Raw genomic sequence first — 270652 nt, 5'->3', positions numbered from 1 at the left:
CACTGCACAAGTCCCTATTCTGTATATGTCTAGCCCTCGTCTCTCTAAGATCTGCACAACCCATGGGACTTCCTCCAGCCCTAGAGGAGAGGAACAAATATTGCAGCTGACCTGTGGACTATGCAATAAAGTTACTTGGTATAAGTGAAAAGAGAGGGGTCCTGCCCCCTGCACTGGGAGAGGAAATGGAAAACCTCTCTGCCCCAGATTACTGAACTGAGGCCCCCTCCTCGACTTCTACTTGGTATTGGAAAGCAATGAATATGGGGGCAGGAGGGCTATTTAGGAGGTAGCCCTTTCCTTGTTCCTGACTGAACTGCGGAATGTGCTGTACAACCAGAACCAGTGAGAATACCCCATTCCCTTGGAACAGGGAACGTACCATCGGAGGTCCATGGAACATGAATGGGCTATAGCCACAGAGGCTGCTTTCTGCTGGTACAGCCCTCAGAAGCACAACCTGTGCAAACCACAGCCCCTGCACTTGCCTGGGAGCGAGAGCTCCAGCCCAGCTACCAAAGCTGCGTTATCCCTACAGTCACCAGGGAGTCAGTCTCTGATGCTTTTGCACAATATATTTTTGATAGGGTTATGTGTATCTAAAGATGCAGTAGATCTATGCATACTAGATTGATCTATTTCATATCTAAGTGTCTAATATAATAGCTAAGTAAGAAACCCCCCTCTATTTTAGAATAGACAACCTATTCCGTATCAAGCAGACATCTACTTTTCTTACAATTTGTACTTGATTGTATATTTCAGGTATACTTTGTCTGCACTGTTTAATTATAAAAATACTTAGTTCTGATGCACATCTTGTATCACAGTTATTTTTAAAGTATTAAATATTGAAATTTTATTTTGTTTTCTTTAGAAAAAACAGACACTTAACCTGTTTTGCAGTACAGAGCTTAAATATTGGGGTTGATAGCTGAGCAATCACTCACCAAATGTTACTAACTGCTGCTTTATATTTTCCAACATACATATATATATATATATTCTATATAATCTTTTCACATGCCTTACAAATTTGAACAGAAAATACACAAATTGATAAGTAAATTGAATGATATCCTGTGTTTATTTCAGTGCCAGTGTCCTGACTATGTGCAGTCTATCATTAGCCTGGATTTTGAGAGAGAAAGATGAAATTTAACAAAACCTTGATTTGTCTTTAAGAACTGGAAGAACATTTTAGGCCCTGTCCTGCAATCAGACCTACCCAGGTGCAAGGATGTGCACACACAGACCCAATTTCAGGACTCAATCCCCAGTCGTTCTGCTCAGAAGTGTGTCATATTGCTATTACTGACTTTAACTACGCTACCCAGCCATGATTCAACTGACAGTGGTTTACTGTGTTAGTCTTTACTGACTTAAAAAATGTAGCTATCAGCTGTTATCCACCTTTAATCAGTATGAAATTGAACATTACTATGTAATATGGCCTGTTGTACAGCAATATTGTACGTGCTTTACTTCTTTTTTTTTTTGCCTTGAGGTCACCTGAGGCCCTCATTTAGACACAAACCACCCTCAAGTTTGTGCCCTGTGCTGTCCTGAGCCTGCAGTCTCAATCCTTTCAGCCAAAGGGGGCATACCCTGGATATGTAGAAAGTAATGTATATTTAAAATCCTACATCATTTTGAAGTATATTTTGCTGAGATGGAGGGGCTTTGGCCCTGGATAAGATTGAAATCTGTTTTTTGTTATTCCCATGCTCCTCTCCCATCCACCTGGAGGAAGAGTTTTATGGCCCCAATCCTACAATTAATTTCTCTTGGTGCAGTAAATTGCAGGATTGGGGCCAACCTCAGCCTCATATATAGTGCTATTGAAGCAACAGAATACAACTGGGATTTAAAGACTTCAGGAAATATAGTTAGATGATAGTATAAGCAGGGATGGTCAAAAAGTGGGGGAAACTGAAAAAAATTCATTAAAATTTTTAAAAAGGTTTATATTGTATAATGATGGTCAAAAATAGCAACAACTTTTCACAAAAAATGCAAAAATAATTTCACCTAATTTTCAAACAATGGAAAGTTCTTGACCAGCTCTAATTAGCTGTCTGTCCCATTAGGATTGCCAACTTCGGTTGGATGAATTCCTGGAGGTTTCATCACATGACATTATCTTTAATTAAAGATGAATCTTTAATTCCTGGACACTCCAGGACAGTCCTGGAGGATTGACCATCCTATGTCCCATACATGTAAATGATACACCAGATTGCAACAAATTAAGCATTCACGTTTGTGATGGGCTTTAAAAGCAGAAGGAGAAAGACATATTCTGTTACAGGCCAGCTGGGACAGGAAAGGATTCCACACAGCTCATTGGGGCATGCCTCATGCTACAGCAGAAAACTAAACATAATGGATATGCCCTGCTCCTTTAACAGCCAATTGCAACAACAACAACAGGTTTTTCCTTCAGCCAAAGCAAAGGATTGCTTTAAACAAATCCCAGAGGGAGAGACAAGACCTCACCTCAGCACCAGTCCCCTTCAGAGATCCATCTTCTCACAACCACATTCAGCTCCCAGTGGGATAAACCTCTCTCCTGCACTAGTAAGGGGGATTAATAAATTCCCCACAGCTGGCTGTGCCCTACTAGCCTACACATAGGAAATGCCCTAGGCTGGGAACTCCACCTCCCCCATTAACCTACTTTAATTCAACTGCCCTTTTCAGTGCTTAATTTTCCTATTTATGGGACATAAGTGCTGCATAGTCTAGTGTTCTTGTAGTATATCAAACCAAACTAACAACAGAGAAACACTCTTACCACTTATTCAGGAGCAAACTTAATGGGGAATCTGGGGTAGTTCTCTGGCAATACATACGTGATAAGGTGTGGTCCCAGTCTTAGCCACAGGGTAATTGTAAAAATAAAAGAGTTCTTGTTTTGTGTTTCTTACTGTTTTTGATTATATGCTGGGATCTGTTCATTGAGATGGCACCGAATATCACTGCAATCAGAGGTGAAACAGCTCCCTGTTTGGTCCAGCCCACTCCCTGGTTACTGTTGTTATAAATGATTTGTACTGAAGTTGTGCCAGGAGGTCCCGTTCTACGAGGCACTGTGAAATGCACTGTAAGAGACAGCACCTTCCCCAAAGATCTTACCGTCCCAGGCCCCAATCCTGCAATTAATAAAGTGTGGGTGGACATGCTGCACAGCCAGGGAAACTGAGGCAAAAGGCGTTGCCCATGACCACACTGCATGTCCGTGACAGAACCACTCAGATCTCCTGATTATCAGGTTGGTGCGCTATTCATTTTAGATCGTGCCGCCTCCACTCTTTCTTGCCCAGCAGCACTAAGCCCCACATGACTTCCTCCCTTCTCTTACAGCATCTGCAAAAACGTTTATGGCTCTGATCCACAAAGGTACTTAGGCACTTAAAACATAAGATTTAGGCACCTAACTCTTCTGTTCAGGCACCAGATTTCCAGTTTTAGGCTCCAATGCGATCCACAAAACTTCTGCTGAATCCTGTGGGTGCCTAAACTCACTTGGCACCAAAGTTTTCAGGGTAAATGTTTCTTTGATGCCTATGTTTCTGGTTCTTAGGGTACACCTGTGAACACTGCATGTGGAAGTGCAGTTCCCAGCTTGGGGAGACAGACACAAGCTAGCTCTGCTCGAGCTAAAAGTAGCAGTGTAGCTGGGGATAGCCCAGGTAGCAGCTTGGGCTAGCTGGCCGAGTACAAAGCCACCTGGAACCCCGGGGTACATAGTCGGGTGGCTAGCCTGTGCTACCCCAGCTTCCCTGCTATTTTTAGCATACTACTCAAACAGAGCTAGGGCTGTCTGCCTAGCTGAACTGGGAAGCACACTCCCAGCCACAGTATAAACATATGCTGAGCATGTGCATTGCTGCCTCCTGCTAGGCACTGGGCACTTATCTCCTGCCTAAGGCTGGTGGTTAGGGCACCCACTGTTTACATCTGTCAGTGCCTCAGCTTCAGCCTGAGTGGGTACAGCTACACTGTTACTTTTAGCTCCATAGCATGAGTGGTCTACGCTTGAGTCAGTTGATTCGGGCTCTGAGACGCGCTGCCTTGGGGGTGTTTTTGGAGTGTCGATGCACCGTACATTTTTAGATTTTGCTTCTTAAACAAAAAGCTGCAGTAATGTCACTTGCTAAAAGCCTAAAGGAAAAATGAAACACTCTCATCTGAAACAAATTTTCATAGGGCTTGATTTTCAGAGGTGCTGAGCATCAGCAATTCCCCTTGACTTCAAAGAGAATTGTGGACCCTCAGCACCTCTGAAAATCAGGGTCATGGGGCCTGGACCTCCAACATTTAGTCACACAAGACGTTCCACTGGCTCACTCCCTAGATCTGGAAGCATAGATCCATCTCCTCCTTGCCACATTTCTCCACCTCCAGACCCCCTGGAGCATCTTCACCCATCAGAGAAGAGGGTGAGAATTGGCAGAAGGGGGAAAGGAGTGGGTGGGCCAAAAACCCCCACAACAACGATATGACAGCCTTGGTAAGTTCTGGGGACAACACAGGCGGTGGGAGTCCCTAGCACAGGGCTTCCACAGGGATGGCCTTGTCTCCCCAGATTCCCTCACCAAGAGCTGCCTGGTTTGGGAACAGGCTAGCCCTACAATGCTTTTCACAAGGGAAACCCCGCCCACGACTCTGAAGGGACTCCATGGGGAATCTCCGAGACTCCAACTCCATGAGAGGATCTTCATTCACAGAGATCGGCTGAGCCTCCTCCTTCAGGTATCAGTAAAGAGAAATAATGTCCATCATTGATTTCAGTCAGACTGGTTGTATAACTAGGGTTGCAGAATTGGGATCATGCTTTTGAAAGTATATGTGAAACTCCAACTATCATAAAAGCAGAAATAAATTCTGGTTTGCTATTTCTTTCAAAGTGCAGAGAAAGGGACCAAGTATTTTCCCCAAAGATACCTACAGTGTTTATTAGGATAAGAAATTTTGTTATACAATCTTGCTTGTACAAAAATTATTTTATTATATTATTTTAAATAAAAATATTTACATTTTTCCTTTAAATACATATTATACGCAAGGCAAATATGGTCAAATAGTTACTTTATTACTTGTTGTTTAACTGTTTATGTGGAAAAGGCTTCAGATTTTGAAGATTTCTTTGTCAGGGTCAAATTCCTTAGTCACCAAAATCGTCTGTTGATTGAAGGGCTACAATCTACTTGCTCTGAACACAGTATTTCCAAAAGCAGGCTGAAATTGAACAAAATACATAGTTAAAATACACTGCAATATATTTCACCTTGTGCATTCTCCTTTGAAATAACTTTAAAGCAATGGAAAAAACCTGAATAATTGCACATTATCTAATTGCACCCCTTTCTCCATGTTACATGAATAAACATACTGAATTTTTAAAATTCACCAACTCTTCTAAGCTCTCAAGGACAAAATGACCACTAATAACTTCCAAGGTGAGGAAGGACTCTTAAGTTTCAAACCATCAGAAAATATCCAAGGCCTTTCAGAGCATCTAACTCTTGCAAGAGTAAACAAAGCAATCCCTACTTAATGAGTTTCATGGCAGGGAGCTGCAAATCACCTGCATTCTGTCAGCAATGCAGATCCTGGTTTTAGGGCAATGTGGCCCCTTATCAGGGATGAAAGTAACTTAAGGGACTTACTGGTACGCAGGGCCGTGGTCCTGAGCAGGAGAGGGCGGTGGGGGTGGGGGACAACCCAGGTGGAAGGGGTGGGGCCTTTAAATCCCCAGACCCTTTAAATAGCCGCTGCTACCCTGGGGCTCCAGCAGTGGCCAGAGCCCCTGTCCCTTTAAATCACCATCAGAGCCCCATGGTAGCAGTAGCTATGGTGGCGGCCGGGAGCCCTGGGGCTCTGGTGGTGATTTAAAGGGCCAGAGGCTCTGGCTGCAGTAGCAGCAGCCGAGAGCCCCGGGGCCTTTAAATCACTGCCGGAGCCCCATGCTAGCTGTAGCTGCGGCAGCGGCTGGGAGCCCCGGGGCTCCGGTGGCGATTCAAAGTGCATGGGGCTCCTGCCGCTGCCGGGAGCTCAGGGTCCTTTTAAATTGCCCACCTGGGGACGTTGCTCTTGCCGGTACACTGTACTGGACCGTACCGGCTTCCTTTCACCTCTGCCCCCTATCCAGTTCTACAGAGTCTGCAGCTTCAGCTGGAATAACTTCTCTAGGTGACCTGTAATTGGGGGTGTTGGCCAGTTCCAGGCCCAGCCTTTGAGTGACAGTGACGAAACAAACAAGTGAAATTATCCATTTGCAGGCATGAAGTTATTCTGTTCACCCTAACTAGCAACATGCTGCTTTGTAAGAAACAAAGTGTGATTGTTTTACAGCACTCAAGTTCTGGCCTGACTCTGCTTCTATTGAGTTAATGGGAGTATGATCAGTAATGGCAGCCCAGTCAGGTCAAAGGTATAGCTATTTAGAAAACAGCACATAGTGTCTGTGAAAAAGTTAAAAGACATTTTCATTTTATTTGAAAATTTACAGATTTTTTCAGTTTTTTGGTTAAACCGATGAACAAAAAAAATCAGTTTTCAAACAAACAGTTTTGTTTTTTCCCGGTTTTATTGCTCCCGTTCTCTCCCTTCTTCCTTTCCCCGACCCCCACTCACTAAAAAAGGGAAGGAGCGAAAAGGGGGGGGGGCAGAAACCAAACCATCTTTCGGATGTTGAAATTCAGTTTTTCATTGAAAAAAAAAATTAAACCAAAACAAAAAATGTGCTTGAAAAACCAATTCCTATTGAAAAAATGTTTTGGTGAAATTTCTTCAACCAGGTGTAGTCAGCAATGAGTGCTGTTGAAAATCCTGCCTATCCTGATTAGGAAACAGGCTGAACATCTACACTGCAATTAAACAGGCCCTGAACCCGAGTCAGCTGGCATGGGTGTCTAATTGCAGTGTAGAAAAACCCAGAGAGACCTGAAAGGGGACTAATGTGCTTCAGAACCATGACAGTATATTTTTTGGTTTTTAAAAATTGTTTTTCTTGTCATTTGTCTTTTTTACTGTAGTCCAGGGGTCTCAAACATGCGGGCCGCGGGCCGCATGTGGCCCATGGAGTTATTTCCTGCTGCCCGCCATAGCTCGCTCCCCCGCCTCCACTCCTCCCAAGCGCACCATGCCCCTAGCTCCTTCGCCTATCTCCCAGTGCTTCCCACCATCAAACAGCTGTTTGGCGGCACTTAGGACTTTCCAGGAGGGAGGGGAGAGGAGTGGGGATGCGGTGAGCTCATGGGAGGAGGCAGAGAAGAGGCGGGGCTGGGGCAAGGATTTGGGGAAGGGGTTGGAATAGGGGCAGAGACTTTGGGGAAGGAGTTGGAATGGGGGCAGGGAAGGAGTGGGAATAGGTGGGGCAGGGGCAGGGCCTCATGGAAGGGGTGGAGTGGGGTGGGGCCAGGGGGAGAGTGGGGGGCTTTTGCATCTTTGTATGAAAAGGTGTCAGTGATGCGGCCCTCGGGCCAACGTACTAGTCCTCATGTGGCCCTCGTGGTGATTTGAGTTTGAGATCCCTGCTCTAGTCGTATATTAGGAATACAGTCCTTTGTGTTGAAGTGCTGTATAGCTGCACTCAGTAGTAGGTACTACTATCAATCATCTCAGCTTCAGGTTTCATCTTCCAGTATCACCAGCCCCATGCATTCAAAAATCATGAATCAGACCTCCAAAATGTTGAAATTGGCTTAAAAAGATCAGATATTATTGATTTGATTTCTGTAGTCTTCAGGATGCACTTGGGTCAAGTTTTTCTCTGCCACCTCAAGGCCTAGACACTTATTTTTTTGAAAAATGAAAGTGCCGAAAGTCTTATTCCAAGACCTGGGACATTAAGAAGCACACCACATATGAGACTTTGATAACAATCACATTGAATTATCCTAATGCTTCAAATAAAAACAGTTATGATGTATAATCTACAATACACTGTGCCAAAGTTTACGTGCCTCTCTCTAGCTTTACAACGCTGCCCTCTGCTGGATGGAATGTCATTGTTACATGAGGTCAATTGTGTGTGATTAATTATTGCCTTTTAGATCTACTGAGGATATAAACCTTAAGGAAGGGAATTGGAAGAAACCTGGAAAAGAGAAAGAGGGTGAAAAAGGGGAAGATGGAGGAACAAGGAAGTGAAAAGGAGGAAAACAGGGAGCAAGGAGGAGGGAGAGCTTGGAGCTATTTCTGATGCTATAGTCCCAGCAATCTGGGAGCACCAGGTCATCTATTATATAGGCTCCTATACTTACTTATGTATAATACACACACATTTATAGAAAATATACTCATGCTTATCAAATGCCTGCTGCTTGCTCTCACCAACTATGAACATAAACTGATCATATCTATCTAGCTAAATTATATGACTAGAGTTGCATGGGAACCTGATTTTTTGTTTCACTGGAAAATCCAGTATTTTGAAAAACATATCCTTCCAAAATGAAATACAAAAATTTCCAAATTTCCTGTGAAATAAAATTCTGAAAAATATTGTTTGGGTCAAATAATTTTGTTTCAATAAAATCAAAACATTTGGATCAGATTTTTACACTTGAAAATGGTTTTTTATATAAAATAAATGTTGAAACAAAAAGTCATTTTGAAATGAAAATCAAAATGTTCTGTGTTAAAAATGTTGAAATGGGACACTGATATTTTTGAAATACTTCATTTTGATTTTCCCCAAAAACTAAATTTAGTGTCTGTGCCTCTCACAATCTTCAATGTATTTATCCCCACAGCAGCCATATGAGGTAGGAAAGCACTCTTATGCCCTTTTTACCCATGGGAAACTGAGGTATAGAGAGACTGTGTCACTGGCCCATGATCACATAGAAGGTCTGTGGTGTGAGCAAGGAATTGAACTCAGGTCTCCTGACTTTGGCACAAAAAGTAGGAGTGTGTTAATAAAGACTGTGGATGACACAAAGTTGGGAGGTATTGCCAATACAGAAGAGGACCGGAATATCATACAAGAAGATCTGGATGACCTTGAAAACTGAAGTAATAGAACTGGGATGAAATTTAAGAGTGCAAAGTGCAAGGTCATGCACTTAAGGACTAACAACAAATTTTTTTGCTATAAACTGGGGACCTATCAGTTGGGAGTGACAGAGGATGAGAAAGATCTGGGTGAATTGGTTGATCACAGGATGACTATGAGCCACCAATGTGATGCGTCTGTGAAAAAGGCTAATATAATCCTAGGGTGCATCAGGTGAGGTATTTCCAGTAGAGATAGGGAAGAGTTATTACCAGTCTTCAAGGCACTGGTGAGACCTCATCTGGGATACTGTGTACAATTCTGGTCCCCCATCTTTAAGAAAGACGCATTTAGACTGGAACAGGCACAGAAAAGCGCTACTAGTTGATCAGAGGAATGGAAAACTTTTTGGCTTGTTTAGCTTAACTAATTGCTAAATACATCAGAAGGATAAATACAAGGGAGAGAGAGGAGTTATTTAGGTTAAGCATCAACGTAGCTACAAGAACAAAGGGATATAAGCTGTCCCTCAACAAGTTAGGCTTGAAAATAGAAGAAGGCTTCGAACTATCGGAGGAGTGAAGTTCTGGAACAGCCTTTCAAGGGAAGCAGTGGAGGCAAAAAACTTAACTGGTTTCAAGACTGAGCTTGACAAGTTTATGAAGGAGATGGTCTGATGTGACTGCCTACAGTGACATGGTGCCCATCTGTGACTGCTAGTAGCAAATATCTCTAACGGCCACAGATGGGACACTAGATGGGGAGAGCTCTAGGTTACTACAGCAAATTCTTTCCCAGGTGTCTGGCTGGTGGGTCTTGACCACATGCTCAGGGTCCAACTGATCACCATATTTGGGGTTAGGAAGGAATTTTCCCCTTGTCAAATTGACTGAGACACTGGGTTTTTATTGCCTTCCTCTTCAGCGTGGGGCATGAGTCTCTTGCAGGTTTAAACTAGTGTAAATGGTGGATTCTCTGTAACTTGAAGTCTTTAAACCATAATTTGAGGACTTCAGTAACACAGCCAGAGGTTAGCGGTCTATTACAGGAGTGGGTGGGTGAGGTTCTGTGGCCTGCAATGTGCAGGAGGTCAGACTAGATGATCATGATGGTCCCTTCTGGCCTTAAAGTCTATGAGTCCCAAGCTAGTGCCCTAGCCACTGGAACCTAACCTTCTTGGTATAAAATTTATAATTAATTTGTGGCTGGATCTGGGGAAGCTACATATCCTTTCACCTCTGGGACACAAGTCCAAATATGACTCAAGGAAACAGAAGTCTACTGTCTGATGACTGTTCCGTGGCTTTTATATTAAATGGATGTGATGGTTTCAGTCCAGTTTCTATGCAACAGATATCCACATCGCAGAAGAGACCATCATAAATGCCACTTGGCACTTTCTGCACAGACCAAAGAATGGGTGGCCAGAGAGAGGGAACTATCTGTTCCCCTATTGAAGCCAGGGTGGAAATCCATTAGTGAGAAGCAGTGTGGGGATGCTTCTGCCTTTGCTCTACTGTTCTGTGGCTAGAAGAGTCCAGTCTCCAGTGTGGTTAATCTAGCACCTTCCACAAGCACCAAATTACAATAAGCTTTATCAGGTATCAAAGTGACCCAGCACCAAGGTGAGCAGGGTACATCATCACACTGCTGGAAGTCCTACCTCTCTTCTTGGATTTCTTGGGGGATTGTGGCGCTGACTTCCTGAAGTTCTTCCCACTTAGAAGATTTATTTCCAGGAGACCCTTGCTCAACTCAGCAGCACCTTCTTGATGGGCAAGGGGATTGGACTGCCCTTCGTTTAAACCTTCCTGCCCCAAACGAAACACACGAAGGACAATTTGAATAATACAATTTCTAAAAGCTAGGAACACAAACAATCCAGAGAAGCAGTGAAATAAATAGCCAGCCATCAGTGAACCAGCTGTGTGGTGAGGAGGTGAATTTTACAAATATTAGATGATGACTAGAGCTGGAAATTAAGAAAATATAGAATTGGTCTTACCATTTTGACTTTCTTCCCAAACATCTTGGCATAAGCTGAAATAAAAAAAAGGAGTGGGGGGGGGGGCATTTAGCAGCTTTTCTTTTGAGAGATGGTATCTGCTTTCTTGCAAACTTAATTGTGATGCACCATTTGACAAAACTGCTGGAAGAGTCCCGTTTTGGTGGGGGACAGTAAGGAGGATATATAGATGGAAGGGGCACACCATGTAAGTACACCAAGAACTCAATCCTGCAAGCTCCTACAGGTGGGAACTGTCCTTACTCACCCACTGAAATCAGTGGGCCTACTTGTATGAGTAAAGATCTGCAAAACAGGACCCCCCCCCCAACATGACAGAGGCCTTCCATCAAGGCAGTGTTTCCATTTCCCTCGCTTCCTTTTCTGTTTTAATTTAAGGTGTATATTACTGCCCACCCTCAATAAGTATCATTCACTGAGTTGTCTGGTCATCCATTTACAGATGTGGAAAATGAAGGAGATATGTTAAATGACTTAACTGAGGTGACAAAGGGCATTAGTGTCAAAACTAGAATACATGAGTACGTGGCTCTCACGCCTGTGTTCAGACCGTTGAACTCTCATCCATTGTGTAAGTATAGTTTAGTCCTGGATGTAAATCCCAGTGCAGCAGTCGCAGAACTGCGTGAGGCTCGTTGGGGTGAAGGCCTTTCCCACATGAGGAGAAGGGCAGAGGCACTGGGAATCAGGGTGGGGAATAAGGAGAGCATACTGTCAGTTGGGACGGACATTTTGAATGTGTGACAGAAGGAACGGGGGTGGAACGGGTGCTTCAGAGTGTGCCGAGAACGTCCCTGGCCCTTGGAATTTTTGCCTGGGGCCCTTCTCAGTGCCATACCCCTGATTTTAAGAACTTTTTGAAAGAAGAATTTTAGAATAGAGCACAAAGCACAATGGTTATGCAGCCGTTGTGCAGTGGCCACTGCTTATCATGCTAGCCAGCACTGCCTTATTGTTTCCTTGTGCTCCCCCTGCCTGTTTGTTGTATCCAGCTGTTGTCTCTCAGCTTCTATTTAAATTGTAAGCTCTTTGAGGCAGGGGCTGTCTCTTTGTTATATGTTTGGACAGCACCTGGCACAACGGGGCCCTGCAATACAAATGCAAATATAAATACAAATCATCATCATCAATGCCCAGAAGAGGGAACTGAGGTGGAGTAGCCTTGCTGGGAATTTCAGAAAAAATTTGCATTATCTATAGTTATCTTTTTTAAAAAAATCTGCTTTGAATCATAAGAGAGCAACCTAGCGTCAGAAGCTACTAAGTGCTCAGAGTAAGGGCTTTTCTATACAGAGAGTTAGTGCACAGTGAGCCAGGGTGTGAATCTACAGCACTGCAGCTTGGCTCTTACTAACTCTCCATGTGGACTGTGTTACCACACGCCGAAAGGTCTGTAGTGTGCATTCACGTGCTGCTGTTTTGTTGCAGGATGGCATGATTTGCTGGTGCATGAGATGGGTGGTTGTATAGATCCCCCTCCCCCCGCCTCTTGGTTAAGTTAATAAAGTTGTGGCTTTCTGATTAAATCCACCTGTGTGTCTATCTTCCATTTGCCCATGTGTCCTGAGCCATAGCAAACGATACAGGAAGTGTCCTTCTGGGTCTCAGTGCAATAAGCAAAGTACCTAATGAATTAAATTTCCATTCATTGGGCTGGACTCTTCTCATGCCAGTGTAACTCAGGAATAACCAATGAAGTTACACCAGTGTAAAACTAGAAAGTGAGAGCTGGATGGGTAATCATTATCCTTTTAGCAGACACAGGAGCTGTGATGTCGCCCAGCACGTACATTTTCCTTCTGAAAGGAAGAACGTGTCACTTCTTTGCGCAAAACAAAAGAACACAGGCTAGACTCCAGCAGAGATTTAATAAGAGAATTTACTGCAGACAAGAAATTAAATAACCAACTCGCTTATATTTATCTCAGTTATTGTCTGAGTGAACTGCTCATTTATGCAGAAGGACAATGTTGACAGTTTTGAGGGTGAGATGTAAGGAATTGAAGCTGTGGATTACTGGGATTGGAGACAAGGAGACTGTATGGGGGATGGTGGCAGAGGAAGGCAGTTTAGGCTCTGATCCTGTATTGGGATCTGCTAGCATGGATCCCTATGTCCCTGTGATGTTTCATTTACTTGGACAGGCCCTCTGCATTTGAATGAATTTTATCCTGAATGAAAATGACTATTCACCTAGGGCTTGATCCAAAGCCCCTTGAAATCAGTGGGATTCTTTCCACTGGCTTCAATGGGCTTAAGATCAGGCCCCTAGTTTTGTCCCTCTCTTACAACAGACACAACTCACAGGTAAGTGAGGATAGTAATAGGGCCTGTAATAAAGCAATGCTGAGTTTGCACAGTTAAAGTTAGAGAGTCAAGAAATGCAATATACAGGGCCTGATTCTCCAGTGCTTGGAGCCTTATGTGTCATTTTTACATGTGCAAAGTGACCATAAAATGCTACCATTCTAATTTGCACAGGTGTAAATGATTACATGAGTTACAAAGCAGTGGAGAATCAAGCCCTCAGTATTTGTGTACAATGGTCTTAAAAAAAAAAAGCATTCTGGCTAAATAAGACTCAAATCTTGGGTAGTATGTGTCGAAAGATGTAGGAGGCAGAACATGCTGCCTCAGATCCCCCATCTCAGTGCACCCACAGAATAAGGTAGCAAATTCCACAACAAGCTGGCAGTTTGGAAATTTATGTGTTATCATTTTGCTCACTGAGCTAGCCCTTATTATCAGGAGAGGGCCATGGGCACAACGGCTAGCCAATCTTACTCAAATGTACACAAGCAATATCATGCCAGACACTTCTGGCAGAAACTGACCCGCAATCGAAACCAGAAGAAAACAACAGTAAACAGCCCCACCTGCAGTACATTTTATATGGTCAAGGTGATACAAGCATGGTCCAAAACCAAACTAAAGACATCCAGTCTTTCCATTAGCTTTAGCAGGCTTTGGATCAGGCCTTAAGTTGCCATGGGTTTGATTCTGTTCTCACTTACACCAGGGTTATAACAGTTTAAATCCATTAACATCAATGGTATGACTTCCAATTTACATTGGTGTGAGTGAAATCAGATCATATATATAAAATCTGTCTATCTCTACATTGGTATACAGGTGAAAGATAACTGACATAATATTAACAGCTTGAATGGGCTTTTTCAGCTCACATCTGAGGAACTGTCCCAGATTGAGGTGTCAGTAGAGGAGGTTTGGGAACAAATTGATAAATTAAACAGTAATAAGTCACCAGGACCAGATGATATTCACCCAAGAGTTCTGAAGGAATCCAAATATGAAACTGCAGAACTACTAACTGTGGTATGTAACCTATCACTTAAATCAGCCTCTGTACCAGATGACTGCCGGACAGTTTATGCAATGCTGCTTCTTATAAAAGGCTCCAGAGGTGATCCTGGCAATTAAAGGTCAGTAAGCCCAGCTTCAGTACCAAGCAAATTGGGTGAAACTATGGTAAAGAACGGAATTATAAGACATATAGATGAACACAATATGTTGGGGAAGAGTCAACTTGGCTTTTGTAAAGGGAAATCATGTCTCACCAATCTATTAGAATTCTTTGAGGGGGTCAACAAACATGTTGAAAAGGGTGATCCAGTGGACTTAGTGCATGTGGATTTTCAGAAAGCCTTTGACAAGGGCCCTCACCAAACACTCTTAAGTAAAGTAAGCTGTCCTCGGATAAGAAGGAAGGTCCTCTTATCAGTAACTGGTTAAAAGATAGAAAACAAAGGGCAAGAATAAATGGTCAGTTTTCACAGTGGAGACAGGTAAACAGCGGGGCCCCTCAAGGATCTGTACTGGAACCAGTGCTGGTCAACATATTCATAAATGAGCTCAAAAAAGGGATAAACAGGGAGGTTTGCAGACAATACAACATTACTTGAGGTAGTTAAGTCCAAAGCTGACTATGAAGAGTTACAAAGGGATCTCACAAAACTGGGTGTCTGGGCAACAAAATGGCAGATGAAATTCAGTGTTGATAAATGCAAAGTAATGCATGTTGGAAACCATAATCCTAACTATACATACGTAGTGATGGGGTCTAAATTAGCTATTACCATTTAAGAAAGAGATCTTGGTGTCATGGTGGATAGTTCTTTGAAAACATCTGCTCAGTGTGCAGCGGCAGTCAAAAAAGCTAACAGAATGTTAGGAACTATTAGAAAGGGATAGATAATACAACAGAAAATATCATAATGTTACTATATAAATCCATGATACACCCACACCTTGAATACCACATGCAGTTCTGATTGCTTCATCTCAAAAAATATATATTAGAATTGGAAAAAGTACAGAGAAGGGCAACAAAATGGTTAGGGGTATGGAACAGCTCCTAGACAAGGAGAGATTAAAAAGACTGAGACTGTTCAGTTTAGAAAAGAGGAGACTAAGGGGGGATATGATGGAGGGCTATAAAATCATGACTGGCGTGGAGAAAGTGAATAAGGACGTGTTATTCATTCCTTCACATAACACAAGAACCAGGGTCACCCAATTAAATTAATAGGCAGCAGGTTTAAAACAAACATAAGGAAGTACTGTGGAACTTGTTGCCAAGGGATGTTGTGAAGGCCAAATTATAATGGGGTTCAAAAAAGAATTAGGTTAGTTCATGGAGGATAAGTCGAGCAATGGCTATTAGCCAAGAGGTCAGGCACGCAACCCCACATTCTGGGTGTCCCCAAACCTCTGACTGCCAGAAGCTGGGACTGGACAAGAGGGGATGGATCAACCGACAACTGTCCTGTTCTGCTCATTCCCTCTGATGCATCTGGCACTGGCCATTGCCAGAAGACAGGATAGTGGGCTAGATGGACCATTGGTCTGGCCCATTATGGTCATTTTTATGTCTTATGAAAGCTACACTGCCCCAGGAGTGGACCAGAAGAACTGAGCTTCGGAGACATGCTGTAATGCTGGCATGGGGACAAAACAATTTGCAACCCCCCTTTCTGGGGTGCAGCTCTTTCTCCATCCACCCATCACACTGTCAGCCAGCATGCAGGGAGTACAATACTGGCTCCACTCATTCCCCACCTACTCTCTACTCAGCTGCTCCCAGGGGAAATATCTGGGGCACAGTCTCTGTCCTTGGACTGGGAATCTGGGGAGCCCTTATGTGCATGGGGTAGGGAGTCCTTACTCTCTCCTACTCCCCGGTATGGCCACAAATTAATAGGCAAGGGCAGGATCCAACTCAGATTGTGCAAGGTGCAAACTGTATATTGGCCACCTGCAGTTGGAACCAGTGAAATGTGTAACAGAATTATGGGACAAGACCAAATCAAGCAAAATACTAGGAGAATAACCAGAAATCCTATGGCCCAAAGTATAATAAAGCAGTGATTACAATGCCAGATAAATTGGTGAAGCAAGGGAGTGAATACATTTAAGAAGTGAATTCACAGCAGACATGAAACACAATGACCATTCCCATAGGGTAATGACATGAGACAGATGAGCAACGTATAACAGGAAGAAAACAAGTGCAAAGCAAAATGAAGCAGCTTGATCCATGCTTGGGTTTCTGCCCCAAAGAAAATTTTACTGGAAAATTTCAGCAAAATCCCCCCAGCTTTTTCTGTGTTCTGAAATGATTAAATAAATACAGTTTTCCTATTTAAAAAATGGCCCTACCCCCAGTGCAGACAACTCCAAGAGGGGTGAACTTGGAAACTTGAAACACAACAAAATTGATATGAGGTTTAGAAAACATGTCCCATGAGGAAAGGTTGAAAGGACGGGGTGTGTTTAGTCTAGAGAAGAGAAGGCTTCAGGGGCACATCAGAACAGTCTACAAACCTGTAAAAGGTTGTTTTAAAGAGGATGGTGATAAATTATTCTCCATGTCCAATGAGATTAGGACAAGAAGTAATCAATGTAGTTTGCAGCAAGGGAGACTAAGGCTGGTCTAACCCTGGGAAGCCCCATCCTGAGAATTAGGGAGCCATGACTGGCTCCCTGGGAGCCCCCAATCTTTGTTGCATAGAGAATCTGGGACAATAAATACACATCGTGACACTAATAGTCACGATGATATTAATAGTCTTGTTATTGGGAGATAATTTCTCACTCCTTGCCAGAGGATGTTGTGCAGTTCAAGACTATAACAGGATTCAAAAAAGAACTAGGTAAGTTCACAGAGGATAGGTCCATCAATGGCTATTAGCCAGGATGGGCAGGGATGGTGTCCCTAGCCTCTGTTTGCCAGAAGCTGGGATTGGGCGACAGGAGATGGATCACTTGATGATTGTCTGTTCTGTTCATTCCCTCTGGGGTACCTGGCATTGGCTGCTGTCAGAAGACAGGATACTGGGCTAGATGGATATATTGGTCTGACCCAGTATGGCCGTTCTTATGTTCTTAAGTTCCCATGACCATATATCCTTGATTCACATAGAAACTACTGCTCCTGATAAATAAATCAAGCAATAAATCCTTCTGGATAACATGATGACAGCTATGAAAATAACATGGATCACCATTGTACATACAGTATATGACACTTCAGTTGACTATAATATATATAGTCCTTCTAAATATCTGAATATATATTTTAAAATTCATATTTGGCAGAGGCTTTAATCATAGACTAATTATTCTCTGGTGCTCTGATCCCTTAGAGGTTCAAACTAACACGGCTGAAAATGTCTCTTTTTATTTGGCTTGGTGTTTAGCTGTATGGTTTGGTTGCCTTGACTTTATACCACTTATGGATAAGTAACATTTATTGCTGCTTCCCATGCCAGCCCCTCCGTGGAGTGATTTAGAACAGTGTTCAGTGCACACAGGTTCACATTCTTCCTTTAAATGCATCCAGTATCTCAGCAATAGGGTTAACTTCGACACTTCAGATAAATCCTGCTCTTAGGTTTCATTTGCACACTTTCAGTACTTGATTAATTAAGTTATAATGAGTCCCTGTTATTTTGTGTCTCGTGTTTCGTGGAGAAGTTTTATAGCAGGACCATGAACAAATATTTAACCCAAGCCCTAGAAGTTTGTGATTTAAATGGCACTCTCTATGTTTCACGTCTGAACCCAACAATTTGCTGTATATGAAACATTAAGATGCAGTAATGAAAAGTTCTTTATTTAAACCTGGTTTTAGAAAGAAAAATACCCTGATTCTCATTAACACTAAAATAATTTTATAGCTCTCTGGTGACGGAAAGGGGCCTTCAAGTGAGCATAAATGTCATTTGCACTATTTTTGGTCCGTTTACTTGGCTAAGGTGGTATAAAATGGACTCAGTGTACATGAAAATCAAACTATATAACTTTAAGTTCTTGAAGTTGGAAAACAATCTATAAGGGTATACATGTGGGTGTGATTTTAAAAAGCACCTAAGGGATTTAGAGGACCACATCAATTGCCAAATGAAAGTCAACAGGACTTGTGCTGCTAGCTCCTTTAGGTGGGTTCTTAAAAACTTCTCCGTAAATGTATTATTGCTTCCAAACATGGCTAAACTTGATCTATGCACAGCAGATATGGCCCCTAAATTATGCAAAATTTGAGCTGCACTGAATATTTGAATAATATTTAATATCTGAATTATACCTTAAATAATATTGGGAGTAAAATGTATGAAATTAATACTAGGACTCATACCACCCATGAAAAACTACAGTACTTTCCCCCATTAAGTGCTGGCAATAACATATACTGTATTTTGTTACACACTTCCCTCAATTTTAGCATCTCATAGAAAACAAACCTCACTAACATTTTAAATACTTTGCACTTCTATAGCATCTCCCATCAGAGAAGACTGAAGGGTTTTTGTACATAGTACTCTTTGAACTAGGGCAGTATTATTGTTCCCCATTTTATAGACGGGGAAACTGAGTCACCAAGCAGTTACTGGTAAGCGACTTGCCAGATTATACTCAAACACTGATGCTTCCTTCAACCTTCCCTCATCTCCTCTACCAAACCAACAGAAAACAACTGTACCCCATGCAGACTTTTTATACTCCCCCCCCAAAAAAAAAAGCGAATCAGAGATTCCATGAAGTCACTATTGTTATCAATTTTATATAGCAGGTGCTCAGATATTGAGGTAATGAGCAGCAGCATAAAAACTTAAAATACATAGATAGATCTCCTGACCTCCAATCTTGAGCTTTAATCATTAGTATCCACTAACTCATCTTGTAGAGCTGTTGTTTACATTTTAGAGGTGGGTAAAAAATGAATTAATGATCTGACACTCCAGCTAGAATCTAGGGGACTCGTAAATAAGCCCCAGATCTGAACCACCGTGCGTCTCAAAAAAACTTGATTTACAAGGTTTTGAAAAATCCAAACTATCTCCAGTTTTGCTCATTTCTATACAGAAATTAGTTTTGAAATAGACTGTACTTTAGTTATATTGAAACATGTTTACTAGACTGCAATCCATTATTTATGCATAGAACTGGGTGAATAATAGATATTTTTAGCTTGCAGACAATTCCAAAAAATTTGTTTAGAGTCTAACCAAAAATTAAATTTTTCATTATTTTCATAGCTCTATGCATAAATGCAAGACAGCAGTCTATTAAACATATTTCAATATAGCTACATTACAAGTATATTCAAAATGATTCAGTAATTCACATATATATTTTATTTCAAATACCTACCTGGAAACAAATTCGGTACCTATATATTGAGATCTGAGCAGAAGGTGAATTCTCAGGAAAAAAAAAATCTCAGCATTTCAAAGGGTTACCTTTCTGTGTCTACCTTTTAAATTGCAAGGAAGCATTTCAGACAACTTTTGTACCTAATCTCTGTTTGTTTTCGATGCACATAACAATCATGCTGAGCAAAAAAACAAGTGGCATCTTAACTAAGAGACACTTTCTGAACCAAGAGATATTTTTGCAATTACCTTAACTAAGAGACACCTTCTGAACCAAGAGATATTTTTGCAATTACCTTTTCGTCCAGTGGTTTTGGGGCTTAATCTGGGATTGGCACATTTTTGTGCCTCGTCAAATGCCGATAACATTTTCAGGATCTTCCCTTGCTGATCAACTGCAGGGTTTTCCAAAGCTGTACGCCTTTTGTCTTCTTTTAGGAAAAAGAAGAACATTACCACTTCTTTAAACGATTTATCTAAAATATTTTCATATATATATAAAACTGCCAAAATATAGAGTATCCTCAAATTAAGAACTCATATAGCGCTGTCTCTGTGTATATAAATTAACCTTTCCTCATGTTCTTACACTTATAACCCAAGGAAAGCATTGAACTTCCTGAAAGTGCAATTCTCAAACAGAGTTTTAGAACAATTTACTCTTGATAGTTTAACTAAACTGAACGACTGGATATAAAAAGTTCAGTCATGATAAGCTTTCTGTTCATATTAGCCATGCATTAAAAGGACACAATACATTCGATGGGCCAGATCTTCAGCTTGTATAATTGGCATTGCTCAATTATCTTCAGTGGAACTCTCCTAATGTGTAGAAGCTGAGAATCTATCCCAAACATAATTAGCATTGCTCTTGTTATAGTGAAACCAATGGTCCCGTCATTGGTTTAATTAACTCTTATGAACTCTTCTTTCATCCAAACTCACTTGCTACCTAAAAGCTTCGTATAGTGCCAGGATTGCAGTGAGACACTGGATTGCACTGTGGCACAGTGTGAGATGGTACTGCAGCATTGCTTACCTTCTTGAAGTCGCAGTTTTTCAGGCACCCCTGGAGAAGCAGATGCCTGAAAAGCTGTAGAAACAACAGCAGCTATAAGAATGTGAATTAACACACCAGTTTCCATTGTAGCCAAATAGGACCTTTTTGAGTCCTACGTCTCTACTGTGAGCACTTTTCTGCAAAGCTTGTCAAGACTCCTTCGTCCACGTTTTCTGTCTGGTTGAACGAACCATCCCAGCTATGCACTTTTAAACCTCTGCTTCCCCTCATTACCTAGAGAACAAATTCCCAATCAAATTCCACTTTACTAACCTGCGTTTTGACATTTGGCGACATGTCTCTTTCTATTTTTGGTGGTTTGCTTTGTGCCATTCTGGTAATAGAGTTTCCAACGTCAGAGCTCTTTTCTGTTCTTAAGCAAACACATTAACTTTGTGTTATCGCTGCTTGAACAGGAGAATCTCCCAAACATGTATGCAAACTTTGGAATGGAGTAAGGGGTCAGCTATCAGCAGTGCAGGAACTAGCCCCAGGTCTTACATTGTCTCCTTTCTGCATCTTAATAAGGATGCCAATTAAAGAGCAAAGATTTCAAACATCCCAGTGACGCCAGCGGTCGGCATAGCAAACAGCCAAGAAACAGAATAAACAGCAAAGCCTCCCGAGTAAGCCAAATCACCAGGACTAAATAAAAGTATGAGATAGATGCATGAGGATGTAGGCAGCCTGGGCAGATTTATCAGAAATGAGACCACGTCACTAAATATTTGGGGTGTTAATATCATTCCACCTATCAAGCCAAAAACTTTGCTCAGCTTGAGTCTTCTGACAGCTGAGCGCTTTCCATTGTTATGTATTACAGGCATTCAATCACCTTGGTATCCCAGATTTCCTTATGACAACAAGAGGGTTTCTTCCCACTGGCTGAATGGAATTCAAGCTTCATACTATATAATGTCTACACACTGATGCATGTTTGTTTATTTACTTTGCTATTGCACTCTGTGATGGGGTGTACAAACTCCATCACTGGGCAACAAGGGGTTAAGGAACTGCTCTGGGTCCAGTAAGCCCCACCCCACTGCCCCTGCAAGAGATGCACAGGCTGGAGGAGGAGTTAAAAAGGAGCAGAACAGCTGACTCCTGGGCAGGCCAGGGACCAGAGCAGACCTGCAACTTGCAGCTTCTGAGGAAAGGCAGGGTACCTCCCACCAACAACTGATCATAGGTCCTTCTCTGAGGGAAGGGAGGACCTGCTACAGATACACCCTGAGAGGAAGGCAATCTCCTCTTACTCTCATGTGAACTCGTTTGTTTGTGCTAATTCCCTATGTATTGTTTGTGGACTATCCAGATAGGGGAGAGACCTGGAACTGACCTGGCTGGAGGGCCGAGTCACAGGAGGAGATAGCCACCACCCCAAGAGAGCCAAGCACGGCCATGAGGAGGTGCCCAGGGGTGAGCTGACCCCCTTCATGTCTCCTTGCCACAGACTACAAACTGTGGACAATAATGGGGTAGTAGGACATGTCCCAGGGAAGGCAGCCTTATGGCACTCCTGGGTGTCAAACCTCAGAGCCCTGGCCCAGAGCCTAGTGGAGTGGGAGGGCCTGGGCTCCCCTGCCAATCCCGCCCCCCCCATGTTGAAGGACTTAAGACCCTGACAACTAGATAATCTTCCCCACAAGTGCCACGCATCACTGTCAAATCTGAGCACTTCACAGACTGAGACATTTACCCTCAGAACTCCCCTATGACATAGGGAAATATTATTATCCCCATTGTACAGATGTGTAAATTGAGGCATGGAAGTTAAGAGCATTCCCCAAGGATATGCAAGGAGTTTATGGTACAGCTGAGACTGGAACCCATCTCTCCAGTACAGGGCCTTACCCCCAAGACCTTTCTTCCTCTTTGTACACTCCATGTTATATAAACACTCCTAGAAAGAGGAGCACTGTTGTTACTAAAAGAAATAAATAAGCCTTTCTGAAAGAAAACAGGCAACCTAAAAGATTTTAATGATGCCTACCTAATGGTTTGGTCCTGTTTGAAACAGCAATAAGTCATTGTGGACTGTGGCACTTTTAGTGTGTGTTAGTAGGTTCACATGACCAGTTAGTTCATGGCAGCTAGTGCGCTGTAGCTTTACATGGGAACTTGCTGTGTATTCGCTCCCCATGTAGACAAGGCCCCAGATTTCAGAGAGAGTTTAAGTACCCTGTGGAAACATTTTGCAAATGGTTGCAAAGTTTACTTAGTTTTACTGTAAGCCTCTTTAATTTGTTATTGATCTCCAAAAAAACAGTGCTTGCTGTATGAAACTGGCTCATATCATCCATTAAGCAGCTGTGTCTTGAAGTAGCTGGTGTGAGTACTGATCATGCACAGACTATCCAGCACTTTTGAGTGGTTAAGGAAGCAGCTAGAAAACACCATGGGTGGTGGTGGTGGGGGGCAACCTAGCTTTTATTTACTGGGAAAAGATCACTGCATTTACAAACAGGATTTCACGGTGTAGGAGCACTTCATCGATGCATGGATATTGCAGATTACTGATGTTTCAGAATATGAATGTCAATAAAGCATGGAAAGGGATGGTCCACTAGTTAGCCTGCTAGTTAAGGCATCTGGAGTCCTGGCTTCAATACCCTGCTCTGCTGCAGACCCCTTGTGTGATGTTAGGAAAGCTGTTTAGTGTCTGAATTCCCCTTGGGGCTGATAACATTTCCCTACCTCGCAGTGGTGTTGGGAGGCTAAATACATGAAACATTGAGGAGTTCAGATACGACAGGGATTGGGGCCCTGTAAGTACCTTAGACAGATAGAAATATAATTTCCTAAATATCCATCTATTTACATTGTGGCTTTGTATTTTTCTGCAAGAAAAATATACTCTCTCCTATGAAGAGTTGGAAAAATGCCCTTGTTTTAAAACGAATGTATTAAATGACTTCTTTTTAAAGGCCCTGATTATGCAAACATGCACTCACTCATCTTTCAGCATGTGAGTAATCTCACTGAAGTCAGTAGGACTGCTCACTGGCTGAATGTTGAGCACATGTGTAAGCGTGTGCAAGATTGGAGCTATTGATTCCTGGCCAGCTTCAGAAAAGCTGTTACAAGCTGAAATCTCTCTGCGCCTGATAAACCACTCAGGGATTCAGCCCTGTCATAAATATAAAGGGAAGGGTAACCACCTTTCTGTATACAGTGCTATAAAATCACTCCTGGCCAGAGGCAAAGTCCTTTTACCTGTAAAGGGTTAAGAAGCTCAGGTAACCTGGCTGGCACCTGACCCAAAATGACCAACGAGGGGACAAGATACTTTCAAATCTGGAGGAGGGGAAAAGGCTTTTGTCCGTCTGTGTGATACCTTTGCCGGGAACAGATCAAGGATGCAAGCCCACCAACTCCTGTAAAGTTAGTAAGTAATCTAGCTAGAGAATGCATTAGGTTTTCTTTGTTTTGGCTTGTGAAATTCGCTGTGCTGGAGGAAATATGTATTCCTGTTTTTGTGTCTTTTTGTAACTTAAGGTTTTGCCTAGAGGGATTCTCTATGTTTTGAATCTGACTGCCTGTAAGATTATCTTCCATTCTGATCTTAGAGAGTTGTTCTCTTATCTTTTTTGTTCTTCTAATAAAGTTCTGTTTTTAAGAATCTGATTGGGTTTTTTGGGTCTTAAAAATCCAAGGCTGGTTTGTGCTCATCTTGTTTATTCTCAAGCCTCCCCAGGAAAGGGGGTGTAAGGCTTGGGGGGATATTTTGGGGAAATAGGAACTCCAAGTAGTCCTTTCCCTGTTCTTTGTCTAAGTCACTTGGTGGTAGCAGCATACTGTTCAAAGACAAGGCGAAATTTGTGCCTTGGGAAAGTTTTCAACCTAAGCTGGTTAGGGGTTTTTTCATGTGGGTCCCCACATCTGTACCCTAGAGTTCAGAGTGGGGAGCCAATATAAGGACAGCAGTGTCACCAGAACTCTCCCTAGGGATTACAGATTGGAGCTTTAAAGTAGCCAGAACTCTAGTGGCATCAGCCATTTAGGGAGGAGCTAATTCAGTGTCCTCCCGAACTCTTGTGACCAGACCTGCCCAGCTTTGAGAGCTGAGCTGGTTGCTTACAGCTTACCTCTTGCTATAATTGAGGTTGCAATTTCTTCCTCTACCCGGGACTTTGCAAAGAGGCATTTTGTTATGCTGGCATTTCTTTATTGTTATGCCTGCTATGGAGGCTTTTCCATGGTTTTGATTATCGTGCCAGCTACCAGGTACACATATGCGTTAGAGCAGATGGAATGGGTGAGTGTATGAGCTGTTGTCGTTTGGATATTGGAAAATGACGTAAATGACATAAAAGTACTGAGTGTGTGAGGTGGAGTGCAACAATATTTGTATAAAATCCAGAGACACAAATATAGTTAAAAATGTACAGCTGAGACCTAATGTATTTGGGACTTGGATAATAAATGTCACCTCAGAAACAGGTTTAAGTTAAACCCATTTTAGTGCTTCCCCACTGATAGCTCTGAAGACCTCTGTGTATGCAGAGGAAGTGATGACTAATGTGCTTAAGCTCTGAAATCAAGAAACCCATTTCTGAGCTGAGAGGGCAGTTCAGTTTCTATTTCTGGTCAAATCTTGGCCTCCCTGTTGAGACTGCTAACAATGGTGCTGTTAGTGCCAATTTTCATGTGCACACAGCAGTGGACCTAGAGATTACCAACTCGTTTCGTGCGGCCCACCAACTATCCAGCAGAAGGTCACATCATTAATGCAGTAGCACCATGGAGCTGATTCAAGCTGCAGCTAAGAGTAAAGATGGATCCTATGACCAGTCATTTGAGCAAACCAATCTCATTACTTGCAGCTATAGAGCAGTTCACTTCTTAATAGAGCTATGCAAGATTAAATGAGACATGAACTAATATTGTTACTTACAAATAACCTTGCCTTTAACTGGGTACAGAGTCACAGAAGAGATCCACTTCTCCTCAAATCTTACTTTGCTGTAGCCAGCTCCTTCTTCCCCAACTCAGTATCAGGATTTAGGTTGAAGGACGTCAGTAATTTATGCCAGTGGCATAATGATAGTGGGAACTTTGGAGTAGGAACAAAAGTTACACATAGTGTTGTATGAGGGGAATCATTATGAGCATTGTCTGCAGTTGAAATCAGGTAGGCAAGCCTGCAAGATCTGGCCTGGCTGTATAGATCTTGGCAACAAGTTAAGTAAAGTGTTTCCTGTTACTTAATTATTCTCCAGTATCTTTTCATATGTTATAATAGCAAGATGGTAACAGCTGTTACATCTGGCATCAAATCACTTTTCTCCCAAGCAGCTGCCAAGATAATTTCTTTCTCCTGAATGCGGTCAAGATGGCGGTAACTATGAACTCAGTGGCAGTCTGGCATTGGTTTCCTATGTCAACAGATGCGATGTGTATAGACAGGACATCTGAAAGACATAAATTGGCTGCGTGTGGATCGTCTTCCTCACGCCCACTACATTAGCAAGACATGAGAAGTAATTCTTCTGCTCTATGCCACGCTCATTAGGCCTCAACTGGAGTATTGTGTCCAGTTCTGGGCGCCACATTTCAGGAAAGATGTGGATAAATTGGAGAAATTCCAGAGAAGAGCAACAAAAATGATTGAAGGTCTAGAAAACATGACTTATGAGAGAAGATTGAAAAAATTTGGTTTGTTTAGTCTGGAAAAGAGAAGACTGAGAGGGGACATGATAACAGTTTTCAAGTATGTAAAAGGTTGTTACAAGGAGAAGAGAGAAAAATTGTTCTTCTTAACCTCTGAGGATAGGACAAGATGCAATGGGCTTAAATTGCAGCAAAGGAGGTTTAGGTTGGACATTAGGAAAAACTTCCTAACTCTCAGAGTGGTTAAACACTGGAATAAATTGCCTAGGGAGGTTGTGGACTCTCTGTCATTGGAGATTTTTAAGAGCAGGTTAGACAAACACCTGTCAGGAATGATCTAAATAATACTTAGTCCTGCTATGAGTGCAGGGGACTGGACTAGATGACCTCTTGAGGTCCCTTCCAGTTCTAGGATTCTATGATTAGAGTTCAGTATATCCTCAGGGGCTTGACTATTTCTGACATTTTCCAAAGATCCTAATCCCTGATCATCTTCTTAACAACTGTCTTGCTCATAACTGACCTCCTTCTACACCACTGTGCCCTGGGACTTGTCTTGCTTCTTCTTTGGTTCCAGCTGTGTTTCACAGAGTCCTTTGCATTTATGCATACAAGACAGCTATTCACTTTTGCATTCTGCAACTTTCCTGTGTCTTCTCAGGTTGTTAAGGTCCTATGCATGCTGTCTCATTTAGTGTTTAATATTTCTAAGAGGCTCTAGAATTCCTATATTGGTTCATATTATTTCTACAGCATTGCTGGCCAGGAGACCGAACCTGCTAACAGAACCAGCCTTTGTAAGCCAGCATATTTTTCTGAAATCCTTTCCCCCTCCATTATAGCAATGGCATTTCTTAGTTCTAGTAAATATCCACATACCATTAAAGTTATGGTACTGGTGCGTTGCTCAGGGGATTGATAATGATGAGCTATGGAGTCTCTCAATGAGGGTGCCAGTTCTTACATAGATATCAAATCGGCGCGGACCAAAAGTCATTATTCTGGGAAGGCTGATCAGGGCCTGTAGGATGGTGGTCTCAGTCTAGCTTCTAGAGGGCAGCTGTCCATGTCAAAACACCAGTACTGAAACCCTGCTTGGCAGTCTCAGCAGAGGGACCAAGAACTGAATAGGTACGGCAGCTGATTTACCCTCTCCAGGCAGAGGTTATGGAAGAAACACAGTAAGGGGCAGAGTGAGGGAAGCCATCACTGCCAGTGCTGTGCCTGTTTGGGATAAGAATAGAAATCTGTATGCCTAGCACTGTCGAGCCAATGCCTTCTGCTAGCACTACTTTAGCTTTATAAAAAAGAAAAGAAAGTGATGGATGAGACACTGAGTCAGCAATTATTACCAAGCTAGGTTCTGCAATGGGAGAATACACTGCAAGTGACCACCACTTTCCAAAGCTCATATAGAGCATGTCCAGTTTAGAGGATGTGCCACTGTCACAGAAATATACAAACTCCCGCTTTGTGTGATGAGTGCATATTAAAATAATAATATTTTAAGGAGCACACGTGAAATGGCCGAGGCTGATGATGGCGCATGCCTCTGTGAGCCATTCTTTCATGTCACGGGTTGGACTGTGGGAACCTTAAATGGTCCTACTGGTGTTTTTATTTTCTCGCTGTTGCCATTTTGCCAGAATACCCTTGAAACAGAAGAGGGAAATTCTGCCTTTTGTTACCCCAGTGTACATCAGAAGTAATTCCTCTGATCAGGTGTGTTATTCTGGCCATGCACCATTATGAGAGCAGAACTGGGCCCCAAGCCTCGGCTTTTTCAAAGGTGCCTAAGAGATTTAGATGGCCAGATCTCACTGGGCATCTAATCCCCTTTGGTTCCAAGGCAAATCCTAGCCAAGAGTCTCTCTCACGGATTTTTACACTGCTTTATATATATGTTAATAAAATCATTTAGACTATTTGAATATTCAATGCATCTGATGGGAGGACTGGAATTTCTGGGTCAGCACCACATGGACTTTGAATGCATTTGTGCCAGCACTGCATCTGCTCTTCGGAAACACCCACCGTAAACTGAGTTTCTCTCTGATTTGTCCTTTACTTCTTAGAGATGGGTTTGAATCAGAACCCCAGAGCTGAACCCCCCCTGTATTTTTGAGGGACAAGATGGGGGAGGTAGTATCTTTTATCGAACCAAATTCTGTTGGATTTTTGCATGATATATGGATTTGGGTCAGACCTTCACCAGCCAGTGCTCATCTCTAATTGATTTTAAAATTGCCTGGTTCCTCTTGGTGGGGCCATTTATAGAGATGGGCTTTACCACGGCAAACAAGCCAGTGAACAGATTTATTTGTCATTTCCTGTTGATTCTGGTGAGGTGAAAGTATGCCTGAGCTTGAATGAGTGCAAACATTTACCAAGCAGAATGCCACTAAGTTAGAGAAATGTTCTGATTGTCACCTGGATTGCTTTTGCCCTTTACTCTGTGCCCTTTGTGCTGGTGCTGGGTCCACCAGAGAAAATTACAAATCTCAGGGTCACGACATCAGACTTGATGGGAGCCTGCTCCAGGCACATTGTCACAGAGTCAAACCAGTCCTTAGAAACCTGCAGCCATGCAAACCAAGGGTCACACAATGCCGATACCCCTGACCTCCAGGCTTTGGGATCCGAATGAGTTGGAGGCAACTACTGGGCAGTAATGTTCTGAATGTTGCCAGTGAAACGGGAATTGTGCTGCTTACAGAGTACTTTAGGAGGCCTGTACCATGCTGAGCCATGGCATCTGATGCATAGCTGCGGCAACAGACCTACATAATCTTGCCAGAGAATTTATCATATTTGCCTTAAACCTGGAATTATAATGATGCATCCAATGAAGTGAGCTGTAGCTCACGAAAGCTTATGCTCAAATAAATTCGTTAGTCTTTAAGGTGCCACAAGTCCTCCTTTTCTTTTTGCGAATACAGACTAACACAGCTGTTACTCTGAAATTTGTGTACAGTGACACCATGCTCCCAGTCACTCAGGCCAATGACCTGGGTGTAATCTTTACTTGGCCCTTTCACTGGACCAAGTATTCATGTTCATGACTTTGTTACACATCATCTCTAAAATCTGGCCTTTCCTCTCTCCTCCAAAACTCTCCTCCAAGCCCTCATCACTTCACATCTTCACGGCTGAAACCACCTCTTTTTTGGACTAGACTACGGAACCTTGCTGGCCTCAACTCTAATCAGACTTCTGCTGCCAAAAGCATTCTCTTGGGCTGTCACTGTGACCACGCCAATGCCCTCTTTGAGTCCCGTCACCCGCTCCCCCTTCATCTCCACATCAGCTACAACCTTTGTGTCTTTTTCCACAACACAATTTAACCTCCCCCCCCCCCGATACCCTAAGCTGACCTAGTCACCTGTCATGATATTGACCCTGCCAGCATTAACCATCCTCCAGTCAGATGCTCCCTCTGGGTTTTCTCTCGTGCTGCCCAGTGTGCATGGGGAAACTCCCTGATAAAATCCAAACAGCCACTACCTTCCTCATCCCTTCTTAAGCCTCACCTGTCATGATGCCTACAATATCTGGCCTGCTGACCATGGCTAGGCAGAGTTAAGATGTGACCACTTTTCCCTTCCCCTTCTTTCTGTGTCCTAGTCCCTTCCTCTGTGCTTTCATATCCAATTTAAAAAAAGAGTAACAAAATTGTGCCAGTTCTGCACTGTGTTCATGTGCGTGTTTGCTATATCCCCATCCCCCTAGCCTTCATCTCTGTGTTTCTCTAGATTGTCAGGCCTTCAGGTTGGGGTTTGTCTCTTTTCTGTGTTCATACAGCATCCGGCACAATGGGGCACCCATCCTTACTGGGACTTTTGGATGCTTTATGTTGCCCAAACTTATAGCAATGTTCAGATAGGCCACAAGATGGCACTACATCGCAATGGGCCACTTGTATCTTCCCCATGTACAGAAATAAAACAAAATCAGAAAAAAGCATAGAGAAGGGGAACAGGATCAGTGGTTGAGATGTTCAAAGCAGCGTGGGAGAGTTAGCCACATGTTTTCCATTCATTTTAAGAGAAGTTGCGTGACTACATCCCCTTTGCCACTGTGGAAGCTGTTTCGCTAAATCCCTTGGTGCTGCTTTGAATATCTCAACCCTCGTTATTCACAAAAAGAAAAGGAGGACTTGTGGCACCTTAGAGACTAACCAGTTTATTTGAGCATAAGCTTTCGTGAGCTACAGCTCACTTCATCGGATGCATACTATGGAAAGTGTAGAAGATCTTTTTATATACACACAAAGCATGAAAAAATACCTCCTCCCACCCCACTCTCCTGCTGGCCCAACTTGATTATCATACACATTGTAAGGAGAGTGATCACTTTAGATAAGCTATTACCAGCAGGAGAGTGGGGTGGGGGGAGGCATTTTTCATGCTTTGTGTGTATATAAAAAGATCTTCTACACTTTCCACAGTATGCATCCCATGAAGTGAGCTGTAGCTCACGAAAGCTCATGCTCAAATAAATTGCTTAGTCTCTAAAGTGCCCCAAGTACTCCTTTTCTTTTTGCGAATACAGACTAACACGGCTGTTACTCTGAAACCCTCATTATTCAGTACACTAGATTGAAATGGGTTTACAGACAAGGTCAGTTAACTTTTACTTAGTTCCATCAGAAAAAAGAAGCACATGGTTATTCTTACTAGAGCAACCACTAAAACATTTAATTCATTCCTGTAGTTAGTTCTGTGTCACAGTTAGTCTGGTTTGGAGGCCCATGAACCATAGCTGGACCTGTGCAGTATGGTAGAGATCTTTCTTACTCACAATTGCAGTTTTCCATTCAGTGCTGGCACTAGTTACTAGTTCTTATAGTGACCTTCTCAACCTAAACTCAGCAAGCCAGCTCCATGTGAACCAGGAAAATATCTGCTAAGTTCACAGACGACAAGCAAACTTTGCAAACACTTCTCCCAACTTTATTGATTTACCAGCATACCAAACAGCATTCAGATTCCCAGCAAATAGCTCAGCCCTGTTTGAGATGTTGAGCTTCCATGTACCATTAGATTTAATGGCTGACAATTACTTATATTTGCTTTGTTTCAGTTACTGTTGCTTTGTCAGTGCCACAATGCTTAAACTACCAGTGGCCGGTGGTCAGCCTTTGAAAGTATAGTATAGTGCATGATATTTGAGATGTCTGTACTAGAACCTTTCATCCAGAATGACCACAAAATGCTTCATAACCTTGGCACTCAGAGCATTAGTGGAATGGGTAGCAGCCAGCTGCATGCCGCACAGGGTGGAGAGAGGGGAAATTCTGATACGACAGCAAACCGCTGCTAGTGACATGGGATTTTTTTAACATCCATACAGCGCCGGCAAGACCTCTGTTTTTAAAGTCTCAGGCAGCTTTTATTCACCTTCATAGTAAACAGCATGGCTCACAATGTATCTGTTGCAAATAGATGAAGGGCTAAGACAGCAGTGCTAGGATTTCACCCTGAGAGTCCAAGGAATCTGGACATTTCAAAGCAGATGCATAGAACCTTGAGTCATTCTTTGTCTAACTAGATATTTACATCCCTCCCCCTCACCCCCCCAACACCACAATCACTATAGCAGCTTGGTACATAACCATCATTAGTGTACTCAGCCCCAGAACACTCCTGGGAGGGAGGGAGGTATTTGTGTTCCAGTGTCACAGATGGGGAAGTGAGGCCCAGAGAGAGGGCCCAGAGTGAGGCCCAGAGAGAGGGTTGATTTGCCCAAGCTCACCCTGAAAGACTACAGCAGAACTGAAAATTGAGCCAAGGTCTCCTGAGTTCCAGGACACTGCCTTAACCCCAAGACCATCTTTCCTCCATTTGGGGTGGAAGGAATAGTGGTAGTCTAGTGTTTTGGTGCTGTGCTGGTGCAATCGTTTCTCTTGGGGAGACACTGCTGCAGTGATGGGATGAGAAGGAAAGACTAAAATCAGGCATAACACCAGGTAGCTGCCTAGGATCCTTTGGGATTGCCAGTTCTTGCCAACCAATTGCACAATCGTTTCCATATATCTGGGCTTCTCTCTATATATGTAAACACACTGAGGTTTTGGCTCAATCACCATTTTAATCTCAGTAACTCCCCAATCTGAAATGTATATAATGGTGTAACGTGTAACAGTGTAGTATACGTTATTGTGAAATGACAAATCCATTGTATTAAGCACCTTGTGGAAACTGCTGTACCCTCCCAGTGTTAACAGTGACTGCCCTCTAGTGGTACAATTGCTAACCACTTGTCTGACTGCCTGCAGGACTACACGGCACACTTCCTTCAGCGGCGTGTACTGTACACACACATGTAGCCCTCCCCCCCCCCAGCAGGGGTATCAATGGCAGTGTAGAAATGACACACAGCTTAGGCAAGTAGAGAAAAGAGAAAAGGGTGTAGATATATACTGGTGTACATACCTGGCACAGCTCTCGACTCCCTCAAGCTGCGCCTTCCACTCTACACTGCTATTTTTTAGCAAAGTAATGTCCTGCTGCCAGAGCCTTCACTCAGCAGGGGAAGACTCCAGCCGCTCCACACCACTGGAGCCCTAACCTGCTGCCTCCCCGCTGTCAGAGCCTTTCACTGACACATGCAGCTACACACTGCAGTGTGGACGCGGCGTGCTTTTCCCTGGGGTGCACAGCTACACACACGTGACACACTGCCACAAGCAGCGTGTAGCGTGGATGTCACCTCAGAGGTTTGCTAGTGTAGCAACCGTGAGCTGAGCTCACAGTAGGATAAAAGAGCAGGAGGAGGAGGAGGGACGGTGACATTTTAAATGAAAACTGTAGCTGTACAGTCCACCCTGGAGAGTTAGTAAAGTTAATAACCACATGAGAGCACGCCGGCGAGAGATTCACACAGTGCAAATTGCTGCTTGAATGAAGAACAAGTAGGTCACGTTGCTTCATCAGGCCTTTATTACTCCAGCATCTTCAGTCCATGTGTGCCACACGTTTCGCCCTTTGATGCACATATTCAGCTCCTGCTGAAGTCAAGTAGCTCAAGAGCTTTTCAATGGGAGACAAAGGCTTCTAAGGGCACAATGTCTAAAGTTTAACATCTTTGAAGGCTTAAGCGATGTTCCTGCTCCCTCACTTTGTTATTTCACAGACTGGGTTTGTCTCCCCTCATCCTCTGTCTCCTCCTCCCCATTGCCCCCTGGCATCTGTGCTAGGTCTCTCCTCTGCCCTTTCTGTTGTCTCCCTTTTTCTGGAGAGCACTCTCCATTTCTCTAGCTGCTCCCCTGAAATCTGTAGTTTCTCGCCTTTTCACTTCTTCCCACCCTTGTCTCCCCTTCCTGACTGACAGCATTTTCCTTAGAGCCTGATCTAAACCCCATTAAGTCAATGGGAGTTTTTCCACTGACTCTAGTGGATTTGGATCAGGTCCTTAGTTAGGGGACCCAGGTGGTCTGCAACTGATCTATAAAAGTGCATGCAGAGAGCACAGCTGCAGAAAGGGGAGAAACTGAACTCTTTTCTTTCCCTTTCAGCAAGGTCTCTCGCATGTGGGAGTGTACATGAGAGTAAAGGGTTCACTACTCAGACCTAGATCTTGTTATGTTCACAGCCTAAACATGGAGAAGCTAGATAAAATCATAAATACTCTTGCTGGCAGTTTGTAACCTTACACTACTATGTTTCTTAGAATTCAGAACGATAACACACAAGAACCCCAAAACAGAGGGACACCAAGTAGCCGGTTCCCTAAACCAGAGAGGCACAATTCACCCCACCTTACTATTCACTGTCTGTCTGCAGATACGCTTCACTATAGAGTTTCCTAGTCTGAAAGCTCCCCCCTCTTAAAGCGATAGCTTACAATTCCAATACAGTCCTTAATACGCCACATATCTATAATGGTTGAACTAAAACAAAACAAAAAACTCTTGAATTTTGGGGTGTCTAAAGACTGGGATGAGATTCCAGATGCATTTGGCCGCTTTCCTATTTTACTAATTTTGTTACGGTGCTTCAAAAAGAGGCACCTAAGAAATTAAACTACCCTAACTTACCCTAGCATGGTTACAGGGAGTAGAAGGGAAAGTTGACGGCAGAAGAACACGCGGCAGCAAAAGAAGATCTTGGATGGATGATATGGTGTCCTGTGTGGATCAAAAGGGCTATTCATTCACAAAGAGATTAGCAGCAGATCATAGTGAATGGACTACCATGGTTGTAAACCTCCAGTAATGGAGATGCCACATAAGAAGGAGCAGCCTAGGTCAAATTCTACAGGCAAGTCCAATCTCCTACAGTGGGAGATGCATGTGTGTGGCTGAGGGCAATACTTAACACTGTGTGGACTTGCTCCTTTCTTAAGTAATGCAGCTGGTTCTGGCTTGATTCAAAAATATTGCCTCTGGAGCACTTTTCTCTAAGAATCGAGGTATCAGGAAGTCATAGATTTTAAGGCCAGAGTGGACCATAATGATCTTCCAGGTTGACCTCCTGCATAGGACAGACCATCGGTATAAGTTCTATTTAACTTCTCCATTGAGAGGCCAATGCAGGGCACTGGGGTGCGGTAATATCCTAAGCTTTTATTTCCTCAAGGCCTGGTTTTATGGACGTAGCAAACCACCCCATTAAATCTCTCAACACACAAGCAAGGAAGAGTAATTCACTCTTCTACACAATAGACTCAATTGACTGAGTCAGATGTTTGGTACCTAAACCAAATACCTGAGGAAGGTGGGGTGAAAGGAGGCATGTGCTGGAGGGAGATGCACAATTACTAAACCAGAGCTAAAGAATATCTAAAGCGAGAGCTGAACGTTATTAAAGCAAGTGGGAAATGCTGATGAGGGAAATTCTTCTATTCAGACACCCAACTTCATAGCAAATGAACCTTCTTTACCATCAGTGAAGGAAAATTTACTGGCATGTTTTGAAGTGGCAGATGTTGGAGTAAGGTTCTAAGGAGGTAGGTGAGCTAATGAGATGGTTTGCCCCTATTCAAGCTGGTCAAGGATACTGACTCTTTCCTTTAGTTGTGCATGGATAAATGTGAAAGCAAGAAAAGGGTGTAACGGGGTGTGTGTGTGTGTGTGCACCAGTGATAACTGGACAAGTCTAGGGGAAAGATAATGATTCCAAAGCACTGAAAAGTACTAGAAAAATCTGCACTTAGAGCCACATAACAATGGTCAATGCAATAATCAGATCCCTGGCTATCTGTCCGTTTCTAATGATGAGTAATTGCCAGTAATTGGGAGTATTGGATCGTACAATTGTACAATTCATATGGGCTGTGAGACAAAGTACACTGTAAGGGCCCACCCCCGAGAAGTCCTGTGTCCCGATATAAAATGCTGAGCACACACTTAAGTCCTCTTAGTTTCAGTGGGAGTTGAAGGTACTCAGCACCTTGCAGGATCTGGCTTTGTAGTGACACAAAGGAGAATATAACCCACTGGATAGTTTTGCTGTCCTGGTTTCTGATGAGCAGTTTATTCTATCAGGGATATAAAACAAAACTTAGGGGTGTTCTCTTCAGCTATTTACAGCCCTGTTCATGAGCTCCTAGGAGCAATTAGCCTTTAGACACTGGGCTTTTAATAGCATCTTGACAACAATAATTCATAAGTCTACATTCTATTTTTCCCTTTCTTTTCTGATGTTGCTTTTCTTTCCTAGTCAGAAAATAGGTGTGGGAAGTAAAGGATGCAGAAAAAAATATGCTTTGTTTGAACAGGTCAGACCTAAGAAAAGCAAGATCCTGGGCCAAATCCTGCTTGCCTTACTCACACGATTAGTCACCCCGTTGAAGCCAGGCATCCACCTGTGGAAGGTGAACAGGATTTGACCTTTTATGTGCTTATGATTATTGTAGTAAACAGGGCTTTAAAACCATTGCACAGTCCAGGGTTGCACCCAGGAACGACACAAGAGCTGCCTGTCTTTTGGTCTTTTTACACTACCTGCTGTAATCAAAGCAATGGCGGTTGGTGACATCCACCACTCCAGATGAGGGAACTGAATGAATGACTGGCCTCCCAATCATGCCATGTGATTTACTGAATCAAAGTCTGGGGTCATCTTGGCCATTGAATGTATGGGCATACACGGTAGGGCAAGGCCTGGACAGACTTTTGGCCCAAAGACCCTAAAATCTGACCAAAATGTCCTGAAGAGTCATAGCCCAGTCACCTCATAAGAAACAGGAAGTGATGGAGACAGAGAGCACCTCTGACAACAAAGATTGCCTCCTGGGCATGTCTGGAGAACAACCCCCCTTTATGAACTGTGCACCCACCATGTTTCATTGCTTTTCACACATAGTTTTTCTTCTGTCTCAATAATGGTGAATAAGATTCTGGAGCAATAGGAAGCAGCGAATTAGACATGACTCTGCAATGAAATATGGCAGCAAAATGCCAGTGCAATTATGGATTGCCCATGGAGAAGCATCAAATTACAAAGCAGGGAAGTGATAGCCCCAGATTATCCCCACCCTGCTTATCCTCTCTTGTATGCTGTTGGGATGTTGACTCCTCCCTCTGTTCTCACTTCATTGCCTGTGTGTGTGTTAAATTTTCCAAGAACCACCTTTGGCACTTTCTCCCAAGCTGCCGCTAAGCATGGGAGAAGCTCCGTGTAAACATCCTCAATGCCACCATGTTATCCCTTGTCTCCTCTGCTGTGATGCCTACAAGACACTGAACAGGGGGTAGACAAGCTGGTGTGCTGAGATCGCTGCCCATTGTGCTGACCAGTATCATCGTTTTGTTACCTTGTGTTCCCCTCATCTGTTCCCCATACCCACCTGCTTTCTGTAGCATTACTCTTAGCCTGTAAGCTCTTTGGGGCAGTAGCCATCTTTTTATTGCCGTTAGTACAGCACCTAGCACACTGGGGCCACCGCCAGTCCCACAATACAAATAATACACGATAATAATAGCCCCCTTTTAAGTCGTTTTGATGAGACTACGGGTGAAATATGACATTCACTTCTGGGCATCTCAACGCCACAAATGTCCTGGGGAGGAAACTAGACGTGGGCAGAATGAGTGCCATGTCTCCTCAGTGAGAGATGTTGGTATTCCAGGGAAAACTGGTTGAGATTTGGCAGAGTTAGGAGGCGCTGGCCATCACCTCTCGTGCCTGCGCAAAATGGGCAAATTTCTCCTCATGCAGATGGACAGCACAAAGCCAATGCACCATTTCAGCCCTCAAAGTAGCTTTTCAGTGCTATGTAGGCTGTGTGGTGATCCCCCGCACAGAGTGAGCATCATCCCCTATTGTTAACCTTGGTCTCCCAGTGTTCAGCACGGAGGTAAGCTGTGCTGGGCATGCATGGAGCAAAGCTTCCCAGCCAACATGCACCACCTCCAGGGTGCACATCGGGACCCTGCCTCCCTAGCTAGACAGGGAATATGGGACAGCTCCATAGGAACCCTGTTTCAGTCACAGCTTGCTAAACTGTAGATTCCATAGGACACGGGCTGTATTTCCTCTGTTTGTATAACACTGAACATAACAATGGTGCTCCATACTCAGATAACTATAAGCTGGTGGAATAGCCTCCAAAAGAAAAGCCACAGATGCTCCCTCACTAAGTTGGGACATTTAAAACTACATTAGACAGAAGCACTTTTAACTGCGTGATAGGAAGCAGTCCTATGTGGCAGGTGATGGGCCATATGACGTGACATAACTTGTCCATCTCTATTTATTTTTTTATGACTCTCTGTTTTGTGAAGCCCTGAAATTGAACATAACCCCCTCAGAGCTTTGAAAGCACATTGTGTTTGAAAACACTGTATTAGCTTTTCTGTCTAATTTGTTTTAGCCTCCTCTTGCAAACCCAAACAATTCCTAGACAGTGACTCGCAATGACTAATGCAGTCTGGAAGACTTCTAGGTGTCCCTGTAATTTAAAACCAGAAAACAAGCTCCCTAATTCAGCAGCTAGACATTCCATTGAAGACCTGTAGCTTCTGAGTTTTTATTTTCCTTCTCCTCAGGGTTAAACATGCTTTTATCTACAGCTTGTCTCCCTCCCCCACAAAGCAATAACGTAAGATCTGCAGTAGTTTAAGATGAGCTGTAATTCAAACATTCTTTGGCTATGGTGCTGCCTACATTCTAAGTTCTACTGCACTGGGGAGCCCGGTGGCAACATGGTAGCTCCCGGACATACTTAAAAAAATGAAATGTGCTGTGAGCTTGCCGTAAAGAAGGGTGGGAAACCATAGTTTAGGCAGGTTCCCAAATCATTCTATAGCTCTGCAAGACCCCGAACCTGTCGCACAAAGCGGGAGCAAGTTTAAAATACAGTTTTGGACCATTTACACTGCCATGGTTTAGCTGTGTTAGGAAACCAGGGTGGCATAAGCCAGTCTTCCAACATGGGAGAACGGCAGTGTTGATGGAACCGTACAATGTAAACACTGTGAATAAGGGCCTCCCTATGCACAAGAGGATTTTACTGAGTTTATAGCTAGGTGTGTGTCCTCACCAACCATGGTTATAATGTAATTTTTAACTATCTGGGTGTACCGGGATGTTTTATACCTGCTCTTGAGAAGGGCTGTAACATGATTTCCAGGCTCAGACCAACTCCAAACTTGCCAGCGTGTGAGACAAACCACGGAAATGTGAGACCAAAATGTGGCACACCTGTGCTTTGTTGTGTGTTGTCCCCATGGCTGACGGTTTAGTGGCTTCTAGTGTTTAATGGCTTCTAACCTGTGTTAAAGGATGTTTTTTTTTCACTGTTTGAATAAAACTGGTTTATTATTTGACGCATACAGTGAGGAAACCTCCTTAACAACAGGCTTTATAATTATAAGCCATTAAAATCTGACACTCAACAAAATGCAACAGCTCATTTGTCCGCCATGTCATTCCTCCTCTCACAAACAGCTGCTTCTGTCCTTTGTCTCCATCACTTTCCCCATTTGGCTCCCTCTCCCAGTTCTTTACCCTCCCCTCTTTCTGCCCTTCCCAAATGAGCCAGAGGCTGAAGATAAGAGTGCTCTTACTCCACTCCCAAAATAAGGTATCAGGAAACTACCTGGAGCTATCAGGGAACAGCAACGGTGGAGTGTTCTGGTGGCAATGTCTCCTCTTGAATTTCTCACCCGCCTTCTTATCTGCCCAGACAGCCAGCTCATCTAGGGAGGTGGAGATGGAAGGCATAGGCAGCTCCTCAGGGTCCTTCCTGGCTCCTCTTCCTTGGGATATAGATGGGCAGCAGATGGTGGCTTGCAATGGCTCCTTCCATGTGCATGAAGAGGGAAGGTGCTGCCAACACACACCTGGGACCTGCACATAGTCATGTCACCACCACCACACAAGCCCGGGAGCGTGCTCCTTGGACAGTGTCTCTTCCTTCCACCCCGCCACCAGTTGACAGCTGATGCGGACTATTGTCCAAGCTGCTGCAGTCCAGTTTACACTGTCAACCTTGGCAATACTGCGGGACAGGGAGTCTCAAGGGGCTCTAAAGTGGAACTTATTGTGAAATGTGCTACGGTTGAAAGCTCTGGGTTGGATCCCCCTAGACTCCTCTAGTAAGGTTTCGCTCCCACCTGCTCCCATCAACCTAAGCAAGCTGAGAGCTCCGCTCTATTAGCCTCAGTATCGTTTTCAAGAACTAAGATAAACATTTCCACTGGTGTGCCCTTGATATAATAGTGTTTGGTGTTTGTTGCCTCCCTGCTTGGCATGTTTAAGCGAGAAACCAAATGAATAGATTCCCAGTACCTCACCAATTTCTCTACAAGTGCACTCACTCTGGTTGTGTGGCTTTTCCCAGGCAAAGGAGGAAAATCTGTGTGGGGGACCTTCGCTAAAATAGCAGCAGCCCAACGCTGCTTGTGCTGAGGCAAGTGCTGCTTCGGGGCCATACTGAACTGAGTTACCAGTAATTCTGTCAGATGAGCACATCAGAGCAAGCTTCCACAGAACATGGTTCTGTCTGGGGTGTGGCTTGTATGGTTACTGCGCCCTGTAAGAGAGTTTAACCATCTCTAATTCAGAAACAGTTTTCCCTTAGTTCATGTTTCTGACCATAATTTTATAGTGATTGCATGAATCATCACGTGAGGGACTGTGTGGTGTCTGACAAGGTGTCATATAGCAGAACAGATTCTCTTTATACTGGCTTGTTTTGTAGATCTCATTGACAACGTAAATGAAGGCAAAACTGATATATACTGTACTGCACCTTGCTGTATGGAAGGATAAGAGGCTTAATTTGTATTATATAATACAGTGTATTGACAAATTTAGTGTAAAGCTACAAAAACATATTTTAAAATATATGCACAAATGGAAGATGTAAGATTGAACTTTCAGTCTTAGCTCTGTTGATCCACTCGATTCCCTGACATTAATGTTGCATTAATGCTAGTCGTTGGCATAGCATTTCTTCATTTGTTTGAAAAAAAATTGCCAATGCCCCTTGTAAGTTACATTATCTAGGACTATTTGTTTTGATGCTTCCTGAATTAAAGTACTGCTCAGCAGAGCCAGACAGAATGCATCCTACAATGCCAAATAAAAAGGTGAAAGAGATAAGATACTGTTGGAACACGCACTGAAGACTGCAAGTCTCTTCTGAAACAGGGGAAATTTACTTTAATGTTTTGTATCTGAAGAAAGATCTAGAGTGGGAGAGAAGATATAGGACCTCTTGGAAAGTTCTGATTTAATTAAGAAGCCAAAGACTTAATTCAATTGTTAGGCCTCCGCAGCACTTAAGTTCGATTTTGAAGACTGAAGTGGCCTAATAGGTCTTTTGCTGGCCTTCTCCAGAAGGGTATGGAATTAAAAAAAAGAAAAGAAAAGAGTAAGCATGTCAGCATATGACTGGCAAACTTTAAGGAAAATCTTTTTGAATTTGTGACTGATACCTTGCCAATGGCCTTTCACTGTCGGAGTTATAGGCTATTCCCTTCCTAATAAAAGAACAAATCAATCCAACATGCATACTTGCCAAACATTTTATTTGTCATTCACACTAATTATAATATTGAATTTACAGAAGAAACTGTGGTACAAAGAAAGAAAGCAAGTCTCCATTCGAACTAAGTTAGCAGTCCCGCTGCTCGGCATGCTAGTCATAATGAATTTTCCTGTAGCACTGGACACTGTCTTCACTACGTACAGTAAGTGTCTACTTTGACGTGGTATCTAGAGACGTCTTGTAGTGGGGGAAATCTATTCCATTTTCTTTTCCTATCTGGTTAAAACAACAACAACAACAACAACAACAAATAAACCACCAGTGCTTGAAAGTTTCCCCTTCTGAAAATGTTCAGGGTGACAGTGTTGAAGGAAAATGTGACCATTCCAGTACATTGCAATGTCTGTTTTGTAAACATATCCAGTAAATGCAGAACAAACATACTCTGGTGCTGTTCTGATAGGATCACATTTCCCATTGTGTTCTCTATCAGATTTACCATACAGTCATTTCAGACTGAAAGTTTCTTTTTTAAAATGAAGTCATAACTGTCACAGCCAGAAAACCACAAAGAACCCACAGTTGTTTGCACATTCATTTCACCCCTACCAAAAAAAAAAAGAAGTGAAGAGTGTTTGAGAGAGACCATGCTATAACTGTTTATAAAAGTGAATAAAATGTAGTTAATTTTGAAGCCTAAAATAACTAAGTTGGAAAGAAACAAGCTTCACTCCAGTATTTAGCCAACACAAGGATAAATTCATTAAAAACGCAGAAAAATTTAAAAAATGCAGAGTAATTACAAGCACTAACAAGATTTTGCTATGTAGCTTTTTAACTCTATTTACATACATAAATACAAGTAAGTCTGTTGATGCAACTCTTCTACAATAAGGAGGAAAAAATGCCAAGTGATCAGTACTGACCAAGCTAAATGAACAAAAACTGTTATGATGCAGGTAAACAAGAAAGAATTTTGCTCAAATAAAAAATCATCTATTATTTCTGAATTGTCAAATACACGAATGAAAAAGGTCACTCAGAAAATAATAATGAATGTTTCAAAGACAAAGGTAAACCAGGACACATATCACCTATCTCAGACTGTGGGCCACTTTCTGGAAATTGATTGTTTCCTTTCCAAAAAATTATTTATCATAATTATGCAAAAAATCCTCAGTAGCAGTATGACAGGATGGGCCTGACTGCCACATACACAAAGGCCTGCTCTGGCTGTGTAACGGGGGGCCTTAAAGTGGGTATAAATGTAACTTACAGAGCAGTGTACAGGGGCCGTCATGCAAATGAGAGTTAAGTCCTATATTTACTTAAATCTAATAGTAATTTGACTGCTAAGCTGGGTTGTTTCAAACATGGTTACAAATGATAGTTTGCAAAAAGAACATTCAAACCCAACCCTTGGGGGAAAATATGAATTATTGTCTATTGTAGTGGGATTAGAATCCTGAGCCGTCTGCTGGGGCAGAACAGTTTGTAGGGAAATGGAACTGTCCTTTTAGGTTTAATTCAACAATGGGAATGATAACACTGAATTAATTTAGAGATGCATGAATACAGGAAATGTCTTTTTTAAACTTCCTTCTTTCAACTGCTAAGTGCTTTTGTACAGTCTCAAACACATGCCACGTACATTGTCCTCATCATTTGTTGATGAGGAAGACAATTCCTTAAAAACAAAGTACATGGCTACTGGGCATGAAGGGGGGATAGTTTTCAAAAGACAGATGTGGTTTGTTTTCTGGCCAATTTATGATTTTTCATGTGGACTTGTATGGATTCTCCAGTAGCGCTACAGTCTAAGCAGTGAAGAAGGACTTTTTTCAAGGTCACTGGAGACAAGAGACACTGACTGAAGAAGGACTTTTTTCAAGGTCACTGGAGACAAGAGACACTGACTATGCAAAGGGTCACAAAGGCTGGTTTAAAGTTCAGGATGGTCACCGTACTTTCAAAATATACTTTAACGCTTTGTGTCTTCCACTTCTTTTGTTCTTAGCAAATTTAATATAGAATTCTTATATTGAACTAAAAGGACAATGCCAATTTATGTAGTTTAAATAATAAGAAAACAACTTTGAGCTTCCACTGAGATCCTTTGAAACATTCCCCATTTTCTGCATGAGAATGACCTTATTGACCATGTTAGATGCTTCAATTTGTAACTTGTTTTATTCCAAAGTGCTACTGCATCTGACCAGAACAAAGAAGCAAAACCTAACATATATATATATATATAATATATATATATTTATATAAAGAAAACTCGAAAAACAAATGGTTTTAAATAAGTCCAGCTGTTTTGCTGCCTGCAGCCAAGGATCTTTGTAATTCAAATCCTTTAAATTTTTTTTTTTAAACATCAAACACTGATCTGAAGTCCTGCTTTCAAATACTCTTCTGAGTTGACCTGCAATTGTTTCACTAATTTAAGAGGTACATTAAATAACAATCAGATCATTTTGAATGCACACATGTCAACATCAGCAGTTTGTAATTAATGAGTAGTACAACAAATGCATTCAGACCAAACCCTCCAATAAAATAGTGCCTTAAAATTTACAGTGACATCTGATATGTTTGTGCTGTTAATGATGGGCAACAGTGATGATTCCATAATAGCAGATTAGTACTATTATAATGCATTGCAAATTTTCTACAGGACAGAATATTCTGTGCACCAGTTTTGAATATTCTTCTTCCTTCAGAACTATATGACCACAGAACTTTTAAACTCCACTTGTTTGATATTCTGGTTTCCAGTTGAGTCTGAGAGCACTTTTCAGCTCCATTTACTTGTGATTTGTTAATCTGCTTTCTTTTTGAATACACTGGTATGTAGAGTGTTGTGCTGGAAACTTTGCGTGGAATTCTGACCCCATTTAAGTCAATGGCAAACCTCCAATTGACTTAAATGGCACCAGGATTTCACTCTTGGAGTGCCAACTATATGCTAGATTCTATCCTTGGATGAGTACTTGACTCCTACTAAAGTCAATAAGAAGCCCAGGCAGGCTCAATAGCAGAATATGGCCCTAAATATTTGGTTGAAGGGAGATGCATGACCCCATTGTGTCTGCTTTACAAATTATATACTTCCATACTGCTGATCCTTAAAGTGTTTCAACCCTTGGTGTTGAAAGACCAGCAGAGGAAAAGAATGACTTTATAGGGTTTCAAATGGCAGATTAAATAAACGGAGCAAAATGTAAACAATATGGCTAGATAACTAGACGTCACGTTACCCATCGTTATGTCAGCCTTTTTTCAATGTTATAAATTTACCTTTGGCTGCTGTAAAAAAAAAGAGCATATTTAAATAATAATAGTATCAACAAATAAGAAAAGTCTAAACATCAAGCATAAATATCGAGGAAATCATCATAGTACAGTAGTTGAAAATGACCTAAGGCTGTAGCCACTGCATTAAACGAAGTCCAAAAGAAAAAAACGTTAAACTACCTCATTGAAAAGGGGCTGATTCTTTCAGTTGACAAAGCAATAAAGAAGCAAGCATGATTTTTTTTAAAAGTGAAATCTTTTTGCAATGTATAAGGTGCCAAAAAAGAAATAAAAGAAGTTAGATGCAAAGCAGGATGAGTTGCATCCTTAAAAATTAATAATAATAAAAAAAATCCATATTCTTTGGAATATATAACCTGGTAAAAAAGTCAACGTCCAAGATATAAAACTTCTCATTCACAGCATTGCTAAATCAGAAGCATTCACAGTTTCCCTCTGGGAATCTTCCTATACTTCCTTATAACTAACACGTTCTTATGACTAAGTATACTCACTAAGATTGTGTTAGATTTTAAGTCTGAAAATTAGAAGTGAACCAAAGCACTTTTTAGGACTTTGGAGACCTCCAAAATAAAGGATGTTTGGAGGCCACTGGTCCGAAAACAGCCTGGGTGTCTATCTACCCACCTTCCCTATCTCTAGACCAACTTCAATGTTTTCCTTTCCAAAGTTCAGCCCTTGAAAAAGGCTACTTTTCTGGAACGACATCCCTTCACTGATTGGCTAACACCATGACATCATTCCTGAAGTCCTGACTTCTGGACCGTTTGCTTCTGAAAGTGATGTATAAACATGGCAGTGCCCACAGGCGGGAAAAGTTATTTATGGGATACCTATGGACATCAGCAGATAAAAAGCACTTTAGTCCTGGCCCATCTCTACTTATAATTAATTCAGTATGGTCGCCATACTGCTTCTTCCAGCCTTGCTGTGGTGCCCATGTTGGTAGGGGAGTTGCTGTGACTACCTTCTGCCTCTACCACATCGCTTTGGTTTGGAAGATTGGGGTTGAGGAGAGTAGACCCTGTGGAAGCATTAGTGCAAGGAGGGAGGATACGTGGGGGTGACCGATCTCCCCCAGACATCATGGAGAACTGGTATGACCCTGCTGATGTTCCGTAATAGAGATGGTAAGAAGGTGAGCTGGTCTGAAATGGGCTGCCTTGAGACTGAGAAGAACCAGGATATGGAGGAGGGAGATAAGTGTGATATCTTGTGGCAGTGGTCATAGCAGACATACCAATTCCTATTCCTGAACTGACAGGTGTTGGGGTGTAGGTGAATGCTCCAGGATAGTGCATACGAGGATCAGAAATTGAAGGAAGAGTAGAGAACGGGCGATCAATTCCCACCCTGGGATCACTGAATGCTGTTAGGTCAGAAGCACCTAGTTTTTGAGAGAAGAAAAACAAATCAATTTTAAATGGAAAGAACAAGATTTTAATGAGTCACAAAAGGACAATGCTTTCTCATGGCGGATCAGTGATAGGGTATTGGGTAACACTGGCTATCTGAAACTTTTGGATTCATTTCAGTAAAGGGGCAATTAAGAGGGATTGCCCTTGCCCTATAGGTTTTATTTGTTTGTTTGTTCTCAAAGCACTTACAGCCTACGCAGCATTTACAGTTTCAGAGTGCTCTATAAACGTTAACAAAATAGTCATCACAGTGGTCTTGTCAAGTAGGAATACGATAGTAACAAGTAGCTTTGGAGAGGGGGAAACTGAGACACCAAAGCTAAGTAATTTGCCAAGGACCACACACTGGCAGAGATGGGACCTTGAATGCAGGTGTTGCAGGTTTTCAGTCCAACGCTTAGTCTCTTATAACTGCCTTATTTGTCTGTCTTAAAAATCGGAAGCTCCTTGGAGCAGACTCTGGTTTGAGGTATACATATATGTGTTCTGTACACTACAGCTAATGACAGTGGTCCACATTGCCTATCTACATGACTGAAGTTAAGAAAAATCAGGTCTCTTTAAGGTGTCCAAAATTGGGCACTGAAAAATGGAGTCTCCTGAAATCACTACCGACTTTTGAAAATCTTGGCTTTAAGAAATCAACAAAATGACATCTGTTGCAGATTTGTTTCCAAGTGGGATACTTTGGGATTAAAAGATTGAAGTGGGTTTTTTTATGGAAATGTTTCACACCTGACTGAGCTGAACATCTGATATAAGAACGGCCATACTGGGTCAGACCATCCAGCCTAGTATCCTGTCTACCAACAGTGGCCAATGCCAGGTGCCCCAGAGGGAGTGAACCTAACAGGTAATGATCAAGTGATCTTTCTCCTGCCATTCATCTCCACCCTCTGACAGACAGAGACTAGGGACACCATTCCTTACCCATCCTGGCTAATAGCCATCAATGGACTTAATCTCTATGAATTTATCCAGTTCTCTTTTAAATCCTGTTATAGTCCTAGCCTTCACAACCTCCCCAGGCAAGGAGTTCCACAGGTTGACTGTACGTTGAGTGAAAAAGAACTTCCTTTTATTTGTTTTACACCTGCTACCCATTCATTTCATTTGGTGGCCCCTAGTTCTTATATTATGGGAACAAGTAAATAACTTTTCCTTATTCACTTTCTCCGCACCACTCATGATTTTATATACCTCTAGCATATCCCCCCTTAGTCTCCTCTTTTCCAAGCTGAAAGGTCCTAGCCTCTTTAATCTCTCCTCATGTGGGACCCGTTCCAAACCCCTAATCATTTTAGTTGCCCTTTTCTGAACCTTTTCTAACGCCAGTATATCTTTTTTGAGATGAGGGGACCACATCTGTTCGCAGTATTCAAGATGTGGGCGTACCATGGATACATATAAGGGCAATAAGATATTCTCCATCTTATTCTCTATCCCTTTTTAAATGATTCCTAACATCCGGTTAGCTTTTTTGACTGCCGCTGCACACTGCGTGGACGTCTTCAGAGAACTATCCACATTGACTCCAAGATCTTTCTCCTGATTAGTTGTAGCTAAATTAGCCCCCATCATATTGTATGTATACTTGGGGTTATTTTTTCCAATGTGCATCACTTTACATTTATCCACATTAAATTTCATTTGCCATTTTATTGCCCAATCACTTAGTTTTGTGAGATCTTTTTGAAGTTCTTCACATTCTGCTTTGGTCTTAACTATCCTGAGCAGTTTAGTATCATCTGCAAACTTTGCCACCTCACTGTTTACCCCTTTCTCCAGATCGTTTATGAATAAGTTGAATAGGATTGCTCCGAGGACTGACTCTTGGGGACCACAACTAGGTACCCCTCTCCATTCTTAAAATTTACCATTTATTCCTACCCTTTGTTCCCTGTCTTTTAACCAGTTCTCAGTCCATGAAAGGATCTTCCCTCTTATCCCATGACAACTTAATTTACATAAGAGCCTTTGGTGAAGGACCTTGTCAAAGGCTTTCTGGAAATCTAAATACACTATGTCCACTGAATCCCCCTTGTCCACATGTTTGTTGACCCCCTCAAAGAACTCTAATAGATTAGTAAGACATGATCTCCCTTTACAGAAACCATGTTGACTTTTGCGCAACAATTTATGTTCTTCTATGTGTCTGACAATTTTATTCTTTACTATTGTTTCAGCTAATTTGTCAGGTACTGACATTAGACTTACCGGTCTGTAATTGCCAGGATCACCTCTAGAGCCCTTCTTAAATATTGGAGTTACATTAGCTATCTTCCAGTCATTGGGTACAGTGAGCTGATTTAAAGGACAGGTTACAAACCATAGTTAATAGTTCCGCAATTTCACATTTGAGTTCTTTCAGAACTCTTGGGTGAATGCCATCTAGTCCCAGTGACTTGTTACTGTTAAGTTTCTCAATTAATTCCAAAACCTCCTCCGGTGACACTTCAATCTGTGACAATTCCTCAGGATTTGTCACCTACAAAAAACGGCTCAGGTTTGGGACTCTCCCTAACATCCTCAGCTGTGAACACTGAAGCAAAGAATTCATTTAGTTTCTCTGCGATGACTTTATCGTCTTTAAGTGCTCCTTTTGTATCTCGATCATCCAGGGGCCCCGCTGGTTGTTTAGCAGGCTCCCTGCTTCTGATATACTTAAAAAACATTTTGTTATTACCTTCTGAGTTTTTGGCTAGCTGTTCTTCGAACTCCTTTTTGGCTTTCCTTATTACATTTTTACGTGTAATTTGTCAGTGTTTATGCTCCTTTCTATTTATGACAGCTAAACTCTGGTCCCATTGCTTTGACACAGATGAAAGCAGGCTTCCTCCCACCATTGCCTCCGCCAAAGGGATTAAAGAACCTGAACAGATAATGGCCTCCTTAAAAGGATCTTCATCCTGACTCAGATGAATGGAAGCTGTCAGTCCTCTGACTTGGCAGCTATGTATTATCAAAATAACAATAATAAGAAAACTTTCCTAAGACAACTCCTTTCCGACAAGGGGCGGAGTCTGTATGAAAGGCATGTGTGTGCAGAAGGAAGCACTAGGAAGAAGGAAAACAAAGCACTCTGCTCTGACTGGATTGAAAGGTAGAACAGACATATTACAGTGTCAGGTTCTGACAGCGTGTCATAGCCAGCTTTCTTCAATGAGTTTCTAAACCTTTCTTAGAAGAACTCTGACATATGGTGTAGGCTTCGTTTCTGAGTCTGCCATCTTACAAGTAGGCTGCCTTTTTGTTTAACAAGATCAATGAACCCCTGAATACTTCCTTCCACCATACAGCACCACATTGCAATTTTAAATTGCAGTTATGCAGTATTATGGAATGGTGGCAGCTAATCTATAGTGAAGGTTGACGCTAGATTCACATTGTGGTCCTGATATTCAACGCTCCCTCTACTACCAACTTCTCCAGAGAAAGATCAGTGTCTTTGAAGTTTCACATGCCACACCTAAGGCCTGGACAGGGTTTGTTTATGGCAAATCTGACAAAATCAGAAAATGAATTTTAATGTTATGATGTTTCAAAAAGGTCCCTGTTCATCAGTTTGAAAATTTTCCTCATTTTTTTTCTTGACTCTCAGAGCTGCAGTTAACTTGCCCTACAAACTTCCAGGTTGTTGTTTTGCTGATCTTGCCAAGGAGAAGTTCCTTGGAGTGTTTTTGTGTGCAAGTGTGGGTTTTCCTGGGGGACTTACAATGATACAAAGAGAGATTTTATGTGACTACGGAAGAGTATTTAAAATCTAAATAATATCCCACAAACAAAAACTTAATTACAAACCAGTTAAGGTTGCTTGAAGGCAAAACCCACCACCCAGACCCATGAAAGCAAGGAAATTGCAAGTGAAAGAAGCACTCAGACAGCAAAAATTGGGGATTGGTCCTGCTTTGAGCAGGGGGTTGGACTAGATGACCTCCTGAGGTCCTTTCCAACCCTGAGATTCTATGATTCTATAACACTAACTCCGGTCACTGACAGATTCTGCATCTCCACATGGAACCCCCTTCCACCTCCAATAGATACAGAAACAAATTACACCCTGTAAATTCATCTGACGTGCTGTAATGTAAAACCTTTCCACCGATCTCACAGTTTCCCACATAAAATAACTCATCATACAGTAACTTAGTATGCGTATTTCTATAATAACTATAAGTGAATTTCCTCGAGATCAGCATTAAGGTTTTGTAATACTGTCCGCATGAGATGAACTCAGGGCATGTGGTGTATTTCTTTATGTGTTGGAGTTGGAAGTGATTTTCCTGTCAGTGATAATGTTATGCCGGAGTGGTAAGGGAAGATGAAAGAGTGTTCCCTTTACACAGACACCTGTACGCATGTACGAACTGGAGAAAAAATGGGGGCAAAAATATGTCTTAAAAAAAAAGTTTAAATTAGTTTTCCTACCATCTTTAACACACACACACACACACACACACACACACACACACACACAATCTGTATGTTAAAGCTGGTCAAAATGTTTGGTTCCAAAACAATTTTCAACAAAAAAATGGTTTTTCATTTGTAAATAAAATCTTTCCTGGACAATTTTGTTTGGTTTAAAAATTTCTGGTTTGTCAGCTAAAGATTTTTTCCTCCTGATTTTTCTTTTTTCTTTCTCTCTTTTTTTATTTTGCTCATGGAAAAGGGGGTGGTGGGAGGAAAAAAAGGAGTGAAAGAGGAAGAAAAAACAAAAATGATCAAACCGTTTCATTATCTTGGTTTTAGCTTGTCACTGAAAAACAAAACCATTTCACAGAAGTTTTTTTTTAAGTTTTAATTTTCCACAAAAAGCCATTATCAATTTTCAGCCTGCTTTAATATCTAGCTGTCCCCTAACCTTGACAAGATAACCTACTTCTACTGAGAAGCCCAGATAAGGATAGGTAAGTGATTAAAAAGTGCATCTTTGAAAACAGTATTTTTAAGCAGGTACAACCCACTGCAAGTCCAACAGCAGCATAGACTATAGGCCACTCAAAGGGTCCCACTGATGTCAGAAGGATCCCTACCTACTCCAACAAGGCCAAAATTTGCTGCCAAGGGGTAAAGTTCCAAAGAGCTGTGCAGGAACTTTTGTTGTGTGGTTCCCATTCATTTAAAGAGAATTCATGATGGTGAACACCCAAATGTTGGTTCAAGATTAATAGATTCATAGATACTAAGGTCAGAAGGGACCATTATGATCATCTAGTCCGTCCTCCTGCACAACGCAGGCCACAGAATCTCACCCACCCGCTCCTGTGAAAAACCTCTCACCTATGTCTGAACTACTGAAGTCCTAAAATCGTGGTTTAAAGATTTCAAGGAGCAGAGAATCCTCCAGCAAGTGACCCGTGCCTCATGCTACAGAGGAAGGCGAAAAACCTCCAGGGCCTCTTCCAGTCTGCCCTGGAGGAAAATTCCTTCCCGACCCCAAATATGGTATCAGCTAAACCCTGAGCATATGGGCAAGATTCACCTGCCAGATACTACAGAAAATTCTTTCCTGGGTAAAATGTGGGGGTTAATGTCAGTAGATGGACTGTGGTAAACGATACAAAACCAGGTGGTAAGTGTTCATTTAGAGATACATTTTTATGTTGGCCTGTAAAGTTCTGCAGTGCAATTCGACAAAGACATAACATGACACAGTAAAACACAACACTTAAAATGTCAAAAAACCCATCATCCTCTGTTCAGCTGTAAGCCCCTAATCTTCTGTGATCTGCTCTGAATCTAGTGTGAGGGAAGGAAGCAGAGATGAAACATCCGCAGCATTCATTTCTTGGCAGATATTGCAGCTTTCCAGCAATCTAAACTATTTTTATAGTTCTGCATATCTCCCATTTCAAAGCAGCTCAAATTAATTTCTCTTCTGGTTTTTGACAGTGACATTCTGGATTTCCCCATCACTTAGGCAAAGCCAAGTAAACACTTGAAAGCATTTTCTTGCAGACTCAAAATGTTTTTCATCCCGAATTGAGTAAAAAGTTAAGAAGCTCCAACCACTGGTATCTCTGTGGTTTGGAAAGAGTCACATGGCTTTGGTGGTACCTGTTTAGTGTGAAAAGAAAAGGAGGACTTGTGGCACTTTAGAGAAATTGGTTAGTCTCTAAGGTGCCACAAGTCCTCCTTTTCTTTTTGCGAATACAGACTAACATGGCTCCTACTCTGAAACCTGTTTAGTGTGAATAACTTTTAGGTACTTACTTGAGAGTCGGCTTGAGAGTTCTGCAGTGAGGGATGTCATGCCACTAGCTCTCCCAGGTGAAATTGGAGTGGCAGGGTGCACTGAGGGCGTGGCGATTGATCCCAAGTACTGGTAGGACTGATCATAGGACCATGGAGGAGATGGCTGTACTTGCCTTGTATCTGCAAACGAAAAGAAGTATTGAGAGAGAGAGGTTATTTTTAGCTTCTAAACACCAGTGATCAAACATAGGAACTGAACCAAATGGTTTATACAGAAACACCATTACAATTCACTTCAAACATTCCCCTTTGTTAAGACGCCTTCAGATGAATGGCTCTCTAAAATGTTATTTGTGCTGCTGTGATTTTTGATCAGTTGAAGCTTTTTGCTAATTCACAATGATGGTGGTCAGGGAAAAGCGGATTAAGCTTCCAAAGGTGAAAGTGTCAATGCACAAACTGTTCATTGTTGAGGTACATTAGTATTTCACTTGTGCAGTGTTGCTGTTGCTGTGCCACAAAAGTAAGACTCACATGTCACTGAGTAGAAGACAGCTATGCTAAATTGTGACAGTTTAGACTGGGATATTCAAAGGATGCTAAGGGAGTTAGGTGCCCAGTTCAAAAGGATGTGGGTGTCTAATGCCCTTAAGCTTACTTGAAAATTCCAGACTTCGTTCTGTGACAATTAATTTTGTTAGAAATAGTGATGACAGTGATTACGAAAGATTTGTTAATAGATGTGAATGAAACGAATAGAGCTGGATGAACTTCAGAAATAGGAGTTCTTGTGCAAGCCTCTTGGAACTGAAAAATTGAGAAAACAGGATATTTCATGATTTCTGGTGCTTCTAGGCGAAATCTGGAAATGCAAACAGGTTTTTTTTAAATAGGGCAGAAAGTTAACCAATTATTTTTTAGCCTCAGAACTAGTTTGACTTAAGTTTGGGGTCAAAGGTTTGTAGCAGGGATGAGGGGCAGTATTTATATTTGTCCAAAGCAGTTTGTTCATTGTAGGAATCACCTCTTTTTGCCAACTGAGCATCCACATGTGAAACTGGCATTTTCCCACCTGCACAACCTGTCTTTTACTTTCAGGAAAAAACACAAAGCAAGAATGGAAATCGTCTCTTTTTCCCACAAATCTGAGGTTTCTCACTAGTTTTCCCAACAGTGAGAATTTTCTCCTACCGCTCAAACTGACCAATTGTCTCTTTGAAAGACACAAATTTCAGAGTGGCAAAAAGCTGATACCATGCACAGAATGAATACCAGCATGGAAAGAAATGCTCTCAAGTTCTAGGTGAAGGACTTTGAGCTTCCGTAAGAAACCATATTTGGAGATTTTTATTTTGTTGCCAATTATGGAGATGAAATCTACATTTCGTTTCTTTTGTTTGTTTGGAAGTGGAGATTTATCCGAAAGCAGAGTGGAGTAACCTGGCCTTTTAAAAAGTTACTTGTAAAGCTACTTGCAGATTAAACCTACTAAATCAATCTAGTCCCATTGATTTCAATATGCCTATTCACCTGAGTGCCAGGATAATTGGATCCTGGAAGGACCAACTCTAGCAGGGAAACTGTATAGTTCAGTCTGCTTGCCCATTCAGTCTTTGGTGAATCTGCTGAGACTGCTATCCCAGAAGCCAATTTTTTTTACCTCTTTTATCTGAAGGATTTTCTAATACCCCCATCACTGCAGAAGAAGGTCCCTAGTGGGCTTTCTGGACTCTCTGCTTTTCTTCCTTCCTTGGAGGGAAGAAGCTCCACTTCATTTGTATTTGCTTCTGTTTTCCTTCACCACCATTTCCAGTTATGGTAGGAAAACTGTTTCAAAGAGGGAAGGCTCTTGCAGCATGCCCTAAATGTGGTCATACTCTGAATTAGTCTAATCGGCCCTGGAAGTTTGTTTCACAGCGGAACCCCCGTGATTCAGCATACTTATCTCCTGCTCTCACTTGCTCTGTTTTGGCCGATAGGTGTTGAAGAAGAGTGAGGAAGGATCTCTACCTATGGGGATCGACATGTGAGTGACTTTGGGAAGGAGCAGTAGCTACCCATCATCTTTCTCTGGCTCTTCTTGGAGAGGATAATGGGAGGCAGTCACACCGCCTATTCCAGTTATGCCACGTAGATGGGTCAGTACCACCTTCTCACTGATTGTGTCTAAAACTAAAGGAGTCAGCAGTCTGAACACTGAAATACGAACTCTACCCCTCTTTTAAGGCCAGTTCAACTGCCTCAGTGCTGTGCCCTGGCCAGAAACCCAAGAGTGGTGTATTTTATGATGCCTGCACATGCCCATTAGCAACTGGACAGAGGCTATCAATATATTTGCTCTAGCTCATTCAAGGTCCACTGTCAATTACTGTTGACCTGAGATGGATTTGAAGCAGTGACAGAGAAATGAAAGGCTCTGTATCTCATTACTAACCCCATAACCCATCTCAGTCTTCCTCAAGTAAAAAAAATCTAACTGCCAAAAATCAAGCTTATATTTTGTTACCTGAATTCCCAAACACATAATTTTCATTAGTAGTTGGCCTAGAATGGCTTTAAAAATGAAGAGCTCTGATTGGTTAACAAATTGCATTCCATTCAATTACACTAATGCAGCATAACCACAATACCTGGGTTGGAAACTCACTGACCCCATCCGCCTCTTCCTTCAGTCATTTACTACCAAATAAAGTGATGAAAATAGCACTGGAAAATTTCTGTAGGTTTTTTTTTTGAGGGGTGGGGGTGGGGAGAGGGTTCTGCCACTGTTTCAGTATTTAGGGCTTCGTTCAACTCCCACGAAGGTCAATGGGAGCTTTTCCACTGACTTCAAAGGGAGCTGGAAATATTTCTGATATCCTTCGTTCTTTAGGACCCAACAGTGAGCTTTCAGTTTATCTTAACTTGAACTGCAGACTGTCACAGCTGGAGGCAGAATGAGGCTGTTTAAAGAAATACAATTTCCCCCCCTCAAACTCACCATTCTCTTCCAATCAGAGTAAAGATTTAATTTTATCAAAATGTAGCAACCTGGGGTGGGGAAGTTGGGGTGTGTGTGTGTGTGTGTGTGTCTGAGAGAGAGAGAGAGAAAGAGAGAGAGAGAAGTTAAATGTATGAAAACCTGCTTTACAAAATTCTGAGTTTCACAAACCATAGTATCTCCAAAAGAATCTGCAGAGAGAGCCGGAGGTACTCCAGTTTAACTTCAGGGAAAATAATAGGGGCTTTAGGGCCTTTGGGGTCTTAATGCCAAATAGGATTGCAGAATTATTTAAAAGGAGATCAAAACAGCATGAAGTCAGTGGAGCTGCAGCTGTTTATACCAATTTAAGGATCTGGGCCCAATTCTTTCTGCATTTCTCCTATTAGCATGTACTTTCATTTCTGCTTTTCATCATAGGAGAAAATATATTTCAAAAAATGAAAACAGTTAGTAATTACAATAAAACACTCCAGGGCAATAATTACAGCACAGTAATTCACACCTTGTTGTGTAGTCACTAGATCTCGGCCTCCTGCCTAACAAGCTTAAGCATGACATATTGGACCATCTTTTATGCCTCGTCATGTTGTAATGCCATGAAAAAGTTGTGGTGTTTGGCTTTTTTAAAAAAGCCCTCATAATTAAACAGTGCCAATGTTGCGTAATGTTTAATGGTTAATAAAATAAGCTTTGGCAAAAGACTCAGGTAAGAGGGTTAAATCTCTTCCCTCCCATATTGCTTTTTGTGGTCTCACAGATAGCATTTTTCTAATGATTGTTGCAGTGGAAAATCAAAGCATAATTTGCAGAAGGTTGGCATCTTCAAAGAATGTTGATAATTCTGCCTTCCAACCTGAGATTTCACCGTCACTGGTTTGTCAGCAGCTGGCACTGGAGAACTTTTTGCACAGCCCCATAATTGTTAACACATATTCCGGCTAATGTGTGCTTGGCACCAAATAATTGCACTAAAGAAGTATCATGCCTTAACAGTGGTGATTTTCCAGAACTGTATGACCCACGACTGCAAACAGTAGTAAGGTTGGCTTTGAGTCCCCATGCAAAATGCCATTTTGCACATGCAACTCTCCCAAGAGCTGTCTAAGCCATTTATATAATACTTGTAAAACTCTTTAGTCCAGTAGAACCCACAACTGTACTCTGAAAAGTGATTGTGTAAAAGTAGTGCCTTCTTACTTAGCAGATCTGTATTCAGTCTCATTTGCTGACTTTAGGGACTTTTTCTCTTTTTTTATTGTTTGTTAGCACTGCAGAACAAGAGTGAGCAAATACCTGCCAGGCAATGGAGTTGCACAGATATAACTCAGGGCATAATTTGGCCTACAGAACCTTTATTAATGGCAAGGATGCATGAGGAGGAGAGAACTCAGCTTGGCTTCAGAGCCCAAAGTGATTTTGTGGGGCAGTCATTAAAAAACCTCCCAAATAGCTCTTTACCTGTAAACTGAGCACACATGACATAGAAATCAGTGAGACACAACAAACACAGAGCTTCACGATGCCATTTCTATAGAACCACTTTTCAGATCAGACTTGCACTTCAAAATGTACAGCGAAATAAAGCCAGATGCTCAGCTGGTGTAAATCAGCACAGTTCCACAAACTTCAATAGAACTGTGCCAATTTACCCAAGCTGAGGATTTGGCCCCTTTGTTGTGGTAGTGGATGGGTCTGTTTTCATCACCCACTGATTTCTAAGGTAAAAAAAAATCCATATTGGACCATAGGAGGGAAACGACATAAAAGATCTTACAATCTGAAACTTCTTAATCGTTGTGGTATAAAACTAATCTCTTAAAGAGATTGGAAGTTTTAAGTTTAAGTGGTCAATCAGATATGGAAATCAGATAGGTGGTACCACTGTGCCTATGAGAATGAAGAGAACTGTCTTAATGATTATGTGAATTTCTGTCTTGTCTGTGCTGGGTAGGATACAATCTGCCTTTGGAGATGGTTTGTGCCACCATAGAACAGAGTGAGACAGCATACTGCATAGTACAGAGTAAGACAGATCTGTGTCACGGCAGATCAGACATTACAGTCTGATTTTAGCCAAGTGGAGCAATGTGAGCCAAATCTCACTATGACATAGTGTGTTTACTGGAAGCTTCAGCAAGGAGCTGCAGGATGTGAGTCAGTTTTTCATGGTGCGAGTCAGGATTGAGAATGATGCATCAGTAATCAGCAAGGTAATAGGTACCCCCTTGACTAGATTTGGGTGCATTTTACCTCCATTTTACCTGGACGCCCCTGGCTAAACTAGGGTAAATTCCAAAGGCATCACATGAAAATAATGTTTCATTCCCATAAACAATACATACCTAGCTAAAAAGTCTTATTATCTTGACATCTTTCCTTCCAGAAATGATTTTACAGCACAAGGGTCAATGGGTAAAAGGGAGTCACCCACAAGTATATACAAGTAGCAAACAGTTGCTTAGCCAGATATCTGTATCAGTTAAAATTCCATAATAACATGAGTCAGTCCCTGGTAGCATGCTGTAGACAAAATGTGAAACAGCCTCTGCAGTTGCCAGCCATTTCTCTCAAGTTCCAAAAATGTCTGTCAGTCACACACAAAAATTTCTACCAGTCACATAGTGTCAAGCTTTGCAACTCCTCCATGGTCCTGGCTAGCACCTTAAAGGGAACATCTGGCACAAAAGATGGGATGAAAGAAGGCTGGGATCCCATCTCAATGGCTAAGCAGGGGCTTACTAATGTCATCCCAGAGGGAGATAAGAAATGACTAGGGCCATCAACTACTTTACGGAGCTTCACTGACTCCAGTATTCATTTTCTTTTTCCCCACCGCCTGCATGATTTGCCAAACTTTCCAAAGGGAAGCAGTTCTCATTGTGTGAATTTCCCTCTCTGCCAGTGTAAGTCAGGAATGGTCTTGATTAGACATGTTCATTCAGAGAGGTTTCTTGCTGAACAGGGGCAATGGGCTGAGAGGAGGGAAGTTTTAGGCCTCAGGAAAAGAATGAAGACATTTTGCAAAGTTCTTTTAGTTTTTTTCTCTCTCCCTCTTTCCTTTTACTCTCCCTTTTTTTCCCATAATCTTTCACATTCCTTTCTCTGCTTCATCCACTGCCACCCTCACCATCTTCCATCTACTCCTTCCAACCTCAGGTGCACAAAGGACCGATTGGGGCCCTACAATCTTGCAGGGATTTGACCTGATCTCCCATCCAGCAGCATGACCAACATGGCTCCATCACTCTCTCCCTTTCCTACCAACTTGGGGACCAACAAATCACAAAGACAAGCCTTAAATCCCAGCCTACAGCAGCACTTTGGAAAGCTGTGTCACCTTTCAGCAGCTGAAAGGATTAGTCAGTGACTTTGAGAAGGTGGCACTTTCCAAAGGGCCAGGTCATCGCTGGCAGCAGCAGACACACAAGGCAAATATTCTAACGCTTCTCAGTGCTAGAATATGAGGAACTGGAAAATTACAGAGCAAACTGTAAAAATTCCACCCTCACCTATTTCACTATACAGGGTGCTTCCCCTGAGCATGACACACGGTGGAAACTACTACGCTGCTCTGTCACACCACAGAGCCATTTCCCAATGTAACGGCGAGGAGATGTTTGGGATTCATGGAAGTGGGCACAAATTTTAGGGGTGGGATTTTTAAAGCCACCCCAGGGCTTGAAAATTGGAAATGAATGGGAATTGGGCATCCAAATCCCCACTGCGGCTTTGAAAACCTCACACTAGATTTGCAATGGTTGACGATGGCTCTTTTGGCAGAGAATTTCAGTGGCTGCCACCACTCCATTGTCTTTACATGCTTAAGGTTTAGCTGCCTGTTCCACATTGACTTCAGTGCCTTCCTCTGCGGGAGCCGCAAGATTTTTGGATCCCCCCTTTTATATACACTTCATGGCACACTGTTGGCTTGAAATCTCTGATTGTGTGGAGCCCCTAGATTACCTCATGTAGCCCTTCCACTATATGAACTGGTGTCAATGAAGGCCACACCAGATTACGGTGCACATCATGTTTTCATGGCACTGCCAAAGCTACTTAATCTCCAGAAAAGGCACCTTTCAGCACTGGCCTCATACCCCAGTATTTACTTTTATGTCAGCGCTTCTGAGGTTTTGTGAAATGTTCAAACTGTTTGAGGAGTTCTAGAGGAGTCTGAGCCTCTGAATTGTTTCCCATGGGACCATGAAATGCGTGCAGTTCCACACAATTCCTGCATTGGCATCAGTTCCTTAGGTTCTAGAGCACAATATGGGCTAGAGTGGCAACCTTTCAAAAGGTTACTCTTAATTGCACCATATTAATTTACCTTTACTGCGGTATTTGTGGAATTCCCTAAGCTTATTATTATTGCAGAAGTTGCCAACATATGCTGGGTGTTCTACAGCTATGTAAGAAGATACAGTCTCTATAAAGAGCGCAGCCTATAATGTGAGAGACGAAAAAGGAAACACAAATATTGGAGAGGATGAGACACAACAGGCCAAGAGGCCAAGGTGATGGCTGGCAGTTCTAGTGTTAGTTTTGCTTTTTATTTATTTTCTATGTATCATCAGTCCCCAGCTTGCCCTCTATGTAGCCCTAATTTGTCAGTTGGCTACTTTCTTTTAGGCATTGCCCAAGAAATGAGTCTTGAGGAGGCAAATCCCGGAGTGCCTCTAACTGCTGGGGATCGTCATCCTCCAGTTTTTAATGCCCCCCACTGCAATTCTGTAAAATAACACATGAACAGTTTCAACTACTTCTTCTTTAAAAATGGGTGGGTCAGGGGATGTCACTGGGCAGCTGGCCCCCGTAAATGAAGTAGGTCCAGAACCCCTGTGCCAGAGCAGGTTCTCCTAATTGGCCGATTAAGACCAGGATTGCAGCTGGAGGCTAAAAAGGATCAAGGAGAGACCCAGTGAAGTCCCTGGAGGAAACCAGGAAATAAGAGTCCCAGTGAGTTAGAGCAGACTGGTTCAGTCAGAGGCAGGTGAGAGCTGCAAGAGGCCAGAGGGACTGGAGAATGTCCTGGAAGGAAGCAGAAGGTGTTTACAAAGCCAAGGTGAGCAGCAAGGTGGGGTTTCTGATTGGCATCTTCAAGCCAGAGAGTCAGGGCTGGAAAGGGCTGAAGGCAGGAAGAGCAGCAGAGGGAGATGCCTGCTGGCTCTTAGCCAGAGCCAAGGGCCAGAGAGGGCTCAAGGCAGGGGTGCAGTGGAGGGACTTACCCTCTGACATCTCCAGGGCTGGAAAGCTGGGCCCAGAGGCACCATGACAAGTGACGCTCCACTGGCTAGGATGCTCCCAGCATAGAGGCTGAGGGGGTTCCCACTAGGAAAAGCGGGGTTGCACCCCAGCTAGAAGGGCAGGGCTGGCTCTCCTGGTAATAGGACAGGAGAGGACTAGGCTGAGTGCTGGGGTGTGGTGAGGGAAGCTGGGGCTGTGGTGGAGAGCTGGGACATGGTGAGGAATGCCAGGGTTGTATGTTGCGCTTACTGTTTGGACTATGTTGGGGGACTGCTGGTTTATGGTACTGGAACTGGTTCCGTAATGGTTTAGGGGCACAGTACTTTTGGATTACATGAACTCCACACAGGCTATGTGTATATTTGGGCAGATGCTTTGGACTATTTCTGGGGACTTAAAAGGAGGGGAAACTAAGGCAGGTGCGCTTGCCACATGAGGGTGCTCTGGTAGGGCTGCCCTCTTACAGAAGGGAAAAAACAAGCACTCCCTAGCAGTTTGTTTTAACTTGTTTCACTCTATTCCAGGCCATGTCAGCAAGTGAATGCTGCAAAATAGCTAAAATGGCAAAAGGATACCAAAGGCAATGGAAGAAAGTACTTGCTGAAGGGAGCCCCCATCCCCTCCATTCTCCTACACTGCGGTTTAGGTCCTCCCTAATGAACTGTCCAAGCTAGAAGCAGAGAACAGCTTGCATGCTGTACTGTACTGCCAAATAAATACATAAATAATAAAGATGGAGTGCTTATGAAATACTGATTGTCTGGGGGCCCCTGGGCATCTTCTGCCGTTCTTCTTGCTAACCTGATGCCAACACTGGGAGGCGCAACAGAGCAAGCACTGAACTGTGAAAACTGTGATTTCACAATCAGTGTGTGTGCTGTTCTAGCAGGTTAGTACATAAGCTGCTCAGATGAAATATAAACCATCTCTCCCACTGAGTAAGCACACTCTTTCTGGGCTGGCGTCACTGTTGCTTCGAAGAACACGACTGCGTTATGTGCAAATGGCAGAGTCTCGCAGTGCCAGCGACACACAGAAATCAGAAAGCTAAGTTTTGTAAATTAAGGATGCATTGTTCTTTGTCTTCTGAGGTATGACTCACCCTGGAGAGTGATTTATTTATTTATTCAAAAATCTCTATTCCTTCTCCCCCCACACCCATCTTCCTCACTCTCCAAAAAAGAATATTAACAATGAATGAAATCAAAGTATTCAACCCTGACCTTCTACTTTTTTGGCTTCCTGTGAAAGGCACTCAAGCAGACTCTGGCATGGTGCAGTTTTCCCCCCTCCCTGTCCCCAAATTCTCTCCTAGAGCATAAAAAGAATAGCTAGGAAATCATAGCTCTAAGACTCGGGAGTCAAAGAATACCTTGGCTACCATGACAGCTTCACACAAGCTATTGCTATATTCTTTATAATAAGGCCTGGCATATAACTGACCCTTACTATTAATTATTATTATTATTATTATTTGTATTACTGTAGCTCCTAGGAGCCCCCTTCATACACCAGGCCCCCATTGTGCTAGGCACTGTACTAACACAGAACAAACATTATTATTGGCCCACCTTTCAGCTCCACTGCTTCAAACATCTGTTTATCTAGGTACTTATACATTCCCCAGCATTGCAGAATTTTAGCACCTCACAAATGTTAATGAATTTACCTTCACACCACACCTGCGAGGAAGGACAATATTATTATAATCCTCAGTTTTACAGATAGGGAACTGGAGCACACAGATATCAAGACTCCAGTTCAGCAAAGCACATAAGCGTGTGCTTTAAATGCTGAATCAAAGCTTAAGTGAATTGCTCAAGGTCTCAGGATCTGTAGCAGAGCCACGTAGCTAGAGTGCTGGTTTAGTGCCCTAACCACAATACCATCCCATCTTCTGGTGGCTACTACAATATTTTTCTTGTACAAGAGAGGGGAGATTCAAGGAACCCACCAATTGCTTTCTGGTGCCAGTCCATGGGGAATGGTGGAGGAGGATGAGCGGTGTGGTCAGCGGAAGTGGGGTTGCTCTGATTTCATAGCTCCACCATGTTGTGCCTGCTCTCAGCAGCCCTGGGGTAAGGGTCACTGGAAACGTAATTTGCCAATTGCCAAACCACTAAGACATCTTCTTGAAATGTCATAGAAGGACTTGGGATCTTGTGTTCGAAAGGACAGTCAAGAAGGCCCACAGCCTGGTTTTAACTCATGTGGAATTGCCTCCTATTTCTATATATATGTTTGAAGACCATTTAATTTGAGGTTGGACATTTCTTAGAGGAATTATTCCCCTTGGAAATAAAGAGTAGCAAAGAAGCAAGTCACCTGAACGAGTCTGTACAGACTGCTGTGGGACACAGTGATAAAGGAATGACTACAACATGGCGTCAAGTATCTCACAGGTAGCTCCTGAAGATGTGAACTAATTACACCATATTAAAGTTCTCTAGCTCACAGATAAGCAAAGACTCCTTCCCAGTCTCGTCTTTCATACCTTCAGCACTTTTCTCTCCACATGAAAGCTGTATAAGAAAAAACTTGCTCTCTGGAGTTTGCAGTCATTTTATCCACCACAAAACTTGACCTTGATGTGAACTAATTAGGATTGAAATAGACTAATAATACAGGTTGGCAAGGTGGAGCTTTGTCAGTATAAAAGAGGCCTTTGAAGATAACAGCCATTTACACTTTCATGATCTCATCCCTAGTGCTCAGAAGAGAGAACATAAACTAATAATGTGGAATTCATCTAGGGGCATTCTACACACAGCAGCAGAATATCACACCTTCCCCCACCTTCCCCCAACTTTTATTCAGGATGGCAAATTAAATCTGCTGGTATTCTTTTAAATTCCAACACAGATTATTATTAAAAAAAAAAACTTTTGTTAATAAGAAGACCTCTGATGATCTAAAGATGCACTGGTTCATTTTATTAACTTAGAGAAAGTAAATGACATATCAAATGCAACCTTCAGACTTTAACAGATGAAGTCACCTTGAGAAAAATGATACCTAGCACAGTAGTATGAAACCTCTCTCCAGAGAGCAGCTTTGATTTACAAGGTGAAGTAAGGACTCCATCATGTGAACATATATTTTTAAAGTTACGTTGGCTTAGACTGTACCGTGGGTTTTTTAAAGTAGATAACTGAGATAACTGACAGGTTTCAGAGTAGCAGCCGTGTTAGTCTGTATTCACAAAAAGAAAAGGAGTACTAGTGGCACCTTAGAGACTAACCAATTTATTTGAGCATAAGCTTTCGTGAGCTACAGTTCACTTCATTGGATGCACTGAGATAACTGAGAAACTGTTGCTATTTAAAGTCCTAAATGAAGTGGGTGACTTGTGAAGGAAACAATAGCTCTTGAAAACAATATTAAAATCTCTGCTTTTCTAAACACTGAGCTAATGATTTACATCAAACTGGTTTACAGAAGATCTGCAAAGCTGAAACGAAAAATGAGTTAAGCCCCCAAAAATGTGCTGAAAGCCCCAACTAACTGGGCGGTGGGACACATTCAACCCATAAATACATTTAACATACCTTTTAAAAAATGCTTTCCTCTCTCTGTGAAATCCTCTGGCACTTCCTGTTTAGTTGAGGAATGCAACTTACTGTAACATTGTGGATATCAGAAATTCCATGCAGCCCTATGGCACCAGTGAAGTCACAGAAGGCTGTATCTTGTGATTCTTTAGGCAATCGGAAAATGCCAGAGGATTTCATTTCCAGAAAGAAAGTAGTAAAAGAAAGGTAAGTGAAAATGTAATGGCCTCCCCTACACCCCCAGGTCATATAAGCAGGGGTCTTCAAGCACACGTATCTGGGTTTGGTTCAATGTTAATGTTAACTTTGCAATTCACTTTTCAATGCTACATTGACTAATTTCAGATCAGGACAAATCTAAATCTGGCGGAGAAGAGATATAAGCCGTAAACTGTGAAGTCCAAGTGTGGGATTCTCAGAAGCACCATGGAGTTTATACTCCTAAATCACTTTTTGAAAATCCCATCCAAAGTGCACAAAATGAACCATGTGCACACGTCTTTGTAGGACTGGAGCCATTGGCCAGCATCTGCAAAGTTAGGTGCCTAAAGTTAGGCCCCTAAATATGTGGTGTGAGTTTCGAAAGTGCAGAGCACTCTCGGCTCCTACTGAGTCACTTGTAGTCATTTCATCTATTAGCAATTTGATGTCTGTGGGAGTTGCAGGGACTCAGCACCTTTCAAAAACAGGCCACTTAATATAAGTGATGAAATATGGATTTGTGCTCCTAACTGTAGGTCCCTACATTAAAAAGAATGGCCTTCATTTCCATTTTGTGCCCTGATAGTATTACAATAGACTAGGGAATGAAAATAAATTTATATATAGCTGGAACTACGCAGTACAATTAAAGGAAAATTGTAATATATTATAAAACAATCTTCATCATAATATCTGATTACTATTTATTTAAAAAATGTTGCAAAATGGCACATATGAAGAAATGAATAATTAACATTAATAATTAACAAGAAGTCATAACTTTTTTGACAGTCTGAGAACATCAGTTTTTTGCATAGCTCAGCATGAATAAGGAAAACTATTGTATGTTCTGATTATTTGTGTAACTAAAAAAAGAATTTGCATTAAACCACTGATAAAGTAACCACAACTCTTTTCAAACAACTTGGAAAGGCTCCTCCTTCCTCCATGTTTCAGGAAGATGAGTTACACTTCCTGTGTCTCAAATTATGTCATCTGACTAGACTTTCTGCTGGGAAAGATCAGTAAGATAACAGCTCTTACCCTAATCATGGATACTGACACGCCAGCAGCTATATCTAAAACTTTTTAGAATCTTGACTGATCCCAATGACACCCCCTTAAACGCATTGAAGACAAAGAGTTAATCAATAATTTTCCAGTGACCTTATTGTGCACTCCTTACCCCGGCAAACCCGCTAAGAAACACCCTCAAAGCTGAAGGAATCTTGATATGCAGTTTCCTGCTTTATTTAAAATGGTATGTCAAGACTGGTAAACCCCAAATTTGACCTACTGTACATTTTTGTTCATGCCTGTGTGGAAAGTCCAGGAACTTTTGTATGTGCGTGTATTTAGTTTTAAAAAGAAATACTTCGAAGCTCATTATTTCTAATGGGGGGAAATAATGGCAGTGGCTGAGCGCTCACATGTAACCTGGTCTGTGTGTGTACAATGGAACAAAAAACAATTTCAATCAGGAAATGGATTTCATTTTCAAGACTCCTAAGAGTTCTTATAAACAACAGCAAGAACAAATATGATCAAAGCCATTTTGACTGTCTTTTTAAAATGACCTAAAACTGCAAAGTGACGGCAAGAAGCCAAATCCCTTTAAAGGAAAATGCCATCTTTTACATTTTTTGCTAACATGATCCCAAAATGATGAGTTAGCTGCCCTTGTGTTAATCTCTCTTGCAAGTGAATTAAATACAAAATGGCTTGCTCCCACCCCATCCTCACATGCTCCTTTAGCCAGTCTGAACCTATAGATAAGCTGATGATGAGACACTAAAAGGCAAAAGCAGACAATTACCTAGGCAAATGTTTGAAGGATTTGGGCCCTGGAGCAAAATGCTGTTTACTAAAGACTGAAAGCGCCATTTGTACTTAGCACAACCAAGTCTGTCTGAACTCAGTCGTTCTGGATAGTGGCCACCAGTGGACTCGGAGCAAGGTTTATAGGTGTGAGATAACATCACACTCCTGTCTGTGTTTCATCGCCTCAGGGCTTTTGCAGTATTTTTAAACAAGAAAATGCAAGTACCAACAAAAGCATATTATAACATCTGTCTTTATGTTCACTTATTGCACTGGTTAATCATTTATTTTTATGCTGCAGACCACCCTGTCAAGATTCAGAGCCAGATCCTCAGGTGATGTAAATGTGCGTAGCTCTCTTGAAGTCAGTGGAGCGATGCCAGTTTACCTCAGCTGACAATATGCTCCATAGTTTTCACTTAACTTCATCTCTTTCAAACCTAACAGCAAACAAATAGGCTTTCCAATACGTATGTCTTTCTTCTTCTCCTTAAAAAAACCCCTTGTAAACATACATATCGGTCAATTTGTGGGAAGAGTCCAGAGAAATCAGTAAAAGGGGAGATAGAGAGAGATAAGAGACTTTGCAGCATAGGGACCACCCCTTCCCTCTCCACTTCTCTCTACACTTCATATACATATTCTTCTCTGCATGGTTATTATCAGTAGGATCAGTGATGATATGGACAGAACATGGAGGAGTCAGGACATAAATGGAGGGGATAAAAAGATGGTAGGAAAATAATTGCGCAGATGAGCAATGTTCTATTTGTACTATGGCCCAGCACCATAATATCTGAGTGTTGCATACACATTAGTGACTGTGTCCTCACAACATGCCTATGAGGTCAGGAGATGCTTTTGTCCCTATTTTAGAGAGGGGAACTGAGCCAAAGAGAGATTAAGTAACTTGAACAAGACCTCACAGGAAGCTTGTTGCAGAATTAGAAATGAAACCCATATCCCTTTAATTTCAAACAAGTCCTTTAACCACAAGACCATTCTTCCTCTTCACATTCCTGATGGAGGAAACATTGCCATTAACATACCTGACAGAAAACAAACCTTGATGGGCCATGGGCTACATTTCCCTTTTCCTCCACACCTGAAAGACCTCAAAGAAAAGTGCAGAAAAGTACGGCACAAGGTTAGGACCAATAACAGGAAAAGAACGGAGCCAGAGAACAAATCAGAACTTGACTCTGACGTAACACTGTAATATGCAGGACTAGGACTAGCCAATAGCAGAGTTTCTGAAGGTCACAAGTCTATCTAAGGTTATGTCTACACTACAGCGGCACGGCTACGGCACAGCAGCTGTGCCACTGGAGCGCCATAATGCAATTAAATCGCTACAGCAATGGAAGGGGTTTTCCCATCGCTGTAGTTAATTCATCCCCTCAGGAGCCAGTAGCAGGGTCTATGGAGGCATTCTTACGTCGACCTAGCGGTGTTTATACCAGGGTTTAGGTCCGCTTGATAGGTCTGGCAGGGGTGTGAGTGATGTAGCTAGGTCGAGCTAAGTCTTAGGTGTAGGCCAGGCCTAAGATACCGGAACAGGAGAACTTGGGCAGGGAGGGGACAAGAGAACAGAGAACCAAAGATTGACAGAAGGTGAGTCGAGGGCGAAGGGAAGCCTGCATTACACTTGCCCATGTTTGTACCACTTGTGTGTCAATAAATAGAGTACTCCAGTCCCTAAGGCTGTCAAACATAGCACCCCAAGCACTAAATTCACCCCCAAACACTAAATTCTCAAGGAAGGGAAGGAGCAGCAGCAGCAGAAGAGCAAGACAAATCGATGGGAAGATACTGATAATACTAAAGCAGCAGGAGGTATGTTTTCAGTGATTGTGTGACAAACTAGATGCATGTCTCCCATGTCTAATCCACCAGCGCAGTCCTATAAAATTGCCCCTTAGAGAATAGCACTCCGTTATGTTTTACTGCAGGATTAAGCTGTTTTTGTTTTGTAAATCCATTTTCCCGTCAAATAAATTTAAAAAAAGAAAAGAAAAAGAATGCTGCATCAGAGGATCAGGAATGTGTCTTTTAAAGAGACAGCATTTCCTCAGTCTCCTCTCTATGCTCCCCCCCCCTCACCCCCATGCAAAAAATAAGTAATAAGACAGACTTTGCTGAAGATGTGTCTAACAAGGCCTTCATTGTTTCAGACAGGTGTGAGACTGGAGCTGATTCAGAACCAACAACCCCAGTATCAGAGCCAGCTCTGTGAACTGAAAACATGCACCAACCATCCAGTAATACCACTGCAGCCAGCCAGAGACTCAACAATTTCAGGCTTAACACACACACACAACATAAATCAGATGAGGATGTACCAGCCAACCGTCAGCTTCTTGGGCAGATGCCTGCAGACTGTCTGTGCAGATCAGACCCTGCCTGTTTGGGTTATTAGAAACATTTTTTTTTTGTCATATAAAGAGAGGCTGGGTGGAGCAGCTAGCACAGACACCTTTCTGTTTGCCCTGTCTTGTTCCAACGGCCCTCGCATGTTCGCTGTTTGCGAGGTGGCACTTCTTGTGAAGTTGCTTTATTCAAAGCACAGGAGAGAATGAATTACATCTCGTGGAAATGTTTAAGGCCTAGAAATCCCGCGTACATGCATTCTGTACCAGCTACTCTCATTCAAACAAAACAAAATCATTCCCTGTCCATGGGGTTTATGAGGCTCTAAACATGACCAAACAAGCACGAGAATTAATACGGCCGCTTACTCTCATATACATTTCCTTCACTTTTCCAGGAAAACCAGTTTTTACTCTCTCTTCTCCATCTCCTGCTTTGAACTAGCCCCTAATCTGCATTTGGCTATAATTTGGATCACTCCCATGACAGATCAGAGCAACAATTCAGAATCTGGGATTAAGGAACCTCTCGGTTATGTTTGGTTATCCACGATCTCATAAACCTGCCCAAAGAATTATTCCTCCTTTGACACACTACTGCTGGTTTTGTAGGAGCCAAGAAGGCAGAGCTGTAATAAAGGTGTGATATACAGGAGTGCTGATGAGAGACTGAGCTTTGATTCCTGGCCCCAATCATATGGACAGGATAGAAAATTTCACTCCGAGTTCTCTGCTGTACTGCTTGCTGTCCGGAAAATTATGGAACCCGGTGGCACCTCCTCCAGGTTCTTTTCCAGATTCAGGCAGCTTCGTTTGCTCTATTTTTAGTGAAAAGATTCCGTTTATTTCTGACACCATGTAATAAAGGTGTGACACACAGAAGTGCTAGTAATAGACTGGTCTTTATTTCCTGTCCTGTCACATGCACCAGTCCTGCCTGTCTGCACCCTCCAGTGGCTGTGTCCAGTGTTTGAAACCCTGACTTGCTAATGGCTGCCGTTTGGAACAGCAACGGCAGCTCTAGATCTCCACAGCCATCTTTGGCTGCCCCAGACTCTGCAGCCCTTACCTTCTAGTGACTGCTCCCTGACACTGCAGTTGGGGTTCTGTGCACCCCTCAGAAGCCAGGACTGGGCTCTGAAGTCCTGGTTTCCTAGTGGCTGCCACAACCCCTCTGAATGACTCTTCTGTCCCAGGGGAACTAACTAAGCCATGCATAGCTCTCTCTTTGCGATTCCTCTGTTTCTGTAACACTTATTGTCAGTACTCCCTTTCCCTTGCAGAGTGAAAGTCAACAGGCTGACTGCTGCTCCCCCAGTTCAGAGCCGATTCATATCCGCTCCAATAATAGACCAGGGCACTCACAGCTGTGGAGCTGTGGCCATTTTTCTGTCACACACACCTGCTTGGTTTTATGCTTTTGGCTGGACAGTTTGAGCCACAGCTGCGAGTGGCCTTTGAAGGGTAGAGGCTCCTGAGTGGAATCAACATGATAGTCTGGCACAAGCAGCGAGGTATGCACTTAAAATAATAAAGAAGCTGAAAGTGAGTTTACACAAGTATTTGTAGAGGGGAAAAAAATGCCAACATGCTAATAATCAATGCATGTTTACATGCAAGCCAGGCAAATATAGTTTGCAAGCCCAGATTTGCAGTCTTTACCTGACTACCTTCTTGAAGTAGTTTTATGCTCATTACTAAAGTTTTCACCTTTATAATGTATAGCAGCTGCAGACATTTCTAGGTGATACTATTGTTCATAAACTAAGTAATATAGCGCCCACATATGCTAACACCGTTGCTTGTAAATTTACATATGTGTGTAGTCTCATTGATGTCAAAGAGACTGTTCCTATAAGTAAAGTTACTCACAAGCAAACGCGTCTGCAACCATTGGGCGTATTTTGTAATCAGGATGTTTAAAATAAAATATACTGCATTTCAATACCTTGGTACATGGAGCTGCTGGGTAACTCAGAGGGACAACTGAAATCAACTGAAATGGTATGTTTGTTAGTCTAGCTTTAAACCATATTATACAAATAAATAATCACATCTGTCAAAGTGTTGCTATTTCTACAATTCTGCTTGACAACACAATATATTTCAGAAAAGGGGAGCTTATAACAACTTCTCTGAATACTGAACACTTAGCAGTGAATAAAACAAAGATCAAATGACATTTGGTTAGATTTTATTTTTGATTTCCAAGACATTAAGAGAACCTATAATTGACCAAGTCACCTCTAAAAGCTTTCATCATTATGATTGTTCAAAAGAGCAAACAATGTAAATTACTGTGGCCTGAATTTTCAAAAGTGAGTGGTGATCCATTTCCATTGTTGGGTGCTCATCTGGAAATCTTGAAGTGTCTGATTTTTCAGAAAGTGGGTGATCTGCAGTTTCTGAAAACCAGGCCCCTCTAAGTTGTTCCAGGATGGTCATCCAAAAATGGAGGCAACTCAAATCACTAATCACTCGTGAATAGCTCAGCCCATAGATAAAAATTAACAAGTCTCTGAAACAGAGACAGAAAGAAAGCACTCGTTAGAAATGTCAAGTCAACTTTCTTTGCTCGTGTAGATTTCACACAATGTATATGAGTACGTTTCCCACTACATCAATTCTTGTATTTGAGATGTGTTAATGGAGGAAGAATGGTCATATTGTGACAATAATCTTCTTGAGCATATAATATGCGCTTCTTCATACAATTTACTGTTCTTCAAAATTTATCCCATCACATTTTGTTTTGTATGTAATCAAGCCCCTCTTTCTTTATGCACCACATACTGTATGGGATGCACAGGGAGCCTCCAATGACAGGCAGACTCCAATGATTTGGGTGGCTGCAGTGGTGTACCTATTTATAGCTATGCTAAGTGCTCAATGTGTATTTGTTATGCTATTCCTGGAGAGGGTTCTGTGAGCCACTCATGACCATTACAGCAACTCTGTCCACACAGCCTCTTGTAAAGGCCACACCTGCTAATGTGACAAGGGAAATCTGCTCTTTATATTTTATTTTAAGAGAAAAAAATCTAGTGCATAAACCCCACCCTTAAAGAAAGCAGAGACAGTGAAAATCCTATTGCAACAGTCATGCCAGCTTAAATAGTCTGGTGTGGAGGTAGAGTTGTGGGGGTGAACCTGTAAGGGGTCATTGGATCCGTGATTATGTGGATTTAGCATATACCCCATGTCCACACCCTGCACGCTATTGAATCTTTGTATAAAATATGCCTTGTGAGGTATCATTTGAAAATTCATAATTTGCTGGTCATTACTGTCCTGATAAAATGTGTGTGGCAATGTCGTATATGAAGTTATAAGATTCCACCATATGGTGTTCTTAACACATGTTCTAAACTGAGGTTGGCAAACAGGTCTGTCTCAAACAAAGGAATGTGTGCTCTGCTTAATTTGTGTTTGAGCACTAAACAGAGTCATTAAGCAGGAAGGGAAATAGAGGGTGCTCAAACAAGTGAAGAAAAAGCAGCAGGGAACATGCTTCCCTATAGACTCTTTGTCTCCTGAATGTCATCTGGAAATGTTTTTCAAGAGGGGAACTGGCACTATAAAAAGGAAGGACAAACACCCCCACAGCACTCCCCATCTCTCTGCCCATCGCCTTCACAGCACCTGAAGAACAAAGGCAGTAGCACTGGACTGGGGGAAGGGTCCTGACCTAAGAAGTTTGGTCAGTAAGACTGCTGAGAGCATGCAGTGAGAAAACTTTGTTTTGAGTTTAACATAGTTTGGTATATTAGGCACCAGTTGCATTTTATTTTTCTTATAACCATTTCTGACTTTTATGTCTCATTACTTGTACTCACTTAAAATCTATCTCTTTGTAGTTAATACATTTGTTTTATTGCTTTATCTAATCCAGTGTGGTTAACCGAAGTGTCTGGGAAACTCCATTTGGGGTGGCAAGTTCTCTGCATATTATTTCTATTAAAGCAATAATGTACTTTATATAAGCTTGTATTGTCCAGGAGAGGCCTAGGCAGCACTGGACATAAATGTCTTGGGAAAACCTAATACTGGGGGTGTGTTGGGGTCACTCTGCAGTATAACCAAGGCTAGTAAGAGCCAAGGCGTGTCTGGCTGCAGCACACACACAGAAACAACTGGGAGTGACTTGCATGCTGGAGGCTGCTTGTGAGCAGTCCAGGCTGGAGGCTACAGCTGCAAAGCATTGAAAGGGCACCCCAGGTTAGAGGGCAGGGGTGACACCACTACTCCTTAGTCTGGATTGCACCCTGTTATGTCACATATGGCTTGGGGGGAAGTCATGCCAGCTCAAAGAGTCTTGTGTGGGGGTGGAGTTGTGGGGGTGAATCTGGGAGAGGTTGCTGGATCCGTAATTATCTGGATTTAGCGGTGTGGATCTCACACACCATGGATGTGAAGACTGTGGTTGCTACTCCAGTTAATAGGAATTGCAGCCTCATGAGCTTACCTGTGGTTTAGGTGGGTTGATTTTACCCCTGGGCTAGTCTTGTCTGTATTTAGAGAGGGGTGAATTTCACTCAGGGTGAAATTTCACTCAGGGTAATTTCACTCAGGGTGAATTTCACATCATGGGAAATATCTGACTTCTGCTGGATGCATTTATAGTCAGAAAAAACAAATATTGAAAACTTACCATTCAAACAATATTCTCATCATTTTATCTTTCTTTATTTTAATGTAGTTGTAACATTTAGAGATGTATGTGATTTCCATGGCACAGCTGCTGAGCATTTTGGCAATTTGGAGAATATCTACACAGTACAACCAGGGGAAAAAATCAGTTGCAGAATCAAATTGGTCTCTTCTGGCACATGAGTGCCATCCGATGAATAATAAGCTCGTTTCAGCCGGTTTTATTTTTTAGGGTAAGGAGCTCTTTTTTTTAATTTTTTGTTTATTTTATTTATCATGCGAGGTAATTTGAGCTCTGGTATCAAACATGAAGTGTTCTGCCAAGAAGGGATTAAAGGAGCAAATTCTATGGAAAGAAACTGGGTTTGTCAGTAAAAGACTAAGAGATTTTATTTACCAGAGTTTTGCAATCAGCACTTTTAATCTTCATCACAATTGGGCTATTCAAAGGCCAAGAACATGCTTCAAAGGCCATTAAAGAATAATCCAAAAACTAGTGGGTGTAGGACTCAAATGTGAAAATGTGATCAAATTGGCATCAGCTTGTGTGTGTCTGAAGTCCAGGATAGTCAGTACACCTGCTTGTTAAGCAGGAAGGTATTTTCACAGTCAGCAAGTTCACTGTGTTAATGTGAAAGGTGAGAGTAGTGGGGGAAGGAGCCGTGCTAGAGCTCCAGAATCAGGTTGTCTAGTGAAAGAATACTAATTGCTCAATGCCACTGTTGATCTGAATGGCAAATATGAAACTCAAATAAATAATAGCATGACTTAAATAATTGCATTAAGGGCTCAATCCTGCACGGTACTGAGCATTCTTAACTCCCACAGAAGTCAACAGGGAGGGAGGGAAATCAGAACCTCTAAGTGCTCAGAATCTTGAAGGATCAAGCCACAAATTATTTTGGCACTGGTGGTAAAAGTGTAATGGTGTTAAGGAAGCCTGAAATTAATCTAAGTTATTTCAACTCTTTTCTGTTGAAAACTGAAGGCAACAACAACTAATGAGCACACGAACCAGTGCAATATACCAGGCCAGATTCTGCTCTCATCTGCACTATAAGTCCAGGAGAACTCCTTGTGACTCTAGTTTTGTGCTGATGCAAATGAGAACAGTTTGGCTCAGTGAGCCTAAAAACTACAAAAAAGATTTGTGATGTTAATTAAAAACTGAAACAAGGACATTTTTTCCTACCTGAAAATTAGCTTTCTGTAAAAAGTCTTCACCTATCTGACATCATGCTTTGCTCCACCTTGTCATGTGATAGACCAGACAGACAATTTTGTGGCCAGGGCTTAAGGGCCAGATTTTTTAAGCTATTTAGGAACCTAAAGATGCAAATAGGTGCCTACTGGGATTTTCAAAAATGCTTAGGTATCCAATTCCCACTAGGCAACTATTTGCATCTTTAAGTGCCTAAATATCTTTAAAAATCTGGCCCTAAATGACTTGCCCAAAGACACACAGGAAGTCTGTTGCAGACCTGGAAAGAAAACCCAGGTCTCCTGACTCCCAGCTTTCGGCCTTTAACCCAAGACTATCATTCCTCCAGTCAGATTTGCTCTTTCTGCTAGGACCTTCCTGCGAACACTGGGAATAGAATAGATAAGAGCAAGCTTGGGTAGCAGAAGACCTTGCTAGGGGACTGAGAAGCCATTTATATTGCCCCGCCTACAGTACCTTTGAATCTTTGGAACTTCAGAGCAATTGGCATATGAAGACAAATATCCTTTAAACCTACAAACACCAGGAAATTGCCTGGCTTAACCCACACTATGATGTGCCTACCTCTCTCCATCAGAGTCTGCAGTTGACTAAATAGCTGAACCACTTCAAGTGGAGCACAGAACTTTTTTTTGGAATTGAAAATAAGGGGACAGACTATATTCCTGAGAAAGGCTTCTGCCATGAAGGTGGACATACTCTGGAGTCCTGCCGGGTGATGAAGAGCTTGTTTCATTGCTCTGCTCTTCCCCAGGTGCGAGAAGATGGAGGAGGGACAAGTCTGTGCTTTAGAGCAGCGGTTCCCAAGCTGTAGGATGTGTACCCCTGAGAGTATGCAAGCCATCTCTGGCAGATACGCAGGAGAAATTGTGTAAAGGTAGATTTTATTTATTGCATTTTCATAATAGGCTACTCAGATGAAGCTTTAAAATCCTGTGGGAATTTGTTATATAAAATACAGTCGTTAGTTTACTTCAAGATGTACCAATGAGAACACAGACACATCGAGACCCTGAGGTGCAGAGCCTTCACCTCCAATCACCGTACAGAGTGGGTTCAGTTGCCCAGCAACTGTCCAGTCTAACTGAGCTCAGAACTTACTCAGAGTTCTTTTTTTTTTCCAGTTGTATATATTGTACTGTAACTATATCTGTATGTTACAGTAAAATATGGACAGACGGCGAAAGATAGGTAGTGTTAAGAAGAACACACAAAGTATCAATGATGAGAAGGATAGGGGTACGTGAGCAGCTGGTACATCTGGAAGGGGGTACATGGGCAGTTGGTAGACCCAAGGGGGGTACACAATAAGAAAAGTTTGGGAACCTCTGGTTTAGAGGGAAAGAGTGGAACTGCATGAAGCACACTGAAATGATGATAGGCAGAACACACTGCACGTCTGTGAAGGAAATGCACTAGTTTGAAATGAAGTTTTTCCTTTAACAGGCAAAGTGAGAGATTTACACTTCTGGCAACAAAAACTCTTAGCTGGCTTTAGTTTATTCCAGCAGCTCTGGTGTTAGATAGCTGATTGAACCTGTATCTGAAATAAGATGTATTCAACGAGCTCCAGAATATTTGGCAATCTAAGTGGAAATAAGAATTGTCTGAGGAGTTCACAGAGATTTTATCTCATCCTGGAGATCTTAAAAATAGTCAAGGGAATCCCCAAGCAGTTTCCTGCCCATAAAGGGGACTGCAATTTGGCATTGTTTTGACTGAATGAGGACATGGGATGAGATTATTGGTCAGTAGCAGCAAAAGCAGTGACCTGTCTCAGAGAGGGAGATATTTTAGGCCTTGTCTACACTACACAGTTTTGTCAACAAAAGTCAGCTTTTGTTGACAAAACAGTGGAGGTGTACACATTGAAATGCTTCTCCTGCTGATATAACTCCCCTGCTATGCTGACATAATACAACCACATTGACCAGAGGCCTGGGGCTTATGTCGGCGGAGCTAGGGTGATGCAGTGTTGGTAGGGTTGCCAACTGTCTCATCACACAAACCCAAACACGCTTGCCCTGCCTCCTGCTCCTGCTCCATCCCTTCCCCTTGCTCTGGGAAGGAGTTTGGGTGCAGGAGGGGGCTCAGGGCTGGGGCAGAAGTATAGGAGGAGGTGAGGGGTGGGGGCTCTGGCCAGGAGGCGCTTACCTTGGGCAGCTCCCAGTTGGTGGTGCAGCGGGGCTAAGACAGGCTCCCTGCCTACCATGGCCCTGCGCTGCTCCCAGAAGCAGCCAGCATGTCCCTCTAGCAGCAGCTCCTAGGCGGGGGGGCCAGGGGGTCTCCGTGCAATGCCCGCACCTGCAGGCACCGCCCCCGCTGCTCCCATTGGCCGCAGTTCCCAGCCAATGGGAGCTGCGGAATTGGCGCATGGGGTGGGGGCAGCATGCAAAGACCCACCTCTCACTCCCTCCCGCCTAGGACCAGCTGTCAGAGGGAGTGCTTCTGGGAACGGCGCAGGGTCAGGATAGGCAGGCAGCCTGTCTTAGCCCCGGTGCGCTGTGGACATTTACTGCCTAAAATCTCCCGGTTTGGCTTCAGTAGCCTCCAGGAGATAGGGCCTGATTCCAGGAGACTCCCGGCAAAACCGGGAAGGTTGGCAACCCTATAAACAGAGGTGATAAGCCCTGGGGGGCAGCTGGGCTCCTGGTAGGGAGCTGCACGGAGCTGAGAGCCATGGCTGTTAATCCTCCACACTGCCCCTCTTCAGTCGGTGGAAGTGCCCCTGGTGAGGACGGACACCTCCAACAGAAGGAGGGTAGTGTGGACATCAGCCACCGCAGTAATTAACGTGGTGGCTATAAGTCGACCTAAGATAGGTCGACTTAAGATTGCAGCGTAGACATAGATAAGAGAGAAGTTATGGTCATGAGGTCCAAAGAGGAATTCCGATGCCAAAGGGAGGGAATTCCATTGAACTATTCCTACTTCTAAGAGACTTCCTGATGTAAAATCTGTAACCATCTCCCTAATATGCCATGGCAGAGCTGGTGGAGATGCCCTTGGTAACAAAATCATGGCCATTAAGAATTAATATTTAGAGAAGACCCAAAGGACGCTAGGAGCTTTACAGAACATATAAAAGACACACACACCCTGCCCCAGGGTGGCTAATTTTAGATATAATAAAACAAGTAAGAGCAACACACAATGGAAAGAGGAGGGTCCAAGAGAATGGAAAACGTGAAGGTGAGGATTACACAAAAACAAGGTTACATATTTCCTGATGCACACACATTGCACATGGCTTCCCCATATTCATGTTTAAATTATGTTTTTTTCCGCATCTTATGCCCTGCTACTTGTCAAACTTTCTGTCAGACACAGACACGGCTTTGGGAAAATGGGGGTTTCGGGATGGGGTTTTTTTTGGCAAAGTGAGCGGGCTCTTTCAACAGAGAGTGCTATGCAACCTAGTCTTGCCATGCTAGAGATGGAAAGAATCGCATTAAAGGTGCTCCCATTTAGTTTGATTTTTTTTTTAAAAAAACCAGATTTTCAAGAATACCTTCAGTTTGGTTGGCACAGTTAATGCTGGGCAAAAGTGGTAGCATTCATTTCCGCAAAACTGAAGGGCAGAATTAGGCCCCTTTAAAAATCAGACCCATTATAGTCTTATGGTGGTAGGCTTCTAGGAAAGCAGTGTGAAACTTTTTTCTGGATTGGAATTCTATTTATTTTAATGAAAGAAAAATTGTTATGAGAACTTTAATATGGTATGCTTTCCGTGTCTTACAAGAGCTGTTTTGTGGCACAATAAATAAATTTGATATCGAGGGTTTGCTTCTCTTGTAGAACAAAGAAAAGGAGGACTTCTGGCACCTTAGAGACTAACCAATTTATTTGAGCATAAGCTTCCGTGAGCTACAGATGCATCCGATGAAGTGAGCTGTAGCTCACGAAAGCTTATGCTCAAATAAATTGGTTAGTCTCTAAGGTGCCACAAGCACTCCTGTTCTTTTTGCGAATACAGACTAACACGGCTGCTACTCTGAAACCTGTAGAACAACACCATTCATTTTTAAAGGACAAACTGCTGAGATGATTTATATCAATTTAACTGATCCGAGATTAAACATGAGTCAAAGAAACACATTGTACTCTTAGAAAAAAGCAGATTTCTCTGTCTGACATTCACTAACACATTTAAAAGATAAGTGAAGAGATCATTCTTCTTAGGCATGAAGAAATCTCTTTTCACTATTAACATCGAATGCCTTACATATCTTTACAAGATGATGTCCATCAGTCTCTACCCAACCAAGAAACATAATTTAGTTAATCTTTTGCCCTATTCAGGAAAACCCATAGAGCTGGATTCTGGCTGCCAGGCATACATACATACACACACACAAACACGAACATACAGAAGACAGGGTGCATGGGACAAAAGTTTTCCAGCCCTCTCTTGGATCCTCTCCAAAGCTGTGGGGAGGTGTGGGGAGGATGCTTTGCAAACCATCTGCAACAGAAATGATGGCAGAGCGTTCTGGGGTTAGGAGTGGGGCAAAGGTCCATACCTTGGTGCTCAAACATCCTTTGACCCAGTGGCAATGGCAACTATGTTTTCCTTCCACCAAAGCAGATTTGTCATGCTCCTAACAGGAATAATCTGTATCGTGTGCCTTTGAATATTGCTGCTTAGAATACTGTACCGGTGTAGTATGGGGGACATTGGTGGAGGAATACAGGCACACAGAATGCTGCTCTGCCAGCAAATGTGTACACCTGTTCTTGCAGCTATTGACTAAGGAAGTCTGAATTTGATCCACACCCCTCATTATCCATTTCTTTTTTTAGATTATATAATTATCACAATCACAGATACAAAGAAACCAGCATAAATATACAATCAAAAATTGTTTGAAAATATAGTGCAGACTTGTAATCAGTAATGTTAAGGTCTGAGATATCATATTTAACCTTTTTTATATAGCTTTAGTGGTAGAAGTACAAAGTATACAATTACTTGACCTATGGGGTATAAATCAGCATAATAAACTACTCAGATTAATCAAAGAAAACAGCATGATATTTCATTAATAAGCTATATACTTATCGTAAGCACCTACAGTTCAAGGGAAAATACATTAATCGAAAAAGAGGGAGCTACAGCATCATCCAGAGAGAACATATTTAGAAAAATAGAAGTATTTTTAAATATTACACAGTGAAAAGACAATTCACTGTCCTAGTCTTGAGTGTCTGCCTGTCTGAAATCAGTCAATTAGAACTCTCTACAGTGCCTTAAAAATTACATTTTATACTTAAGCCAAAGACCTTCTCAGCAGCAAATGTCACTGACTGCCAGACCATTCTGAAACCCTACCCTATGAACACTTCTAACACTGTTAACGTATTAGAGAAACCAGGTGGGATCAACACGGCTACAACAACACTGCAAACTATTAGCCTATGACCTACCAAGCTGATTTAAAAGTGGGGGGGAAAAATTGGGACAGGATACAGTTGTAATAGGAGCAAAGCCATTGAAATTCCTTGTGCTTACACATAGCCCTTGATTCCACTTCACTGTTTCTTTAGTACATGGGAACCCTGATAAACAGGGCTATTTTCAGTGGAACAAGATTATGATAGTATGGACCTTGAAATGTCTCTTAAACAAAGCATACTGCACCTGGGAGAAGACAAAAGGCTGGGTCGTAACCAGAAAATCTCAGTTTTAATGTTCCTTACTCACCCAAAGAGTAGATCTTTACATTAATAAAATAAGCACATAAATATGTAAAAGTCTTTGTTTTGTTTATAAACTGCAACACTGGTTAAAATCTGTCAACATTTTTATTATGAATTCTTGTTTCCAGGGTCTTTAAACTTGGCCATAAAAATGTAGTCCCAGATGAAACTTAACATATTAGGTTACAGGTTTTTTTAAAAAGCTCCAATTTTTTAAGGCTATCAAGGTGTAAAAGAAACCAGAAGTGTGTTGTTGAATATGATTATTTGCTTTTTCTAGACAGGAAAAATAGCTGTCTTATTTATTTTTCAAACTTATGGGTGATTAATAAATCGTGAGTTGGAAACACTGTTTTGGCTAATTTAAATAAACCAAAACTATGTAGGTCTTTCATTGGAAATATATGTAAATATATGTTACCCCTTAAAATTGCTTATGTAGTTACTGTGCATTGGCTCAACTCTAATGGCCCCACAGGAGCAGATTCTTGGGTAAATGATCTACAAATTAAAAAATATTTATGTTGGCCCTGACCAGACAAACTGAAATGGAACCATATAATCCATATTTTTAAAAGTTTCTAATTATGTATCTACCTACTCCAGTCAACATTATGAAAAGCCAACTTCCTAGTTATGTAGTTACTCACTCCAGAATGACACCACAGGAAACTCAGTCACAAAAGTATATACTTAAATCATGATCAAAGGCCTTACCTAACTGCTCAAAAGCAACTATCTGGGCCTAGCTCACACTGCTCTGCCATTTCTTTCTTTCTTTCTTTCTTTCTTTCTTTCTTTCTTTCTTTCTTTCTTTCTTTCTTTCTTTCTTTCTTTCTTTCTTTCTTTCTTTCTTTCTTCACAAAAAGGGGGTGAGTTGAGGCTGAATAGTTATCTGGATTTTCAGCCTTAACTGAATTTCCTTGTTTTTGGGATGTTAGGTCAGGTCGTTAACATTATAGGCTTGGTACTTGCACAAAGTAATCTTTCAACTTGAAACATGTGTGATGTGGTAGCTGCTCTTCTCCCCCCACCAGCTTTTGTCGGTGAACTGGTATGGTTAGATCTTTCAAATGAACAGGTGTACTTTCTCCCTTCTTGTGATATGAAAGAAGCATAAAACTCGATTACAGCAATTTATGATCTCCTAACTTGCATGGACTTGTATCCATGACACAAGCAGCTTTATGTTCAAATTCAAGACCTGATAAAATGGGAAGTTAAAATTAACCTCAAGCCCTTTATAGATGAAAACCTCAACAAATAAACAGTGGTTTAGTGGCATGGCAATCTGCCCCTTTAAATCTATGAACTAGCCCAAGATGTCTATTTTGAGTTAGGGTTTTTAAAAAACAAACAAACAAACAAAAAAAAAACAACAGATTCTGATGAACAGAGGAGTAGCCTGTGATTCATACTGGGGTAAGTTAAAGCAAAGTTTACCACCACCAATTAAAAGCCTGCACTGTACATTTTTCTTGCCTCCTGTCTATAAAAAGTCTAATGCTCTCTTCATTCAATAGGTGGTTACACAAAGTATCTGAAGCTGCAAATATTTATACATCAGCGGAGTAATAATATGGAAAATGTCAGAAATATTTCATTTCTGATAGGCTATATTCTGCAATTTAATGATGTTATTTAAAAAAACAACCCACCCTCAAAACCCTGTGCTCCTTAAGTGTAACATAGAAGCTCAATCTGGAAATCAGACATTCTTCAGATCTTGAGAAATATATCAAAGCTCTGATTCTCATTTACATTAAAGCCTCTTTACACTGTGGGAGAGCATGGTCTCAAAATGGGTGTAAAATAAAAAGGGGTCTTTGCATAAATAGCCCTACATTTTGACCGAAAGAGGCTTTAACCTTAGCCTTATTTTCCTGTTAGTGGCTACAAGTCTCACCAAGCTGTTCAAATTTTGGTCAGGCTAATTTGCAATTTTCATGGAGGGGGAAAAAAACAACTAAACTGGTGATTTAGCATGAGAATATCAATGAGGAAACATTAGCAGTTCAATTGCTATCATTTTCTGACCTACCCCTATAAATTCACAAGCTAAATGTATCAAAATTATATTTTAAGAAGCAAAGCAATATACTAAATACATTTCCGGAAGTAGCAGCTGAATCCCTAGAGGAGTGTGAAAGAGTTATATTGCTCTGAAGTTGTACTACTGAAGAGGTCTAAAACAGAACAAGAAAAGAGGGATAGTTGATGTTAAACCTGATACTCTGCTACACATATAGTGTTCCAAAGTAGTTGAAGAATGCAAGTCTGCTACTAATACCTCCACCCATGTAGCCATAATAATACATTCATTTTCTTTGATAGCAATATATCTGAAGGCAGAAGAAATCAAACTTACTTTGTTCTCCAAATAGACTCTCAGCAAGGTGACTGCCAAAAGTCTTTAGAGATGTAAGACCAGATCCTCTGCTGGTGTAAATTGGAGCAGCTCCAGGAAGGACCTATGTGCTCCTTGAACTTTTCTGCATACTTTTTTTTTTTTTTGCAGTGCAATTCACGATAGCATGTTGATTTAATTCAACAACTCACTTACTTCTCAGTAGCGGCCAGACCCAGACCCTGTACGCACTGAAGTCAATGGGAGGTTTGCAAGTGACTTCAATGGCCTCACGATCAGGCCCGAGAAGATAAGGATATATAACGAACACTTTAGTTACAGAAGTAATACGCTTTTCTACAAGTAGTGCAAAGAGTGCTGCACGCTAACCCAGATTTTAAAAAATAGAACACCGAAGAAAAACTATTGATTCAAAACCACTATAACTAGTTCTATCCAGAACACCAGGGGAGAAGCTTGATCAAATCTATTTCATTCTGACTGGAAGGTCAAAGTTTAATTCCATCAAGCAACAGCATTTGCTAAGATAAATATGGTCATTTACCTTAATTTTAGATGTGCTTAATTATACATCTGCATTTTTGACAATTTTGTAAAATATACAGGAGTCATCTGATTCAATGCCAACTGAATTTCACCTGATTTAATGGATGCAAAGTAAGATTTCAGAAAATTATCCAAGATTGCTTGATTTCATTCATATTATCTGGACTTGAATCACAAATGAAGTCAACATTTTGAGTCCCCTCTTAGAGGTTTTAATTAAAATAAAAGCTATAGAATATCCTTATATCACAAATGTTTGCTCTTACTAGCAGTGCAAGTACTTAGTTCTAGACTGGTCTTCTCTGCTGAACAATGGGCTCAGAGCTTTTGTGTGTAAATGGTTTCTTAGGAAAACTACTGCAAGTTGCTGACAGTGTGTCTCCTTCACAAATGCATATAATTCGCTGACTAAATATTCATCAGGGAATACAGCTACATATACAAAAAAATCCAAGAGTACAGCATCTTTTTTTTTAAGAAGGCTTGAAGAATTACAGTCCCAAGACATCTGAGGATAACACCATGAACTCTACTGTCCAAGTGAAAGTTGCTACAGTAGATGCATGTTAAAAAGGTGCTAGACTTTAAAAAAACATATGGTCACTTGTTAGAAAAAAACCCCACAGCTGAATGCTGCAAGGTAAGCGAAGAAAATCTGTTCTATGTGCCTTTCTCACCCCCATCTTCCTCCCACTGTGTTTTATCAAAACGTCACAAGTGACCTCTGGAAATGGAATTGCCATTAGAGAGACAAGGTGGGGGAGGTAACATCTTTCATGGATCAACTTCTGTTGGTGAGCGGGACAAGCTTTAGAACTACACAGAGCTCTTCCTCAGGTCCCGAAGAACTGCTTTTCATGTAGGCCACCCTACCATCACAGCTGTTGTGCTGTCTTCCATGCATCTCCTGGTTACCAAAACAACATGGAAGTTATTTGTGGCAGGGGGAAAAGCAACCTGAAGGGCCATCTAGTACTGCAGACTATGTTAAGACTTTGATGACCAACAGCGGTTCCTTCACTTTAGGGGAGGGTTTCAGGTACTTACCCTGAATCTGACTCTGAGGCTGAGGGTTAAAAGCAGTGGTGTGGCTCAAGGAAGCTCGTGGGTTAGGTGTGGGGGCTGGGTGATGTGGGCTGACCCTCATGGCTGTGCGACGCAACTGCTCCAGTTCACTCAGACGCTCTGAAAAGGACAAGCTCCCGGGCTTTGTCTGTTCATCTAGTTTCTGACGATGTCCTAGTGTGGGAGGGGGGGAAAAAGATCAGAAAATCTCACTGACATATGCCTTTTTTTTCCTCAATCCATTGGCAATGTACCTAACTGGCTAGTGGCCATCTGAAATTCAGCAAAGACTGTTTGCTCTGTATTAACAGGAGACACAATCAAGTCATGCACAGTAATGCTATCACAAAGCGGTGTAACTCTTATGAGGTATGGACTACTCAAAAAAAAAATCCACTAGAAGTCACAGCACCCTATTATCCCTATTATTGTGTATAAAAAAGGCGCATTTGGTGGGGCGAGGGCCTTTCAAATACATATTTTCAGCTTCTGTCACCTAAACCTGTACTGAAGTAGCTCCTCAAGCATTCAAACCCAGATTGTCATAATTCACTGCAATTAGACAAGGAATGATACTACAGAAATAAAACCCCAACCCCAAACAAATAATGTTCTCGGATGCTTTAGGAACTGCTCTTTACAAATGAAAAGGAAAGGAATACAAGACACCGTGTTTAACAAATGGAAACTATGGGGAAACAAAGTGTCTTTTACTAATATCGGGCGTTTCCAAAATATTAAAAGGTTGGACTGTCCCGTCCCCTGCTGTGCCCTGAAGAACATCTTGCGAGATAATGCTGATGTACTCGTTGCTATCTTAAGTGGTGTATGCCAGTGCACAGTGAACTCAGCTGCCATCCCACGGGAGTTTCAGGGCCAGTGGCCATGGGGGAAGCCCTGGTAAGCCCTGCTTCAGCCTCCTGGTAAAACTTTGTTGGGTTGGTGGTGGTGGGAGGGTGAGGTCTGGAGTATGTGAGCATGGGGGACAGCCTTTGGAGAAAGCAGAAAGCAGTGGAATGGCACAGATCCAGCACAGAATTTCCAAGGTCTATTGGTTCAGGGGATGAAAGCCCTGTCCAGATGCACAAGGGCACCATGAAAGGACAACTCTGAGTCATCTCTTTCCTGCCTCCTGGGGGTGGAAAGGAGTTCGCTAATTGCCTAAAAGTTTACATATTGTCACCACTTTCCATCTCATTTGTGTCCCCTTGCTTCCAGTTCTATATGATTAAGCTCACTATCAAAGTATCTCATCATTAGAGCCTGACACCATGTTGCTGAATGCAAATGAAAGATTCTAAATGTAAACATACAGCTACCAGTGTTGCACCTGAGACCTATCACCAAACGAACAGAGAGTGCTCTCTGAAAAGTTCTGTCTGTCCCCTACAGTACAAAGCACTCTTTCACAGAGCTGTAACAACACTTTAATCAAGACATAGGCACTTCTTTTTTCATTCTAGGGGGGAAATGTACATTTAAAAGCAGTTCCCAGTAGCTACAATTCTAAAATTCAATTCTATAACTCGCATTATGGTTCCAAATCTCACTGGCTCAGTTTTCTTCCTCCGACCAGACCCTTTGGCACGGCTTGCACTTTCTCAGATTCCACACTGCACTATAAATTATCCCAGGGAAAAAAATTAAAAAGACACAGTATAGAGTCGTGATTTTATCATTAAGAAGGCTTTAAGGGAAAAAAAAAGAGACTTTCATCCAACACTTTAGTAGTTCAAACACAACTTTCTTTCATTTGTCAGCAATGCAAATCTGGATTCTGATTCAAATCCTTAGCTTATGGCACTTGACTTGAATGCAAACACACTGAGTCACGCAAGCTGTGTACATATGTAAAATGTCTCGTACATTCTGATTATATTAAACATGAGCCTGCTGGATTGAAGGCCCCTGGGCCAGGATTCAGAGTAACCCCTAGCAAGTCTATTGACGTAATATATGTTATTCTCAAATCAATCAATTTATGCTTTTAATTTAGTGCTCTGTGTAATGTTTTACCCCCTTAGCTTCCCTCCTTCTTCTCTGTCAGGTGCTGCTCTCATGGCATCACATATTATTCCTGTGGCATGGAAATTAAGGGCTTGTCTGTACAACCCCTAGATATACTGGTGGCACTCGAGTAACCCCACTGAAGTCAGTGGGATGAGGGCTGGACAAAAGCTGGTGAGATGAGAGCTCCCCTTCCTGTTTCAATTTACTTTAAGCACTGTGAGAGTGCGGCTGCTCCAGTACCCAGGATTCTTTCAACCAGTTTACAAAATCCTCTCTCTAAGGCCAGCTCTACACTTAAAAATTAGCTTTCACCTTGCGACATCACTCCAGGCTGTGAAAAAATTGTGTGCCTCGTGCAATGTAATTCCCTCCACCTAACCACCCGTGTAGACACGGCTAGGGAGACAGAAGAATTCTTCCATTGGCCTAGCACCTCTCTGAGCGGGGCATTAACAACATCAGCCCTTTCCATCAATGTAGGAGGCAAAGTGTCAACGTGCGATAACGGCACAGCTACATGTGCCCTACGTGACCAGCGCAGTTCAGTGGGAAAGCCTGGCAGCGGGAATCTCTGTGGCGAGAGCAAGGGATTGGAGGGGGAGGATTCGAACCAGGACTTTTAAGATTCCACTGATGTAAATGTTACTTAGAAGAATTACAGGATCCCCCTGGCTGCGTCTTGAGGAAACGGTCATTTGTTTTGTGTGGCAGCTTTGTGATGGGAGCTACTGAGACATATCACTGGAAATGTCATTTCAGGTAAGTGCCACTTACTGCAAAAGCGAGTGGTTGTTTTTTAACCAACCGAGCTACGCAGCCTTTTTCTGCGAGATGACGCTGGCAGGCAGCAACATAAGAAGTTTAACGTCACAAGCGTCTGCGCAGCGTCAACGTGCAGTATCGGAAAAATGTAACTAATATAAATGGCTTCCCCAGGCTACAAAAATGCATGGACTGAGTATTCCCAGAGCAACGTATTTATTTATTGGCTTTACTCGGAGCAGTCTGCAAACGTTGGTGAATGTATCCTCATGTCAGCCTTGTGAGGGAGGGATTTATTACTATCCCCATTTTATAGGTGGGGGAATTGAGTCACAGAAAGAAAAATTGACTTGCCCACAGTCACAGAGTGAGTGGCAGACTCCTGACGCCTAATTTAGTGCTTAATCACAAAACCATCCTTCCTCTGTATGTGAGGATGGCGAATGATGGAACAGGTATTCATTCACAATGCAGTCCTCTCACACTTTATAGCCCATGAAAATAGTGACAGTATTGAGTTTAAAGGGAACAAAGGGAACCAGTCACAGCAGAGAGGCAGAGAGAAAATAACAGAGAGGTAATAATATTAAGGGTGAACATAAAAACATTTAGGTGTTCTGTATTTATAAAACAGAATAATTTGTGGTAGGTCACTTGCCAGACCGTGATTTGTTTTCCCTCACATGGGTTAGTCAATTTAACAGTCTTCTTCTTGTTCTCTTGTGGGCCAGATCCTCAGCTGGTATCAATTGGTGCAGCTCCATTGATGTTAATGCTTTACAGCAGTTTAGGATTTGGCCCTGAAAATCTGATTCTCTTCTCACTCCAGCTTGTGTAAAGCGGAAGTAACTCCACTGAAATCAGTGAGGTGTGAAACTGATGTAAGAAAGGAGAATTGGGCTCAGCGCTTGTAGTGCCAAATGATAGATTATACTTGACATTGGGGCCCAACCCTTCATTCCTTGCCTTCTCAAAACTCCCATTGCTTCTGTTGTGTCAAGTGTCCTCTGAACACAGAGAGGGAAGAAGGGGGTGGCAGGTTTTTTCCTGGAGTGCAAGGTCATGGAATTAATGCAGTATTTAGGACTCTATTTAGAATAAACAGGGCATCCAATCTGTTTGGTTGAATCACATTTTTATATCCCTTTTAAATATCACCTTCTTTGCACAGAATTTGAAAGAAGGTGCATAGCAAAAACACTAACTGTTCTGATATTTTTACTGAAATACAACATGAAATGGGGGAAGTGCACTTTTATAGGCTTTAAGAGACTGTAGAGCATTCAGCTTGGACTGGGTCCATCTGGCTGGAATGCTGGATTTTGAAAATAACAAAACCAAAATATCTTGGCAGCCCCCATTTTTTTGCACACTGAATGTTAATTGTAAATGTTTACTCATTTAGTGTTTAATATTGTGGCTGGCCATAGGGATACAATGTCAGCATTTCTAGTTGCCTCTTGCTTCTTGCAAAAAGAAATAAACTCCAGAGTTATCTTCCTTTAAGCCTACTTTATTATTTATTTCTTTAAACTTCTTACATATTTATATTTACAGAATCAGGTGGAAAAGAAGAGAAGATAACAAGAAAAGACATAAAATATGAATATGTTTAGTCTTCCAGTCCAAAACCTCAAGCTACATTAACTCCTCTTTGAAACTGCATATTATTTTAAGAGTAGCCTTGGCAGAATTCAATTTTTATTTTTAAAATAATTTTGATGGACAAGATCAATGTTTATTTTTAAGCACATTTTTCAATTTTTATCAATTAAAATTTTCACCATTATGGTACACTGGGAGGGGGAGGGTCAGACAAAAATTATTTAATGACAGTAGACATTGGAATTCAAAAAGTTAAAGCTTTATAACCATTACAACAAAAACTGTCAATATCACATGCCAAAATATACAAAGTAAATATCCTGAAATGAAATTTTGTAAGTTCTCAAGCAGCATCTTTCTTTCTTTCTTTCTTTCTTTCTTTCTTTCTTTCTTTCTTTCTTTCTTTCTTTCTTTCTTTCTTTCTTTCTTTCTTTCTTTCTTTCTTCCTCCCTCCCTCCCTCCCTCCCTGTAAATTTCAATGATCCTCAATGGAATTGTTTCTCCATCAGTTTGTGTGCATATGGTGAAATCGACATTTACTGTCATTGACCATTAAAAGGCTAATCCTTCCAAGCCAATTTATGAGTAAACAGTACGGCAATGGTTTACAGAAGATAGATAGGAATATCGTTCAGTTTTTTACTGTTACAGTGAGAAAAAAAGTGGGTGGAGGAGGGAATCGTGCATTCAACTTAGCACATGGCAGCAATAATGTTTTGGGTTTTTTAAAAAAGTACTGTACATCCCTAACGCCCACCTTCCAGATGGTAGTAATATCAAGGTAGATACAGTTTTACACCAAACAGCTTTGCATTGTGACTATAATTCTGAATAGATTCAGTTATGTCAGTCATCCATCATATCCAAACTGACCACAGACTTGGGGGTGCTGGGAAGTGCATGAATAGGCTGGATATTATGTACGTGTGACATTCCCCTGAGCACTCACTGACATCCAGATGGTCATCTAAAGGGGAATGTCTGGTGATGTTACCACAGAGTAAAGCCAAATACAAACTGACCGATACTGTGATATCATTCCTAGACGCATCTTCTTTTGCCATTCACATAGCCAACATCCCCCTTTTGATGTCCTTTTGGGAGGACAGTTTATTTTTGTGGGTATCTGCAAGCATTTATAGATGTTAGACATTCCCACTATGATCTCTCTCTACTATGGGACTCAGACTTCACAACCTTAGCTGCCTTTCTGGCAGCTCCTGAACTTGTCTGGGCATTTCTATTTCTCCACCCTGATAATCCAACTTGTACATGTGTTAAATTAGTTTTCCATGTTCTTTTTTTCCCCATCCTCCTGTTTAAACCTGTTCTGTTCAAAAAAGTACATTCTGGGTTGACAAGAACTGTAGAGCAGTGGTTCTCAACCACAGGTCCGCGGCCCCCTGGGGTCCATGAACACTTTCAGGGGGGCCACGAAGCTGGGAGCGGGGCAGGGCTGAAGCCGGCAAACTTCCCCCCCACAAGCCAGGAGCAGCAGGGGGCTGAAGCCAGAAGCCCCAGCACCCCCCTCCAAACTGGAAGCCGCATTGCGGGTTCCCCAACCCCGCGGCATGTGTACACAGCCCCTAGCTACCCCCTGCATGCACACAGTCCCTAGCTACCCCCTCCCTGCACCCTGAGCTACTTCTCTGCCTGCACACAGTCCCTAGATACCCCTCTCCCTGTACCCTGAGCTACCCCCATGCTCACACACACCCCTAGCTACCCCTCCCTGCACCCTGAGCTACCCCCATGCTCGCACACAGCCCCTAGCTACCCCCTGCATGCACACAGTCCCTAGCTACCCCTCCCTGCACCCTGAGCTACTCCCCTGCCTGCACACAGCCCCTAGATACCCCTCTCCCTGTATCCTGAGCTACCCCCATGCTCGCACACAGCCCCTAGATATCCCTCTCCCTGTACCCTGAGCTGTTTTCAAACTTTTTGAACTGAGTCCCCACTTGAAGTTATAATTTTTGGTTGCATATCCCACACAGCCCAGACAGGCTGGGTGGCCTCCTGAGTCAGTCAGGGGGTGGAGGTAGCGCTCCCTCCCTGGACCCCACAGTGCAGAGTTGGCTCGAGCCCTTGCCCCCCAAATAGAAGTAAAACTATGCCTATGCCCAAGGATCCCGCCCGCAGCCCAGAGCCCCCACTGGGCCTTGGTGTTTTTATAACATGTTGAGGGTGGCCTCAGCAAGAAAAGGGTTGCGAACCCCTGCTGTACAGTACTAACTGGTAGCTAGAATATACCCTACCCAAACCTTAACAAAAAGGAAATTTGTTTTGCTTCCCATTCCTCCACCAACATTTCTACTGACTGGTGACTGATATGGATATGGATGCTGGCAGGCCAGGTGCCAGTTCATGCTAAGGTCCTCATGTCTCAACTGGACACTGACAGATACATAGCTGGAATCTGACTGGCTCACTTGTGAGTTAATATTGATAAAATAGGTATCGGAATTATCAGAAAGCGTTCAGTACTTAGACTCTACTGAATGCTTGTGAGTTGCTGCATGCATTAATCTCACTTGTAATATCAGTGCTCCATATGGTACTGTAATATTTGAGCAGTTGTATGGTGAGCCTCTGTGACTGTGTGAATTGCCATTCAGGAGAGGGACATGAACTGGTGTGAAGAGCTGTTTTTCTACAGAAATTGTTACGCCACTCTCCAAAAAGGAGACCCATCGATACCAGACAGGCTATAGCTGCATCTTACCCTCCCTACATGTGGATTGAGATGCCATCAACAAAAGGACTAAAGACTGTTCTGCTCTCTCCCCATGAATCATGTAAGTGGATTCCTCCCATCAGCTGAGTTTGCATATAGCAGGAAGGGCATAAAACCCCCAAACCAAAGGTGATTGGATTCTAAGGGGTGGGAGAGGCAAGGTGTTTCTAGGCATAAGCAAGAGATCACCAGCTGTTAAAGCCTGGGCTAGCCCTAAAGGACGAATAGAGCTTGCGGATTATAGAAGCCTATATTACCTTTTCTAACCTAAGACTGTAACTCATTTGTGTGACTATGTGTGCTTGCTTTAAACTTGTAAAATCTCTCTAATTTCCTTTTGCTATTTAATACATCTTCATATAGTTTACTGGAGGATTGGCTACAAGCATTGTCTCTGGTGTGAGACCTAAAGCGCAATTGACCTGGGATAAGTGACTGGGTCTTTGGGATTAGGAGTAACCTGAATATTGCTGTGATTCATGTTACACGGGGCCATCTATCACAGCGATGCGCTCCCGTGGGTGGCAAGACAGACTGGAGTACCGAAGAGGCCTGTCTGTGTCTCCACGTTAAGGCTGTTAAAGTGCTTGAAGTGTCTGCACTTGACGTAGTTTGTTGGTGAAATCTAAGTTCAGAACTCACAACCGATGTGGGGTTTGTGCCCTGTTTTTTAACCGTCTGCCCTGAGGCTGGTACTCATGCACGGGCATCACTGCTGGGAGCATCACAAGGTTCACATGTGGGAATAGGCCAGCTCACTGACGTAACAATAATGCAACAGAGCATATGGAATGTTTTAAAGAAGAATCAGTTCATGGAAGTTACATTGGTTTGCAAAATTGTACCCTCATCTTACTTTTTTTTAACCACAACATATGTACTTTTAAAAGAGCTAATCCCTGTCAAGGTTAGAACATGAGCAACACACTGCCAAAAGCCTCCTTTGTTTCTTTATTGTTTGCATTTTCCCTCACATAAACTTCCCTAAAAATATACTCCAGACATGGGGCTAAGGCCTTAAAAGTTAGGTCAACATGGCTACTGCACTCAGAGGTGTGAAAAATCCACACTCCAGAGCACAATAGCTGTGCCAGCCTAACCCCCAGTGGTGACACAGTGAGGTTGATGGAAGAATGCTTCTATCGACCTAGCTACCGTCACTCAGGGCAGCGGCGTTCCTACACCGACAGAAAAACCACTTCCATTGCTGTAGTAGGCTGCGTCTACACTACAGGGTTATGCCAGCAGAGCTACAGCACCTTAGCTATGCCACGATAGGCCACATCTACAGTCTGGGGACTAACACATAATTGCTGGCGACAGGAATAAATGAACAGGTGTGGAAACAAAAGTAGAAAATGATAGCTCTGTCCAAAGTAAAAATCTAAAGAGACATTAGTTTCATACTGTTATTGCTTTTTGGTTAAATGATTTAATCAGTACATTTTAGGGCTTGCAAAAGGTACCAGATTGGGAACCTGGGAGAGTTAATTCCTTTAGGCAGTATATACTTCCTGATCCTACCTTGCCTCAACTGGAATGACAAAATCTAAGACCTGGCCTAAACTTAAAGTTAGGTAAGGAAAAATTCACACCCCCACCTAAACCCTAGTTACAGCTGTGTCGATGGAAGAGTCCCTCCACAAACCTAGCTACTGTTGTTTGGGAAGGTGGCATTCCTTCCCCTACAGAAAAAGCCTTCCATCAGTTTTGACTCTGTCTACACTACGGGATTATGCCTGCATTGCTACAATAACCATTGCTCATTCTCTGAGTCTAAGCCAGGGAATTACAACAGGAAAAGTGAATTTTCCCCACCTTAGCTGTTTACTGTTCAAACTTGGACAACACATGAAAACATTATCCTTCTCCCATGAAAAAATTAGCTACACTGTTTCAGAGTAGCAGCCATGTTAGTCTGTATTCGCAAAAGGAGAAGGAGCATTTGTGGCACCTCAGAGACTAACAAATTTATTTGAGCATAAGCTTTCGTAAGCTACAGCTCACTTCATTGGATGCATTCAGTGGAAAATACAGTGGGGAGATTTATATACATAGAGAACATGAAACAATGGGTGTTACCATACACACTGTAACCAGAGTGATCACTTAAGGTGAGCTATTACGAGCAGGAGAGCCAGGGCGGGAAGGGTGGGGGAAGAACCTTTTGTAGTGATAATCAAGGTGGGCCATTTCCAGCAGTTGACAAGAACGTCGGACAAGAACAGTGGGGGGTGGGGGTGGGGGAATAAACATGGGGAAATAGTTTTACTTGGTGTAATGACACATCCACTCCCAGTCTCTATTCCAGCCTAAGTTAATTGTATCCAGTTTGCAAATTAATTCCAATTCAGCAGTCGAGTCTGTTTTTGAAGTTTTTTTGTTGAAGAATTGCAACTTTTAGGTCTGTAATCAAGTGACCAAAGAGACTGAAGTGTTCTCCAACTGGTTTTTGAATGTTATCATTCTTGAAGTCTGATTTGTGTCCATTTATTCTTTTACATAGAGACTGTCCGATTTGACCAATGTACATGGCAGAGGGGCATTCCTGGCACATGACGGCATATATCACATTGGTAGATGTGCAGGTGAACGAGGTTCTGCTAGTGTGGCTGATGTGATTAGGCCCTATGATGGTGTCCCCGAATAGATATGTGGACACAGTTGGCAACGGGCTTTGTTGCAAGGATAGGTTCCTGGGTTAGTGGTTCTGTTGTGTGGTGTGTGGTTGCTGGTGAGTATTTGCTTCAGGTTGGGGGGCTGTCTGTAGGCAAGGACTGGCCTGTCACCCAAGATCCGTGAGAGTGATGGGTCATCCTTCAGGATAGGTTGTAGATCCTTGATAATGCATTGGAGAGGTTTTAGTTGGGGGCTGAAGGTGATGGCTAGTGGTGTTCTGTTATTTTCTTTCTTGGGTCTGTCCTGCAGTAGGTGACTTCTGGGTACTCTTCTGGCTTTGTCAATCTGTTTCTTCACTTCAGCAGGAAAATAAAATTAAAAAAATCTTTGCCTTCCTTGAGCAGGGAACGTAATTTAACTCACAATTGTTTTGCTGTGCAATAGTTCAGAATACCGGACTTTTCAGTGAAATGGCGTGAACTTTTTCTTCTTTGACTTAACAGACTCTCAACTGTAGTAATACTATGTAATGCCCAAACAGGATTCCAGCTCATTGAGAGTTCATGAATTTCTTGTGGTTCTGCCTAGTCTTTATTTTTTATATTTTTGCACCATTTTTACTTCCTTCATTTTCTTTGCAGCTGCAGAGAGATATAGTAAGCTACTGTATAGTATTTTGAAAGCAGGGCCTCTGAGTAGTTTCCAAACTGCATACAAGCAGGTTATTCTTTAAGCTTGTTTTCTTTGGCTTGGTGTTAGCAACACAGAATGAGTCAAACAGTATTAACTTTCAACAGGGAAGTGATGTGGTCAACCAAAACTGTTCGCGGCTAGATTGTGAAGATAGGTAGAGCAGGTAACCAAGACCAGTCCATAATGCAGTGTGTAGGCAGGAAAGGCAGGCAGATTCTTAGTAATTAAGTCAAAGTTACAGCCTAAACTTTTCTGCCAGTTTGTGTTAAGGTTACACCGTAGCCTTACAGTTCCTGATCACTCAGTCTTAGGAAGCTGGTCAGATTAGTTCTTTGCCTTGAACTATTATACTTTGGATGAAAAGTTTTATGCTGTACAAAGAAATGGGAGCACTTTCCATCACTGGCTGGTTTAACTTCCTTCACATATCTCCCCTCCTCCATTTGTACATACTGCTCCTCATCTGTTCAGGGTTACGGAGAACAAATAAGATGCTCTTTCTGTGATAGGTAGGCTAATATTGTTTCAGATATTGACAGAGTATGCTGTAGGACAGACAAATCTTTCTTGGTTACTCCACAGATAGAAGTACACAGCCTCCTCTATACATCATTCTCCCTCTCTTAGGACATAGGAGTCGAACTCCTCTGGCAGAGGCCATTGCAAACATGTGAACAGCCTGGCCCCCATGAAACACCTTTTAACGTTTGTTAAAACTCAATTGCTTCTTCATTTTGCCCATCGTGGCTGATAGGCCAAAGGCAAGAATCTGAATCACCTCTGGAGCAGAAATTCTTTTCCAGGAACTTGTTCATTCCAGCGTATCAGAGAAGGATACAACAATGACAGCCTCCAGTGTTTCTGTGTGTCTACATGAAGGAAACAGGTACAGCGTCTGATAACAGAAGACAAGCTGAGCTCTGACTGCAGCAAAAAAGCATTTTTACTTCTGGCAATTAACCACAACGTGAAAGACACGGCTGCTTACTGAGAAGCAATGATGTTGTGCAGACACAAAGCTATGCCGTCACCCTAAGTGGCTACCATTCTGTTAAAACCCATAACTAAGAAAACTTCTTACTAAGCAGGACTCCATAAAAGCTCTGCATTTACAGCAGATTGTTTTGAACAACACAGCATCATGTAGGAATATTTTTGCTTTTAAATTCCAGTTCTAAGGGGCATGACTCCTCACTCCGATCCCCGCTCTTGGAGTAAGTGACAGGGCCTGGAAAGCAGAAGAACCACAAGTGTTCCGCTGCATGGAGTTGGAGAGAGGAAGTGGACGGTGGAGATGTCATGTAACGGGACTTGGTGGAACTCCCTTGGCACACACCATTGGACTTCGCTCCAGGGCAGCTCTCTCAACAGTAGTGCAGAAGGCATTTGGGAGAGGATGCAGAACGGGACAGAGGCAACGCCAGTAGGTCAACAAACTATATAGATCCATTGGCTAACCACCCTATGTGGTAGGCGCGTAGACGATTTATGTACTGCAGCCTGGAAACTGCAATGAGTTGGTTGCACAGCACATCCTAGGCTTGATTCCATTTCCCCTGATCCCACGCAAGGCCCCTACAGAAGCTTAGAACCTCTCATTGGTTCAGGCTTTAAATCAAGGATCAGAATATGGTCCTTAATGACAAAAGGAAGACTAAGGAAAGAAAAGACAGATAAGTCTGAGAGAGTTAAAGGGCCTGGTCTTTTGAGGTGCTGAGCAGCACCCTATAGGACTGGATTCTAAGTGAGAAGGAACAATCAACAGGTATATATCCAGCTGTCTACTTTGTGCGCTTTCTTCTGCCTGCTAAAATAAATATATTATGTTAAATAAAATAACTTGATTAGGTTGCCTATTAAACACCTTTGCTTACACACAAGTCTACTTGGTATTTCCCCATATTCCTATGGAACAGTCAGAAAGATGTACTTGTTCACCAGCCTTAATAATACAAGGCTCTCCTTGGATAAATGATGATCATCTCTCCTCTGTGTGCTGCAGGGGTTTGGCAGTGCTGCAGAGTCAGCTGGTGAGGAAGTGGAGTATTTACTGCATTTTTAGGAAGGGATTTTCAAATGCATTTGCACTGACCTAACTCTGCTCCCATTGACCTTATTGAGAGTTTTACCATTGACTTCAATGGGAGCCGAGTTAAACCAATGTTGAACATGTCTGAAGATCCCAGAATACAAATACAAGTACAAATAAACACTTAAAAATATGCATCATGGTCAATAAATGAGATTGAAGGTTGTAAAAGCAAATACCCACTACAGAAATAAGGTCAGAAAGAATGAGAAGATTGAAGAGAAACTGAATGATTTGGTGACTGTTTTAGATTCAAAATTGAACTGTTTGAAGAAAGATGGATCAAGTAGGATGAACTGATGATTACAAAAAGAAACTAAAATAACTTTTATAATGAAGTGTATTCTTACTGAAACTCCTTCCCTATACTGCCTCAAGTCTGCTATATATCTGACATCCTCTCATTTACTGCTCATGTAAGAAAGGAACTTGTACTGTCAGCAAAACTAGAGACAAGGTGAGGGAGGTAAAATCTTTTATTGGACCAACTTCTGTTCATAGAATCATAGAATATCAGGGTTGGAAGGGACCTCAGGAAGTCATCTAGTCCAACCCCCTGCTCAAAGCAGGACCAATCCCCAACTAAATCATCCCAGCCAGGGCTTTGTCAAGCCTGACCTTAAAAATTTCTAAGGAAGGAGATTTCACCACCTCCCTAGGTAATGCATTCCAATGTTTCACCACCCCCCTAGTGAAAAAGTTTTTCCTAATATCCAACCTAAACCTCCCCCACTGCAACTTGAGACCATTACTCCTTGTTCTGTCATCTGCTACCACTGAGAACAGTCTAGATCCATCTTCTTTGGAACCCCCTTTCAGGTAGTTGAAAGCAGCTATCAAATCCGCCCCTCATTCTTCTCTTCCGCAGACTAAACAATCCCAGTTCCCTCAGCCTCTCCTCATAAGTCATGTGTTCCAGTCCCCTAATCATTTTTGTTGCTCTCCACTGGACGCTTTACAATTTTTCCACATCCTTCTTGTAGTGTGGGTCCCAAAACTGGACACAGTACTCCAGATGAAGCCTCACCAATGTCAAATAGAGGGGAATGATCACGTCCCTCGATCTGCTGGCAATGCCCCTACTTATACATCCCAAAATGCCATTGGCCTTCTTGGCAACAAGGGCACACTGTTGACTCATATCCAGCTTCTCGTCCACTGTAACCCCTAGGTCCTTTTCTGTAGAACTGCTGCCTAGCCATTCGGTCCCTAGTCTGTAGCGGTGCATGGGATTCTTCCGTCCTAAGTGCAGGACTCTGCACTTGTTCTTGTTGAACCTCATCAGATTTCTTTTGGCCCAATCCTCCAATTTGTCTAGGTCCCTCTGTATCCTATCCCTACCCTCCATCTTATATACCTCTCCTCCCAGTTCAGTGTCATCTGCAAACTTGCTGAGGGTGCAATCCACACCATCCTCCAGATCATTTATGAAGATATTGAACAAAACCGGCCCCAGGACCGACCCTTGGGGCACTCCACTTGATACCGGCTGCCAACTAGACCTGGAGCCAATGATCACTACCCGTTGAGCCCGACAATCTAGCCAACTTTCTATCCACCTTATAGTCCATTCATCCAGCCCATATTTCTTTAACTTGCTGGCAAGAATACTGTGGGAGACCGTGTCAAAAGCTTTGCTAAAGTCAAAGAACAACACGTCCACTGCTTTCCCCTCATCCACAGAGCCAGTTATCTCGTCATAGAAGGCAATTAGATTAGGCAGGCATGACTTGCCCTGGTGAATCCATGCTGACTGTTCCTGATCACTTTCCTCTCCTCTAAGTGCTTCAGACTTGATTCCTTGAGGACTTTCTCCATGATATTTCCAGGGACTGAGGTGAGGCTGACTGGCCTGTAGTTCCCAGGGTCCTCCTTCTTCCCTTTTTTAAAGATGGGCACTGCATTAGCCTTTTTCCAGTCATCCGGGACTTGCCCCAATCGCCACGAGTTTTCAAAGATAATGGCCAATGGCTCTGCAATCACATTCGCCAACTCCTTTAGCACTCTCGGATGCAGCGCATCCGGCTCCATGGACTTGTGCTCGTCCAGCTTTTCTAAATAGTCCCGAACCACTTCTTTCTCCACAGAGGGCTGGTCAGCTCCTCCCCATGCTGTGCTGCCCAGTGCAGTAGTCTGGGAGCTGACCTTGTTCGTGAAGATAGAGGCAAAAAAAGCATTGAGTACATTAGCTTTTTCCACATCCTCTGTCACTAGGTTGCCTCCCTCATTCAGTAAGGAGCCCACACTTTCCTTGACTTTCTTCTTGTTGCTAACATACCTGAAGAAACCCTTCTTGTTACTCTTAACATCCCTTGCTAGCTGCAACTCCAGGTGTGATTTGACCTTCCTGATTTCACTCCTGCATGTCCGACCAATATTTCTATACTCTTCCCTGGTCATTTGTCCAATCTTCCATTTCTTGTAAGCTTCTTTTTTGTGTTTAAGATCAGCAAGGATTTCACTGTTAAGCCAAGCTGGTCACCTGCCATATTTACTATTCTTTCTACACATTGGGATGGTTTGTCCCTGTAACCTCAATAAGGATTCTTTAAAATACAGCCAGCTCTCCTGGACTCCTTTCCCCCTCATGTTATTCTGTTGCTGAGTGAGACGAGCTTTTGAGCTTACACAGAGCTCTTGAGGTCTGGGAAAAGGGACTCAAAGTGCCACAGCTAAATACAAGGCAGAACAGATAAAGAGAAAACACATGTTGCAAGAAACCATTCAAGGTGAAGTGGGCAGTTAACACTCTTACAGCCGTAGATTGTTGTAATGAGCCACAAATCATTTTTGGTGTTTAGTAGAGTTATGAATTTAAGCTCTCAGGCTCATGAAGATGTTGTGCAAGTTTCCTTTGAGGATGAGTACTAAGTGGTCAGATATGGAGTGATCATTTTGTAACAAGTGTTCACCCATAGATGATATGGTGTTTCTGTCTTTTTTCCGTTTTCTGTGTGAGTTCATTTGAGAGCGTAGTGATTGTTTTGTTTCATCTACATAGTTGTTGTTGGGGCATTTAATGCACTGGTTGAGGTACATCACCTGTTATGATAGGCATGTGTATGACCCATAGATCTTGAAAGGTGTGTTGTGGGGGGTACCGATCATTGTAGCAGTGGAGATAAGTCTGCAGGTTTTGCATCTGTTGTTATGCCAGAGTCTGGTGCTGCTTTGAGTTGGTGTCCTGGTCTGTAGGGAGCTTGCTTCTAATGATGAGCTTGGTGAGGTTGGAGGGTTATTCAAAGGCCAGAAAAGGGGGCTCAGGGAAGATTTATTTCAGGATGGGGTCTGTATTGAGTATGGATTGTAATTGTTTAATGATACCCTCTATGGGTTCCAGTGTAGGGTGTAGGGGACAAGTATCAGTGTGCAGTTGGAGGTTTTTATGTCCTATATTAAAGCAAGTTCTCCCGGAGTATTTGCAATCTACTTCTCTGGTGGAATGCCCTTGTCTGGTGAAGGCGGTTAAGGAGTGTATCCTGGACTTTCGCCTTGGAGCATGTTCTGTAGTATCAGAGTGCCTGGATAGCAGATTTCTTGGTCTGTTTGGGGTGGTTACTTGATTTCTTGGTCTGTTTGGGGTGGTTACTGTTTGGGGTGGTTACTTGAAGGTAATCTGTGTGTTTCTTGTTTCACCTTCAAAGTACCTTACAAACAACAGTGGACTGATCCTCTTGTGAACTAGGTGCTACAATTAGCTAATTAAAACACCTAGGAATGTAGGTGGGTAGACCCTGTCTATACTGAAGTTTTTTGCACAAGTGTATCTACACCAGCAAAAATGTTGACTTGCACTGATACAACTTATCCCACAGTAAGCTGCACTGCTGCAAGTCCTGGCTTATACCAGCATTTCCCAAACTTGGCACACCGCTTGTGCAGGGAAAGCGCCTGGTGGGCCTGGCCGGTTTGTTTACCTGCTGCGTCCACAGGTTCGGCCAATTGTGGCTCCCACTGGCTGCGGTTCGCTGTGCCCGGCCAATGGGGGCTGCAGGAAGTGGCGTGGGCAGAGGGACGTATTGGCTAAGGAAGGACTAGAATGCTGGAATTACTGTCTCTTAGGGCTGGTCTTCACTATGGGGAGATTGATGCTGCTGCAATCGATTCAGCAGGGATTGATTTAGCGGGTCTAGTGAAGACCTGCTAAATCGATGGCAGAGAGCTCTCCAGTCAACCCCAGTAATCCAGCTCTTCATCAAGAGTAAGGGAAGTCGACCAGAGAGCATCTCCCATTGATGCACCACAGTGAAGACACCGAGGTAAGTCAACCTAAGCTAAGTCAACTCCAGCTAGGTTATTCACGTAATTCATGTTATTCACGTAACTTAGGTTGACTTACCCCCATAGTGAAGACAAACCCTTAGTCTCATGCTCTTACCACTGGAACATGTCTTGTCTCACATCATAAGTCACTATACTTCGCCTACTCCTAAAATAAAATATTTTCTCAGTGAAATGCAAACACACATGTCAGTGTGTCATTTATAAAGCTGCTTATATTATTATGAAAGTTATAAAATAGGTGCCTATCACAAATGACAGCAGAAAAATACCCCACATTGAATAGATCTAAATTACCAATCATATCACTCTGTTACAGTCTAAGAATAGATGGGCCTTGCACCATACCCTGAAAGTCGACAGACGTAGGCCCTACCAGCCTGGTGGTGAGTTTCAAAGTCAATGGCTCTCCATTGAGAACACCCTGCCATTGGCCACAAGACATTCAACCCTTGGACTATCATGAAGAGAGGCCTCACATAAGGAGAAGGGGTCTCTTCAGGTAGCCAGGATCCAAACCACAAAGGTCTTTATAGATCAGTTTCAACACCTGAAATTGCACCTTCAATGAGAAGTCAGTTTGGACTTTGAAGAATTGATTTAACATTAACCTCTGAAGCTGCCACTGCCAAGCAGGTAACCAGCAACATTCCATACCAACAATGGCTTCCAGATGGTCCTAAAACACAAGCCCTTGCAGAGCGCATTGCTATAATTCAATGCCGTCATGTAAACATTTGTGTGTCATAAGCAGACGTATTTCCTCATAATCTAGATTCTTTTCAGAACATATGATCACTCGTCACAAACCGACAACACAATTTATTTCTTTTACGTCTCTTGCTCTCATTATGCCCTACAGCAAAATGATTTTGTTAACAAAATAATTTTAAAAATTAGACGTTGGAATGGGCAATATACATACTTGGGAGGGACAATTGGCATCTGCATGATATGAACTTTATCTTTTGTGCCAACATTTCCTTGCTGCTCTGGGAGAATGCAAAGCAATCCCAGCAACTGATAGATTGTTGGGAATGCCCTGCATTTTCCATCTGTTCAAATGTCTTTTCTTCAGCATGCCATGTTTCCTTTTGTATATGCTCACATAGTGCAGTGTTTTATTCTGCTTAAAGTTGAACTCAGTCACTGTTCCTGAATGGTTTCCCCAACATGACTCACATATGGAAAAAAAATGTAAAAAGAATACAAGCAATGAAATTATATATATATATAATATATATTCTTTTTACTAGACGTGTACAGCAGCAGTGTGAAATTACAAAACATTCTAGCTCAAATCTAAATTTAGATTTGAACTAGAATGTTTTGTAATTTTACATTGCTGCTGTACACTTCTATATGAAAATTATATAAGCTGATTTTAAAAGTCTTTGTTGTGTATTCATAATTTAAACCCAGAACTCCTACTCCCCTCTAAGTTTTAATAATACAAGAAAATACATGAATACAGAACATGCACACATCAGTGCTCAATCATTTGTGTTCATTGCAGTCCATTGCATTCTTTGTCTATACATGATCTATTTACATTGGAAGCTCTTAGGGGAAAAGTACCTTGGCCAAGATTTTTTAAAAGTATCTAGCAATTTTGGGTGCTGATCCTTAGAGGACAAATGATTTGTGAAGTGCTTAGCACACAACTGGTTCTATAGAAGTAATAAGATTCTGAATCACTCTCTCATTTTATTATCTAGCAAGCCAAAAATATCACTTAATTTTTTTCATTTGAATTTTCTGCCAAAGAATCTGTGAAATATTACAAATCCCCAGGTGAATGAAAGGGTCTGGTAAGTAATCAGTGAAATCCTGGGGGGTACCATCATTTTATGACAGTGACACAAACACTTATTCATATGTGATTTCTACATTACAGTTTGATACAAATCTTTTCTTAAAAGTTAGTCTCAGTTCCAAAGAAAGAAAGAAAGAAAGAAAGAAAGAAAGAAAGAAAGAAAGAAAGAAAGAAAGGATTTGAAGGCATTTAACATTATTTTAGTTCATTGAGACAAAAAGAAAGATTTGAAAAATGTTTTGGCTTTCAGTCAAAGCTGTATTTAATAGAAACTGAGTACAGACACAGAAGTCCCAAACGAATTTATGATCATTAAATTACTCTGTAGGGGTCTAAGGAGTTAGCAGATTAATGCAATATGTCTAGTAAAATAAGTTTTCACTTTTGGGACCTAAAGCTTTTATCTAACCCTCGCCTGACAAAATCTAACATATATTGTAAAGTCAGGTTGTACAAAAGAGTAGGTCCCAAAGCAATGCAATAGCTTTTCCTTGTATACAAGCCTGAAAGCAAGGTTTAAAAATCGTAGATGTATAAAAACCCAGTGAGATCATCCATCCCAGATGTGAATGCAGAGGGGACCCTCTGTACACAGATCTCCCAGCTCCTGTGGGAAAGAGAGGCAGAGGCTATGACTTTCTGAGTTCCTAGAGGGTGCTCAACCTCTGCTCTGCCCCAGGCCCTGCCCCCACTCCACTCTACCCCACCCCATGCCCTGCCTCTTTCTGCCCCTGCTCCTCCCCCTCCCCCCCAGTGCCTCCTGCATGCCGCTGAACAGCTGATCATGGCGGGTGGGAGGTGCTTGGAGGGAGTGAAAGGAGCTGTTCGGCGAGGCGGGAGGACTGGGGCGGGGGAGAGGGAGGAGCAGATCCGCAGGGTTGCCGGTGGGTGCTGAGCACACACTATTTTTTCCCCCAGGGTGCTCCAGCCCCGGAGCACCCACAGAGTCAGCACCTATGAAGAGAGGGATCATTCACTTGTGAGGCACTTCCCACCCCCTCCAAACCATGAGGAAGGTGCTCCGTGGATCCAGGGTTTGTGCAGAGTGGGAACAGGCTGCACAGGTGAAGGGAAGGCATGGACTGGCCAGACACACGATGTCACCCCTCCAGCCCTGGGGAGAATTCCCAGAAAAGATACCTGGGAGAGGAGGAGGGGCAATCCCCCAATGAAAAGTTCTCCATAAGAGGATCCTTGGAGAGTTCCTTCCTCAGAGCCACCTTCCATAGGTTTTTCCATGGCAAGGGATGATCTGATCCCTGATCTTTACAGCTGGGATTTAATCACTTACTAGCCTCTGGACAAGCTGCTGTCCTGCACTTAAATACACTGATTGATCAAAAGTGGATCATAAAGGATCAAAGGTGGAGAATGAATACTGACCTCAGTCTTCTTGTTAACGCTGCCAGATGGCAATAGAACTGGATAATGTCTGTATGGCCAACCTCTTTGCCCTGGTCTACACTACACAGTTAGGTCAACATAAAGCAGTTTATATCGACCTAACTATGTCAGCGTACACACTACAGCCTTGCTCCCTAATACGTGTGCTGTACTACACCGACATAATAAATCTGCCTCCACAAGAGGCATAGGGCTGATATTGGTGTAGTTAGGGTGATGCAGTGTCCATGTAGACACTGCCTTACTTATATCGGCCTTTGGCTGTCATTCTTGCCAAGTTCATGACTCCATGCTGGAGCCGTGAAATTGACAAGCAAGTCCTCCCCACTCTCAGCCCAGCTGCTGCCCGCTGCCTGGGCTCCTTGCTGAGAGCCCACTGGGAGCCTGGGCAGCTGCCCCACTCCCAGTGAGGACTGGGCAGGCAAGAGCCCAGATGGCTGTCCCGCTCCAGGGGGGCAGGGGTGTGCAGGGAACAGAGAACGGTGGGGCAGCTGGTGTGGAGCCAGGAGCCCGTTGGGGGGCAACAACTGGAGCTGAGAGCCCGACAGCTCCCCACACTGGCCTTATTAGGTCAGTGGAAGTGCTCCTGGTGAGGACGCATATCGTCGACTGAAGGACTGTAGTGCGGACATGCACCACCGCAGTAATTACTGCGGCGGCTCTAAGCCAACCTATATTAGGTTGACTTAAGTTTTTAGCGCAGACATGCCCTTTGTTACATTCTTCCTCAAGTTCTGCTCAACAACCTACACCCCAGACTGCTCTTTGAGAGGAGTTCATATGGTTAATTATGTGTGGCCAAAATTAATTGGGACAACCGTATATTCATGCTGGACAAACACCTTTAACATTCAGCTTTTGCCTGGACAACTCAGCTTAAAAAAAAAAAAAAAAAAGTAAGTCTGGCGTAAATTTACAAACCCTTTGGAATTTACACAGTGCCTTCAGCACAGAGCTCTACTAGAGAATCACTTCAGAGCTGTATAGTTCAAACAATCCAAAAGGAAGAACTAAAAGAAGTCAAAAGAAGGAAAATAATTTTTAAGAGCATCCGTACGTCAGACAGCCTTAGGGCCATATTTAATGTAAGAATCGTCATAATATTTCTACCAAGTTTCCAGGAGCAATTCTCTTGATCTGCAATGCTAATGATTTTCCCCATGGAGTTAGTTCATAGAAACGCAACTTGCTTTATGAGTCATAGAATCAGAGAAGATGGAGTTGAAAATGAGCTCTGAGGTCATCGTATCTCCTTGCCAGCACAGGCTGTTTCCCTCTTATACAAAAGTCAAAAATAAGCATTTATTAAAATCTGGAAAATGAAAACTTTTAAAAAATAAATAAAAGTAGTGGAGGAAGACCCATGTCCTTTTGTGCTTTGGCTCTGTGCACTATGATCATTTTACAAGAAACACTGCATAGATATGCATATTCAGAAATGCAGAAAAAAAAAAAGAAATTAAAACCAGACACAATTCTGTAACTAATTTGTACATGCAGTTACCACAAATGGAAATCTGGTATTTACATATGCAAATTGACTAATAAACAAATAATTGGCCATTTCCATGCACAATCATTGTAATCAACTACCCATAAAGTACATAATTGTGCAAGCATTTCAGGATCCACATCTGAGAAATTTGGTTTTGTATGTATCTATGCAGACATGCACTCACAGTAGTACATGGTATATTACGTAGACCTTTACACATCACAAATACTTAATAAAAAAAATCCAGAAGTTAACGGATACCTGCTTTTACATCCTTGGATATCTGTACTTGTCTATTTGACAAAAATGGCTTAAAATCACATTACATGTTCTTGTTTCACCTTTTGCCCGTCCTATGCACATAAATTAAGGAGGCAGCCAGCTTCCATTATAACGCCCTAATACCACACCCCTAGAATTTTGAGTCAAACATGTTTGACCAAATAATCTCTGAAGACAAGAGAGCGCTTTTCTGCAAAGTTTGAAGACAGTTTGTTGATCTGTGTTTGCTTGGGTTTTTTTAAGATAAATCTCATTAAAAATTATCCTGGTTTGGATTTTGACCTTTGTCTTAAATTTATTCTTAGCTCAAAAATGGCTTGTTGCTGCTTTTTCAAACTTTCCATACAGTAGAAAACGTAGGCATTAGTTATATATGATGACTATAAAGTAATTATATTGTATGTATAAAACAAAGTTCGTAACAATTTTTGTTGCTGATAGATTTAGATGGGTATATACATACACTCCAAAGCTCTCTAGATGCCCAAGCAATACCTGCAAAGTCTACACTGCTATTTTTTACACTGCCTCCCTGCTGCTTCCCCGCTGTCAGAGACTTTCACTGCCATGTGTAGCTACACACTGCAGTGACAAGTGTGGACACAGCCTGCCTTTCACTGTGGCATGTAGCTACACATACCCTATGTGCTGCTGCAAACATAGACAAGATCTTAGAAAGAACACGGAGGCATTTATACAAGAAGTAGCTCATAGAGATATTCCTTTGGCTCAAGTGGTAGAGGCTTGTGGTTTTAGTCTTGAAGGATCAGGGTTCAAAGATCAACTGTGCAGGTGTGTGTTGATTTATTGTGAAGAGGGGATAATCTTTCCAAAGTTAATGTTGCAACCACAGCCCCATTATCAGGCTGATTTTGCACTCTTGTAATTCTGAAGGCAAGGTAAAAAAAGAAAAGAAAAGACCATAACAAGTTCCTCATGTTTTCAAATACTTAGGGTTAATACTCGGTAACTAGAACAATTACAATTTTGTATTAGGATTACTACCTTAACTGCGCCCCAGCAGAGGCGTCAGCCTGCTATTGTGAAAAGTAAAATATGAGAATTGACATTTTTCTGTCTGATCCTTGGGTACAAGACCAATGCTTGGGAGAGATTACTGGTCCTGAAAGCACAATTAGTAGTGTGCCTGTCCTAGCCCTGGCAGGCTGCAAGATACTGCACCTTAAAATCATATTATTTTGATTGGGTTTTTTGGGTTTTTTTTCCCCACTTCAACTTCAACATGATGTTTGCAGCCAATATATCACAAGCCACTAGAGTTAGAGATGAGACACACTGTCAATTCAAATTTGACCCTCAATTTAAATGTTGTAAAAAAACCAAACCAAAACAAAAAAGCCCATCCCCTAAGACGAACAGAAACAGTGCCATGACTTTAAAGACTTCCTATAAAACCATAACCCCCTCCCCCAAACATTTCTATTTAGGCCGCAATTTAGCAAATCCTTGAAATAGATACAGCACTTTGGGCAAGGCTATTTGCACATCCATGAAAATGCAATCTTAGGCTATGTATGAGCATATGTAAAGCTGAGCACCAGGGACAGGCCTCCAGAATGGGCACTGATATGCACCCCATGTTACCTGCAAATGTACAGAGTTTTAAAAAAAGTGTAAAGGAAAATGGGCATATTTGAGGGACCCTGGGGAAGCTCAGTGGTTTGAGCATTGGCCTGCTTTAAACCCAGGGTTGTGAGTTCAATCCTTGAGGGGGCCATTTAGAGATCTGGGACAAAAATTGGGGATTGGTCCTGCTTTGAGCAGGGGGTTGGACTAGATGACCTCCTGAGGTCCCTTCCAACCCTGATATTCTATGATTCTGTGAGGGGCATGCTCATGAGGGAGTTAGCAATGTCCTGATCCCGCAGACACTTACACATGTGCATAATTTTACTCATGTCAATAAAGTTTTGAACTAATGTTTCCTTTTTAAGTTGCAATTTGATTGTGAACTATTTATTTCTAAGCATGGCAGGCCTTGAGATACTGGAGCTTACATCTTTCATGATCCCCTCAGTCCAGCAGTGCTTCTTTTGACACTGGTTCAGGTCTGAACATAGCAAAGCCTTGACCTTGGAGCAGTGTAATTTTCAATCCTTGCAACACACTGCATGTACTACAAGGAACCCCTTAAAATATGTTTATGCAGATAGCAGTAACACAAGCTATTTTTGTTCAGATGACTGCATTGGATCTAATTGATTCAACAAATCCAAAGTGCCATAAATACAAAGAGTGAGAGAGTATATAAAAATAAGGTATGGTTCAGTACTGCCGCAATTGCCTGAATGTTATGAGAGATACTGAAAAGAATTAGACAGTGGAAGGAATTTTCTGCCTAATTAATAAAAATCAGGTGACATGACACAGTTTAGGAAAACTGAGGTTTACCCATAAGCCTATTATAACGTGTGCTCTGGGTAGCATGTCTTCTCTGCATTGACTGGGGCTGGATTAGGCCCATCTAGTCAAACAGTTCACTGCATTTTCCTCAACTATCTAAAGTGTATTGCATGTATCATATATATGTAACCATTGCTGCAATTCAAGAAACTCTTGATTAGATATCAAACTACAGTGCTTAGTAGCAAATGTTCTGTTCTTTTATATACAACAGATTATCTGGCAATAATGAGAGTTATGTGTCTCTATCAAAAGGAAATTTGACCCCTTAGTACTACGTGCATAAAACTTCCTTATGTGTACTACTCATTTTATACGTTTGACTTCCCTATGACAAATTGAAATTGCATACAAAAAGGCTTTTACATGTGTTTGAGTTGTGAAGATACATATGTAGCTTCAGCAGAGATGTTTTCTTTACTTCCTCTCTTAAATGTAAAACCTTATTAAATATTAACTATTATACCAACTGAGCAATTGATCTAAACCAGGAGGTAGATCATCAGAATGATATTGTTTCTTAGAACTCTATCAGACACGTATTCAAAAAACCTAAGGCCAGGTGATTGTGCATGCAGATCTGGTATTTGCATATACAAATACCTGCTTTGCATGCACAGTTGCTGGTTTTCTAGAGATATTTCTCAGGAACAATGTAGACACTCATTCAAAAAACAAAACAAAACAAAACATCACCACCACAAAAAGAAAAGAAAAGAAAAGAAAAGAAAAGAAAAGAAAAGAAAAGAAAAGAAAAAGTCCTCTGTGTTTCGAAGGCTGGCCTCAAATCCTAAAAACCCTGGGACCTGATCTTTAATACATTAGTACAGCTGCATACACTGATTTACACCTGCTGAGGATCTAGCCCATAACTGCAGGCAACTATTGAGAATAAAAGGTAGCTGAAAGCCGGAGAGTTTTCTAACCTATTATATTTAGCCATTGGAACCTCACTGTTCTTCCAATACTCAGTAAATAACCCTGGCTTACACGGATCACCCTCTAGTGGGTGTTCGTTTTTTTCTGTTCTCCTCTCCTGGGATGACTTCTCTTAAACAACAGTTAGAACCTATGCCAAATGTGCAGAGGGAATAAAAGAAGGAAACCACAAACCTCAATTTACATCAGGGCATTTTGATAAAAAATATGAAAATTCTACATGAAGGTTAGTGACTGAGGTTAATTAATGCCCATGGTAATAAGCAGAGCATGTGTTGCACAAGCATCTGATGACTGTACATCTGTTTTTTCCAAAAACTGTACTTGTGTGAAATTTGTGGATTTGTCCCTACAGATATCAAATCATTCATCTTCTATTCATACTTAATGCTTTTAAAAAATTTGGCAAGAACGACTGTCTGTGAAAATGTGCACCCCAGTGGAGTAAATTCCATCTGTCTGTTTGAAGGGCTGTTTTTAACAATTACAGTTTTCCTAAGTTATAAACCAGCATGAGGCACAATAAACTATACACAAGAACAGCCGGTTGTCATCTTTCTGAATTTTTTTTTTTTTTTTTTTTGCTTTTGTCTGCCAACTTTGAAAAGTTAGATCAGTGGCATCTTGGTTTCTAAAGTTAAAAATCCTATGATCATCTGAAAGTCAAAGTGACCAGGAAATGCTGCATAATGTATGTCCTGTCCTTTTTTTACCCAGTATCCCTTCTGTCTTGTGTACTATACAAATCCTGCCTGAGTTTGTTGCCTTCAAATGCAGAGCACTTCAAATACTTTTTTGAACAACCGAATACACTCGTGCAGAACTAAGCTCTAGAGAGGCATATTTAAAATCGTTAGTGGATAGCCTTAGCTCAAAGCACATCCATTGCTCCCAATGAATCTTATATTTTGCTGCATTTAATCTGACAGGTGATGAACCCCTGTTCTAATATGGAATCTCACACCTGCATTAACATTGTTGCCAGATCACTTACTTCTGGGTTCTCGAGGTCCATCCACCGTTATCTTGATGGCTCTGTGATATGTGGCTACTTGCGGAGGATTTGTAAAGACTGTGATGGTTAGGGTGAAGCTCTTCCCTGCAACAGGAAAGCACATTACTCTCTTACTGGTGATTACAATACAACATGCATTGAGAGAATTTGTATCTGTCATTTTCAACAGCTCAAAAACACATAATATTTTAGTCTCTATATATTATATATGTGCCCATACGGTGCAGCATTTCACATCCACTTCAGGGCAATCCAAGGCTGTGTATACTCCATACATGGCTACTGCTCCAAGCATGTATAATTGATTTACAGTTAATGTTATTTATACTTTGTAAAATACACAGTTTACAGCTGGACAGTTATATTTTAAATTATCTACACTACCACTTACAAATTATCTATATTTGTTAAGGGTGTTAATTCACAGAGCCCTATACATTATGGCTGAGTTCCAAAGCTATCTAAGGAATCTGAACACACAGTTCCCATCAACACCAAAGGGAACTGGGTGTTCAAGTCCCTTAGGAAGCTTTGAAAATCCCATGGTAGATGCTTCAAGCTACTGTTAGATCAATTCTACAGAATAAACAGGAATCCTTTAAAATACAGAGAAATCTACTACCATACCTCCAAGAAATTACAGAGAACAGATAAAAAAAATCTCTATAGTTTGTCTGAAGGGAATTAAAGAGTTCCATGAAGACATAACAGAGATTTTATTGTTCTGGATTTCCTCCACTTCCTCCCCCTTGTTTTAAACCTGGACAAGAATATTTTATACAAACTCCATTTTTTTTTTATTTTATCCCTTTGTGGGTAAAAACTAGCTTCCTGGATTTCTATGGAAAGTTTTGCTAAGATATTATGGTGGGTTTCATTATAATTCAGAGGGAAGACTTTTCAGATATGGTATGTGCACGCCATAGTTCTGAGTTTTGAAAATTAGTTGTTTTGGTGGTTCAAATGGAGATAAGAAATTATGATATATGCTGCCATGATTATGATGCATTTAAATATTTCTGTTTCTGTTTTGGTGTAAACTCCTTTTACTCTCATTTGTAAAATTGGGGAGGGGGGATAATACTACTACTTGTCTAGTGTCCTTCAGATTATTTAGTTACTGAATGTGTGGCATATTGACAATATAAAGCACTGTATAAATATTAATTATTACTTTGGCATTTACAGAAATAAATACTTTGGCATTTACAGTACTACCTATAGTGCGTTTCAGTATAGCTATCTGAATGTCCTGGGGGACATGGATAATCATGAAATTTTCAAGAAACACGGCCCTGATTTGGACAATGGGGAGTTTCAGATAATTGAGGTTATACTTGCACAGGCATGTGCTGTACAAACTTTCCCACACACCTCTACAAAAGGTACCTCATTGCTGGACTCCAACATTCCTGTCATCCAAGTCTCAGGCTTCTTCTGATGAAAGCTTCCCATTGTTATAGTTTGCTTTGTTTATCTAGATGTAGGTATACATCCACGTGTGACGAGAATAAGACAGCTTCACTTACAATAGTATCTGAACTCAGTTCTTATCTAGGTATCGGTATGGCCCTCAGCACTAATATCTGAGCACTTCATAATCATTAATGGTTTCTGTCCTCACAATGTCCCAGTGAATTAGGATGGAGCAGTAAAGCACAGGTTAAATAAGGGCTTGTTTACACAGTGCAGCAATGCGCTCTACGGGGGTGTGAATTCTAGAGCATACCAATGTGTTGTGCACTAACTGGCCCATGTAGATCCTGCTGACGTGCACTAAAAGTTCCCTTGCACGCTAATGTGGTCCCTTTCCAAACAGTAGTACATTAATGTGCCCTAGGGAACTTTCAGTGCACACCAGCAGGGTCTACACAGGCCAGTTAGTACACAGTATGTTGATGTGCGTTAGAATTCACACCCTTCTAGTGTGCATTGCTACAAGCCCTAAGTGTCTCAGCCAATGTCACACAAGAAGTGTGTAGCTCAGCCGGGAATAAAAACTCAGTTCTTCTGCATCCCAGTCCAGTGCCTTCCTAATACCCTTCCAACCTCTGCTGAAAAGTAGCTCCGGATATTGGGAGGAGCTGTAGAGGTGGCATAAAAGCCACCTTTGATCCATGCCTCAAGACGGCTGACCCCTGGCTTGGGTCCACTCAGCCAGACTCAAGGCTAAAGTGTTTTTGACATTTTTTAAATACCAAATTGTAAGACAGATCATAGCAATTATGTTGCCAATACTCAGACTTTTCTATGAGGAATCAAAAATAAGTGCTATTAAAAACTCCCCAAGAAAATTAACACCCCAAGACATGAGATTTTTAACTAATATTAAAGGGACATCATCAAGCCAAAGAACATATCCTGCTTCTTTAAGAAAATATTTTTACCTACTGTTATTACAAGTAGCACCTAAAACACCTATAACTGAAAGAGATTAGAGAAAAATAATACTTTTCTATTTATTAATCTATTTCTAGCTATAATGTTTCCAGTTTATTTACTTGGGACATTTAATAGCACTTAATGGGGGCGTTTTCACTGTTTCCCTAACACACTCAATCAGTTCCCCTGTTCTTTCTGTATGTTTTTCACACAGCACAAGGAGCGAGAAAAATATTTTTTAATAGTTAAACATGATTGTAAAATCAGAAAAATTACTATAGAGAATCAGGGCCAGGTGCAATATTTGTAACTGCTTTAAAGATATTCTTCAAAACTTATTAGATTTCAAAATGATGGTGCCTGTTGTGACACAATTTGGCAAAAGCAGGAAGACACTCCGCTTACCTTTTACTGTTTATAGAAGTCTACCCATTAACCACATGCTGGTTAACCACAGGACTACATAACCATATGCCTATGTGTCACTTACTGTTACTCTCTGATAATTCCACTGTAGTCCTCTGGCCATTAATTTGCATTTAGTTTTACTCATTACACATGTATTAACTATATGTCTGGTTGATTCAGGTAAAATTAGCTAGAAATGCATCCAATCTAATTTTAGCTGAATTAATCAGGCATACAGTCAATACAGGTGCATAAAGATCACAGGATGAATGCACACCCAGACTTTCCCCTTGCATCTGTGTATTAGCATGCAGCCTAAGTATTTTATCCAGATACACATGTGCCTATTACACACAGAGATGTATGCAAACACACATGATCTGTCAAAACTGGTTATTAAATTTTGGTTCAAAAATAATATCAGATTAGTTTCTTGATAAACGACAGTCAGCTTTCCCTAGTACACAGCCCTTTGTTAGCTAATGGGAAGAGATGAGACCCCTGGTTAAACAATCCACAAAGCACAAATGGAAAGACTAGGCACAAATGAAATATGGATCATGTACACACAGTATGTGGCAATTAAAATGGGAAATTACTGTCCATATGCGGGCGTACTGGGTGAGAATAGTGAATGATCTCGTATGAGGTCCTTATCTTTAACACTGCTAATGAGCAAGATTTAGAGACCGCCACTCCCTCTGTAATTATCCATGGCAGCTCTCGGTCCCAAGGATAAAACTTTCAGGAGCTAGGGCTTTTTCAACAGAGGGCCCTTGGCTTTGGAATATACTCCCAGCAACAACAAAATAAGCCCAAGTCTTGCATCTTTAAAAGTACAGTACAAGATTCACTGTTTCAGTCAATCAGATCTGTCCCCAATATTAGGGTAGCACAACAACCTAGCAATGTTTCTCCTGCAAGATCCCCACCATGATTCACTTGAAAAAAACATTTAACACGGGGAAGAGAACTAGCTGTATTTCTGGACAGGCAATAAGTAAAACTTAATTTTGTATATGGTGCCTAGATACTACATTGACGGCTGCATTAGAAACCACACAGGAATGCTCTCTAGAGCAACTGGTGATTAAAGCGTCAAAGGAAAAGATAGATTTTTAAAAAAATCTTCTAAAAATCATAGCTTGATTGTCCAATGATAGTGCACTGCTCTGCCAGACAGGCATCCATACTTGTGTCCTCAGCTGTCATTTACAGTCTGGCAGGGACTGGAAATGCAGTAAGAGTGCAGTGAGACCCAGGGAAAAGTGAGACACTTGAAGTGCCCCCTCTGGATGATGCTTGACATAGTGTTGAAGGGCTCTTCAGGGAGCTGCATTCCAGCCTCTTCAGCTGGAGAAAGGGTTGCTGTAATCTGGGGCCTTTTGAGAGGGAATGAAGTCAAGGTGGGAAAATAGCGAATCCCAGACAACAACCTAGTAACATGCAAAGAGGTTTTGTGTATTGCATTAGTCATCCCTGAGAGACGCAATTACAAGAACGGGGTGGCTCTATGGATGGGAGGCATTTTTTTAGAATGTGTGTGGATGCAAAGCAGCACACCCAGACAAGCTACAGAGAATGGCAAACAGAAAGTAGCACAGAAGACATGTGGCCAGCAGGGCTCACCAGATGTTTTTAAAGGATGGTTTTCTGTCTTCTCATGTGTGTTGTGGTTGTGGAAGAGAAATAAGTGGGAGGAGATGAGAGAAGAACTTTAGAGATTACAGACCATATGATGAGTTCCCCATTCCATTTTTATTCAGTTTTTCTCAGGCAAAACTCCCGGCTGAATCAATGTGGGGTGGAGGGGGCGTCTGAATGAGGATTGAACAAAAATGTAGTCAAAGCTTTAAGATTGGGCCAATAAGGTGCGGAAGGGAAAAAAAGCAAGAGACGCTGATGATACGGCCACAATAGCTATATGCTGCCTTAGGATTTCTTTTGTCATAGAATATTATTGGTTTTCTTAAGTAATTACAATGCATTATTTTAACAAATTGGAAAAGAAGCCAAAATGGGAAAGGAGCCAAGAATGTTTGTGCTGACAAGACCAAGCGATATGGATGAAAAAATATGAAGTGTAATACAAAAATACACAATACAACACAAATGATATTTTGGCTAATTCCATGATGTCTGAGAGAGGTTTCCAGGTTGTAGTAAGAGAAATTATGGTACAATATTTTCTGCTACTACTTTTTCATACTTGTGTGTTCGGCTTTTTATTAAATGATTTTATTAAACCGTGCTAAATTATTTCAAACTTCTCATGACACTTCCCTAGGTATCTATCAAAGTGCCAATGTAAAGATCTCTACTATTTTTTTTTATAATGCATGTGGGTGTATGTACACGCAATATATACACACATACAAACATGCACACACACACACAACATTAACAACTATACATTAGGGAAACATTTTGCCACTCTTGATTGAGTAATAGCTTACTACTTGAATAATCCCACTGAAATTGATATGAGTAAAGAGTAGTAGAACTGACCCTTAGGCCTGGTCTACACTACGGGGTTAGGTCGAATTTAGCCGGGTTAGGTTGATTTAAAAATGACTGCGTCCACACAACCAACCCCGTTCTGTTGACCTAAAGGGCTCTTCAAATCGACTTCTGTACTCCTCCCCGACGAGGGGAGTTGCGCTAAAATCAACCTTGGTGGGTCAATTTTGGGGTAGTGTGGATGCAAATCGATGGTATTGGCCTCTGGGAGCTATCCCAGATTGCTCCATTGTGACCGCTCTGGACAGCACTTTGAACCCTGATGCACTAGCCAGGTACACAGGAAAAGCCCCAGGAAGTTTTGAATTTCATTTCCTGTTTGGTTAGCGTGGCAAACTTAGCACCACTCAGCAGCAGAGGTGACCATGCAGTCCCCCCAGAATCATAGAGCGTAGAACGTTTCCATACTCCCCCTATCATCTCTGTCCCTGAGGTTATCGCAGATTAGAAGCCGGAAAAAACGCACTCGCGATGACATGTTTTCCGAGCTCATGCAGTCCTCTCACACTGATAGGGTACAGCTTAATGCATGGAGGCATTCAGTAGCAGAGGCCAGGAAAGAATTAAGTGAACACGAAGGGCGGAGGCAGGACACGATGCTGAGACTAATGGGGGAGCAAACAGACATGATGAAGCATCTGTTAGGGGAGCAAACGGACATGAAAGGAAAGCCAACAAGAGCACATACCCCCGCTGCATCCACTGTATAGCTGCCTACCTTCCTCCCCATGTTCCATAGCCTCCTCACCCAGATGCCCAAGAATGCAGTTGGGGGGGAGGCTCCAGGCACCCAGCCACTCCACTTCAGAGGATGGCCCAAGCAACAGAAGGCTGTCATTCAAACAGTTTGATTTTTAGTGTGGTTACAATAAGCAATGTGGCCTTGTCCTTCCCTCCTCCCCACCCCACCTGGGCTACCTTGTCCGTTATCTCAGTTTTTTTAATTAATAAAGAAAGAATGCATGGTTTCAAAACAATAGTTATTTTATTTCGAAGTGGGGGAGAGTGGCTGGCTTACAGGGAATTAAAATCAACAAAGGGGGCGGGTTTGCATCAAGGAGAAACACCCAAAACTGTCACACTGAAGCCTGGCCAGTCATGAAACTGGTTTTCAAAGCCTCTCTGATGCGCAGCATGCCCTGCTATGCTCTTCTAATCGCCCTGGTGTCTGGCTGGTCAAAATCAGAGGCCAGGTGATTTGCCTCAACCTCCCACCCCACCATAAATGTCTCCCCCTTTACTCTCACAGAGATTGTGGAGCACACAGCAAGCAGCAATAATAATGGGAATGTTGGTTGCACTGAGGTCTGACCCAGTCAGCAAACAGCACCAGTGAGCTTTTAAATGTCCAAAGGCACATTCTACCACCATTCTGCACTTGCTCAGCCTATAGTTGAACTGCTCCTTACTACTGTCCAGGCTTCATGAGCCATGGGAGCAAGGGGTAAGCTGAGGTAGGTGCGACCGCACGTTGCTGGTGGCTGGGAGAGTAGCCTGAGGCAGAAGCCTCCAGCTCACGTGATATTCCAGGCAGGACTGAATCTCCATGAGACGAAACTTAAAGAAGAGAATGACCTGGAGTCTCTGGCTCCCATTCAGTGCTCTAAGAGGAGGATAGCTATGTCTGTCCAGGCGCCCCTGATCGACCTCACCGAGGTCTGCCAGGAGCACCCAGGAGACGTACGACAGCTATCAGTCCTACTGCACCATCTGCCATGAAGGCAAGGAACTGCTGCCGTGTAGCAATGCAGTACCGCGTCTGCCAGCAGCACCCAGGAGACGTACGGTGATGGTGAGCTGAGCGGGCTCCATGCTTGCCGTGGTATGGCGTCTGCATGGGTAACCCAGGAAAAAAGGTGCGAAATGATTGTCTGCCATTGCTTTCACGTAGGGAGGGAAGGAGCGGGGCCTGACGACATGTACCCAAAACCACCCGTGACAATGTTTTTGCCCCATCAGGTGTTGGGAGCTTAACCCAGAATTCCAATGGGTAGCAGAAACTGCGGGAACTGTGGGATAGCTACCCACAGTGCACTGCTCTGTAAGTTGATGCTAGCCAAGGTAGTGAGGACGCACTCCGCTGACTTAATGTGCTTAGCGTGGACATACGCAATTGACTGTATAAAATTAGTTTCTAAAAATCGACTTCTATAAAATTGACCTAATTTTGTAGTGTAGACATACCCTTAGTTAGCTGTTGCTTAGTGCATTGTTTATTTTTTTAAACGCTTCACCTAATTGTGTGACAGTCTAGGAAAAACTAAACAAGGTAAAATTCTGTCCTCAGATGTCTGTCTTGTTCCTGTTGTCTTCAGTGGCAGTTTCAGACAACGAAGGACACAACTTTGCCAATGGCATTTCATTCAGTGGGCATCTCATAGCAGAACAATTATAGTTAAAGTAGAAGATATTAAAGAATTAACTTTTGTTCACCATTATCACATAGATACCATAGACAGCTACTATTTCAAGCGCAAGAGAAACTGCAGTAACTTCATATACTACTATGTGATACCTGTTGTCAAATACAGAATTTTTAATGGTGACCACTGCACTATAGGCCAAATTTAACAATGAGAGCACAATGGGTATGCCTGCAAAACTGTGTACAAATGCTTATTTGCACCTAGAAACGAAATAACTGTGTGCACAAACAGGTAGTTGCACCTACAACAGACCGGGTTTTTTTCACATGAAAATAGAGGCCTATGTGTGTGAAAGCTGGGATTTTGGAGATGCAGCTCTTGCACCCTTCCAGCCAAGTGATCCCATCAACTTAACCTTATGGCTATATTCTGAAACATTTCTACAGGATAATTCCAAGTGTCTTATTGCACAAAGTTCTTACTTCTACATTTACCTGTACAGGGTGAAATCCTGTCCCCAATTAAATCAATAGATGTTTTGCTATTGACTTCAGTAGGGTCAGGATTTCATCCACAGGGCCAAATCCTGCTCTTCATACTCTGCCCCAAATAAGAACTACAGAATTTAATCCACTGTGTGATAAGATTCCGAATCGCCTGAATACTAATGGCTCAGCAACCCAGACACCAGTAATTTGGGTGCAACTCAGCTAGTGGCTTCCACTTTTTGCTTTCATTTCTGTTTCCTGCAACACTCCATAAGGTATGCCTACTCTGGAGCTGGAAGGTGTAGATTCCAGTTTACGGAGTCAGACCCACGCTAGTTCTGATCAAGTTAGGGGGCTAAAAATATAGTGCGGCTCAAGTAGCGATAGGGGCTAGCTGCCCTGAGCGTGCACCCAAGGTCTCACCTGGGATTGTACTTGGTGGGAGGGGGGAGCTAGCTCATCGCACCACTTCAGCTACATCCCTTCTTTTAGCATGCTAGCTCAGAGCTAGTGTGGCGTTGTCTCCTCAAGCTGGACTTTATACCTTCCCGCTTCTGTGGGGACACACCCAGGCTGACCAACAAGAGATGCAAGCTGTACTCTCACATTTCCCTGCCCGTACACCCACCATGTCTACAACGGGCAAATCAACTGCTTTCGGGATTTAGAATTAATTTTTCCTGCATGTTGAATTAGATGGAGTTGCTCAACATTTTTCAGAATACGTGCGAGCAACTTAGAGCCGACACACAGGTCTAAAGAGGTGTCTGGCTCTCCACGCCCCATGGGGCTGTTCTGGCAGACAGGGTCTTGCTGGTGTACAACAGTGCTCTGGCCACAGCGCTCTGCACCAGCGATGCCGCCTGTGCTCCCTGAGGAACCCTCTGACACGGGCGAATCCCCAGGTAGCTAATTCACATGGCTGAAAAAAACCCTTCTTTTCTTTTGCCCCTTTGCCCTGCAGTAGCAGAGCTGACATCTGGCCTAGTGTGTGAACGCCTCCTCTTTGCTTCAGAAAGAATCCCCGAGCAGTACACGTTCCAACCAGCACGACTGGGGACGCTAGTATACACACGCCACAAATGGGACATGGTGAACGCAAATAGCACAATTCTGTCTGAGCACTTTTTTATGTATTACTGTAACAGCTATTGCCTTAGGGTTTGATCCTGCAATTCTTGGAAGAGCAATCCTTGCTTACATGAATAAGGATTACTCGTGTGAGTAAGAGCTGCATGACCGGGCCCTCCGATTGTGAACAGTGACAGATTTTCTCTCTATTTTTCAGTTGTTTACTTTTTCATTTGACAGTGTTTTATGTAGAGTCAGTTTCATTTCTGCATTGATGGTCAGTTTCACTTCCCAGTCTCAGGCACTAGCATGATGCCACCCTTCTCCTTCACTGCTCGGGGAGTCCCTGAACCCAAGTTTTCCCTGCCGCTCTGAGAATGCGTGTCACTGTGCAGATGGTGCTGCTGTTCCATGGTTTGCTTGGCAGAGACTTGATAACCCTTTTCCCATTTAAGAATTGAGATTATTCATTTATCAGTTTTTAAATATTGATGTTTTAAATAAATGTGAATTCCACAGAGTTACTTTAATTGATTTTTTTAAAATGTAAACCTTGCTTATATTTTATGAATTTTGGAACAGGGCAAGTGAATTGACTAAATCAGAGATGTGACTAATGCACGATTTCCGCACTTGTCGAGATACCAAATGGTGGTTGTTAGTAGACTGTGGATGGTTCTACTATCACCATGTTCTCAGAGACCTCCCTCCTGTCATCCTGGTCCCAGACCCATAGATCTCATGCCTAATCTCCTCCCTCTTGCTCAGTAACTTCTTGATACATGTCTTCCCTCCTGATTTGTCTGCATACTAGCATCCTCAGTTATGCTAGCTGGATAAAGTCCACAGCCACCTATCAGGCAGGAGGCAGTGGGAGGAAAGAAGTGTAACAGGAAGTAACTGAGCAAAAGGGAGGAGATTATGCATGAGGTCTACAGATCTGGGACCAGATCTGGCAGAAGGGAGGTCTCTGAGAGCATGGTGATAGCAGAATAATTGTCTTACGTTGAATCTGATTACCTACGTGGGATTACATCAACATCAGCAGTACTGTCCCCCACTAAAAAACAACATATCTGGAGATGACATCATGGCACTGGTCAAGTTCATAGGTCAGGAATTTGGCCAGCTACATATATTTGTACATTAACATCTTTAATTTTATGTGTTTCCCCTTTTAAGCATCACAGCGGTGTGGTGTAGGGTAGTGTACGTTGGAAGTAAGAATAATGTTGGAAACTAGGGGGGAAAAAAGGGAATATATTTCATCCTGCCCTAAGAAACAACAGCTCCACTTTATAGGGAATGTTGCGTGGGAATGCTTTGTTAGGCTGGAGGCCTGCAGATCAAGTTTTCAGCATGAACTAAAGCATTTGATTAAAAGATTGAAAAAAGAGCTCTTAATGGAGAAGCCAAGCAGCCTTGAACTATAAGTAGAACTGCTGCAGCGCCACTATAAAATTCATAGGAACATGGGTGGAGACAATAATTACAGTACAGGAAGAATGAGACGCTGTTGGGTGCCCAACCTGTGTGGCACACTGGCAGTACAAAGGCATTATACGGCTTGATTGCGAAAATGTGATGTTTATTGCAAAAATATTATTGAGCGCTGAAAGGCATACGTGGACTTCATAAATATTTGCATGTTACTAATATTTGTAAAAGGGGTTCGGAGGGCTGAATTACAGAAGAGTGATTTTTTTCCCCCCACAAAGATCAGCCTGACATATAGCACTTCATTTCTGCCATTCGGTAGCGAATTTTCTGCTCAAAATACTGGCTTGGTCCTTTTGAGTTATGGCCACCTATGTATGCAGGAGTGCTGCTTTTTTAGACTCATCCATCATAATATTTGACATTTACACAGACCCTTTCACTGCAAAAGAGCCCCCCAGTACTTTACAAATATCAGTAAGGCCTATTCCCAGTCTGGGTGCTTATTGTGTAATAGCTTAAAGAGTACCAGCTATTAATTCACCTGCTGTAATCCTTACTGATTTTGTCTTGGCTCCTTGCCCTTTTGTCTGCACTGGTTTTCACTTTGGACAAATCCCAGTTCAACCACCTGTTCAGACAGACACTGGAAGATCTTAGCATTTTGGCGATTAGTTCCCGGCTGGGACTGAGCACACTCCTCACACTGCAGAACAATGAAGCCAATGACCACCGCATGGCTCCAGGCAGATGCATGAACAAAGATGGTGTCAGTACACAGGCTTCAAAAGGGTGGAGTGTGCTCACTCTGAACATGGCTAGCAAATGGCACCTGTGTGTTTGTCAGCACTAGTTGAACAAGTGAGTGACCTCCAGCCCAGATGACCCCAGAGCAGTGGAGGGTAGAAAGATGACCAGAGAGGTCAGTTCTGGAGTGAGTGGTGCAAGGGTGGAACATCAACAGGAGGAGTGTTTGCAATGATTTATTTGTCTTGGGAGCAGGACGCATCTACACTGGCATTACACTGATGTAACACCCACTGATACACTCCTTGGGGTAACTTGTATTAATGGATGTCCAAGAACCACAGATACGGATAGATTTTTGTATGAACACCTGACACCTCCCACTAATAGAAAGTTCCTCAGAGGGACTTTCTAACGTAGCTAAGCCTTCAAAACATGGACATTACTATGTTAGCTTTTAGACCCGTGGTGTGTAACCTTCAGCCTGTGAATTATACATGGCCTACCAATGTGTTTCCTACAGCTTCTCACTGAACTTCAGGAAACTGGACAGGAAACTCACTGCATGCACTGCCCTGCAGAGCTCTAGTAGCTTCATTCCTTCCTTCCAGTAGCTGCTCCTCCCGACGTCCCCCTTGCCAGCCTCCAGGAGCTCCTCCTTCTACACCCACTCCCGCCACCCAGTGCCTCTCCCTTCCTTGCATAGCATTAGAAGCAACCCCTTGTCCACAAGGAGGGAGCAGAAGTACTACTGCTAGTTGACTGAGTGAGGCTAAAAACTAGAGGGCCTTATTTTCATTGACATAAAAGCCATTTTGGTACTTTGCCTAGCACAATGGGGCCCAACCTGCTTGCATCCTTTGAGTGTTACCACAATATAAACATTAAATAACAATAATTTATACCACCTTGGCAGGGTAAAGCAGCTTTAATGTAAAGGAGAATCAGGCACAAAGTGCCTGAAGCTGGCAGCGTAAGAAAGCAGAGCTGAGCTTTGGGCTACAATTGGCCTGGGAAGAGGCACCCTAAAGGCCATGGGTAAAACCCAGGCCCACTGGAGTCAATGACAGAACCCTCATTGATTTGAATGGGGTCAGAATTTCACTCACTGGCTCCAGAACAAGAAATGGAGGGGGAGCAGTAATAAAGGAGCAGGAATAAGAGAAAAAGTGAGATGGAGAATCCAGAAAAAGAGGAGAGATTTTAGCTAAAGAGACAGAGAACAAAAGGGAAAGATAAATGGTGTAAGAAGAAAAGTCATAGTCAAAAAGAGAGAAAAGGGATTAAAAATGGGAGAAAAGAGAAGCAAAAGATTTAAGGTTAAACAAAATGCCCCTCACGCCATTTACTCTAAATGCTATATGAGGATGCAATACAAACTGACCCAAAATTGCTGGAGGCTTATGTAAGTTTATATGCACATTATATTCTTATCATGGCCCTCCGGATGGCAACAGTTGTGCACCACTGATTTAGAACACCCTCAGTCCTTTTGCTAAGTACAAGAGAGTTGATGAGAGCTGCACACTTTAAAGTAGTCATCTGAAGTTCATTAAAGTGCCCTGAAGCCTGAGCACTAATTATTTTTCTCTTAATGATTTTATTTTGACTACAAATCAGCAGCTGTTCTTGGTGTGACTTTTTTTCCAGACAGTTTTGCTTGAGAAGAAGTCTAAAAGAGGGCACACAAGAAAGAAAAGCAAACCAAACCAAAAACAAAACAAAAAATGCTGAAAGGCAAACAGTTTTCTTGAAACAATGTAACCTCTTCTTTCAGTGAGATACTTTGTTTTCCATAAGCACCATCCTCCTCAGATGAACTTCTTTTACAATCATACAGAACAAGAAAACTCTCAGAGAGCAACACGCTATCTCATTATCATCATTATCCCAAGATTAAAACAAAATGTTCAAGCATGGCTCCGTGCAACCAAAAAGTAGATTTATTGTTATTGGAACTAGGCCAGTAGTTCAGCACTTGGCACGAGCACTGTTTACAACCATAATGCTCCCGGAGACAGGGAGCTCTAAAAATCACTCTACCTTTATTTTTCTCCTATTGACACTTTCTGATTGAAACTTCTTCTGCCAGACCACATTTAAGTAACCCAACGAATGTCTGTGAGCTGGCAAAGATAGCAGGAGTCATGCTGAACCCTTCAGACCACATGATGTTTTCAATTCAAATATCCTCACTGAACTGCATCATATACTTCCTTAACAATCAGCAATTCATACAAAAATGTCTGCATTGAATATATAACTGTAAACACAAGTCTGTTTTGGTTGTACAGTTTTATAAAGAATTCTTCTCCACTCTCCCCACTAAGTTTCCAATGAAAGCTTGCACCAAGAAAGTGACTTTGTCTAAAGGACTGTGTTATTAATGAATATAATTCGCATATTTTTCCCCACACTGATGGATCACCACTATTTGATCTGCAAGATCTATGATACATTATATAAAATGCAGAGAGTTTTCATGTCAGATTTTGCCATGTAAATCTAAAGGAATATTTCCTATCCTACCTGAAATGATGAGCTGAAACTTGTTTATATTGTATTTTATCTCTGTGCTTACATATCTTACTCACCTGGCATAGTATCATTCATAATACTTATTTGTTAAGCACTAAGAACATGCTAGATGCTGTACAAAGTTAAAGATAGTCCCTATCCTGCAGACTCCTGCTTTCTAATAATTTCTTTACTAACAACTTTTACTTTCCCAGTCCTAAAAGATCAATGACTTTTGAGTAGCTCTCTACAAATAAACAAACAGAAAAAGAAAACCAGAAAAAATGTTTTTACCAATTGAAAAACAAACATTTTACAATAATATTAACAAACAGCTGCACACCGCCTTGTGAAAAAACACCTCTCTCTCTCTCTCTCTCTCTCTCTCTCAGGGTGATATTCACTTTACTCATACAAAGCGTGAATCATCAAATTTTATGCAGGTTAAATATGCAAATAGTAGGAGGCAAAATGTATCCCCTCTAACCCAGGCCACAACCTATGGGCTAGAGTAGTGACCACTGCCCCTTCACCAATTGCAACAAATCTTAGGGACACTGGATTGGCATACTCAAAATATCCCAAGACTCGTCCCCAAGCTACCCTCCAGCACCACCTTCCACAGCACACAGGGAAACACAGCTTCCTCCAATCACAACTTTCCCCCCGCAGAATCCCATTGTGTAGCATCAGTGGTGTGCTGGTCCTCCATGCAGGGATGAATTTCACCCTTAGGAAAGGTTTCAGAGTAGCAGCCATGTTAGTCTGTATTCGCAAAAAGAAAAGGAGGACTTGTGGCACCTTAGAGACTAACCAATTTATTTGAGCATAAGCTTTCGTGAGCTACAGCTCACTTCATCGTATGCATTCAGTGGCTTAGGAAACTTAGGAAAGTTAGTGATTGAGGATGATACTAACTTGACAACCCAGAAACAGAAGTCCTTTATCAATACACAGAATATGAACAACACAGGCAGTCAGTGCTGGCTTTGTATCCAATTCTCAAACCTCTGGACCATCACCTCTGTCTATCTTGCTGTTTATCACAATATCGTATGTTATACAACAGTGTTATTTTTAGACTACATCCATTGCAACTTTTCTTTTTCAAATACACTGTTGTTACTTTTCTTCTCTTTCCATCTGATCAATTCTAATACAGTGAAATCTATATAAGAGGCCATCCTTTTTAGGCAACCTTCTGTTTCAAGAGACTACCCTCCCCACAGTATTTTATTTTAAAACCCCAACTAATTGTTATCCAAGGGTCTGATACAAAACCGACTGAAGTCAACAGGAGTCCTTCCATCAATGTCAACGAGTTTGGATCAGGCCCCAGGTAATCGCTTAAGTCAAGTTGTACTCCTTTTTATACTCTGTTGAATGGAGTACCAGTCTGCACTCTGAATACTATTATAATTTTAAATGAGTTTAACTTTTAGTAAAAGCAAAGGTTAACAAAAATGTCCTTCAATAATATGTCAGAAAATGAAGCTACACAGAATGAGTCAAATTCTGCCATTAGAAGGCCAGTAAAAACCAAATGAACTCAGAATCTGGCCCAGTAACTTGTTAGCATATTTTAGTCATCTACATCCAGTTTAAACTGAGCTTTCTTCCTCAAATTTATGTCTTGAAGAAAGAGACCTGGAACGAATATTTCTGATTATGTCTTGTAATATCCTCTGAGTGTTCTCATATAGGCTAGTGAAGTGAAAACCAGTGCCACAGACTTACATTTTCTTATGTTTCATAGAAATGAAAAATGGCATATTCTTATCTGCCAAATTATTCATGTGGTTCTGACCCTGCCAGTTGCTGAATTTTTAAATTTCATTTTTATTTCTTTAAAAAAATACAATTTAAAAAGATCTTGCAATAAAACTAGTTATAATAACCATTAAATGCCAGCAAAATGTTTAGAGATAAGATTGACAGCTTCTGCAGATAAACCAAGATACATTCACATCAATTACTAATATATTAATCCATTCAAAATAGTTTTCTCCAGAAAACATGAAAAAAAATATTGCCATCTACAAAGCAGACAGTATTTGGATAAATGATTCCATGTGGAAACAATGTAGTGGCCAACAGACCCTGGACCTTTCCCTCCCTAAATTAACTATTTCTATTTCATTTTAGCCAATGAACTTCCTATGTGGTATTTGGCTTTTCATGTTAGCTTTATTTCACCATAGTAAGCTATATTAAGAAAGCTACCTATTTTGCATTGGTACAGAATAATTACATTTGAAAAATGGATGAGTGAAGGGAAAATTTGGGAGAAAAAAATAAAGAAAGATGTTTACCAGCTTGTCAGGCAGAAGCACTTAGAGTTTCTTAAGCCTTAAACTACATTTTTCTTTTAGAAATTACTTACTAAGACCTACAAGCCAGACAGGCAGGTTTTCCCAGTGGCATTCTGAACTGAGGGTGAGGAATAGTAATCCTGGACATCAGCCAATTCCAATGCAAACTGCTTTGTACTGGAGGGCAAGCCAAGTCTCCTAAATACAACATCCTGGTGTTTCTGAAGATCTGTGATACTCTCACCTTCCTGTGTTGGTATCGAGAAAATCAAGTGTTTTCTTTTAAATAATGAACATCACACTGCATGCCCAGCAATAGCAATACAGGCCTGTTGCTTCACTATTAAATGTAAAATGAACATCAAAATGTAACTCAGCTATTTGATTAACTTTCAGCCACTATTTGGAACACACTTGTGCATCAATGTGCACACAGGCCCAGATCCTCAAGTGATATAAACTAGCGTAATTCCATTAAAGTCAATGGAGCATTGTCAATTTACATAGCTGAGAATCTGACCTGTGGTTTTAAACAAGGACACATGAAACAATAGCTATAGTTACCTATATATATAGTTAATGGCTCACGTTCCTTTTACAGCACCACTGAGGCTCAGAATTAAGGGTAAGTGTTAAAATTAGTGAGAATGATTATTTTCTATCCTCTGAAAATGAGAAGTGGGTTGTCAACATTTCTGTGAGGTTTTTAATGGTGATGTTTACACCGCCGATAACTGACACATCATAAGAGAAAGTGAGGCATGAATTTGAATTGTCACAGTGTAAAGCCCTTCTTTGTTACATCAGAGTACTGATTTCAAGTAATTCAAACCACACAAATGGTATCCACAATGACCATACCTGACTCAAACTTCCAATGACTGTTCATGTATAATTGACATCACATTATCACTGTTGGGAGCTGAATTTACCCCAGCTCAAATATTACACAGCAAACAGAGTTTCACTTGATTTTCCTATACTGAAGAATCAAAAGAAGCAACGCCCTTTGATGCAGCAGCTACCTTATTATTTAGGCTTTATGCAAAAGCAACAGAACATAACATCAGAAATCATGCACCCAAATGCAAACAAGCCACACCTTTGGAAAACAGTTCAGTGTTATACGAGTAAACAAAAACATATATTAGTCATTCACTCAAAATATGAATAGCTAATGGAGTTTATGAGATTAAACCTTCAAGCCTGACTAGTAGAATTCAAGGTCCCCATATAACTTTTTTTATTTAAGGTATCACAGCAAGCACAGGATTTTTTAAAATAAAACTTCTAATTGTATATAAACGATCATTGTTATTAGCAAGAAAACGGTATTAGCAAAGTAAATGGTTACAAAAATCTTCCCTACAAGCTTTTGGACAATTAGTGTTCTCCCTCAGCTATCAAATTTTGACCTTGAAAAATCACACAGACCACAGTTGTGATTTCTAGCTTCATTAGCATGGCCAGGAACCAAACTGCAAGTCTATTTTTATTAGCTTCTCAACCACTTTGCCAGCTATTCATTTGAATCTTCAAAATGTTTTCTAAACACTCATCTCTGAATCATAATGCAAATACCATTTACTGAAAAGGTGGAACCTTTAATATAACAAATGAACATGTTTAATGACTGATACTTTTATACATTACAGCATCTCTTATGTTTTCAGTAAATGGATATAATTATCCCTGCATTACCCTATTATTATCCTTCCTTAGCATTACTATGCTACATTTTCAACTGCAGTTCACCCCCCACCAATTGGATTCTGAAGCTAACCCAAACAACCAGGTTTGAATGACGGCAGGCTAATGAAGCTACAAGACATTTCAGGCCTGGTTGGATATTTTACACATACAATGTATTTGCTTTCTGAATTTATGACTCATCTTTAAATCTGTTCCAGGGGGTATGGCGGTCTCAAATTGCACACGGATTTTATATTAGAAAAAAAATTGTACAAAATACGAGTTTAATTTCAAAAGCAAATAAATTCTGCTGTCTATAATCAGCGTAACTTACACAGTCAAAAGGCTGATCTCACTCCCATTGTAATATGCAGCTTTGCAAGGAACAGGAATGGGCCAGCTATGCAATCCTCCTGAAGTATGCTTATAACACCATTCATGTTTATAGGAGTTATGCACACACACATCAAGAGGAGACTAAGTCACTCGAGAGTACACAGAAGAATAAAAATGGGGGTGGGGAAGAACAATAAGCCATAAAGGGATCTGTCTGGTTCCAAAGAGACAACAGACTGCAAAACAACTAGTAAAACCAACCTACTTGAATGCACCAGATAACGTCAATTTTGGTTTATAAATTTTACAACATTGAACTAACCTAAACTGACAATATTGTATTTAGTCAGCCAAACCTTATGTTTTGACTTCACTTGAAGATAAGAACTTAACAGAAGAACAATATATTTGTAAGCACTTTATGAAAGCATACTGAATATGAAGTACTTTTTAGCACCTTACCCTAAAACTGGAAGGCTGTATTTTCAAATTTTCATCAGCTTTTCTGCTATGGGCCTGATCCAGCAATCCTTACTCTGGCAAACAGACCCTATTCACATGAACAGTCCATGGGACTAATTACATGAGTAAGGAGAGCAGTGTAAGATGAGTTAAAAAAATTATCTTGTAATATAAACACGGCTGTTTACAATTTGTGTTTTCTATGATTACGGGCTTGAACTAAAGCCCATAGAAGTCAACAGGGGTCTTTCCCATTGAATCAGGCCAGTATCATCAGTTCACATGTTAATTAATGAACTGTGTGTGTGCTAATACTATAATTTTTGGATTTTAGCATCTTTTGGGGTGGAATTATATTCTATGTCATTTTAAAATCTCAGTTGTTGCATATAGCAATGATGCCTTTTTATTCTTACTTGAAATTAAAAGTTACCAAAGAGATACAGAGGGCCAGATCCTCAGCCACTGAAGTCTTCCATTCTAGTCTTTTCAAGTTCTTATACCATGCTCATTACTGCAGTATTTCAGTGCCCTACATTAAGCAATGTGACAAACATCTGCCATGTGTTTGTTCTCTCCTCCTCTCCCCAGGGGGAGAAGTGTGTGCAGTGGAGTGTTTTGTGGTGGAATTTATATGTAAAATATAAAAAATAAAACCTATATAGATTCCCCCCCCCCCCCAGCACACATACATACATATACACACACGTTGCTATATGGTTAAAGTTAGAGAAAGGAAGGTCAAGGATGCACACGTTGCACTTGGAGCAGAAGATGGGGAGGTCTGGAATGGTCCTGAGCTCCTGAGGGAGTTCATTCCATAGCCTGAGGGGAAGGACCCGGCCCCTCCCTCCCCCCAGAACACCGACTCCTGCACAGACAATCTTTATCCTTACCGTAGAAAGTTTCATTGTCCCTTAGCAGTGGAGTTATCAACCATAGTTTTGGACGTTAGAGTCATGTTGATTTACATCAGCTGAAGTTGGGCCCTGTTCACAAATTAATTTAATCGGAAGTAGGTGCTCTGTTCAGCCCTTAGTTATACCAATGAAATCACCTTGATTTCAGTGAAGCTAATGAGCTTGCACCGATGTAACTAAGGGCACAATCAGGATTGTCTTTTGGATATGCTTTTAAATAAGAACACTGTTAGGAAGTGTAAATCATAATGAGGATTGGCTTGGGTAGAACACTAAAAATGTGTGCTCAGTTTCTGTACTGCGAGAGTCTGCACAAGCCAGATCTTGCAGGATTCTCCCGTGCTGAAGCTGGACATATTTTGTGTTCAAATTGTCCCTAAGTAATTGAAACTTGATTCAAGTAGTAAACAGTCAAAATATAGCTGTGAGCAAATACGTACCTCTTCCACTTCTACCCACAAATCTGAGGTCATTGAACCTTGCTACTTGGTTTTTCATGGCAGCTGTAGCATTTCTGAGCTCTGCAGAGTAGTTTTCATCATTTCCAGCCATTACTGTGACCAGTGTCCCATCAGGAACATCGCCTAAGGCCACTACCTGAAAGATTAAATAGAAGAATCCTCAGTCTTCGTAAGTGAAATGTATCAGTAAATAACCTGATGAAAAGGGGAAAAGCAACAAATTATATAAATTAAAAGGCTACTTGGAGTAAATAGGATATATTTCCAAATGTAGCTTACAGAGCCAGATACAAATATTTGTATCTATATATGTCTAAAGTACCTAATTGCACCTAAATATGTACAATACACTTAACATGCATACATTTATATTTACCAATACATAAATAAATCAAAACAACAGGACCTGATTCTGATCTCATTTGCATCAGTGTAGGTCAGGGAATAACTCCATCAAAATCAATAGAATTACACTGGTATAAAATTAGTGCAAGAACAAAACCAAGCCTATTGTCTCTTTGACATAACAGAATTGATTCCGCACAGTGTCTATCCAGTTTTGTGTCATGTAATGTCATGGATTTTAATGCTGATACACCAGTGCAAAACTGTGGGAAATCAGGCCCAAAATATACATTTGATCACTGTTCACAAAACCATTTCTTTTTTCCTTTTAGAAACAAGAAAGCAAGTTAATGAAATTAGAACTGTCCCCAAACTTTGTTAAAATTGTAATGTGAACTGATAAAACCCGAAATATTTAAATCAAAGGCTTAAGCTCTGTCACTAATGTTTCCATTGTGTTTCAGCAGTGCCAATATCTATAAAAATCACCTAATATTTAGGAACATATGTGATGTTACATTTCTGACACAATGTGCTATATGACATTTAGATTTCTAGCCTCAACTTTTCTGATTTCTCTCAACTGTGTCACGGTGCTCATGTTCATTAACCATTTTAGTATTTAATTTCATCTTAAACTCTTGTGCAAGACCCAGTTCTGACCTCACTTAGCCAAGTTTTACACTGGTGAAATAATAAAATAAAATAATGATTATAATAAAATCTAGCTCTTTTTAGTTTCCTCTTTTATAGATTTTAGGAGGAAGTAAGTAGTCCTGCTTCACGTCCTCAGAGGTACTGCTTGATTTTTTCCCTTCCTCTTAGCATTTTCTAGTTCATGTTCATGCAGTTAAAATGTCTCATTGCTTTTCACAACTCAGTTTATTTGTTACTCTTACATCACTCTGATATTTCTGAACAGGTCCATAGCTCCTTTACCTATTCTCTTTATTATACTTATTTCTTACTCATAATAATTCAGAAGTCTCTGATCTCCCTTTCACTTACATAGGCTACACTTTGCACCTTAATGTTCTCTGATGTGTTCTAAATAGTCTATAACCCTTATTCTTGATTCCACATATAGAGTTGTGCTCATTGTGTCGAAATTCCTTCTTTGTGCATATATTTCTACTTCCTCTTCCCCAACCCTCTTCAGCAGCCCATGTGTTTGTTTTTTGTTCTCATCTGTACACAACAAAAATGCTGTATAATCAGCATTATGTATTTCAAATCCTCCTGTTCTTGGCATGCAATGTTTTCTCTCTCCAGACTGTTGTGTGGTGTGGCAATTTGGCTCTCAAAATCCTCAATCATGAACCTGATGTGCTTACCAAGTTTTTTTAAAAAAGCCTGTAATAAAATAATTATTCTACATATATTAAAGACTTCAGATATAAGGAAAAACATATAGGAAAACCCCATTTTACATGAGTAGTTGTGTGATTGTTTAAGGAATTATGTACGCGTATATTAAGTGGAGAACAAACCTTCATGAATTACTGAGATAATGCTCTTAAGTTGAAAAAGAATATGTTTAAAATTCACCATATTTACAATTCACCAAAGACAACTTCTATGATAAGCTATTTGAAGAAATGATTATAAAAATAATATATAAAACATGTGTGCATACACACAGAAGAAAAAAAAACTGGAATGAAAAGTCATAAACGAGAGGCACTGACGAAATACAAACATTTACATTATAAAACAGACTAAACAGATAAGTAGGAACTTGCTGACTGGAGATATCTAGTATTTTGTTTTAAAAATATATGTTCAGAATATCAGCAAACCCATGCCACAGCACACCTAAACCTCCCAATCTTGGTCCATCAGCCAAACAAAGTTGGTCTCTTAAATTAGGATTCAGATGATTTCCTAACAGTATGTTGAACAATTAACCAATATTACAATTTATTATTAATCTGCATCAATAATTGCAATTTACAATATTTAAATTCCTTATAACTTTCCTTTATTTTAAAAGAAAATCCTGGATGTTTTTGGTTTAAAATGGAATTGTGATTCTAAAGACTATATGCAATAAGTGATTCTTTTTTAAAAAAATCTATTTTATTTTATTGTTTGGAGTGTAAGCATAGGGGGAAAGAGGGCATATCGATCTGTAGAAATCTCTTGGTTTGTATTGGTACAATGAATATTACCAAGTACCTTACAAATCCCACTGCTACATTTGAGCATAGGATCTTGGCAGTATATAGATGATTTGAACCGAACTCTGTGTAACTAGCTATTATGTGTTACCCAGTTCTCGCACGATACAGATTATTTTCAGATGGATCGGAATACTTTCAAAAGGGACCTTTGGAAAACACACAGTAATCTTTACAATGGGATTGTGTTTGTTTTTATAATCAGTCAAATATTTCAGGTCTCATTCCCCTGCAGTTCCCACTAGCCGGTGACTTTGGGCGGTGGTGAGCAGGGGGGCGGAGCAGCAAAGAGAGTCAGAAAGCAGGTGGACTCTAAGGTGCCACAAGTCCTCCTTTTCTTTTTGCGGCTACAGACTAACACGGCTGCTACTCTGAAACCTGTCAAACCGTCGGAGTTCAGAGGTTCACCAGGAAACGCTGTACCTTTCCTTGGGAGGGTGTGTGGTTTAATGCTAGAAAGGAATAATCTTGTCTGGTTTGAGCGTTTGACTCCCCTACTTTGCTTGCAAAAGTAGCAAGGGGCTAGCCATTTAAAACATAACGCGCGAGTTCCCAGCAGAAAAGAAGCTGAGGGCCGGTTACCCCGTCAATCCACCCTCCCTTCCCCTCCTCCAAGCCTGGCCATTCACCTGGCTGAGAAGAGCTGCTCTCTCCATTCAAACATCCCATTAACAACCAGCCGCTCAGACACGGGAGCGCGGAACGGATCCCTTTCAGCAGCTGAGCTCTCCGCTCTAGCTGGGACCAGACCGCAACATTTCAGAGGCGCTAGGGGAGAGAAGGTGGCTGGCTGGAAACACTGGGCCTGTTTAGAAGGAGCGGGGCAGGCGTTGGGTATTAGTCACATTATTGGTTCCTTCGCCTTCCAATACAGGGTAAGATGAAAAGGTTTCAACCGCGCCACGCTGGGCAGCCCCCATCTGCTCTGCAGCCTGCGCCCAAGAGCGCATCGAAACAGAAGAAGCGAATTCTAAAATATCAGCCAGATTTCCAGACTTCGCTTCTCTAGGACCCGGGGAGCGGGGGGTTCAGTCTATTTTAAAGCAATAACGTTGTCCTGTTACAGCGTCCCAGCTACTCCGCTGCAGTTGTGTACAGTTTATGTGTACTGTGAATGGTAGAAAAATTCATGGAAGTGTGTGAAGGGGGATTTGGTTTTCGGAATTGATCATTCCGACTTGACCTTCCTTTCTCCCACCTCTCCCCTCTCTTCCTAAACAAAACCCTCAGTAGGCAAAATAAACACTTGTACTTATCCTAAAGCCCTGTTCTGATACGTATTAAGGCTTTAAGAGCTCAACTGATTATCCCACATAATCAAATGGATACTGCTCTGATCTGGTTTGGCAGCGGTGAACTTGGTGGAAAGAAGCCTGTCCGGTGGAAAGGAACAGGCTGATTCAGACTGTCCTACTCCCAATCTTAAATGTAACCATTTGACGCCATTAAAGGCTTTAGGGGAGCTACACCCTAACAGGGGCTCATCCTTGGAGACAATTAAAACCTTTTTTTTTTTCATGGTTGGAAACATATAAATCAACGGCAGGGAGTTCAGCATTATAAAGAAATTATTTATAGGCCAAAGTCTTTTTTTTTTTCAAAGCGGGCAAGGGGGACTGAATACTTGAATTCAAATAAGAGGAAATCGGACCATGTAGACAAGAAAAGCTGCAGCAATTATATTCTAAATGTAATCTACATTCATTACTCTTCTTGATTGTAAAGACACATTGTACTGATTATCCAGGGAGGCAGACACAAAACTTTAGTGGGGTCGATTTCAGCACATAGAACAAGCATCTGTCTTAGATGGGGTCGTGCTAAAGTTTTACACTTGCGGGTTTTTGTTTCTTTGTTTTTGTTTTAAGGGAAAGGTCAGATGTTTTAAGACAGGCTGGGTAAGTGTACTACAGCAACTCCAAGTATGAAAAAAATCAAAAGAGAAAAAGCTTCTAAACTTCTCTCCGGTTAATTTTAAACCACCACCCCCGGTGGAAAGTTGATGGTCTATGAAACCGCAAGATCATGCATCCTTTTCGTGCGAACTGAGCATTCCTCAATAAGCGGCCTTACGCTAGTGTTTCGAACCTTTGAGGTTTAGTGACTTCCAGCAGAAGAAAAGCCAGCACTTTTCATAGATAGATCTGCCAAAGGTGGGCTTAGTTAAAAAAGAATCTGGAAAAACACTGATATATTTAACAACAAACGGATTATTTTCTAACTCACTATCCGCCCAGAACAAACCGCTGCCTAAATTAGGTACCAAAATAAAAAAGACCTGACTTCTAACAGGGATGAGGACCTGCCACTCTATACAAATGGGGGCTTAGCACCTCTGAGCTTCCATTATTTAGGCGCCTTCAACACAGTGTAAGTGCGAAACTTTAGACACGAGACTCTGAACATTGTGGCCTGTAGTACTTTATGGTCTTGCAAACATATTAATCCAGAAGTACCCCAAACTCCGATGTTTTAAAAGTGTCCCGTTCCCATTGTCGTGGGTTATTTCTATGTACAAAACACACTACAGTCCAGAAAGGGTCATTTTAGGCTATTGATACTTGTATCCACCCTGTGATTGATTGTGTTGCATCCTGTTACACAAGGTAGAGAGACACACTCAGCTCCTTGTTCTTTGCTTTTTATAGAACCACTCCTGAATGGTATGTTTATGAATGAGATGAAGAGACAGACCGGTTGGAGAGAGAGTCCCCAAAGTCAGCGTCCTGCCCCCAGCTCCCCTTCTCCCAGCTCTACCAAGTGACTCATGTTAGCAAATCAATAGGCTAAATACTGTTAAACAGGAGGGCCCGCTATACTCACCAGTGCATAAAGGGCAATACAGTGAATCAGGATACACAGAGCCGGTCCCTACAGCAACTCCGGCCTCCTTAGGTGGGACTACGCCTAAAACACATCTCCAAACTCTGCGAGCCGCGCTCCAAGGGGGCCAGATGAACAGCCTCCCATCCGGGAAGCAGTTACATGACATGCACGCTGCGTTTCTGGTCTTACCGTGTGCACAGCAGAGGAGTTTGTACATTGTCCCAATTCACCCCCGGCTCTAGCGTGACCAGATGTCCCGATTTTATAGGGACAGTCCCTATATTTGGGGCTTTTTCTTATATAGAGGCCTATTACCCCCCATCCCGGTCCTGATTTTTCACACTTGCTATCTGGTCACCCTAGCCGGCTCCCATTGATCCTCCCTCTCCCCCCGGTTTAATACCTCCCCCAGAGAAGTGTCGAAAGGCCAAATACCTTGAAAGCAATTGGCAGCGTCTTGTTGCACCTCCAGTGCGTTGGGAGCACGGAGCAGAGGAAGTTGGGGCTGTCAGTGCGGACCAGCTCCCCGGGGTGATCCGCTAGCACCTCGACCATGCTGCGGTCTGCACTTCTCAGCTTCCCCACCAGGGCGCCGCTGTTCTCCTGGCCAGCCAGCGGGAGCGCCTCGCTCATCTTCCCCGGGCTCAGAGTGGTGGAGGGCGGCGTGAAGCGGCGGCTGGTGCTGGTATCTACGGGGATACGCATCACAACAAGCCTGTTGAGTGAAAAATCTCCCAAGAGTTCTTACAAAGCAGCGACAGGAGTGTAACTCTTCAGCGATCACCCTCTGGAGACCAGGCTAAACGGGTACAGGCTTAGCACTGGGGAGGGGGGGTCGTTTCTATGCCTGGCCCCAAAGTTAATTTTGCTGATCAGTTTGAGGCAGCGAATAAACTGAGCTTTAACTCTTTGGCTTCCTGGGCCTGCGAAACAGAAGAGTTAATCCAGTAATCGAAACAATCTTCCGCACGGGGGTTTACTGTGAAGGCTGCACATTTAGTCTTTGGTTGGTACAAGCGTTATCAGAGGCAAAACTCCCTCCAAAAATCCCGCACACCGAGGAAATGTGTAGGCAAGGGAAAGCTAAGACACACGTTCAGACACACAAGCAAAACCTAGGGCTTCCCAGGAGTTAATTCCCTATCAGTTTTTTCCAGGTGATTTTTCTAAAGTCCCAATAGAATACAAAATACATCAGTATCCATAGACAACAGCCGCTCTCTAAAATGGCGAAAATCGGCTTCAGTCTTCAAAGAATACAATGCGCGAGCTAGGATTTTCAAAGGTCAGCTGACTAGAACAATGTATCTATACACAGACACACACATATACTGTACTTCATCAAATATTTACAGTATAATCTGTAGAGAATTTAAACACAACAGAAATCCATTAATGGTCTCTGCAGGGTTTTTTTTTTTTTTAAGTAGCCTTGAAAATCAGCGTCAGTAGTTTGACTTGCGTTGCTCGAGAAGTACTCGTGTCATGATCTGTCAGTAATTTTGAAAAAAAAAAAATGTTCAGTGCATGGAATTCAGTCTCGACAGAAATGCCTTTGGTACAGAGTCTCTCATAAAGTCTTGGAAAGGTCGCAGCCGATCTCAAGCTCTGAGGCTAAAAAGTCCACACATGAAAACGTGGGTTTGGGGATGTTGGTTAAATTGTGGGTTCTCTCTGTGGTTTGGGGTGTGCAACAGCTCGCGCTCTCTCTCTCTCTCTCACATACAAACACACTCTCTCTTCAGAAGTCAACCAACAATCTGCAGCAGTTTGGTGAGTCAGACAACTTTTTTTTTTTTTTTTTTGGCAATCTCTGAGACAATCTTCCTCTAATTCGGCCGCAGCAGCCAGCTGCTTGACAATATTTTAACCACAGCAGGTGGAACTGTGCTTTCGGAGACACGCTTTTTCTCTTTTCGCCTCAACTCAACGAGATCGATACCGAAAGCTGGCAAGCAAACACTAATGTCTGCTTGCAAAGGACTGCGAGCGTCCCTTCCAAAAAGAGAGGGGAGCTGTAGCCCTCGCTCACACAGAACAACGACAGAAGTTCACAGACGCGGCAGAAGTTAAAATATCCAGCCCAGGAGATAGCTCAGAAAAAAAGCCCATTTCCAAAGCGGGGAGATCTTGAAAGTCTTCACGTGTCCACAGGACTCGAAGGGAAAGCTTCCTCCTGGCTGCCTACTGAACACTGGCTACACAGCTTTACGACCTTCTGTGAGGAGCTGTTTGTTTGCTCATGCTGATCTGGAAAGCCTGGTCCTCCCTCCTCCCTTGCGCCCTTCTGGCTCTATGAATGGAGATTGACTGGAAATGAATTTGCTTTTACTGTAAGAGTGCGGAGGAATGTCATCCCCTTAGCTCTTTTGCATATGGGGAGGACGCCGGCCAATCAGATCCCTTTCCGGTATCAGCCCGGGCGCGGCTCCAGTCCGGGGGCTCCTGGAATTGGCCCGGGCGCTGCCGCCGGAGCTACTGTAAAGAGCCCAAGTGTCAATGGGATGCCGCGGCCGCCACAACACACACACAGAGGCAGAGACCATGTGCGGCTGCTGGTGCTCCTCAGACCCCCGCCGCAAACACCGACTGCGGGGGCAGCGGCAGCAGCCCTGTGCATAATGCACTCAGCTCCCTGCCTGTGGTTTGCTACAGGATATTATATGCAGTGACACCAGCACCGAGAATGGCAACTGACAAGCAACCCCCTAGCCTAAGCCAGCCCTTCAGAGTCCCCCCCACCCCCTCGGGCTTCACTGCAGTTTTGTCCGAACTACATTTAAAGACCACCTCTACTAGGCAATTGATAGGTGGGTCCCTGGGATGTCGCTTAGGGCAGGGTTAACTGTCCATAATCAGCCTTGCTTTGAAAAATTACTCTCCCAGGCACCAAATATAATCACTTGAACTTTATCAGGATGACTGACTATATTGAAATGTGTAATGATATTTGCACTCACCCCAAAATACACAGTCTGGACAAACACAATTTTGCAAGGCTATCGGGCCTCCCCCAGTTTAATCTGTCACTTCTTCCTCCCTCCCGCTAGGGTGCTTTCAGGTTTACACAATTTCTACATCCTCCATACTCCTGAGCTTGTAACATATGCACAGTGCCTGCATAGAATCCAGACCTGAAGACCAGCCCTGTGTAGCTGGAAAGTGTGTCTTGCTCACCAACAGAAGCTGGTCCCATAAAAGCTATTACCTCACCCACCTTGTCTCTCTAAGAAAAGGAGTACTTGTGGCACCTTAGAGATGAACCAATTTATTTGAGCATAAGCTTTTGTGAGCTACAGCTCACTTCATCAGATGCATCCGATGAAGTGAGCTGTAGCTCACGAAAGCTCATGCTCAAATAAATTGGTTCATCTCTAAGGTGCCACAAGTCCTCCTTTGCTTTTTGCGAATACAGACTAACACAGCTGCTACTCTGAAACTTGTCTCTCTAGAATCTCTTCCACAGGGGAGGCCAGGACAATTGCAGTCTTTGGCAAATGGCCACAATAGATATGCCTGCAAATCACGTTTTAAAAAGGCACAAATCATGCTATTTCAGTCACAAAATATTCAGCCAGAAAGGGAATATGGCAATGCAGGGGCGAACGGCCCTACCTGTGGTCCCGCCATGCCCTCCTGCTGTTACACAGTTCCAAGATAAATGAGGTTTGAGTAACATTGTGGGACCAGCAAACTACAGCTTGCACAAGCATTCACTTTTTTTTTTTTTTAACCACAGCAGTTTGTTCCAACTGTCCTTTCACCTGGCCTGTTTAGGATCTCCTATCACCCCTGAGAGCCCAGTGACTCATCTCCGGTCTAGCAACAGCTAGGGGCCCCTACTCTCCCTCTCACAACTACTATTATAGTCCCCTTCGGCCTCTCCCTCTCAGGATCTGCCCCTGTATGACCACTCTGGTAGTGCCATAGTCACAGCTCAAGTCATAGACCCAGCCAAAAAATACAGTCCCCCCTGCACCACTATGGTGGGGTCGGTGATCCAGTCACTTCTAAAACACAGTTCTCCAATTTTCAAACAGGGAGCACAGCATTGGCCACCCTGCATCCAGGGTATTTTCCTTGACAAGTCCTGCTTATTTCAGGACAGGAGGGTAAGCCAGGTTGTTAGACTGCCCATGGTCAAAATGGAAGTAGTGGGATTTCTGTTTGTAGCATTTCACTGTGGACATTGATGGCATGGGTTTAGTTTGGTTTTTCTTCTGATTTTTTTAAGCTGTTGCCCTTTGCCAAAGAGGAATCACTCCGGCAGAGGGTGCTGCAAAGCTGCTCTGGGCCCAGCCCCAGCTGCCCTCTCTCATGGCTATGTCCTGGCTAGCCTTGCCTCCCTGAAATTTCACACCCTTGCGAGCTAGATAAAACAGGGGTTACCAATGCTGGCTTCTGCTGGTGCTTTTTCCACACTAGTGCTCTTCCTGCTGATAGGGCTGGGGGAACTGAATTAGTGGTAGCAAAGATGTGACATTTTGTGGGGAAAATGGCAAGTATAGACAAGGCCAACATGATCTAACATAGCCACTCGGCAGACACTGTTTGGCCCATACCCTCCTTGCCATCAGCAGCATTTAAACAACCCAAGACCTAAAACTGTGCTAATGACTTAATGAAATTACCTCTCTGGGCCATGCCAGAGCCAGCACTCCTTTGAGATAACAACCCTGTCTCTGCCTCCTTATCCTTCCCAAGAGATGTCCCAGGGGCCTAGAGGCCACAAAGTTGTCCTCTCTTTCTTTCCTGCTTCCCCCTCTTGCAGGAGACTGAAGCTGCTCCTTCCCCCCTTCTCTCTCTGTGTCATATCAAGGGCTATTTCCTTACACTCCATCCCAGTCCTGGCCTCAGCAGCAAGGGAGGGCCCAGCAGCTAGTCCCATACAGGGGTATATGGGGTATGGTGCAGGGGGAGAGGGGGCAGCAGTTCAGAACAGGGATGAGGAGAAGCAACAACCGCTGGTCCCCCAATGACTGAGGGGAAGTGGGGGAGCAGGCACGGTAGTTAATAAGAACCATTGCTAAAAGCTGTACTGTGGTAACAGGCCCTGCCTTTAACAGCAAAGAGGAAGCAAGCTGAAGGCCTGTTCCTGGAGTCTCTGAGCTGCCTACGGTTTATTGCGCAATCGGGGGAAGAAAAAAAAAAACCCCACCAAGCCAAACCCTTAATGCAAAAGCAAAACAGCAAATAAACTCCGGGGAAGGCGGTGGCGCTGCACCGCCCCCACGCGCCATCCCCTGCAGCAACGCGGAGCGGCCAGTAGAGGGGGCCAACAGCCTTTTTTCCTCGGCACTCTCCGGCCAAGCCGGGCGAAGCCGCAGGGCGCGGGTGGGGAACGAGCCCGGCTGTCCTTTGCCCCGAGCAATAGGGCAAGCTGGCTCCGCACGTGCAGGGAGCCGCATCCGCTCAGCCCGCTCTGGGGCAAAACACGCCGGCGCTAGGCCCGGTCTTTCTGCACAGCTTCGCACGGGCTACACACACGCACACCCGCCCCCCCCCCCCCCACCCAGCAATACCCCCCAGCAAGGCTGCCCGAGAGCAGATCCCGGGCAGAATCAAGGAGTCCGGGTGATGAACGCTGTCAAGTATCTAGCGCTCGCTGAGCCAGGCTCTGGGCGAAATGCTGCTTCCCCCCGGGTTACATCAGCACGTGTGGCAACACTGAGCGGGTCCTAACTGGTAAAGAGCGATCCTCGCCGCGGGCGGCTCAGCCAGCCAGGGTGGGGCCCACTGCTGGGAGGGGTTCACCAGCTCCCCCCTCCAGACCTAACAAGCCGGGAAGCAGGGAAGGGATCGGATCGGGTGGCGGGCGCAGAACTGCTTGATCCCCGAGCCACACAACTCAGGGGTTCAAGTCGCAGGACGCCTGCGTACCCTGGCAGCGCCCGCCCTGCGGGGGAGAAGACGTGGCAGTAAGGGGAACACCCGGGTTAGGCGTGTTTAGCCGCGGTCCCAACCCTCCTGAGTCGTGTCCCCTGCGGCCAGCTCGAGCAGGGAGATCTCGTTGCGCGCTGCGGTCCCTGCGCCAGCCAAGCCTGGGGTGCGCGAGGAGCGCAGCGCAAACCAGCAGTTCCCCGCTTGAAAGCAGCTGTGTTAGGATGGCGTGTGCCCCCCAAGTCACGGAAGGGGGCACATTACACACTCCCCACCCCGCCGGCTCCATAGCCAGCCGTTGTCCGGCTCCATCGCCCTTCTGTTCATTGCACAAGCGGGAAAAGTTCAACGTGGCTAACGCTTCCCATTCAAACACAGCCGGAGCCCGGGCGCGGAGCTTCACAAAGCTGGTGATAGGAATAATTTTTTTTTTAACAAAAGGAAAAGCACTAAAGTTGCACCAGATCTTGTTTACCCAGAATGAAGCGAACGCGGAGTATTTCGCTGTGTAATTCTCCCAGAGGCGGGAAATTTTTGCCCTTCATTAGCATGTTCATGGGGGGGATTTAATTCCTAATATGCCGCCTATTTGGTTAGTCAATAACCCTCTGCAGAAGGCTTCCGATGGGTATTTAATTCAAGAGAGATTAGCACAGCCTGTGATCTTGCAAATTCACTAGACATTTGTTTTAAAATTGCTCCGTTGTTGCACGAAGGAGCGTTTTCACATTTCGTATTTCCAGGATCCCGCTTCTTGTATAATGCACGGTGCCTCCCAGAAGCTGCAATTTCCCCTTTCCTGGGAACTAAACGTTATTAGAAGGCACGTTACCGGCAGAAGCTGCATACTCTCCCAGCCTTGCACACACACGACCACCACATTTACAACGCGTCCTGAGCGGTATCTCCCGTTCCCTAACGAAAAGTTTCTTATCCATCAGACAGACGCAGTTCTTTCTAGTCTCTTTCAATACAAGAGAACAACAGTTTCATTTTAGAATGGCTTTTCGTCGCTCTATAGCTTCCATTTTTTTAGTAGGATATAGAGGTGATGCAATTTTAGTATTTTCCCCCAGAACTAACAGGGTAGGATCTTGATGGTTGTTCGAAATTTGTTTACAACACAGTATCTTAACAGAACCTTTAGTGGCAAATATAAAATAGGTCCTTACATAACAAAGTGAATGAAGGATACATGGATTACTAAATATACTTATTAAGGAATTACAGGGTCCAGCATTTGATAAAAAAAGCTTTTAAAAACCTTATCATTCAACAAGAACACGTTTTGTGTATTTTTTTTAAAATTCTGCCACTTGTAGTATTAAATCATTGCAGTGGACTGTTTACTGTACAACTTTCCCCTGTGCTAAATTATCTCGAGTCTAAATTACTTCTGATCTATTTCGTTATATTTTTAGGAGCAATTAAAAAGGCAAGTGGGGATTTTTAAAATACAGTTTACTGTGTTTATTACATATGGGATATATTAGTGGTGGATAACATTTTTATAGACATTGAATAGATAAGGAGAATAATTTCAGTGATGTAACATCTGCATATTTGTACATATTACATCATGTAAAATACACACATCTACAGAATTTGATTGTTTTTTAGATCAAGTAGGATTCTTCAGCTTTAGTCAGGTGGTTGAGAGGCACTTTAGTTTTAAGATTCATTAGTAAACTGAGCTGAATTTCACTCATTAATGATCCTTTCTTAATCTGATTTAGTCAGTTGAAATGGAAATGAAATAGAAACACAAATGAAAATGGAAACACAAAATTTCCATGTTTAATAGAAGACAGAGGAAATATTTCATCCTTATAACCCTGCACCATTTAGCTGGCATTATCCATGTTGAAAAGAAATGTATTACTAAACCAAGAGTAATAATAAAGCATTTTAAAGCTTGAAGCCAGGCTTTATGTTAAAATAAGCTGTAACAAGGGGTCATATAAGACTGGAGTGGATGTGGTAAATACTGTGATGGAGATAATTGATAAATGAACTTAAATGTTGTATATTACATGTATGTTAGGGTTAAGGCAGCAGTAAGAATGTTTTAATCTTTTGGTTAATTCAGTTTATCATCTTCCATTTTACTGATCCGTGCGTGATGAACAGAGAAATATAGTTTGAATCCACTGTATGGTGAAAATCTCTAGGTGGAGTTATTCTGAGTAAATACTCTGAAAGAATAGAAGTTAATGAAATAAACAGGCTGCATGAATAAAATGACAATTACTAGTGAAATGATGGTTGTTATATATGGAGGCCAATTATACATATATTAGGCAATATTTTTTGCTAACATAATCTTTCTTAGTATTCCAAAGGCTAAGAATTGTCATATGATATTGTGAAGGTTATGTATAAGAATCAGTTCAGAACACAACTTGTATTTTAATGATAAACAGATAGCATACTGCACTGCTTATATTTGTATTTTAACATCAATTTATTACAGCTGTAAACAAACCACATATGACTCTCTAGCCACTATGGGTTGCTTCTGTCACATGGGATTGTGAGACCACAAAGCACTGAGCTTTTTAAACTACTACAGTTAAGCAAAAGCTTTGGAAATATGAGAAAGCAGATTTAGGGATGAATTTCAAACAATATAAATTGCACTGGGAAAATTGAGCATGAATGCAATGCAAGTGACAGCTGCTGCATGCAAATACTCTAAGGGCAAATATGAAGAAAAATATACTTGTTCTGAATAGGTTAAATGCATGTGGTTTTGAGCATATTTTACAGAAGAAAAAGAGCAAGAAAAAATATTGTGAAATGAAAAAAGATGTAGACCTTAACAGAATTGGCCCATATAAAATAAAAGTACAATCTAAAACAAAAACAACAACAACAAAAAGGGCTCCAGTTCCCAATCCTGCAAACACTTACGCACCTGTGTAACTTTACTCTGGGCAGTGGTCCCAGTGAAATTAATGGGACTGCTCATATGAATAAAATTATACACATGCTTCATTGTTTGAAGGATTGGGGCCTAAAATAGAACTATTCTCTGGGTCAGTTAGTACATTTTGTGTCTGAATTGTTTAGTTTGTCTGTTAAGGCCCTCTTGCCAAAGAAATTGTGTGAGAAGTCTTTGCTTCTACATGTGATATGTTGAAGGACTGCTCTGGGAGTAAGAGTTTGTAGGATCAGGCCTTTACAACTGATCCTGCAAACACTTAATGTTAGGAATAGCAATTGTTATCATGAGTAGTCTGATTTAATTGGCTAAAAACAATTACTGTGTTATTTAACATATTAAAATATTTTTGTGCTGCTTGCCTTTGAGTTTTATGATTAAATACAGCATTTAGAAAAGTAGTATTCTATAGTTATAGCCATGTAATCCTCACTATATCCCACAATGGCCTCGTGTATACATTGAAATATATATATTTAATTAAAGTAAATTAATGTGTATGAGAGATGAAATGGGATGTGAGATCTCCAATATGTGGAAGACATTTTGCTCTATACATTTAATTGGACTGGCTGGTACTTATCTATTGTTATGCCAGGACTTTGGCTTGGAAGAGGGTAACTTGGCTGCAATTCAACCCAGGCAAGGCTGAGGTTGTGCAGGTATGTCGGGGAGCCAACTAGAGAAATGGCACAGTTGATATGACCTCTGGACATCTGCCTACCTTTTGTTGGTCAGGTTTGGTGCAAAGGGAATGTTATTGAATCCCCAATCACTTTTGAATACACAAGTGCCAACAGTGGCCAAGAGCACATTGTATTATTTACTCTTGACCAGAAGTTTGTCACTTTTTCTTTTGGATGTGACCCAGGCTGGAGTGACCAATGCTTTTGTCACTTCAAGACTCTGTTACTGTAATATGGTTTACAGGAAGCTAAGTGTTGGGCAAATCACTTTCCCCATCCGCAAAATGGGGATTAAGACATCTTTGTAAAACCCATTGAGATCTACAGATGAAAAAGGCTATGCAAGTGTGCAGCATTATTAATTATTATTATTATTATTACACTTTAAGACCATTCAGAAGGTGCAGCTCTTAGTTGAAAGCCGTGTTGGTTAAAAAGTCTTTCTTTCTTTTGAGGCGCTCAAACTAGCCCCCTCCCCTGGTGTAGGCATGGGGTGGGGAGTTGGATACCCTTATGTTCAGGGAGAGATTCTCATCTGTGGAATATGCTTTCGGCATCAAATCCCAGATTTGTTCACCTTCAGCAGCCAGTGACACGCCCATTTGTTCTTCCGGGCTTTCCCCATGGGAAGGAATGAGTTGATAGGCAAGAGTAGGAAAGAGCTCAATTGTGGGGAGATTTCAGAGGTGGGACATTGGTCCTACTTATTGCTTTTACAATGAGTACCCTGAACACTGGATCTGCTGCTTTTTAAAAAAAAGATATAATTCAAGGCTCGATTAGGCACAGCTCTGTGTAAACTGCACATCCTGAGTGGCCCCCCGGGAGGGACTGTGTCTCAGAGACACTCTTCTGAGGCACAATCCACTCTCCGATTCCTCTTTTCTCCAAGGAGGAGGCAAAGGTGTAGTAATTTGCTGCTGGGCTATACCAGCAGTCAGTTATGGATACTCCCCAATGCTGGCTCAACTTTTCTGACAGGTTTGTTAGGGGTCAAAGCTAAGATTCTGTTCGTTCCTAGCTGCTCCCCGCCCACCTGCTTCAGGGTGTGTGAGAGTAACTGGGTGTGCAGTCCATGCAGACACCAGCATGCCCAGATCCAAGATCTGCATAGCCCAGGCAGGGGTAAGGTGCGCTCTTACTCCTCTTTAGTCCATTGCATGTAGATGTAGCTCAAGTCACAAGCTGGCCCTACATACACTATAAACTTTTTATATACAGGATATTTTTACTTTGTGTACTACATTGATGTCCATAAACTGGCATGCTGCAGTGAAGGATTGGTCAAAGTTTCCATTGCAAAGCCATTCTTCTGCAGTTTCTAATTTGGGCATTCCATATTGTGTTGGTTAGAAATTTGAAATGCAGGTTGGATGCAACTTAAAAAAAATGAAGTTGGTTACTCAAGGCAATGCTGTAGACAAAGCAGAGAACTGCTCTTCTGAAATACATAAACAGAGGGATCACATCTAAGACCAAGGAGGCAATTATTCCCCCTTTCTCAGCACTCAGATCACAGCAGGAGCAATGTATTTAGTTCTGGGCATCATACTATTGGCTATATATCAGTAAATGAGGGAGATTCCAGAGAAGAGCAACTACAGTGATTAAAGGTCTGGAAGGGACTACCTATAAGGAAAGATTAAAGGAATACAATATATCCATATATTTGAGGTAAAAAAGAAAGCCAAAGGGGACAGCATAACTGAGGTTTACAAGTACATAAAAGGGTACTATAAAAAAGAAAGGGAGGAACTGTTTTCATTAGTTTAAAAATGATAAGACAAGAAATAACAGATGCAAACTGAAGTAAGATAAGGTCAGTTTTAAGAGCAGGGGAAATTCTGATCATAAGATCAAATAGACAGTGGAATATGCTGCAACATCACTTGAACTTTCCAAGTCACAGCTTGAGAAGCATCTTTACGGAGAAAATTTAGAACTAGTAGGCACGGTGCCCAAAAACGCAGTGATGAACGATGACTTGGAAGCCCTAATGATTTTAAGCCAATTTACAGATGCTCTAAAAATGAACTTATAAAAATACTCTCTGGTTTCTGATAATTTCTTTCTTTGCACAGCTCAAAAGCAAGAAAATAAAAGGCTGAATTAAGAATTTCCCTTTAATATTATAATACTGTAGCTAATCTGAGAGTAGAAGCCCAGTTACCTGAGATACATAGGAGTGTGGGGTGTAGAGAGCATGGAAGTGAGTGACCTGAATAATTACTACTGTGTATGTGTGGCAGCTGGTTCTGAAGACTTAAATGAGGACTGTGTACCATTATACTGTGAGTTACATGCCTCTGTTAGTATAGATAACATCTTTCACACCTAGTGATTTCAATGGCACCTTTCTATACTAAGGTTTACATAATATCAGCCTACATGGGTTCATTGTAAGGTTTAGGCTTTTGATGGGATTTCATATACTGTGGTTGCAAGGACAGAGTGAATTGCTTTCTCCCCTTTCTTTCTCCCTCCACATCTTGTACACTGGTTCTAGGGTGAGGAGACAAGGTGAATTCTGGCAGCTCCTTCACTTAGCTGCCCATAGTAGAAAGCTCTCCTCAGTGAATTTGCTTAGCATTTTCAAAGTTTCACAAGTAAGCATCATGGAAATTGATTGTGCTTTGTGCTCTTCCTGGAGTTCACGGAGAGTGTGGATAAGACACACAATGACAAGTGATTACATCATGAGCCTCAGCTTCAGTTTTATTGGCTGAGATATAAGGCTGCCATTCTGTCTCTAACCCACTTTGTGATTTCAATTACAATAGAAGACATAATGTAGAAGATTACTTACCCTCTGACATCTTGGCAACACCTAGGAACTGCAGAGTGAGGTAAACACGCAACGTAAGTCTTAGCTCCAGTTACATTTCTCACAAAAATGAATGTATGTAGCACAGGACAGATTCTGCCACCTTTTCTCACACTGACTATTACCTTTAGTGTGATGGAATACACCCCTGTATTCACACCCTACACACTACTGGAATACTCTTTGTACAAAGTATGCCTTGTGAGGTATCATTTGAAACTCATAATTTGCTGGTCAGCATTGTCCTGATAAAATATGTGTGGCAACATCGAATGTGAAGTTATAAGATCCCTCTCTCTCTGTCCCTGCCCGCTGCATTTTCTACACCTGAGAAGACAAAAGGAAACAGCTGTTGGACTCTGGGGGGAGGGAGGTTCTGACTGAAGAGTTTGAGCAGTAATTTTGCTGGAAGCATGTGGAAAAAAAATTGGCTTGAATCTAATATAATTTGTTAAGTTAGGCACTAGTAAATGATTTTTCTTTATTTTTCTTGTACCCATTTCTGACTTTTATGCCTCAATACTTATACTCACTTAAAATATCTCTCTTTGTATTTAATAAACTTGTTTTATTGTTTTATTTAATCCAGTGTGTTTAAATTGAAGTTTCTGGGTAACTATATAAGATAACAGGCTAGTGTATATTACTGAAAATAAGATCGGAGAAAAACAAGGCTCAATTAGGGAAAGACCAAGTTAAAAATTACTTAGACAAGTTAGATATCTTCAAGTCACCAGGGCATGATGAAATACAGCCTAGTATACCCAAGGAGCTGACTGAGGAGATATCTGAACAATTAGCAATTATCTTTGAAAAGTCATGAAAGACGAGAGAGATTCCAGAGGACTGGAAAGGGGCAAATATAGTGCCAATCTATAAAAAGGACAACCCAGAGAATTGCAGACCAGTCAGTATAACTTCAGTACCTGGAAAGATAAAGGAGCAAATAATTAACCAACCAGTTTGTGACCACGTAGAAGATAATTATTTGATCAGTAATTGTCAGCATGTATTTGTCAAAAACAAATAATGTCATACCAACTGAACAGCTTTCTTTGACAGGGTAACAAGCCTTGTGGATAGGGGGAAGTGGTAGACATGGTATGTCTTGACTTTAGTAAGGCTTTTGATACTGTGTCGCACAACTTTCTCATAAACAAACTGGGGAAATACAAGCAAGATGGAGTTACTATAAGGTGGGTACAAAACTGGTTGGAAAACCATTCTCAGAGAGTAGTTATCAGTGGTTCACAGTCAAGCGGGAAGGGCATATCAAATGGGTTCCCGCAGGGATCATTCTGGGTCCAGTTCTGCTCAATATCTTCACCAATGATTTAGATAATGGCATAAAAAGTGGCAAAGTGCGGCCACTGGGAGCTGAGAGTGGCCGTATCTGCGGACGCTCAGGTAAACAAAACATCTCGCGACCCGCCAGGGGCTTGCCCTGAAAAAGCCGCGAACCAAATTTGGGAACCCCTGTATTAGTAGAAGTGTTGTAAGAAAGATACTACAAGTAATTCTTCAACTCTACTCTGTGCTGATTAGGCCTCAACTGGACTATTGTGTCCAGTTCTGGGCACCATATTTCAGGAAAGATGTGGACAAATTGGAGAAAGTTCAGAGAAGAGCAACGAAAATGATTAAAGGTCTAGAAAACATGACCTATGAGGGAATATTGTAAAAATTGGGTTTGTTTAGTCTGGGGAAGAGAAGACTGAGAGGGGACATGATAGACAAAGGACAGAGTTTTCAGGTACGTAAAAGGTTGTTACAAAGAGGAGGGAGAAAAATTGTTCTTCTTAATCTCTGAGGATAGGACAAGAAGCAATGGGCTTAAATTGCAGTAAGGCCAGTTTAGGTTGGACATTAGGAAAAACTTCCTAACTGTCAGAGTGGTTAAGCACTGGAATAAATTGCCTAGGGAGGTTGTGGAATCTCCATCATTGGAGATTTTTAAGGGCAGGTTGGACAAACACCTGTCAGGGATGGCCTAGATCATACTTAGTCATGCCTTGAGTGCAGATGACTGGACTAGATGACCTCTCAAGGTCCCTTTCAGTTCTATGATTCTATGATTCTACAAAGTCCAGGACTGGGAGTGTGTTGGGATCACCCTGCCATATAACCAAGGCTGGTAAGAATCAAGGTGTTACTGGCAGGCTGCAGTTAAAGCAAAGACATCTGGGAGTGACCTGTATGCTGGTATCTGGTTGTGAGCAGTCCAGATTGGAGGCTAAACACAAGACATTTCAAGGCACCCCAGATTACAGGGCAGGGGTGACACAGCACCCCTCCCCTCACTGGTCTGGATTGTACTCCAGTATGTCACACTGACTCCACAAGTAGACAAAATGGGAGACTACTCACAGGGTAAGGCTATACTGAATGTGAGTATGGTAGTAGTTTCTGGCCACATACTTTTAATATACACATGGCAAGGAGATTTGCTGAACAAGTAAGAAGGAGTTCTGAGAATGTCCATTTCTTGTTCTTCTGTAGTGCATACCAGACCTCAGATAGTCAGGTGAAAAAAAGGTCCCTGACCCAGCAATTGAGTTGCATGTTATTCACATACCACTGCCTTGATGAACCAAACATTTATTCCTTCTAACATTCGTGGTGCACATCGAAAAATGACTCTACACAAAGAAGGCATTTTGCCTCTGAGCTGTTAAGGGACCATGCTTGGGATTTTCACCACAAGATCATTTGCCTGAATCAGAGATGGAGGAAGAAAGCCTAACTGAAATGCAAAGGCCTATCAACCACGATCATCACCACTAATGCATTTTCACAGCCACAGACGAAGCCGCAAGTTAATCTCATAAATTGTTTCTTTTCCACTTAACATTCCACCTGCAACTGATTGCTCAGTGTACCACTTAGATGCTCTAGGCTCTGATATATTGTTGCCAGTCTTATTATAGCCTTTCCCCCACTATGGAACAGCTTTAGTATATAATCTAGTTTACGGTAATGTATATGCAACAGGATTAAGAATAGACTTGAAGAAAGACGTCATTTCAAATAATCAAGATACAGACTTTAATGTTATAATAATTAGAAAATATTTTATTATAAATATTTTACATACATATGTAAAATGAATTCCAGTTAAATGCTGATTTGTTTAATCCAAGAAATTAACATAATTTTAATATATCAATATGTCACCTTCTTCTGGAATTCATCTTGTAAGATTTGTTTGCAATGCTGGTATGAGTGTGTACACGTTAGAGTCTAGAGAGGGGTAAGGCTGTTAGGTCATTTAGTCCATCTCCTTGCCAGTATAAGAATGTTCATTATTGTGTTTTTTCTGGTTTAGCTGTTTTTTGTTTTGTTTTGTTTGAAATATGGCTGTGGATTTTTGCTATGTGTTTGTACAGCATCTAGCACAATGGGGTTCATGACTGGGGCTCCTAAGTATGGCCACTAACAAATAACAACAATAAAAGGGATTTACAGGCAGGATTTGCTATATGTATGTGTATGCACACTGTGACAGGGTGCTGGGCAAAGGGTTGCAGATTCAGCCCTCTGTGAGCCCCGCTCCTCATTAGGGGAACAAATTAGGATGGGTTGGAGGTAACTTGGCCCTCATTGGGGAGGTGGAGACAACTGCTACCTAATTAGCCCAGGGCTGCATAAAAGCCACAGGGAAAGGAAGCCAGGGGAGAGCAGAAGAAAAGGAAAAGGGGAGGGAATGTGAGCAGGAAGGTAGCTCTCCACTCCCTCCTGCCTGCAGATGGTGAAGAGTAACTTGTACATGGTGAAATGGTGGTGGGAACAAGCCTGAGAATAAAGTGTACCAGTGGTTACTAAACACTGGGTCTCCAAGTGACTTTATCAACTCAACAGGGATAGGAGCCAAGAGGGCCCTGCCACACCTTGCTACACACACTCACACTTTTATATACAACACAGCCCCAATCTTTTAAGAGCTCATGTTGTTAATTATATTTCACTAGTGATTGTACATAACTGCCTTTATTTGCTAGCTGTGTATTTATTTGTTTTTAGTGAATCTGAAGTCAGTTGGCCAGATCCACAGCTGGCATAATTCAGCATTGCTCCATTGATATCAGCATTGATCAATTGGCAGCTGAGAATCTGTATTTAAAAAGAACTCTTTTACTGGGTCTTTTCACCTTTGGAAATTACAATCATTGTAAGATACAAGTTACTTTACCAAAAATTCGAACACAATTGCCTCCACAGTAGCATGAGTGAATAGAGGGAGGTTTGCAAAGCAATGGATATCCTGCATATCAAAACAATAAAGTATAATAATAGAAAAGATGCAGATAAGGGCCTGATTCTGCATTCCTCATGCAACTGATTCTCCCACTGAAACAAATGTATACCCAGGCAATGCCGAATTCAGGCCTTTCATGATGCTTTTTATGGCATGGAATCTTTTCCTAATCCTTATGTTTGTTAAAGTGTCTAATGATAGGAGCTTATTCTTCCCCATATTATTTACATTTTTTATTTTTCATAATCTTCTCTTTTTCAAATGGTACTCAGCTTCCAATAGTATTCTTACAGTGTAACTAACTCACTTGAATAGCTTTATTTGACATTTCGTTAGCTATTATTCAATTATTTTTTGGGCTGACATGTGCAGGCATCTGCAGTACTTTCTATGTCGGTGGGCTATGGCTACATTAGGACTCTTTTATCAAGCAGTGATAGGAAATACTGGTCTCCACCACCACAAAAAAGCTAGGGGAGTTTTAAACAGGTCTGGATATCCAGAACCATGACCCTAGTGAGTAATTCATTCTGGAGACAGATTCATTTTTATTTAACCCTCCTCCCCCAAAATGCCTATTTTTATTGCTATAGGGAGAAAAGTTTTTGAGCCTTAAGAATCAGGACAGAAGACGCTAAACAAATTGTGGCAATTCCCTTTGGCTCTCCATGACCTAACACTCTCTCCCTTTCCAACTCCAACTCCTATGAAAGAAAAAAGACTCAATCCTCAACTGATGTAAATCAATACAGCTCCATTCACTCCAGCCAAGGATTGGGGCCAGAGATGCATTTCTGACATTGGCTGATTATGAAGCCAAGATATGACCTTCTGAGGACACATTCAGTAAGCGATAGATGGAGCCCCAGTCATTTTGGATAAGAGCACAAATAGCAGAGATAACATTTTAAAATAATGCTACACTGACTGGCTCAGTAAACTGTTAGTGGGATAGGAGAGAAGTTGTTAGATTCATGGTTCAAGCCCAGGTCAATAGAGAACATTGACAGCTATTTGGTAGTTTGTGTGAAATCAGATGATGGTATCAGTTTATTTTCAGCTGGACAAGGTAGCCCCAAAATAGTAGCCTTAGCAGAATGGTGAGTGGCCTTAGCAGAATGGTCATAGACTGAACTGCTGTTTGACCTTCCAAGGTGGGGTTGAGGCATACTGGTAGGGCAAGAGCTTACATTGTTGCTGCCTATTCTGATAAATACAGGATTGCATCCTCCTTGACTGTCAATCAGGCACCTCAAAATACTAAATTCACTTCAAATATGCATGAATAAGGATACAATTTTGGCACAAAGGTCATGGAAATAGCAACTTTGAATAAAATCAGTGAAATCTTGGAAATGGCTGTGAAATCACATTTGCTTAGGCCCCCAGATTGAGTGGTTTTGTGACCTGATGCACATGGATGGGTATGGAGGGGAGGACCAGCCAAACCTGAGTTGCACGAAGACTGTATGCTAGGTCACAACATCCAGAGCCTCATGAGACAGGAGCCACCACTGCAGGGTGGGCTCGCTTTCCAGTGTCCCTCCTGCCTGCCCTGGCCTTATCTTTCAGCACCCCCACTATACTCCTGCGTATGCTGCTGTACCAAAAACTACATTATTTGGAGACCCTGCTGTGACTTATGTTTTTTTTCCCTGCACCACTTTCATGAAATTTACTAAAAATTTCCATGCAAAAATTCTAGCTTTAAAAACAAATAATCACAAAAAGAAAAAAGAAAAAGGAAAAAAAAGGATTACTTTGTTTTGATTGGAAACCATCAATATTTCTTCAGGACGCTTGTTTTTTAAAACACGTTTTTTCTTTATCCAGTTAGATTTCTATACCAGCTTCAATCTACAATAGATCTCCCGTGGAGGTCACAGCGAATCATAATAGACAAAACTGGACACTTCCTCTCAAGTCTCCCACCCTCATCTGTCCACGATTAGATCTGTACATGAGTGAAAGATGAGATACACTTCTCAGTGAGAGAGATGTGAAAATTATCCCCAGTTCTCTGAGGTAGCGGGATTCTGAGACACATGATGTGAGAATATAGTGGGTTAGACTGAGTTAATGCTGCCTTCTTATCCTTTCATGTAATTGCCAAAGAAAATGAAGAAATCCAACAAGGATAATCAGTTTAGGTTTCCTAACTCAAGTGTACAATATTTTAAACAACCTTAACTATAAAATCTTATTGGGCCTGATTCTCTGATCCATTAACCCCAAGTGTAACTCCACAGTGATTTAGTAGAGATCTTCTTGATTTACACAGTGCAAGTCAGAGGAAAATTGAGTCATTTGAGTTTAGTTGTGTTAAAATAAAAAATCTGCAAAGTTTCAATAGATTAGTTACAAATCAACTCTCAAATAGCTATTAAAAGTATAGAACATTGATAAGCATGAACAAATCTGTATAGAGTAGCAAGACATAGTGAATTGTACGCCGACTATCTTAATATTAGCCACTCCATAAGCTACATTTATTTAAAAGGGAATTTACTGTATACTCAGGCAAATATCCTAGCAAGTTTGGTTTGGGAGCATATCTGTTTACAGCCTTTCATTAGCAGATGTGGTGTATGATACCAGGGACACAATGGGTTATCTATACATTGCCAAGTTTATTTTGAGCACAATGCTACACTGTAATCTGTTTTTCCCTTCAGTACTTATGCAGGATTATGAAATTACGCATTAAAAGTGCTTTAGCCCTGTTCTATGTTAGGCAATATTCAAGCCTTTCTTAGCCAATGTGTATTTTGTTTGCATGGTTTTTAAATGGGAATTATAAAACTGGGAGTGTCCAGAGGAAGAATGATCACTGCTAAATTGAACCTAAACATAACTATGTCAAACAACTTTATCTCCTCATGTGATTTATGCACTAAACAAAGCATTTCTCATGTGGTCCACTATTTATTTACAGAGTATCAAAAGGGATGTTTTTTCGATCTACTGGATAGCAAGAATTACACCCATCACCTGAAAACTAAATCTAAAATACAGCAGATCTTTCCAACTTTTATAATTTTATTAAAGCTGAATTTGTATGCAGTACTTATATAGTGCATACACACCAGCCACAGTTTATGGTGTTGCCTCCTAATCACTTCCCTCCCATCACCTCATAAATCACTCCTTAGACCATGCTGCTGGAGAAAGGACTCTCTAGAAGGACAACATGCTGCTGCTTTAGAAAGCAAAAAATATTCTTCAGATGTTCCAAACTACTTCAGACGTAGGGTATGTTTATCACTTGCACTATGCCCTGAAAGAAACATTGGGATGGTGTCTCATTTTCTTGGCTGAATGCTATTTTTGAATAAGCGTACCAAACATCACATTTTCGGTCATTATTTTTTGTCTTTCTCCTCAGTACATGCAGAACAATGCTACTGGGAGAAAAAAAAAATGGAATAGCAACTCTTAGAGACTGAACTGGTATATGGCTTATAATTTTACAGCCATATGCCACGTATTATGTCTTAAAGCCCATATGGAAAATTAGCCTGGTTGAACTCTGTTCAGTATGTACATGTTATCACCAAATGATTAGACAATACCTCCAAAACACTGTATAATGGAAACAAGGAGCATACCCCTCTCTTGACAGAACAATAGTATATGTTGACTTCAGCACAGAATTTGGCCCAGAATCTCTGATTTAGAACCAATGGGATTAGGACTTCAAAAGGGCAGCACTGGGTAGATATCAGAACATAAGGTATTCCCTTGTTTAGTTTAAATATAACCTTTATAATGTTAACAGTAAACAGCTGAGAATCACACCATGCCAACTGGTTGAAACAAAAATCGATAGGAGGAAAGTGAAGGAATATTGTAAAATGGGAATTAAAAATAATAGATGTGACAAAATTATTCTAGAATTCCTAACCCTCATTCTGGCCTTCTATCCTTGTTCAGCATGGCTTTGAATAGAACAATAACTAGCCATATTAATAATCATACTCGGGTCATATTACGCAACCCAGGTCCCTTTTGCATCACGATACTGTATTGTATAGCTATGGATATAATTAGTGGAAAGGGTCAGCTAAGAACAGTGATAATATCAGGATGATGTAAAAGAAAACAAAATCTGAATTTTGTCAAATATATGAAAGACCGAACATATTGTATTTCATTCTGGCAAATGATTCATTTGAAAAGCACCATAAATAACATTCTCAGCCTATGTAGAACTAAAACAGAATTGACCTAAGTGGAACCTACTGAACTGACCAATGTGTCATTCAAGCTCAAGTTATTTTGTCAAATGATATTTTTCTCTTTAGCTTTGATATGAAACAAAAACTCTTTTTTATTTCATTAATATTTTTTGAAGGATTTAAAGATGTAATATATGGGCCAGACCTCCAGCTAGTGTAAATCAGCATAGCCAGTCGGCATAGCTCCATAGATTTTAATACACATTTATTGACAATTCCCATTTACACTAGTTATCCCGTATGATAACATTGCTTTTCTGAAGTAGCGAAAATGCCAAAAAGCAAGTACTGCCTAATTGACTTAATCCTACCCCTAAAGTCAGTAGCAAAATTCTCACTGACTTTGATGAAACCCAAATCCACAGTGCTATAACACAAATTACCTTTAAATTTCTTCAGAGGAAACACTTAATTCATTTTTGAAAATCTTACAACATATTTAACAGTCTAGGGAAAGCCAATGTATATACACGAATGTATTTGCTTTGTTTGCTCCAGTAGAAATCATATACTTTTAAGCTCCTTCCCATCAAATAGTTTCCATGTTTACACAGTAGTAGAGATCTCCATGATAACACACCAACAAAAACTTTTGAATAGAAAGATAAATAAACCTTTACCAAAGATACCAGTGGTTGCTCTGTTTCTCCTCATCAGGTACATGGCCCAGGATAGAGGAGATGACATGCCAAACTGTCCACGGTTCATGTTTAAGTTTAATATGATAACCAAGAAGTAGCCAGACTCTCTGCAAAAGACCAGGAAAAACTAAACAAGACCAGAATGGAGCTCTTCCTTTTCACTTCACTCTTTTTCTGCCCTAGAGATCATTATTTAACACAAGCAAATTGAAAAATGACATGCAGTCATGCTTAATATGTTTTTTTTTCTTTTCACTAACCAAACTCACAAGAGACTTCACTTCTTTTTTTTTGCCTCAGGCACTTATAGACTTGAAATTTTCATTTAGCTACTCATATGATTTCCCCCCCTACCCAATTAGAGTGGAAATGGATGAAGATTTACAGTTTACAGGTTTGCTGCTGGAAATGAGGTTGTAACTGTTTGATGGAATATTTTGTTGTTGTTTTTGCTGATAAATTGTCTTCAGGATACTAGTATCTATTACCAGTAGATAGAGTAATAAATACGTAAAGAATAATAATTAATAACTATAATTATTTTTATATAGTGTTTTCATACTCAAAGCACTTTACAGTCATGAACACCATACAGTGGTACCATAATAGTGCTTTTATTTACAAAGAGAAGATTATTTCAGGGACTATATTGTGCAAGTTATGGCCAAACCCTGCTCAGTCTATTCATGGGAATAATCCTATTGAAGTCACTGGGACAAGTACTTGTATGAGTGAGGAGAGAAGGATTTGGCCATTTCTTTGTGCTGATAATTGTAAAACAGCACAAGAACAAAAGTTAGCCGATACCCGTGCAGCTTGCAACTGTACTAACAGACAAAGTTATACACTTTACTACTGTAGAATGTAGAAGTATATAATTCTTCATAGGAGCATATGAATTAACATGAGAGACTTAAAAAAAATAACATCTGTTCTGTCACTATGAAATTCAGTGACTTCACAGAGTAGAGCTTAAGTGCTCATGAAAATGTGTATTTGTGAATATTTTGAAAACGTTAAACCAGATTCACCAGTACATTCTGCTTCTTTTGCAAGCTGGATTTAACACTGCTTTGTGTCACTGAAGTGGAGCAAGGAGGCAGAGCATAGCAGTGAATCTGGCCTATTGACTTCACAATGTGAATTTATATTGCACTGTATTTAGGGTAAAGCATTTTTGGAATGACACAGACAATGAGTGTATAGGCCAGGGTAGCAATCATGAACTCAACAGCTCATATAATGGTTAACATTTGATTTTTATTTTTTTTTAAAGAAAGGGAATTTGACTAGAAAGCTAAAAATATTTCCTATTTGTCTTCACTTAATCTTTTGTGCCCCATTTCTCCATCTGTAAAATGGGGAGATAATTATATACTGTAGTGACAAGGAGGATATAAGTATCTAGATAAGCAATGGTAAATTACACCTGGAAAACTTCAGAGATAGGCAGAGAGGACATTGCTTTAGGGTACAATAAAACAGAACTTCACCAAGAGCAGGCCCTTAGGGCCAGATCCAAAACCACTGAAATCAAAGGGAGGCTTTTAATTGACTTCAGTGGGCTTTGGATCAGGCCCTTAATGATAACCATACAGAAGCCCACCTTTGTACTGCACTGCTGACTGGGTAGCAGCCCACATTCTGCTATATAAACATTTCTAAAGACTTCTCTTTTTTTAGGAAGTGTATATGATCATTTTATCATATCAGGATTTAGGGTATTTTATTTTTTTAACAGCATGGAGAAAGTAACAGCTCATGTACTGAATTTTGAGTTTCAAAATATTGGCTCAATCCTTGCCACCATTCAGTGTGTGGTGCCTTACTGAAGTCTATTGGCCGGTATGTGTGTATGGATGGAGGGAAGCATTAGGCCCTTAGATTTATTATGGCTATGTCACTTACCAAAATTCATATTTAAAGTTGAAGCCACTGTGGAGTTTTTATATATGATATAAAATAAAAAAGCTTCTTTGCAGCTGTAATTTGACATGAAATCTCAGCTAACACATTTTGTGACCAATGCCCTGATCCAACAAACACCTACTTTTAAATTAAGTTTATTTTTTTAAACTCCTGTTACATAACAGGAATAGCACCATAGCTACCACAAAAGATGCATCAAATTTTAAATTTATGGCTGGCTAAACCTGATGTAGAGATTTGTGTAGTAGCTGTTTGTCTTTTGATCTCATACTGACCAGAAAAACAAGAAGCATTATTATTTTTCTTCTTTATTTTCACAGTCTGTCTTAGGTAACAGAAAAGAGATCTTTACAAGCACTGCACCTAATTTCCCCAGGAAAAAAATGGAGAAGGGGAAAAAAATGACATGAAATGCTACAGCACAACCTTTACCATCCTAGTCATTGTTGCACAAGCTTGTGTTGTAACATTATTCAACTGTAACAGAAGGCCTGGGAGGGACCTCAAGCAAATGTTTCATCAACTGCACAGCAAGATGTTTCCTGGGTTTTGCAGACAGTGGTTCAGTGAAGGTACAATAATCTCTGTTGCCGACCAGATAAAGCACCCCTGCTAGCCACTATCTTCAAATGCTAACAATATGGATAACATTCTTTCTTTCCATGCCATTGGCTCCGAGCTTTCGCAATTTACAGATCTTTATTACTAGATTCCTTCATTCATGTTTATCAGACAGTTTTCATCTTCCTTTTCCTAATGCTTGGTACCTCTCTATCAGAGTTTGAGCATCTTGTGTACATTTACATGAAGATAAGAAATGATGGGGCTGTATAATGGACACCTTTGTTGCCACCAGAATGCATAGACTTCTAGGGAAAATGGAGTTCAGATTGTTAATGGAGTTGGGGTTTTTGTTTGTTTTTAAATTTGTTATTATAATATTATGCTTTTGGTTGAGCCTGGTGATATAGTAAACTGAGTAGGATTTTAAAGACTTTGACTTCAATTTCCTTTTATTTTGTGGTTTCTGCTATGTAGAGGAAGCTTCCGATTCTTGCAAGAGAAAATTTTCACCCCCGTTTAATGTGCTGTGACAGTCTTGGCAGTCTGATACATGAGAATGAGACCCCAGTTGTATTTTTATTGCCTCCGACATGCTCACAAGCCCAGAGGCCTCATCTCAGATGTCTTCTACAGAAATGTCTAGCACCAGAAAGTGGCAAGGGCAGAAGAGAGATGATAGTGGCATTCTTAATTCCTATATATGCACAGGAAAAATGTTTATGATGCTAATTCTAGACTCAGTGCATATTTAAGGAACAAGTACAATAGGCTAAGACAGTCGTTTCAACACTTGGGACCTAAGTTTCAAAGGTGCCGTGTATCTGCAACTCTCATTGACTTCAGCTGGAGATGTGAGTGCTCGGCACTTCTGAAAATCCGGCCTTTGATAATATTTTCATTGAAGATGGCATCACAATAAGCAAGGGCACGGCATGCAGTTTACAACTAGTCCACAATGGTTTTCACAAATTGTTTCCTAAAGCAAAAATATACATGCAAGTTTAAAATAAAAGGGAGTAATAGAGAGCAAGACTGTGCTATTTTATGGTGCTCCATTTGTGTGTGGATGAAAAGCAAGCACAAAACAGTGGTGGAGCCAGGTTTCCAATCTGACAGTGACATTAGCAATATATCCTCAAAGTTTTGATCTTAAAACTCAATCAGTTAACAAAAACTGGTACTCTCCAAAAGTCACACAGTATTTTAAGTGTTGTCTTAGATGTCTGTTCTCAAAGTTCAGAGTCACCCTAAATCTATTTATTTACTTGTAATGTTGATGTTTAGTCAAAAAAAGTGACTGGCTTCTGTGTAGGAGTAACTGATGAAATTCTATGGCCTGTGCAGGAGCGGCACTAAAAATTTTGCCGCCCCAAGCAGTTGCCGCCGAATTGCCGCTGCGGGACACAGACTGCCGCCCCATTCTCAATGCCGCCCCAAGCATCTGCTTGGAAAGCTGGTGCCTGGAACTGGCCCTGGGCCTGTGTCGTTTAGGAGGTCAGAGTGAGGCTTTAATGGTCTCTTCCAGCCTTAAAATCTATTTTTAAAAAAAACAACTCCAGAAAGGTTATCCAAGATGGTATTGAGAGCCCTACTTTCTGGTAGAGTATTTTTAGGTTTCTCTGAACTGAGCTAAGTGAATTACATATTTTGAAATATAATTCCAACAAAAAGAGAGGCAGGTAAAATAAATAAAATAAAACAGGACATATTACATATCCTGTTTTCAACGTATAGCACCATCTTTAACTGGCTTTGAAGCACTGAATCCTTTTTGCAGAGTGTTTAGCAACTCTTCCTTGAAGCAGGTTATTTTTCTATATGCTAGATGTCTCACACATTCTCTGGTGATTCTGACAGGATTGGTAAAGTGCAGTCGAGGGCGGGATTCCCTAACAAATACATAGAGCTACTGTGTAAAATCCAAAAGACAATGACTTCTTTGTTGGGATGTTTGCACAGGCTTCCACTGTGCAAAAACTTGGCATACTCTTCTAAGAGGCCACACCTTGAGAGACAGTTTGAGTTGCAGCTGTTTCATTTTATTTACTTTTTGGCGTCTTACTAAATATTTAAAAGGTATCAAAAGCTAATATTTTGGCAGGCTTTTTTTTTCCCATTAGTGCCTTCTTTAAAAATAGTCTACGTTGTAAAGTGGTTACTGTCAGAAAAATACCCAGTATTTCAAGTCTGTACTCACACATTTATTGCATTTCCTGCTAAGAACAACAGTCTGGAGCGATGGCTATGCCTGAACAGCCCAAAACGCTGCAGTTTAAATATGAAATATCATCATTTAAGCTATAGCATGAAAGACAGCTTCATGTGTAGAACCTACGTATCATTCATTTATTTATTTCCTTTTTACCTCCCGTTCTTGCCTTCATGGCTTCTGCAGACCATTGCTGCAGATCTGCCCAGAAGCAGGAAAATACTGCTTCAAGTGCACACATCAGCCAGGAGGGGGAGCTCCTTAATGACCAGCCAGGCCAGCAATCCCCAAATCAGCTAGCTGTATCCACTGCCAAGTGACAACTCACTCTTCATCTCAGAGCATCTGGCCAACCTCTACTTCTCTTCTTTGATGTCTGCAGACACAGAGCTCTAGACTGACAAGTTGTTTCCATCTATCCTCAGCTAACAACTATTACCACAAGAGAACTGCTTTGCAATAATATACAAGTGGTAAGTACACATGTGTAAACACACACACACACACACTTTTCTCAAGCCAAGCTTAAATTCAGTACACATGATTTTCTGCTTATATCAGACGAACTTAGCTTGTAATCACTGAGGTACCAAAAGACTGAGATAGGGTCAAAATCTCTGCTGGCACAGCTCCAATGATTTTACTGGTGTTATGCCAGCAGAGAACTTGGCCCGTAGACTCAGAACTGTCTCCTGAACTGGTTTAAAATAAAGGTAGCGCTGATGTGCCTATGGAAACCTCAACATGGTCAAATGTGGAGGCTGCAACTTTATTACCATCTAATATCAAACCAGGGCAAATCACCCAGCAGAGGTGTTCCTGTACGGATTTCAACTGACACCAATGGCCCTAGGCACCCTCAACCTGACGGGGAGTATGAAGGACATGCCCCCTGTACACCCTTAGGTCAGGCAAGAGATCCTGACTGGAAGCCAGAGTCCCAACCTTCTCCATGCCAGAGTTAGAAGAGATGAGATAAGAGAAGCTACAAGCTGCACCAGACATCAAGGCCATGCCACTATTGGGTTTTAGAGTCCTTCACTGGTCCCTTTCAAACCCACCAACTGCACTGGAAATCACCAAAGTTAGGACAATTATAATTTAACCCCTCAAACCCAGAGCTCCTGGATGTAGAGTGCAAGGTGAAAAAAACTCACACAGCCACTCACCAGTTTTGCCCTACAGGAAAAATTCCCTTCCAGACCCCCAAACTGGGAACCAGCCTAACTTCCAGCATTGTACAGATTTAGCAACCTTTTGAAAGATGGAAAGGGTGGGGCTGAAACAACAGCTTCCCCACCCAGGAAGAAAACTGTACACTCTCTCACACACCCCCCCCACACCAGATGGGAGCCAATCATTTGGTCCCACACCACCTCTACTGCCCAATGGCTGCAGTGGTAGGCTGGATAAGACCCAGAGCCTGGACTTGGATGCAGCATGTAACCCCTCCTGTCCCCGCATGCTATGCCACACAAGGAAGGAGGAGGTGGGAAGAAGAACCATCTGCATGTGCCTGAGGTGAAGAAATGGAGAGGGCATGTGGGCTATTTGCCTCAGTTGTTCCATCTGAGATCCTGCCCCAACGGTACCTTCACAGGCCCCAGCTCCACCAAAGCTCCCTCGTGGCTAACAGGTCAAGTATTTTAAAACAGAGCATACTGGTTATTTTAGAACCTTAGCCTGCTTGTTTCCTCAAACTGAAAATGTAATGAGGGGCCACATCACACGGAGCAGCCTGATAGATTTTGGATAGAAAATATCTTGTAATCAGAGAGGGATGACAGGTGTGTCATCTGCCTCTCAACAACGCCCCTCCCTGGCTCGCTGTGAGGGCTGAACAGAGAGAGTCACAGTCGAACTTTTATTAGATAAACCAAGTTTTAAAAGAAAACAAAACTACATAACAGGTAAACAAGGGAGAGAAGAAGTCATGGGATATGAGAGCAAAGGTAGCAACTGCCATATTCCAGTGAAATGTCTTGAAATTTGACTTACATTTATAAGGCTTTATTCTGGCTTTTACATTAAGGGCCTGCATTGGAGAAGAGGGAGGCTGTTCCATCTCAGCACCAGTCTCTAGGGGCATTCTGGCTGGCTCAGCCTGTATTCCTCTGGGAGCCCATGCCAGTGAGTGAGTTGAAAGGGGGAATGCATACTCCCTCCTTTACTGGTCCTACTCCACTGACAGGTGTGGCAGAGGTAGAGCCATGCTACCGCCATTCTCCCCAATCCCACATGCTATGGAGCGTCTAGTTCTCATTAAAGAGGATCCGGCCAGGTCATGAGATTGCAGAGGAATTCAGACTACCCAGAGTGTAATTGCCTTTATGTGCTTTACACTGCAAGTCCTTGTTCTGTGAAAAAGATTTCCCACCACAATCAAAAACAAAATCCCATCCCTCTCAATCCTAATCCCTCTTCCCCCCCAAAACCTGCAATCTACCTAAATAGGGTCCCTTACAGCCAGGGAAAGGAGAAGAACAGAAGGCTTCTTGAAGTCCACTTGGGACCTTGCCATGCATCCCTGGTTTATCTACAAGAACCTAGACTGAGGATGCCCCTTGTGAAGTTCTGTTAGGGGATGAAGGAGTGCTTGTGCCCTCCTCACATAGCCTGGATCTCCAAAGACTCAGAGAACAATCTTCATGTTTATTCTCGCTGGGAGACTCTCTTGTTGCTACGGAAGGGAGTCTGCTATCCAAACTTTCTAATTCCTTTAGCAGCTGCCTTTGCCTGGCAATCCAGCATTTTCACAATTTTGTACCCTCCACCACTCTTTCTACCCCTGTAGCCTATTCAATAATGTTGATTAGGCTTCAGGGCAGAAGCAGCATTTTGCACTTTCTTCTAGGGCAGGATTTCAGTTTGGGAGAAAGCTCAATCTTGCTTTCTTTAATAATTCAAATGGCAGTATTGTGTGGATACTCTTAACTGCTACTTAAAAGTAATTAATTGATTTTCTGACATATCAGTTAACAATGTATTGCACTGACATGAAGTTGTGATTTTGCTGTTGATTGGGCTAGATGACTAGATGCATCATACTCAGTTCAGGAGTTTAGTTTAGAAGACTCTAAAAATATTCAGCTATAAAAGGAAAGGCATTTTACAAGTAGTGTTGTCTAAAACTTGAACCCATATGCAACTTTAACTGCTGTCAAATGAAAGTATTGCATTGTTATTGCAGTGGACTGGTAGTATTTAAATTTAGAACATCCAGTACGTATGAAAACACACACACTGAATTTAAACAAGAATGATATCTACAGATGTGTTTTCTGTATCACACCCCTGCCCCCCCCGCACTGAGAGAAGTCACTGAAGTTTCTACATTGTTTATAATAAGCCTAGTACCCCATTTGAAACTCCTAAATGCTGAGGACATATACGGATGACTCTGAAACACCAGCAGAAAGAAGGAAGACAAAGAGACAAATCCTGGGGTCAGGAGATGGGCTACATAGCCTTTCATCTCTATTGCAGGTCATCACTTCCAATCAACTCTAAGTTAGCAGTGATTAGAAACTGTGCTTGTCTCTATAAATATGTGCAGCAGTCACAGGGATAAATAAATTATATGAGCCAAGGCCAACCTTTTCAAACCTGGTGTATAAAATTAGGCACTTAAACTAAAAGAGATCTGATTTTCTGCACCTTTAGCGCCCCTTGACTTCAATGGGATTTTTTTCACTCGCTGAAAATCAGGTCCCTGTTACTTAGCTACCTAATCATGGATTCAGAAGTTTACCTTAAGGTATTCAGGTTTGAAAATTTTGGCCTGAATACACAGTGGAGAAGATCCTATCAGAAATATTTTCACTTGTTAGGGATGATGTGACATTAAGAACATAAGAACAACCATACTGGGTCAGACCAAAGATACATCTAGCCCAGTATCCTGTCTTCCAACAGTGGCCAATGCCAGGTGCTCCAGAGGGAATGAACAGAACAGGTCATCATCAAGTGATCCATCCCCGTCGCCCATTCCCAGCTTCTGGCAAACAGATGCTAAGGACATCATCCCTGCCCATCCTGGCTAATAGCCATTGATGGACCTATTCTCCATGAACCTATCTAGTTCTTTTTACCCATTTGTGGCTCTGCTTTGCTTCATCATGTGTAAATCATACAATCAAATGCCTAACTTTTAAAAATACTTCTCATAATACTTCACACTACTTAGTATAGATTTGCCATTATCTACAAAGGGAGACCTATTCTCCATCTCTTGTCCCTGCTTACACAACAGCAACGGAACACAAAGGAACAACTCAAATTTGCCTCCAAATTTAGACTTTTACAAACATAAGCTCTTACTGACTATGTTATTCCTTTTCCATTTTTATTTCAAGAAAACCCTCCATTTTTGGATTTACTTGATGCTGCCACAGAATTTCCAGTTTGCCATAGGTTTTGCACTGCAATGCTACAAAGCCTGGGGCCTTGTGGTAGAACATAGATCCATTCGGTCACATAGTCCCTGGGTCCTGAGCCTATATAAAAAAAGTTCTTGACAGAACTTGAGTTGTTAATACATTCTTCGGGTTAAAATCTTCTCTTACAGTTTTAGTAAGTCATTCTTGTCAAGAAGATGCCAACAGCTTCCTGTGTTCCATCATATACCCAGCCACATTGGCCATTGAACCAGGAAGTCTTCAGCCTCTAATAAACTAAATTCACCAAGACCATCACCCCTGTGAAAATATGCTGATATGTGAACTTTACTGTGCATGCAATGCATAGAACAGAGCTTAACATAGTGAAATATGAAATAGCTTAACATTCAGAATGATTTATTATCAGTCTTTTCAAATGTTTTCTTTTGGCTGCTAAAAAGCTTTGAATTACCAGACATTGTATCCTGACTTACTTAAACTTCAGAAGAATGGTAACAGGAGAACCAAGGCAGATTCAGTAATGCATATTCTGTGAGGTGTTTAGGTTAAGAATAGATGAGTTCTGAAAAAGAAGAGAGGCCATAAATAATTAACGTCCCTCTCTGTAGATGGGAGAAAAGTATCAAGATTTTGCTGAAGTCATTGATTGATTTTCTGACACAACAAGTGAAAAGATGTGAAAGCAGCCACTTGGAGTGCAGTGTCAGATATGCGATCCATTGTTAAATGGAATTATGCATTTTAGTTACTAACACAGCTTGTGTTCCACTGACTGCACTATTATAAAGTACACATTAAACCTAACAGAAATGAAAAAGTAGGGAAAATATAGGCCAAATTTACAGCTAGATGTTTGAATTAAAAAAAGAAACAAAAACACAAACACAAAAACAAACAAACCCCAACAATCCAAAACAGAAAAGAGAAGTGTTGCTTTATAAACAAGGTACTGTTACATTGATGGAGAAACTGTATTCACTTCTATTTACAAGCAGTTTGTTGCCTTGGATTCCTGATTTCATATATCACTGTCATTAATAGGAGATAGAACACTGAACTAATTAATTGGTCACTGATGAGCGCATCCTTTCATTTCTTCCTTTTTCAGTATAAATTCAGATATGAAAGGATCTCCGTTATATGCAAACAGGTGAAAAAAATTCCCATGGAGTCAAACATTATCATGTACATCCCACAGCACACTGTGCCTTTTTTATATTATTCATGTCAATCTGAATTAGAGGTCAAATGAACAGAGCATAGGTACATCTGAGCTAACAGCAGTACTGAAGAGAAATGTGGACCTCTTAAGGCTACCATTTATTGTTCATTATGAAGTCTTCCTTATTCTACATTTCTTCACAGTCCTAGAATTAAGAAACTGTATATTACTAATGTATATGTAGGAAGGCACAACCCTGTGTGCTAAACATACATTCCCCCAAACCCAACATTTCGTATGGTGTAAAGGGAAGGTTTAGTTTGGTTGGTTGCCTTAACCAATCACTGATGGACTGATAGCAAAATGAAACTTACTAGTACATTTGATTTTGGTATTTGGTCTGGTGTCTATATAGCTATTTCAAAGCAATCAGATGGTGCATAATGATAAGCCTACTTTACAAAATTTGAAGGAGGATGTAGGATCAAAAGGAAAAGGAGAAAAAGAAATGGATTGGCTGTGTACACAGATTTATACTGGTTAGGAGACTCCAAAATGAACGAGCTGAAGCCATTATATAACACATCAAAACCCTTCTGAACTATATCAAGTTTAACATGTTTGAATTATTCCAGTTTAATCCCTGGCTTCCACTGAAAAGTTAGCATGAGTCTTATGATAGTCTTTATTTTCTTGATAAACTACTGACTATTAGTTATTACTTATTAACCAGTGCCAAGCTGTTAGTGCTATGCATGACACAAAATTAAGCCAGTCTCTGTCCTGAAGACCTTACAATCTAGCAGATTCTTTTATAGTACAGTGAAATTGTTAATTGAAAGTGTTGTGTGGGCGCCTCCCTTCCCACTCACAATCACACAATATCCTTGTGGTACCTGGTATCTACACAGTTACACACATAAAAAGGTAACATTAGGAAAACATTTAGGGCCTGATTCTTAATTACACTAAGGCCCCTCTGCTCTGCTCTAGGAGCATAATGTGGCTTATATCCATGTTAAGGCCCTTGTACATTGTCAGAGTGATGTAAAAGGGCCTTAACATAAATGAAAATCTGACCCTTAATGTACTTTAATATGATTGAGCAGCGGCAAAACCAGAAAAGCCAGCACTTTGTGAGCAGCCACCTTTCTTCAGACCAAGAACGAGGGTTCTATGACCACCAATGGTCCACAAAGCACAGCTTTGGAACTTTTGCAATAGAGAAAGAAATGGCATGCACTGGAAAGCCTAGAGGGAGAAATGATTTACAGTGTTTGGGGTATTTTAAAATGTTCATTCACTTCTCCTGGGCAACCCAAAGAAGAGAGTCTTTAGATGGGACATGAATGCCGAGCAGGTGGTGACTCAGTGAAGTGAGAGGTGGAAAAAGGTATGAAGACGGAAAGAAGAAAAGACAAGCAGGGCACTGAAGGCTGCTCTTGATTGCTGACAAAATGAACAGGCTGGGAGAAAGCATTAGTAGCAGAGTGACAATAAGGTCAACTGGTGAAATCCTGGCAAAGCTCCCATTGTCTTTAATAGGGCCAGGATTTCACCCAAGATATTTAAGTGTGTTGCAGTGGACAATGGGAAGCCAGCGAAGCAACTGAAAAAGGTGGAGATTACACAATCTGATAATATATTATTAAAATAACAGTCACATCACATGTATATGAGAAGTATATGAGAAGAAAATACTCAGAAATTCTGTCTTTTTGCCATATCCTGTCATTTGTCTATATCGCAAACTCCTCTTGACCTCAGTCAGAATTCTGTAATGTCTGCTGAGTATTAGCATTACGTAGTCCTGCTATTGCTCAGGTGACCAGGGCAAGGAAATGAGTTTATTTGTCTTCCCAGGACTTCCACATGCCATGCAGATTCCTGGTTTTTCCTCCTCTCAGAAGGGAGCTAGTAGATAATATCACATGAACAGAATTTCTGTTAGTATTCCAGCATTCAGGTAGCAGCTGACTAACAACAGGAAATGCACATACACAAAATTGAAAAAAAAAAAAAGGTAAATAGTAAATGTTAAACTTGTTTGAAAGTTTGATTCTTGTTTAATTGGGCCAGTTCACCAACTGTACATAAAAGACAGCTGCAAAGTAATTAGCTAGTATCATATTACTTTAACTTTTAGCATCAGCATTATAAGTAAAGGGAAACAGATAAGAGACTTTCCAGTTAAATCTCATGGCTGCTTTGTAGGATCTGTGTATAATTATTTTACAATATCACAAAGTATTGGGGGGCCCCAGTCATACAAGCCCTCAAGCAAATAGTTCAGCTGATCTATTTGTGTAAGAAAGGATTTGCTGGACTGGACCTTTGGGCAGTTGTTGAATGGCACGCTTATCTAGAACACAGAGAGCCAATCATTTTTTAACAATTATGACAATAGATAAAAGCAAGACAGACTCTGATTTAAATACCTGATAATAAAAGCTTACATTGGGAGATGGTCAATAAAAGCTTAGAAACAATAATAAAAATTTAGTCTCGACGCTACAAGAAAATGCATAAGATGTGAACATGGCATAATATTGTGATACTGAGGAAAAGATGGGTGATCCATATAGAAGTCTGTAATCTATTTCCAGTGCTAGTAGGAACACAAAACCACTCTGTGTTTATCAGGTGCCAGTGAGATTGTCTGAAAATAAGAGAGTTTGGTGGTCTCTGTTCATTTTTCAATGGTTTGTACTCTACTACATACCTGGCTCATTTCCAGGGGAGCCTAACTGCTGAAAAAAAATCATTGACCAATTAGCATGGAGATAAAAATATTTCCTTCTCCAATTGGGTGGTCTCTTTTACAGCTGAAATGAAATTAGATCCAGGACATGGCAGGTATATCTTAGGTTAAAGCTCATAGTACTATATATAAAATTCCGTTTTGGCTGAGACAACTATTACAGAATTCTAGGAGACACTGAGTTTGGAACTTTGCACACATATAATTTGTGAAATACGAAGTGAGAAGTATTATGATACAGAATAAAACTTGACAGGTTGATTTGTGTTGCCACAGCATTTCTGCAAGTCTTGCTACTTTAATTTGACATGTATTATGTAGATATAGACTAAATATACATTACACATGAGTAAAATATATAGGAAAATCCAACTGCTGTAAAAAACAACCTTCAAATCATACCTTTAACATCAGTAACCATGGGGCAGATTATTATACCTTTATTGGCGCTGAATAGTAATGGTATTCCATTAATTTCAATTGAACTTCTTTTCAAGTAAATATGGTAAGAATACTGCAATCCATCACAATGACGATTACTTTTTACTAATGCAAATATGACTTTTCCTGGCCTTAAATTCAGCCTTGGAATTTTGCCCTCAGTTTTGTGCATGCTGCACAAACATAACCAATCAGAACAAAGAAAAGTTAGACAAGTTATATACGCTATATATAAGTTATAAGCATGTTGTACCAGGCTTTGCTCCAAAAGGATCTTCCGGAAATACTGCTGGTGTGCCCCCTCCCTCCGAGGACAGCAGACATTCATATGGGAAACTTCTGGTAGCCCTAAGTCGCTCCTGCCAACAGAGGTTCTTGTTTAAAAACTACTGGTGGCCTATGTATCCCTCCATCCGTAGGTCCTATTTACATTTGTTGCCCAGTGCAACATAACCTTTTAAACTGCATTAGGTTATAGTCTGAGCTATAGGCCTATCCCAGCGTGATTTCATGCAGAGCAGTACGAACCAACATTTAAAGCTGATTCCTTTTTTAAACACAGATAGAAGCAGGTAATTGATATGCCAGCACGTATTTTGATATTATCCTTCATTAGGTAGCAGGCATTCCACCATGGTTACAGCTTTTATATGTGTAGAATCAAGTGTAGAATATCCTTCACATTCTAATTTCTCAGTGACTTCTTGTAGAATCAACACTCAATGGAAAACAACAAAAGTATGAGAAAGCATTCGAGGAATGCTTGTAAATGGTGGCTCAGTAGACTTATGATAATTTCTCTGATGTACAAATCCCTGCTCCTGAAAGCATGGGATCTCTTAGCAAAGTCTAAGTGATGCAAAAGGTCAGCAGTTTGATGTAGGTGTTTAATGCTAAGAACCCTGTTGAATTCACACAGAGAATTACTGAAGCATAAGTGGGAAAAGTGTGCGAATTCAAGCATCACAGAGAACTTCACTCCTGCTTTGCAAAAGAAAGAAAGAAAGAAAGAAACAAACAAAGAAAGAAAGAAAGAAAGAAAACCATCAAAAATGTAATCCAATTACAGCATTGGGATTTATGGAATTACACAGGCATAGAAATTCATGTACAGTATTATAACCTCACAAAACACCTCTGAAGAATTAAAGGGCTCCTTATAGAGGCTCTGACCTCATTTTCCCTTACCTCTCTGGGCTGCACACAGTGGGCTATCCACACAGACATCAGTGGGGAGTTGTGTGTGTGACTCAAAGGTAATATATGCTAACTGGTTGTTAAGGTCTCCTACTTGGCTAATTGTTACTGCTAACTTGGAGACAGGTGTACTGTGAAAAAAAAAACATGAATATTTTGATGATTTCTAACTAGAATTTTTCTCCAAACATGTTTGTAGCCCCCTTTTGAATGAGCTTTTCAGGGACACTTGTGCAAAATCTGTTGAAGACTAGAAGAAATATTTCCAAACAGCAGTAACCATTATTTTCAAGGCTAGCTCTTGAAGAGAGCATGCAGTACTATTGTCAGTGTCTGCAGTCATTAATACTTTTGCTTTCTAATGAAAACAATGGCATGTAGTGTTCTGAAAGCCCAGCACAGTGGAAGCTAATGGTTATTACAAATCTCTATGTAAATACAACACAAATTTGCCAGGTTTCTTGCAAACTATTAATATACAAAGTGGTGTTTTGCTAGGCAACAGCAGATAATACATTTTGCAGTACAAGCAATGCAAATCTAAATATTTTAATGTATGGCTGTATTGTGTAGGTCTTTGTGAAGCAGATGTAGGGAAATTCAGTTTCTTAGATCAATATTCCAAAATCCATCCGTCCCAAACCAGGTAGCTTGATGCTATCTAGTTCTAACAATAAACTTGGATATAAAGTACACTATAACATAACTTAGTAAGAGGGCCTGACTTACCCTTATGAGCCAGAGTTTACCTGGTCCTTGCACATGCGTGTAGGTGCAGCAGATGGTGCAAGGAGTCTCTCCTTCCACCTGTGCCCTAATGGCTGACAAGAATCGCATTGGGAAGCATAGTGTCTATTCCCTCTTAGCACTACCTAGGCAGTCAGTAGGTGTACAAAAACGGGGAACGGGGAAGTGCAGTGACTTGCCTCTCTGCCTCTATGAGGGCCTGCAAAGTTGGGACCACACTCCAAAGCTCGGGTAGCTACTGTTCTGGTGTGAGTGCCCCAAGAAGAATTCTGGTTGAGTCTTCAGCCTCATTGCAGCTCCTCCACACTTCACCACCCCCAAGCTCAAAATGAGGGCACCAAGAGCAGAATCTTGTCTTCACTAAGTAATCACACTAATAGGCTCTTTAAATAAATGGTTACATATAGAGACAGGTTAAGGTGGAAACTGAAAGCACACCGCACCTAGCTAGCTTTGGAACATTTTCAAAGTAATGCGTGTTCCTTGGGTTTAGCTATGTGACCTGTGTGGGCATGAGACGCAGAGTAGAATCCAGAAAACATGCACGGCGTGGTTGTAGTATTTTCTGGATATAAATAGCTAGGGGTGTCCATAATTTGAGACTGTAACTCAGTTTTCAGAATTCATATTCCCCAATTACTTTATGCTGGAGGCCAATATAAAAAGTGCTTGAAGTTTCATAATGAGAGCATTGAGTTTCTGTTTCTTGACCATTGTGCTGTGTGGTCCAACAGAGAAGGCAGCAGTCCCATTAAAGTTAGCTTAAGAAGAAACACGAGTGATCTGTTGATAGAAGTTAACAATAGGGATCCACATTTCCTTCACCAGGAATAGTTACTGTCTGTTCTGTTCTGTCTTTAGAAATGTGATTTGCAGGGGTATAATTCACAGAGGGAAAATATAAAACACATAGCGAAGAAACTTAAGCTGGGCAGCTGAATGTTTGGAATGAATGTTTGAACTGTTCTTAGAATATCCTTCACATTCTAATTTCTCAGTGACTTCTTGTAAGCAGTCTTTATCTTTCAACCTGGCCAATGCCAAGGGGCAGATGAGAAGGTCAGGCAGCATCTTTGGTGAAATGTTATAAGTTTGTCACAGGACTTTATGTAATTTCTGAATCAAAACCAAATCACAGTAACAGATGTGAGTATATAAAAATATGCAGATATCAGATGAAATCCTGGCCTTGTGGAAAACAATGGCAAAACTCCCACTGACTTAAGTGGAGCTAAGATTTCACCCACAAATTGTAAAAATAGCACGTATTTGGAAACATAAAAATTGCTGCACCAGATCAAGAATCTCCCACAACCTAGACAAGTGCCCTAATCCCTGGGCTATGGAGATACTCTCTCACTCTCTCATTTTTTTTCCATGAAAAATTCTGAAAGATCTCATTTTCATTCTGTTGGACAGTCCCACCTGCTTCAGGGAAAGATGCATAAAGCACAACGTTGGCATTTGTGGAATGGACAAGGCCAAATACTGGTTACTGTATGTCTGCAACCATAGAGTCCGAGGCCAGAAGGGACCTTTCTGATGATCCAGCCTGACCTCCTTTATAACAGGGGCCATAGAACTTCCCCAAAATAATTTCTAGAGCAGAGCTTTAGAGAAACATCCAATATTAATTTAAAAATTGTCAGTGATGGACAATCCACCACAGCTCTTCGTAAACTGTTCCAATGGTTAATTACCCTCATTGTGAAAAATGTACGCCTTATTGCCAGCCTGAATTTTCTAGCTTCAAACTTCCAGTCATTGGATTGTGTTATACCTTTCTCAGCTAGACTGAAAAGCCCATTATTAAGAATTTGTTCCCCATTTAGATACTTCTAAATTGCAATCAAGTCACTCCAGAACCTTCTCGTTATTAAACTAAACAGATTGAGCTCATTAAGTCTATCATTATCAGGCATGTTTTCTAATCCTTTAATCATTCTCATGACTCTTCTCTGAACCCTCTCCCATTTATCAACATCCTGTGGGCATCAGAACTGGCTATAGGATTCCAGCAGCCATTGCACCAGTGCCAAATACAGGTCAAATAAATACTTTACTCCTACTTGAGACTTCCCTGTTTATGCATCTCAGGATTGCATTAGCTCTTTTGGCCACAGTGTCAGCTGATTATCTACCACAACCTCCAAATCACATGGATTTATATACCTTCCAAAGTTGTTTGTTTGTTTGTTCTGATAATTCTGTGTAATGTAAGCATGGAAAGACCCCTCCTATTGACTTCAGTGGAAGCTGGACTGGACTCTGACAGCATTGTATAAGCCCCTGTGAGTGGGGGTATGTAAGTACAACTACCTGATCTACATTGATCACAGTTTCTATTCATATTAATCGGAGATAAACTGGTGAACACAGATGTAACATAAGAGACATTGTGCTTACTTATTTTATACATTTGTAATATCTACCCAGAAAGCTAATTTTTTTTTTAAAAAAAATACTGTCCTTTTCATAAAATGTTTCAGATTAGTGAAGATCTTGCCTATATTTAGCTTTTATGGAAGAAAGGATAAAACATAATCAACTGTTTAAAGGATAAAACACAAACCACATGAAGCACTGAAACTCCTTGGCGAGAAATCTAACAGTAGTGCTTGGTAGCAACCCCATCTCCTGTGGAGCAGATGTTCAGGATTTTACATGGAAATAGAAACTGCACTAACATAAAATGCTTTAGTGACTGAAAAACTGATAAATGTTAAAGATTGTCCTTCAGGTTAGGTGCAACACTATCTTCCTGATTGTCTAAAGATGCCCTAAGGAACATCGGGATGGAGATATAAAAATAAGCAGCAGCAGCAATTAAAATATTGACAGTTTAAAAAAAAATCTAGCAATGTTTCTCCGCCTTCAGGCATCTTTTAGTACAGTCTGAATGGCTAACTATTGCCAGCAATGGGGTGGGAAGCTGGATTGCAGGCACATGATTGTAAAGCCCTGGAAATATTAGGCTCTGGTTTCAGTAGAGCCATATAGAACATGCTAAAATTTCAATTTAAATATTTTTGTCAAAAAAGCCTGGATTTACAAATGAGTGTTTGTGTTGTTGAGAAGTAGGGGACATTACAAAACCCAGGATTTGTTTCAAAAGGTGGTTGTTTTCATTTCTGATCTTGGGGGTGGGACTATGGTCTGATTTTTCAGGGATAACTTCAATGAGAGTCTTAGGGGTTCAGCACCTCTGAAAATCAGACCATTAGACTTTAGGGTAACTAGACAGAACAGAGATGGGAGCTATATTACACCCTCAAATCCATATGTGCAATGTGAATTGGAGCGACGTTCTGAGATCAATGTTTCAACATGTCCTTACAGCTTGAATTAACGGACTGGGATGGATTCGGTATGGCTATGCTTATTAAAAATAATGATTTTGTTCCATCAGTTTGCAAAATAAAACACTGGTTTAGAGCTTGGATAAGAACTATTGACAGTGTGGAAAAGCATTTTTTTTGTGTCCTGAGAGATACCATTGGTTAAACCTACCAAAACAAGGACAGCTGAAATACCACAGCAGACTACATGAATTTTCTATGTGGGTGTTCACGTTTTATATCAGCATATGATACTGTGCAGTTTCATACAAAGAAAGACATCAGTCCCTGCCACACACGCCCAAAAGCCAAACAGATGTCGCACAGAGCCCACATCTCACCAAAATTTTCCAGTAGTTAAAATAGAAAACATCAGGTCAAATTTAGCCTCCTCAGGCTGATACCACTTTCACTTTGATTCAGTTTTCTTGACATATGGTTTCTCCCCCCTCCGCCCTTCACATTTTAAACTTAAATAGAGACAATAAATTTCATTTAAATATTTGTGAACGACACCAACAAAAGATAGGGTATAGAAAATCAAGGAAGATGCTTCAGAGAGCAGATCAAAAGTAGGGAATAGCTTAACCTCTCATTAAAATCGTCAGGAGTTTCTCAGGGGTATGATCTGAAGATGGAGATTTAGAATTAGCCTTGATTTAGAATTAGCATCATACTATGTAGCAATCTGCCACTGGATCAGGAAGGTGTGGTAATGACAAATGGACCCATGGAATCAAACCCCAAGCACACAGTGTTTGGCCCTATTCTGGGTGGATTTTACCAACTCCTGATAGATACGTGAAGAGCCTGTCTATACCTCGTCATGCCAATAAAGTCTCATTGACTTTCCCTTTAGTCTGTGACACAGTTTTAATGTTATTTGAGTAAACTGGTGGTTATTTTTTAAACCTTGCATAGACATTTACAATACATAGTTTAACTGAAAATCTAGAGCACTGGAGTATTTCCCCGACAGACCAGAACACTTGTATGCATTTTTGTAACACGCATTGATATACTGTTTGTTTACCCAAGTTATTGGAATGGCAAAGAAAATCATAGAAAGTCAATCAAAGTGCCAACTTCCCTCAAATTTCATGAGATTTGAAGGCTGAGAGCACTCAGAAGCACTCAGGAGATGTTCGGTACTTTACAGGATTAGGCCCGTAGAAACCCAGCAAAAATAAATGTACGTTTTTAAACTATGCAGTATTCCACTCCATCTGGTGAATGTGGACATAAACAAACTCTATCTATGTTGATTCTCTTAGTGCTGTTTTCTGATATCAGATCTGGAAATGTTTTAGAAAAGCCTAGACTTGCAAAATTTTTAGCCCTATTTTGAGGCTAACGAGATTTAGAAAGTTCAGATAATCTCCAGATAAACACTGTAGCTCTGCTTCTCCAAAAAAGAACTGAAGCTTTTGCGATTCTGCCAACACAAAGTTTTCATTGCACATGATACTGAAAGATGTGGCCAAATCCAGCCCTTCAAGTACATGGGTGCAGTTCCAGGTAGGACACGTGCGTTCGCACACCAAGGCTGAATTTGGACCATGTTATGCCAAATATCTAAAGCAATTAGATTCTACTATGAAATAATCTCATTTGAATTTTTAGTTTTGAAAATAATGCCCATTTAGGTATGTGAATGCAGATAAAAGCCAGAAGCCAAAAATCTATTTTACATTCTCTTATTTCAAATTGGATTAAACAGATTTTTGCTGAATGTAGTAAAGATATGAATTCCTTCTGAGTCTGAGACACTGCATTACAAATTTCAGCCTGGAGCAAAGTGTGTCCATTCTTATCCCCAAGTAAATAAATAAGATAGTTAGTAATACTGAATTGTGTATAATCTGAAAATGAATTTAAATCATAGAACTGGCAAAAAAACAACAGCAACAATGCAGATGAAAAGTCTTTCCTCCCCTATCAAAGTTCCAGTATTTGTATGCATGATTGCTACTGTTTTGTCCTTCTGTGAAGGTACGAAAATTCAATTAAAAAATGTAAGCTATATTTTCCACACCTCATTTTCAGTGTTTTCATATTTGAAGACCTTTTTTCCCTTTTATCATCATTATAGAAATTTACATTTATATGGTACCTTAAATCCCAAAGAGGCCTATTGAGCCTTCCAGAATAAACAGAATAAATCATTTCACCCTCCCTCCTGAAGAAATGCAACCACATTTAAGGATGGTGCAAGAACTGTTTAATCAGAACAGCTTCACACAGGAATAAATTCTCCAGTAACCTACAGGGGGAATTAAGGTAGGCATAATGCAGTTACCCTCACTGGAACCAGGGCTAACTTAGCTTAGTGCCAGGGGATCTTCAACGATCACTCAAGTGCTCATGACCTTGGTTCTGGTTTTCGTCACGATATGGCAACTCTAGCAACACAGCGCTCCTTTAAGCCTCACGTGGAATCACCAGCCAAACTATGGGCAGCGCTTTCCTACTGGAGGCCTGTTACCCAAGTACTGAGCTCACCTGGCTGTGCTTCATTTATGAAAGTTGATGAAATCTCCAACCAGGGTAGCAAGGATGAAAATATCATGATGATTATTTATCTGCAGTTTTATGGCCCAGTGCTTCTATAAGTAACATAATATCAATCATTTGCCTTCGTAAGTCTTTCTTCAATCTTCATGTTTTCCCTTCCATTTGTTTTTAATTCAATTTAATGTGACCAGCTGGACACAACCCATAAAAGAAGCATAATATTGGGACATTCCATTCTAAGATTTTTCTTTTCTGTAACATTTTTTCCTTAGGTTTCATTGGGATCCAGACAATGCTTAATAACTCAGTGCTCTGAGACTAGCGTGAGATGGGACTTATTGTCTGAATATGGTGTCTGAGAATGTTGATAAATTGAGAGTGCTGAATGGCTGCTGGAGCTTTAATGATTTGAAGTATAATTAATAATAGTAGATTCTACTTTAGCTTAGGTTCCAAATCCTTCAGATGAAAGGAAAGAAGAACATGTGGTCTACCATGTGCTAAGTATTCATCTGTCCTTGAATGTCCCTCTTAAATGTGTTCTGAATTAAAGCTATCTAAACTCCATGAATACTGTATTTTATTTTATGTATCCCTTAGTAACTAAAAATAATCGGAAGTGATAAATAATAATGGCAACACAGTGGAAGCTGCTTTTAGAGAGCTCAGATACGTTGAAACTCTACCTGTAGTGAAGAGGAGCGAAAGTGTCAAATTGTTCATTGCATTTCCATGGAATTTCTTTCCATCTAAGGGCAATCCCTCATGCTAGGAGAGTTAAGAGATTTGGTTTAGGCCCCTTAGGGCAGAACATTTGCCTTTTCCCCACCATAATGAATACTGTGTTTGGCTCCCGAAACCAACGGATTCTTCTACGTATCTCAAAATTGAGGAAGAAGGCCATCTTGGTTAAAAATAACCTGACCTGGTTTAGAGAGGAAGCTATAAATCTATATAACAAATGGAAGAAAGGGGAAGTTGATAGTAATGAATATAAATCAGAAGTTAAGAATTGTAGAAAATTGATAAGGGAAGCAAAGGGAGCACAAGGAGAAATTTAAAGTCAGCAGAATTAAGGATAATAAGAAGGACTTTCTGAAGTCTATTAGGAACAAAGAGAATCATAACAATGGTCCATTACTAGATTGAAATGGTAGAATTATCAATAGTAATGCAGAAAAGGCATAAGTGTTCAATAAATATTTCTGTTCTGTATTTGGGGAAAAAACAGATGATGTCGTCATATCATATGATGATAACATTCTTTCCATTCCACTAGTATCTCAGGAAGATGTTAAACAGCAGTGAATAAAGTTTGACATTTTAAAATCAGCAGGTCTGGATAAAGTGCATACAAGAATTTTAAAAGAGCTGGCTAGGTAGTTTGCTAGACCCTTAAGGTTGATTTGCAATAAGTCTTGGAACACTGGGAAAGTTTCAGAAGACTGGAAAAAAAATAGCACTGTACCAATATTTAAAAATGGATTGACTCAGGTAATTATAGACCTGTTATGCTAACACTGATCCCGAGCAAGATAATGGAATGGTTTACTTGGGATTTGATTAAGAAAGAATTAAAGGAGGTTAATATAATTAATGCGAATCAACATGGGTTTATGGAAAATGGAGCCTGTCAAATTTGATATCTTTTTTGATGAGATTACAAATTTAGTTGATAAAAGTAATAGTGTTGATGTAATATACTTAGATTTCTGTAAGGCATTTAACTTGGTATTGCATGACTTTTTGATGAAAAAACTAGCAAGATTTAAAATTAACATGGTACACATTAAATGAATTAAAAGCTGGCTAACAAAATGTAACTATAAACAGGGAATCATCACTGAATGGATATATTTCTAAGGGGGTTCCACATGGATCAGTTCTTAGTCCTATGCTATTTAACGTTTATTAATAACCTGGAAGAAAACATAAAATCATCACTGATAAAGTTTTGATGATTCAAAAATTGGGGGAGTAGTAAATAATGAAGAGGGCAGGTCACTCACTGATACGGAACAAAGAATGTGGGCCATAATTACACAGTGGGGAACTCTATCCTGGGAAAGAGTGACTGAAAAAGATTTGGGTGTCATGAGGGATAATCAGCTGAACATGAGCTACCAGTGTGATAAGGTGCACAAAAGGGCTAATGCAATCCATGGATGCATAAACTAGGGAATCCCAAGTAGGAAAAGAAAGGTTTGTTTGCCTCTGTATTTGGCACTGGTGCAACCACTGCTGGAATACCGTGTTCAGTTCTGGTGTTCACCATTCCAGAAGGAAGTTGATAAATTGGAAAGGGTTCAGAGAAGAGCTCTGAGAATGATAAAAAGATTAGAAAACATGCATTAGAGAGACAGACTCAAGGAGTTTAATCTATTGAGCTTAACACAGAGAAGGTTAAGGGTAACTTGATTATAGCCTAGAAGTACCTAAATGGGGAACAAATATTTAATAATGGGCTCTTCAATCTAGCAGAGAAAGGTATGACACAATCTAATAATTGGAAGTTGAAGCTAGAACAATTCAGACTGGAAATAAGGCATACATTTTTAACTGTGAGGGTAATTAACCATTGGAACAACTTACCAAGAGTCGTGGTGGACTGTCCAACACTGACCATTTTTAAACCAAGATGATGTTTTTCTAAAAGATCTGCTCTAGGAATTATTCTGGGGAAGTTCTATGGCCTGTGTTGTACAGTAGGGTCAGACTAGATGATCACAATCTCCCTTTTGGCCTTGGAATCTATGAAAACAAGAGTTGAGTTGGGTTGGGTTTCCAGGGAACTGCAAGGAGGAAAAGACCATCCACAGAGAGGCTGCATGCCTTTTGTACAATCTCTGATTGCGCTGGTAACAATTCTCTATAGTACCTTGAATTGTGACCTTCTTAGACTTCATAGTTACACTGGTTTAATATTTGCTGCCATATGGACAGAAGACATTTTAGGAAAAAAGCCTAAGCTGATTCTGGAAGAGATAAAGGTGACACATTGCTTTGCACATTTTCTTCTAAAGTAGAGTGAACCAATGAGTTGAGTTACAGGAGGTGCCATTATGATGGACTGTAAACAAAGTCATAAATTGAGGTAGGCTTGAACAAAGAACCCCATATCAGACCTCCTTTGAACTTTGAAAAAAATGTAGATCCATCACCTAACTTTGCAGTTGCAGTTGGGGCCCATCTCTAGCTATAACCACTTGTGGTCTTTAAAGACATTATGTGAGAGATACCAGTTTTGATATCCTGGCTAAGTTCTTATTGTCACATACCCAAATTTCTTATTTACTGTAGATTCATTTGGACAAGATGTTCTTCACTTCCTAACCTACAGCATGTTTGGCACTAACAAATTACCCAGAGGTGGCTGCATTTTATCATTCTACAAAACATCTTGGGATCTGGTTCTTATGGATGAAAGACAGTACATAAATGTAAGGCATTATTACTTTACGAATACAGGTGTCTCAGATCTGACGCATCTCCACTTGTATGCCTCTTGCAAATAATTTATGTCAATGTGCAATCTATTCGATTGCTTTACAGCCTAAAGATGATGTTGTATCTTTTCAACTTCAGTATATACATTTTTAAAAATGTATTCAAGACATCCAGAAGTCAAAATAAATGTTCTTTCCTTGACTGAGCAATTGATCTTTTTATCTCCCAGCCTTTCTTTAAAAATCATTACTTCTGCATGTGTGATGTTATGTTGATTACAGTAAAACTGGAGAATTCTCTTAAATGTCAGACTGTCTACTCCACAGCAAATGCTTTAGTGCTTTATTCATTCAAACTCTTTTTGAAGGTCACTTTACAAAAACCAAATAACAGTAAGATTAATGCAGGGGTTCTCATTCCTTAATGGTCTAGAAAGCTAATGATAATTTTATTGTTTGATGTTCTGCTCTAGACAATGATTTTTGATGGTGGTGGAGGGGTTTTGTGAAGATCAGCGATGGATTATTTAATGAAAAACACATGTAGTAACTTAAGCCTGGTAAATTAAGATTGTCTCTGTATTCTACAAAACGACGCTAAATCCTTTGATTTATGTGTGGTGTTCTGAACCACACAATATAATTATCTTAGCCATAGTAGAGAATAAAAAAAAAGCACTCGAGTTACACATAGAATGCAACCCAATGTTTAATTTGCACACATAATCAAAACTATATTCATTGAATTTCTGCTAAGCTTTGCAAACTTACCCTCAAACTGAAGCGTGACAAAATCATTAACTAATCACCGCAATAACCACACTCCATTCACTAATCCACAATGTTTTTACTACAAATACAGCAGTTTCAGTTTCTATTCAACATTTCTTATGCTTTCAGTGTTTTTCTTTATGGTTGTGGTGCAAAGGAACTCTTCGGTAATGAAAATTTTTGTTCTAAGTACAAAACTCGATCTTCTACAATTCTGTTTAGGACTATATATTTTCATAATTAATGAACTGTCCTAAAAACTGTGACTGAAAGGTTAGTGAACAGGATTGCTCTTATATTAGACTATATTATGAAATTATATGACAGACAAGAACTGTCTAAACTGGAGCAGCAGAAGTGCAAATAGGTATAGATGCAAGTTTTGCAGGCACAATTTAGAAGGCTCATTTTAAATGTTGTTGGCCTGTATGACACACTTAGCACACATGGCTGTCTTGATAAAATTGGGGGTGGAACTGAATGGCTGGCTCAAGTCCACAGTTTGTTTTAATACATAGGATTTCTCTTGGCCTCTAAAATGTAGGGATCCATGGGTTTGCTTTTCTTAATTACACTTCTTTCCCAACTGGAGGTACATTTAGTTAGTGATTAAACTTCCTGTTTCTTGGTCTATTCAAATACTTGCCAATATTAAGATGAATGAGATTATAACTCATGTAGAAAATTCAATAATAAATAGCAAATTGTGTAATCAGAAAATGTTTTATGGAGAACCATGAATAGTAGTTGGGTGAAATAACTCATTTCAGGTAGAAATATTTAAACTAAGACACTGGTAATGAACCCATCACCACAGTAGTATGCAGGCACTGAGGTTATGTCTATGCAAGGCTAAAAAATTTGCAGCTGACCCAGGCCAGCCAAGTTTTTTTAATTTTTTTTTTAAATCCCTGTGTAGACATAACCTGAATGTAGCAACAAAAGGCCTAGTCCTACACTAGTGAAGTCAATCAGAGTTTCTACATTAACTTCATTGGCAAGAGGATCACCCCATAATACTGCAGTTAAAAGGAGTCTACAGTTCTTAGCTTTATGAGCACTATCTCTCACTATTCGTCTGGTCCACGCCGCATTGACTTCAATCAGAAGACTCCTATGGACTTCAAATGGCTTTGGGTCAGGCCTACATAGGATAATAAAACAGAAAATTGTGTTTTGAGCTTCTCTTTTACCCTATCTATGTTTGCAGATACAGCATCAAAAGTGAAAAAAACAAACTCAAACCCTGCACTGTACACTGTGCATATTGGTGTACATGTTGCACTGTGCATTAATCCTTAAGCCTGAAGATTTTTATTGCCTTGTTTGGCAACGTCAGCTTTCCTAAGTATCTGTGCGTTTGGCAAAAATGAATAATTAATCAACTCTTATTTTACGAAACTCACAAGTTTACTGTTCTGAGCTCAGAACTCCAGCAAAGCAGTTATTGATATAGGCCCCAATTCAACAAAGCACTTAAGCGTGTTAAAGTTAAAATTTTGCTAAAGTTTCATCGAGATCAATGACACTTTTGCACATGCTTAAAGTTAGACATGTGCTCACATGCTTTCAATAGGAATGGACTGCTGAACTGGGGCACAACTGAGAAAGTAGATGTGCAAAGGTAAACAAGGAAAACTGCTTCCCCAAAAGTTCCCATCACATTTCAGGAGTACATGCTGGAGAGTTTGTTGCATTTGTCCAGTATGGTGTGTTTTGGAATAAATTGTTTGTGACCTGCCCTTTCAGTACATGTCACTATTAGAGGGTCTGGACATTGACATTTTTCTGTATCACAAAACAACTATATTTTCCTGTGTAGAGAAAGATGGTGGTTACTCTGAAAAGTTAAATAAATCAATTAATAGAACGTCTCATAATTGTGCAGCGTATAAACTTGCCCAATGCTTAGACCTTTCCCAGAAGTGTTCCGCTCTTTGATGTCTTTTTTAAAGTTCTGGTAAATTGTGGTAAATTTCTTATGTTTGAAAAGCAATTGTCACACTGCGGTGCATGTGAGAGGAAACAGTACAGACCACCCGAGTCCAATCCTTTATGTGGACATTTAATCTCCTTCACCAACATCAAAGCCCTTGCTCTGACATCCAATTGGATTTCCGCATGTGAGGTTTCCCGTTTGTTTTCTCTCCTTTCTCCCCCTCCCTCCCTGTCATTTTCCCTACTTATTATTATATTGTTATTAAAGGGGATATTTTTCTTCCTCCTGAAAAGGCTATTACTCTTCCATTTGTATATTTATAATGGCTTCAGACACTTGATTTTTCTCTTCTGTGGCTCAGCTCAGTTAAACATCAGAAAGAACAAGTGAAACAAAACCACTTCAGGAACTATGGAGGCTAAGGATTTAAACCCATCTCCTCCCCTTTGTGGGTAACGAGGCATAAGAATGAAAGGACCTGCTGGAAAAGGTACATGGCTCCCCCAGCTGCTTCCAGTCTGCTGCACCATCCCTTCTGAGAGGTGGGGCTGGGGGGGGCAGTGTGAATCTGAGAGGGCGCACAGGCCTCTAATTTCATTAAAGCCGAGGATCAGTGGGATTAGTGGGGCGAGAGGGAGTAGCCTGCAGACGTCAGGCCATCTATATGTGTGTCAGGATCCCTGCTTCTGTGCCTTTCTAGCCACACCTCCAGCACTGGCAGCACATACCTTGCTGCCACTGACCAGCTCCCAGCCTGCTGCGTGTGTCACCCCTCTTCAGCAGAGGCTATTATTACCTCACTGCAAATGATGCTGCTCTGAGAGGAGAATATGCCACAGTCACCGTTCCCCAACTCCTACTCTGCCATGCATCACTCTGACTGGACTTTAAAACTGCAAAGAAGACAGAGTCTCTGATGTGTTGGGAGATGTTGCTAATGCATAGCTGCCTTCCTCACCTGGTCCCTGATCCCCTTTGTGTAACATTTCCATGATCTGGGTTCCCCCACATCCCCTAGTGATAACTGATGTTGCACTACAGAAACAGTGAATATTTTTTGCTTACTTACCTGACCAGGAAAAGGAGATGGGCTAGAATGAGAAAGGGGCTGTTATGAGAGAACTCCAAAAACTGCTTCATGACACCTCTTTTGGGTTAGCAAACTGCTATAATCCCTGGCTGGAAGTAAGTCTTCCCTGATGGACAGCAGATGCACACAGAAGATGTAATGTAATTGAACAACACGGGTGGAAATATTTCAAATTTTGAAAAAGTTCAAGAAAAAAGGGACAATTTTTTGGAGAACATTTTTATGGAAGCTGATAAAAAAATTCAATATTTTTGACAAAGAAGGGACATGGATTTTTAAAACAATTAGCAAAATATGTTTCCATTTTTCAGCTAGCTCTACATTTTTCATGCATATTTGCTGTATTATAGGTCCCAGCATGACTGCAACATATAATAACAAGGCAAATGAATACATTAGACATTAAATATAACTTACTTACTGGCAGTTTGTGTTAGCAATGGAAATGACACAGCAAACATACAAGAGACAGCAAAATATAATTCAGTCTCTTAGGTCACAGCAGATGTATTTCACTTTAAATATGAGCCTTTGCAGCATTTTTGTTTGCTTTGTAATTTTATATGAGAAGTTCACAGTATTGGCAGCATTTGGAAAAAGAAAAATATATTTATCAAGAGCTAGAAGTTAAACCCTACTAAACTGAAATGAGAAAACTACAAAATCCACTGCACAAATCCAAACTCCCTCCTGGCTTCACTAAGACACTCAGGGCATGTCTACCTGCCTCATGGTTCAGATTATGGGGTGTGATTAGCAAGACACACCAAAGTGCTACGCTGTAACTCCCCCGTGTGGAAGCTGCGGGTGCAAATTTAAAGGTTCCTATTTGCACTAATATTGTCCTCTTCAAACAGGATTATATAAATGTGAACTAGGAACGTTTTAGTTCAAACCCGCAGCGTCCATCTAGGGGAGTTACAGTACAGCATTTTGGCGTGCACTGATGTTCACATCCCCATAGTCCAAACTGAGGGGCATTGTAGACATGCCCTCATATACCACAGTGATGAATGCAGTATAAGGGCCCTATAAACTCCTATGAATGGGAGCAAACTCAGTGGAATTACTCACGGGAGTAAAGTGCTTACAGGCTCAGCCTGCAATAGACAGAAAAAAAAGATAAGACAGAAACTCTCCATAGACACTTACTGCACTACCAATCCAATATCAGAGTCTGGGGCATTACATGCAAGGGCAGTTCACAGCTCTTGATAGGCAACTCAAGTGACTGCAATGCCCTTTCATAGCCAGAGCCACAATTGCAAACATCAACTTTCTAGAGGAAAGAACGTTGCATTAACTCCTCTCCTTACTACAAGTAACACACAGTTTGTCTCATCTACAAGTCATAGAATCCTAGAACTGGAAGGGACCTTGAGAGGTCATCTAGTCCAGTCCCCTGCACTCATGGCAGGACTAAGTATTTTCTAGACCACCCCTGACAGGTGTTTGTCCTGACTGCACTTAAAAATCCCCAAGTCACAAACCATTATAATATTACATGTGGAAAGATTGGGCCTTTGAAAAATAAACTGCAAACATAGGACACATTTCTCCTCTCTGTCTGCACCGTAGATCCAAAAGGAGAAAGAACTCTGCTCCTGATAAACTAAGCAGGAGAATGAACAAACCAAAACATCTGGGACAGGCACCTGTGAATTATATTTTTCCCAGATATGACAATGCACATGTTCAAATTCATTTTAATGCGAGGCTAGAAAACTGCAGTGTGGGGTAGATTAAGGATGGTGCATTCTTGAGGCCAACTAGGAATTAATTTGTTCAGGTTTGGCTTGGTGCTTTTGCACATTGGACTTTGCTCACATTATTCCACATTTAACTATAGCACAAACCCACGCATGCTAATTGGTGCCCTTTTGGTCACCCTTAACTGAGAAGCTGAGGACTGAAAGGGCAGACACTGAACTACAGGCTCTCACTCTTACACGTGCTACCTCCGGAACAAAGTTGAGACACATGGTTAGCATGTGCGAGGCGAGGAGGCTTTGCGCTGTCACAGCCTGTGCGGTACTTGTGTTGTGAACAAAGGATGTTCATTGTCAGGGCTCACAATCTGATACATTACACTCAACTGGATTTAAAAAAAAATGTAGAAAACAATGGATGTGTCACAAATGTATAACATTGACCTATAGCCCTGATTCTTCTTTCTCTGGCGCGAGTTTTAGACCGGTGTAACTCCACTGAGCTAAATGGAGTTGCTCTGGAGCTACACTGGGCTGAGTTAGATGGAAATCAGGCGCCACGTGTGCACTCTCTAATAATACAGATGAGTAAGAGGCAGGAGGATGAGCCGCAGAACAGGGAATCCAGCTATGGTTCCATTTATAAATTCTTTGCTGATATGTATTAGATTCCTACCTACAGCCGCATCCTTTAACAACCTTCTACCACATACTAGCAAAAGCATTAATAATCATTTGTGAACTGATGACTTCACATTTCTCCAAAATGCATTAAATATCCTTAACCCTGAAAATTTCCCATTTCACATTAAAAGTTAAAATACATTGTGGACTTTGGTTTCACTGAGAAACGCCACCCACCCACATCAACATGAGGGGAAATTCATGGGGCCAGCAGTGAAAGAGGGACACTCCCAGTAGCAAGAGTGGGAGGCACTTGCCAAGAGACAATAGGTAGCTCCTCTCATGGGAGTCTCTGGCACCCATTGGCCAGCTGGGGTAGAGGGGAGCTGATTGGTCAGCATTCCCCACCTCCCAGAATTTAGCCCAGCGCAGGGGCCATGTCGAGCCTCTTTTGTCTCTGTTCCAGTGAGTTGGTGGGCTTCCCAGACATAAGTGGGTATTTTATAGTGTGGAAACTCTTACAAAGGTGGGCGAGGAGAGGCGGGCACTGGAGGGATGAGAGGTTACCCATAACACTGGAAACCCTGACAGAATTAGTAAAACTTACATCCACACCAAGGAAAAGAGGGCAGGGAGCAGCAAAACGTAACTAACCTAATGTGCTTGTCTGGTTCAGGAGCAACGCAGAGCGGATGCAACATCTGGATTTGTGGGCACTCTATAGTGCAGTGATTCTCAACCTTTTTGATACCAGGCACTGGTTTGCTGCCTTCCTAAACTGTGTCAGGGAAATCTCAGGGACAGGTGCTGGTCCGCAGACCAGTCATTGAGAAACACTGCTACAGTGCATTGGGCCCACCAAAGGGCAGCCAGGACAGCAGCTGGGTCTCAGCCGGGCTTCAGGGCCGAAGCAGTTTGTGACCAATGGTTCGGCAGAAGAGGCACGCATTCAGATCAGCTCATGCCACTTCTGTACTCATGGACAAGCAATTCACACCCGTCCTGGTTATTCACCTTGCGGAGAACAATTTCGGGGGCTGTACAGGAGTTAACTTAAGGGACAGCATCCAGAGGGATGTTAGCTTAGTTAGGCAATTATGGCCAGGGGTGAGGCTAGGATGATTGGAAATGCTCACAAGGCGGGTCTGGCAGGGAGCTGCAGACCCAGCCTGTGCAGACAAGGCTAGAGAGAAAGTGAATAGAGAGGTGACCAACGTATTCCTGGACACAGGGGGTTCAGCAATACAGCAGAGAGGCATCCGTTACAATTGGCCAGCAGTTTTCAGGGATGATGGCGTACGTTTGTCAGACATGGCTACAGGATGTGAGGGAATGAACTGGACGGGAATTGTGATACCCGAAAGTGTGGCGGGGTCGGGGGAGCAAACAAGCTAGTCATCAGCACTCCCTGTGGTAGTTAAGAGAATAAAATGAAAGGTTCCCAGAGGTAAAAGACCTAGGATTTTGGTGATGGGCCTAGGACTCATGTGATAGGGTGATACCTTGTGGCCCTTGCAGGCCAAGGTCCCCACCCTTCTGCACCCTCTGTCCTCCTAGCAGGGGAGAAGGCTGCTTGGACTCAGAGAGAGCTGAGTCCTAGGGGGTCGGTTGAGGAGACTCTACCCCATACTATCGGTTATATGGTAAGGAACCCCATGACCCCCACAGTGGAGCCAATTAAATGCCTGGTATCGGATGGTATGGGTGATCAGCCCTTGCTTTGTGCTAAAAGTTTATAAAAAATTGCAGCCTGCTATTTAATTCTGTACATATGTCTGTCCTCCTTCTGCTGCTGTGTCCACATCAAAAACCTTATCTTAAAAGTAGCCTTCTTTACTCTTAAAGTGGAGATCACTCACAAAATGGTATTATAAACAAATAGGTGGGTCTGTACAATTTCAGTTCTCAAAGATGTATTTTAATGTACAAGGCACTGCACGGCAATATACATATTGGAGATTTCATCAGTTTTTGGCTAAGCAAGCAAGGGTGTGAACAGAGCTATGCTGATTGTTTGCTTTGCTGGCCATTCTGAAAAATAAAATAAAAACAAACAAAAATTGGTGAACTAAAAGACTGACTTTTGGTTTTGAATTAAGCCAAATGTTTTGGTCAACCCCAAATGAAACTTTTAAATTTTTTTTAAAAATAAAATTGTTTTGAATCGAAAATCAAAATGTTTCATTTAAAAATTTCAAAAAAAATGTTGATTTTTGTCTTGTTTTGCTTGGGTTTTACTCTGACTGAAGCAATCTAGTATATTTGACATGAGTTCACGAAATGTTTTGGTCAACCCGAATCTGCATTTGTCAGCAAAACAATTTTTTGCCAAACATTTTCACCTAGCTCTAGTTGTGAACGACTTCAGTTCCGATTGCCTTCAGTGAGAGTAGCAGGTGCATAGCACCATGCAGGTTCAGGCCTACACACAACACAATATTATGAATTAATTTCTTTACAATGTTTATGAGGTGTAAGACAGCTCTCGCAGTCTCCCCACTATGACACATAAAGAATGTATTTATACATTGCATATAACGAGATCAATGAATTGTAAGTGAAAATATTCAACTCTCAATACAGCCAATACTTAACTGCTTTCTCCAAGATGTAAATGATACTCAAATTCTGATGGGTAAAAAGAGCTCACATGATTATGAAATATTTAGGCCCCAATCCTGCAAAGACTTACACATAAGCATAACTTAAGCAGGTGAAAGTAGCCCCACTGGTTTCATATGTGTAGGTATTTGCAGTATCATGACCTTGGGTTGTAAGCTCTTCAAGACAGGGCCTATCTCCTACTTTGTGTTTATAAAACACTTAGTACAAGGGCGTCTTGATCTTAGTCAGGACCTCTAGGTACTACTGTAAGATAAAGACAATAATAATAATATTGTTCTCAGAGCTACCTAACGTGTCGAGGCTTTTCATTGTGCCTATCACTGTGCACACCTCTTTGGCTTTGGGTAACATACCATTCTACAATCTCAGGGATCTCTTTTTCCCCTTCAGGCAATATTTTATTGCTATTATCCTCAGAGACTGTCAGCACTTGTATATGTATAATATCTATACCAGGGATTGGTAACCTTTGGCACGTGGCCTGTCAGGGAAATCTGCTGGTGGGCCAGGATGGTTTGTTTACGTGCAGCGTCTACAGGTTCGGATGATCGTGGCTCCCACTGGCCGCAGTTCACCCTTCCAGGCCAATGGGGGCTGCAGGAAGTAGTGGCCAGCACATCCCTCGGCCTGCACTGCTTCCTGCAGCCCCCATTGGGTTGGAGCAGCAAATCGTAGCTAGTGGGAGCTGCGACTGGCTGAACCTGCGGACGCGGCAGGTAAACAAACCGTCCCGGCCTGCCAGCAGCTTTCCCTGATGGGCCGCATGCCAAAGGTTGCTGATCCCTGATCTATACCATACGACATATTCCTATTTAATATGCATTGAACATTTAAAGTGCTATAGAGTTCATATATGAGAGTGAGTCTGTAAATTGCTTTGCGATGGAGGATACTATATTTGTAAGGTATCGCTATTGGTAAATAATAAAATGAACATATAAACACTATTGTATGAGAAAATTACTGTTGCCACTGGAGAAAGCACCAAGTTCTTCCACATTGAAATAATATTGAAGTATAATTTTGTTGTAAATAATATACTTCAGTTAAAAATCACTTGCTTTTTCTAATGATAAACCCTAATTTTCAAGAGTTGGCATCAAATACACCTGAAAAGGTGAAACTTGGTGATATTTGCCTCCAATTTAATTCTTTAAAAGGCAATAAGTTAATTATCTGTCCTCCCTTCTCCCTCCCCCGAGATAGGACTTTTAACAATTAAGTTGTCTAGGCTGTTTTAATGGGCTATTTTTACTTTGACACTAACTCAATCCCAGCTAGAATTGGGTGATCTTGTGCACTGTATGTGTGTTGAGCTTAGGAAGCTTATCTAACAATTAAAGCAAAGCACTGTAAATCAGGTAACTCTAGGTGTATTTTCAGCCTGGACACTGACCCATCATGGGATCTTTGGCAAATTATTTAAATTTCCCCTGCTTCAGTTTACCCATCTGTGAAACAGGGATAAAATCTCCTGTACCACGGGGCATTGTGAAGCTCAATAAATGTCAGTGAAATGCTTTGAGTTCCTTGGATGAAAGGCATTGTAATGAAAAGAGTTATTATGTTAGTACCCCAGCTAGGAATGGAGCAGTAGCCTACGCTCTGGATTTCCTTACTAAACTTATTCTATCATGCCTGGACCTTTACATCATCTGAACATTCTGGTGGCCTAGCACCAGGGGATATGCCAGGAGAGCAGCCATGTAAGGTGCTCCAAAAGCCCTGCATCCCAGACATGGCTCTGTACTTAGACTGTAAACTCTTTGGGACAAGGACTGTCTTCCCCCGCCCCCCCAGTCTTTGTACAGCACCTAGCACCATGGAATCCCAGTCCATGACTTGTATTATTATACAAATAACAAACAAACAATAATAATATCCTGGGCCAGTATAAACAGAGCTAGGGAAAGGCCAAGGAATCCATATTCACTCTGATGCAGCAGCCCTAGCAGCTTGTGCAAGTGGAGCAGGGGGGCTAGAGATGCTTTTTCAGCCCATAGTATCCAGAAGGCTTAGGTTGTAGCTCTGTGGCCTGACTGCAGATTAGGGGTGCATGTCACCCACCCTGTGTCCACAAATCCAATATACTGCAGTGACATGGACCTAACTTTCTGTGGGTGGAGTGAATTTCAGCCCTAATGTCAATTAAACAAGTTTTTGGAAATTAACCTGTGCTCGCTGTATGATTTGCTTTAGCAGCTCAGTTCAATGCCATAAAACTAATCAGTCACTTCCCCCCTACTTCATTGTTAGGATGCTAGCCACACGGAAGACAAATCACAAGCTCATACTTTAAAGAATAAATTCTGCACACAGCATATTGAGGCCTTCATCCACTTGACAGGGTCTTAATTTGCGTAGCCAACAGGAAAGCATCTCATTTGTACCTAAAACTGTGGATTAAAAAAGCAGTCAGGAGTATAGGAAGTCTCAATATAACACAATATGACTTAAATGGAGGCTTGATGTAAAACATTATGATGTGCTGCATATTCAGTAATGAAAAAACATTCTGGAAATTGATGAAGGAAAAGGTCATTCGCATACCAGTGAAATCCCTTAAGATTCTTAAGGCTTTGCTGGGTGCATTTTTAAGCATTGATGGAAATGCGTTAATGACCATGTAAAGATGTGGTCAGATGCTGACCACCAGACCTGAGGCCTTGTGCAAAATTATTGACAGCTATATGGCTTATTCTTGTAGCGGTTAAGAAATGAAATGCCTTTTGCTAATCAAGTAATTGCATTAAGCAACTGCTGGGAACACTTTGCTGCTTTTCTTTAATAGCCGAGAAGTCAAGTGTATTTCATATTTGTTAACTGTCAAGAGCAGTTCCATTCACATTTATTTTTTAAAACTAAAATAACATGGTCATTTCTTCTGCCCTTTCAAGTAAAACTCTTTTTTTTTTTTTAATGTCAACTAGTAAACATACAGAAGTGAAAAGTTTGAGCAGATTTCAGAATGTCAGCAAAATGGAATCCCACAAAGGAAGTTTTAAGCAGACTTGAACACTGCAGCAGTGACGTTAGAATAAGAATAAGAGCTATAATTAAAGACATGAAGTTGTTGATTACTGGCAGATGTCATGCTGCTAAGAATGTTTATTCTCTCTCTCTCTCTCTCTCTCTTTTGCTCTCTGTTGCCACAAGGGCACTGGTTCATTCCAGTGATTAGGGGTTGTTTAAGCTGCAGTATTTCCCTTTTAATTAATTATCAAGGAATTTTTCATTCTCATGAACACCAAGAAAAAATCAATGATGAAGATGTCATCAGTGTAGCACAAGTAGAGTAGGGGCATTAGGGGACGAGAGCTGAGGAAGCGTTGTTCTAAGTCAGCCATAAAAATGTTGGCATACCGTGGGGCCATGTGGGTACCCATAGCAGTGCTGTTGATTTGAAGGTATACATTGTCCCCAAATGAGAAATAGTTATGGGTGAGGACAAAGTCACAAAGTTCAGCCACCGTGACATTATTGGGGATACTGTTCCTGACGGCTTGTAGTCCATCTTTGTGTGGAATGTTGGTGTAGAGGGCTTCTACATCCATAGTGGCCAGGATGGTGTTATCAGGAAGATCACCGATGGACTGTAGTTTCCCCAGGAAGTCAGTGGTGTCTCGAAGGTAGCTGGGAGTGCTGGTAGCGTAGGGCCTGAGGAGGGAGTCTACATAGCCAGACAATCCTGCTGTCAGGGTGCCAATGCCTGAGATGATGGGGCGTCCAGGATTTGCAGGTTTATGGATCTTGGGTAGCACATAGAATACCCCTGGTCGGGGTTCCAGGGGTGTGTCTGTGCGGATTTGTTCTTGTGCTTTTTCAGGGAGATTCTTGAGCAAATGCTGTAGTTTCTTTTGGTAACCCTCAGTGGGATCAGAGGGTAATGGCTTGTAGAAAGCTCCCCCCCCACCCCGGCTCTCCTGCTGGTAATAGCTCACCTTACCTGATCACTCTCACTACACTGTGTACGGTAACACCCATTGTTCCATGTTCTCTGTGTATATAAATCTCCCCACTGTATTTTCCACTGAATTCATCCGATGAAGTGAGCTGTAGCTCACGAAAGCTTATGCTCAAATAAATTTGTTAGTCGCTAAGGTGCCACAAGTAATCCTTTTCTTTTTGCGGATACAGACTAATACTGCTGCTACTCTGAAACCAATCGTAGGACGGTTTTTATCCTTTTATGAACCCCAGCTCACTTTCTTAATTGTGTTAGGGTCCAGATCTCTAGGGTCCTGATCCAAAGCCCTTGCAGAAAATAGTGGTCATTCCTTTGACTTCAATGGACGTCAGCTCAGGCCTCAAATCACAGGAAGAACCCTCAGTGCAACAGGCAGATCCTTAGAATCATAGAATATCAGATGAGGCCTCACCAATGTCGAATAGAGGGGGACGATCACGTCCCTCGATCTGCTCGCTATGCCCCTACTTATACATCCCAAAATGCCATTGGCCTTCTTGGCAACAAGGGCACACTGCTGACTCATATCCAGCTTCTCTTCCACTGTCACCCCTAGGTCCTTTTCCGCAGAACTGCTGCCTAGCCATTCGGTCCCTAGTCTGTAGCGGTGCATTGGATTCTTCCGTCCTAAGTGCAGGACCCTGCACTTATCCTTATTGAACCTCATCAGATTTCTTTTGGCCCAATCCTCCAATTTGTCTAGGTCCTTCTGTATCCTATCCCTCCCCTCCAGCGTATCTACCACTCCTCCCAGTTTAGTATCGTCCACAAATTTGCTGAGAGTGCAATCCACACCATCCTCCAGATCATTTATGAAGATATTGAACCAAACCGGCCCCAGGACTGACCCCTGGGGCACTCCACTTGACACCGGCTGCCAACTAGACATGGAGCCATTGATCACTACCCGTTGAGCCTGACAATCTAGCCAGCTTTCTACCCACCCTATAGTGCATTCATCCAGCCCATACTTCCTTAACTTGCTGACAAGAATACTGTGGGAGACCGTGTCAAAAGCTTTGCTAAAGTCAAGAAACAATACATCCACTGCTTTCCCTTCATCCACAGAACCAGTAATCTCATGATAAAAGACGATTAGATTAGTCAGGCATGACCTTCCCTTGGTGAATCCATGCTGGCTGTTCCTGATCACTTTCCTCTCATGCAAGTACTTCAAGATTGATTCTTTGAGGACCTGCTCCATGATTTTTCCAGGAACTGGAACAAAAATCATTTTAAGTTTAAAAGAGAGGGAAGCTGTGGGTGCATAAAACTACTGGGGAGAGAATGCGAAAGAATGAGGATTTGCATGATTGCTCTTTTACTTTATTTTACACTTGTGTTTTCTGCTCAAGATAGTCAAGACCAAAGCAGACGGTGAAGAACTTCGAAAAGATCTCACAAAACTAAGTGATTGGGCAACAAAATGGCAAATGAAATGTAATGTGGATAAATGTAAAGTAATGCACACTGGAAAAAATAACCCCAACTATACATACAATATGATGGGGGCTAATTTAGCTACAACTAATCAGGAGAAAGATCTTGGAGTCATCGTGGACAGTTCTCTGAAGACGTCCACGCAGTGTGCAGCGGCAGTCAAAAAAGCTAACCGGATGTTAGGAATCGTTAAAAAAGGGATAGAGAATAAGACGGAGAATATCTTATTGCTCTTATATAAATCCATGGTACGTCCACATCTTGAATACTGCGTACAGATGTGGTCCCCTAATCTCAAAAAAGATATACTGGCATTAGAAAAGGTTCAGAAAGGGGCAAATAAAATGATTAGGGGTTTGGAACGGGTCCCATATGAGGAAAGATTAAAGAGGCTAGGACTTTTCAGCTTGGAAAAGCAGAGACTAAGGGGGGGATATGCTAGAGGTATATAAAATCATGAGTGGTGTGGAGAAAGTGAATAAGGAAAAGTTATTTACTTGTTCCCATAATGTAAGAACTAGGGGCCACCAAATGAAATGAATGGGTAGCAGGTTTAAAACAAATAAAAGGAAGTTCTTCTTCACTCAGTGCACAGTCAACTGGAGGAACTCCTTGCCTGAGGAGGTTGTGAAGGCTAGGACTACAACAGGGTTTAAAAGAGAACTGGATAAATTCATGGAAGTTAAGTCCATTAATGGCTATTAGCCAGGATGGGTAAGGAATAGTGTCCCTAGCCTCTCTTTGTCAGAGGGTGGAGATGGATGGCAGGAGAGAGATCACTTGATCATTACCTGTTAGGTTCACTCCCTCTGGGGCACCTGGCACTGGCCACTGTCAGTAGACAGGATACTGGGCTGGATGGACCTGACCCAGTATGGCCATTCTTATGTTTTTACGCATGTCCTGGCAATAAGAATAAGGACCTCTAATATTTTATTGTATGAAAATGCACATTTATGAAAGTTCCCTCTTTATACTTCACAATGTAGTATATAAGGCTGAATTTGGAAAGCACAGTGAAAATGTAATGTAACTTGTCTTTGCTAAGTAACTTATTCCAATCCATACTGTAAACTAACATACTAAACATATGTTTTCTAAAGCAATTTTTTCACTGGAGGTTCTGTTTTGAGTGATGTAATTATTTATGAACTCTTAATCAGCAGGTCATTTCAGTTTGTAAGCACTGCAGTCATTCAATCATTCTCATAAATATGTCAGCAAGGATGCAGTTTAGAGAGCATCTGTAGCCACACACAACCCTGCTCTGTAACTGGCTAGCTGCAGAACAACTGTGTTAAAGGCATCTTCTGTGATCAGACAAGAGCAATTGTTATGTTCACAGTTGACATTAAGGGGAGAAAAAAATCTACTTTGGCTCTTCGCAAACAGAGAACATATTTCTACATTTAAAAAAGTTCCCAAGCCTCCCAGAGGTGAGCTATGGAGCAAAGTCACAGGTCCCTGACTGTTAAATGACAGTCAATATTATAGTAATAATAATGCAATAAAACTGATTGCTCTCATAGTTCTGGGATCCTGCTGGGCTTCCTGTGTGTTAAGTACATCACAGTGGGGGCTTAATGATCAATTAAACCACTATTATTCAGTCACTTCTGGCCAGCAATCCTGTTTCTGTGAACTTTTTTTATACAACTGAAAAGCCCTGCTAATGCAATCACATCAGAACTGATTTATCTATTCTACTGACCACCCAGCACGGAAAGCTCCAATCAGACAGTTAACAATTTTAAAGCTTTGTAATACTAAATGAGAGGCAGAGAGCATAGAATTGTTGACCGCTTCAGAGTCTCAGTTCCTTTTGTAAGTAGTTTATTGTATTTGTTAGGATTGGGGTTTCACATTTTGGATTAAATTTGGGCAAAAATATGACGACAAAGCCAATAATGTGGGCGACCATGAATCATCCAATTTGGGCCGTGAACCTGACCATGAAATATTCTTGCTGTGTTAATCCTCAGAGAGAACAAAAGTTTTCTATGACTGTTTAAAAACCACTCAGCTGAGTGAACTAGGACTCAGGCTTCTTATGTTAAAGAGTATATTTTGCTTGAAAAGGCAGTTCAGTTTTCATTTATCTTTTGGGTTCTTTGAAGTACACCCCTCTGTCTTTGTTTAAATGGCCTAAAATAGAGATTGTAAGATGAAAAAAGTCCCCCCTTCCCCCGCAGGAAAGCCAAGCCTAAAGAGGCAGCAATTTTCCAAACATTCAAGACATATTCAGGAGTCTGGTTTTATAAAGCCCGAGACAATTACCAGAGAATATCTAAAGCAAGCCCAACGTGGTATGTTAATGTACTGGAAGGGAAGTCAAAGAAAACGGTTTATGCTAAAGGAGGAGAGCCAGAGAGGGATTTCTAGGAGGAGCTGAAAGCCATAAGCCAAGCTCCACTTCTAAACCTTTGGCGAACAGCTGATTCTTGCTCATCAGGACCAACCCAGAAAGAGAGAAAGAAAAGATGAAAAGAGGAAACATAGGAAAGGGAAATGAAAAGAGCTTTATTAGTAAGGTTCTTCTCCTGCCTGACCCAATTATCAGATTTTGCATTTAAGTTTAAGACAGTAGATCAAACAACAAGAGCCACTTTGTACTTTTGCCAGGAGACCATATGATATCTCTCAGTGACTCTCCTGCATGCCAGGAATAAGAAACTGTGCCTCTATGTTAGTTTGTCTTACATATGGTGCAATGTGCAAAAAATAGCAAAATTCATAAATGACTGCACTCAGGAACGATGTCCAGGATTTATGGTACTTTATCAGTTAGGAGGGAACAAAAGGAGAAGGAAAATCTAATTATAAGTTTCCACAAATAAGCTAAAAAGGAATGAGAACTGAAAGAAAGTCCAAAGGTTGGTGTCATGCTAACTTAGCAAAAGAAACTGTCTAGTTATTTTCAATGAGCATTTTACAGTGGTCAGCTCAGAATCTATTCTGGATATTTGGACATTTTTGCAGGGACTAAAAATCTATTACATAAATTAATCTGCAAACAGAGCAGAACTGTAGCTGTAAAATTATCCTATCACGTAAATGTTAAGGCCTGCATCCTCACTAGGGTTTTTTAATATTATTTTAAATCCACCAGCATTTTTTTGCGACACTATATAGGTTGTGGTATTTCAGGATTGGAGGATTTTAAGGTTGAAGTGGGATTTGTGTGCAGGAGATGCCCTGAAAAGTGCATGTTCCTCACTTAATCCTTTTGCATCAGTACTTTTGGTAACAGTGGTAAGCATCAGAAAAACCTGACACTCAGCACAGTGTGGGTAAAGTGCCATTCTCTGCCATGATTTCTGGCAATTCATAAAATACCATATGGTTCTTTCACTTCTTCGAATGAAAGCAAAGTATCACCAGTTCAGTATTTTAGTATGTCTGTCTAACACACAACGGAGTCAAATCTTTCGTAAGGGATTTTATGTGTACAGCAAGATTCAGATACCTCTCACCATTGCTTTCTTTGCTTATGCATGGGCAAGACAGACACCTTGCTCCAATGCCAGTACATTTTTCTCCAAGGACGACCGATCCTGGCATATCCACGCATTTGTTTCTTGTGTTATTTTTTATTTCTAGTGCATTTCATTAACACTTTAGCTGGTTAATGTAATATCAAGTTTTGTTTTCAGAAGAAAACTTTCTTCTTGTATTTGTGGGATCATTTGGGTTGGAAGAGACTTTTTACTGGGCATTGTGGCAGGGACCCTAAATCATTCCTTGGTGAGCCTACTCTTCACCATCGCCAACGATAACTCATTCTGAAGTTCCATCACTGAACTGTTCTGGTATACTTTCACCTAGATTTCCTTTTCCATAGCTTAAGCCAGTAACTTTGTTTTGGTCTCATTGACTAGCAACAATAATTGAGCCGTATCATTTTACAATTTTCCTTTGTGCATAGATCTGTGGGACAACGGTCTCATCTTAGCTACATTTTCTGCAGACTTCATATAACCAGTTTTATTACAAACTTTTTATCATTGCTGTTGCTCTCCTCTGAGTCTTCTGCTTGGCTGTGTACTTTCTGAAATGACGTGTCCAGGTATGAATGGGGAGTGTTTGGGAGGCTGACCCTGGTGACTGGAGAGATGGATGTGAGTTTGTAGCGGGGAGGAGTTAGCATTGAGGGAGTAGCAGGGGATCCTTGTTACATGGATTCACATGGCTCCTCATGTCAGCAAGGGCTAAAAAGAGGCTGCCAGTGGAATAAAAAGTCAAACTTGTTTCTTTGCTTATCAGCTGAGGTGCTCCCCACTCACCCTCGTTGAGTTTGCCCAAGGAGGGATCTTTTCTTCTGTGTAAACATACAAATTTGCTTATGTTGGGTTTTGTATGACAATTGCTTTCATACTGTTGGAATCATTCAGTCTTATCCCCACTCACATGCTAAGAGTGAAGATGATCATCATCAGATAGAGCTGGGGAGAACTTCCCCCTCACTACACAGTGGGCAAACTAATTTTCACCTTCCACTGGAGCATCCGTCAGGAAACAAAAAGACTGAGAGCTTACAGTGGGTACATATGGGCTGAAGGCAGCATTCGCAAAAAATGACATTCAGGCAGTTGCCCTATTCAGGACAAGTTCCCTTCCCTGGTGCACTTAGGTTATGGAGGCTGGGACAGTTGTTAGCGCTGCAGCTTGACAGGTAGGAATTCCTTGCAGTAAGAGACGATATTCTGGGAAAGGCGGCCAGGACTATGGCTATTTGCTCAGGTTCAGAAACAGAGGTGCCAAATAGGGAATGTCTGAGAGAGGACACAGTAATCCCTTCCCCATCCCACACAGAGCTCAGGCACTGCCCCTTCCTCCCCATCAGACAACATGTTCATCCCCACTACTGCTATGATCTGGGAAAGCTGTTTCTCCCTGGAGCAGAGGACACATTGTGGGTGCCCTCACACTGGATGATAACTTACTGCCAGGGGCCTACTGGCTGCCAGGTAACCCTGCAGTTCAATATACGTGTGCCTTTAATTCAATCCCCGATGTGTTGTGTTTTCTTTCCACATCATCCAGAATGGCATCAGTAATGATGTGGTTCTGGGAAGGAAATTATTTTTGTTGGAAAGACCTTGGCTTGCCTATGACAGTTCCTTGTGTTGCAGCTATGTATTTCTTGGTTAAAAACAATAACCCGTTCACCATTTGCTAACTTTCTTTTTGTGAGCCACGTTTAAGTAAGAAAATATAGAAATTTAAAAACATCTGTTGAAATGTAATTTAAGAACTGACAGAAGTTTTTGCCAGTTCTACTGACAGCAAAGAGAGCTGGTTCATTATTTGAACACTCATCTGCCTGAAGGTTCAGTGTTAGGATACCATGCTACTGAAAGCAATTGACTTATGCCTTATGAGCATTTATACCGTGTATGTGAGCACTAGTGTTGTCATGTGAAGACTTGTGTCAGACCAAAGGGAAAATATCTTCTCATATATGCTAAACAAGGCCTCTATTTTCCAAAGGAAATCGAAGTTAACTACATAGAGGGGGCATATAAGGTAACTCTACTCTGCTTGATATTTTGCAGTGACTTCTGCCTGTGGTGCCTAGGGTGTTAGCATGCACTTCGCGAATAGGAAACAGGCCATTATGAAGCAATACTAGCTGTTCCAGACCATCTGCAGGAGTAGGGGGTGGATAACACTTTGCCCTACCATAACACTCAGTTGGAAACTGGGACATCCAAGGGCTGAATCAAACTGTGTATGTCCAGGAAGCCTTTGACCCTGGGGTCTATCGGTGACCTGTAGTGGCCACATTAGGAAGTATTCATCTACAGACCCCACAAAGACAAGAAGTGACCACATCATCTTCTACAATGACAATGCAAACTACAGTGAAGAAATATAGGGACAGCGAAGAGGAAAAGTCAGTCCTGCTACAGTTTTGCATTGCTTGGATTTTATGTTTTTGTAGCAGCACTGTACCATGTTTTATGCTGTAGATATTGACCCAGTGACAGATACCTTACTTTTCTCCTGTCTGCAGCATTGCAGATATTTATATCTCCTGGTTATTATACTCAATGTACTAAATTTGAATAATGAAGTGGAAACTGGAAAATATAACCACTCAAAAGAAAATGTTCTCGACTTCAAAATGAAGCAATCTGGAATTTCATTTCTGTTGAGTCTTCTCTTCCAAGCCCACCCTCTAGTCTCCCAAAGGGAACAGATTTCCCCATGACTGATGGAAATTTAAGTCTCCTCATAGGAAGGATTTCCCTTCCAGAAATCTAAAACTTAAAAGAGGTATCAGGCAACATGACTCTGTGCCAAGAACAGAACTTTCCAAAGATTTAAATGGAATAATCTCTTTGTTTTACATGGCAGACAAAATCTACATGGAAAGCAAACACAAAGGAGTGGAAAATGCAAAAACTGGAATAATAAGCATAAAAGGCAACTTATTTTATGTTGGAAAACTTGGAAATGACCATATGTTAATAACTCAAAGAGAGAAAGCAAAACATGACTACATCACAAGTTTCAAGATATAATTTACAGTGTAAACCTAAACAATGGATTTTGAATATCATACTGAAAAGATACTTCAGTGAATTTGCCAGTTTAAAATGTTGGAAAATTTCAAAGTCCTCTAGCCACACGGCTCTCATTGAGGTCAGTGGGAGATGTTCAATTAAATCTCTGCATTCCATTTTGAAAATTTACTTCAGAAGTAGTGTTACTTCACTCCCAAAATATCACAGGTTTGCAACTAAACATAATCGGCTAGAACCTCAGCTGATATAAACTGGCACAGTGCCATTCAATCAGCTGGGATCTGGCTCAATGTTTTATCATCTGAATTTCACTGCTCTCACATACTGTCCCTCAACTATTGTAACTTCAGTGATGAATATGGAAACTCACATCTCATAAAGGGAACATGTTTAAAACCCCAGCATTGCAACAGAAATTTGAACTTCAGCTACAGAAGTGCAATAGAATCCTCTTGTATAGGTACCTTTCCCTCCAATTTTCCTTTCCCAGAAGTTGTATGCATGACTCGGGAAGCTTTCAAGCTTAAAAGGCAATGGACCTATTTCTCATTTACATCAAGGGTGCTTTATACTATATGGTTTATAGTATCTAGCCGTAAAGTGTATGTAAAGAGTGTAGATTAGAATCTGGCCCATTCATGAATACAGCACCATTCATTGCAAACTACAGCAAATGAACCCAATGTCCATTTCAGTTCTCCAATTAAATGATTGTTTATTTGGCCTCAACTCTAATCTAGTAATTTTATAAGAATAAAAATATCTGAATTTCAGAAAAAGATTAAAAAGTCTAAAGGAACCAGACCATAACGAACATGAACAAAGATGTGTAGATCACAGTGTCTGTAGGCCCTTTTCCAGCCAATAAGAATATTGCAATATTCATCTCAAGACGTTGATCTTTTGGGCCCAATCCTATTCTCCCTTAAGTGAACAGGATTTGGACTGGAAATGTTTTTCTTAAAGTTTGATTATTCCATGAAATAAGAGAATTCACATTTGTAATGTAAACTGAGTTAAGCCTAAATTTAACCCTGAACATTTCTTTAACCTTTTTATGTGGTTTATTTCCTGTTCATTTTTCTCCCTTCTTTTAGATTACTATTAAAAAAAACCAAAAAAACAACTAAGTGTCAATACACAGAAGACTTTTTTGGTACAGAGTGTTACACAGTCTGTTGGGATTATTGCATAAAGGTGTGTTATAGGGTGTTCACCCCATGCCACCTCTGAAGGGGTTAAAATGGCTCTGAAGGGGCTACTTGAAAGGATGGGCTGCAGCAAAGGTGGGATGGCATGGACCTTAGCTGCTGATTGTCAGCTCTCTAGGCTAGAACCCACTGTAGAGGGATGGACTGGGTTCCCCTATCAGCCACTGCGGGGAGTAGCACAAACAGGGCATAGAACTTTGAAGACTGCCTGTGATGGTTTGTTCAGAGAGACTTTGATATCCCAAAGTGAGGTGGAGTGGGGGTGGAGGAACTACAGTGACCTGGCCAGAGGGCCAAGCCATGAGGAGGAAGCTCTGCAGCTTGTGGAACATGAGTATCTGAAACACTGCAGAGTGAGAGATTGGGACTGTCATGCTGTTTGGAGTAGCTTACGACCATGAGTGCCTACCTCGGGCAGACTGTCAGAAAGCTGGTGGTGTGTTCTATAATTAGATTTCACCAAGCTAGTAACAAATGTGAACTCCTGGATCACTGTAACACTCTTACCATGGAGTCACAGACAGTCCCCCTTAGCCTCTCCCATCTATTTTGCCACCCGGACAAATTGGACCAAAAATCAGGTTGCTACCAATCCCAAGAGACCAGTCACTTACCCCAGATCAATTGGTACCCCAGAAAGCAGCGCGGGCCGAGGGACGGGCTGGCCTCCTTTCCCGCAGCCCCCATTGGCCTGGAGCGGCGAACCGCGGCCAGTGGGAGCCACGATCTGCCGAACCTGCGGATGCAGCAGGTAAATAAACTGGCCCGGCCCGCCAGGGGCTTTCCCTGAACAAGCGGCGGGCTGGCTTTGTGAACCACTACTCTAGATCTTACACCAAAAACAATGCTGGTGGTCAATTCTACAATAAACTAATTAAAGGTTTATTCGCTAAGAAAAGGAAGTGAGAGTTATTGAGAGGTTAAAGCAGGTAAAACATAATACACAGGTGAGTCAGAGTTTGTAATTCCAAATGGTGGCAGTAAGGTTGCCAGGTGTCTGGTTTTCGACCAGAATGCCCAGTTGAAAAGGGACCCCGGTGGCTCCGGTCAGCACTGCATGTGGCATGTCCCCGCTCCAGCTCCTATGTGCAGGGGCAGTCAGGGGGCTATGCATGCTGTCCCTGCCCCAAGCACCAGCTCTGCAGCTCCCATTGGCCGGGAACTGCAGCCGATGGGAGCTGCGGGGGGCAGCACCTGCAGACGGGCAGCACCTGCAGACGGGGAAGCACGCAGAGCTGCCGGGTCACGCCTTCATGTAGGAGTCGGAGGGGGGACACGCCGCTGCTTCCGGGAGCTGCCTGAGGTACCACCTGGATCCTGCACCCCTCCCCTCTCCCAGGCCCCAACCTCCTGCCCTAGCCCTGTTCCCATTCCTGCCCTTCAATCCCAGCCCGGAGCACCCTCCTGAACCCCAAACCCCTCATCCTTAGCCCCACCCCTGATTCTGCACCCCCAGCCAAAGCCCTCACCCCCCCTGCACCCCAACCCCCTCCCACAGCCCTGATCTCCTCCTGCACCCGGAACACCTCAGTCCCAGCCCAGAGCACCCTCGTGCACACCAAACTCCTCATCCCCAGCCCCACCCCAGAGCCTGCACCCCACACCCCCTCCACACCCCAACCCCAACCCTGATCTCCCTTCTGCCCTCCGAACCCTTTGGTCCCAGCCCAGAGCCCACTCCTGCATCCCAAATCCCTTATCCCCAACCCCACACTAGAATCCGAACCCCCAGCCAGAGCCCTCACACCCCTCTACCCCCTGCCCAGAGCCCCCTCCCACATTCCAAACCCCTCAGCCCCAGCCCAGAGCCCCCTCCTGCACTCCAAATCCTTCATCCACAGGCCCACATCAGAGCCCACACCCCCAGCCGGATCCCTGAGTAGTACAATACTGAGTAGTACAATACTCTGAACAATAACAAAAGATAATATCTATCTCTTATACAGCCCTTTTCATCAGTGGCTTTCCAAGTATTTCACAAAGGAGGTCAGTATCATTAGCCCCATTTTACAGTTGGTGAAACTGAGGCACAGGGAGGGGAAGTGACTTGCTCAGGGTCACCCAGCAATAGATTTCAACAGGCCTGTTTGTGAAATAAGGTGCTGCTCCACATGAGTAAGAAAAAGTAGCAGAATCTGGCCCTTTATACTTTGCTTTTGGTAATGTTACTTCTACAAGCAAACAAAGCGAAAGTACAATGGACTAATCCTGCAAGGCGCTGAGCAGTCTGGCTCCAATCCTGCAGGGCTTCTCGCTGTTGATTTCCATGGGAGCACGCCTACTTAAAGTTAAGCGTGTGCTTCGTGCTGTGTAGGATCACAGCCACAGCGCTCAGCATTTTGCAGGATCGAGCCCTAGAGACGTTTTGCACATAAAGTCACGACAGACCATTCTGAATTCACTTGCTGAATATGGGTTTAAATACATTTTGATGGATCTCCACTGAACGAACAAGATCCCATAAACACTGGAGATGCTGGAGACGGTCTCTGGGTAAAAAAATGGTGTTAGAGTGCATCTTGGGGACTGAAGTGAGAGCTGAAGCCATAGAAACGAGACAGTTTTAGAAGCGAATGGGCAAAATTCTCCTCTTGGATGGACACAGTGGAATTCTGCTGTGTTAATCTGTCTCCCAGTGTGCAAGGGACTCCTACTGGCCTGTGCCAGAAACAGAGGGCTAAATTATGCTTCTTCCTGTGCAGGAGTGCTACAGGGGGTAAGGGTGCAGGGAGCACACCCCTTCTGGTACATGTACAAGGGCCAGGCATAGTCTGCGGCAGTAAGATGGGGACAGCTAGTAATCCCATCAGCATTAGTGGCCACAGAGGGATTGTTTCTAGGCAGGGAGAGGGTGGGACCAAAGCCTTCCGCTGTTCCCCACAAACCTGGCAGTGTGGCCTGCTTGCAAAGGTGCAGTAAGGGGCACCTGTTCCTTGCATTTTCATCATCTACCACTGCCTATCAGATGATGTCCCACCACCTCCTCCTCCTGTTCCCAAGCATGGTTCAGGCTCAGAAAAGCCATCAATTGTGCCAATTTATACACCCATCCAATGATCTGAGTGCATGGATGTTCATAATAAAATCAACGTCAAGGACCAGATCCCTCCACAACTAGAACTCTCCCAACACTCCCTCCAGTCTTTCCTCCTCTCCTCCTTTCCCCCCCTTCCTGCCCCCCCAAAAGTCTGGGAGAACTAATAGGCCATGCAGCATGACCTGAAGGTCAACGCGTTTGGGCTTTGGCAAAACAAACGGCAAATTCCACAGCTGAGGACCCTCCACTGAAAACTGACTTGAGCTCTAATTGAGTCCAGACACCGTATAGCCACATTAATAGTGTTGTAGTAGCCAGTGCTGACACCATCAGTAGTATGTACAATCCTGCTATGCAGTTGCGGCCATTATGAGCCTTTTTATTTTCTCTCACGAATGACTGAATGGTTAAACACTCCTAATAATCAGCTCCTCTAGCAGGCGTGTGTGTGATACACACTTGGGGACGGGGGGAAATACCAGTTTGGTTACTCATCTTTGTACTGGGACGTGGCACACAATTTAAGTACGGGCACAGGGTCTTTTTTGAACCACATAGGCTTCAATGCATGCACAAAGGAAAATTGTACTCTGACTAACATTGACTATCCACTGATTAGCCTTTTCCATTAGAAGCACTCCACAGGCACTGTATTGTCCCAGTACAATATTTACTCTTTTCTTTCCTATCAAGTACAAATAGGGGCTGATTCAAAGCCCACTGAAGTCAATGGAAAGACTCCCCCAGTGCATACTATAGGAAAGCCATTTTGAATACGGAAGTTTGTCTTACTAGCATCAACATACAATGAGACTGGACAAGCACCATTTGCCCAACAATAACCACATAGTGGTGCCTAGATTCCTTTTATATGCCCCCTATACTTAGGATCGAAAATAACTCTGGTAACTGATGGCAAATGTTGCCTTTTAAAGGCAATCACAGTGTGACAACACAAATCTGGGTTTCCTTATCTCCCACCCCCCACCCCATTTAAAACAAAACAAAACAAACTTCTGGGGCATGGAAGATGTGCTGGGAGCTTAATGAACATTTGGGAGGAAATTCAAGCTTTCCATTAGTCTGGCCTTGTGCAGTGCTGTCACCGTGTTCCTGCTCGTCATTCGCCTTGCACTAGTCCAGGAAACATGCAACACTCCGTGAAATTTGTTCAACTATTTACTCTTATTAGCAGGCGTCCCACCCGCCCTCTCACTCAACCCCTTCAGAATGTCACTACTCCTATGATAGCCGTAGCTAAAGCAGAGATAATGTTCTAAGAGCAAGTGGATTCAGGTGTAATTTGATGTTAAACAAGATAGCTAATACAATGAATCCCTGACTTGGCTGTGTATAGTAAGCTGGAGGCTTGTCCACTACCCACATGATTTTCTGTTGCTCAAGCATGTGTTTCCTGAAGCATCGCATCAATATTACACTAGCCCTAAAAGGTGGAAGCACTGATCCCCAAACGTTTATGTTCACACAGTACAGCTAATGTGACTTTGAACTTCAATCAATGCCAGACTAGTACACTTCATTTAGACCATGCTGACTGTCCCACAAGCTCTCGGCTGTGAGAAGTCCTGGTCAGACACAGTCAGATCTTTGTTCAGTGAATCATTGCCTAAAGATTCAATTAAATCCAGTTTAGTCTGCTCTGTAGCCACAGTCTGTGTCTTTGTGAGAACACGAGTGTTTAACAAGTTACCAGGGAAGAGCCAGACATGCAAGGGGTAGAGAGTGCTGACACACAGGCAGGGAGCATGGGGATTAGGGCTCTGTAATGTGTGTGGCTAATGAAGTCACCATCCATTCTGCTTATTAGAATGAGACAGCAGCTGGTTCCTGACACACTCTTTTAGGCTCCCTTAGGAGAAAGAAAAGGAGGAGGAAAAACCCTTTGTTTAATCAACGGAGGGAGGTTACACCTCAGGAGTAGAGAGGAGGGTGGCACACAATGTTCTCTCTATTGTAGAGAAAGAGAAAAACTTGACATTTTACTGTATGAATTTTGAGGATGAGCTGCACAGGGTGAAAATTTCCAACGGCTGTATACTGGGTTTATATATTGGATATTTATATTCTGGATATATATATATATATATTGGACATTGGATTCTGTCAAATACACACAGCCCCCACAAACTCAGCCCAGGCCCCAGTGCACGCCGGCACAGCTGTGCTATACAACCAGGCGCATGTCATTCCGGAGTTTTCACTGGCTGTTTCATTACCCTTGGAGCCCAACCAAACATCAGGTCCTCCGCCGCTACCTGTGTCACTGCTCTTCTGCTGGAAGAGACAAAGCAACATCCCTTGTGTGGCAACCCCTCTGAATTTCATTCCGAGGGCTGTAAAGCCTGTGCTTTGTCAGGCCCACAAACTAGAAAAGCGCTGATCTGATGTCATAGGAATGTGCTTTGGATATAGATCAATATCAATGTTTATTTTTAAATTTGGAAGCTCAGGTTATGAGCTGACTTTTTCCCATGAAAATACTGAGTAAGCTTCCAAGTGGCTACTGCATCAGACTGAACAACAAAGGAGGGTGGGGGCATTCCCTTCGGAAAGTCCCATACCAGGAAGAGGGAATCCCAATTGGAGCTCCTCAAAAGAGGTGATGAGAGTAAACAAAATCTGAAGCCCCAACGCAGCTACCAGTTCAATGGAGTTGTGCCTTCTTAGCCCTCCAGTGAAAGAAGGGATTACAATCAAGTATATTTACCCAGCACCCATGTTTGTTCAAGAAGTTGGAGTTTGTTGCTGCGATTGTGCTCTTTAATGAACACTGTTCTGCTTAGCTTTAGATTTTTGCTTTTCTGAATGTGCATTTCTAACCCATGGGTGAGTGTTACAGGTCCCCCTTCTGTGCCCAGTCCATGGAGGGTGAGAGTCTATTACAGCCCCAGCTAGAGAGTTTTGGCTCTTTAATTGAAGCTGTAGCAGCTCATGCTTTTAGATCTGGAGGTCCCTGGTTCAATCTCCCATGTGTCAACCTCTACAAGATAGTCAGCACATATATGAAATAACAGAGTCTTATACAGCAGAGTCGCAGGGGCATTTTACCGCTGGATATGATTGTGCAGCTCACCTTAACAGGCATGGCACAAGCCCGTCTAGATCTCTTCCAAGGGTTCCAGTCCAATAAACATGCAAGCAGAGCACAGTGCCCCTTTGGCAGCCAAGGCATTGAGGCTGAGAGCAACAGCAATAGACCGTTTGCTTTTATAAAACAGGAAGAGGAAAGTGGTGAGAACAGAAAGATCTTCAGCTGGACAAGGATGCGCATTGGAAGTACAGATGTGAGGGGAGGGAGAAAATAGCACCACCTGCTTATGGCACTCCTCTGCTTGCTCTACAATGACTGGTACTGATTTCTTCCATCAATAAACACTATGCAATGAACAGACTACTTTCTATGTGACATTTTTCATGCCGAGAGAGAGAGAGAGAGAGAGAGAGAAACTCAGCTACTTTTCTTAGGAGACTTCTCATTTTTAGTGAGAATCGCATGAAGAATCAATAGACAGCTTTCTTGCTCTATGTTCTGGTTTGAGGGTTGGGACAGAGATTTGAGGCTGGGATTTCAAAGGAGCTTAAGGGCGTCATGTGCCACGATGCCCACTGAAATTTAATGGGCCTTGGGCACTTGACTTCCCCTGGCTCCTTTTCAAACCCAGCCTTAAATGCCAATGTCACTGAAGAGGAAGAGCTCTGTGTCAGGTCAGAAGCTTGTCTCTCTCACCAGCAGAAGTTGGTCCAATAAAAGATATTACCTCCCCCACCTTGTCTTTCTAACGGCACCAAACGACACAAATTCGATGCATATGATGTTTCTGAACACTTCTCATTAATGAACAGCCTTACAGTGTCTAATGGCCGCATAATCTGACGCCAGACAGGGGATGCAAGTTGAAGCCCCAAGCTTGAGTCTTTGCTTTCTGAGCCAGTGGAAGGGGATTACTCCAGAATCAGCATGCCCTGTCCCTGTTTTTGATCCATCAGCACTGGCTACTATAGGAGTGGTTTAGAATGAGCCTTTAGAGAAGGAATCTCAGCTGGCAGATTTGCTTGACCTACCTAAGACCTTGGAGGGGAAGCAATAAAGAGAAGGAAAAAACAACATCCATTTCAAATAGTAGGTTTTTAGTTGGTGTGTTTAATATGTTTTAGAGCGTGGCTGTCCAGGAGACTGGCTGGTTGGGTTTGAATTCTCCAGACGGAGATCAATCAGGGACACTCCCGCTCCAGGACTGGATGCAGAACACACCCCTTTTTGGACAACAAACTACCCTGTCTTACAGGGAACACAGTGTGCAGTACATGTATAGGCATTGAACAGAAATGCAAATACAACTCTACAGTCTCCAGCTATTCCGGTCTGACAATAATTGCCAACAAGTAACTAGATTCAGTGAAAAGAAAAAAAGGATCTCAAGCTCAGGGAACTGTCTTAAGAAGCTGTATGTGAATTCACTTGCTTTTTGGCATAACTAAGTAGGATTCATACATATGAGATTGTTACTAAATCTATAGTTATACCTTAAGTATTATGTTGATTACACGGGAGACATTAGTCCAGCAGTGCTTAACGACAGCAGTCCCAACTAGGTGAAGCAGCTTTGTGATCAATGCACCATAGTCTAGTTTGCTGAACTCAGAAGAGGTAGACAGGTGCTCCTGAGTACTAGTTCTGGCCATATGGCCTTTGGCATGGCTATATCCTATAAAGTATGCTGCTGCTCAGAGACAGAAAGCAGCAGAGCTGGCTACCAATTCCTCCCCATTACCAGCTCCACTGTGCGGGACTGTGGGGTACAATGGAGTAGGTTCTTGATACACAAGGTACCTTGTGTTAATTTATAAAACCACATATACATCTCTACTGCAAATATCCACAAAACAATCTACTACCCCACCAAAAATTACAAACATTTCTCCCTCCATCTTCATCCTGAAAAAAAGGGTGACAAAGTCAACAGGCCTTGCAGTATTCCCAGAGGGTCAATAAATCCAGGTCTGACCAAGCAGAATCAAGGACTCTTCATTGAAAACATCCTCCTTCCAGCATTTAAACCAGGAGGCAGTAAGCTTAAGCAGCTCATTTGATCACAACTGCCATGTTATCGCATCAGGCTAGAGGTAGCGTCTAAGGCAAAGACCCAAGCCATTTAGGTGTGCATAGGTCAAAAACCTTCCTCTTCACCTAGAACTGCAGTCCAACCATTATTCTGATTTATTTTATCGGCGCTAAGGAAACATCATTCATTTCCGATAGCAAACTATATTCTATTCAACTTGTCAATGAGTTCAAACTAATCAAATTGAAGTTGGGTCTGGTTTATGAGATCAAATCTCATAACACAAGTCTTAATTAGAAAATACCAGAAGTTTGTGGACAGGTATGTGAATATCTTTATAGGGAGGGCCCTACTAAATTCACCATCCATTTTGGTCAATTTCATGGTCCTAGGATTTAAAAGATCGTAAATTTCATTATTTCAGTTATTTAAATCTGAAGTTTCACGGTGTTGTAATTGTAGGATTCAAAAAGGAGTTGTGCGGGGGTTGCAAAGTTATTGTAGGGGGAGTTGCGGAACTGCTACCCTTACTTCTGTGCTGCTGCTGGGGGCGGCGCTGTCTTCAGAGCTGGGCGGCTGGAGGGGGCGGATGCTGGGTGGGAGCCCAACTCTGAGGGCAGAGCTGCCGCCAGCAGCAGCACAGAAGTAAGGGGTGGCATAGAATGGTAGTAGGTACCAGCGCTGCTGGTAGGGCGCTGCCCTCAGAGCTGGGCGCCCGGCCAACAGCCGCCGCTCTCCAGGCACCCAGCTCCGAAGGCAGTGCAGAAGTAAGAGTGGCAATACCGTGACCCCCCCTAAAATAACTTTGCAACTCTCCTGCAACTCACATTTGGGTGAGGACCCCAATTTGAGAAATGCTGGTTTCCCCTGTGAAATCTGTATAGTATAGGGTACAAGCACACAAAAGACCAAATTTCATGGTCTGTGACACGGTTTTCATTGCTGTGAATTTGGTAGAGCCCTATTTACAAACTACTGGTCTTGTTCCTTTATTGCTACCACAGACAGAATGCATGGGGCATAGGTCTCCGCTGAACTGGGGACTAAAAGACAAAGCGTTACTACAGAGCAGCTTAGGAGGAGAGACCCACATTGCTGAAAGTTATGCAACCTATGAAGCTGGCCTAGAGTGAATATTCAACATTAGAAATAATTTGAAGAAAAGACTTCCAATCCTGTTCCACCTCCCCACCTTTCCATTGCAAACTTGACTCAAACCCAACCAAATGTTTTCTATACTTTATAAAAGTTTATTTCATCTTTCTTCACATTGTATATTCCTTTTTGCACATCTCTGGACTCCAGATTCTAGCCAGGATTAGAAATGGAAGTGCCAAAATACTTCAATATGTACCATTCTCATGGTATTTCTGGCCCTCCAAAAGCAGAAAGTGCTGGAAATCCCACAAGAAATCCTAGTCTCATGAAAATTCCATCCCAGTTCCGAAGGCCTGAGAGCTAGGCTTAGTTCAGATAAGCAGCCTTGCAAACCCAAACTTCCAATCTGCTGACAGCTTACCTATCATTTACAGATGCTGCTTCTGTTTAAGACAGCCGTTTTATGAAAGTAGAAAAAAACATTTACACCCAATCTTTTTTTAGGGCTGTCTGAACATGTTTCTAATTCAACTTCATTATTTTTCAAAACCAAGTTTCCAAGCCTGTTAGCTGGATTTGTGCAGAACGTATTGGCAGCAATTCTGGTATATTGCATTGCAGTTCGAAGGCACAAATTTACAGGCTGGTAACCAGCAACAAGGGAAAATAGGTCAGAAGGGCAGGCTGTGGAGGGATGAGTTTCCCGGCAGAATGGCTGTAGAAATGGCCAAGACTTGCTCCTCCCAAATGTCTGACCTGGCCTTCAGCAATCAGCAACTACCTCTCTGGCACACTGCCTCCCAGTGGTGTCACAGACTTTCTGTTCATTGGTCACTTCCCAAGTGATAGATATCAGATAATTAGCTAGTTTCCTTAGGACTAAAGAGATACTGGCACTTTTGAAATTCTATGCATTCTTCCTGCTAAGCAGAGTTAAAATGTTAAGATGAGAGAGGGACAGCGTCACTCTTGTCTGCTTCCATCTTGCCAAGCTAATTGGTTTTCAAAGGAAAGTTAGAAAAAAAATATTGGTAAATCATCTATTGTCATTCTGTCTGAATCCAATTCGATCACATTTCAGGTCTATCTCAGTTTAAAAAGTAACAATTGGAATCATAGGCCTGAATCCAATGACCAATGGATTCCCATGACTTCAGTGGGCTTTGGATCAGATCCCAGGAGAGCAAGATGATGATGGCCCACAGAGAGTGACCATGGTCAATAAATACAACCCGCAGGTCTCAATTTCTTCAGTCACACTCTTGTAAAACAATTTTTCATGGGTGCAGAACTTAGTGTCTGGTTGATGTCACAAAGCTTAGTTTTCCTTTTGCCCCTAAGTCAACACAACAAAAAGGTTCAAATGTTGGGATAAGTCCTGGTGTCTTCATAATCCATAATCCATAATCCATAGAAGAATTTTACGTTGACTTCAGTAGGACCAGTTTTTGGTTCCTTTTGTGCATTTGTATTATATGTATGTATGTATATATATAAAATCAGCACACAAATAAATAATGGTTGGAATGTTTTGGTGGTATGTGCTGATGCTGTACTCGTCTTGTGTTGCCTTGTTGTTATTATTATTATTAGGATGGGGAAGATTGTTTGTTCAAAGAATGCACCTCACACCCTCCAACGTATGCTAAATCAAATTACACCTCTAACCCGATATAACAGGAATTGGGATATAACGCGGTAAAGCAGTGCTCCGGGGGGGGCGGGGCTTCACACGCCGGTGGATCAAAGCAAATTTGATATAATGCAGTTTCACCTATAACGCGGTATGATTTTTTGGCTCCCGAGGACAGCGTTATATCGGGGTAGAGGTGTACTTAGGCTAATGTGACAAAATTTTAACCACCTTGAAAAACCAACTACTGGCAATAGCCAAACAAAATCTTAGTGACAAGCACAACTCATAGTGACACAGCACTTCACAACTTCAAAGCACTAAGTTATACCTTAACTAATTACATCTTCAATATAAGGTAGTTACTGTAAGTATGATCTCCATTTTACAGGGGAGGAAACAGGTAGAGAGGGCTAAGTCACATAGCAAGGCAGTGGGGAGCTGGAATTAGAACTCAAGAGCACCTGCTTCTAGTCTCACACTCAGCCCACTAGCCTACACTCTCATGCCTATAAAAGTACTTTCTGGCAGTTCAGCTGTAAACTTCCATAACACTGAAGTGTCAGCACTGAAACCCAGACCGATATTTGGCATGCGACTTGAAATCAAATTGCTGGGCTAAAGGGGAATCAGATTCTACTAGACTATTCTAACACATCAACACAATCAATTACTGACGGCTTGACAGGCATTTGTAATTCATTTTACTGTAACAAAAGTATAGGAAAATTGTATCTAGTTTATTGCATCACTTTCCCAATACACTTTGTACATCATGGGTTTTGTTAAATTGCAAGCTCTTTTGAAGCAGGGGCCATGCCTTCATATGTGATTTTGGAGCACAGTAGTTTTCAACCTGGGGTCTGCAGACCCCGGGGTCTGTTGACTATGTGTAAGGGGTCTGCGAAAGGTTGTGATTACCATAGAAAAATGGTTTTCAACCTGTGGTCCGCAGGCCTCTGGGTGTCCACAGTCTATAGCTAAGATTTCCAAAGGGATCTGCACTTCCATCTGAAATTTTTTAGAGGTCTGCAAATGAAAAAAGGTTGAAAACCACTGATCTAGCACAAATCAGGGTGACCTCTGGACATGCATTTGCTATAACAGAAATATGAAAAAAGTAGTAATAATCATAGTCAAACAGTACATTTAAAATTTCTGTCAGCAGCCTCATGATCTTATCTTCCAAAATTAGTTTAATAATTAGATGGTATTTTTTTTTTCTGGCCTTCTCTTTATAATGCTTGACTTCATTATAATGATTGCAGTCTAACAGGAAAACAATGGCATAATCTCCTAAAATCCCCTAAATTTACCAAGCAATTGCACAAGGTTTTAGGCATGCAACACCCATTAAACCCAATGGGAATCCCATGGCTAATACTCCATGCTCTTTTTTTGGAAATGTGCATTCTAATTGGTTTTCCAGTCTGTAAAAGCAGTCACCACAGACAGATTAATATTAAAGTGAAATATTTCTGGGTTGGAATGTATATTATATTATATGTACAATGCCAAAACTGCAGAGTTTAAATATATATATATAAGCAAATCTTGGATCTTTAGGAGCAGCAGGACAGCTGGTAGTGAAATCACTGGTACACATGCAAGTGAGTCAGAGAGGAGCAAGGGTAATGGGAGACTCCCACAAGTGGGAAACTCAGTACATTTAGACACAACTGTGCCAAACAAATTTACAATTGCACATAGTTAAGCTGTGATTTGCACTTCAATGATGAGTGAACAAGAAGGAAAAAAGCTGCCTGTAAGAAGTGACTCATCCATTTCTGCTTCATTTTAATCTTGTGAAAGAGTGCTCCTGCATGACATCACCAGCGTTAGGAATATACAGGAGTCCTTTCTTGTAAAACAGTTACAAGGCTATGGCTTTGTCATTAGCTGCCCTGAACAGCAACACAGCCAACTCGGGAGGAGACTTCTCAGACACTGAATTCCAGTCACATCCCATTTATCACAAGAAAATGGATGTAGAAATGATTCAGGTCCCATTTGGAACACTTAATGCTAACTAAAAACAATCAACTCCCATTTTGTGGCATGTGTGGAAACAGCCTCCTAAAAGATTCAGAAGATTCTTTCAAGGTTTATTTTGTGAAATGTTTCTGGGATTGAGTGATTTGAGATGATCAGAGGCAAGGTGCTACCTTAATGCAAAGTATGCCTCCTCTGAAAATGTGGGTACTGTACCATATACAACAGCGAAGAGGACATAAGAAGTCTACTCCTCCAGCTTGTCCTTATCTGAGGGTGCAGGTAGGGAGGGACTAGAAGTCCATTGCTGGCCACACATCTGGCAGAATAGGCATTTAGGCACTGAGGTGCTGGTCAGCTTTGTTGGGCCACTGCAGTGTGCTGCCAGGTGCTGTTTCCTGCTCCTCTGAACTGGAAAAGAGGACACAGAATTTCTGTTGTTGGCTTTGGCATTTGCACAGCCACCATATACAGGTCCAAGCACAACAACAGCTGCCACCAGCTGACAAACTAGACACACCTCCTAATGAGACACCATGTCCTGTTGAGGATATGACACCTGCCCTAGTATGCTACCTGCCTGGGCACTTCTGTGTGCTATGGAGCATCTAAGTGCATGGTAAGTAAAGACCCCCCTGCCCTTTCCACATCTTGCACACCAGAGGGCAGGATTTAGCCATCTGTAACCTATGTGCTTAATCTATGATTGTACCTAGCATGTCCTTCAATTTAGCATTTGAGAGAGAGAGAGAGAGAGAGAGAGCTGTTGATTACTAGGAGATTGAGAGGCAGACAAGACATTCTTTTAACTTGGCCTTGGAATAACTAATATTTAGATAGGGCCAGACTATGTAACCCTAAACTCACATTGGCTCACATGAGCAGTCCCACTGTCTTCTTTGGGACTACAAGTGTGAGTCAGTGATCTCCCATGCACAATCCAGTCCATACAGCACACAGATCTTCCAGCATCTGTTGTGGGGATTTCTGTGCTGAAGTGCAGCTGTGTCTCTGATTCACCTTAAAAAGAATAAAGCAAAGTCTTGGCTCATCTACCCAGTTACCCTCATCCTCAGTCAGACTAGCATGGTCTTTTCTGCTGTCAGACTTCATTGTAATGAGATTTTGTCTAAAAGTCTAATTTCACATGGAAACTCAAAGGAGTTTTATGACAGGCCACCTCAGTGTAAACAGCCTATTTGTTTTAGATGCCTTCTCTTGCCAAAAAACAGTATGTAATCATTTGACTGAGTAACATGAAACCCCTACCAGTACGGTGGGATTTCTATTTCCAGGCATGGAACCAAAGCAGCCACACTAGGGTCTGCTAAGGTGGGTGCACAAATGGACTTCTGTATATTCAGGCTACAGGTATCAAAAGGAGAAATCTGCAGGATGTGTTCAGGGAGATTAGAAAAGTTCATGGACTGGGGAGTCACTGAAATATAGGTGGGCATAACAGCAAGTAGGTGCAGAGCTAGGGATAGAACCCATATTGCTAGGCTCCCAATTTTGTGCTTTAGCCACGAGACTGTGCTTCACCCCCCATTAGGGAACATATCCAAGGTACTGCTGCACGAGATCGCACAGAGAACAATATTTCAGGTGCTCCTTCAAACATTCAGCATAGGCTAAATTCTTCAGCTGTCAATCAGGTTGCACTGATTGCAAGTGAAGGCAGTATCTGGACCTGTATTATTTACTGTAATATACAGACCATTTCTACCTCTTTAGGAGCAACAACAATGTTCATCAAGGAATTACAATCTGGAGTAGTGACTAAATATGTTTTTTTGAAAAGGAGGATAACTCAGAGGTGTTTTAGTGTTGTCCAACACTTCTCCTTTTAGATTTCACTCTTGTGCTCTTTCTGGTATTTTTCTTCTTGTCTTTATCTATCACTTAACCTTCTTTCCATCGGGTGGCTTGGAAACTCCTACTTTAACATGAATGCTTGTGGTGTTGGTACATCGCAGCAGGCAATCATAAGCACCTGCACCAAAGTATTAATATAAAATAATAGTTTGTGTGTATCCAAATTTCTCGCTTGTGAAAGGTGCCTCATGGACAGCCATGGAAACTAAAACAGGTGGCAATGGTGCAAGATTCTCCCCAAGACCCCACCGGTGTGTCCCCACCTGTTTTTGGAAGGACCACCTCCAATGGCAGTAAGGAGTTCAGCCTGCATGCACATTCAGTCAGTGGCTTCTCTACTGTGTCTTCCAGCAAGGGTGTCAATTAGTGTCAATATGGACACACGACTCAGACACGTAATTGTTCATTGTTATCCTCATTGTCAGAGGATAACAGCTTTCAGACACTACTGATGAGGGCTGGATTGGACATGGTGATCTACAGGTGAGAAGTCCATCTATGTCTCTGGGAGTAGTGACTGCCTCTTCCTCTGATTGTACAGTGCCCAAAACAATGGAGCCCCAAAACTGATTGGGGCCTTTCAGCGTTGCTAGAATATCAGTGATTAATATTCGGCTGTGTAGATACTTATTTGGCCTTCATTGTTGTAGCATCTGAGTGCTTCCCGAGAATTTAAAACACAACTGTAACAATCTCTTTTTCTCTTCCTTCACAGCCCATAGGAGAACTAGCTTGATTAGTTTACAAGGGTTTACTTATTTGCTTGTTTATAGTACTGAATTATAGATTCATAGAAATGTAGGGCTGGAAGGGACCTCTTGAGGGCATCTAGTCCATGTATGTGTCTGTAGAGAAATGACTAATTCTCTGAGCCTTCCAGTCCTGAAAACTGGCTTTCACTTTACGAACACAGCAGATTTACAGGAAACCTCTGCTGCTGGGCTTCCCCAGACGTATGGCCGCTGCTGTGCAGCTCTCAGTTCTGATCACCAGCCATGCGCCCCTCTGCACACGCCACGGAAAGATGCAGGCTCACAGCACACCCCCTCAGGGAGAGGGTGTATACCTTGGAGGACATTACAGATCCTCCTGGAAATCTGCCAAAAAGTCCAGTTTATTTTTTAAAGGTTTTTACCTTTTGTCTCAGAGCAACAGCTTGTCTGCAGTCCTGGAAACACCATTCGGGGTCTGTGTGACTCAATTTATGACTCAGGAAACTGCCTGTTCTGTCCTTCAAAGCACCACATTTTTGGTTCCAGACTTCAGTCAAATTGAAGTCAGATCCAACTGATTTTTTTCCCTGCTCCGAGTAATTTAATTGGTCTGTGCATAAAAAAAGCCAAATTTTACAACAAACATCCATTGATTTACCTATTTTACATTAGGCACTCTTATTATTTATACCGTCTTTATTGTGTAAACCTCCCGCCCCCCTAGAATTAGAGCAATCCTGCCCCAACCCTACTGCCTGGAACCCCTGGATATTTTACAGGTACACATATGTCCACAAGTATGTTCTACAGCTGTGCTTTGACATCCTGCTCAGAAGTCCTGCCTCCAAGCTGACAGCACTCTCAGAAATGAAGTTACAGTGCAATTTAGTCGCAGTGCTTGGTAGACAAAGCAACTTGTTTAATTAAAGTCCAGGAGCATGTCATTGCCCTGCTTTTGGTGTACTGCCTGCAACTCATAAAGCAGCAAGAAAAAATGGTTCCATGTTCTCAATGTATCCCCACTCTGTTACACAGTTGCATTAATGAAAGGCCGCTATTTTCATCTTTCAACTTTCAGCTACAGCAGTTTCCATTTTGTAAGGTTCTTGAAAGGGAAAATTCCTCTCTCATGCTGTCGATATCAATAGTGAAAAATTATGCTGAAAACCCCTTTAGTCTACTATTTTTGTACTGAGATCTTCAGAGTTATCAGGATGACCTTCCAGACCTTTTACATTGAGCATTGGACTGTTTCTAATGCTTTCTGTCATGCTGATCCCATTTCTAACTTCCCTTGAAAATGACAGACAGAAGTAAAAGCACATTGATATTGCTATTTGTTCCTCTTAACAACTTAACAGCTGCCAGGATGTAGAAATCCACTCTAGTTTAACAGTGTGTGTACAATATGAGCACACACACACACATACACACACCCCCCCAAGAAGAATGGGCCTTATTATCCTCTCACACTAGTGTAGTTCAGAAATAATTCCATTCAAGGAAATAGATTCTCACCTATGTAAGTGAGATGAGAATCAGGCCCCTTCTCTCTCTCTGCATGTGTATACACTGTATTTTACAGATACACATGTGCACTGTTTACAGATGTACACACACCAAAAATCAGATCCTGAGCCTCAAATTTGAGATCTGGAGGTTTATTTTATGCCCAGCTCTTGAATACACTGTGTGTTTGTAATAAATACACTATGATACATGTGTGGGAATTATATAATATCTACACAACAAAACCTAATTACACACAATTGAGTTTAAAAAGGCCACATTACTCATGAGCGGTCAAACCACTGCTGAGGTCATCTCAAATGAGTGCCAAGAACATCTTTATGCCACACCATCATGTCTTCTGTGCATGACACACATCTTGCAGGAAGACTATTTTAGATTTTTTAAAAACAGAAACCGCTCCTTGAAGCATTAGTTTTCATCTCTCTTTAGTAAATTCAGGCTCTTTTAGTACTATGAATCTGGCAGTAGAAAAGTGGAGGAACAGAAAATTATAACTAACATATTTTAGACACCTCTAAAAATTACCTAAAGCAGCTTTTCCACACAATGGTGTGTGAAGCTCTGATTTACACAGTGCAGAATGAAAGACTTTTTTCATGGTAGAAAGGGTACGAATAGACAAAAGGGTGATTCACACCCTGGGCCTGAAATTGCTTCCCTTTGCCTACGTAAGGGAAAGGTAAAAAGCCAATGAGAAAGTAGATGAGGTTGTGGAAGGGGAGTAGTGGCTTTGTTCCATGCTACATACTTACCCGCTTCTTGGTTGGAGCTCTCTGCATACATGGGAGTTGGGGGGTGGGGGGAGAGCTGGGGAGAATCTTCACCCTATGTTACCCCACACCAGATTTTCTAGCAGAAATTCTGGCAGTGTTAATTCCTCCTCTGAACCATCTAGCCACTCAGCAGAATGTTAGGGGACAACCAACGGTGCTACCATGATTCCTAAGGAAGACATGTTGCCATGTGGCTGGAGAGCATCATGGAGACGTTTATTTTTTGCAAAAAGAAAAGGAGTACTTGTGGCACCTTAGAGACTAACCAATTTATTTGAGCATAAGCTTTCGTGAGCTTCAGTTCATTTCATCGGATGCATATTGTGGAAAGTATAGAAGATTTTTTTATATACACACGCATGAAAAAATACCTCCTCCCACCCCACTCTCCTGCTGGTAACAGCTTATCTAAAGTGATCACTCTCCTTACAATGTGTATGATAATCAAGGTGGGCCATTTCCAGCACAAATCCAGGGTTTAACAAGAACGTCCGACGGGGGTGGGTGTAGGAAAAAACAAGGGGAAATAGGTTACCTTGCATAATGACTTAGCCACTCCCAGTCTCTATTCAAGCCTAAGTTAATTGTATCCAATTTGCAAATGAATTCCAATTCAACAGTTTCTTGCTGGAGTCTGGATTTGAAGTTTTTTTGTTGTAATATAGCAACTTTCATGTCTGTAATCGTGTGACCAGAGAGATTGAAGTGTTCTCCGACTGGTTTATGAATGTTATAATTCTTGACATCTGATTTGTGTCCATTTATTCTTTTATGTAGAGACTGTCCAGTTTGACCAATGTACATGGCAGAGGGGCATTGCTGGCACATGATGGCATATATCACATTGGTGGATGTGCAGGTGAATGAGCCTCTGATAGTGTGGCTGATGTTATTAGGCCCTGTGATGGTGTCCCCTGAATAGATATGTGGGCACAGTTGGCAACGGGCTTTGTTGCAAGGATAGGTTCCTGGGTTAGTGGTTCTGTTGTGTGGTAATGTGGTTGCTGGTGAGTATTTGCTTCATTGTAAGGAGAGTGGTCACTTTAGATAAGCTATTACCAGCAGGAGATTGCGTTTGTGTGTGTGGGGGGGGGGGGGTGAGAAAACCTGGATTTGTGCTGGAAATGGCCCAACTTGATTATCATACACATTGTAAGGAGAGCGATCACTTTAGATAAGCTATTACCAGCAGGAGAGTGGGGTGGGAGGAGGTACTTTTTCATGCTTTGTGTGTATATAAAAAGATCTTCTATACTTTCCACAGTATGCATCCGATGAAGTGAGCTATAGCTCACGAAAGCTTATGCTCAAATAAATTGGTTAGTCTCTAAGGTACCACAAGTCCTCCTTTTCTTTTTGCGAATACAGACTAACATGGCTGTTACTCTGAAACCTGTTTATCTTTTGCTGGCCCAGGATCTAACATCACACCCAAGTTGTGCACCTATGTTTCAAAAGGCAGTCAGATTTTCTATCAATGAGCCATGCTGATACAAGTTCTGCCAACTCTAATGGCTGCTTCCCCAGCCCAACAACATTATCTCTGCTGGGAACAGGCATTATGGGATGAAACTGAGTGAAAGAAAATTTAGAATGAATATTAGGAAAATCTGCCAATGGTGTAGTCTATTTAGGCTACAGAACAGGCTCCCAGGGGAAATGGTCAGAAGACCCATTGCTTGAGTCAGTTGAAACTAGACAGAAGAAAACAATTGAGAACACACAGCAGGAAACTATCTTTCACTGGCAGTGGGGGTACTTGGACTACTGCACATGAGTTTGGTGCTGAGTTTCCAGATGCCTCTGAAAATGTGATAAGACCGAGATGACAACAACCACTTCACACTTTGGAAAACCCAAACAACTAAAAACTCTTGAGAATTTTGAAAATAAGGTTTTTTGTCCACGTGAGCTATTGAGGCCATTGTATATATCTCACTGGGGGAGGGGAACACCAGAAAGTTTAATACATTTGAAGGGAAGAATGGTTTCATAGTTAAGTTGCTGGACTGAGACTTGAGAGGCCTGGGTTCAATTCTCTGTGCTGCCACAGACTTCCTGTGTGACCAGGTGTAAGTCGTGCACTCTCTTTGTACCTCAGTTCCCTCTATCTGTAAAGTCGGGGTAACACCATCTCCTTTTGCCACTCTTTTTGTCAGTCTTGCTTGTTCAGATTGTAAGCTCTCTGAGGTAGAGACTCTCTCTTACTAAAAGTGCCTAGCCCAATGAAGTCCTGGTTTTGGCTGAGGTCTCTAGGTATTATCATAGATAGTGGGCCAAATTCTTAACACCACTGAGCTGTATATGCTAAGTACCTGGGGGGAAAATCCAGGAGCTGTGTAGGTACATGTGGCCCTGTGCTGTCCTGCCTCATAGCATAGGACAGATTGGCCACTCTCACTCCCAGCACTTCGTGCTATGTGAAATAGATCATTTCCAGCCACAAGGGAGCTTACATAAATCAGAGCAGCTCCTGGGGATGCTCTAATTTATGCCAGAGGCTGCACTGGCCTCCAGTACAGACAGATTCTATGCAGCAGATAGGTGGCTTAAAGCCACCTTCACCATCATTTCACCTGGACTGCACTTTCTCTGTTGTGCCTCCGAGGAGGCACAGCCTAGAATCTATCCTCGTAACTGTTCTTGACAAAGTAGTAACATAATTAGCGGGTGCTAGAAATAGTAAGTGAGTGCATGCTGCTAAATCAGATGAATAAGACCACAGTGATTACAGCATGATAATCAATGGGTTTGAACAAGGGAGGTTTGGAGCACAAGATGAAATTTCACTATGTTAGGCTATCAAACAGGAACATACATAAAAAGAGCCACTGGTCCAAAACAAAAAAAAAGTCTCATGATTGTAATTGAGAGGCAGATGCATGGCTTTCAGAGAGAAAGCCAGTCGTGTGTGCATTGCATAACAGGCAATTATCAGTGGTTTTACTGTTTGCCCTAAAGAATTTAGAACAGCGTCAAATGGAAATTCGATCTATGAGAGGGAAAACAGTACTGCATCTCTTTAACCCTGTGCCAGTTTGGCTGGGCTGGGGACTAATTTGTTTCCATAGTGAAGTTTGTTTGTGCAAAAAGTTTTGCTACAAAAAGTCAGTGTGATATAAAGTTATCTAGAGCAAACATATTTTTAACAGTTAGAACTTCAAGGGAAAAATGCTGGGATAAATATATTGAAACCACAAGCATGAATCAGAAAGGCTTGAAACACAGATGCTGTTTTAACTCCAGTGTAAGGGCCTGACCAGATCCCACTGAAATCTACGGGCTTTTGTTAAATGCCCTAGGGACAGACAGGAGTGTGAAAGTCATGACCATTCATTCTTAAGCATTGGCCCAATGAAAATATATTTTAAGTATGTTTACCACAAATAAATTAAAAGTTTAAATAAACATATTTCAGGGCCAAATGATCGTGCAGCTCCTTTAGGCACTTAGGGTACGTCTACGCTGCAATTAGACACTTGTGGCTGGCCTGCACCAGCTGGCTCGGCTTGCAGGGCTCAGGCTAAAGGGCTGTTCAACTGCAATGTAGACATTCGGGCTCAGGCTGCAGCCTGACCTCTAGGACCCTTCAAGGTGGGATGGTCCCAGAGCTGGGGCTGCAGCCCAAGCCTGAATGTCTACATTGCAGTTAAACAGCCCCTTAGCCTGAGCCACTTCACCTGAGGCAGCTGGCACAGGCCAACGCCAGGTATCTAATTGCAGTGTAGACATATTCTTACTGTACCGACTAGCTTTTAAAATCTCAATGAATATATGTGATTCTTACTGTTAAAGTGACTGGAAACTAATTGATTTTTATTTCCTTTTCCACAGACTGTGATGTCCTGATACTGACCGCAGCTTTTGTCCTGGAGAGCCATTCCCTTTAAAGCTACTATATATTCAGTTATGCTAATTACATTGAAGCCTGGAGTAGTGATTATGCTAAAAATGGGTATATACTTGAGATTCAACATTTGTGAACTAAAATTGCCCATTTTCAGTGGTGTGTTTCAGTGGTTGAAGCACTTTTTTCTTCTCTTTCAGTGACAATCAGTAGATCACAGCAATTTACCAGATGGTTAGCATCTCCCGCCTCTGAAAAAAAAATCTTTGATCAAGATTTGTTTGGGATTAGAACTCATTTAAAGATAGAAAACCAGTTTCATGAAAATTCTGAAGGGGTCTGATACAGACCTGTTAAAAAAAATCGCAATATATTTTTCCCAAAAAATATTTTACTATTTAGGTTCCTCTCCCTTTCTTCCCCATTTTTCCCTTTTGCTACTTAGTGCAATAAAATGGATGATGTCCAGGTTCTTTTATCCCATTTTTTCATGTTTCATTTCTTCTCTTACTAATGCTGTAATTTTTCAAATCTTTTTTAACTTTGGAAAAGTTATAGACTGGCAAAGGGAAAAATAAAATGGAATCTCTGGCATTGTGCAACTTTTCCGAACTTGACATCAGTGAGCATGTTCCTGGGCAGATTGAAAGGAGTATATGGCCCTTTCTGTGCAAGTATCCCAGTGTCTCTGACAGGGATTTTTAAAAGGACCCTAAGAGAGTTCTGAGGCTAACTCCATTAAGTAACGCCCTTGGGATCCTTTGAAAATCCAAGTCCATCTCTTTCAATATAACACACAACATAACAACATTGTGTTTCATGTTTCAAGTTACACCAGAACACACCAGCATCATCAATAGTGGACTCTGCCTTGTGGAAGGTTGAGCCTTTATTGTGATGATATATAATATACAATTTAAGGTCTCTTGCTAATACCAATTACTAAGATGTGTCAAATCAAAGCCTAGGCTTTCTTCTTGGCTTGCTTGTAAAATAGTTCTTCTTCCTGAGCTTTTGTGTGTACTGTGTTTTTTTCCAGTCTTTAAATAAAGTCTATAGAAAGCCACAAGAGAGATCTGGACCCTATACTTTGGAAGCCTAACGGATTCTAGTGAGCAGCTGGCTTGTAATATGAGTCACACTGCAGACTCTCTTTTGTATGTTTTCCTCTGAACTAAAGAGTAGGTTATTGGATGTCCTATGGCAGGTGCTATTGGATTAAGGACATAGCTGGCCAGGAACAAACTTTGAATTAGTGTTTTTTGTGTGACTAAAGTAAATATGATCTGTTGGCATAATCCCCCTTATCTAACATCAGGTTCAGATATAATGGTGTTGTATTCCCCTGCATATTTTGCAAATAACTGTACAAGGGTTTTTGTATCTGCTAGTGATATTGAAGACTAATGAGAAACAACATATATACTGCTGCCTTAAATCTATCTGCTTCACTAGCTTCTACTGCAGATGCACCCCAGATACAGGGTGAAAATAACTCCAGGCCTTTATAGGATCAAGAACCATTTTTGGCATCGGTGATGCTAACTTTTACTAAAGGTGGTTGCAAAGGCAGGCTAAGTTCACTTGGTCTGAACTTTGCTATCTTGTAGGGAAATGGAATTAAAGTGATAGCTTCTCTCTGAGTTTGTAACAGGGATGTTGTTGTCTGTGTTGAATACAAAGCTGTAGGTATCAGCCCAGTAGAATATTGAGCCCTAGTCAGCCTTGAGCACAATACATGCAAATCACTTCCCTTGTAGCAACCGGGCTGGAAGGGGAGGAAACACCTGACCGAATCTTCCTGAGGTCAGCCCTAGTGCTTCCCTGGCCTTCCATTCTGCAATCACTTACCTCCCTCAAGGCACACTTCATCTTCTCCATCCCACTACCCTTTGCTAGTTCCCCACCCCATCTTCTCTCCCCTGCAAGACAGCCCTTCCTGATGATCCCTTCAACCACCCATCCCCTCACCCTCCAAAAGTATCTCCTATTGCATCATCCCCTCTGGGCCAACCCACACCCACAATCCCTTCTGAAGCTGCCTCAGCCATACTCCATAACTCCCTCTTTTGATGGGAGTAGGTATCAATTTGAGCAGCCTAAGGCAGAGCTTGAGCAGCCTGTTGAGGCATCTGCACTTGAAGGCTAGGCCTGAAGAAGCAGATGTAGATTCATGACTAAAGGATCCATGTCAGCCTCACAAATCATCCATGTAACTCCACAATAGGAATTTTATATTAACATGTTGTTCTTACAGCAAACAGGCCTTGTAGATGAGGACAGGAACCTTTTCCAGCCTACAAAGTATGGCTAATTTGTTGTAATGGGGCAGCGTAGTGAGGCCAGCCATGTTTTGGGAGTGAAAGAGAAAAGGTGCCTTTGTTTAGGGTTAATTGTTTAACTTTTCTAGTCTTTAAGGTGATATCTCTTTAAAACTATGCAAATTACAAACTCCTCCATAAGCGATGCCCAAGTTCACCTTGGAATGAATGTGTAACACAGAGACCGTGCATCACATCCTTACAATGAAAGCCAATACACCTGCACTCGTGGCATATGCTGCCGCTCCTCTGCAGTTCGCTCTGCGGTCGAAGACTCTTAAAACTAGCCTCGTGATACCTATTTTTTCACCTATTTAAATTGCTATGAACGCATAGAAAAACCACTTCCCTCAACCACGCCAAAAGAAACGTACAGACGGTGGCAGTGAAAGTCTTGTGAGCCAGCACAGAGTTCTACATGTTTGCAGTGTAGCCCAGAATACTCAAAACAGCCCACTGTGGCATACCACAAAGACACACATGAGGATGAGGGGTAGGGAACAGTGCACACTTCCCGATTTACACGGTAGCTAAATCACTTGGTCGTATTCAGAAGCTCTCACAATATTTCTGGTACTTTGTTAACTGCCCATTAGAGCACAGCATAAAAAAAATGCATGACTAAACAGAAGAATTCATCAGATACACAACAGGTGGATAAGAGTCTACCCCATCACTTTATAAAGCTATCAGTACCCGTCATGTTATGAATTTAGACCGAACAGGTTCAACGTAACTTCCATAACCCTGTCATCCTGGGCAAGAGTACCATGGATTGCACCATTGCAAAATATAATCTTTTGTCACTCACTGACTAGGCTAAATGGATTAAGTACTCTAAGAGAGGCCGGGTTGTCCAGTGGTTGGGATTCTAGACTCAAAGCCAGTCTAGATTCAATTCTCTACTCTGCCACAGGCTTTTTGTATGACTTTGGGCAAGTCACTTAGTCTCTGTGCCTCAGACCTCATCTGTAAAATGAGATTTCTGAGGTTAAATACATTAAAGACTGTGAGGCACTCAGATACTATGGTGATGGGGGCCATATAAATACCTAAGATGGATCTAATCAGTTACTCCAGTAGATATTGGACACATCTTAAGGATCCACTGATATTTTGCCCCATGCCTAAATAGACCTTTCCTCTCAGCTGGGCCCCCTTCCCAACTAACACTTATTTCTTGCCTGCGTCTGATACCCCAACTACTCCTGCCTGCTCCCAAAGAGGGTAAGCCTGGAAAATATTAATGGAGATAATTACCCTATCTACCCTTCTGAAAGAGGCTGGATTACTAGTAGGGCAATGTGGGAAGTAAGTGCTGCTGTTGCCCCTCCTCTATTTGTTCTGTGGCGAGAAGATTTTGATTTCCAGTGCTCTTAAGCAGGAACCCTTCAAGAACACAAAGGCGTTATTTATTTGTCTAAAGAGTGCAATGAACTCATTTAGACAGTCCTTCGCTTTTCACACACCCCTTGGAGATGGTCTGGAACAGCCTGACTACGTAGTGATTGCTAAGTAGCTGTTCTACAGGGTGCTTCTAAAAAGCTTGATGATATAACATGCTGCTTGGGGATGTCTCAGCTTCTATGAATGGTACTAAGGACTTGTGGCACCCACCAGTGTTCTAGGAGGGAACGTATCTGCATTCAAAGGTACTGTTTGAAATTGCCTCAAAAGATCTTTTTAGAAATTCTCTAGCATAGATGATACCTCTTTGACTTTCCTGAAATCCCTGCCAAAAGGCTCTGTTAGGCTGGTCATTAATACAAACTGTCTTCTGTACAGGTTTCTGTTAAGAAAGTAAAATACTCTGAGACCAGCAACACAACAAAGAGATAATGCTGCCACTTGCCATTTAACTTCTCCTGTAAGGGAGACAGTCTAACTTTCCACTGTAACTAAAGTTAACAAACATGGTTTTGTGGCTGTCTGAGCGGAAAAATATCTTATCAGAAGAAAGTCATTTGTATGGCAAATTAGGTAGTAGGGAATAGACAGCAACCACCATACAGTTGGTTTTAGAACCTATTAATAAATGTTCAGGGTTTACTCATCAGCCATTCTCTTATAGGGTCAAGAAATGAAAATCCTACTCTATAAGCTTCACCCTCCATCATATAAGGTTACAGATGGGCTAATGCTGGACCCTCAAATCTGAAGACCTTAACATTTCAAAGAGGAAGGGAGAGTTGGATTTGAAACCTTGTATCTGACCCTGCCTATAAGGTAAAGGAGAGCCCATGCATATTCAAGAGAGGTGCAAGTTGGTGGGGAATGGAGGAAAAGAAGCTGGCAGAAGAGAACCTTGAGGTGCATTCAGCTTGGTTAGGAGACCTCAAATGTTTGGACAATTTAAATAACTGAAGTCTGACAAAACTGAAGTCTGAACAAGGTGAGGTTCACCTAGCACTAATTAAAAGAGAGCTGCCATATATGCACAATAGGTTTTTTGGTTGTGTATGTATCTATTCTTGTCGAGTTTTTTTTTCTCCCAAAATCCATCATTGCGTTTGTTTAAAGAAATGATTTTTTTAGCAAGAGGAATAAAATAAAATTTAAAAAAAGCATATATATTTGTATTCTGTAGAGAATGCCAGTGACACTGTGTATAAATCAAGGCAGAATTTTCTTCCTTCATTAGGTGCATTTTTAAACTGGGTGATGCCAAGTTTTTGCAACCCCTCCTCACCCAAACCCCAATCTATTCCCTAACTAAGCCCTTTTGTACCAGGTTTCACCCCAGAGTAAAGTTTACCACAGCAACACTATTTCAGAGTGCTTTTTTTGGGGGGGGCGGGGGGCACACTACAACTCTCTGCTGCTCGGAAGAACACATGGAAAGATATACGAGGAGTCAGACAACTTAAATCTGATATATTTAAGTGCTGAAATATTGTCACAAAAAATGAGGTCAACTGGTAATATCTGCAGCCTAACAGAGTACCCAGTTTACCTTCATCCTGGCCTATCATCAGCAACCGGGGAATGATTGTGGTGGAATTAGTGGTGTACGTGGCTTTTGCTTTCCCACAAGAGAAAACCTAATACTTGTGTGGCTTCACTTTCTCTGTAACTCATCAGGGTAAACATCATCACATTCACTTCTCTGGCAATTACTAGATGAAATCAAAGCCAATCACAGCTTTATAAAGTCAGAACCATTGATTAGCATTGTGGTACTGGGTTTCTTTTAAGTGTTTGCTCTTCAGAAAATAAAATAAAATAAAAACTACACCAAGCAAACACCATATGTATGTTTCAGCAGCAATTAAAAATAGCATGTTCAGTTAGGGCTCAATCTTGCAAGGTAAAGAGCATCTTTAACATCCACCAGCATCAATGGGCATTCAGTGTGCTCACCACCTTGCATGAGTGCTCACCAGCTTGACTGGGGAGGCAGTGTGGCCTAGTAGATAGAGCACTGGCCTGGGACTCAGGAAACCTAGGCTCTAGTCTTGGCACTGGTCTGGTGAGTGATCTTGGCCAAGTCACTTGCCCCTCAGTTTCCCTACCTGTGAAATGGAGATAATGTTATTGACCTCCTTCATAAAGCACTTTGGGATATACCGATGAAAATGCTACAAAAGAACATTCAGCCATGTGGAAGAAGTGCATTTAATGTGCATACCTGGTGCATTCATCAGGGAAAGGATGAACTGGGATTAGCATGATGTAAATGGGAAAGTAGAAAAGAAATAGTTTCATTATTTGAGAATTCTGCAGTGTTTAGCACACTGAGGTGTTTTCTTGCATTAGCAGCCAAGTTCATACCTGTAGCATTTGCTTAACAGAATAAAGACATGTGAACTGAAGGGAGGAAGAGAAGAAAATGCGTACTTTATATTGGCTAGTCAAGCACCTTGACAAATGCCTTTACTGTCAGCTCAATGGGCAGCTCTCTCTAATATTCCACTATCAAAACCACTTCACCAACCCTGTTTCTGTTCTCCCCTACGAGCCCTTAGATACACACACATTCTTCCTCCTTGTGTAGCTGAGTGAAGGGACTGATTGCTCCATCCTCTACCCTCCCCATCAAAACCAGAAGTCTTTGAAATGCTAAACACAATGTAAAACAATTTTTTAAAAAATCACAGCAGCAAAATATGGTCATAACCTCTCAGAATCACCCCGCGCATCCCTGTGATTTGTCATACAAGCCTGAGTCAGGGGAGCATGTTGGCAGCTCTATTACAGTGGTTTCCACCCACTATCATATTGGGATGAATGCCAAATTACTTTGTTCCACCCAGCTTTTGGGTCTCCAGGAGCCTGCCCTGAGAAATATATCCAAAGAAAAATAATCTTCATACTAAAGAATCACATTCTGCACAAAAATAGTCAATGCAATTTCAGACTACAAACCACTGACTTGTCATCCCAAAGCAATGAGCTAATCATCTCTCTTGATATAAATCAAGTACAGTTGTACCTGGAATATCAGGCCAGGTTCTCTGTGCACTGCACACACTTTGTGTCACTCTGATGGTGCAAAGGGAGCAGACTGGCTACATTCCCCTAGCTGGGGATTGCCTGGCCATTGCAGAGCCCCCCTTTAGCCTCTGGCATACAGGGCATGTCTGGAGCATTGCACTTTAACAGTCCCCACGTGGAGGGCGAGTCCAGGCAGATCATCACCAGCTGCTGGAATGTAGAACAACCTCCACAGGGGGCCACAGCTAGTGCCAAAGTGGCCTCAGAAACAGGGAGCTACAACTGGTTTCCTAACAATCATCTGTCTCTGGAGCTCCCGCCAATGAGCACCACAGGCTGTTAGTGCTGGATCCTTTTGACCAGAAAGACAATTTGGAGGGAGTTTAAAAGAGGGCAACAATGGTGGTCAGGAGGCTGCAGGAGAAAATTAAAGGTGTTGTTGGGGGAGAGAATAATTTGTAGGGGAAGAGGTACTTTTACACTTCTTCAAACATTTGTTAAACTGACGTGAGCGCTATTCAAAACAATTTATCTTTCTGTTTCGTTTCAAGCTGCACGTGTGCTTCAGTCTTTGCAGTATCAGTGTGTCTGCTTGGATGGTATGCACCTATTGCCTGTCCTTTCGCATTGGTCCCTTTTCTAGATTGTAAACTTTTTGGTGTAGGAACTATGTCCTTCTCCCTATATGATTGCCCAGCTTCTAGGGTCCAGATCTAGAGCTGGCTGAAACAGACTAAAAGGTCTTTGAGGAAGATTTGAAAATTCCAAAATGGATTGTTTCACAGGGTTCAAATTTAAACCCTATTGCGTGGAATTTATTGGTTGGTCAGTCCCTCTCCCCAAAGTATATTGATTTTTTGTTAAAATAGTTTTCAACATCATGAGCCAAAATGTATTTTCTGAAAGCTGCATTTCTATATTGAAAACAAAAATTCCCTATGCTGAATTTGAAACTGATGGCAATAAAAATGTTAATAAAATGTCAATAAAATTATCTGTTAAAGATGTCACCGTTTTTTGTGTGCAAAAAACCAGAACATTTTAATAATGTTGACAAATTTTCATGAAACATTTTGTTTATAATAAAAGACCATTTTACAATGAAAAACAAAAATATCTTCCACCAGCTCTATCGAGCAGCTTTACTGAAGCGAATGGAGTTATGCCATTTTATACGATTTGAGTACCGGGCGCTATGGTCAAAATGTTCCCACCTGGGGGCCTACAGTTAGTCACCCAAATCGATATTTAGGCACTAAATAAAATGGTCTGATTTTCAATGGTGCTGAACGCCCACAGTTCTCATTTTATTTTGGTGGGAGCTCCAGGTGCCCAGCACCTTTGCAACACAGGTCACAGTTAATTAGATCCTTCAACGACTTACATGTGTATGTAATTTTAAACACTTGAGCAGTTGCAGGGAGGAATCGCTTACACATTTAAAGTTATTGCTGCAAACACAAACACTTATGAGTGTTCTTAACTTTCCTGCCACCAGTAATTCCATTGAAATCAATGGATCTACTCATGGTAGTAAAGTTCAGCACATGCATAAGTGTTTGCATTATTGGGATCTAAGTTTGTGCAGGATCAAGGCCTAAATATGGATTTAGAGACCTAAATTTAGGTCCCCAGATTTGAAAATTTTGCCCGTCTTGAGAGATTGGATTTTTCTTCTAAATGTATTTTGAGTGTAAGGTTTGATGATACTGACCTCCTTCATACAACACAGTGAGATCTAAGGATGAAAAGTCTTGTATAAGAGCTAGCTATTATTATTATTCATTATTATTATTATTATTTAAGATACAACAAAGTGTTTAAAAGGAGAGCAACTTCACATGCCGTTCTCTTCTCAGGATGAGGGCCTTAGACTGCTAAATTCTAAAATTTCTGGACACCCGTGGCTTCCACTGTAGTCATTTAGCAAACGTAATCATCGTTTTGAAGGGTCAGACCCAGCCTGCTCTGTGCCTGTCACTCTGTTTATAGCAGTGGAGGATACTTTGAAAAATGAGCAAGTAACTGAAAAAATGTGGCATAAATTAACAGCAAGAAACGGCACTGCTTAAAAGCGCGAAACAGGAAAGAGCCAGTGACACTTGAGCATTTTTTTCATCAGTGTTCAGTAGGGACGGAACTTCTGCAAAAGCTGCTGAGGCCTGTTATCAGCTTAGCTCAGAGACCTGTGGTTTTCTCGCTCTTGCAACCCTGCTTTAACTGTCAGTTGTTTTTCAACAAACAGGATACCTCCCTCTAAGCTGTCAGCTTCCCTGTCACTTCACAGAAAGAGGCACTGCAGCTCCACCTCAGAGGCAATGCTTATCCACTTTTTGTTTCAGGGGAGTTTCTTCAGGTGCACCACAACTAAAAGAAGGAATGAGGAGCAAATGGTCTCCTCTCTGGAGCAACCGATTAAAACAAACAAACATACCTGTGTTCTGGATTCTTTGCTGTTTGGAGTTACAAAGTCCACACTACGGGATTCCAAAGCATTGTTTTAGACCAGACTGTAATTTCTCTTGCTGCTGTTTTCTAAAGCATTGCACTTCAATTACTGGGGCAAATCTCATCCTCCCCCAACTCCTCCCAACCTGCAAAAGAGTCAGTGCGACTCCATAGCACAGGGGAATGGAGTCAACATATTTTGCTATGAAGCCAATTCCACAAAGGCTCCCTCTGCATCGTTACATAGTGGGGTTTGGGGGCAGGACAGGTTGACTATGCAGATGCATTAACGGTTGGTCCCAGAGAGCAGAAGTCCAGCAGCAGCAACTATGGCTTTGCCAGGGCTGTGGCTCAGCTCTTCCTGAGGCCCCTTTCCGTCTCTCTCCTCCCCAGCCTTTTGGAACCCCCTGTACCAAGCTTTGCTACTCGGGTTGCGGGATTGTGTGTGTCTATTGGCGGTCATTTAGCCTTTCTTAGTTACAATTCTTTCGTATCTACATGAGCACTTAAGCACATGGGCAAGGTACGGCAAGCATGGATTTCTATTCAGAAGTCAGATATGAGCAAAGGGAAATACCTTTTTTGCCCAGGGTCCAGTGATCACATGGCCAACACTTATCCTTTATGTACTGCCTAGTCTTACCGGGAGCAAAATTTGCTTTTCAGATTCATGCTCCAGATTTCAATTACATAGTCTTCTCTCAGAACCGGTGTTAAATTAGCAATGGAAAGTTGAATTCTACCACTGCAGACAGAGTATGCCTTGGAGGGCTGCAGCAGAAATCTTGATCTTTAAGGCTTTTTCCAAAATGCCCATCACTGTAGTAGTTCTGTGCTTCTGAGGGGAACATTTTGCCCTAAAGCAAAGTTTTTCTTTGAAATTTTTCATGTCAGAAAAAAATATCAAACTTGTGCCTAGTTGCTTCTGTCCCCACCCACCCGCCAAGCACCACCTACACCTCCTGATTTCTTGAAAATTTCAGTGCATCTTTTAGTGGTGCACTTTTTAGCTGGCTTGGTTCATTTTCATGGCATGCTTGAAGTCACATAACATGTCTGGCTTTTCTGATTGACTGAGCCTATCCCATGTGCTCAAGAGGCTCAGGAAGGCCAGCAGAAGCCATTTTGACTGGTGGGAAAATGTGATGTTTTTAAGCCAGTCCAAAGAAAACCCTAGTGAGTTATTTTTCCTGTATATGATATTTTAAATACTTCCAGAAGAGCTGAGCAAATAATATGTAATGAATAATTTTTTCAACAAGTGTTCCTTCTTTTCCTGTTTGAAGAATGTCCACAAACAGCTCTCAGTTTTAAAAAAATATATCTGTTCAAAATTATTGGACAACATTTTCATGAATTTCCATTAATTTATGCCTTGCTTTTTGATTTCTGTTGCTCAGTTGTGATTGGGCTTCTAAATTTCTGTACCCTTCTGGGATGAGTATAACTCTAAATTAGGTTTCTGGTGGGAATAGTCACTCTAGGAAATGTAAAATTCAAAGCACAGAAGAAGGATGGTCTTGTGGATACTCAGACACTGAACTGTGCATCAAGAAACTAAGGTTCTGTTCCCACTTCTACCACACACTTCCTTGGGTAAATCACATAATCTCTCTGTCAGTTCTCTGACTGGAAAATGTGGAGAATGCTACTGCCCTGCTACTTTAAGATGTTTCCAGAAATTACATCCTGTGTGTAATGTGTTACACAATCTCAAGGTAGATAGCCAGCTCCTCTTTTTACACCCTCCCTCTCCTCTTAGGTGTAGGGCCTCAAAAAACTGGGCCAAATTGGTACATACAGTGCATGATAAACCAGACAGTTCACATGCCTCTTTCTTGCACACAAACTAGATTTTTCTGAATTCAAATTAAATTACCTCCCTCCCCACCCCAGAAAGGAGAGAGCTTCTGTCTGAAATTTCACCAACCCCATAGTTCCATGAAAGGGGATTTCCACATTTTTTCATGCTTTCCTTTGAACAAAAATCAACCAGTCTCCTGACATTTCCCAGTGAAGCAAAATGTTGGAGATTCAGTAACCACTAAGGAAAAAAACAGCAAATATTTTAATGAAAACTTTTCCACAGCTCTAATAAAAAGAGCCTTTCCCAGTACTGCCATCCTTGTACTGAATGAGCATACTACCAACATGGTGAGAATATTTACATTCAACGTTGTCATTATCTGCTGTACTTGAGGCAGATCTCAATACATTCCAATACAAAGAACTTCTCTAGCAATATCGCCAAAATGAGTTACTGTAGCAAAATGCTGGAGATGTAGGCTAACATCGCTCAAAGCGTCTCGGTAACATGAAGGAGACGGAGAAGGACGCTGCCCAACTCCCACAAAGGATAATTATCTTAAAACAGTAAGTCCCAAGCACAGATCCTTTAGCAGCAATGATCACAAGGTATCAGGTACAGGAACGCCACTCTCTAATCCCTGAGCCAGCTTCTGACTGGCACTTCGCAGTAATTTTATCTTGGTGGTTGACTTCAGTGTTGGCCCAGGACAGAATATGACCGAAAAGGCACATACATTATTTGTTTACTGAAAGCCACACATTTCAACTTCTTTTTTATTTTCCACTGCAGCATGGATTAACAGAGGGGAAAATCCTAAAGCCTGAAATCTTACAGACATAGCCTTGCGTATGTTGCTTCAGTCAAGCATTTGGCTCAACAACCTTGTTAATGTCTGTCTTCTACATTATAAATTGCAACAGTACCCAAATCTCTCATTTCCTTGGCACGCATTTTATGTGAAAGAACGTCAGAATATCTTTCTGACTTTTTTTTTAGAATCACTTCTGTCTCTGCACTGACTGAATTGCCTTAGCGCATCACAAGAGACACTAGTAGGGTTACCACCTTTCCAGCAAAGAAACATCCTCAGACACATGCAGTAGCATGCTGTTTTTATTGATAAGACGATCGGAACACAGAACCCAGTGATGCCCTCTGGAGCATGCACAATTTGGAACCGCAGGGTCCGAAACTCAGCAGAAAGGCTAACGAAACAGCTGGACCATACAAAGGTAGTGGATGAATGTGCCAGCTGTGAACTTGGAAAACCAACTACTGAACATCATCACCGCCAGGGGCCTATTTCTCTATCCCCTTTTCTCTTTTACTCTGTGTACCAACTTGAAAGAGCCCAAGATGTATTGCAGAAATACCAAACAAAGGGGAGCTGTAACAGCTGTTAGGCATGGAAGCACTGCTTTATTTCATCACCTGTATCTATCTTATTGTAATCAAAATATCCGTGAAGAAAGGGAGAGAATTTAATAGGTATGTGAAATGGGGCTGAGAACAGTGGCCCTAATTCAATCACCAAGCTTGTTAAAAGATGGCTAAATGCCAATGGATTACTCTCCCCATATAGCAACTGTGGGAGTTACTTATATTCCATTATTGTGACTGATGCTGGCTAGCTAGCAAAGGCAACTTTAAACACCTGTGTATCAGATACCAACAGCCGTATATGTTTCCACCTCCAGCCCCCAAAAAGTGCCAATAAGAATTGGTTGGGAGGAGATCCCAATGGAGATGGAGAGCCTAATTTCGGAACTCAGTGAGAATGGTATACACCAAAGTTACTGCATTGAGGCCAACAGAACTTCTCCTGGCATGTTCAGTGTAACAATTAAATCAGACCTACACAATAAAATAGATCTTCCCTTCTTGATGTATTCTTTACACTCATGTGCTTCTGTGTTGGTTTCTGATGACAGAAAAAAATGAGTGCAGTTATTTTCATACATACTCCTTGGATATCAAAGACATGATCCACCTACTTAGGATTTGATTATGACTCAAGTTATCTAACTACTGTAGGGTAACCAGATGACTCAATTTAATAGGAACAGTCCCTCTATTTAGGGCTTTGTTTTAAATAAGCACCTATCACCCCTCCCCACCAGTCCTGATTTTTCACACTTGCTATCTAGTCACCCTAAACTAATGATATATTAGTCTCCATGTGCCTGACTGGACTGTAATACAAGCAAACCTGACAACGCAATACAGGTACTAGAAATAAGGATTATAGGATTATTTACTGAAGGAGCCTCTGAAATGGGCAAATAGTAGAAAAAACTCAATGTTAGAGTAATTTATCTCATCTGTAAGGAAATAATAGGGAAGGGGAAGATTACCAAAATTAACTACCACTTAAAACAGGACAAACAGTTTTTTTTGTTTTGTTTTGTTTTAGGTGGGTTATTGTGTTGATTCTTATTTCAACCCCTACCTGAACAGCAGTGTGAATGATGTGCAAGGAGCGGCATTTTTAAATAAGAATTTTGTTAACATTTCACACAACAAAACTTGTGATGAATATCCTGGCAAAAAAAGAAGCTGAAATGTTAAGGAAAAAATTACTTCAGAATGAATTTGAGGTTAGGGAACTGTGGTAAAGGTTTCCCCAAGAATACTCATTTAAATGTTTAAGCACATTTCAATTCAACCATGTTTTTGACCTTTTTGTGTTAATTTTCCAAGGTCACTTGAGAAAACAAGCTTAACTAGTATGAACATTCAGAAAAAGCTACAATTTTAAGCTCGTATGCTCAACTACCCACCAAAACCACATTATGGATTATACAGGAGACTGTAAAATAGGCAGTTCATACTGTCTTGGTCAGCTTGACCAGTAGGTGAACAGAAATGATACTACACGACTTAAGTAAGTAAAAGCCAACCTAATGTGGATTGTGAACATATGTAATCAATGATCTGACAATAGAGAGTTATTTGCTGAAGAAATTTGTGAATAAAGAATCAATGGGAGAATTTTGCAGAGACACAGAGAGGACAACTCATAAACAGAACAGGAAATATGCTGAATAATATTGTCAGGTGTTACTCCCTCTGCTCTGGAATAAAAGCTGTTTTAACTCAGTTTATGGTTGTGAAACCAAACACAATGGTTTCTATTAAAAAGACAGCCTTTACAAATGCCAAATGCCCACCTAGCTCCATTCAACAGTTATCCCAGTTCACACCAGTGGAGGATCTGCCCTCTGAGTCTATCTATTCAGTTATGCAAAATCAGGGGTGGATGAGGATGCCCAATAACTGGATGAAGACTGGACATTGAAAATTCAGACAGCAAGACACAGGCAATTAAAAATGGACGTGCCTGCCCTGTGCCCAGTACACTGCCAGCAATAATTTATAATGCCCAGCATGCTTAATAACAAAAGCTTAGAGCAGAAAATAGGCAGCATTCTGGCTTAGCAGATCTTTGCAGAACTTAAAAAAGAACCCATCAGACTGTACTCTCGTTTTAAAGTGTGTGGCCTGTAACTTGTAGGATACTAGGTTAATCCACTGTGACACAGCAGGGGTTGTCAAAGCTGATCCAGAGCAACAGCCTGCAGTGTGGGCCTGTTGTATTTTCTAATCCCTTTGGCTGGAGTGGGCTTTTTGAAAGCCGAAAGGGAAGATGAAAGTCTAAAAAAAACTCCAACTGCTTCTGTTTAAATAATGCTTTTGATCTTAAACTGCTGCGTTTAGTCAAAGCAGAGCTCAGGGGGCTGGAGCATGCTGAAAGCATGAAACTCTCATAGGAGAGAGATGGAAACAGGGGGAGTAAGAGAGAGAAAGGGAGCAGGTGGAGGCTGGTCTAATGAGCATGTAAAAAGGAGTCTTCCAGTCAGCAGGCAGCCTGAAATGTGATCTCCAATATATACAATGGAATTTTTATTTAATGGCCCTGGCAAACACAATTAAAAGGAGTGAAACTGCTTCAGAGGTAGCTCCTGAGAAGGGGGCAAGCGTCTACAATGGAGAGGAATTAGCCCCTCTACTTTTTCTTTTGCACTCATTTGTTTGTAGAGTTGCGGGATGAGAGACTGCTGAATTGAGCTGCATTAGCACTGTACCCTTATTTTGGGTGGTTAACACTCTGACTTTTACGTGGTGGGAGCTGCCCACTAGAGGCCTGATCCAAAGCTGACTGAAGTCAATGGGAGTCTTTCCACTGACATCAATGGGTTTTGAATCTGGGCTTGACTACACAGAACAGTTGTACCACGTTAACTATACCAATATAGCTAGAACCAGAATAAGCACCTTTAGACAGATATAGCAGGGTCCACCCCGGGAGGTTGTATGGCTTTAGCTATACTGGTGTAGTTAAAGTGGTAAACACCCTCCCTCCTGCAGATGTGGATGCAATTATAAGAATATATGGATATAGTTTATGCCCACACAGTAAGGAGAAAAAGCTATATCAGTATATGGCACTTTAATTACAGTATGGTATATTACAATTGCATCCATGCTAGGGCTTGTACGAGCATAATTATTTCTGTGTAAAAAAAAAAGTCACACTCCTACCAGTACAACTTTCAAGTGTAAAAACCAAATGAGTAGACAGCACTTGTCAACTACTGCAATCTAAACAGAAGAAAAAACTTCTTCCAGAACTGAACATACCATGAAGAACAGGCATGCATAGATTCAGACACTTCAAATGGGAATTTTCATTCATTAAAACAATCTACTGCAGCTGAGAGCTTAGCAAAGAACTGCAAGGCAGCAAGAGGATCGGATTATCACAATAAAGCTTTCACAGTTTACCCCATAACTTCACACAGGAAAATGTGAGATCTCCTTCTTAATCTCCTGTTTTCATGATAGCCTGACATACTGTAACCAGGAGACTTCCCATACTTGCTTGGGAGATTAACCCTTTTAATCGGGGGGAGGGGGGGAAGCGAGGGGGAGGGCAGAGGACTAGATGGCTCAGGGGATTGGATAGTGAGATATTACTCACCTTTCTCACTTGCAGGTTATGTGCTGCAGTGCACCCTAGGCAAATGGTGATCAAAATATGTTACTATTGGTATATGATACAATAATACCTAACTCTCAAATAGCACTTCTCATCAGTAGAAATCAAAGTACCTCACAATCTTTAGACTCACAATACCCCTGTGAAGCAGGGCAGTGCTATGATCCCCATTTTACAGATGGGACCTGAGGCCTAGAGAGACTAAGTGACTTGCCTAAGGTTACACAAAAAGTCTGTGGTCGAGCAGGGAATTGAAGCTGGGTCTCCCAAGGCCTAGACCAGTGCCCCAATCACTGGACCGTCCACAGCGCTGGTTTTAATGGGCTGGTGTCCAACATCAAACACCCACCACTCATTATTACTTTATGCAGTCTCAACATAAAGGCCAAAAACATGAATGGGCATGTAGACTATAGTACCCATTTGCTCCTCGAGGCGGTCCCTGAAGGCCTGGCTATTAAGGTGCACTAGCAGGTGGATGGAGGGACGTTTGCATTGCTGCCCCCCCGTGTGATACTTGTTCTAGGGATAAGATGACACTGTTATCTATCTGTCAGCTTTGAAAGGCAACAAATTCACTTAACCCTCCTGAAAGCATATGTCTCTACTGTCTGGCTAGACTTCCAGCATTTAGTTCAGATGTAAGTGTTCTCGTTAAATCAGGTTATATCTCCATTTACAGCAGTGTTCCTACCACCACACGAGTCCAGGGCTTTATAAATTCTTCACACGGATTTGGCAGCCCACAGTCACAGCTTGTTGTTGGTTTTGCTCCTCGGGCTATGAATTTTGTTACGCCCAGTTTAAGCAAAATCAGAAATATTTACATGCAGGCCTTAAAACAAAAAACAAAAAAAACCCAGTAACACTTTACAAAAGCCTGATATTATCTAGTAACTGTATTGTAACACTCAGTTGCCCTTCTTATGGCCTAGGGGTAATATGTATTCACATTTCAGCGTTCTCGATATGGCAATATGCAATAGGGACAGAACTTAACGTTGCACTCACAAAATTCCTGTTGTAAATGTTAAAGGACCATATCCTCACCTTGCTCTTTTGTGTAGAGCTCATACTTATGTCAGTGGGATTTCTATGTATGTCTAGAGGATGATATGTGATAAAGAAAGGCTCATATCAAGACTCCTACAATGCTCACACCGTTTAGTTCAGGACCACCACCATATCAGGCCAGTCACTTAGTAACTTTTCTTCTCTTTAACTTTTACAATATAATCCAATAACTAGGAGTAGGAAAAAGTTACTCTTAAACTTGCTGTATAACATATGTGATGTGTAATTGTTTAGGGCAAAGATGTTATGGATTAACGCCCCCCCCCCCCCCACACACCCCAGCAACCTTCCAATTCTGACAATCCCATTTTCACCAGTTCAAGACATCTGTGGCTTAGTGACAATTCTCTTGGCTCCACTGGGAGACCCTCAGAGGTTCACAATTAGCCTTGTTCCCACCTTTGATTTTTTTCTTCAGGTTTTTATATATAGTTACTATAAGATTAAAGGGCAAAAACTTGGTCCCACTTTAGTCAGTGGGAGTCTTGTCATTAACTTCAGTGAGGACAGGACTGCATGCTAAGAATTACGCCAGGAGTAACTTTTCAACATGTTACTCTTTGATGTGCAAAGTATAAATACAGACATATCCATTAAGAGGTGAAAAAGCTCATATGCACATTGCAAATGGTGTGAAACTACATGCTTCATACTAAGCTCAACATGCTAACAGAAGCTGTGTTATCTGACTATAAAGTAATTTAGGTTTGTGCATGAAGCTTTATCATTGTTTGTTGATATAGACCTCTTTATATATGTTTTTTAAAAAGTGCAAAATAATTTGAAAACTACTATGAATGTGTGACTATCCCAAAGCCACATGCTTTGCCTGAACACCACAGGTGTGCACCATACAAGCAGTTAAAATGCAATGAGAGATGAGGGTGTGACTAGGATTTAGAATGTGTAATATATTTGTCATAAGGGGAACTTGTGCATCTGTTGCATATTTGGGGACTGTACTTGTAGCTTTAAAAATATTTTAACAGATGGACATCTCTCCCCTTTAAAGATCATAAAAGGGCAAATTAAAGGGTCAAGGGTCTGATAGGGTCAATGGGTTGACAAGGATGGGTTGGCTGAAATGTTTGCAGCAAATCATATGTAATCCGGCTGGTTTCAGGTTTCCTTAAACTCAGACCACATTCATGGAAAGATTTGCTTCGAGATGCACATCTTTCAGCTGTATCTTAGCCAAGTCACAACCAAACCTGAGGACAGACTACGAGTGTGTCTCAAAATCATGATCATTTCATGACTTCAGCATGAAATCAGAACCAAAAAAACAAAAAACAAAAAACCCTCTAAACTATTCCGAGTGAGTTTTGGGTTCACTGGAATTTGAAACTCAAAACTAAATATATGGGGTAAAAAACCCAGATAGATCAAAACCATAGGACATGGTTTCACAAGTCTCTGTGAAGTGAAACTGACAAATTTCACACAGCTTTCCTCACAAGCAGAAGTGGTAAGCACTGAAGATGGTATGAAGGATGAACTGGAAGCATTCCTGTGAGGGTAGCAACTCTAAGTGTTCTCTACTTTCTCAGACTTATGATCAAATCTACTAATGCCATTTTAGGATATTTCAAATATCTGCATCCAGTTTCATAGCGAATTCTATGTTTTACACTAATAAATATCTTGTACTTAAACCTGTAATTTATCCTGCTGGGACCAATGTGGAAGAAAAGTCATTTATTTTGAAGACTTTATATTGGCAACCCAGAAATTTCTAGCCTCATTTCCAGCTCTAACTCTCAATTTAACAGAGGTAAATCTGCTGTATATGGTGCTCTTCTAGGGGCTAGACAGGTACTTGTTCAGACAAGTCTGAAGCTATCAAATACAGGGGAGATACCAAATTACTACAGGCCTTTATGAGAGTTATATTAGTTTGTCACAGCTCCATATACATATTATATACACTCATAAGATCAGAAGGGAGGTGGTGGCGAGGGCATTAGTGTAATATGTGCTTGTGGCTTGTCATAGGAACATAGGAATTGTTTACTGAATTAGACCTGAGGTACATCTAGTCCAGTATCCTGGCTCTGACAGTGGCTAGCTCCAGAGAGGAAAGCGTAGTAATCCTGCAGAAGGCAATTTTGGAATAACCTGCCTACAAGAGAAAATTTCTTCCTACCCATCAATTGGTAGAGGTTGGCTTATGCCCTGAAACATGCGGGGGGGGAGGGATTATAACACTTCCAAAGCTCCTGTTCTTTTAAGTCTCGCTATTTTAAGTCTGAATACTGTTATCCATATAAATGTCCAGTCCTTTTACAAATCCTGTTAAACCGTTGACCCCAAAAGTATCCAGTAGCAATGAGTTCCAGAGGCTAACAACACATTCTTTGAAAAATTATTTCTGGTATAGCTTCTCGGATACACATGAATTTACATCAGCTTGAGGACTTGTTTCACAATGTTCAATGTGCTCCTCCTCACCATAAAGAGTAAGGACTGGAGGTGTGTCTGTAATTTTGAAAAAAAAATCAGACCTCACTCTGAATAAACTTATAGATTTTCAAATTGCAATACACAAAGTTGTATAAAATCTAAAGGCTTCAGCGAAGGGATTGTGTGGTATGTCACTAGCTCTGACTGCACTTTGAAATCCTAGAGAATACTTTGTTAATATTAGGAGCCTTATGCTAACATATTAATTGCACCAGTAATTTCACACAGCTTAATTGAAACCAAAATCCTACTTTGAGGCCTGCAGCCTCACAGTGGATACTGAGGGATTTGGTAGGACTCAAATTTAAAATGCGGTTACATTCAGTGATGTGTATACCTTTTTATTCAACACTGATTTGCTTTCCTATTCAGTCAAAGTCGCTTGCTTTAGCTTCTCATTCTGGTGTTACAGCTGCAGGGCCAACACAGCTATGGGTGGGTGAGCCAGGGTCTGTTCTAGTTCATCTGAATTGTTAACTCAGTTCTGACTGCAGAATCTTTGTTGCTTTTCAATGAAACAGGAGCCAGAAAAAACTCAACTTGACTTTGTTGTGTTTTCAGGGCAAGTTGTTTTTGCAGGGCTGGCCATTAGAAATATCCCCTTCAATTATTATAAACTGAGCAAATTTGATCTGAAAAATTTTTGAGAGATAGATGTAGATGACATGATGCCATTTTTACAGTTAGTTTTCAAATTATAACCATGGTCCACCCTCTGTGAAGAAAAAGGATTTCCATTCCCCCAGTAGATGTACTCCAATGCTGTATCTTTGTATGTAAAGTGAGCATTCAAAAGGCCTGATTCCTCTTCTCTTGCTAAGCTACCTTTATGCCACCGGAGCAGTACAGGGGTGCCTTGAACTAGCCCTAGCAGGCTGTTGGGGATTGCCCCAGCACAGGAAATTTCAGCCCCTCCCAAACCCCTGGACATCCAGAGCGTGTACTGGCACCAGCTGTGGAGTATGGGCATGATGGGGGCCAGACCATGATGAGTTCCCTGATCCCCAACTGGTAATATGGTTCCATAATGTTTTATAGTGGAGATTTCAAAGACGAGGCTAGACACAGAGAATATAGCTTCACAGATTCCTCAGTAGTGGTTCCACTTAAGTTTTAACAGCAATTATGTCCATTTATACATAAATCAATAGTAATTTCTCTCCCATGTTTAGTTGTAGATTCCCTCTTCAAAGATAATAGGCTAAAGAGAATGTCTGCTTCTGCTTCACAATAAAATACTTAATTTACCTTTCACCACCATGAACTTGCCAACATCATAGGATTATAAATGTCATTTAAACATGAGCATATTGTTCTTATTATGGTCAATTAGTACTGAAACTTTGCTGTGTAGAACCAATACAGGACTACACATTGGCCGCACAGCCAGCACTAGGCATAGGCAGACTAAACAATTGCTTAGGGCCCTGAGCAGCTGAAGGGAGCCCCTATGTGCTTTTTTTAGTAAGTGTTGGGGGGGATGGGAGCCAAAAATATTCCTGGTTAAGGCCCGCAATGAGCTAGCACCACCTCTGATTGGCAATAAACTGTGCGATGCTCCTCCAGGTTTTAGATCTGTCAAAATAATGCAACTTCTCTTGCATTAATGTTGTACGTATTGGCAATATATATATATATATATATATATATTAGATATCTTTACTTCCCACTGGACAAGTACATCAGAGCTAGAGTCTGGTTCTCTGGTTGAAATGTAACCCAGGGGCACTGTTGGTGAAAGGATAAAGAGTGAGACAGTCTTGGGTATCTGTAAATCAGTCATATCCACTGGCTCGTGAATCCTGTCTAACCCTGCCACCACAGCACATCACTTCTTTTACGGCTTGCTTAGACACTGAATTTAGTGTCCAGGCCCAGTATATGATCTTTCAGTCTTACTAACCAGAAAATTAATCTTTTATTTAAGATACTTTACCTTTTCTTCTCAGTGATTCCTGTGTTCTGGTTTCTCAATGTTATACAAGCCTTTTAAATAAACACACACATGCACACACACACACACAGTCACTCACTCGTGTGTGTGTGGATAGATAGATAGATAGATAGATAGATAGATAGATAGATAGATAGATAGATAGATAGATAGATAAAATGAGTCTAACACAGAGGGGAGGCTGTGTAAATCAGACATTGTGTATGCTTTTTCTTTTATTACACTGTGGTTTTTATGAGATTCTTTAGTTCAACTTCCTTTTCACAAGATACACTACCAACTCTATAGTGCTCACACTCGTCAACTTTTTGTTACAGTTCTGACAGTCTGCAAAGAACTAGAACTGTCTTTCCCTCTCCTCACCACTCAGTGGCAATGTGTTTTTTTTCTATTTTGAAAATATAATTGTTTTACTCACCCACAAAAAAAGTCACTGACCTGGGCAAGAGGAGGAATAGAGTTTTCCAAATTAGTATTAATTTAAAGTCAGATGCTGTATATCTCTCAGAGGAAAAAAATGTCTTTTCTACAGAGATATTTCCAATATTTACAATATATGAATCCTCTGAATAATGTACTGGGTTCTAGTGGGCCGACATCATCACTGTGTTCATTTATTTCTTTCCCTTCTGAAAATTCTCTAAGGATCAACACCCCCACAGATGAGCCATGCAGAGATCAGCATTTGGGAGGGAAGCAGAGTTTGGAATGGGAAACATATCTTAACACTCAAGGGGCCCCAAATATTAGCAGATTGTCTCAGAAGTCCATAGACTACTTTGTAGGTTGGATGCTATGCCATCCATTCTTCAGAGTTTTTTCTTTTCTTTGTTTTATTGCATGGCCATCCTTACAGGAAATGTTTGTTACAGTGTTGAATGCTTCATCCTGGAAATCAACTTTGCATGTGGCTATTCTCACAAATGTGCAATCCCCAAATGTATACATGCACCAAAACTATGTTAGAACTAAAAGTCTGATCATGGAAACACCACTAAGGCCGGCGATTATTACCATGAATAGTACCCTTGACTGCAGTCACTGAGTGTGTTTATTTACACTGCTAAGTATAAGCCATGCCACATATATCATTCAACATCTAGATTCAAAGAGCGATATCAAGAAAGCTATTCAGATAACCTGCTTTTATGGTAGGTGTTGGAGAAGCTATTATACCACCATTAGTCCAAAATATTTTAGAAACAAATATTCAGATGAAAGGTAGACTCATACCCTCTAACCGGAGAAGTTTTTGAGTGAGTCATAACCAGGGGATACACTTAATCTAGACTCAGATAATAGAGAATTTCTGATTAGACAGACTCTTTTGACCTAAGGAGAACTACTGACTTCCTGGATCCAACTGCAGGACAAGTCAGAGCCATGGACTTTAATGAGTAAAGATAAGCACATGTGTAAGTGTTTTCAAGATCTGGGCCTTAACTGCAAACTATTTAGAGCAAGGTCAGTAAGATTTCTGTACATTACTCAGAATAAAAGGGTCCCAATCTGGACACTACCATAATATAAATTATAAGTAATAAGACTGCAACAAGTCATGTACTTTTCTAAGAGAATTGCACCTATCCACAAGCTTTAAAGTGCCTTAACTAAAAAACAAAGAGACAAAATCCAGAAGCAACCTCTTCCATATATGGAAATAACTAGCCAGACCTCACAACAAAGGGAAGATGAGGAGATATAACCTATGCTTCCAAAATATTACGCTCCATGTTACATGCAACTTCCTAAAAACCTGTACAACAAGACTTGCGATTCTCTTTTTCATAACAAGCAAAATTATTAGGCTGCATTAGGTAATAGTAACATGTTTTTTACTCCAAGAATGCAAGGAAACAGCTTTCAAATCCCTATTTCTTATTTTATATGTTATTTAACCACAAGAAACTCCGAGGGAATTCGTTTTCATGTTCTCCCTGCTCCAAAAATATCATTGCTGTGACTTCATTGATACAACCTGACTGGAATGTTTCTAGCTGAGAGAAAACCTTCACAATAATAGGGGGTTACACAGGAGGAACAGACACAAACTACAACATAAGAGCCTTGATGATATAATCCCATATTCGACAGAAAGATGGGTTGACTGCTTTCTGCTGGCTGCAGTTTAGCAAGACCCTTTGGAGTACTCTTCCCTTAAACTCCTGCCATCCACCCCAAACTTACACTGAAATCATACCACTAGGAAAATAAGGCACTTCTTAGAAGTAGTCCTGACAAACATTTTAATGTGTTCAGCATGCATGATGCTCCAGCAGAAGTTTCAATACAGTCTTCATTTCTTTACCTAGTGGCACAAGGGAGGACCTGGTGTGGTGCGATAGAAAAAGGGCCATATCCTTTGTGGTGTACCACATTAAATTAATATGTCAGGCTTTCTAAGTCTGTCACTGTTCACAGACGGTGGAACAATTGTTTTGCTTCCCCACTCCCCTCTTTTTTTCCCAATTTTCACATAGTATCACGCTAAAAAAGAGTTATGGATTTCCTTCTGAGAGGACTGCATGGACTGATAAAGTAAATTCATGGCACAAAACAACTTGTTATTTTCCCTTTTACCTCATAATTTCACTTAAGAGAGAAAGTGCAATAAATTTTGGCGGGAAAAATAAGACTATTTTGGACATTTCTAATGACTAGTCTGTGTAAACACTATTGAGAAATATGGGTGAGAACAATTCATCCAGAGGAATGATTATTTTTCTTGCCCCGAGGCCCTAAACAGCACTTTTGTGAAGTATTTTAAATTGTCTGAAGTTCATTTAAGAAGAGGAAGAAGCAAAAAAAGAAAGTTTGGAAAACTCTCATAGGCTTTCATGTTTAAATGCTTTATTCTTTGGTGATTATGAAACAGTCACTTTCTAACTCAACTGAAGAACTGTTGCCCAAACTTTCCTAACGCACAGTTAGTGGGCCATTTTGATCTCACTTACTCTGGATATATACCAGAATAGCTGAGATCAGAATCTGCTCCAAGGTATCGATGCAACATTTAGAACAATGGGGTCCTGGTCCCAGACTGGGGCCCCTAGGGGTTACGATAAGATAAATAATGAATAATAATGCACAGTTGGACACTCTCGCTATGCACACAATGTGTTGGAGCTAAATTCTCTGCTAGTGTAAACTCGCACAGCTCTACTACCTGTAACGGCGCTTCAGCAATTCATGCCCGCAGAGAATTTGGCCCTTGGTCTTTAGTGTTTTACTAGCTTCCCTGACACTACTTAAATATGGTGCCTCGGTATAGCTCCTATTGTCTCCGGAACTCTGCTACAGGCTGGCTGGGCATTAGTACTTCAAGCACTGCCCCACAGGGTTCACTCTTCATTACCTTATCAAATGAACAAAATTTCCTCAATAAGTCTTCCTGTACTGCAGATAAAATAGCAAACAAACATTTGGGCGAGTTAGAAAAAAGGCTGACTAAATGCAGGAAGATCATTCTTGTTATTCTACCAATATTGCTTCCTTTGCTCCAAAGGAAATGCTAGTTCAGAAGGAGCCAGGGGAGCAGTTAGCAGCTTCTTGCTAGAGCTCCAGTATCTCTGCTGCAGAGGCTAGAAGATGCTGTAAGAATGTGTGACTCATACGGCTCATCATGATTGAAACCTCTTCCGATGCCAGTAGAAATCTACTTAAAACCTTTCATTTGCAGGGTAAAAAGAGAGCTGGAATGACATTTTTCTTCTGTACATTCACCCTGTTTTCAAATCAGAGGGGCCCCGAGCTGCAGCAGCAACAGGGTGCTTGCAATGTAGCTGGTTGTGACAAGGCAGCTGACAAGCCTTCCGCATTCCACAGCTCGATTATTAATATGAATAACTAATGACTCACGCTGACACTACCGAGGCCGGGAAACTTTCTGTAACTAAAGAGTTATAAAATGTTATTCTCCCACAGCACCACCACCAAATCGATGAGTGATCTGTGTACGGCTTTGCATTCGTTTCAAACTGAATATGCATGTCCCTGCACACATGGCTTGAAACAGTCAGAAGATTGGTGTTTAGGGGAAAGAGTTCAGTTGTATCAGGCTATTTAGGGGGCTAACTGCAAGAACGCAGAGACATTTCTCACGCTAGTCCACTTGCTTACTAATATGAATAACTAATGATTAAAGCATCTGATCTACCGAGGGCTGTGAGATTATTAGACCAGGCTTGTGAAACTTCTTTGTCACTGTCTGGAAAAGCCAGACTTCTCTGGAGGTTGCAGTTTCATTTTTTCCCCCCTGCTCAGAGGACGTGGAATGGCTTCAGCCAATAATTTAGAATCATCCGAGAGGGACATATCACCAAAAGCAACACTACGTGTATGGATCCTCTTCTTCGCCTGGGCTATGTGAGTTGCAACTACCTTCAAGCAAGTTTCTGAGCTTTTCTTACTTGTTCCCAGTAAGCATGCTTCTTCTTCCTTTACCCTGACTGACAAAGTAGCAAAAATGAGACAGCATCACGCTCTGCTGGCTGTACGTATGAGCTTGCTCATCATTCAGTACTGTACTGGTTTTAATCTGTGATATGTGCAGCATGCCGTTGGCTGTTACTTTTAATGGCTGTCGCTCAAAAGCAAAGATTCTGCCAAAAGAATCAAAAAGGTTGATGCTACTGCTATTGTAGTGTGTGGAACTCCGATGAATAGTATAACGTGCCTGGATTTACAAAAGGAAAATCTGTGAGGATGCCATGACTCTTTGAACAGCTAAAGTGAGTTACAATAATATCTCTAAAGAACTGACAAATAGTGAGCTAATAAAGCAATAACCTCAGACATTAGCTTCAGTAAGACTTTTTCAAAGAAAACAGAAGTGGAAAACTATATATTATAAGCATTTCCTGAAATGTGCAACAAGCACGCATTTTCTTAAACATAGGACAGTCCAAAGTATATTTAACAGCACTGAATAGCACTTACCTCTCATGAAGCACTGTTGGTAAGAAGGAAATGACTCAAATACGCTGTTTGAAGCCATAGTTTCCTCTTTAAAACTTATTCTTTCTTTAAAGTGGGGGAATATGTTATTTCTTTCACCTTGGGAAGTGAAAAAGTAAGAATGGTCATTGTTATAACCCTCCTCCTGGCCATTGCTTTCTATTTTATCTTAGTGCCTTTGAAGCAACATAAGCCAGATAATAAGATTCTTTTTCTAAAACAAACACTGAAATTGTTAAAAAAAAAAATAGCGGATCAGTTGTGGTTTGATGATGCTTACCACTCTACGAAACTCTGTGGTTTGCAGTCAAAACGATTTGCCCTGTCTGCTGACCAATATCCCGGACCCGCTCTTGTGTGACTGCCTCTGTACCCAACTTGTGGTTCTGTGGTTGTTTATGAGGCCCAAAGAAGTGTTTCACACAACCAAAATTACAAATTTAACTGTTCCCCTTTCCACAACCTGTTTCAATTGGTCTGTGCCGATCACATGATTTGAGTGATGTCGACTTTAAAAAAAACCCAAAACTTTCTAAGCAATGCCCTATCCACTCCACCTGCCCTCCCCTAGGCTGAGAAACAGAGTAGATTTTGCAGAGGGAGGGAAAAAAAGTGACTCACAGCCCCTCATTCTGGAAATGGTCTTGCTGATTTAGTACAACTCTGCTTGTTTTGTTGTTTGTGGTTTTTGGAACTACCGATTATTTTGATAGAGATTTCATTGCTGCTTATTCAATAGTAATTCAAACCCTGGTATTAGTCGGCTGCTAAAGGAGGACGCATATGTCATCATTTAAAACCTTAGGAATCAGCTGTAGGAAAAGTCTACTAGCTGTTGAAGAAGAATATAAAGGGATAAAAATCTGCAGTGTAAAAATTAAAAGAAGAGATTATGAATTTCAACCTATAGAATCTGGAACAAAGGGCTTGTTGAAGGAAGTCAGTCTGTATAAGCTGGCAACAAAGACTGTAAGTTACTGCCAAAGGGCCAAATCCTGTAGTCCTTTCCCAGGCAAAGCTCCCATTGACTTCAGAAGGAGTTCTACTGGAGTGAAAACTGAGTAAAGACTCATCAGTTTTTAGGATATAGTGAATAAGAGATTGATCAAAGAACACAATATTCTAAATTTCTGTCTAAAACAGTGGAGCTCCTTTACAAACAGAATAGCCCAGCCCATGCTGGTCTGACTCTGGTTAGAACACTACGGAGGGGGTGGGGGGGAAGCTACTTATGTCAGAACAATGAAGTGACTGTTATGCCAGCTATTGTTTCCTTTCTCACCTCTTCTGAATACTGGACAACTACCTTTTTGCACTTCAATGCAAATCAATATGATACCTCACACCTGTACAGAAGCTTGGAGCTCAACAGGTTTTTTAAGCTATTAAACATTTGCCAAGGAACCAGTAACAATAGAGGAAATGAACCAATTCACACAACACATCAGAAAGAGTATTGTCCTGCACATGCTACGTGACAAATACAGTTAAAAGTGTAGCCTGAAGAAAAAGTGGTACACATTTGTGATGTCATTATTATTTTGTATTGCAGTAGGTACAGGAGACCCCTATTTGGGTCATGGCCCATTGAACTGGGTGCTGCACAAACACATAGGAACACAAAGTTCCTCCCCTGAAGAGCTGACAATCTAAGTCCACAGTACTGCAATTGGACTCATGCACACAGACCCTAAAACCCTAAAACCCCTCTGACATCCATTGGGCTCCACACAGCAATAAGGATTCCCCCACCTGAATCATATCTCCATAACATAATAACAAACCCATACTTTCAATACTTTCAATACTTTTGGATTTTTCCCTACACTAATTTTGTTGTGTGAAAATAAAATCGCTTTCCCCCATTGACTTTGTCCTTTCCATTTGGCTAACATTGACTTATCTCTTGTGTTTCTAAAGCAGCTGCAATTTACATGGTGCTGTCGGCTTATTTCCTTGCTTGGTGCCTGAGTGTGAGTGATGATATAAGTTTCAACACAGAGCTGGGAACAGCATCAGGTTGGTAATTGCTATGTCTGAACCAGCAGAGGGAGCTCAGATGGGTCCTGCAAGAACGCTGGGATTGGGATGTGGACGCTAGGTATTTCCCCCCCCCCCTCTATAATCCATTAAACAAAAAGGCTGGCCAAATATTTAGAGTCCAAATTACTTAATAATAGAGCTAGATGAATAATGCAAAAATACTTCCTCCGATATTTGTTCTAATTTTCAGTGGTGCTGGAACAATTTTTATAGTGCGGGTGCTGAAAACCATTGGATCAAACTGTAAGGTAAACCCTGCCTATGATGGAAACCATGTTAAGCCAGGGGGTGCTGCTGTACTCCCAGTACCCTGACTTCCAGCACCTATCCTAATTTTTTAACAAATTCACTTTCATGTTTCCAATATTTTCTCCTTTTTTGTGTTCCCTTTCCATGAACATTCATCCAAATGGATTTTACTCTATGAATGCCCATTGGAAAATGTGGTTTACGCTTACCGCATCTGAACACTCATGAAAAGCAAATTCCAGATTCACTTTCCACAAGCCTTTTCACCAGAAACCTGGTGGTGAGGATTAAGCTCAGCTAATTAGAGAACAGCAACAGTATCATGGGGCTTATTCAGCCAATCATATACAGCAACACACCTCACAATTTGGCCAAACAAGCCACAAAAATAAGTTTTAAATTATTATTTTGATAAGAAACACAAGAAAGCCACAATCTGTTCACAGGCATTGAAGGGACATGCAAGATTCAAGGCAAAATTGGTTGAATAAGTTATTTGTTATGATTTAGCTCAGTTCTATTTGATAAAGTCATTTCAAAATCGGATGTGCGTTTCTTTTAGGAAGTTCTTACCAAGGGGATGCATGTTTTTCTAGTGAAATCAATGCATGGAAATTCTGGAGGGCTGTGGAGGGCAATGCTTGGACCAACTTACTTTTACAGAAAGTGGGGGGAAAAAATCAGTTTTGTCCACTTTGCCTGGCTCTTGCTTCTAACCCATTGTCTAGATCACCAAGTAAGAGAAGCTTCCACCAGGAGCCTTAGTAACTCAATGCTATAAAACACAGCAATGATTCCAGTCTTAAGGTATAACTAAAGCCACTTTTTATTTCCCTTGTTCTAATAATCAAAGGGATGGGAAAGCTCTCAGACACCCAGGCAGCTAGATACTCAGATAGCCATAGCATATGCTATAACGGCCAGCCAGACTGTGGGCATAGCACTAGGGACAAAGTGTCACTGCATGCTGAATGCGAGCTATGTTAATGCCTTCACCTCAGTCATTTGCCACGCCAGCCATGGCATAACTATGCTATGTGAGAAGCAACAACTGGGCTGATTTTAACGCCTCAGAATTACTGCAGATGATGCAAGAGAAAAAACGAAGTGTTTCAACATGTATCCTGCCACTGCAGTTTCTTCTCTGCTACAAAACAGCATCTGAAAATGCTTTGCTAACATCCACACACTTTGAACTTTAGGGAAGGGATCATAGAACAGCACACTGGAACCCAGATTTGAATGTTGTTTTTCAGGCCCATTCTAAACTTAAATTGAAGAATTAACTACTATATTCCCAGGCCTGTGTTATGCCAGTTAAGGAAGCTCTCCATTAATACTAACAAAGATGGGTTACACCTGGCAATTCTTAGCAGAAATTCTGAATGTGTTGAGGTATCGTTTTGTAGTGGTGTTAGGTAAAACGTAATGGAAATGCTATAGCTATAGTTATATATGTCATTATTTATTGCCAGGTTATCTGGCAATGTACAAATAAAGGAAGATGCTGAAGCATTTCTCACAACAACAATCCCTGCCCCAAGGAGTTTATGAAAATATTACTATGGGCTGCTGTCTAATTAAAATTGGTCTCCTAGATTTTTTAAAATCTGGACTCTGCCTCTTCTAAATAAAGTTCTGCATAACAATCATATGACTATTATCTTGGGTCCTTTGCTTTCTAATAACAGCTTTTTAACATTTAGGCAATATCATACTTAATTCTGGAAACTGACACATCATGAAGCAAATTATCAAGTGGCCACATGACACTATGAAAGAGCAAATTAATGTGCCAGTAGTCATTTGTTCAATTTGGTATATGGTGTATTGGGCAGGGGTCAAAGGTCTAATGATGTTAAAGAATTTATTTCCCACAGCTGACTGAGGAACATGACCCCATTAGCTAGAGTCATTAGCTGGAACATGACTTCAAGTAAATAGTTCTCGACATTGTACATGTCTGAATACTCTGAAATCTGACTCTAGGCTAAAGGTGAACATGTCCTCTTCAAACTCCGGTGGGGTTTCCAAATTTTGAAAAAGTAAAGAAGTCACAGGGTGAAACTAAACAGTTGAGATTTTAAAGGCAAATCCTTCTTGCTTTCAGAATTTCATTCAAAGGCTACATTAGGAACATGACCTCATTAGATGAATTATGTGAATATGTGAAAATGCCCACATCAACAGTATTTTTCTCTTAGGGTACATCTACACCAGGAAACAAAACCTGCGACTGTCCTGGGTCAGCTAACTCAGGCTTGTGGGGCCCGAATATCTACACAGCAATTTTCAGCCTGGAGCCAGAGCCCTGTAAGATGACTTGAGCCAGCCGTGGGTTTTTTATCCCAGTATAGACGTACCCTTAGAGTGCCCAATCTCTCTGTTGAAACTAATTGTTTCCTTGAAGAGCATAGTAACCAATGGCAAATCATCACCCAGCTGCAGAAAGCCACAAGCTGCTGAGATACCCAAGCAGAATGATTTGGGGATTACACCGGTCTGTCTCAGGAGGAGTCTCAAGGTCAGGTTTCCAGTTTGAGGTTTGACACAACAATGTAGGGAGGCCCACATTTTTTCCATCTGCCCTACAAGTGACCATTTGTACATAAACAAAAGGGTTTCTTTTCTCCAGTGACATCAGGCTCTCAGTTTTCACCCTCCTTTCAATTTAGAATCACTTTAATCCCTTGAGGTCTTCCAGACACACAACATACAGCACTTATTGGGCCCTTGGGTATAGTCTGCGTATTAGACACATCCTGTTGCTACAGTGAAAAGCAAGGGCCCATCCTCTCAGATGTGTGATATTTGGTGTGCTAATTAGTCATGGGCACCCCTCAGTAAGGTTTGGCTCAACACAGAGAAGTATAAATAAGTAGGGAAAGGCTTCAGACCAAGCTGCATGAATAACCACCTCAAAAAGGTAATTAGGAATAAGCAGAGAGCCTACAAAGAATGGAAAAAGGGCTTGATCAGCAAAGGAAACTACACCATGCAGGTTAGAAAACTTAAGACTAACGTGAGAATTGCTAAAAGTCAAGCTGAATTAGCTCTTGCTAAGGAAATTAAATAAATAGGAGGGTTTTTAAAGTTATATAAATAATTAGGAAGAGTGAGGTTGGCCTGCTATGTGGCATGGATGAGTTTGAAGGTAATCCAGGTATGGCCTAAAACTAAATAAATATTGTGCCTCGGTTTTCAATAAGGATGATAAATATGGACCATGTGCATGAAGGCATGAAGGTTGATAGAAATGTGTGTCTAGAAATGGAAGTTGCCACATCTGAGGTAGAAGAAAACCGTAAAGAGTTTAATGCTCTCAATTTGGAGGGATCAGATCATTTCCATCCCAGAAAACTGAAAGATGTGGCACATAAGATTGCTAATCCAGTAGCAAGGATTTTTTAAATAAACTACCTATTTGGGGGTAGTACCATATGACTGGAGAATAACTAACATTAGACCTATGTTTAAAAAAGGAGTGGAGAAGTGATCCAGGCAATTACAGACCTGTTAGTCTGACCTCAGCATTTTGCAAGGCTTTACACCAAATTGTGAAGGAAAGAACAATTAAATCCATAGAGGTACAGTAAATGGTAAACAGGAAATAATGTGCCATGGGTTTACCAAAAGTAGATCATGCCAAACTAACCTGATTTCCTTCTTTGAGAAAATAACTGATTTTTTAGATTAGAGAAATGCAGTAGATCTAATAGATGTGGATTTCAGTAAAGCATATGACAGTACCACATGGGAAATTATTAGTTACATTAGAGAAGATGGGAATCAGTACAAAAATTGTAAGATGGAGAAAGAATTAGCTAACCAAGGGGAAGGCAATGGGTTGTGCTGAAAGATGAATTATCGGACTGGAGAGAGGTTACCCATGGAGTTCCACAAGGACTGGTCTTGGGACTAATTTTATTCAATATTTTTATTAATAACCCTGGCACAAAAAGCAGGAGCGGGCTAGTGAAATGTGCTGATGATACAAAGTTGGGAGGCATTGTCAGTACAGAGGAGGACTGGAATATTACACAGGAAGAGCTGGATGACCTTTAAGACTGGGGCGTGATAGAAATGGGATGAAATTCAATAGTACAAAGTGCAAAGTCATCCATTTAGGGTCTAATCATAAGAATTTCTGCTACAAGCTGGGGGCTCATCAGTTGGAAGTGACAGAGGAGGAGAGAGATCTGGGTGTGTGGGTCCATCATAGGATGATTATGAGCCACCAATGTGATGCACCTGTAAAAAAGGGAAATGTGATCCCAGGATGCGTCAGGCAAGGCATTTCCGGTAGAGATAGAGAAGTATTGATGTCATTGTACAAGACATTAGTAAGACCATATTTGGAATACTGTCTACAAAACTCTGATCACCTACGTTCAAGAAAGATTAATTTAAACTGGAGCAAGTACAGAGAAGAGCATGTTCAGGGGAATGGAGGGCCTATCCTATGAGAGGAGACTGGAAGAACTTGGCTTATTTAGTCTAGCAAAATGAAGGCTGGGATGTGATGTGATTGCTCTCAGAATACATCAGGGGGTAAATAACAGAGAGGGTAAAGTGCTACTTAAGCTAATGGACAGTGTCAGCACCAAGAACAAGTGGATATAAACTGGCCATGAACAAATTCAGGCTGGAAATTAGAAGGTTTCTAACTACCAGAGGGGTGAGTTTCTGGAACAGCCTCCCTATAGGAGTTGTCAGGGAAAACTACAGTACTTAATTAGTTTGAAGAGAGAGCTGGATCAGTGGCGTAGCCAGGACAGGAAAACTGGGTGGGCCTCGACTTTCAGGTGGGTGGGCAACGACAAGGCGGCAGGGGAACAGGACGGATGGGGCGGGGGACGGCACCTCTCCCCAGCCCCTCCAGCCGGCCCTTACTGCTTAGCAGACACAAGAAGATGAGGCTGCCCGGGGCACACAGGCTGCGGGGTGCACCATGGGGCAGAGAGGGACCCCTCCAGGGCTTGAGCTTTGGATGACTTCAGCTTGGTGTCCATCTGCCTGGCTGGCTGTGTCCCTCTCCTGCCAGTGCCACGTGCTGCTGCCCCAGTCTCCAGCCCCAGCACTAGCCCCACCCAGACCTGCCCCTCCTGGGATGACTCACCCCTTCCCAGCCTGTGGATTCAGGGAGCTCCAACCCCTATTCAGGTGGGCCTGGATGCTAAGTGTGTGGCTGTGGCCACCCCAGCCCACCTGTGTCTATGCCCCTGCGCTGGACAAATTTATGAGTGCAATTGTATGAGGGGGCTGCTTGTGATGGTAGAGGGCTGGATTCAGCGTCCCTGGGGCTCACTTCTAGTTTACATCTTATGTTCCTAAAAGCACGTGCTTCTGAACAAATTTTGAACCTTGCTTAAGGAAGCCTTTCCATTCTGTTTTTTCCGATTCCCCTTACACCTGGTGACAGAGTTGTCTCAGGAGACATGCTGCCACTTTCTGTCCCTACTATACCTGGACATCATTCCCCCTCCCCCAGCTGTCGGCAAGGAATGGACAATGCACCCTAACACGACTTCTTCCAGCCTCGCTATCATGTGGCAAGGCTTCCTTTGGATTTTGTGAAGGGAAGGAGGGTGGGGGTGGGAGACAGGATTGATGAAAAGCTGCCCATATCTGCTGCTTTTGAGACATTTTATCCTTTTTAACTCTCATTTTGTTTACCTCTTTGCTGGAAGGAGACATACAGGCTTAAATGTTCCGGCTTTTCTCTTAGTCCTCTCCCACCAAGCACAATATTAGAATGAGACCTGTAGCTTTCCTCTGACTTTTAAATGGAAAAGCCACCAGTGTAAACACTAAACCTCATCATGCTTATAAGCCAGATGCCATTGAGTTAAAGAATTAGAAACCTTAAGTCAGAATGTTTTTATTGAATTATTGGAATGGCTAGACATGTCAATGGGCCATAGTAACCTGGAAAAGCCATATAACATTGCAAAGCATGAAATATGAAACAGAAAATTAATACCGTAGCAAGTTGATGCATAATATAAACTTTTCAGGGGCTGCCTCGACAACAAGAGTTACCAGTGAATTGCGTGGGTGTGGGAGGAGCAGGTCATCTGGCTCTCATCTCGGATGGTAAGTGGCTCAGTAAAGCTTACTGCACACTTTTATACACCGTAGTCCTGAACTGCAGATATTGCCTCACATATAGCGTTATCTCCCCTAACAGCATCCTCATTTTCCCCCACCCTTGTCGGTGGGTGTTTCTAGCCATGCCCTCTGCCAACAACTGGAAAGATATTTTCCCCACAAATGGATGGCATGATATGTATAAATTACACAGCTCCGTTTTCTGTTCAATTTGGGCAGATATTAACCCCTTCCGCACTTATTTACTACAAGAGAATATTACACAAATCTACGCAGCTATGCTGAGGCTGAGTACCATTATTCTGTTATTATGATACTTATCCCCTAGCATTTGTGGATCTTTTCACATATGTTATTATTTATTTTCAATAAAACATTTTGAAAAGGTGACATTGGTTTTCTTTTTGACTCTTGCCAGTGTATGAAGAGAGCCAAATGTACACCCCAACTGGGGGGCAGCAGGAACTAAATTTCAAAAAATCTGATTCCAAAGTTGTCAGTACTTACAGGGCTCATATAAAGCCTCAGAGCATTGTGAAGTTTTCCTGTCACTAATATCAATAAGACAGGGTTAAGAATTCTTTCCCAAATATTATGGACAAGGGTTAGACTCCAGTCTCTCCCTTAAGGATCCTTGAACTATTCAATTGAATATGTAGAACTTACATGCTACAGAAGCAACAACACATAATGCAAATGGATAATGAGTCTGTAAAAAAGCTCTCTCATTTTTTTCTTCTCCTCTTTGCAAATTATCTTGGCTATTTTTGACTTGAACAGATTCTAATCTAGCTGCATAGTTCACCCCTTAAATTCAGCACCAACATTTGCACAAGCACGGTTTGGTTTGGGAGGCACGGAGGGGAAAGAAAAATATACTCTATTATAAATTGATGTGTCTGTAACAACTACCCACAATGAGTTGTCAGCAAGGATTGTACCCAGAAGCTTCATCACTGAAGGCCACCAACCTGCAAACAGTTACACACATGCTTAACTTTATGAATGAGAGTAGTCCCAATGAAGTCAACGGGACTCAATGTGTGTAAATTTAAGCACAGGTAACGTCTAAAGGATTTTGAAATACTTAACTTTACTCATGTGAGCAGTCAGAGGACTGCTCACATGAATAAAGTTAAGCATGTGTAACTGTTCCTAAGTAACATCTTACTCCAGAAGTGCTCCCAGTAAAATCATTCTTCTGAATCACATGTATACGTGTTTGCAGGATTCGGGCCTACATTCTTCTGTAATGTTTCAGAGTAACAGCCGTGTTAGTCTATATTCGCAAAAGAAAAGGAGTACTTGTGGCACCTTAGAGAGTAACCAATTTATTTGAGCATGAGCTTTCGTGAGCTACAGCTCACTTCACGAAAGCTCATGCTCAAATAAATTGGTTAGTCTCTAAGGTGCCACAAGTATTCTTCTGTAATGTAGTTTATCTGGGTATCAAAAAACATATAAATATATATTTTAAATCCTTTTAGCTTTGGCTTGCTACAGAAGGACTTTTTGGGGGGAGATGGGGGTGATGGAGAAACAGAAAATTTCCAAAAAATTAACATTCCTTAAAAAAAATCAATTGAAATATGTTGACCGCTTCCAATGGGTACCTCGATGTTTATATATAAACATTTATTCCCAAGTTTTCTCCTTCCCTTGACAGCTAGCAGGCTACTAATAGACATAAGAATTTTATAACTGGCAGATCATTTTGGGGGTTACATTTTATCAAATAAATGATAAATAAATAAAGGCTGGGGGAAATTTTTTTAGGAATGGACAACATACCATTCAAACACACCCAGTGAATTTAATTGGGAATTGGGCACCTAACTCCCATAGGTGCCTTTCAAAATTTTCATACTTAACTACCCTAACTGGCCTTCTACCTAGCCATTGTTAGATGGCAAATTTTACGTAGGCACTGAAGTAGAAATTGGTGTTGAGGAAGGATTCAAAGGGAGAAAAGGAAGGCCTTAAGCTCTACTTCAGGGAGGATGTTCTATGCACAGGCAGCATGGAAGAAAGGTCCAAGATGGTTGTGGGAGAAGTTGGTAATCAGGAAATTGAAGTTGGCATTATTGCTTTTGTAAGGATCAGGCGCCATGATAAAGAGAAAAGAGCAGAGAAGTAGGGAAGGGAAAAGTTGTGAAGGGTCTTGAAGCTGAGGACACAAAACTTGATCTTGGTGCAGCAGAAAGCGGGAAACCCATGGAAAGATTCAAAGAGACAGGGATGAGGTCAGAGTAATGGCCAAGGAAGAGGGTCTTAGCAGCTGTGTTTCACACAGAGTGCAGTGGAGGTGACTGTCAGGGAGGAGGTTGAGTGATATGCCAGACCTTCATGAAAAAATTTACCTGATATCACACAAATGAACCTTTATTGCTAAATAAAGCAGAGGAATGCTGTCGTTCAAGTAGACTTAAGATGAAAGAGCGTGTCAATGCCTAGTTGCCTGGAACCACTGCAAAAAGTTATTATCACAGTTCTTTTAAAGGAAGGGTTTAATGCCGTGATTGGATTGCTGGGGACTAGCTTAACAAAAGGAAAGAATGGTTAAAGGGATCATTTACCTTGTTTTCCATGCTGGATTTGCCTGCTTTTTCTTCCATGTGCACTCCTTATGGCATTGTCTGCGTTTGCTCCTTTTCCACAAAGTGAAACGCTCAAGAGAGTTAATTGCAGGTTTGGAGATGTGCTAAATTGAAGCGGATGGCAGCTGTGAACTGGGTGCATCCTGCAAGAAAAGGTTTGAGTTTCCTTTGTAGTCAAACACATAATAATTTACTATTCCATCTGCTACTAACTTTTTGCTGGCCCCTAGTAAGGGCTCTGGCAGAGGAAATAATGCCCTTTCATTTTGTTTACAACAAATGCTAGTATAGCCAGGATAGTGTCATTATCTGTATTTCCTCAAGGGCTTCACCTGGACTATAGAGGCTCCAAATCAGAATGGACCCTAAATACACTAACACCCATTGACTGACATTATTCGGCCTCACTAAAGTCAGAGTCCTTCCACTGACTTCTAAGGGGTGTTGGATCAGGCCTGTTATTAGTTGTCAGGCTCTCTTAAGCAGAATGAGATTTCACCTCTTTTCTAGAACCTACTGTCCTCCCTTCCAAAAATACCCGCCATACATCTGTGAGGTAGATTAGTTAATTTAGAATAGCTCAGCAGCACAGTGATTACTAACCTCGCTTTCCATGCAGAAGATTAGACCCTGACCCTGCACCCCCAATGCAGCCAGCAGCTTCTTATCTGATGTCCCAGACGGTATAGCAATGTGCACTACATAAATCAATGTAATAATTTCTTTCCTTTTCTTCTCTGCGGTATACATGTACAGTGCAGTTTGCCTTACACTGTGCAGCACAGTATTTGGCATTATGATGAAGTAAATGGAACACTTCATTATGAGAGTTTCCCTTAACATGAAGTTAGTTTAAACTTTAATCCTGACAGAAAACTGCATTTTGAATAGATGGATGGGATACCATGTGGCTGAGATGTCCAATCATCGTTAAGAAAGTGCCCTTCATATCACTTAAAAAGCTGATCATACATTGGCCAACGTACAGAGAGGTACAAGGTTTCCTACAAGCAGAAGAGTGCTGAGCATTCAAAATGCAGACACAAGAGTGAGAGGGAACTTGAAAATAAAATCTTTAGGGGGAGGAAAAATACCCTTGATTCATAATTTACAACCACTGAATTACTTTCCACCTACCGGGTCAAGTTTTACCCTCACGTACAGCACGTAGATGTAGAGCAAATCCACTGTTTTAATGGAGTTACCCTGGAGTAATTGGGAACAGAATTTGACTCTAATAGCTGTGATTTTCCCCCCAGCAACCCTCGAAACCATGAGGAAACCTTTCCCCACAGCATCAAATTAGGATCCTCTTCTTCCTGCTGCATGACTTATACATGATGACAGCACAAAAGATAACAGTATGGAAAGGCTGGCTTTTGTATCCATATAGATTGAACTCTGTGTGTTTGGTACAGCTTTGAAAAAAACACCATGGTGTTTTGTTCCTTTCTCCCACACCTCCGCTTATGTTAAATTAATTTCTTGATCATACATTATATTTTCTATGATTTGAGTTTCATGTCTTGGGATTTCTTATTGAAAATAATTAACAATAATATAACTAACAAAACCACAGGTTCATGTATGACAGAGATCAGTGAATTCAGAGCGCTCCCTTGCTTGTATGGAAATACTGTTTTAATTAGGAAGTTTTCTACAGACTTGAAGGCCAAGATTTCAAAAGTGACTAGCACTTTTTGGTGTTTTTGGGCCACAACAAAAAGGCCTGATTTTCAGAAGGTGGCTCAAGGTGGGTACCCAAAGGCCTACAAAAGGTACTACAAAATCAGTAGTTGCTTTTCAAAATTTTGACATGGAGTATATCCATCTATCTAATTCATGGGTGGCTCTATTCCTAGCATTCACTGAGAGGATGGTGACTGCTTGGTATCACTCAAATGTGTGGGCAAGGTGCAATAGCTTTAAAAATAAATCATGGCAGTAGAACTCTCTCATTTCCCTCTAGGGTGACCAGATGTCCTGATTTAATAGGGATAGTCCCAATTTTGGGGTCTTTTCTTATATAGGCTCCTATTAACCCCCACCCCCACCTCCTGTCCCAATTTTTCACACTTGCTGTCTGGTCACCCTATTTCCCTCCTTAGTTTTTACTATTACTATTATTTCTATTCTTAAAGCATTTTTATTCTCGATGCAGATTTGGTGAACATTCCATTTGAGCAATGAAAGTTGGACCTGTAGCCTGAGGATCTCCCCTTGCTCCAGGGTTACCAATGGTCCTTAATCTGCTAGAACCTCAATGTGGAATGCAGTATGGGACTCAGATCCAGAATGCAAAACAAGAGGAGGAAGAATCTCCAAATCATAAGAGTTTGGGTAGCTCGATCTAGTGGGCTAGAGAGTCAAAACACTGTTATTAACAGAACACTGTTGGATGGAGTGCGTTTGTGGTTTCAGTTTAATTTCTAGAACACAAGTGAGTGCCCAACTCAAAAAACACTAACACTGACACGGTTTTTGGTCATTTAGTCAGAGAAGCCAAGAATTGAACTGATGTGGAAACCATGAATCCTCATACCACAAGAAGTGGTCCCTTCACGTTAGAACTGAGGAGTCGCAGGGCAGCAGGTAGATATTTGCACTGTTGATATATAATATGCTGTACACACCCATACTGAGGATAAAAAGAGGGCTTCACTATCAGGATGCTATCTCTACGAGGGTTATTAAATGCAACTAAAAGAAATAAGCTCTTTCTTCCACACCCAAAATATGATCAATTAATTTCTTAAATGATAGAAAATGTAATGTACGATCGAGTTTCATGTCCTCAGATTTCTTATTGAAAATAATTTACAATAATATAACTAACAAAACCACAGGTTCATGTACAACAGAGATCATAGTGAATTTGGAGTGCTTCCTTGCTTGCATGAGCTTCTAAGTCCTACACTCCACATGGAACTCTGAAAACGTATAACTAAATGCAGCTCAAAGATTCTTTTTCTCTAGAAAATCCCATGACAAATGTCCTCATGTGAGGTCACTTGAGAAATCCCTGGATTTCCTCCTGGATCTCGGTCACACAGCACAACAATCTATAGAATAATGGCTCTCAATGTACGGTCTGAAGACCACGTGAACAAACAGAATGCCAAGGTAAAGGAGTTTGCGACAGGTGCTCTTCAGCAAGGAGATCTGTATAAACTGCCACTCCAAAAGACTTAGGGCTGATATAATGCCTATTGAACGCAGTGGAAGGAATCCAAATGACTTCAGTAAGCATTGGATTGGGCCCACGGGTTTTAAAATGTATTTTACAATCAAACCCATGTAGTTTGGATTTTGTTTTTGTCTTCCAGAGCCCTCAGTAACGAGTTTGTTTAAAGCAGGCTTTGCAGAGTTTGCACTGCTGTTCAGGGCTTCTTAGGAAAAACATTCTGATACTGCAGTCTGATACCATTGTTTTGAGAGTTAATCCTTGTGGATCTAGAGTAATAGCTACATGCCCTTCATTCTGCTGTGATCCTTTGAAAAGCCATTTACAGTTTCAGTGTATATAGGGCTGCAAACACCTCCTTGAATAAAAGCATTGTGTATATGCCAGCCAAAATAAGAAAACATGGGGTCAAATTCATCCTTGGTGAGACTCCACTGAATCTAATCATCTTTCATTAAGGATGAACTTGGCTCATTTTGTTTCCTTTTAAAAATATGAAATGTACTTGTCTAAGTGGCTTGATTTCACTTCCTTTTACTTGATGTTTTAGAAGTGGTAACATAAATATCGGTTAGAATCACATGCGTTATTTCCTGTTGTGCCACCCCAATGCAATAAAAGAGAAAAGAGTAGAAAATAGCGTAATTAAACTCTTGAAGAAATTCTTGCTCTCACTGAAGTCACTGGAAATTTTCCATTGACCACAACAGTTTGAGGAATGGGCACTCTCTGGATATTGCAGGTCTGGTAGTTTTATAAATGAGCTTCCACTTTCTGCTATGAGAACACGGTACCTCCACCTACATCACAAAAAGATTTCCTGTGAAATCCACACTGGCTGTTGTCCTGAGCCCCAACACAGTGTTCTGCTTTTGCTAGCTGATATACATAGCAAAAGTGAAATATTCTGCAGAAGCTGTATAAGGAGTAGGGTAGGTAGGCTACAATACATATCCTATGCTAAAACCTTGCCCAGCAAGGAAATAACCCACTGCTCTAGTCCATAATTGCACAGTTATGGCAACTGAAGTTATTCCAAACATTGTCCAGGAGTGGACTGCTGATATTACAACCTACACTCTAGTTCATGGAATCATTCCAGAGATCCAGATGCAGGTGAAATTAACACACTGGAAGTTAAATGCTTGAAGTGACAAGCTGCTCTTAAGAGGAGACCATGACAGATTAGTTAGCCTCTCTCTGATTCACATTTGATAGAATGCAGAAAAAATGTTAAGAATGAATTTTACAATTATATTAGCCCTGTATCTTTTAAAGAAGATTGAGTTGGTCTTAGTGACACTTCCAAGCATGGTTATTAAGGCCAGCACAAAAAAGGAGATAGCTTTGGGATGACACGACGCAGAGATAGAACAGAAGGTCAGGAACTGAAACTGTTTAGACACCAGCACTCAGTCCATGCCTGCATGAATATGGGCACAGACCCTGGCAAACACCACTTGGGCATGGGGGAGAGAAAGGGCTGGGCATGTAAAAAAAATAGTGGGTGTTTAGCACCCACCAGCAGCCAGCTCCACGCCCTCCCAGCGCCTCCCATCTGCCAGCGGGCCCTTCTGATCAGCTCCTCCCCCTCCCTCCCAGTGCCTCCAGCCCACCATGATCAGCTATCCTGCAGTGTGCAGGAGGTGCTGGGGGGTTGGGGGAGAGGAGTGGGGACGGGGCATGCTCAGGAGAGGAGTGGGACTGGGCAGGAACGGCGGCACGGGAGTGGGGGCTTGGAAGAACGGGTGGAGTGGAGTTGGGGCCTGGGGCGGAGCAGGAGTTGAGCACTCCTAGGGCAAGGTACAACCCAGCACCTGTGTGTGAAAGGCATCGTTGGACTGTAAGGGGTAAAGAGAGGGAAAACCAAGAAGGATGTGTCTGAGACAGGTGGTGAACAGGTCACAGGAGAAAAGCAGAAAGCCCTCTGATAAAGTGACAATTTTGCACTTCTGCTACTAAATCAAGATCCACTACTTCTTATTTATCATTTGTATTATAATAGGGCATAGGGGCCCCATCCCAGATCCAGGCCCCCTTGTGCTAGGCACTGTACAAACACATCGTATGCAAGAGTCCCTGCCTCAAAGAGTCTACTATCTAAATAGACAAGACAGACAAGAAATTATCTCAATTTTACAAATGGAAAACTAAGGCAGAAACGCTAAGTGATTTGCTTAAAGTCACATGGGCATCTGTGATAGAATGAAATACTGAACCCCAATCACCGGAGTCACAATTTATTGTCTGAACCACAAACCTGCCCTTCATGTCTGCTTTACATAGCTTTACTCTTGCCAAGTTCAGGACTAGATACGTGACAGGTACCTTTGTTTGTTTGTTTTAAGCTTATTTTCTCTCTTTTCACTTAACTCTTGTTTTAATTACACCACTTGAGCCTTAAATTAAAGTCAAGTCACTACAGTACATCCTTGAAAGGGATGACAACCTTCTGTCCTCTTCTGAAAGGTAATCAGGGATAAAACAGTATGTAACCTGGAAGACTGGCCTGAGGCAATCATGTAAGAATTGCCACCGAGATACTGGCTCGGTCAGTATGGAAGCCAGTGAGCCAAGAGGAATGGCTAGATAGTTATGTCTCAATATCAGCGACTGGACAACAGCCATGAAATTGTCTAAATTGAGGAATATGTGAACAAAACTCACTTTGGTCTAATCCCCCAAGTAAAAGACAATCCCCAGTTACATTTTTTTTAAAATCAGGGTCTGGTTTAAATTAGACACAGGTCAGGTTCATTATGAAAATGTCTACTTAGGTAATATTTTACTTTGCTCATCAGATCCATATGTCCAACTTGGGAACGCAGGTGTGGTTTTTGCAAGCATGCTGTCGCTCTCACATCAGATGGGAGAAGCTTTGTTTTAACTCCTTAAGGCACGTGTGCAGATGGCAATTATATCTGGGATGCATTCCATTTCCCCCTTTTTATTATTTGTAGGAATAAGGAAGAAAGTAGCCTCTTAGGGTTAAATTGTGGCTGTTAGGCACGGCCAGCTGGCTGAAAGGGATGGTACGGAGGCGCAGTGTGCTAGGAGGCATCCTGCATCAGACAAGACCAATTATCTCCTGAAGCACTCTGTTGTGTGCTGCTGCTGGTGATGGTGGTGGTGGGAAACAGTAATTTAATACTACCATTTAAAGGATGCAGCAAACTCTGCCCTGCCCCCTCACCCCCATAGCCAGTGAAATCTGTTCACTGACACCAGAGTAGTTGTCATGGTTTAAGAATGTGGGTGAGGCTGTAGAGACCAAAGGTCATGCTCCATTTTGGAAGGCGTAGCTCTGGACTGCAGTCAATACCAAGCTCTGATTGCTGTTGTGTTGGTAGAATTGCCAACCCCGTTCCATTCAGACATCATGAGTCAGCCCCCCAAACTCAAGAGATTGGCTTTAAAATACATTTGAAGTTCTTTTAATTTGGTTAATTAATCTGGTTAATGTTCAGGTTTTGGGGCCTTTAGATTACACTGTGGTCACATTTTCAAACTTTTTTCTGCAACCATAGGTGCTAGAAACCTCCTTTTGGAGTTAATTTTAAATGAAAGCCAAGATTCCCACAGAATCATTTGTCTTCAGGATTTGGGGCTTTCCAAAAACCATCAAATATTGCAAGACTCACATGAAGTTTGCGAGAGTTGGCCAGGCTGTGTTAGCTATGTAATATTTAAATAAAAAATAATTTAAGTGTTAAAAAATTCTCTGTGCCGTAATAAAGAGATGCCCCCAATGTGGGGGCATAAGGGCAAAGGACTCTGCCTACTCCTCTCCCTCTTTCTCGGACGTTGCTGCCAAAGGGTAGCAGTTCAGTTGCAGTCCTTGTATCCAAACTGTCCTTTCTCCCTGTCTCCTGCCCTTCCCCAACGCCCGCACACACACTGTGTAGCGCAATTTGATTATGCCTACAGTCAGACACAAAAGACTCACACTATCACCTCTTGCCACAGCATTTCAACCCTTTTACTGGAAGCTTTTCTTTCCCACTCAATGCCCTTTGGAGATTCAGATGAAGAGAAGTTTTGCATTAATGATTTCTATGAACCAGAGCAGAGACAATAGTTTACAAAGGGCAAACATTTTGCTAGTGTTTGTGTGTCCAAGTCAAATGCAAATAGCAGGGTATCAGCAGATCTGAGATATGATGTGCAATGAAGGAGGGTCAAAAAGCTTAATTTACATGGTCTGATAATATTTTCATGCTATTTTGTTCTTTTATTTTCTGCACATAAAATGCGGGGGGGGGGGAGGATTTTCTTTTCTTTTTCAGGAAAAGAGTATTTTAAGTGTTGCCTTTAAAAGTATTGTACTTGATAAAAATACACATTCTTCAGTGCAATGCAAACCGAAAGTAACAGTAATGCCATGTTTATTAAAAAAAGCTTTTCTATTGCTGCCAAATAGTCAAAAAGATTTGCATGCTTTCACAAGGAACATTAGCACATAACGTATGATCTAATGCCTATACACCAGACACACACACGCACACACACACACACACAAGAAGGGCATGCCAATTATCCCTTGTATTTCTCCCCTTCTCTTGGCATTGAGAACACTCCCTGATGTTGCAGAGGACCTCAGAATCATTTTACTACCCTGGGCTGAGCAACATTATTCAGACTAAATCTGAAAGAGTCCTTCCTCCCTTTGATGTGATCCTGTTGCAGTATGTCTCTGCATGGGAACACACTTGACTCTGGCTTT

General features: G+C 41.6%; 1 protein-coding gene across 3 annotated transcripts; it reads right to left on the bottom strand.

Annotated features, from left to right (window-relative positions):
* Positions 1-41343: 41343 nt before the first annotated feature.
* On the bottom strand, positions 41344-252140 carry RUNX1 (RUNX family transcription factor 1). 3 transcript variants are annotated; one of them, XM_077818817.1, is made up of 8 exons: positions 252026-252140; positions 251728-251844; positions 136055-136308; positions 130248-130404; positions 110129-110233; positions 83961-84152; positions 52277-52438; positions 41344-46029 (listed from the first exon to the last, which is right to left on the bottom strand). In XM_077818817.1, the coding sequence occupies exons 2-8, from the start codon at positions 251783-251785 to the stop codon at positions 45536-45538; spliced, it is 1422 nt and encodes a 473-aa protein (XP_077674943.1). In that variant the 5' UTR covers positions 251786-251844; positions 252026-252140; the 3' UTR covers positions 41344-45535. The 3 variants fall into 3 exon arrangements, with proteins under 3 accessions (XP_077674943.1, XP_077674952.1, XP_077674961.1); XM_077818826.1 differs by lacking the exon at positions 252026-252140 and adding an exon at positions 166663-166751 and having other exon boundaries at positions 251728-251781; XM_077818835.1 differs by lacking the exon at positions 83961-84152.
* Positions 252141-270652: the final 18512 nt, after the last annotated feature.

Source organism: Eretmochelys imbricata, chromosome 1 (assembly GCF_965152235.1).
Source record: "Eretmochelys imbricata isolate rEreImb1 chromosome 1, rEreImb1.hap1, whole genome shotgun sequence".
Taxonomy (NCBI): domain Eukaryota; kingdom Metazoa; phylum Chordata; order Testudines; family Cheloniidae; genus Eretmochelys; species Eretmochelys imbricata.
Note: the sequence above shows the minus strand (reverse complement) of the source record. Positions and strands in the feature narration are given on the sequence as shown.

What these genes read in the sequence shown, in the direction of transcription:
- RUNX1 (XM_077818817.1), bottom strand. Translation starts at nt 251,785, where the DNA reads ATGGCTTCAAACAGCGTATTTGAGTCATTTCCTTCTTACCAACAGTGC. An exon ending in CGCTGCCAATTGCTTTCAAG is followed by an intron (nt 130,405 to 136,054) that starts GTATTTGGCCTT and finishes TTAATCTTTCAG; the next exon opens with GTAGTGGCCTTAGGCGATGT. An exon ending in GCCTCAGAGTCAGATTCAGG is followed by an intron (nt 52,439 to 83,960) that starts GTAAGTACCTGA and finishes TTTCGTTTGCAG; the next exon opens with ATACAAGGCAAGTACAGCCA.